This window comes from Perca fluviatilis, chromosome 16, assembly GCF_010015445.1.
Source record: "Perca fluviatilis chromosome 16, GENO_Pfluv_1.0, whole genome shotgun sequence".
In the NCBI taxonomy this organism is placed as follows: domain Eukaryota; kingdom Metazoa; phylum Chordata; class Actinopteri; order Perciformes; family Percidae; genus Perca; species Perca fluviatilis.
The window spans coordinates 8,832,399-9,084,577 of NC_053127.1; the positions used below are offsets into that span (position 1 = coordinate 8,832,399).

Consider the following 252,179-nt stretch of genomic DNA (forward strand, 5'->3'; position numbering starts at 1 on the left):
TACCACTCTAGTATCTGCCCAGTAAATATGAAGCTAAAGCTAGCAGCTGGTTAGCTTCGCTTAGCACAAAAACTGGAAAAATACAGCTAGCCTGGAACAAAACCCAGCACCTCTGAAGCTCACTAGTTTTGTAGTCCGTACAAAAACCAAAGTTTAAAAATGTGATGTGGCGGACTATTTCTTGGCCAGTCACTTTCTCGTTAGTCTCGCATTGCCAGACCTTCCTCCGCAGCGCTGTGGAGGAGGGTCTGGCTAGTCCACACAGCATTCCGGGATGGGAGAGAAACGTGCTCTGGTTCATTGGCATTTCTTAAAACCAATCACAATCGCCGGACGGAGCCCTGGTGCCGCTGTAAAATAGCCTCGGGAAGGAACTTGTTTTGGTGGAAATGTTCCAAAAACTTTTTTAGACGTGCAACAGAAAGCTCAGATTGGACAGATAGTCTAGCTAGCTGTCTGGATTTACCAGGATTTACTCTGTAGTCGGAATCCAGACCAACTGCAGCCAAACGCCAATCAGCGGTGAGGAAGTGAAATAAATTTAAGTAAATGATTCAACAAAGTAGGGATCTCAAAGAAAACAGCTCTGTGCTCTCGCTGCTTTGAGATCCAGATCTCCCCCTCCCCCCCCGCCATTAGTAAATTGAGTCCCATGACAGCCACTCCTTCACCTCTTGAAATATGAACATGAAGTGCCAAATTAAATATGCATATTTAATAAGAAGGGAACATGATTACATCCATTTAAATGGGAGCATGAGGAATGAGGAAATCCGAGAGAGAGAGAGAGAGAGAGAGAGAGAGAGAGAGAGAGAGAGAGATCTTCATGGCCTGCAGAGTGTGAAAGAAAAAAGAGAATTCATCTTTATTTTAACACGGCTCTTTGGGAGTAACCCTAGCAGGACCCCCCCCCCCACTCTGTAGAGCTGATCACACACATTCTGGCTTTCTGGGGGTTTGGACTGCGGGTTTCTATAGCAACCACAAAAAGCAGACAGTATCGAGTAGACTTGCTTGCCATTCGACTTCACATTTTTACCTTCTTCTTGAACCCTCAAACAGCATTTTGGAACAGCCTATGTGCTGCCAAGTCTTCTTCTGCCCCTTAAAGTATTTCTTTGTCAATTTTGAGTCATCCAACCAGAGCAGTGCTGATGAAAAGAGGACAACTTTTACAGTATATTTTTACAGAGATATTCTGCTTTTTTGCATGCATGACAACAAGGTTTATATTTTATTTTATGTTGTAATAAAATCATTTAAGTTATAGAAAATATGATTTAGGGTGACATGTGACAACCAATATCTTGTGTATGTGACACTCATTCATTTCAGTGCACATCAAATGTTTAATTAACAGACTGAAAAGCCATGCTAGCAGCTCTGTGAGGCTGTACTAATGGCGCATTCATGTGCTCCTCGGATGGTCCGAGTTTCCAAGATCAGACGTCATTCTTCCGACTTCGGTGTGTTCACACGCTCTCTAGTCTGCAATATATACACAACGTTCCACTTCCGGGGATTGCTTCGGTGTCGCAGGAAATTCGATGCATGTGTTTTCGGCCGGATGTCCGTCCCCTTCCTCTTCCTTTGTGTTGGCGTTCTAACCTCCGGTGGATTTGTGAGGACTATGGTTAACTGCTCCTCAGATCTCTGCAGGGTAAATCCAGACAGCTAGCTAGACTATCTGTCCAATCTGAGTTTTCTCTCGCACGACTTAAACAACTTTTACATATGTTCACCCAAAACAAGTTCCTTCCCGAGGCTGTTTTGAAGAAATGCCAATTATGCTTGGCTCACCAGATTCCAAACACTTGATCTCAGATTTTGATTTCAAGGTATTTTCTGAACAGGTGAACTATGCCACCCACTCTTTGAAGAAGGTTTGGGAAGAGGAACTGGGTCTCCAGATTGATGATATTGTTTGGGAGGAGAGTCTCAGTAGAATCCAATATAGTTCTATTAATGTCAGACATCACTTAATCCAGTTTAAAGGTCATGCATAGACTTCATTATTCAAAAACTAAACTACATAAAATATATCCTACTGTTTCCCCTTTGTGTGATCGATGTAAATCATCTGACGGTTCTTAACCCACCTCTTCTGGACATGTCCAAAATGGTATGTCTTCTGGTGTGGAGTATTCCAGTGGTTTTCTGAAATGTACAACTGTGTGTTCAAGCCTGAGCCAGAGGTGGCACTGTTTGGCTACTCCCTGTCTCTATTGACTCATAGTCCCTCTGTACAGCACACCATTATGTATGGAATGTTAATTGCAAAGAGACTTTAAGGCTTTGGAAGTCAGAAGCAGTGCCACTCTTCAAGACATGTCTTACGGTGGTTAACAGAACATACTTCTGTATTACATATGGAGAAAATCCGATATGGCATTTCGGACAATCTTTAAAAATTCTACAAGATTTGGCAGCCATTGTTACAACATCTTGCTCAATTTGACGGAGACCTTGAACAGTTGTGAGATTCACAATAGGCCACTCACCTCTTCTTTGATAAATTCTGTTTTAATTTAGAGTACCAGTGATGCAACAGTACATTTCATTTTCTTGAGTAATACGCCCAAGGTTATTTTTTATTTTATTTTGTTACTTTTTTTTCCCTCTTTTCTTTTCATATTGGCACATTATCTTACTCCTAATCATTGCCCTTTTGTATTATACTACTTGGAAAACACTTAATAAACATATTGAACAAAAAATAAAAGAAATGCCAATAAACCAGCACACCTTTTTCTCCCATCCCAGAATGCTATGTGGACTAGCCAGACAGTCTGGCGAGACCACGTGCTCTCAAGTCGGAAAGCCAGAATGTTGATTGTAACCATAACAACAAACATGGATGCTACGATGGTCACTCTTTATGGACAACCACTAACGTTAATAGCATATTAAAAAATAACATTTGAGCAAAAAGTTGATATTAAATACGTGAATTACTAAAAAGTTTCTTACCGATAATAAAACATCTAGTTTCTCACTTCCACTTAGTGGCATCCATTCATTTGGTTTTAGTTGTCTAGGATTTGAGATTTCTGCCTCCACTAGCATTTAGTTTGTGGTTTTGCATTAGTGCTTAGTTTGCTCTAAGCAGTGAGGAATTTAAATATTCAACAGCAACATATCTTTTCAGAAACAGTGTCTCTACTACTCTGCATAATCCACAGGCCTCACTATAAACTGATTTATTTTTTTATTTTTAACAAATCATAGTCCCTATGCTTGCAGCCAGGTCTGTGGATTATCTAGAGTAACAGACTCTGAGAAGTATGTGAGTCTCAAGCACATCCCAGAGTTTAGGGGCCCTGAAAGCAAACACCCGAGGCCCGCAGGTAGATTCTGGACCTGCAACCAGCAAAAACAGACTGTCCTGAGGCCACATTTAGGTTCATAAGGTAACATCTATCAGGAGTGTGGCAGTTGTGTCTGACTAATGCATGAAGAGAGAGAGAGCTGCAGTAAGCTAAAGGAGAGGATTCATACACGTCTAAGGTTTTCACATCACTGGAACAATCTGATTTCGGAGTTTTTAGCTGAAGGAAGTGTGACAGTTCTCTAGAACTTCTTCTTAAAGTTGAGATTTGAATCAAAGATCACATCCAATTTTCTTGCCACCAGGTTTGAAGGAACGATCTGTGATCCAAGCGTAAACGGAAAAGGCACATCACCCACAGAATTCAAAGTGCAGGACTGAAATCTGCTGTTGCTCCCAAATTGAATGGCACGTCTTTTAAAACACTGAGCAACAGCTAATCACATTTTGATTTAATATTAACAGGCCTATATTCTGATACCGCTTAAGGTGTGTCTTCGTTATTTGTATCATTAATGTTCCAGAACACAGGAGGACAATATATTCAACCATGATCAGCTGAGAAACATAACTGCATAGACCGGACAGAGCAGTGAAGGTCCATTAGCAACACTTTTAGTGTCAGTGAGTTGTATGGAGTTTGGACATTTTGGACATTTCGGTAAGGCGCTTGTTAACCGTCAACCGTTCATCCATCCACCCAGCTCTTCTGGGCGGTGTCTCCGGCTACAGATGTGGACGATGAGAACAGGTTTTGGTCTCTGTTTGGGCACGATGGTGTCAAACCTGACAACTTCACCTGGGAGGCTGCACGCAGTCATGACGGGGGCCGACACTCGTTAGTTACAGCACGTAACTCCCTATAAAACCACAAATTTGAACATGTCAATTGGTGAACATGTTAATTGAGTTGATCGACAGGCTGTTTCGCCTGCTCCTAGGCTTAACAAGTGCTGACTCCTGCTCTGCAGCTCTTTTTAAAGAAAGCAAAGAAGTTTATTTTCCCAAATGTTGAACAGTTCCTTTCAGAAAAAAAGATAAAAGCTTTATTGTACCTGAAGGACATTAAAGTGCATTGGACGTTACCCTAAAGGGGTATGAGAGGGTTTTGTGTGCCTTAAGGCTGTTTTATGCTTCTGCGTCAACTCCACGCCGTAGCTACGGCGTCATGACCCTTTCGGAGTTCTGCGTCGGGGTTGCTTTGCGTCGCGGTGCATTTCACCGCCACAACGCTAGGGGGTGTCGCCTGTGTCTGTGTCGCTCACCACCGAAACGGACTGTCATGCTAAAATATTAATCTTATTTGTTTGGCCTTTTCTTGCTTAGATTTTGTAAAAGGTATGGAGAAATAGACACAGTAATATCCATTGGCCTAGCTACTGTAACCAGAAAATAAGTCTGAGGTTATTTGCGAGGTGTCTGCCAGCCAGCTTGTGTTTGCGCTAAGCAAACTTTAGCACAAAGTACTGTTTGCTGGCGAAGTGCTAATTTCCAAACGTTACTGACATATAGACACGGATAACCCCTACATTGTAACCAAAATATGTCTGAATTTATTTGCAAAGCAAAGTGAACTAGCATGTTGCTACTCCCTATAGGCTGGTTGAAACACCGACTATCAACACACACGACGAGTTGACCAATCACAGTCCTTGCGGTCTGCGTCGCCCGACGCGGAGTTACACATTTTGAGGTGCACGTCGAGCCACGGCGGAGGTCTCGGAGGGGGGGGGGGTTCCCGGTGACGCAGAGGGGTCTGCGGGGGACGCCGAAGCATAAAACAGCCTTTAGGGTTTGCAAACAGCCATAACCCATTGAAGAACTTCACATAGAAATCATCAAAATTGGAGATAGAATGTTTTTAAATGTTAGATGCAGATCATTGTACACTTTTTACATCCTCTTCGACGAGACCACAAATCATCCCTGGAGCTGTCAAAATCATATTTCATTTTCCAAATTAAAGTGGACAAATTCATTTAACAAATCAATATTCCACAGCAAATACAAACAATTGAAAGCACACTATCCATATAAATATATCCACATTTACATACATAATCATTCACAACTGCGCCCCACAGAGTCCTTGACCCACATATAGGTAATATTCGGCCCTGAGGGGCCAAAGAATGAACAATGAAGTGGGTCAATAGGCCCACTCCCACACACACTGTGTGCTCTTGTAAACCAGATGGCCAATTTAGTCTGAGCCAAGAGAAAATTAATCACAACACATTTTGTCCTCCGTGTGATTGAATACAATCACCCTGCGCCGTGCTGAATAAACACCCGGCAGCCTCCTGCAGAGCACTGTTAGCGTGTCAGGTGCATCACTTTCACTGGACATGTACACACAGTACACACATAGTGGAGAACCACAGGAGGAAACACTTTCATTGTCAATGTAAAGCTACAGCTGTCATTTTGTGATGAAGTGTCACTTTTTATTTATTAAACATGGCTCTTTTATACAGTAACTTTACAACAGCGCAGCCTGAGATCCATTTCCAAAGGCGGCTTTTGTCTGAATTTGTTGCGACAAATTGGGATTTTACATGTTTAGCAGCGCAGGAGGAGCACCAGGCAGGTCTAGTGACACTGTCTGGCCCAGAAATACATCCAATATTAAATAATTAGTTGTCAAACTAAAAGAAATTTAAAAATGACTGTCTGACTGAACACAATTTGCCCCACCATGAGCCTCTAGAACAGCTTCAGTGCTCCTTGGCACAGATTCTCCAAGTCTTTCCAGTACTCTCGTTGCAGCTATTCATTTGAATGTTCAATTATGTATTCTGTGAATTTTATTTTCCTCTCGATGGTCTAAATGCGTCTTCAAAGCCGCCTCCACACTGCTAGGACCAGGAATATACTGTAATTGTGGTGGAGAGCCACTGAATCGCTTTATTAAAATGTAATCCAATTTAATAGCTATTGCCTAAAGACAGCAACATTTGACAAAACAACATCTAAAAGAAATTACAGTCAAAAAAATAAGTTAAACCCCCGACTTTGCAGAAACGATACAGAGGACATGAACCACGGGGTTACCGAGGTTACCAGCACATCACACATCTGTAACGAGGATGACTTGGTTGCTTTCCAATGCACTGAAGCCGTGAAGCTAAGACGTTGGTCATGTAGGCTATGTGCTGCAGAAACAAATTTGAGCAGGTATACGGACGGCTCTAAGGGAACAAGAAGCTGCAGGGAGTCGCACACGCAGGAGGGCTGAAATAATCACATTGTTCGCACACATAACCACCCCCACTGTGACAGGTTTAAAATATCACATCACTGCTTGTGTTGCCTTGTTGAAAAGCTTTTCTTCTCAAACGTCCGGTTTATTGCCATTGTTTCCATCTTTTTGGCACCAAACAGAGTAAAAAAAAAAAGGCTTCTAAAGCCTCCATTTTCCTCAGCTGTCACTTTCACTAAAGCCATTGTTGGGGAGCGCTGGTCACTGCTGTTTCCAGTTTCCCCCGGTTACCATTTCCCTTTTAAATCAGCATGCGCCCCCACACTGAGCTGAGGTGTAAACAGGCAAATATAACAAAGCTGCAGTGAGTGTAGACACATTTGTAACACAGATGATGCTTCATGTTCTTTTTTACCATTACAGAGGTTATACCTGTGTCCACTCAGCAGACGAGGAGGAAACGGGAATTGTTCCTGTCCAACACAATAAGGACAGAAAGAAAAGAGAGCGCACAAGAGCTGTGAAACTGAAACATAACTTGAGATGGCCTGTAGTAAAATAAACAAAAGACACCAGCAGACCTAGATTTTACCTACAGATGAATGCTGAAAGTTTGTGACTATGGACAACCCGTCCATAGAATTAGGTACTGATGACCTAATTCGGTATATTTTTTTAGGGAATGGGACAGAAAGGGATGAGGAGAACAACTGCACCGACTGCATCGACTTCAAGGCAACTGCCACAAAATAGCCTTTAATATCTTTATGACGTTATATAATTATTGTTTAGTATTTTCTGCCAAATCATAGAATTCCCAGTAGCAAATGTTTTCTGTCTTGGGGGTTGGGAACCATTGGGTCAAAGGGTTCAATTTACAATATGTAACATCATATTTCACACAGGTTCCACTCTTTAATGGGGTTCAGGGGTGAAGGTCAGTAAGTGTATCCCTTTATAGGGTACTGACATTACAAACACTTCCAATCAATGAATACCATGGTAATTACCAACATAAAGCGTGCACCAAATGGGTGAATGCAAATGTTATGCCAATCTAGACATAACATTATGAGATGTCTTCCATGCACAGTTGACATTTTGTCTTAAGGGTGGGATCACTGGAAAGCTCATAGAGTGTCCAAATTGGAAACAAGGGAGGGAACATAAATGTATCAGTAAATCTCGTGAAGCTAATATTTCTTGTACAAGTGGATTCTTCGTCCTGAGGACCGGTCAGGAGAGGCCAGCAGGTCATCAGTAACATCAGGACTTATCATTTGGCGGGGAGATATGATTACCACAGCAAATTTAACGGCAGTGATGTCAATGTGTGCTGAGTTGTCTTGCCCTAGACCAGGGGCGTAGCACAAAATTCTGGGCCCTGTAGAAAGGCATTATATATGGGCCCCTCCCCACATCCACAGCTATTCATTCAAGCATATTTTTGAATCTGACTGCACCTGCCCTGGACAAAGGTATTGGACAGACAGACCTGCTTGGCCAGCAGTCTGCCCAAGCTTATCGCCAGACAAGAACATCACTACTGGACAATTCTGCAAAACCCAACATTACATTCTGAGACAGAGAACTTTTCTTTACATCCAATGCCAACGTTTTTAAAATTCAACAGTGCATTGGAAACTACACTATTGTTGAGGTAATGGAAAGATGGTTATGGTAAATACACTACACAGGGTTTTCCTACCATCATAAGGCTTAAGCACAGCACTAAAAACGTTTTGGGCAGTACCTAAGCCAAATAAATGCAACTAAATGACTTTTGTCAGATCTAATGATTGTATTGGTCCCCAGTGGACTTCTTCAGCAAGTTTTGTCTTTAAGCTTTTTGAGTGTTATTTATTTATTTATTACCTGCTCCAGCTTTTCCAACGTTTTAGACACAAATATGGTAATAATAATAGTCCAAAATGATGTGAAATTGCATTTTGTTTAATTGAAAAAAGGTAACAGGACCCCTAAACACCCCGCCAAATATGTGCATCTAAGTCTTCCGAAAACCTAGGGAAAACACTGCTATTAAGGTTTGGCAACTAAAACACACAAGGTACATAACTCTGATCTCCTGTTTAAAAATCGGACAACCTTGACACCATTACTTTCCGCTTCGCCACATAAAGGATACACGACTTCCTGCATTGGCACTGAACGTTGGTTCTGGACGTAAATCATGAGGTGCAAGGATGTGATTCCCAGGGATACTGGATTTGTCTGTCACTATCTTTGAAAGTCAACTGTTTAAAAAAAATATTAAATTCAGCAAATCTAACACAAAACGTACAATTACACAATGCAGCTAAAGCATTGCTCACTCCCCACTAAATGCAACAAAACATGAAGCTGGCAGCTGCAAGACGCGTCACACTATAAAAACCACGCTGGACAATGTAACCATAGAGCCACTGCTGGGTCACTGCTGTCTGCGGTGCACAGGAGGGGTAACAAAATAGTGCTTTCACACAGAACCGATAGCACGACAGTATAACAATAAAACAGCACAAAACAAAGTGCAAGGTTTCACTAAATGTCAAGAATAAAAGCTTCTTTCTGCTAACCCAATGAGAGAATGTGTGAATGTGTGTTTGCTTGCAGCGGGACCACTAATAATAAGAATGTAGAGAATAACAATGGTCTGTGTTTAAGCACTTTGAGGCTTGCCCCTCTGGTTTTAAAATGTCGCAAGCATGTACACAGCGAATACTTAACACTTTTGGGAATACTACACACTTGACTTTTTAATGTGATTGGATGATTGAATGGGTTAAGGTTAATAGTGTTAGCCTCTGCACTTGGAGTTGTCAGTCAAGTTATAGGGGGCCAGGTTCAAGGGGCCAATCTTAACCCTCTGTGACATATCACCCAATTTATGAACACGAAACAGGATCTCACGTTAGTATGTAGGATGTTAAAAGGTCTGTCACCAGGTCTGTTGCAGATGTTGCTTCCATTTTGTAAATTCTAATTTTGAGTGCAGTTTATCTTTAGCCTGTGAGAACCCAGAAAAGAGAAGCGAAGCTCTTATTTCTTGTCTGTGGCTGCTGAAAGGGCTGCTCTCACAATGTGGCTAAGGAGGGGGAGTTTAAAGCTGTCTTATCAGAGCTGCCTGAAGGCTCCAGCTTTTTTTTTTAATTCTGAATTGAATTTCACCGGGATTATTGAACATGTGTAAACATTCAACAGCTACATCATTAAAGCTGCTCTGTTTATTGTTAGGGAGAAATGTTCAGAAAGATTTGAACTATAACTGTCTGAGTTATAGTTCAAATCAATATACAATACAAGTACTAGAGGATGATTTGGCCGTGGTTGAACCACGAAAAAAAACTCTGGGTTTACATGGTTTTCTAATGTACTTTATAAACTTGTATTAACTATAACAAGTGGTAAACCTGCATGAAGCTATATTTTTCTTAAGGAAATTGAATCAAATGGCGCCTGCAGAGCTGAACCCACTGAGAATTATCATCCAACGCTGTAGCTTATGCAATTTTTAGCCTCCTTTAGCTCATTGTTTTGTATCTCTCCTCTACCTAAAGACTGTAAATCCCGTCCCACTAGCACTATCTTGAGACTGACAACTTTTCTTTCTAATGCTGCCTTTAAAAAAAGGAATTGTTCATTTCTTACACTGCACTGTAACTTTTATTCTTGTATTTCACCTGTTTTCTATTTTAGCTGTTTTTATAGTCTCTTTAATTGATTATAACTGCTTTTTAATGTTTTATCTAAAGCACTTTGAATTGCCTTGCTGAAATGTGCTATAGAAATGAAGCTGCATTGCCTTGAGGTTAAACTTTATGACCCCGTTTCCACCTGGGTATTAACATGCCATCTGTATCTGTGTTATCTGGAAAATGACATATTTCACAGACCTTTGCATTTACACTCAGTATTAAAAAGCGTTGTTATCTCGCGTCTGCCTGCTTTGTGATTGGATCTCAATATGCAAATGTAGGTAGGTGGAGCTGGTGGAGAGCGAGACAGCTGAAGGCAATGAGCAAATTCTTTGCAGCTTCTCTAACTAGCATGTGGGTTTCCAGGGATAGTTGGGGTTTCAGAATATGTCTCAGGCACAATGGTACCAAACCTGGCAACCTTGTTGTGTTGACAAAACTTCAGGACACACAGTCTCTGCATCCGACTGATGTTCGCCGAGAAAGTTCCAGTACCATAAAAACTGAAAGCAGAGGGAAACAGCTAGCCTGGTTCTGTTCAAAAAATGAAAATAAAATGCCTTCCAACACCTCCAAAGCTGTCATATTTGCTGAAACTGACCCTATGTTTGAGTAGAACTACATGAAGCAGGTCATTAAAAAAGAAAATCCGTCTCCTCTGGTAGTGCAATTTGCAAAAATCCACCGCTCCCTGTTCAGATGCACCAATCAGGGCCAGGGGGGTGTCTAACTGCGTGTCAATCACTGCTCATGTACACGCATTCATTCTCCCTTGTGGGGGGAGGGGCTTAGGAGACTGTTTTGGGCTTTAGCGGAAAGGGGGGAGGGACTGAGAAGTTGTCGATGTTCAAATTTTAGGGCTAAATCCTGGATCTTCACAATCCTACCTTCAGCACCTTTAATACACTTCCAAACTATTTTCCGTTTACCAAGAAATATAATAACAGGAAAATGGGGAAAACTAGTTACGTTCTAGACGTTAACCAAATAGGCTGATACATACAAAATATATGTACCACTACAGAAATACATATCAGCAGTGACGCAATAAATCCTTTTCTGATTCTGATTCTTACAAGCTTATTTCCGAAAATGTTGAACTATTCCTTAAACCTGGAATGTGATTATTAATGCGGGACTGAATCATTTATATGATGAATGGAATATATGGAGGAAAGGAAGATTCCAACATGCACACACAGTATTAGTGCTGCACAATATATATTTTTTTATTGTCATCGCGATGTCAACTTACGCAAAAAAACACATGGCGAAAGACTGCGATATTGCACTCAAAGATTTCTCAAAGAGTTAGTTGAAAGAGTATCAGTAGAAAACTGCACTTTAAAATGTAGCTATCACTCTTTTTTTATTGGTGCCTTTTGTATTCAGTTCAATGTTCAATTTGTTCGAAAAAAAGAATGTTTGAATTATTTCCTGTCATTTTTTTTATTTCAAACAAGCTATTTGTTGTATTTTAGCAGTATAATGAAAGCAGCACAAAGGCCAGATTTTAAAGACTTTAATATCCGTTTATCTCAAGTAATATCGTTACTGCGATATTCAACAACGTTATCCCATATCAGGTATTTTCCTCATATCGTGCAGCCCTACACGGTAAACACACTAGTGGTTACAGTCTCTCCATTATGTGAGTAGAAAATAGACGGTGCAGTCTCAGGCGTCTTGTTAACGTAATCAGAAAAGACTGGATGTGAAGTGTGCTGTCTGCTGGTGATTAAGAGCTGCCCTGACCACATTTTGATTCACTACATTTGGGGGAACCATTGGCCACCTGGGTCCTGGACTAAACCCTGTATTGTGTCTGTACGGAGTCCTGCCCCCGCCCCCCTCCCTTCCTCCCTCCCTCTGTGCCCTCAACGAGACACTGATGTGTCTGAGCTGAGGTGTGCCAGAGTGATTCATTAGTTCATTAAGGCGTCTTGTGGCCATGGCAACAATCTTTCCGAGGGGGTCAATGGTGACATGACAGTCCCCTTCAGGGCAAACCTTGTCACAGGATCTGAGCAATGGCAGGAGGTACAATCAGTTACCCCCTCCCCCAAAACATCCTGAGGTCCCATAACCCATTTATGCCCTCCGCCTTACAAAACACACACACACACACACACACACACACACACACACACACACACACACACACACACACACACACACACACACAATGTGTGCACACACACACACACACTTCCACAACACACAATGCTCCTACTATAATTGAATCAGGAATTCTGGGTAGTATATCTAATGGTTCTTGTTCCAGTAAGCCTCCACAAACATGGTTTTCTTTTTTGTTTTTCTACAGGATCAATTCTGACTGTATGCTCGATTTATTCAGCAGTGTTTATAAGAGTTCACTGTTAGTTGAAGTGAAAAAGTGATGCCTAAATATAAACAAAATTGAACTATTTTTGTTGAATAATTGTAGTTTTTATAGTAGTCTATATCCTTTGCGTTCCACTTGCTCCGGTGCTAAAGGAAATTACACCGACAGGTGTTAGGGGCGATTTCTTTTATAAGGATTGCAGTACATTACAAAGTTAATAGTGTCTATAATATATTCTTGTTTCTCTTTGCTGTGCAGTTTCGGCTGCGGGATAAACACGTATATAATGCAGCACAAAACAAACAGTGAAAAAGCAAAGAAATACACGTCCCATTGGCTTTTCTGAAGGGAATAACTCATTGCATGTGGTCACTGTAAAATAAGTTGAATTGGGTTTTCCTTTTAATTTCATGTCTTTTTTCCAGCATTACAAATATAATGTAACAGTGATGAGCCCACCACATCACAGGATCTTTCCACTTGGCTATAATCACTACAGCAGTAAACATAAGAGTCATGGTAATATACTGTGTAATCGAAGGCTCAGCCAGGCAGATTTTATCTCTGTTCTCTTCTTCTGTGTCTGGCCAAACGTTTACACTCTTCCTGGGTGATGCATTGTGGTGCTACAAGATGAGCTTTGCCTGCACGATTTGGAAATGTGGCCTCAGCAAAACATTGGGGGCCTGATAAGAGGGGGTTTAATCAAAAAGTTTTAATTGCCCTGTTGATACTGCGGTGAGAGCGATGAGGATGCAGCAAGTACACTTTTTAACTCTCGGCACGGTAATCTGCATATTCTTTTTGGGGGGTTTTATGGCCTTTAATTGATAAGTTGAAGACAGGAGAGGGGAGAGAGAGGGGGACGACATGCAACAAAGGGCCACGGGTCGGATTCAAACCCCGGCTGCTGCCAAGGACCCAGCCTACATTGGGTGCACACACTCTACTGGGTGAGCTAGAGCTCGCCTCAAGTTTGTATATTACACTGGCCTAATCACTGCATCTTAAGATGCCCTCAAACTGCAGCAAGACATGAAGGATTTCCACTGATGGGTAAAATACTTTAGGATTTTTTGTTGTTGCTGTACTGCAGTTGGCCACTGCCGCAAAATGGGGCAGCATGCTTACTCACTGCATTGTCTCCAGCTCTCTTAATTCTCCCATGCTTGAAACTCATGGAGCTACAACTCCAATGTATGGTATGGCTCTGCTCTGGATGACGCAGTTCACTTTTTTGGTAACAGGTACTTTCCTCAGTTTTGTTTTCCACTGCGGATAGCTCCTCCTCAGTGTAGACGGGAATCTCACCTGAAAGGAAAACTGCCGTGACATCATCTTTCACACAACATTGGCTGAATCGTTTTCTATTCATGAGCAACCAAACAGAGGAACATCTGCACTTTGCCAATTGTATGGCGTAGTGTACGGCGTAGTGTACGTAGCTGTTATGAAACAATCTGATCACAATGGTTTTGTGGATCGAATCCTATCACCTACTGGCTTGACCTGAGTTGATTCTGAAAGCAGTGGCGAGCACTCAGAGAACAAAATGACACGAAGCAGGGTTCAGTTCACGATGTTCTAAAGCAGGGGTCTTCAACGTTTTTTAAGCCACGGACCCCTTACTGAAAGAGAGGGCAGGGACCCCCTACTACATATATTGTAAAAAAAAAAGAAGTTGCATAATAAACTGGGCCTACAATAAAGTGTAGCGCCTAAAGCCTTTATACCTTTTTGCATAGAATGCTAAGCAATTAAAATAGCCTACTAATTGTTGCCATGATTTTATAAATCATCCTGTGACATGCTGCTTTTTAGATGCTTTTCTATAGACCTTAGTGGTCCCCTAATACTGTATCTGAAGTCTCTTTTATATAGACCTTAGTGGTCCCCTAATACTGTATCTGAAGTCTCTTTTATATAGACCTTAGTGGTCCCCTAATACTGTATCTGAAGTCTCTTTTATATAGACCTTAGTGGTCCCCTAATACTGTATCTGAAGTCTCTTTCCCGAAATTCAGCCTTGGTGCAGAATTACAGCCACTAGAGCCAGTCCCACAATGAACTTTCCTTAGGATGTGCCATTTCTGTGTCTGTAGCTATTGAGGAGGAGAGAGGGGGGGCAAGGTAGAGGGGGGGGGTGTGGCGTTGACCAACTGCCATGCTATGCTTGTTTGCAAGCCATGATGTCTCTCTCTCTCATGGGTGGGCCAAATTCTCTGGGCGGGCAAAGCAGAGAAAGGGGAGGTAACCTTGCTCCTTATGACCTCATAAGGAGAAGATTCCAGATCGGCCCATCTGAGCTTTCATTTTCTCAAAGGCAGAGCAGGATACCCAGGGCTCGGTTTACACCTATCACCATTTCTAGCCACTGGGGGACCATAGGCAGGCTGGGGGAATGCATATTAATGTTAAAAAACCTCATGAAAAGCGCTATATAAATTCAATTTATTATTATTATTATTATAGAGTCCCTGTTCTAAAGGTTTAATGAGACACTGAAGGATATATACATTTTCTAACAATCGCTCCATCTACTTAGATGACGTTAGAGTAGATCGATAAGAGAGAGGCTCCATAGGAGACGATTGGTAGGTCCACGCAGATAAATCTTCAGGAAGAAAAACAGTGTTACGAGAGGCTTTGTTCGGAGTTTTAGAATATAATTAAACGTATTCACAACAGTAGCATACAGCATGGTTTTGTTGGTTGCAATTTTTTTAAATCTGGGTCGAGTGAATAAAAGAATTGCGGCCGACAGTAGCTTGCCTATTTAAAAATGGCAGGTTTGTACAGGATGTCCCGTGTTGCTACTGATAATTCTCTCTGACCAATCAGTGGTCTGCAGTGTTTTAACTCCACCTTGTAGTATCGGCTCAGCTCGCTTGGAACCTCGACCAATCTGGTACTAAAAACAGTACCAGGTACTATCCACAAACAACTTTTGTCGAGCCCTACCATGCAGTGGAAAAACGTCAAAAGTGGACAAATGCAGCCCCTTTTTTTTTGTGCAAATCTATTTTCAGTGTCAAGCAGTAAAAGTACTTAATACACACAAGAATCTGTCCAATGATGTAGCTTCTGGCAGAGCAATCCTCTTCCCATTTGGAGGCTTGTTAGTGTGATTGCTGTAATTTTCTTTAAGACACGGACATAAATCTTTTTTTCCTTGGTCAGCATAAACAAGTTATTAAAATCCTGTTTCTGAAATAGGGGAGCAATGCTCCTTGAACCCTCTGGCATTTTTCTTCTTTTTTTTGGGGGTGAATGGCGTCCTTTCTTACATTCCCACCCCTTCCTCTGACAGAGTCTGTTCAAACCATTGGTCCTTGACTTCGTCTGGCATCCCTGTGGTGAAACACTCTGCCCCCAATCTGTGTGAGCAGAGCAGCCGGTGTGTGTGGGCTTCAGGCTCCAGAGACATGGATCATGAAGATGATGATGAGCATGAGTACAGTGTCCTGTGACTACTTTAAAGGTTTATTTTTACCAGGATGGATGATCACCCCTATGTTGGCCTGTATAAGAGCACAGTTTTCATTTATTTTATACTTTGTACTTTGTACAGCTCAAAGCCACTATAATTACATCTCCGTATGGTACGGGTGGTGATAGCGCAGTGGATATGACACATGCCTTTAGTGTGGGAGATCTGAGTTCAATTCCCCCACTGCGATACATCAACCAATCCTGACATGCAAAGCTATTGTAAGTCGCTTGGGATAAAAAGTGTCAGCTAAATGACATGTAATGATACGCCCCATAAACATGAAATCCTACCCTGAGGAGTGTTTTGGGAAAGACTTGTGTTAGATGTAACTCTGTATACACAGCCGCAGTGGTCAAAAGTCACTGTCAGCATTATTTCAAGATTTGAAACAATGGTAATAATATTAAATGGGCACTTGATTGTAAACATAAAGGTCAAGTGGGGAGCAGCTAATACTGTAAATACACACTATGAAATTTTATCAGTGTAGGATCCTGTCACAATGGGTCGCTTATTTGATATTTCCTCGCTCCTCACTAGAAATGGAAGTCATTGTGGTCGGCCATCTCAAAGCTCTTATTCCTGCCCTGAGGAGCGAGGAGCGAAGACAGATCTCTGAGGAGCCATGAGCGAGGATATACGAGAACAGCCTTCCCGGAAGCCGTGCAGTTGAAAGCTGTTGCTAACTCCGCCCATCCAGCTAACGAATTCATGTTTCATCCCTCTAAAAACACATTTCCTCCTTTACTCTTAACTCGCATGATTTCCTCGCGTCTCTCCCATGCTTCCTCGGTGGGACAGACTAAAGGCGCTGACACACCAACCCGATTATGGGCCATCGGACAGTCTGGCGAGGTCGGTGACCCGAGTCTGTTTGGTGTGTTCCGTGCCGTCGTCAGTCGGAGGAGCCGTCAGCGTTCATTTGGGCCGATTTGACTTGTTGAATCGGCCATTGGGCAGTCGGACTCAATGACCAATTACCGGAAATGGCGAGCGGGATGAGCGGGACGAACCTCTCTCAAAATCTGACGAAAATCTTTTAAACTGACCTTTGTAGATCTGAAATGAAGACAGATTCAGCAACTGCATGGCCTATTTCTCGCTTTAAATGTTTTCAGAAACACGTTTTGATGAACTATTTTCTTAAAATACGAGATCGTATTCCGAACGAGCCGCCATTATGGCGTCTGGCTTTGAAATTCGGGAGAAGCCAGACCCACGTGACATGTTCGTCCAATCAGCTGCCGGTTTAAATTTTTTGGGCGACAATACAGATTAGCGGCGCCTGCTGTTATGGAGACGTATTACGTCTCGCGCACGCGCAGAGCGTACACTCAAGTCGGCGTCGCTTTGGTGTGTTCCGAGGCACTTTTTTTGACCAGCTCGGGGAGACCAATCAGTCCGACTGGCTTTTCTGCCGACGGTTGGTCGTCAGGTTGGTGTGTCAGAGCCTTAAGACGGAAGGAAGGGAGGCAAGTGGAGGAGTCGGTGATGCAATTTAAGAACCTGGGATGCAGCCAATAGGTACAGTATTTAGCCAAATGAGACATCCATGCTTTCGAGCCGTCATTTTTAAGCGACGCCAATTAAATATGATAATACGTGTGGCACTGCTGCCATGGTTTTGTGTGTGTCACACCTCTTTCATACGTTACAGGTGCTGAAAAGACTTCCACAAAGGATACACCTGTGCATTATTGCACATAGTCCTTCCGGCAAACCTCCTTTCTCCTCTGTCCTTGAGATGCATTATAGGGCCGGGACAGTCTGGCGAGGTCAGTGACTCGAGTCTGTTCGGTGTGTCCCGTGCCGTCGTCAGTCTGGGGGGCTGTCTGCCTTCATTTTGGCCGACCTGACATGTTCAGTCGGCGGCAGGGCAGTCGGGACTCACCTGGAAATGGCGAGCGGAATAAGCATGACTAGAGTCTCTCAAAACCTGATGAAAATCTTTTAAACTGACCTTTGTTGAGCTGAAATGAAGACAGATTCAGCAACTGCACCGCCTATTTCTCGCTTAAAATGTTTTCAGAAACATTTTTCAGTGAACTATTTTAGTACAATATGAGATCGTATTCTGAACGAGCCGCCATCACAGTCTGGCTTTGAATTTCCAAAGAAAAAACAAACCCATGTGACGCGTTCGTCCAATCAGCTGCCGGTTTTCATTTCTTGGGCAACAATACAGAGTAGCGCCGCCTGCTGCTATGGAGACGTATTACGTTTCTCAAGTCGGTGTCGCCTCAGTGTGTTCCGAGGCAGTTTTTTGGACCTCGGGGACCCAACTGATCATTTCGACTGGCTTCTCTGTCGACGGTCGGCCGTCTGGTTGGTGTGTCTCGGCTTTTAGGAATCGAGACATCCCTTAAGATGGTGAGCTAGCTTTCCGGGTCAGAAAGGATGGAGGAAAGAGGAGACGAGGAGGCACAAAATAGAGAAATAAGACGAGCCCCCTGTCTCCAGCCATTTCTCACTTCCCCCAGGCCCATGCATTGCCATTCTCAATCCATCCACCAGATGCCCTCAGACTTTTTCTACCTGTCCCAGTCACATGGCTTTCTCTTATTCCCCTGCTCACCTGTTTCCACTTTGCCAGATTGTTGCTTCCTGCCTTCCTTTTTAGCCATCTGTACCTGAACTTAGACCTCTACCTGCCTGCATGTAAGCTTATGAATCTTCACTTCTTCAACAAATCACTGCACTATTGACGTCTGCATGGATGTTTGGGTCTATTTCCTGTTGCCTCGCACTCGCCTGCCTGACAGAACCAGCGCTTCTGGAGCGTGATCACTACAAGGTACTAAAAGTCAGGATGTCTCTGCTGCATCAATTTAGATAATTTTACTATTTGAACTGTTTTCCACAAGTCCCCTAACTTTATAGAAATACCTCTTAAAGATTAGGTGTAGTCCTACTTCTTTTCCCTTGTCTCCCAGGTACAGAGGAATTATTAAAGGTCCAGTGTGTAACGTGTTTAGTTGTTCATTATCAAAATCTGTGTTGCCCGTTCACAAACTTGTCCTTTTGTATGAATATTTACCTCCACCATCAATCAAGTATTCCTTTTGGCTTGAAATTTTACATTTGCATGAACTCATGGATGTATTAAGAGAACTGGGGTAGACGCTCCATATCCATGCTCCATCTTGAAATACGTTAGCCGGTAAGGGACATACAGGACATACTGCTCCGCCTTTCGCGTTTTCGCTGTCACATGATAAACTCACAGGTGCTGCTAACGCTGCTAACGGGTATCGTAGCTTCCCGGCCCCGGCAAGTTTGAAGAAGGGATAATGGAGGACCACACGTATTCAAAATCCAAATATCAGGAACAGGAGTCTTCTTCTTCTTCGCCCAGAAAAAGAAAAAAGGATATTGAAAAGCGCAAGAGACCGGCTTTTTGAAGCGTGAAGGCTACCATAGCTGTAATACGTACTTTGAACTGCGTGGTGCGAGAGAGTTGATTGCGATATATGATCTCAACGCTAGATACACATTGGACCTTTTAAATACTTACATGATCTGTATTTGATCTGGATACTACACACATATGTGTAGTCTGTACTGCAGATACTTGTTATCTAGTGATAGGTAACAATATTTAAAATTAAAATCCTTAATATTCCAGTTATCAGGACACCTGTGGTTACTGGTGGTAACAACATGTGTGTTTTAATACTACATATCCCAGTGTCCTGGGAGCCGCAACGATTCATTGAGCAGCTACGTTGTCACTAAGACAACGAAGAGCAACTGTTTTACAGGGCAGCCAAACAAACGCACATTGTTTTAATAAAGTAAGAAGTAAAAAATTTTTTTTTTTTCCTTTGCTGTGGAGCTGTTGCCTGCAGCTCGTCATCTGACAGCTCACCCTGTCTGGTCCTTCTTTTTCTATTCCTCCCTGCAATATTTAAAACTGATCTGCTGTCAAAAATGCCTAAAAAAAAGAGCATGTCTTGCTTTTGAAGATGCATTGTTAATGAAGTATGGCTGTCAGTGGGTGTTTCCAGGATTGGTGCCTCCCGTCACTAACAATAAAAACTACTATGCAGTGAGGTATTAACTGAATACTTTGAATACAAATATGATCAAAAACGGGGGTTGATTTAATAAAAATCTTAAGGATTATAACTTTAAGTCAAGTCATCTACAGTCTAAAATGTGTTAACAGCTAGTTTGCTTTCATTAGTAATACAAAAGAACATTGCCATTATCGTTTTATCATTCAAATAATTTCATGAAATAAATACTAATAAAGCTTTGAGTCCTCTAACGGGTTAATCCGTGCATGTCAGAAAGTAATTAAAAGTAAATAAAAATATAGATTTGGGTCTACAACACCCAGAGCTGACTTGCTGCTGCATCAGTACAAAGTCAGGGAAACATAATGTAACATTTTAGATTTCATTTGTTTGTGAAAATGTTACCTCAGTAAGTTGACAGAAAACTGAGTTTGATTGAGTCTGACCATTTTAATCTAAATCTTTCTTTCTTTCTTTCTTTCTTTCTTTCTTTCTTTCTTTCCTTCCCACACAACAGCACCAGAGATGGCTGGAATTAAGAGAGAGAAGAAGAAGCAAGAAAAAGGTGAGGGGAAGGGATTTAACAAAGAGCCACCACTGACTTTTAAAGTACAGTAGAAGAAAGCTTTGGCAGAAGGGAATCATCTTTTTTCTGCCTCTTCTCTCCATTACAGGGGAAAAGAGGGATTTCAGATGGGGTTTGGGATTTCTGCCCACTTCAAAGCTTTTTTCACACAAGCGTGTGACTTTGTTTCCACTCTCTCTACATAAAACAGACTTTTATTTCCAAAGGCCAGTGATCTTTGTGTGAGCCAGGGAGACAAATATAGATTTTTACTGCGATATCACGTCACCCCCAATCACTATGACTCCAATACTGTTTCTGACTTTAGTGCTACATGTAGCATTTCAAAACCCTGTGTGAGGAGTTAAGACATTTTAAAAGGAGGGTATGGATCAGAAAAGGGTATTTTAAGAGGAGATTGACTTGATCTTCTGGTCCCAAAGTTCAGGAGCTTTCCAGTCAAAGTTGAGTTATGAGAGCCGCATGGTTTGTCAGGGCGCCTGCACAGAGGGTGGGGGGCTGATTTGGGGGGCGTAGCATCAATTTCCGGCATGTTATGCTGTCCTGGTGAAGCTCCCTTTTTCCAGTATGTGGCAGGTGAAGAGGGGAAGAGGCTGGCCGTACCATCTGTCATGGATGTAGCACATGCCTGTCCACTCCACACCCTCCCCAGGACAGCAGTAGAGTTAGCAGTGAAATGACTGCAGCGCAGGGAGAATCGGGCACTCTTAATTAAAGAGGGAATATGGGAAAACTGCAAAAAAGCAAAACAAATCTTTTGTAATGAGATTTAGGAACAGCAAAGTCTCAGTCAGAAGGTGTAGACAGGGAGAAGGTTAGAGAAAAGTGGCTAAGCTGTTTTCATGATGTGTCCTATCACTGTTACGCTGAAGATACACCGATTTATTTCTCTGCCAAACCCAATAACCTAAATCAACTGTCCTCCCTCCATGATTGCTTCAGCACCACCAAAGATAAGATGTCTCTAAATTTCCTCCACTTCAACCCTGAAAAAAACGAAATTCTTTTAATCTGACCTGTTAACTTTGCCGCTGCAGTTGATCAGTTTATTGGTCCATTTCACTCACATCTAGGGCTAATGATCTTGCTATCATCTTTGACCAGAATGTGACTTTTGACCATCGTGCCACTAAACTCGTCCAATCCTGTTTTCTTCAGCAAAAATCTGAATCTTGTCAATGAATTGCTCCCGAATATTGTAAGAACAAATTGCTCCCGATGCTGCGAAGTGTAAATGAAGTGTAAATGTGTGTGAATGTTTATCTGATGAGCAGGTGGCACCTTGTATGGCAGCCTCAGCCACAGTGGATGAATGTGTGTGAATGGTTCCTGTACTATGTTAAAGTGCTTTGAGTAGTTAAGACTAGAAAAGTGCTATATAAATACAGTTCATTTAAATTTATCCTTTATAGTTGGTTTAAAATCTGCCAGGCTATTGACTAGAATGACCATCCATCCCACATTACTGTTCTTGCATTCCTCCACTGGCATCCTGTAAAATTCAGATTAAACTACAATATCCTGTTGACTACACATGAGGCACTGCATGACCTTGCCCCCAGTACATTCTGATCTCCTCATTCTACTTCTCAACCAGTGCGCCCCGCAAATCTCACACTGTTATCCATCCCCCACTCTACTGCAAAACAAAGTGATCACCCCTTTGCTGTTTTAGACCCAACCCTGATCCCCAATCTGTCAGATTTGATGGATCTTTAGACCGTTTTATGCCACTTCTAAAAACCCATCTCTACAGGCAAGCCTTTTTATAGATCTCCATCCCTGTATTATGTTTCAGTTTGTTTTAGATTTGATCTGTTTTATGTTGTAATTCATTTCACAAATAGCACTTTGTACCTGTGTTTTAAAAAAGTAATTTTTAAATAAAACTTTACTAACTTAGATTACTGCTCTGCAACACCATCCACTCTGGAGAGCTTTGTTCATCAGATTCTTCAGTACCGGAGTTATTGGGGCCTTAACAAAGGAGTGAATGGTGGGCCAACCGTTTTTTTGGAGAAGCCTGGTTAGAATCACGTCTCATGTGTGATGGGTACATAGATTTCATGTGAGAGATGTTTTTCTTTAGAGTGGAGAGAGGATTTGGCTCAAATCCAAACCAAATATTCCCTGATATGAAGTTCAAGATACCCTATTACACATGTGTGCAGCTGCTGCTCTCCTCCTTTCAGTATGAAGCTCATATTAGGTTTATTTTGAGTTGAAAAAAGCTGACGGATCAACTCACAATGAAATCTACTTCACTTTTTCTCATTTTTGCTTTTTTGTGGAGAAATACTGGGTACTTTATCCTCTTCAGACCTAAAAAAAAAATCCTTCAAATAAGTAGAAATGTAAAATGTTAAACATTCTATCAAACATTTCAATCACAGCTGTCCATATAATTTAATGCCCAATAACAATCACTTTTATGATTCCATTAAATGAATTCCACATTGATTCAAGTTGTGGGTGCTTTACCTACATAGTAATGATAAACTGTAAAATGGTCAGTCACAATTTCACAACAGGAGTGCCCCACATACATTAATGTTTGGAAGCTCCTTCTGGTAAACCTATAGTAGGCTGTAAGTGTTCTATAAGCCACAAGATGTCCGTCTCCATGTCTAATACCTGTGCTGTGTCCATAGGCTCATGTGTGACGGGGTTGGACAGCTGGGTGACCGACTCCAGGAAGCTTTTCTGCTGCAGCTGTTGGCACAGGTGACTTTACAGTCAGTGATGGAAACAGCAGAAGCCTGCTCACTTTACTGGAGGAAGTCCAGCGTATGTAAACTTTACTCAACACTCACTCTGCACCAGGGGCGATTCTAGGATCAGACCTTTAGGGGGGGCTCAGCCCCTAATGAGAATTGGGGGGGGGGACGGCACCCACACAACAAAAAAAAAATGAATGTTAAAAAGAGCCAGTCTGTTGCATCAGCTCCGCCTACCCTCTCTGGCGGACCAACCACAGCTGGGTGATGCAAAGCGCGTCACTAACTGTACGCCACTTTCTGGTACGGTTTTCCATTTGTTTGTCTGTCAGCAGGGTTATGCAAAAACTGGCCCAATTTTCACAAAACTTGGTGGTAAGGTGTAGCATGGGCCAAGAAAAAACCCTTTTACATTTTGGAGGGGATCCAAGTCATGGGGCCGATAAACAAATACTTTTTTCCAGTTTATTAACATTGTGGCATTGTGCATTTGTGCTGCGTGTATGGGGTGTTGGATTAATCTAAAAAATTAAAAAAAGACTTCTCGATTGGAAAATATTCACACTGCAAAAACATTGTGAGATAGGACATGACTTCAAAGTCAGAGTTCAGCACTCCCTGAGTGCTCTTCTAGTTGCAAATTTAATTTAATATCGCAATAATGACCCGCTCGCTCTACATTATCCCCCTTTATTACATGGCTACTTACTAAATAAATCAATATTTTGACAAATTTAGATTTTTAAAAATGATTGTATTGATCACTTGCGTGCCCCGGCCCGTGTGAAAGATGCTATATCTTTACATGGCAAATAGTGGTTTGCTGCTATATTAATGTTGTGAATTACATAAATGGCACCTTTTTAAGTAAATGATCAGAATACTTCCTCCACCACTGCTAAGCTATGCTAACCGCCTGCTGGCCGTAGATATGACCTATCAATCTAATCCAGAAAGCATTATAAGCGTAAGATACATCTAGGCTATTTCCCAAAATGTAGTGCAGTACTTCAAAATTAAATTCAGGACCATGTGTCAATGGATTTATCACTATGGATCACAATGGAAATGCAAATAGTGTCCCGGTTGAACTGAATTCAGCCAACTCGTGATTTCGGCTAAAAGGTGTGCACGAGTGATAAGGTATAGGCTTGGTATCCTGACCTTGAGGACTTTCTACCCAAGGAAAAAAAAAAAAAATCTCTGTGTGAATTAGGAGTTTGCAGCAGAAGTAAACACTGATAAGCTGCTTCAACCAAACACACATAAAGCCTCCACAATAGGAGGACCCCGCCAGACTGAGACTTTAATTGAGCCCCCCCCCCCGCCCCCTCCTTCCCCTCCTTCTCCGCCTCTCCTCAGTCTCCGGGCTGTTGGCTTCAACTTCTCGGCTACACACCACTTCACATTATTTCGGAGTGGATACGACGAGCAGCTTTTCCAAGAACATGGCTCGCATGCACCGAACACTTCTACCGCTCTTTCTTCACATATGCCTCCTCAACTGGAGCGGTGAGTTAAAACTACAATTAGGCTAAATACGCCATTTTTTTTTATTTTTTAAAAGCAGACAAGTTGTTAGTGAAGGAGGACCGCCGTTGAGTTTGAATGAGAATACAACGTGTGGCTTTTCTTGGATGCTCCTACTGAAATGTTTCTGACATTTCCACAATATGTTTTGTTAACTTACCAGAGCACGGCTTTTCTTTCAGAATTCAGTGTTTCTTTTGGTTAATTATGCTAGCTTATTAGTTGGTCACCGCTTCGGCAGTGAATTAGAAGGCTAATTTGCATATAGTGAAAGAGGCGCATGTTGAATGTGTGTGGGTTTCCACTACTTTGACACTCCATTCCCGCATCTCAGCCCTTATTTCTGGTCAGTTTTCTGTTGAACGTCTCGGAGTCGTAAAATATTTAAAGGTGCAATTAATTACAGCGTAATTAACGGACCAATTAACCCACCAACTCAAGCTACGTACGTTTGAGCGTACGTTGGCATGCGACGACATTTTAAAAGCTTGTGTCATAGACTGTCATGCGACAGAGTCTGGGTAAGTTATTAAAGGTTTAACAAGACTGCTGTAAACCTCTAAAGAACCTCAGACCGCAGGACCGAACTAGTTCTCAGAGCAGGACATGCTTTTTGTCTCTTTTGATGTTATTCATCGGCTAAAACTAGACAATAGTAGCAATGTGTGATGGAAGAGGCTGGGCAGTGGGATACTGACAGTCTGTCAGTTTACTTTTAGATTGTGTCTATTGTTTTCCTTAAGGAGTTTTAAGCGCTCATATTATACTCATTTTCAGGTTCATAACTGTATGTAGAGGTTATATCAGAATAGGTTTACATGGTTTGATTAAAAAAAAATGTATTGTTGAGCTCTCTGTTTTAGATAGCGAGATATCTTACTTCTGTTCCATCTTTGCACATGCGCAGTACCTAGGTAAGGACTACTAGCCAGTCAGAAGCAGAGTATGAGGGCGTTGTGCGTATAGATTAATTTCTTAACTCATTTGAAGATTACCTCTTTTATTATTGGTTACAATAGTGCAAAATGTCCATATTTTCCAAGATTCCAAGGTCATGTCCTCTTTCACACATGCAGTCTGTGCCTGAAATCTGGAACATTTCATATATATATATATATATATATATATATATATATATATATATATATATATATATATATATATATATAATTCTCAGGGAAATCTGTACCGCCAATTTCCCACCTCAAGACCGAGTAACATTTCAAGGAAAACTGTGTTGTGAATGAAAGCAGTATCCTTGCAGCAGGGACAACCCTCTTAGGGATGTTAATGAACAGTTTAAACATTAACCTACAATAAGAATTTTGACCGTTTTTAATACTATCATAATAATAATATTATAAAAATCTTTTAATGTCAGTTTAGTTTATACTCTAAATTTAGATTGAATTGAATTCTTTAGCCTCAAATTTAAACTGTAATCCAATATTAACTTTAAACTTACTCTTGAGGAGGTTAAACATTTAAAATGACAACCTTTTTGGGATGGATTGAGCAAAATCAAGTTTCAGTTGTATGATGCTGCTGCTGCATTTCTCTCAAAATACCGGTTTGGCAAGAAGACGGTTGTTTTGTTAAGGACTAGCTTCAGGCCAACCTTACTTTTTATCTAGCAAGCAATGAAAAGTTTGGGTAAGGAATACAGATTATATATAATATAGATTCATGGAGGGATATTGGAGGGAATGATCATTTTTGTATGGATCTGTACCAAACAAAGATTGGTAGAGGATGAAGAAGAGGAGGATGAGGATGTCTCTGCAGCACCACAATACTTTATTTTAGAATGGTTTGACACATATTTTGCCTTTAACAAATATTGCGCCCCCCTGTGATTTGGATATTGCACTAGTTCATATTGCGATTTCGATAAAATTGCGATTAATTGTGCAGCTCTAGTCCCGACAGCACATTAAACTGTATTTAATTTTGGTTTATAGCAATGAACTTTGGTTTACTAAACCAAGATTAGTTTTTAATTGTGAAACACAGTTCTGCTTATTTTTTTAAAATGTGGATGCACAAGCGTTTCCAGGAAAATGGCTGCATGTGTCCACGTCAGTGCACGCAACATCGTGGCTGCATGACCGGAACAACTCCGCAGCTGTCCGGCTGTGGAATGCGGAAAGTATGTCCGTGCCTCCTGGACGGGTGAACTGGGACTCAGTTGCCTGCTTGTCGGTTAACGGTTAATGGGCGGTTAACAAGGGTCAGCTATCGGTCAGAAAAAAAAAAAAATCTAAATTAGCATCCCTAGTCCATCAGATGAGGAGCGAACGGCCCATTCACAAGACTCCGCTGATGATGTATCGAATAAGTGTTTATGATTCAAGTAGATCACGAAAAAACTTGTCTCTCAACCTTGTTGAATATTTAATACATTACAAGAACATTGGCACCGGACAAAAAACGCTCCCCGCTCGCCATTTTCCTGAAAATGATAACCAACGTCTCCCGCCCAGTGCACGTAAATTATATCCGGCCTTGCCCCCATCTTTCTTTTTTTATTTTTATTTTTTTTGAAAGGTTTTTGGCGGTTGCCATCCATAAGTGTTGCATTACCGCCATCTGCTGGACTGTATGTTGCACCATCTGCTCCAGCATGTGTGAAAAAAACGCAAGATTGAAGTGTTCCTGAATGTAGTGCTGTATGAATGGTGAAAATCACTTGCGGTGCCGGAAAGGTTATCTGGTAAATTACCAATCCACAATGTGTGAAAGAGACTCCAGAGTCCCAAAATCCCAAAATATTGAGTTTAGAATAATGTAACACAAAGAAAAGCAGCAAATCTTCACAGTTGGGGAGCTGGAACATTGCGTCGACATATTGTTTAGACTCTTAATGTAGTTTATTAAAATGTATTGGCAGGGAAGGGAACATAAGGTTAAGGGTTGAGGCTAGCCATGTAATACTAACAACTGATTGGAGCTGAAACAATTAGCCTAGTCAAATAACAGATTAGCCAATTGACAGTGAATTCATTGGATGTATAAAAATACATTTTTGAATTCTTTGAATCGATTGAGAATAATAAAAGATAAGAATTCTTGTGTGAATCCGTTTCTTCCCCACCGCTTCTCTTGAAGGCAGACATCATGTTCGCTGATGGATTACCTGCAGACCGAAGGTAAACCTTTCTTCGTCTTGCATCTCACAACAGGACAACACTCACTCTGTCCTAACCATAAACCTCTTTTTCTCTTAAATCCCTGTTTTTTTTACTCCATCAGCCTTGTCTTAATTGGGTTACCGCTATTTAATCCTCATCTCCCCTCTACCTCCTCTGGAGACGGAGTAAATCTGTCTGTTTTTGGATTAGGTTGTTGGTTAGTGATAGACCCCGTCCCTTCTAAAGAGCTATGTCAAAACTGACCTCCTCCCTAATGGGCCTTGGAGGGCACTTACTCGAATACAATTTGTGGCTAAAAGCATCTCTCCTGCATGGAAATAAAGCCATCCTGAGTAAGACAAGAAACCCTAACATGTTGCTTGGCTGATGCATTGTATACCAACCTCCTTATTGATCTCGCGGACCAGTGTTCATCAGTATGATGGACATGTTGTGTTACAGAAATGGGTAAGTGGTCCGGGCAGTGTGGTTGTGCAGTAAATCAGGGCAGTGGCAGGGCTTTTTACCATGACATTTACAGAACAGAAAGTAGACATGTGCCTGCTTAGTTCATGTCATTGTGACATTTTTATAACCAACCAAGGTTTTATCCTTCGGTGCATTTCAAGGAGGTGAGGGATTCTTAAAGTCAGTTTGGGAAAACGAGGCATATGCATCCCACCCTCAACGATTCAATAACTATCTAGATACATGATTCACAATCCGATACAAGAACAATGCAGATTTGTATTTGCATTTGTAATGGCACAAAAACACTACACTTCAAACCTGCAATTCTGCTGCAATTTAATATTGATGTGGTGTTTTTAACTTTTATTTCCTCATTTCTTATTTGAAGTTGACTTACCCAATCAGAAAAGTCTGTATACCGCCACACCAACAATAGGTGACATGGGTTTCGCTGAAATGCTGCTGGCTGCAAAATCATAATGTTGGAGACACATTGACTTTTAAAGTTTGGTGATATTGTGCAATGTCATTCCTTATTGTCAGTAAAACCCACGAAAATCCCCAAATCAGCATTCCACTAAGAAGTATCGTCCGTGTAAAGCCCAATATATCTTCTTCCTCTGTGCCATAGAGCTCCATTGTAGTCCAAAAAACATCAATGAGCCACACTATTGCACTGGGTGACATGTTCCTTCATTACCATAAACACACACATTGTACTTTATTTTAACTCAATCCCACAGACACCGTCCTGCTGACAAATACTCACTAGAGCAACAAATGTGGATTAATCCGAGGCTGAAAATAGTCCCCAACAAATACACTATTTCCTCCTGTTTGATTAATGTTTGCTAAAAAGCACAGTGCCCAGCTGTATTAGGAAATTACTGAACCTTTAAAAAAGAAAACTGAAGTACCTTTTTGTCCGATGAATTTAGCCAGCTACCTCAGGCAGTGACTGATTGTGAGATGATATAGGGGTAGGTTGACATTTTAATGGTGTTTGGTCTGACACCATTTAAAACAGCTTTGGCATCACTCATAAACTAAATCACAGAGTCTCTCATGTGGAGACATTTCAGCAGGGCTATTTGATGGATGACCACAAGCTTTTTTAGAGGTTGGCTCACCACTTTTGTTCAGTGAAGCCTCAGGCCCTTTCACACATGCAGTCTATGCATTGCGGTCCCTGTTAAGCGTGATTTATACTTCTGCGTAAAATGTACGCCGTGCCCACACACACACATGCCGGCTCGACACACACCAACGCACAAGTATAAACTTCAGGCCAGTTACATAGGCTACAGTGAAAGCTCTGCGTGGAGCCTCCGCAGAACCATAAATCACGCTTTATCCCGGTAATTTACCCGGAACTTTGTGTGAAAGAGGTTTAAGAGAGACAACTCACTCCTTCTTGATAGAGAACTTTCTGATTCTGACTGTCGTCTGACAGTCGTTTTAAGGTAATTTTTGTCCAGTGTGTGTAGTACTTCGCTGTGGAGTTTTTCTTGATAGAATCGATACACAATTTAAGTGCTGTGACGTTGGTATTTAGCAGCATGGAGGTTGTATGATTGACAGCAAATTATTTACCACAATTGTGATAATGGATTAATCATTTAAGTTATTCATCAAGCAAAACGGCCAAACTATGTATTGTTTCTAGGGTTGGGTTTTGTACCTGGAATTCGTTACCGGTACCCAACGGTACCATTTTCCGGTACTTTACACTTAGTAAAGTGCGGTCATACTGTAATATTTCCATGCACAGAGTATTTTAGACATACAAAAAAATCTCACATACTGTTTTAGCGTCCTAAATGGCATGTTGGAATGAATTTTGGACGCAGCAAGTGGCTGAGTGTTGGCTTATGCTAGTAAAAAGGCTAAGCTAACGTCAACTAAGACAGTGGAAAAAGCCCAGTTTTCTCCAACAACAACTTATGTACCTAGCTAATTAATAACCTGAAGATGTCGATGAAGTTGTCAATGCCTCACTTAAAGTTTCGTCGTCCGGAGGGTTCAACTTCTGAAGCGCTGGCTACAGGCGGGCTTGGATCGCAGGCTATAAAACACGGTACACTCTTCAGCTTTAACATATATTTTGTGTTCGACCAAATGTTTCCTCAGGTAAGACGCATTGCCCTGGCCAGCTTTGCATTTCACATTACAAATATTGCAGCGAGTGTTGTCTGTGTCAACTTCTGAAAATTGTGTAACCACACTTGCGACCGCTTTTTGGCTCGCCGGTGCCTGAATTGTGACTTCAGCTGCAGGGATGACATAGCCTCGCTCTTTCTCTTTATACTCCAAGTTACTTTCTCAACCAGGTACTGAAATTTGTCACAGTTTGATTTCACGTGAATTGGTACTCAGTAGTACCAACGTAATTTGGTCGGTACCCTTGAAAGTACAGAGTTCAATACCCAACTCTACTTGTTTCAGCCTCTTAAATGTGATGATTTCCTGCTTTTCTGATTTCATCATCATATGTCATCAGTTGCAGTGTTGGGAAAGTTCACTTTCTACATGAACTAGTTCAAAGTTCAGTTCACAAATGTCAAAATTTTGAACTAAGTTCACAGATCCAAAAATGAACTAGTTCATAGTTCTTTTTTTCCATATGTTGCTGCGAGCTATAATTTTTTTAAATGATTGCCACAGCCCATATAGAACCACAGACAGCAATTATTTTATCAGTTTTAACACTGAAACTATGCGTCATTTCATCTTCATATCCAATCAGTTCAACGTGCCGTTTCAGGTTTGCTGTGGATGTGACTGAAGTGCAGATTTTCTTTTTGAAAGCTGGCGGGCAAAGTTTGCACCGAAATGTAAGATTATTCCCATCCTCACCGACCTTGTCCTAAAACTCGTTTAAATGATCACACGAAGCCTCCTTGCTGCTTCGTCTCCTCCACGCTGCTTTTTGTTTTGATGACTCATGCGGCGGTGAGACACTGGTGGCTGGTGTTGCCAGATTGGGTGTTTTTTCCGCTACATATGAAGGCCTGTTTACGGTGCGTTTTAGCCGAGTTTTCGCCTGGAAGGCTCTATAGAAATCTGGCGCCCTATTGAACGAAGTTAAACTGAGAGAGCGTGCCGTTCACAGACACCAGAATGAAGGAGTTCACAGTAACGTTCATCAGGCAGTAATACGGTACGTTCAGTTCACGTTCGCCCCAAAATATGAACAAGTTCATGAACTATCGTTCAATGAACGCGTTCAGGCACAACACTGATCAGTTGAATATCTTTGCACGGTTGGTCAAATACAACATGCAGTTTGAAAATGTAAGCTTGGTCTCTGAAACAGTATTTTATTTTACATTTGAGTATTTGAGGGTTAGATTAATAAACCATGAATAAACATCATAAACGTCATATTTCAGTTTCACTATGACTACAGTGCTCTTAAACAAATGTTTTGGGAAGCAATTCAGTTCATTATTCATTGTGATTTATATCGACTTGAGAGAATTAAATTGAGAATGGAACATTTTATTTAATTAAATGACTCAAACTGCCAATCTGTTAATTGAAATATTCAAATTGTTTTTGACCAAGGTCAGACTGCATGAAGAAGAAACTACACTTTGATATGAAAATAAATATGTCAAGATATAACTGTGCTGTAAACGAAATTAACATTTGAAACGGTCAAGCTATAAATGTTTGGTCCGATTCTTAGTCTTGTTTACTCATTCTGAGATCAGATTATACAGTATATTATATTTATATGCATTCTATTTAAGAAAAGTTCTTGTTTGGCTGTGAGTGTTGAGACATCATTATATCATTAATTATTAGCCAGATAAGAAAAATGCATTTTTATAGCAAGTAGTGAAGTATCCAAAAATAAGTTGTAAGATATCCCAGTGAGTCAGTCTCCTCGTGTAAATAATGGCTTGTCTCCCTGACCTCTCCTGCGTAAGTCTCCGTGGCTGAACGCCTGAGAATGCCTTCACTCTGCTGCAGGGCTTGTTTGGATGTAGCAGGAAGTGTGCAGCTGTTGGCTGCAGTTGTTCGTGTGGGATTAGTGCACTTGTCTGAGTGATAGCCAGGCATGACAGCCATATAATCTAATGTATTGGCTCATTGTTTTCATTAAAGAGAGTGCTCTGTTTGATCTCTGTGGCATTATAATGGTGCCGTGCTGTAGCATTAAGCATATGTAAGCTAATTCAACGAACATGTATGTCAGCGGCACGGTGAATAATCAAACACCGCACATCCTATTGAAATTAACTCTTTTCATTACTTTTACTGATTATTCAAGCTTGAGCTTTTGTCTACATGGTAAGGAAGCACCAGACTTCATGTTAGAGACCAGGGTTTGCATCCTTTGTCCCACGTTTTCTTAGCTTTAGACTATTAAAAGAAAAAGGAAAGATGGTGTTTTTGTTAAATACTGAAAAAGTCGATGCTTCAAGTCTTGGGCTGCAAGTCAGTGTTTGCTTGTTGAACACTTAACCATCTTCCTCTAACCATAACCAAGGGCTTTGATTTGGCAAACACAACTCTGAAACATTCCTCATGCTTTAGTTGCCTAGTGGATATTGCACAAAAAATGCTTCTCTGTTCTGTTGATTAAAAATAATGTAAATCGAGCAACAGTGTATTGCCTACAAAACAAATGTACAAAAGCTAATAGTTGCATATTGTGATTTTTTTTTTTTTTTTTTTTTTTAAGGAGACAGGGTAGATTGAACACAGCAGACTTGATTTTGTTATAAAACAGCGACAGGATTCAAAGCTGACATTGGTTTCTGAGAAAGTGGAAGCTTATATTCTTAAATCTGCTCAACCTGTCTGCTGAGCTGCTGCAAAATGACTGAAACTGGCAAAAACTACCTATTTCATAAAATCATAGTTGTTTTGTGTTTGTTGTATCAGTCTTTGGTTTTAAAGCCTGTGATTGCTCTGACGATCCATGACCTAAGAGGATGGATACCCGACCACATCAGCGCGATAAGGCATTGAACATTTTAAACAGCTTATTATGTAGGTGCGCGCCTGTGTTAACGTGCGCTTGTTGCCCCGTGTGGAGCTGATGCGCTCATCTGTTGACATTTCCGAATGCCTTCCTACAGTTGCTTAATAAAAGCTTTCCACACAAACAAACGTACACGTGTCATTAGTATGAGGAAAACAAATGAGATTTTAACTGTGTCGGGCTCGGACATAAATATCTTAATGCCTCGGGTCGGGTTCTGTTACTTCTCTGTCTGAAAAATGCATCCCGATCCGCATTCTACAAGACATGTTGTAGAAAATCAAAGCTGTAGCTGTTTTAGCTGGCAGGAGCAGAGCTGACATCCTCCCTTAAGCCTAAATTGAAGGGTTTTCAAGGGCCTTGTCTTGCATGTGTAGTGTATCTTTGCACTGAGTGGATGGTTGATGTTTCAGAGGGATTTTATATCAAACAGCTGCCTCTGTAGTTGGATCCCTGGGTGGGGGGGGGGGGGGTGGGGGGGGTTTTTTAAAAAAAAAAAAAAAAAAAAAAAAAAGGGGGGAATAATGGGGGGGGGGGGGCGGGGGGGGGGGGGGGGGGAGAAAAAGGGGGGGGGGGGGGGTGGGGGGGGGGTTTTGTTTTTTTTTTTTTTTTTTTTATGAACACAACAACATTTCTTTTTTTTTTTTTTTTTTTTTTTTTTTTTTGTTTTGGGGGGGGGGTGGTTTTTTTTTGGTTTTTTTTTTGTGGTTGGGGTGTTTTTTTTTTTTTTTTTTTTTTTTTTTTTTTTTTTTTCTTTTTTTGGATTTGGTTGCACTGTTTGCACTGCATTGATTATTCGTATACAATATTGTAAAAGCAGATGATGAATGTAGAGGTATGTTTTTGCCCCGGTTGGTCTGTCTATACTTAAAGGAACACTTGTAAGCTTGTAGCTTGTAGCTTGCAGCTTGTAAAGTAGACAACCAGTCTGTCCTGGTGGCTTAAAGATGCAGTAGGTAAGCCTTATAAAACTAACTTTCTGTCATATTTGCTGAAACTGACCTTATGTTTCAGTAGAAAGTACATGAAGCAGGTAATAAAAAAATAAAATAAAAAAATTCCATCCCCTCTGGCACCACATACAGCCTGTAGTGCGATTGGCAAAAATCCACAGCTCCCTTCAGATGCACCAATCAGGGCCAGAGGGGGTGTCTAACTGCATGTCAATCATTGCTCATGCACACGCATTCATTCTCCCTTGTGGGGGAAGGGGCTTAGAGACCATTTTGGGCTATACCTGAAAGTGGGGAGGGACTGAGAAGTTGTTGATATTCAAATTCTTTGGCTAACTCCTGGATCTTCACAATCCTACCTACAGCACCTTTTAAATTGTCCCTTAAACTTCACAGTGATAGAGAAGTGTTTTCCTAGTTGAATGAGAATCTCTCCTACGGTTCACATGTATCAGTACCGGTGTATGGGATTTGCCTAGATGTTATGTTCCATAACCCAGTTTTACTTATTCAGTAAACACTTTTTTTACTCAGTAAAAAATGTAAACAAAGGTGGTTGGTTTAGCTCAGTTGGTAGAGCAGGCGCCCATATATAGAGGTTTACTCCTCGACGCAGCGGACGCGGGTTAGACTCCGACCTGCAGCCCTTTGCTGCATTTCATTCTCTCTCTCCCCTTTCATGTCTTCATCTGTCCTGTGAAAATAAAGGCCTAAAAATGCCCCAAAAAATAATAAATAATCTAAACAAAGAAGCAATCTGGTAAGTGATCATTTATAAGAGGAGTGTTTTATATTTAGTTTGGGCTATATCATATAACACTAGAAGACCTAAGGAATCCATTGGTACCAACTATTAAATAATGGGTTAAATAATGCTCTAAAGATAAAATGATATAGGCTACATTTTGGCAGGGGAAGAACTGGCATGGCCATTTAGAAAGGTTCCACCCCAACACCCCAATTTAATTTTATTAAAAACACCCACTATAAATTATATAAAAAAGCACTCCTTTTTGTTTTTTTCTTTTTTTTTTTCTCAAAAAAAAAAAAAAATTAAAAAAAAAAAACCACAAAAAAACACCAAAACAAAAAAAAAAAAAAAAAAAAAAAAAAACCCCCCAACCCCACAAAATTAGAAAATAGCAATAGCACCAAGTGAACATCTTTTATCACCCATTATTTAGGCTAAATATACCACAGTTAAATGCACGCATATGTGAAACCATGCATATATTTAGGGATCTGTTCGTGTATATGAAATAAGACAGTCCTGTTTTTGTTGTTTTAAAATAAGACATTCATTAGTAATATTTCAGTCTTGAGCAGATTTGGCCATTTGTCTCTAAAATCTGCACAGGCGAAAATGGCCATCTGTACATGACGTCCCTTCATATTTAGAAGGCCCATCTGTGGGACACATGGCACTTTCTTGGGCCAAAATCCAAGTCTTGGCATCAGTCCCATCAGTGCCAGAGGGAGAGACAAAAAACCTCCAGTATCGCCTTCATTGAGAAGCCTTTCCTTCCTCCTTTTCCCACTTCTCTCCCTCTTTGGTCTGCAAACAGAGCTTAACCAGCAGCTGCACACACCTGACGCCCAATCCATCGGACAGGGCACATTCTGCTGTGGGGGCAACAAGCTGGGGCTCACGTTACAGAGAAATTGTACACCACAATGGTCTTCACCACCTTCCCGCCTTTTCTGAGCCGTGTCCCCCCCCCCCCATCCTGTGTCTCCTCACACACCTCTCTCATGCCCCCTTTTTTTTTCTTTTTGAGTGCAGTGGACAGAGCCTGCCTGGGAATATTTACTTTGCTCTTGTTGTTGTCAACAGTTCTGATTGAAAGAGCAGGAGCACACAGGAAAGAGTAGTATGTAAACAAAGAGTGGATTAACTTAATACATGTGATGTGCTGCTGGAGCAATAGCGCTCACCATCCTTGGTCTGTTTAATTTTAAACCGCTATGATCTTTGTGAGCATTGATCCGAATCTTTGTATCTTGTCGGCTTTCTGTCGGTTGATCAAGCTTTGGCACATACAGCTGGCATACCATACCATACCACCCACAGGGAAAGACTTTTTTTTTAAAATTTTCTTAGAAACTGGAAGACTGTACTTCCAACGTGTCCAAACCAGCAAAGACAAGAGATCCTGATGCCAAACAAAACCAATTTGATTTCAGAACACTTCATTTTTGGATCTAAAGGTGATTTTTTTTTTTTTTTCTTCTACATGGCATTTATAAAAGCTGATCAGATCACCATACTGGATTTTGGAGGCTGAAAAACATGATGTGTTTTTGATGACAGTCTCCTTATTTGGTTGTTAAAGGAATAGCACGTTACCATGGAATTATGCTTATTCTCTTTCTTACTAAAAGTTAAATGAGAAGATCGATACCATCGTCATGTCTGTACGGAAAATATGAAGCCACCGCCAGCAGCCGCTTGGCTAAATTTAAAAACTGGAAACAGGGGAGACGGCTAGCCTGGCTCTATCCAAAGGTAACAGAATCAGCCTGCCAGACCCGCCAAAGCTCATTAATTACCTGTTAAATATCGTTTTGTTTAACGAAGCTTCATATTTTCCATACAGACACTAGAGTGGTATCAAGGAATAGCTTGACATTTCCCAAAATGTCTAACTATTTCTTTGTTTGTGGCCCACATATATCTAAATATCTTTATTTATTTTTTACAGCAATTTCTTGTTACTTATACTCATTTATCTATGATAAACTAAAATCGTCAAATGTTTCTCTCGAATTTTGACAAGCATGGTCCAAATGGAGCTGGATTAACCAGAAATTAAAATAATTTTCAAACTTTGGACTGGATGGATAACATTAGACTGGATGCTTTCTCCCCCTTTTTGCGAGCGCTGACGTATTGAGCGTTTTTTTAAATCTTTAACTCTGTATGTTAAATTATTTGAGAAGTAATAATCCTCTGTGCGAGAACACAGTGGGCTGTATATAGCTATATGGATACAACCAAGCTTCCATGCAAAGAATTGGATTTTTAGTTATCAAATTACTTTAGGAATCGTTTCAGCCCTAATTTATGTTAAAAGTTTCAACAAAACATCATTACCAGAATAACTCTGCCTGGAGGACAGCGTCTTCAGAGTAAAGTTACCCATTAATCAGGGAGGCTGTTGAGTTATAACTTGCTGTAGATGGGTCCATAATGAACTCTCTTTACTCCCTGGTGGGAGGAAAGCACTGATTCCCCTTTAAATCCTGAGGCGTTTAGGCGTTTGTGAAATGTGACCACAGCACTATGTCATTGGTTAGAGGTTTCATTAGTATCTTTTAAGTATGTTCTCTTGTAATGGATATGAGATATGTTTCTTCCTGTAACAATGCAGATGCCACCACTTGTCGTCTTCAGTATTTGCTCGGGGCTTCCCCTAAAACCACGTCATTGTCCCGAGGAATGCCAAGTCCTCTGCTTTCTTTAGCTTTTAAGGTTTCTGTCAAACTGCCAAGCCAATGTGTCAGACGGTCACAAGAGCCTGCAAAAATACATTGAGTGTGGCATCCAGCTCATCGCCAGGATTAGGTTACAAAGTGATATCATGAGTACACTTGACGAAGATAACAAAATAGTAAATACTGCAGGTAATGTCTGTCATTTTCCTGACATTTAAGGAGCAAAGAGCACAGAGGTTACGCCTGTTGGTGAAAGTTAATCAAATATGACAGCCACCAAAAATAACTTACTTATGTTTCAGAGTTCACATTGTTTATAACCAAACACACCTGAGACACAATCCTAGTGTTTGATGTCCGAGCCAAAGAAATGTGTGGGTAGGCTAATAATAGACTAATTCAGAAGCTTCAAACATGATTAGTTTGCTGTTTAATTTGTCTAACATGATCAACCAACATACATGAGGATATTAGGGATGTATTATATTATTGTAAATCATTAGCCACCATTAAAGGATAAAACACAATATTCTGTGCTTTTCTTATTTGCCACAAAACCAATGAAAAAAATTTTTTTTATTTATATATATATATATATATATATATATATATATATATATATATATATATATACATATACATACAATAACACCAACCTTATTCTTTTTTAACAATTTAAAGAATTGAGAATATTTTGTCTAGTCTATATTGTCTAGTTTCTGAGCTGACCTCTTGACAGCCAGATAAGCTACAGTACATTATCAACAAAAACGTACCTTCTCTGGTGGCCGATCAGAAACCTCATCTGGGGACCATGAATATCTGCACCAAATTTCATCGCAATCCATCCAATAAATTACCGAAATTGTCATCCTTAGAGCCGCACTGCTGGCATGGCTACTAAAAATAAACCTTATATTTTGTGGAATGCATTAACCATCACATCACATTGTTAGACAATATCTCATGATGTCTGGCACTGCGCCAGTCAGTTTCCTGTCACATCAGCTTGCATTCACATCTGTTGTCACATTATAATGAAGTCTGTTTAGATCCAGCCCGACTTTGACGGCATAAAAATATCTCCGTGTTCATGCGTGTACATGTGCATATGAATATTCATGACGACCTGGGGGCTAACCAGAGCAGCTTTCATGGTTTTTGCCTCCTGTGCTAATGGGCTGTGCCATGGCATGGATATGGCGTGCATCTGGCAGTGTTTTTTTCTGATTAGTCTGTTCATTACTATCAACTATGCAACCAGCTTTAGGTTTGAATCGACTGGCCTCAATCTGGCTGGTTATGGCTGCAACCTTTCACATTGTCAGGTTTTCTTAGTGATTTTCTAGCATGAACCTTTAGTTAAAACCCTCATCATTATGTGCTTTTTAAAATAAACTTTGAATGAAGGGAGTGGACTGGATGTCTGTGTATGATATCATGCTCAGAGAAGGATTACAGAGTCTTGTGTCTGTAAATGTTATCCCAACCCCTGAGGCTTAACCATCAGTGCAATGGTAGCGGGCCAGATTTTACTCGCATTTCATGCTTTGTGTGGGATTCTCCCCCTCAGCTGATTCATAGTGCAGGCCTAATTATTTTTGTCTTTTACTGTTGTTCAGATTGTGGTTGCGGGGCATTTGTTTTGCAGATTCCCTAGAGGGCTCATGTCTTTGTTTAAGTGTCCCTCAGGAGAACTAAGAGAGGCAGAAAATACGCTGGTGAAACCCAGCAGCAACTGTTGATCGGACTTTGGAATTTGTCTAGAATATCTCCAGTCTGTTTCTATGTATCATTGTAATACAAGTAGGACTTCAAATCTTGGTAACATTGATTTATCTGAAGATTACATTCTGTTGGTTGGACTATATTTCGGTTTGAAAATAAAAAAAATACCCATCACAATTTTCTCGATACCCAGCCCATGTTATTACTACTTGCTCAGTATTCAAACTTGTGACAGGTTGACTGGGGTGTGGGCAAAACATACATTTATTGAGATTTATCCTTTAAATAAGAATGAGAACCTTGTATTTTTTGAGTCTGTATGCATTTTGTCACACTCCAGCTAGCAGAAGGCATGGGGTCGACATGTTTTTTGAATTTTAGACAAATGCCTGGCTGTCTTTAGTGCGATGAGCTGAATTTGAATTGGTTAAAGATCAAACAAATGTGTCTTTATCTAACTGAGAGTCTTTTAATAGAGATTCCACAGTAGGCAGATGGAAGAACAGGAGATAGATGTTAACCGAGTTTTTAAGGTGATTTGTTGTGGGCTTTGTTGAGAAATGTCACAGAGCTTGACGTGGGACGTGATGACAGGCTTTGTTCGCAGATAAGAATCAGACACTTAAGGGTGATGTCCAAGTCGCAGGCAGAATTTATAAAAGAGACGCGGTTCAGAGTTGACTTTTGGGGCAATTTAGTGGCTGCCAGACACGGCCTGTCCTGTGTCTTTTGAAGACGTGTCTGATAAAAGCTGTAATGTGATCTACCTCTGCAGCTCAAATTAAAGGTCTGGAATCTGCCCTGTGGGGCTTCTTCTACAACTGAAATGCTAGAATAAAGACGTGTCAAGGCTCCAAACTAACACTATCCCATGCACTGAAACAACTGGATTAAATACAGTTGAGTATCAAAGTCATCAGTAATATAAATGGATAAATTAATGACATCATCATTGTTTGAGTGTATTTCTTTAACTCTAATGCATGTATGTTATTAGATTTTTTTTTTTATACTTGTATTCTATAATTCAGAATCAGAAACAGTTTTATTGCGAAGTAGATTTGCACTTACAAGGAATTTGTCTTTGTGATTTGGTGCAAAAAAACGTCAAGAGAATAATAAATAATATAAAATAGAAAGACTTACAATAGAAAAAATAAATACGTAAAAGTATCTGTTTTAAAGTAGATAGTAGATATTGACCGGAGGATGTGCGAAAGTATAAAATACAAAGTATATTTGCATGAAGTTAGATGGTAAAGATGTGCGTTAATGTATCTCATAATAACATCAGATGTGAAATCAAATTCTTTACTAATACAAAAAATGCAGTGTCAAACTTACCTGGAAGTTTTCCACTAATGTGAAAACCAGAACGTGATAAAGCTGCACCAAAACAGTGTTTGTAATGAATTAGTTCGTAGCTAGTCTTCCATTGCTAGACCTATCTCCTAAGGGTGTGAATCTTCACTGGTGTCACGAGTCGATTATCCTGTCAGCGGTTCGAATCGATACGATATGACGATGTGTCACAGTGCGTCACCTCCTCAATATTACGTAGTATAGATTGCTACACGTGGATTCCACGCAATGTACATCCATAGAGCCAGACTAATTTGTAGCTGGAAAACACTCAACATAATAAAAAACGCAGCAAATACACACTTTATAACTGCCAAAGTGAGGCTTCTGCATGTTGCCTGGTGTGACTTTAAACTCACCAACATTTGGAGGAAACCATAATAGCCTTTGTGTCCTGGAAAGTGCTTTCTGGCTGTCTCTAAAAGCACCTCTCAGCTGTGACAGCAAAACGGCAGCAAAACCTCCCAGCATCCCTCAAGGCGAAGACGAGAACATGAATCTTATCTTAGCCAAAGTCTCCCTTGTGACATCATCAGTGGGTGACAGAAGCAGACCCTGGTGTCAGACAGGAGTCATTCGAGGTGGTTTGGGCATCTGGCATGGAAACCACCCATGGAGACTGGAGGAGCTGGATGAGGTTGTTGGGGCGTCTGGGCTGCTTTGCATGCCCTGTTGTTAAAGTGACCCTCAATATATTGAAAGATGAAAAAAATTTCTGGTCTGAAAATGTTGCCTTTATTATGTTGTAGGTTTTAGTGGCAACACAAAGTACCTCTTAAAGTTGGATTGGCTATATTATGAATTGTCAGTCATTGCCAAATTCATTTTTTTTTTACCTTACTCTTCTTGGAAGTATGCACAAGCCGTCCCAAAGATCCTAGTAACTGCTACATAGAATGTATTTACACCTTTAAGACCTCTGCAGAGGGGGTTAAGTTGCAGCATATGTCATACTTCTCTAGTATGCAGTCATATTGATATAACAGACCCCATTCAGAGTCTCGTTTAATAAGTGATGGCTCCTGAAGTGCTGCCCCGTCATAACCTGCTTCCTTCATTGCATTTCTTAAGATCCGACTGTATACAGTATGTCAGCTAGCTATACATTAAGTCGAAAAAGCTAAGTAAATGATTTTTTTTTGTGTGTGTGTGTGGAAACCATGTCCAAAAATACCCAAATATGATTGAAGAGCAGCAAACTGGTGAAGTGATGTCTGATTCTGCAAAGCCCCCTGCAGGGCCGGAGGAGTCATGTCGCCATGGGCTTCCTCCACCTCCAGCCAGCTTGGCATCTGCTGCCCAGCAGAGACCAGGAACACTATTGACGGGCCTGAAAAAACACGCTTGTGCTTGTTAAAGGGTACATAACACATGGCAAATAAATAATAGTGGAGGAGTAAAAAATTGAGTATGTTATTACTTATTTTATTGATCTCCGGTTCTTTCATATCTCACCACCTGCTGGGATTGTCATTTAGATCAGTGATTCTTAACGACCAAGCAGCGCTTGTTACCCAGCAGTAAAGACATTATGTGACACCATCTTCTACCTCCCCATCCTCTTCTGCTCGAAGTCTGCACATGATGTACTGTATGGCATGAGTGAGTTTTTGACAGATTTGAAGTGCTACATTGAATAGGTTTCCATCACTAACTCAGAGCTGGAGAAGAGTGAGGGGCAAAGGGCGAAAGCGATTAGCCGTCGGCTAAAAGAACAAAATGGAAAAAAAAAATCCTTTTTTTGGGGGGGGGGGGGGGCATTTCTGCCTTTATTAGATAGGAAAGCTGATATATGAAAGGGGAGAGAGTGGGGGGGGAAGACATGCAGGAAACCAACACAGGTCAGACTCGAACCCTGGACCTTCTGTGTCGAGGAATAAACCCCTGCACACGTGCGCCCGCTCTACCAACCGAGCCAACCGGCCACAAAAGAACAAAATCTTGTTTCAAATTACAATTTGTCGCCTCCTACATTTAAATAGATGGATAGATAGATTTTTATCCCCTAGAGAAAACAAAAAATCTCCTTTTTACTGCAAAAGACAGAAAAAAGGTTATAAAACGTCTGAAAAACTTTCTGAAAAATGTCTGTGCAGCAGTTTCCGAGTGTCTTGTATCCTTTTAATGGATTTCCAAACAGAACAATTTTTAAATGCTGTGTTTAGCAATTGTTCATCAAAGTCTTATAACCTTTTTTGCTGTCTTTTGTTTGGACTCCGAAATCTGTTTGCCCTGATTTGCTTTATTTTTTTGGGCGCTCTGCTCTCCTAAACGCCATTTGATAGAAAACCTTTTCTGGGACCATAGAGACCCGAGGGAGGTGAGAACTATATACAACTTATATTGTTTTTGGGTGAACTAGTCCTTTTAATCCTACAGATTAGTTGCAAAGAACCAGGCTCACATTTCTCAGGACCTGTGGGTTTAGAGGTTAAGGCTGGCAATATTCTACATTTTTGTTGTCTTAAAATCTCATGAAGACTTCCTTAACTTGTCTGTAGCAATCAGCCCCAAGCCCAAATCATAGGAAAACTGGTCTTTTAATGACATTGTTTGATAAGAAAAATATTGAATATCACCAGACGTATCCTTTAATGTTTGTCTGTATCTTTTTCTTTTATAGGTGGTCTTAAATGGGTACTGCAGTGATTTAGTGCTGAGCGTCCATAGAGTTAGGGGACTTGCAAGAGACAGATTTAAAAAAGCATGGTCAAACTCGAAGCAGCAGAGGACAAAATATCCAGACTTTTAAACCCTGGATCCTACACTCCCCATAATGTCCCCTAGGACTGGCCCAAGCTGAGATAACCTCAATGACATTGTGCAGGTTTTCTCAGCTGCTCCAGAGCCACAGAAGACATTAAACAACCATTTCCACGGGCTGAGTAGTTCTCTCTACAGTGAGAAAACGAATCCTCGTGTGTAAAATCACTAGAGTGCCCCTTTTAATAAGAGGCAGTCATGCTGTCAGACGTGCTGACGTGTTCGTAGTGATAGATGAAGCCTCACCTCAGAAAACTCTGGGGTGAACCAAAAATGAGCTGATACTTTAGAACTTGAATAAACTTAACTTTAACCTACTTTATAACTTTTTAAACTTCACTGCATAAACTTTTTTCACCTTTATTCACCTCCATGTTCTTTTGTCCATGTAGGCAACTGACAGAGTGGACTCAATCTGCCATAAGCATTTGCTGTAATCGCCCTCAGCACCTAAATGTTAGCTGATGGGTCCCGTAGGTGTCCAGCTGAGCAAATTTGTTTCTCAGGTGCTTTACAGGCTGAAATCTTGTGGTGAAAACTGAGCTTACGAGATGTTTGTCTGGCTGTTGAGGGCAAAGCAGTCCATCTGATGATTAAAAAAACAACAACAAAGATATATATATATATATATATATATATATATATATATATATATATATATATATTTATATTTATATTTATATAATCCGACAAGCTCAAAAACATGTTTTATATCAACTCAGTATTTCTCAAAGCCATAAGTTTTATTTTGTTTACAGGAATAACTGACCAAACACAAAATAAATAACATAACATTAATTTAAGATTTATAAACACTAAACGCGTTTAGTTTATAAAACATTACAATGTAGTTTTATGCAGCTATGACAGATATATTATAAGATTTTAAGTTTTTACTGTACAGTATTTGTCAACAATTACAACTTTTCTTGTGGACATTTTATATTACAACTTTATTATTCACCATTAATTATTTGCTCATACACCAGTGTGCACTTAGGTGTAATAGTCCAATATTCTGCTCATTTTCAGGTTCATACTTGTATTTTGTGTTTCTACTAGAACATGGCTAAATGCTCAAAAAACATAATTTTTCTCATATGCCTGAATATAGTATTCACCCTCTGTCTGAAACACCTGTCTTTTTAAGACCCCCTCCCGAAAACCCCCAGTCTGCTGATTTTGTCAGTGTTTCCGGGTCTTCTGCATCTGCCCCCTTCGGAACCTCTGCACCGTCTTTGCAGCCGGGGAATTACTGTAAGGCACTGTAGCGGCTCTTTCTACCTAATATATAGTTGTGACATCACAACCGTACAGAAGTCCTGACGGCTTGTTTTAAAGGCACAGTTTCTGAATATGGGCTGTACGCATTTCTCTGTGGATTGAGCACTTTGATACTTTCACAGTATTTATATAGCACCTCGACATGCTTTTATTATAAAAAACAATACATGGAAATCTCACTTTTTATGATATGGGACCTTTTTAATAAACTTATATTTTCTTAAAACAACACTATAGTGTGTTCATATACTGCTTATAAAAGTTAAGTGTTACGATAACCATAAAGGTGAAAAACCTAGTAATGGCTCTGCTCTATCTTTGGCGTATTAATGTTGTTATCAGTGCATTGCCTGGTTTGGCTCCAGTTCAGCAGGACATCAGGCTCTGTTTGGCTCTAAATGAACTGGCAGTACTTCATTTACTGACACTGGCACGCTACTCAGTATTGTAGGGCAGTACATCCATCCCTATTCCTCATTATAGACATCAAAACCTTTTCATATTTGTCTTTAAAAATCACACAAACTGAAAGGACTTAACACACTGTGGGGACGTGAGGGACTGCTTGGGAAAGTGTCCTACTTGAATAATTTGAATTCAATTAGAAAAAAAGCTCAAACACAATGAGCATTTCATTACAGAGAAAACACTGCTTTGATTTGATTAAGCGGGTCTGACCAGAGCACGAGGAACAAACATCAGAAGCCTGTTTACAGACTTTAATATAATCACAGTTAATGACACTCCATGTGTACCGTCTTGCGACTCGCCACAAAGCTGTGGTCTTCTCTGCCGTGTGATGGTGGTTAGGAGTTGCCGGGTAATTCTCTAGGTCGTCTTAGCTCACAGATCAAGGCTGCTGGTCTGGATCTTTGAACTTGACATTTCAAAAGGGAGAGGATAAAGAGATGCTTAAATATCAAATCCTCCCCCACTCCCTGAGCCCTGATATTGGACGCTGTTAAAAGATCAACCGTCTAATCAAAGAGGAGTGTTCTGAGCAGAGGATTTTCAATGGTGTGCCTGTCTGTGGTGGTTAATTTATACATGTTTCAGCATAACTTGGGTTATTTAACTTTTGTCTCATCAGTGCTTGTGTGTATGGATTCTTGTTATATACCAAGCTGTTGTCTTTGCTACAAGTGTTGACTTACATTTTGCATTTTGTCGTGTTTGGTAGATGTTTAGTGAAGTGTAGTGTCGTTAAAATCACTCCACCAGGAACACCGTGGTCCCTCTAAAAGTAGTTTACAACTCCACGATGGATGATTTTTGTACTCAACGAGTTCATTCCTAAATTCTGAAGAAAGAAGAAGTCCGAGTCGAGAAACACGAGCAGGCAAAGGCCCCCTTCACGCTTTGCATTAAAATGTGTTAGCAACGTTAGCATTCATTTGGAGTTTTTCACTTTTAGCTCAGTTTGTGATCTCCACCAACTTCGGAGGGAAATATCTGGCTCTTTTGCTGATAAATGCTCCACTATGTACACCAGCTAGTTGCCTTTCACATTACATATAGTAGTCTGGTCCACTGTTGATGAAAATATTGATTAGTGCAGCTTTAAGACCCAAGTCATGTTGAACTATGAGACCTATAACACCTATTTACTTTTGACTGAATGCTGAAACAGATCTCAGAATCAAACTTTGAGCACAGAGTCGTGTGTGTGTGTGTGTGTGTGTGTGTGTGTGTGTGTGTGTGTGTGTGTGTGTGTGTGTGTGTGTGTGTGTGTGTGTGTGTGTGTGTGTGTGTGTGTGTGTGTGTGTGTGTGTGTGTGTTGTGTGTGTGTGTGTGTGTGTGTGTGTGTGTGTGTGTGTGTGTGTGTGTGTGTGTGTGTGTGTGTGTGTAGGTACATGTATAAAGTAGGTAGAATAATTCCTTTGACAGCCGGTCTGTGCAGGGGTCTTTAGTTGGAAACACAAATTGTGGGCAATATTCATATCAGTTGTGAGCGGAAAGGATAATTCTTTTGACCAGTTAACTGAAGAAATATAGGAATGTCTTACTTTTTGACAGCATTTGAACATGGCATGATTTGGGAGAGGATAAGAGGTAGTGCAAGTTTTTTTTTTTTTTATAGATTCACAGGTGTGTTTAAGAGGGAAATCAACAGGCATTTCACTGTGTGTGGTCCTGTGATAATACTCTACTTTTAACACACACGCACGCACGCACGCACGCACGCACGCGCACACACACACACACACACACACACACACACACACACACACACACACACACCTATTTGCCCTCCTTCCTCTCTGCTTCCACACTTCTTCCCACAAATCACTTGACAAATGGGCTGCCCACAGGTGTTGTTGGAGAGCTCCCCTCCCCAGCTGCTCCTGTCCTCCACAGCATGGGAAGGGGTGGGGTGGGGGTGGGGGTTACTTTACTATTGTTCACAGCTGCTTGTGTCAATGTGAATCCCACCTCCTCCATCCTCCCCAGCCCAGCAGGACACAGTGCCACCCGACGACTGGGAATCCAGTCATAACTGCAGCCCTGGCTCAAGGTCTTGGCATGTTGTGGCGGTGTGAATACAACAAGCGCTGGATATTGTCTGCTGAGCCCTGAGAACTGGAGTCTCCCAGTCTAGAGATCAAGATAAAGTAGGCGTTGAGCTGCTCCCTGCTCTCATATCAAACAATGCAGCTGGTTATGAGTTCTGAACACAGATATATCATTGTGTTTGACATTGTGTCTGACCGACTGCAGGCATCTGACTCCCGTTTAGAGTAAAAGGAGAAAGTCGTTATTGCTTCCTGTGAGCGAGCGCTGTGTTTTGACGTGAAATACAGGGCAAGTTTGTTGTGAAAATACACGTGTTGTAGATCTGTGAGTGTAAATAAGGCAGCTGAGAAGGTGAACTTGTTTTGAACCTTTGACTCTCCCAGACTGTTTACATGCACACAACAGCCCAGGTTATTGGGAGAAAACATGTCCATATGCACTGTACATACTGTCCTTACTTAATAAGAACAGTGATGTCAAAAGTAAAGCTGAAAGAATGAATCGATTAATTGCTTAGTTGATCGAGTCCAGCTGTCATAAATTTGAATTTGGCTCAACTTCTGCTGCAACACAATGCAAAATCACCCGCAAATGCCAATCAAATAGTGCTGTATTTCCAATGTTTACCTGATGATCATTAATTCGTTAAGTCTTGAAAATCATTGAGGTTTTACTCATCTGCATTGATGTCGAGATACAGAGAAAGATTATCTTCACACTGAGTTGATGTGGTCATGTAGACGGAGGATAAAATGATTGCTGCCATAATAACTTCTTAGAGTTGTAAAATCCTGTCAAGCCCACATATGCTTTGTTTGCTCCCTATCACCGCCCTCCTCCACAAGTTTCCCTCCCCCCACCCTGCAATAGCTGCCACTGTCCGGGCTTCACTCTCCTCAACCTGCATGGAGTTGCCTTTCATCCAGCCTTAGAACATCTGCAAAGAACACAACTGATTTACTGATTAAGTAGACAAAACATTGACATCCAAAAGTCTAATCTGATCCTAAAATCTTTTTTTTTTGTTTCTGGTGAATCTGCCACCAAGAGGCTGGGAGAGCTCAGTTTTACTGATTTGGCTGATAAAATTCCAGTAGCGTCCCACACAAACGTATCAGTGCTTTTCAGCTTTCTCTTCTTCTAACAGCTGCATGCCTGCCCACTCAAACACTGCTTCAAATATAAAAAAAAACAGTTGAGATGGCAAATACTGATAGGTCCTCGGAAGTGAAACAGGATCTTTTTAGCAAGGTTTTTGCATTGATCGTAGTGGTATCAAAGCATACTGTAGTGGCATTATACTGTTTTGCCACATTTTGCTAGTGTTATGTATATTTTTTTATTCTTTAGTTAACCAGAAAGGTCCCATTTTGAGATCTAATATAAAGGGTTAACCATACATGGTTTCAACGTATATGACTATTTCTTGGCCATCCCTGGACAGTAGATGACCATGTGTGAAACATTTGCTGAAAGCTTTATAAAAGAAAAGGCTCATATTAAAACTCATAATGCAAACAGTGTTCCCTTTAGTTTAGCATCACAGTCTGATCTTAAAGGGAAAAAAAGGTGTTTCACCACACGCAGCAGCAACAGCTTCAGTGCTCTTTGACACGGATTCTCTAAGTCTCTGAGCTCCACTGGAGGGAGGATTCTTCTACCTGAATATTTGTTACGTCCAGCTGGATCCGATCCAGGTTTCTGTCACACTGTCTCTCATCACTGCCAACACAGTGGGGATCATATGGTCAGTTGTGGAAACAGGAGTGTGTAGACAGCAGTTTGTGATGTGATTGGAGCTGTGCCCGTTTTCACACCCGGCCAGTCGCTGTGAAAAAGGGGTTTGTTGGGGGGGGGGGTTTTTGAATCATGTGGTGTGTGTGTGTGTGTGTGTGTGTGTGTGTGTGTGTGTGTGTGTGTGAGTGTGTGTGTGTTTGTGTGTGTGTGTATGTGTGTATGTGTGTTTGTGTGTGTGTGTTTGTATGTGTGTGTTTGTGTGTGTGTGTGTGTGTGGGGGTTAAGTAGGACTGGCCTGGGCACAGGCAGTAGCCTCTCCTCCTCATTAACACAGCAGTGCACCTGTGATCACTCTGATATTCTCTTTGAGAGCATTAAGGTTCTCAGCGGGGGGTTTAGGGGGCTGGGGTTCGCCATTTTGATCCCGGTGAATTAGGTGTGGCATGCTCGCCCGACAGCTCGCCTCATGTCTGATAGATGGGATAAAAGGAGAGGGAGTGCACAAATAGGCCTTTGTTGTAGGACGGGCACAGCTTGTATGCTAATAGTCTGAATCAAACGGACACAGACCCAAAAAACAAAGTAAAAGTGTGTGTGTGTGTGTGTGTTAGAGGCGTAGCTCGCAATCATCATACAAGTGGAGTGTGGATTTATGTAAAAACCCAGCCGACTCATCCAGCACAATGTGAGGCTCTATCAGAACATTTCCACTAAATGGATTCAGCCTGTTTGCATAAAGGATTAGGTGGTTGGGTATGAAGACCAGAGGAATGAATCATTGTCTTACTTTCTTTCTTGCTTTCTTCTGCAGTGTCAGTGTGTGGCGGCTCCTTGAATTTTTTTTTTAAACCAATTGCAAAAAAAAATCTTCTGAAAACTATTCACTGAGGTTAGATACAAAGACTTTGGCAATTACACTCCATCAATGTGAAGCAAATTCATTAAGCATAGGCCCACATGAATTGAGAAGATAGAGACAGGATCCCCCAGAATGTCTAAAGCCTACAGCTAGATGATGGAAACTCTGTTACATGTCCTGCAACATCCTGAATGTAATAGTGGGGATAACGTGGAGGTGGTGAACAGGCAGTCGTAGGTCTGAAAGATGTACTGACAGAAATGCAATGCTCCAAGGACTGAGTGGCTCATGGTGCGCCGGCAGAAAGATGATTAGTCCGATATGGTGACGCCAGAGTTGTGAATGTAAGAACTTTGACAATTTGGGATGGTGAAAGTGACGGAGAAAAGATGTTCCTTAACGAACTTTCGCCAAAGCATCATTACATTTAGTTCACACCCCGCCGTGCTGGAAATAAATCATTGCAGTCACAGGCCAGTGACATCATCACCATCAGTTTGTAGTAGTGAGTGACTAGTTTAACAATGCTGCAGTTCTGTCAGGAACACTTAATTTCTGTATATGTATTCTGTACATTGGATTCTTTCGCATTGATCCAAAATACAGTAAATTACAGCGGTTCGGCTTACAGCTCCCTTTATTTATTTATTTATAAGGCAAAAGCGCCAAAAAAAATAGTACTAAATATGCCTAATCTTTTAATAGTGACTTTTTTTTTTTTTTTAATTCAGTGTTAGCAGAGCTCATGGTGTCTGGCAATTGAAATGGAAGTGATTATCTCAGGCCAGCCCTTTCTGCTTGACGGATGAGGGAAAGCTGATTTTGTTGGCACCTAGTTTGTAGCTTTCAAGGATTTTCAGCAGCGTAATGATAACCACAGGGCCTGGGATAAGAAGACCTTTGTTGGAGTACAGCGGCAAGTCAGCGTGCTGTCGTCAGAGCTTTGATTGGAAAAAAGGTCTTCTATTTATAGTGTTAGAATAACAGCCGAGGCCTCATACCTGGCCCCTCTTACCTTAATGTCTCGTCTTTCACACACTTTAATATGATCACTGCTGTTTCAGATTCCGTATACCTTCAAATGTCATTTTGTCCACCTTCAGTAAAGTGGGGTCACTCGACATGTTGTTTAATGTTAGATTATTCTATGGAAATGGTTCCCTACATTTTGTTGTTATGATGCCTGCATGTCTTGATAGGGCAGGACGTGCTTGTGGTTAGCATTTAGTCCAAACATACCAAATCCATTTAGGAGTAGGAAGGAAATCCAATCATGTATCCTTGAATAGATATTTATGTTTTGAAATGGAAACCAAAAAGAATTATACTCAGTGTCTCCCCCATAACTGCAGCATTATGGTCCAAGGTATTTCTGGATTGTGGAACTGCAGTTGTTCCCAGTTTCAACATTAGTTTCGGTGACAGTTACCCTATCCAGGCACTATTCATGTACTAGATAATGATTGATCTAGATCGGGTCTATTTATGGTAAGCAGATGACTAGATAATAAACTTAAGTTGTATTTCCATGTTTGTAGCTGTGGGGTCGAGTTTCTAGCAGTCGGGTACGCACAACTGCTTAAGGAGTATTTAGGAAAATGTGTTACCTTAGGCTCAGTCTCCAAATTTGTTTTAGTTCTGCTGATAGCTAAAGGATGCCCCCCACCCCCCTTGATGTAGACACAGTGTTTAGCCTGTTGACCTTTTAATTAGCCATCCTGTGGCTGCGGAGCAAACCTGCATGCCAGAGCCCAGCAGCTCTGCAGGGGGTCTATTGATGGGTAGTGGATGCAGAGGAACAAGCCACACTCACTGCAGAACATCAGATACAAGCATGAATAAAACATTCATGTTGCTCCTTTAATGAAGTCTCACCCATCGGGTGTGATGATGATGATGAAAAATTAATGCAGCTGCTGAAGAAGTTGCTAACCAGCGGGGATGATTAGCAATTCTTTAAAAAGCCAGTGTTAGCGGACTGTTTGTTGGAGTTTGGAAACCCATAAAACCAGTAGAGAAACATTCCCAGCATGATGTATGTTTTTTTTTTTTGTAAGTCCTGTTTGCGGGCAGATTTAAGATCAGCAGATTTCTTAAATTAAAAAAACAGAGATTCCATTTTGTTGACACAATTAATGCAAAGTTGTTGATTTAAGATGACTTGCTATATAAATATGGAATTAAAAAACAGTCAAGGACAAAACGGGAGCAGAAGTGTGTGTATTTGATCGAATCTTTACAAATGTGCCTCAAAGGGTTTTACAGTCTGATCTGATTGAAGAGTATTTCTGTAAGTTGACCTCTACAGTTGGATCTATCTCATGCACACTTGGGCCCATGTGTCTGTCACCATTTCCATGGATGGAGCTATAGTAGCTACCCGGTTAGGTATGAGCACAACTCCAGACATATTTAAATCATTTGAACTGTGTGAAGTGTGTTTTTTCTCTGCAACTTAAACCACAGAAACTTTGCACTCGCATTTGCAAAAACAGGTGGTCTGTGCAGGCAGAAAAGTACAATACTCCAAATGAGACAGACATGAACACCTGGCGCATGTGGGATTGTTTGGAGTCAGGAAATTACAAAACAGGTGCAAGTGCAAAAAAAATGAACTACAGCCCTCTGAAAACTGATGTTTGCACAAAGCAAAGTGTTGTGAATGAAAGGCCAGTATCAGTCCCATACATGTCTAGTAGTCCTAACCTGAGTGAGTCCACCTCAACAGTGATCCTGGTGGGCTACGTGCGAGGTCCTGACCTGAAGCTGTGATTTGCTCTGCTGCATGAAAAGGGGGGGGGGGGCTCACTGATGCATAAAGAGGTGCCTTTGAGGAGATTTGCAGCACTTCCTTATCTCTATATGTGAAAGAATAAATCCTAGACCCTTCACTGTTACTGACTGTCACCCAGGGAACATGCTCATGGGAGATTTGTGCCAGATGCTGCCTCTGAAAGCACAGACAAGGAGCTCTCATCTCCACTGTAGGGGTGTGTGGGTGTGTGTGTGTGTGTGTGTGTGTGTGTGTGTGTGTGTGTGTGGGTGTGGGTGGGTGTGGGTGGGTGTGGGTATGTGGGTGCGTGTGTGCTCTTTGATGTCAGGCGGTACACAGCGTCCCCCAGGTGTTCGACACCACACAGGGGTTGCGTATTGAGAAATCCTTCTCCCTGTCATCCACACTTACATGCTAGCTTTTTACACCCTCCACTCTCTGAGGGACCCTCAGTGTCCACGCACAACTTTTATTCAGAGATGTCCTGAAAAACTCTGAAACGCTGATCTGCTCTTACATTTTCTCACGAGTAGCTTCAAAAAAAGCTGATTTTCTTTCCCAGAATGTGGAGCATCTGCTTTTTTCTAATTTTCTTTGAACCTATCGTCATATTTTAGTATTCAAAGACCAGAAACCATGTTTTTTTTTTGTGGCTACAGCATTATATCAAAAGAAAATATTCCAAATGATTTTCTACTCAATCTCTCCAAACATCACCCTGACATGTTTAGTGGACATGAGGGTTTATAGTTAATTTATTACCAGACTTTTTAATGTTCTTAAAAGAATTTGGTCTCATTTCATGGCTCACCAGGCATGTGTGGGATTAGGGTGAGTAAATGAGGCTGGTTTGTTCTGTCAGAGGTGATTTGGACTCTTATCAGTGTTGGAGCTGCAGATCTACTAGAGACTTAAGCTGACAGCCTTAATCAAATGGGAAAGCCGATAATGGTGACCACTGTAGTTAGAGTCTGAGGGTATTGTCTCTATGTTAGGCAGATAATGAGCGACTGTATGCAGACGTTGTCCTGGAAGTATCCCCCTCATTGTGTCTGTTATTGTCTGATTTGCATTGTGAGAGTCTCTTTATTTGACTTGAATGAAAGGACAGAAAACTAATTTGTTCTCTCTCTTTATTCTCTTAATTCTGTCTCTATCCCGTCTAACATGCTCCATCTTCTCTATAAACCTACATAATAACCTAGATTATTACCAAATAAATGTTAAGACGTTACAGTAATCACTCTAAACTAGTGCTGTCAGTTAAACGCGTTAACGGCGTTAACGCAAACCCATTTTTAAAGTTTTTTTCACATGCTGTTGCAACAACTAGTACCGTTAGAAAAACTACAACACCACACCGGATCTAGCTAGACCGGAAACAAAACTAGAGACAACAGGCACGCCGCACACACTTGTTTGGGCTTGCGAGCCGGCCAAAGAGTAGTAGGTTAATGTTACGTTTTGAGTGGATGGCGAGCCAGAGACATCGAAATGGATGCCAATAAGATTCTGAATAGAAAGTTTAAGTCTTGCCAAATGGTTCCATTGACAAGACCAAAGTGATGTGTGTGTTTTGTCGTTGTGAGCTGGCGTCCAGTCTGAAAGACCACTTGATGGCCGAGCACACAGCTGATGGCCGAGCACACAGCTGATGGCCGAGCACACAGCTGATGCAAATTCTCCGCTCCCTCGTCAAAGCCAGGCGACAAAAGCACAAAGCAAGCCGATCCACTTTTCCATGTTGATAAGAGCATTAAAATGAGGAAAAAAATAAAGGGACAAAAAGAAATCAAGGGACATTTAGAATAGATAAAAATATGCGATTAATTGCGAGTTAACTATGACATTAATGCGATTAATCACGATTAAATATTTTAATCGTTTGACAGCATTACTCTAAACAAATGAGAGCATTCCCAATAATTTGTGGCAGCAGGTGAAATATCTGTCACACAACCACCTGTTTTACTTTATCACATTTAAGTGCTCATATTATGCTTTTTGGCTTTTTCCCTTTCCTTTATTGTGTTGTGTATCTTTTTTGTGCATGTAATAGGTTTACAAAGTGAAAAAGCCCAAAGTCCACCCCAAAGGGACTTACCCTCTCCAACAGAAAACACTGTTCACAAACTGCTCTGTTGTAGCCCAGTCTTTACTTCCTTTTTGTTTTTTTAGATTATCTTTTGGGCTTTTCCACATTTAAATTATAGGACAGCTAGATGAGAAAGGGGACAGAGACTGGGGAAGACATGCAGGAAATCATAACAGGTTGGACTCGAACCCTGGACCTTCTGCATCGAGGCATGAACTCCTGCATATGTGCGCCCGCTCTACCAACTGAGCTACGCCAGACACTCTTTCTCCTTTTATTTGTAACAAAAAGTTAGCATCCATTACACGAGAAGTGGCTTAATTACAGTGAAAAGTTGAAGTATCACCAAAGTTATAACAGTTGATCCGGAGAGACGTGAAAGTGTGTACCCAACTTCTTTGAATTTTATTTTTGTAGTCTTCAAGACATTTAACTCAAAACTACACCTAATGAGATCATCAAAGTCATTATTGGCGTTTTTCCATTACATGGTACCTGCTCGACTCGCCTCGACTCTACTCAATTTTTGGGGTTTTCCATTGTGAAAAAAAGTCCCTGGTACCCAGTGGTGGAATGTAACGAAGTACAAATACTTTTGACTTTTACTTTGTTACATTTTGCAGCAATTATCTCTACTTTCCACTCCACTACATTTCTACAACGTTCCGTTACATTTTTGTACATTTTCTGATCAGTTTTTCCCCCTGCCAAAACGTCTTGCTGACCGTCAGCAGCGGCTCCTACAGCGCCACGCCAAGACCCGCCCTGTGCCCATGTGAAGCATCCGTTCACTTAGGGTTAATGTACAACCCGTATATTTATCTTGAAACATTCCCGGTCCTCCTCAGCTGTGAAGCCATGTACTTGTTGTCCAAGCCCGTGTGTTCTCACTAGATAAATGTGTGCAGCATTCACTGTCCCGTGGGAAATAATGCAAAGTCGAGCTTCATGCAGATCACCCAGATAACCAGAATTGTAAGTCAGAATGTAAACTGGGCCACAGATGGTAAGCACAATTAAATTAACCTAAAACTAACTTAATTAAAATGTCACAGCCCTAGGCATACTGTTTTTATCGTTGTTATTATTATTATTATTATTATTATTATTATTATTATTATTATTATTATTATTATTATTATTATTATTATTATTAGAATATAGACATTAAGAGAATAAATCGTTTTACTTTTAATACTTAAAGTACATTTAAAATCAGGTACTTTTTACTTTTACTTAAGTAGGGTTGCTATTGTGGTACTTTTACTAAAGTAAATATGTCTCTGGTTATTTGTACTTTTACGTAAGTACTGAGATTCAGTACTTCCTCCACCACTGCTGGTACCTGCCAACAGGTACTTTTTTTTTTTTTCGTATCTCCTCCGTCGAGTTTCCAAGTGAGCTGAGGCGATACCAAAAGCTGACGTGAAAACCTGCAGACTCCTGATTGGTCAGAGAGAATCGTCACTAATCACTGCGTCGTCATTGCTAGTGACAGACGGGGGTGTCCTGAACAAACTTTTTAAATAGTTTAGCCAGCGGTGGTTTTTTGCTGCCTTCAGCTTCTTTTGAAACAAAATTTGACTTATGGCTTTGGCAACAGCTACATGCCGAGAATCAAAAACCACACACCTTCGACGTTCTGTGTGTGTGTCGCGTTAGGTCACGGTAGTTTCCTGCGGCGTCGCTATGACGACCAGCCACGCTCGCCTCACGCATGAGGCGGTACTAAATCTGCAATGAAAAAGGAGGACGGAGCACCGCGGTCGAGCCGAGCTGTTACTAGCAGTGGGTGAGCGCCATTAGATACAGAACCACCCGTCTCACAACCACCAATGTCTGTACACAACACAGATATATTTCACAGGTTAAGAGAACTCATTGACCTGATGCTGACTTTCTGACCAAACAGTGACATCTCTTGAGCCATGGCATGGCTAAAAATACCAAGTACTGAAAGCTGACATTACTTTTTTATTCACTTCAGTAAATTCAATCAAGATTTTTGCCAGTTCCAGGTTTTTTTGGGCAAAGTTCTTTTACAGCTGCTTGTGTTCAGACATCAACATTTTTTATTTTTTAGATTATTTTTTTGGGGCTTTTCCATTTATTGTGTAGAGACAGTGGATAGACATGAAAGGGGGAGAGAGAGATGGGGGACGACACGCAGCAAAGGGCAGCAGGTCGAATTGGAACCCGCGCCACTGTAGAGCGCTCTTACTGGGTGAGCTAGAGGCCGTCCCAAGACATCAAAATTTAACATGAGAGAACTTTGGCTTCAAATGAACAAAGGTATTTTTCCAGAAAACGTATCTATATTCCTTGATGCAAGGTATAAAATGAGTTATAAGGAAAAAAGGGGAAGTTCTCTGCGCTTCTGCAGACCACAACAATCCGGTGAAACCAAGGCAGGACACAACAGCATAAATTAGCAAAAATTGCCGGTGCAACACCGATGTCCTCTTACTTGATGGTTTTATTTCTTAAGGTGCATAACAGTGACTAACGTTTCGATGTAAAGTTACATCTTCAAGGACTCTGATGAAGATGTAACTTTACATCGAAACGTTAGTCACTGTTATGCACCTTAAGAAATAGAACCATCAAGTAAGAGGACATCGGTGTTGCAGCGGCAATATTTTGCTAATAAAATGAGTTATGTTGGCGAACGATTTCTCAGCCCTGCTGTGACAACTGGCAGGATGGCAGCACTGAAATCTGAATAACAAAGGAGAAAAAACAATGGAGAGCATTCAAACATTGGCATTAACCATACCATGGAAGTGACTCCAGCATCATTTTAATTAATTGCAGTTATACTGTAATTTTAACAATGACATAATGAGTAAATAATAGATAATGTCGCTGCAGCATTTTGTGAAGAAATCAACCTCTAGTGGAGAGGTTAATCTGCCGTTTGTAATGGAACCGTTTGTTGTTGAACTGTGAAAGTCTCCCCCTGCTCCCTTCTGTTGCTCATCCCTCCGACAGGCCAGTCATTGGGGGTCTTGTTGTCCAGTCACAGGCCTGATCCTGTCAACACATCCAAATATTCTGGAGTAGTTTTTTTTTTTCTGAATGAATTAGCTCTATCATCCAGACACAGACAGCAGACAGCCACAAATGTATGCACACACACACACACACACACAACGCAGGCAGAAGTTTTTGTTGTCAGGATCCATAGATCATGGCTCATGTGTGCTTGTGCTTTAGTCCATGCAGCATAAAGTCACAACAGGAACAGATAAGACCGGTCCCAGGTTGGCTATTGAAGCCAAATCCCCAGCAACCCCCCAGTGCTAATCGGATTAGCTGAAAAGTTACCAGCACGGCCCCAAAGAGACGCAACATTTTTTACACTGACTTCTGTGACATATTTTGCTCTCCAGCCTCCATAAGCTGCTTCTTCTCTCAAAGCTGCCTCACATCATCTTTGTCACAGTAAACAAGTTCAATGTTTTTAGCCTTTGGTGTGTGTGGGGGTGTGTGTGTGTGTGTGTGTGTGTGTGTGTGTGTGTGTGTGTGTGTGTGTGTGTGTGTGTGTGTGTGTGTGTGTGTGTGTGTGTGTGTGGGGGGAAATCTGGTCCACCCAGGTGGGGGAACAATGGCGTGCCAGTTGTCTTAAAGGAATGGTTGGCTGAGCATAGGCCCGGGCAGAGGAGGGAGGGACAGAAAAAAAAAAAAAGAGTTGTGAAAATGATTGGTGCGGAGGTTGGGGTGAGACAGGGTGGTGATGGGGGGGAGTAGCTGGCTGAATGGGGGCAGCAGGGTGGCAACTGGACTCTTAAAGCTCTTTTCATGCTTGGTCTGTTTCAACCAACGCTGACAACACATACTAGGACACTGAGGTCTAGCCCTTGTTAATCGTTTTTCATTTATTTTTGAAAACAATTAACTTAAAAAAAAACCCGGGGATGTCTCTGGTTGTTTTGCCCCTCAGTATCTGGTTACACCAAATGTACAGTATGTTTTTCTTCATAATACAGCTGCACAGTGAACCTAAAATTTGGCCTGCATTATATCTGTAAACACAAGAAATCATATGAATAGCTCTGCTCTACCTTTCAACATGCAAACAGTTGCCCTTTAAGTACAATTTTGTTGTACTTTACGATTATAAGTTGAGATACTTTACTAGTTAGTATAATAATAGTATTTCCATTATCTGGTCGGTTTATACGTCTACTCCTCTGCATTTCGGAGGAAAATAAGTGTACTTTTTACTCCAGTTCATTTATCGGACAACTGGAATATACAGTAGTTATCAAAATCATAAGAAATGTGACAAGATAGGTTTCAGGACAACAAGATAGAATTTTGAGTGAATAACCCCACCATTTGTTTTACCTCCACTGCTTGCTTATCAATATGATCATCTCTCTTCAAACGTCTTAATCGGAAAATGCTTAATTCGGAAAAAGGCCTTATTTGGAATATCCAACCGGAATATGCTGTTTACATGACCTGTATCATGTATATTAATATTGTCATATTCAGAATAATAGTGAAATGTTGGTGTGCATGTGAACGTACTCCGTGTAAGGAGGGGAGGGAGAGTATCCTTTCCCATCTTGCACGGCAACTCCAAACCAGATTAAACTAAGAAAATAGACTTGTTCTTCTTTGTCACTGTTGTGAGCTGCCCTCTCTATAACAGCAGCCAAGTCCAAAATGGCTGAAAAAGCACTTGGCTCTCTGAGTCAACAGCCCAGTGTCAAACTGTCTGGCCTTCCCTTGCCTACATTCCCCCAATGATGCCTAGGGAACTGGTTTTCTGGCCAAGATGTGGTTTTGTGGCTACAGTCAGCCAGGCAGAAGGGAGATGAAAATTATGCCATGTGGACAAGAAGTCTTTTCTTCTTTGTTCTGCTAACATGGCAGACTGGCTCCAGGTTGGCTTTGGACGACAGTTCAGTCATCTGCCAAACACAATGCAGTTTAGAATTACATTAGGGTTGAGGGTCAAAATTAGATTTAAAGGAGTCACACGATCACAATGAAATGCCATTTCTTTTATTTTTTGTATGGCTTTAAATGGTTCATGGATAATATGGGACCAGTACACATTGCCTGCACAAAGCATGATGTTGATTTATGTGCATTTCTGTGTTTTTCAGCGTGGGCCAAGGTGGAGCTGACTATGCATGAGGGTGTTGAGGTGTACCTGGGTGACTCGGCTCAGATCCCCTGCCAGTACAGCTTCACTGACGCCGACAACAAGCCCAGCTTTTTCATGATCCAGTGGTTTGTGGTAAGTACTGTTGCCCCCCTCTGCGAAAACTTGACACTGCCTGTCTGGAACTATCCAACCGCGCATGTATGTTGTAGGGCTGCCTCCTAAAAGTCAATAATTTGAATCATGTTCTGGGAGCCCCGAGCTCAGTTTCTAGTTGGAGCATCAGACTTTTTTATTTCTTCAAAATAGATAAAATAGAACATAAAGCTGGCTACAAGGAATTCAAATCTATATACATTGTTATACGGGACAAACCGGCTTTACAATTGTAGGTGATGTTCTCTGTTCATTTCCAGACATGATTTGTAATAGTTCCTTGCTTATAAAGTGACACACATAGGGCTGCAACTAACGATTACTTTTTTATTGTCGATTATCTGTTGATTATTTTCTCGATTAGTTGTTTGGTCTATAAAATGTCAGGAAATTGTGAAAAATGTGGATCAGTGTTACCAAAGCTCAAGATGACGTCCTCAAATGTCTTGTTTTGTCCACAACTCAAAGATATTCAGTTTACTGTCACAGAGGAGAAGATAAACTAGAAATTATTCACATTTAAGAAGCTGGAATCAAAAAACTCAAATGTTCCATCAGTCGATCAAAATAGTTGGCGAATAATTTAATAGTTGTCAACTATTCAACTAATCTTTGCAGCTCTAGACACAATGCTCAATCTCATAAAAGTTTCGCATGAACATTCATGCTTATAAATGCAGTCAAGAAAAAACATTTTAATTGTATTGCAACCAAATACATGAGCAAAAAAAAATGTCTACTGGTTTAACCCTTACAGGTGCCGTAGGTAGGATTGTGAAGATCCAGGACTTAGCCAAACATTTTTAACATTGACAATTTCTCAGTCCCTCCCTGCTTTCCGCTAAAGCCCACAACGGTCTCCTAAGCCCCTCCCCCCACAAGGGAGAATGAATGCGTGTGCATGAGCACTGATTGACACACAGTTAGACACCCCCCCCTGGCCCTGATTGGTGCATCTGAACAGGGAGCGGTGGATTCTTTTTAAATGACCTGCTTCATGTAGTTCTACTGGAATATAGGGTCAGTTTCAGCAAATATGACAGAAAGTTAGTTTTATAAGGCTTACCGACTGCATCTTTAACTACTGTATATCCAAGATGTCAGAGTTGAGTGAAAGTTTGTCCTGACTGTGTCCCCCCCCCCCCTTGCAGAGAGCTTTCCGGCAGCCAGCCAGCCCACGCGTACGGATCTTCTACGGTGATGACAAGCAGCAGATGGTGGACAACAACACGGACTACAGCGGTCGCATCCAGGTGACTTCAGACCAGCAGGGAACTCAACTCACCATCCAAGATGTCCATCTCAACGATGAGAGGGAATTCTTCTGCCAGGTTAACGGGCTGGTTGCCGGGAGCGCTGAGGGCAAGACCCACCTCCGAGTGTTTGGTAAGGAAGACAAAACATTGTTTAATAGAAGAGTCAAAGTTGTAAAATTGTTTCATGATGTATTTAATTATAAGGGCTGTCAATCGATATATATTTCATCCATCATATAAATGTAATTGCGATTAATCGCATGATTGTCCATAGTTGACTTTCATTAAATCACACATTGCACATTTTAGGGCTGCAGCTATCGATTCTTCTTCTTTTTGATATTTAGAAATTATGTTTGGGTTTCGGGTCGGGCTCGGTCACATCAGCGCGATAAGGCATTGAACATTCAATTTAAAACAGCTTATTAAGTAGGTGCGCGATTGTGTTAACGTGCGCTTGTTGCCCCGTGTGCGCTGATGCGCTCATCTGTTGACATTTCCGAATGCCTTCCTACAGTTGCTTAATAAAAGCGGGCTTTCCACACAAACAAACACACATGTGTCATTAGTATGAGAAAAAAAAGAGATTTTAACTGTGTAGGGCTCGGACATAAATATCTTAATTCCTGTTAGGCAGAAAAATGCGGCCCGATCCGCACTCTAATTCAAAAGACACTTTTCTTCATCAATTTCTGTTCAAGGAGGTTTGTTTCTGCTAGCCATCCACTCTCTCCCTTTCGTCTCTGCCGCAGGCCCGCCCAGCCCCGGCCCCCCACCCCCACCGACTGTCTGCGCAGTGCTGCTGCGTAGGGCTGCGTTCAGACAGGGAAACAGCGATCCAGCGATTTGCCGTAGGGTTGTGCGTGAGGGAAGTGTCAATGAAACGGCCCATTTGTGTGACATCCTTGTGTAATTTAACCCCCCAGTGTAGTACAAGTAGACTTCATATTTCACAACTACTGTTTTCCGTCAGATCGTTTATAGATCTCGACGTCTCCGACTGCACTTGAAGGCAGTTTGATTTTACAGAGAAAAAATAAATATATATGAATATATTACAACTTTTCCCTGATGGTCTGTCGCTAAATTTGTAATAAATTAAAATAAATAAAGTCGCTAAGAGGGTCTAAAAAGTCGCTAAATCTAGCAAGAAAGCTGCCAAGTTGGCAACACTGTCCACAACATTACTGCTGCATCACTTCCTGATTTCCCAAGCTACATCGTTAATTGCGCGTCCAAAAAATAAGTGGCGTTCAAAGGAATTTGCGTTAACTCATTGTTATCGCAGCCCTGTTAATTACAAATGACTGAAGTGATTATTTTCCTGATTCAGCTCCTCCAGAGGCTCCAGTGATCGAGGGTGTCACTACTGGAATATCTGTGACCAATGAGGTGCCTACCAAGGTGGGTCCGCTTAACCCTAGACACTGAGATCAACCAATACAATAATCTTACAAAGTAAAGTATATATCCGATAGTTACTAAAATCTCTGTTTTGTCTACAGTATTTGTAGACTGACAATAACCAACCTCATGATACTAAAGATTTTTCAATGTGACTCTCCATTCAGGTTGCATCATGTGAGGCTCGCAACGGCTACCCTAAACCCAACATCACCTGGTACAGGAACAGCATGCCACTGATGTCTACACCAGGATGTGAGTACAAACAGTAGATGGGCCAATGTGTCCGTCTCAGAGGGTCTGCCACGCAACACACCGGTGTTTCCTTTGGTTTAAATCCAGGCCATTCATTTCAAATCTCAGCATATCGATGAAGCTCTGGAACAGGGAATATATTTTCTACGCATGCAGATTAACAAACCGTAAAATCTAAAAGTATTTCAGAAGCAACAGCAAGGAATATTCCTGTCCACAGTAAACTGGGATATTTTAAGACACGGTAGCGGCTTGGCTTTAGGGATGTCGATGTCAGTTGGTGCACCCCTTTGGACCAGGCAAAAACCTCTCAACAAATATTGTCAAGATGTGTATATGTTTGCCCTGAAATTTGGTACAGGCTTTTTTTTTTTCCCAAAAAAATATTTTTTTTTTTTTTTTTTTTTTTTTTTTTTTTTCCCCCTTTTTTTTTTTTTTTTTTTTTTCCTTTTTTTTTTTTTATTTTATTTTTTTATTTCTTTTTTTTTTATTTATTTTTTTCCCCTTTTTCCCCCATGATCGCATTTCTGATCATTGATCATTTTTAAATGAAAATTTTTCGTCAAATTATTGATTTCTTAAGTAAGTAGCTGTGTAATAAGTGTCACCCTGTCTAGGTTTAAATCGCAACTAGGACCCCTGCGCTTTACATTATCCCTATTTAAAATTTACATTTACAGTTATTCATTTAGCTGACACTTTTGTCCAAAGCAACGTACAAATGAGATACAATCCAAGCCACAGTAGATCAAGAATAGGAGCCTCAACACTTAAGTTCTACAGTTACCACAAGGCTGCATGGCATAGCAAGTGACATTTGAGTAACTGCTCTCAGAATTGGTATGTCTCCAAATCAAGTTCTGTAACCGGTTACAGCACTGAGGGACTGCACAGGAGAAGACACTTACATCTAATTGTGTATTTGGGTGCCCTAAAGTAATCTGCTATCAGTATTGGCTGTGGTCCATTGTTACATATTAATATTGTCTTGTCCATACTCCAGATGTAAACATGTTGATCCTGGTGACCCGGGAGTCCAGTGACTTCTTCTCCGTCCAGAGCACACTGCAGTACAAGGTGGTTAAGGAGGACAAGGATGCCCATTTCTCCTGTGAGGTCAGCTTCTTTGTCCCGGGAGCCATCAGGACAGTTGAGTCCAACAGGGTCAACATCACTGTTCACTGTGAGTTAACGCTGAGCCTTTTTATACTTCTGTCATGTCAATAAATTACTTTTGTATCACGTCAGTTGTTGCCAGTAATCGTCCCACAATGTAAAAGGTAAAGTCATTGCTGCAATATCTTCCATCTTTGGGACATCCGACTCAACTTGTTCAGTTTAGTGTAGGCTCTTACTAACGATTATTTTCATTGTCGATTAATTTGTTGATTACTTTCTTGATTAATTGATAAGTTGTTTGTTCTAATAAAATGTCAGAAAATAGTGAAAAGTGTAGATCAGTGTTTCCCAAAGCTCAAGATGACGTCCTTGAATGTCTTGTTTTGTCCACAACTCAAAGATATTGAGTTTACTGTCACAGAGGAGTGACAAAACTAGAAAATATTCACATTTAAGGAGCTGGAATCAAAAAACTCAAATGTTCGATCAACCGATCAAAATAGTTGGCGAATAATTTAATAGTTGACAACTAATCGACTAATCTTTGCAGCTCTAGTTTAGTGTTTCCTCTATCATGAGGCCAAGTGGACCACATACAGTTACAGCCACCGCTGAAGTGTTATATTACAAATTAATTTAGCTTTCTTTTGGTGAAAGGAATAGTTCACCCAAAAACAACAATATAAATTGTGTATGGCACTCACCTCCCTAGTCCCAGAAAGTTTTCTATCACCCAAAAAATGAAAGCATATCAAACAGACGTTTGCTATGAACAGACGCAATAGTTTAGCGAAAATAGCTGTGTTGGGTGGTTCCATGAGCCCACAAATGGCTACAAGACACTTATATGCTTTCATTTTTCGGGCACTAGCTTTCTCCGTAATGCATCAGGCTTACGACAGCTAAAGTATTCTCTCAAAGAGGCATTCCACCAGTTTTACACATGGTGTGCAGTTTAGTTGTCATGAGAAGTACTACTCAGCCTAAAAAAAAGGTGTAGAAAGTTTGTTTGTCTAGTTTGTGCTTTGATTTTTTTACCATTCTTTTCAATCTGTCTTGATATTAAATTGCTGGAATAACCCTTTTAAATATTGTAATTGTCAGTAATGCATTTTAACAGACACATTGCTTGTCTAAATAGTTTGAAATGGTTTATTATTGATATTGTGGCAGACAGAGCCAAACACAGTCTGTGCTGTCAGCGTTATGGAAATGGCCTTGTAAAGTGACTTTAGCAGCTCGCTGAATGAGCCTGCCTAATTGTGTGTGTGTGTGTGTGTGTGTGTGTGTGTGTGTGTGTGTGTGTGTGTGTGTGTGTGTGTGTGTGTGTGTGTGTGTGTGTGTGTGTGTGTGTGTGTGTGTGTGTGTGTGTGTGTGTGTGTGTGTGTGTGTGTGTGTGTGTGTGTGTGTGTGTGTCCAGACCCCACCACCATGGTGGAGCTGTGGAAGGAGTCGCCCCAGGGCTTGGTCAAAGAGGGAGATACTGTGGAGCTGCGTTGCCAGGGTGATGGCAACCCCCCACCGGTCTTCATTTTCAACCGAGAACAAGTAAGAATAGAAGGCATTTTCTCACCCTAAAAATCCCCAAGAGAGAATGGGTGAAACGCAAGAGACATGCAGGGAATGTTTTTGATATGTAGAGCTCACAGGGCCCCCATGTAGACATGAGTGTGCAAGGTCTGTGAGGGCTCTGTCAGCTCTGACCCTGCAGATCCTGGCTGGGGTCTGAGACCGGAGGCCACACTGACAGGGCTCATGGGTAGGACTCATTCCCATGTCAGAGACTCATCCATTGTATGTGTGGACAACACAAAAACTCAGCTGACTGCCATTTTTAACTTTTCCTAACTGGACAGTCACTGGCATTTGGTTAGCGGTTATTGTAACCATGGCTTAGAAGGTAAAAGCATCATTTTTGCTGTGAAAGACAATAAAAAAAAAATGTGTCTGTTCTTTTTTGCTACAATCTTATTTTAATACTTTTGGCCACCATGCTGTGTTACAATATTTTACTCACTCACAAACATATTGCTGAGATCTGGAGACACAATGACTCAGCTAGATCTATAGCACATAGTCTAAAGTGCATGGCAACTGCGTTGGTCTGAAATGAGCAATGACAGTTACGCTGCTTTGCGCTGGGTGTAAGATTGAGCCCTAAGTCTGGTAAGGCACATTGCACACCAATCAACATGAAAACCAAAGAAAATGTTAGTTATTACTTAAACTGTAAGTTGTTTATGTCCATAAGAGCTCTAAAACCTTCTCATCATAGTTATTCACAATCACAATTTTTCAATGCAATGAACAATATAACAGACATTTTGTGTTCTTTTATTTTAAATTTCAAGTAAGTGGTTTTGGATATTACAGTGAAACATTTAGGATTTAAAAATGTTACCATAGTCTGTAATCTGGTCAACCTTTGGCAATAAGCTTTAAGATGTTGTCAGCTTTTTATTAGCAAACATAAAAGTGATGAATTCATGTATGTTTGGAAAAACTCTAATTTTAAACTTTCAACCAAAGCAGGATTTTTAGATTGAAAGGGCTCCAAAGATTACATGACGCACCAGTTGTTGGGTTTAATTCATCACCTGTTTTCCACTCAAAACTCTTTCTTCCAAATAAAACTAATGAAAGTTAGTTTAGCCCATACAAATGAAATGCTAATTTCAATTTCTCTTGGAAATGCAGCATGTCTTCACCCTAAGAGCACATCTGATACAAGATACAAAGAACTTAGCTTAGTTTATGTCGTTACTTTCACATGAACACAACTTGGATTTAAATTACAAATGAGAGTATTTCTTGCAGGAGCTGGATGTGGACTTGGAGAGCAACCACGGCGATGTGTTGATGCTGTCGCCAGTGTCCCGGAAAGACAGCGGCATCTACCAGTGCCGCCCTCTGGACTCTGAGGTCAAAGGAGAAATGCAGCTCACTGTGCACTGTGAGGAACGATGATATATACAAACACACACATATAACAATATACATATATTATATAAAGTATTCCTTTTAATTTGTGTGTCTCTTGTTTTGTCTGTTTGTGTGTTTGTTGTGTTCAGACTTGGACCCAGCTGTGGTGGTACCTAAAGACTCTGAGGTCATGCTGAAAGGAGAAGATCTGACTGCAACCTGCAATGCTCTGTCCTCCCTGAAAACATCCACTGTCTGGTACAAGGTACGTACAGATTAGACTAGATTAGATTTCACATGGAACAGCAGCAGTGTCATCAGCTGCAGACCTTGCTAAATTAATTTTGAGACACTTCTGTGAAGCTGTACTAGACACAGTGGTTCTTTGAGCCAAATGCTGACGTTAGCATGCTCATATGCTCACAATGATAACACTAACACACTGATGTTTAGCTGTTGTAATGTTTACTATCTTGGTGTAGCATATTATATTTACTAATTAGCAGTAAACACAATGTACAGCTGAGGACGATGGGAATGGCATTAGTTTTGTACGCATTTGGACATTAACCAAAGACTTGGTCCCTTTCAAATTTTGAGTTCATTCACTGATTGTGTGTGTGTGTGTGTGTGTGTGTGTGTGTGTGTGTGTGTGTTGCGTGTGCGTGTGCGTGGGTGTGTGTGCAGGATGGGAAGCAGCTGGGTAAGGGGAACACATTGCATCTGAAGGATGCCACCTATGAAACAACAGGAGAGTACATATGTGAGGTGACCGTTCCCTCCCTGCCCGCCCTGCACACCAGCGGCTCCGTCCACATCATCGTCCAAGGTCAGTCATCCCCTACACCCCTCCACCAACTTCGCTTTACTTGTGGGGCCAAGGGAAGCTTCCAAAAAAATAATTTTCTGCAGTCTTCTTTATTAAACACAAAATTGACTTGGTGTCATTAGGTACGCTTCTGTCCACCTTTTTTGAGGAAAGGACACTTTGGGGAAAAGAAAAATATTAAATATTAAAAAACGTTTTTATTGCTTTGCTGAGGTGAAAAAGTCAGCATATAGGAACGTGAAGCAAAGACTGAAGGAAATAAATAGATCCAAGAACTCAAATGTCTTTCTATATAGATTCTATTGTGTTTCTGTAGTTTGTTCTTGCTGGTTTTTAGATATGGTTATGAATGGACTCTCTTGTGACTATTTCTGCCTGACAGCTCTGATTTGAAACACCTTCTGTTACTACGAGCATGTCAGTCAGGTAAAGATTGGATTAGTGCCAGAACGTCGATCTTTCCAGCTTGAAATAAAGAATTGCATCACTTTTGAGCTTTTTTCCCTTTATAAAAAAAAAACCCTATGAGGAAAGAGGAGGATTGTTCCCCTGTCAAGCCACTGGAGGGCTTTTAATGAGAAGCATCTGTGCAGGAAGTGTCAAGTTTAATTTGACAGTAACGTAACATTGAACAAAAAAGTGACTTGAATGTATAAGTGAATAAAAAACTGTATTTCTGCAAAAGCTCAGAGCAGCAGAGTGTGACTCTGATGTGGTACTGTACTCATAGATTAGCTCTATGGAAATGAATTATGAATTTATCAAGACAACAAATAAAATATGACTATATAAATAAATAACGTGTGTGTGTTTAGGTGGTCCCCAGCTGGTGGGAGTTGAGCAAGAGGTGCAGCTGGAGGAGGCAACAGGCAGGATGGTGAACCTGAGCTGTGAGGTTCAGGGCCATCCGCTGCCCAGCCTCTCCTGGAGCATCGTCGGCAGCCAGGTACCCTGTCTGACTCGCAGCACTGACTTATGTTCACATAAGATAGGTGGTTATTACTGTTGGTGCAATTCATCACGTTCATGTTGATGTACAGCTAGCGCTGTAACAATTTTAGATGTTGCTGGACAATTAATTGTCTCAGAAATAATTGCGATTAACAATATAATTGTCTCTTTCAGTCAAAAAGTAAAAATATTTATTTATTTTATTACTTTTTTAAACACATTATGAATTCCAAGCTACATCTTTTGGTTATATTACTGTTATGTGATCCAGATAATGTAATAACACAGGTACACAGCCTATGAAGTAAACCATGCCTCTAAAACATTTTTTCTCCCTTGTCAATTTTGTTGCTATGAACTAATTAGGGTCAAGTGTCAGCAACTAGCATAGCTTTAGCGCAACAGTCGGACCAATAATCACTTAAATAATTACAATTTGGCATATGTAAACAAAATCCACAGTTACCATCAACAGTCATACCCCTTAGTATCATAGCTAGTGTTAGCAATTAATTGCGGTTAAACAAAGAAACCATGATTTTGTCAAAAAATTTGACAATAATGTAATACACTGACAGTGAAAGCATGGATCTTTGGCTTGACTACTGTTAATGTAATACTTTTATTTCTCACGTGTTTTTGCTGTATTTGTGTGCATAGACAGTGAAACGATCTTTTAACAACTTTTATGTGTTTTATATTTTGAGTGACTATCACTAGAGATTTGTAAGTTATTATAGTCGCAGGTGTAATATCTCATGTATTTTGGGTTCCTGGCAGCTTTATACTTTGTTAAATTCAGAAAATGATAAACCGTGTTTCATGCTTCTTGCGTTGAGCGCCGTCTGGATGGCGATGCGACGCAAGCGTGGCCTCGGCAACCTTGTACGAAGGGTCTGCTGAGGGTCTGAGTGCAGAGCCTCGTTCCTACAAGATTTTGTAACAACGCAGACACCGCTTTGCAATGATTGGCTACAGAGTTCTTTGAGTCGCTTTGACTAATGCTCTGACCACTTTGACCGCAATCAGTACGAATGACCAGAAGACGGTTCGCGGCGAGGCTCGGGCGCGCTGAATGCAAGAAGCATGAAACCCATTAAAGTCAGACTTGTAGTTGAGATTGTGCTGAAAAAAAGGGATACTTACAAAAATAACCAAAATGAACCTGGACTCCTGACGGTTATTATTATAAATAATAACTTATTTATATAGCACCTTTCAAAACAAAGTTTCAAAGTTCTTTACAATAAAGAAACAAATAATAAAAGTAAATAAAATCCAAACACAAGATATAAAACCAGACAAAATAGTTACAATATCAATAAATAAATGCACAAACGTGTATGATGTGTATACTTCAATTTGAAAGATGTAAAACAGTAAAAGTGGAATATCAGCCAGGAAATGTTTATGTTGTTTATACCCTGTGTGGCGTTGCAGGTTGACTAGTGAGGTGTCTCCGCAGTAATGGCAGCTTGTTTACTTCCACCTACGACATCTGAGATTATAGCCTTTATAGTTCTGCTAGTTGTGAGGATCAGCAGTATTTTGGGAGTATGCTTTGTCTAGTTGTTGAATAGTTAATGCTCACTGGTGTGTGTGTGTGTGTGTGTGTGTGTGTGTGTGTGTGTGTGTGTGTGTGTGTGTGTGTGTGTGTGTGTGTGTGTGTGTGTGTGTGTGTGTGTGTGTGTGTGTGTGTGTGTGTGTGTGTGTGTGTGTGGGTGTGTGTGTGGGGGGGGTGTGGTGTGTGTGTGTGTGTGGGGGTGGGTGTGTGTCCACAGAACTGGCAGGAGGTGGTGAACAAGGCAAACGAGCACATTATCCACAGCGTGGTGTCGGTCAAAGTCACCTCGGACACCAGCGCTGTGTGCAACGCTTCCAACGACCTGGGCACTGAAGTCAAGGCTTTCAGCATCAAAGCCAGTGAGAGCTTCTTTCTCATGTACACTGGAACATCTGTATGAGTGCTGTGGATTTATAGGATGGAGAGGGAACCATATACAGGCTTTGAAAGAGCGAAGTGACATTTGCATTTAGACAGTGCTAATTTGGGAAAATTCCTCTTATGTTAATGTCTTATCATTCTTTGCTTGTACACGGTCAGACTTTATAAAATATGCAGCAGAAAGGTGCGTCCTTTGTGTTCATCAGGATCATTTATTAAGACTTCAGCTGTAAAATCCATAAGTGATGCAGCCTGTGAGGGAGAAGATGTCACTTTTCAGTTCACCACTCCCTCTCATCCACCAGCACTGTGGCGGATCGTTCATATCATGAAACATTTACATAAGACATTCTTTATTTTTTCTTCTTTTTTGGCCATTTTAGGCCTTTAATTGACAGGACAGCTGAAGACATGAAAGGGGAGAGAGAGGGGGGGGATGACATGCAGCAAAGAGCTGCAGGTCTGAGTCAAACCTGGGCCTGCAGCGTCGAGAAGTAAACCTCTGTATATGGGCGCCCGCTCTACCAACTGAGCTATCCGGGCGCCCGACACCTAAGACATTCTTAAAAGCAAATACAGTCAGCTCTGTTCTTTTGACAACTCCAGACAAATATGGGATTGTTTGTAATTACTGAAGCAGCTGCAATCAAATTAAGGGTGCGTGTGTGCGTGTGCGTGTGTGTGTTTGTGTTTCGGGGCCCACTGTAAATGTTGTTCTACTTGTTCACAGTTCCCAGAGTCACTTCAGCTGCTCCCTTCTCTCCTGGTAAGATTGTTTCTCTCCAGTCTCTTCTTGTTTAACACCCCTCTTTCCCTTTTGCTCATTTTGTTCTTTAGACTTTAAGTTCTGTCCGAGACAGTGAAAGGGTTGGAGGACTGCATACATTATTTATGATTTTCATACAGGGACTCGATGCCAGGACTGTCTTTAGTTTGCTGGCAGATCTTTGGGATTGCCTGTGGGCATATTAAATATTCTGTTTTATACAGAGAGAAAAATCACAACACTAGAAAATTCAACCAGGCCAACACTTACAATGATACTTAGACCAAACGCTCTCCAGCGGTAAAACATTATTTGTATATCCCAGAATTTTGTTTAACAAACAAAAATAAGTTGGTGTCTAACTTTAACGGACTTTTTCCAGACAGTCTTGTGTTTTATAGTGGCTTTTTACATACCAGGCGAAATTGCAGTGAAGTATGGAGAGGGGCATTATTATGGGGCAATTTTCTGTCTTTATCTGAGCAGTCACTTCATGCCATTAAAACCTTCACTAGCCTGTGGGGAATACAACGGGCAAATAAAGAACATTTCACCCACTACCATTAACAACACTGTCAAATATATCTCGAGTAGAGTGCTGTTTTGCTCCCAGGAAATAAATATTAGGTAGCTCCCCTAATTCTTTACCGAGTTTATTAAGGACCACTTTCACAGTCCCTCTTAGTAGAAGCTTCCTACACACACACTTAACAAGCAGTGGAAGATCTACTTTAAGAATGAATTGCATCACTGTTTTATGACACTGAACCATAAAATGAATGACGCCTTCTTAGTTTATCAGATTTTGTGAATTCATCATATTCAAAAGGCTGATGTGGATAATTATAGGCTTAAAGCTGACAATGATAATGTTAGGTCTGAGATAACATGCCTGTGGAAAGAAAGCAATGCGTTTTATGATTTGTATTGTGTTAGTAATGGTACACTGTTTTGCTACAAATTCTGGCGTCATCACTTTGTTGTTAAGAAACAGGCAGTAAACTGGCAAAAAAACTGAGTTAGCAAAATAAATATCTAGGAGGATGGAGGAAAACTGTACAAATATTACTTTGACTATATAAGATGATGCATTTAATACAAAAGATATTATATTGGAAGGTATGAACCACATAAAATACCATGTTAGTATGGGAATAGTTTATATTTTAGGGATGTTAGAAATTAGAATTAAAAAGCTGAATTGAAAATATGTTTAAGAAGCGTCAAAGTCACTGATACCTGATACATTGTGATCTCGGTAACTATTAATATTATCATATTAATATTAAATAGGGCTCAGAATTATAAATAGAGTGAACGTTTTGTAGGAGTTTGGATAAAAATGCTGAGCAAGCAGACTAAAGTTAAAGTTGTAGCTTCTTTTTTTTTAAAGACCATTCTGGATGGATAAAGTAATCTAAATAAAGTCAGTTAATAAGGAATGGGTCACAGATGCTGCACAAAATAAATTACATTTTTCTGCAGTCCTGCCACTTTAATGACAGAAATATTATCGACATAATTTCCCGCACAGCTAATTATTTCTTATGCATGAGGAAATGGATGTTGTTAAATAAGCCACTTAAGATACCAAATAGTTTAAATAATGCAAATTGAAGGTAGTAGTCGGGGGACTTGCCAGAGACTGATTTAAAAAAACAGAGGCTGACTTTTACTCTCTGATAAGCTCCAAAAACACTGGATCCTACACTTCCTATAAAGGAACCTATAGCTTCTTTTTGTTAGACCTTTCCTACCTGCTAAACGCCCCTAAACATCCCAAGTCTTTGAAACTTCACCCACCCAGCATTAAACACCGGCTTTTCTGTTTCCTTTTGACTTAGGTCATTTACCAAGATCACTCATACAACTGTTGCAACTGTTTTCTGAGTAGTTCTCCACAAGACTAGTGAACTGACCTTTATCTATATAATAAATAAGTGCCTCTTTGAAATATACAGAATGCAGTGTTTCCCCTCATAATTTGGCCCAGAAGCTGTATGCTCGTACAAAAGTGATTTTGGTTTGTGTGTGGAGGCTGATAAACAGAAACCTTGTTAATCTAAAATGAACTTCTTTTGTGGATGCCAATTTCGTTAAACACCACTGCTGTCAAAGCAGCAGATAAGTCCTATTGCGAGATGGACTGACACTAACTAACTGAGCGGTGTGTGTGTGTGTGTGTGTGTGCGTGTGTAGCTGAGGGCAGCGGGGTGATCATCGTGGTGATCATACTGTGTCTGCTGCTGCTCGCCATCCTCGGCAGCGTTCTCTACTTCCTGCATAAGAAGGGGAAGATCCCCTGTGGACGCTCTGGGAAACAGGAGATGTGAGTGCCTTCTCTTCTATTATCTGCCCATGATGTCTACAGAACAACACAACCCTTTCTTAAGGATACGTCTGGTGATTTGAATCTTTCATATTGTGGACAAATCCAATTCAAAGACCAAAACCAACAAAATGTGATCCTAACAAGTATTATATGTGTATATATGATATATCTTATTCAATAAGACATACACCATCTTGCTGCTGCAAATAGTCATTAGACCACCAACTGTGTATTAATCCGCTGCTGAAAATGGTCCCAGACACCTGAGTTATGTTGCCTAGGAATATGCCCAGGTTATCAAACCATAATGGAATGAGTCTCTGTCTGTCTGTCTGTCGATTTTCTCGACAACCATTCCTCCGATGGACTTCACACTTGGCCGGTGTATTGCTGAGGACCCAAGGATGTGCAGTGTAGAGTGTGAGCTCTTGAGATCTACTGGACATATTTATTAGTGCGTTATTTACACACTTGTACTAGTGTATTGAGTTCCTTAACGGTTACACCGCCGAACGGCATCCTGGGTACAGCTCGCTTCCTGTCGCTCACTACAGTACATTCAAGAACAGATTAAAAAAAGAGAGACTGGAGATGTTGCAATTTAGCAAACTCAAACATTTCAAGCCTCAGCGATGTCCCTTTCAAAATGAATGCTTTGTTCCCAGAAATAGCCTGGTCCCAAATAGCTAGCTGTTAGCAAATTATGTGTATTTTCTAGCATCTAACTGTGTCATGGCCGGTGCATTGCTGAGGACCCAAGGAAGCGCAGTATCGAGTGTGAACTTTTGTGGTATGTTTGTGTGATATGCTGGTGTCATTTAGCCAGTAGGAATCATGACTTTCTACTCTGGTTGACTCCTTCCAGTCCCGCTCTGAGGAAACCAGTCAGCGTTCTCCTTTGTGATATTTTTTTAACTTATATTTGCCCTAAACTAATAAAAGCATTGTAACTATACATTTTGGCTCGATCCAAGTGTGCCTGAAGTAAGCCCTATGGCTTCCCTTTTACTATAGTTGACCAGATTGACTTCAAGAGCACCTTGCTTTCACCTGGAGTTTACTACTTCACAACTGTTTTTGCGTTGTTGAGTGTGAAGTTGTTTGGATGAGCGGTTCTCGAAAAAGCTGAAAGTTTCAGCGGGAAGTATGAAAGTATATTCGTGACCTGCTTTTAAAGATTTGAGTGCCTCAGAAGTATTGAGAGTCGGACGAACACATTGTCGGTTTTGGTCTTTTTTGTTGACAAGTACAGCAATATACAGCCTTATCTTTTGAAGAAATTTGGACTATGACTCTTAATTGCATCCAAAACCTTAAAATAATACGGCGGTAACGAGAGTGGAAGTTTCAGTATATTACTGGAACTCTCAGGATGTCGATGCAGAAATGTTTAAAACCAACTGATTTAAGAAACGCTTAAACCTGGGTATAGTAACACAATGTTAACCAATGTTAAGAAAGAAGAATATGTGATGAAACCCAGTCCCTCTGCAGTTACCGGTGTTTCTGTCAAATTCCACATGAGCCAACCTTCCTTCCTGTCAGCAGCACCAAAGAGAAGGCCACCAAAGATGACATTGTCGTGGAGATGAAGACCAACACAAAGAATGAGGAAGCTGTCCTCCTAAAGGCTGTCAACGGAGACAAGAAGGGCCCTAGTGACCAGGTAACTATTGTGGCTGGATGAATGTGATGTCATTATCTCACAATGTAAAAAAGGACTCCAAAAACCAAAGTTGATTCTGCTTAAATTTTAAAGTGCTCATATTCTGCTTTTTGGCTTTTTCCCTTTTCTTTATTGTGTTATATATCTTTTTTGTGCATGTAATAGGTTTACAAAGTGAAAAAGTCCAAGGTCCCCCCCCAAAGGGACTTTCCATCTACAACAGAAAACACTGTTCACAACCTGCTCCAAACAGCTCTATTGTAGTCCAGCCTTTACTTCAGAGACAAACGTGGTCACTTTGTAACACATGTTATAATGCTCGCCTAGCTGCTAGCATGGCACTCCCTCATACTCTGCTTCTGACTGGCTAGTAGTCCTTACCTAGCTACTGCGCATGTGCGACTCCCAACAAAGATGATGCAACAGAAGTGAGATGCCTCAGTCTGTAGCTAAAACAGAGCTCAACACACAGGGTGCAAAGAGGAGCTGCAGCAATGTGCAGTTCAACAAATATATCGTGTTTTTTGAAAATTAAACCACATAAACCTATTCTGGTACAACCTCAAAATACAATTATGAACTGGAAAATGAGCATAATATGAGCACTTTAATAGTTGTGGAGCTCACATGTAAAGTTTGTCCTGAGGGAGACACTAGCGAAAAGCTCATGGAGAAGGAAAAGAAAATTCATCGCAGATGCAAGTCAGGAAACGCAGAGTTAGACATCCTGTTCACAGAAGCTGTTTTTAAATGTGGATATGTAATGTGCATGTGGAGTAATAGCAGTGCTTTTTGCATCAATTATTTAATGGTTGTTAATAAACCCGCACCAGCTGCCAAAATGCAGAAAACCAATTCTGATGATATGAGGATGTCGGGACGTGATACAGACAGATGCAAGTGTTTGGGATTTAAAGGGACACTCCCATGTTTTTCAGTATTATCTCCAGTGCTTTAATGCAGTGTGCTTGGCTTTTTAATGTGGTTAAATGGTTGTTATTATTAGTAGCTAGTTAGCAGATTTAAAGATTTTATCTTTCATAATTATTCTGATGTTTTTATTTTTATTTTGAGGTGTAGTGGCGATTGATTTTCTGGTCCTTTTGTAAATACTGACAGAGGCACTAAACTGTCTCACTCCTCAGTATATCTCAGATCTTTTATCCCGGTACAACCCTGCTCCCACTTTAAGGTCCTCTGGCACGGGCCTTTTATCTGTTCCAGACTCTCGACTGAAGACTATAAGGGGGACAGAGCTTTTGAAATAAGAGCCCCGAGGCTCTGGAACGCCCTGCCCAAGAAAATACGGCAGGCTGACTCAGTGGCTTTTTGTAAAGCTAAGCTTAAAACATACTTTTATCGCCCTGCCTTCCTTGATTTAATCTGATTCTAGTTTTTATCTGTTTCTAGGTTCTGCAATTTTAAATTTTCTTTCTGTCGTTCGTTTTAGTACTTTTATTCTTTCATTGCTATGTTTTTTTTAAATCTTTTTGTAATTCTGTTGTTCTATGTGTTCTTTGCTTGCTATGTTAAGCACTTTGTAATTTTGTTTTGATAAGTACTACATAAAGAAAGATATAATCTTTATTCTAGCACTTTTCAAATTGTTCACATAGTGCTTTATTTGAATAGTTCAACATTTCTTATACTTGTGTGATTGTTGCCATTTTTGGGTTGTATCTCCATGGTTGAATGCACTTCTTGAACAGAAGTCGCTTTGTATAAACGTGTCATCATAATGAATGCAATGTATTCGCTTTCTTGCTGAGAGTTAGATTAGGAGATCGCCACCACCTCATGTATGCACGCTAAATATAAAGTCGCAGCCAGCTAACTTAGCTTAGCATAAAGACTGGAAACAGAGGGGAACAGCTAGCCTGGCTCTGTCCAAAGGTCACAAAATCCACCAACCAGTCGCTCGACAGATAACGTGTTTACTAGCGAGCTTTAGAGGTGCTGGTAGGATATATTTAACCTAATTCCTAATTAACCTAATAATTTAATTTAACTTAATAAACAGGAATTTCCCTTTTTATTTGCAGATCACAGCTTGTGTGCCATATGTAGTAATTACTAGGGTGTGTGTGTGTGTGTGTGTGTGTGTGTGGAGGTGTGTGTGTGGAGGTGTAACACTGACGTCCTCCTCTGTCCCTCCAGTGAAGTCCCTGACGGTTCAGCAGCAGGGAGGACACATGAAGCCAGCAGTCCGTCAGCGTGACCTGAGACCTGCAGGGTAACCCCACCTCACAGTCCGGACATTCCCCCATCATGCTTTGTTCTCAGCAGTATTTAGTAGATTCACACAGGAACACACCACCACATACCTGCATTACACACACACACACACACACACACACACACACACACACACACACACACACACACACACACACACACACACACACACACACACACACACACACACAAACACATACAGGTATGTATGTACTCGTGTGTATTTTCCTTTTGAATGAATGTTTGCCACCCTGACATTCAGTTCCTCCGTTTGTTTTGTACCGTTTCCTTAAAACTGTTCAGCGTGTGTACGATGGTGTCTCGTGTTGCATCATCCAACTTTTTTTTTTCTTTTTTTTTTAATGAAAGTGTATATATTATATATATTTTGTTATTTAAGATATTTTGGCACTGCGATTTTCAACTGGCGTTAGCGTCTGGGTCATGTGCATGTTGATCCGTGTTCATGGTGTCCAGGCGAGTTTTTGGGACGGGAAATGATGTCAGAGACCAAACGCTTTACTGTTGGTTCACAGTCACAGAGAGAAGGCTTGTCAGTGTGTTTCCTTCACTTTGATTTGTTTTGATTGACACCAGTATTTGCAGAAGTCGATTTTGAAATGTAACCAAAAAATGAGGAATACTGAGGCGTTTCCCCGATGATGGGATGTCTTGTTCGGGTGGGAAAACGAGACGCTAAAGCTTGAGACGCAGAGTAATCCCAACATCTATAAAAGCTGTCAGTCAGACACACTGGCAGCCTTCTTTTGCAAACTGCTGTCAAGCCTTTGTACCGTTTGTAAATAAGTGGTAGTGTACAGATCTGCTAGTGGTGGCCTTGGACTGTTACTGAAGGCGAAAGGGCCAAAGGTTAGTTGGTTAGCTGATGTGCTGTGCCTGTTTTTGAGAATGCATCATACACTGAATTAGGTTTTTTCTTTGGTTTGCTCTGTGTGTTTTCTTTGTTTCAACTGAGAGCTCGTTGGGCCTGAAGAAAGGTTCCAGTGTTTGTGCATGTTTGACGTGTTTACTACAGACGACCCATACAGTACTGCTGACCGCTGTGCAAAGCAGGCTGCTTTTTTTTTACCTTCTAGGCAGCCATACGTTTCAGTTTGTTTCTGTACAGTTTGATACGGTGGCCGACAAGGGGCAAACGCACTGCAACTTAATAAAACGCATGCACGTTAACAAAACGTCTTCATTAATTTGACAACGCATGTGCAGCATTTAGCAAACGCGCTGCAAATACACACATCACAACCAAATACACAAACGCGCTGCAAATACACACATCACAACCAAATACACAAACGCGCTGCAAATACACACATCACAACCAAATACACAAACGCGCTGCAAATACACACATCACAACCAAATACACAAACGCGCTGCAAATACACACATCACAACCAAATACACAAACGCGCTGCAAATACACACATCACAACCAAATACACAAATGCGCTGCAAATACACACATCACAACCAAATACACAAACGCGCTGCAAATACAGAAGCGATGCAAAATTAAAAGAACACAATCCCTGAAAAAAAATGCAACAACAAAAAAACGCTGCATCCAGATTACACAACGGAAGTTCTCCAGGCCTCTAGGGGGGAGCGCTAAGTGGAACAGCTGGATTTTCGACCCCACGGGGAGAGAGCGCTCTGGCTTTTTATTACCACGAGTTTATGGACACGTCTCTGCTGATTGGGTATCACCTGTGACCTGAGCCAATAAACGAGAGACACGCCCACCAAACGAGAGAAAACATAGACTTAATATTTACAGTCTATGATCTCAAAGAAGTTGCACACCGTTCACAACGGTGCACACCGTTCAGAGATTGAACGTGCCCTGGCACACTCTCTCTCTCTCTCTCCCTCCCTCTCTCCCCGTGGGGTCAAAAATCCAGCTGTTCCACTTAGCGCTCCCCCTAGAGGCCTGGAGAACTTCCGTTGTGTAATCTGGATGCAGCAGGTTTTTTTGTTGCATTTGTTTTCGGGGATTGTGTTCTTTTCTTTTTGCATCGTTTGTGTATTTGCAGCGCGTTTGTGTATTTGGTTGTGTTGTGTGTATTTGCATGTGTTGTCAAATGAATGAAGATGTTTTCTTAACTTGCGTGTGTGTCATTGAGTTGCAGTGCGTTTGGCCCCTGTCGGCCACCGTAGTTTGAGAATCAACTGGCAGACACTTCCAACTTGTTTGACGCAGATACTCCCATCACAGGGAACATTTGGTTTCCCGTTCAAAATTACAATAGTTCCCCATCCATGGTAACGTCTGCTCGGCATTACTCCTAAAACCATCATGAATGTTTAAGAACAGAACAAGTAGACCGAGATGTTCTTCTCTGTGATGAACACTCAACTCCACCAAGTTTCAAGGTGTTTCTTGTTATTTTGGTTTTAAATACGTGAAGTGAATGTAAAATCGTGGCAGTGAAAGGGAGACACACATGTAATGTCTATCTGCAGCTCTTCCCAGTTTGTCATGTATTATCACGACATTCAAGTCACAGAGCTAAGGAAAAGAAATCTCTGACAATCTTTGAAAAACCTCATTGTTGTTTTGAAGGTGTTTCCAGAATCCTTAAAGTCTCTTCTAACCATCTCCATCGAGTCATATTCTAAGATGCAGCTGTGTTTCCTAAAACTGCAGGCGGATATCACTTTGCTCTTTTTATTGTGCATGAAAATACTGATTAATTAAAAAAAAACTGTAAATATTGTGATATTCCCGAATCCAAACAAGGCCGGCAGTATTCCTCATCCTTTATTTTGTCTTTATTCTTCTTTTCTATTATTCTTGAATCCCCATTAGTTTCCACAAAGAGGCCGCTACTCTTTCTGGTGTCCACACAAAAGCAACAATTTAAAATAACTCGACAACATAAGGTAGACAATAAGAACTTACAGTGAAAACAAACCACTAGACAGCACTAACTAAAAATTAAACATCGAAGTAAGATTATTTTGCATTTACCATCTATTCTATATTTTTATTTCTTGCGTCGTACACCGTGACCAAGGCACAGTGTCATTGTCGGGCACCATTGTGCAGCAGATGGATTTTATTACTTATTCAGACGTGTGAAAGAGTCTTTAAAAGTTCTGGAAATGCCTTCAGAACAGAGGTACGTGTTTTTAGAAGATTGTCAGGGATTTATTCTTCAGCAAAAAACGATATTTGAATGTAATGATAATAGATGAGCGGCACAAACTGGAGCTAATCTACACGATGCTTTTGTAAAAGCCAGTCGGTACATTTGTATAAGTCTGCTGAAACATGCATCAACACTGGTATGCTCCTTTACGGCCCCTGTTGTGAATATATGATGTACTGATTGCTCACTGTGTGTGTAGGTTATTGTGAAAAGAGACATTTTTGCCCAGATGACTTGCAACATTAACAAAGTAGTGATATGTTCTGTTCTGTTGTTTTTTTTTCCACTGAGTTGAGATGTTGAAGTTGTAGAAATATCCAGGTACGGGACGTTCTCAGGCAGGAGGTGTCCTCGTGTGCGGTGCGATGAGGTCTTTATATGACGGTTTAGAGAAGCTGCACAAAGCCATAACACCAACCGTCTGCCGTCTGCAGCCAAACATTTCTGATTTGATCCGTAAATCTTTAAATACGACATTTTGTGTTTTATCGTTCTGGAATTTTCACCAGTGGGAAAACAAGTTTGAAACTGAACATGTGTGTAAATTAAGTACTGTACATGTGATTCTTTGATGCCTGTGTTTTTTTTTTTTCTTCCTTTTTTTTTAAAATATTTTTTGCAAGAAAATAATGCCAAATAAAAATGTTTCATTATAAGAGAGACTGTATCTGTATCATTATTTTTGCAGCAGTGTGAGCACTTTTCCTCATTTCTTTTGCCCCGAGGGCTCGATATGAACCAGAAGAGCAGCGAGTTGAGTGTGCTCTTGTGTTAGCACTGCGCGGTCCCTCAGTGAGGAGACAGGAAGCAGCGCAGCCTCCAAACCGCTGTCAGCACGAGCTGGAAATGACTCCAACAGTAGCTCCGATTTCCAGCTGGAGTCTGAAGGGAGGACGGACAGAAAACAGCTCACATCTGCAACAAATTCAGACGCCTCCAGAGCTTCCCACTGCAAGACAAATCAGCCGAGTCTTTATTCACTTAGTGAAAAGCATGAACTACCAGGTGCCAACACGTTTATCTAGTTGAAAAAAAAATTAACTTTTCGGGCGCCTGGTTAGCTCACCTGGTAGACCGAGCGCCCATATAGAGGTTTACTCCTTGACGCAGCAGCCGCAGGTTCAACTCTGATCTGCGGCCCTTTGCTGCCTGTCATTCGACCCTCTCTATCCCCTTTCAAGTCTAAGCTGTCCTATACAAATAAAGGCCTAAAATGCACAAAAAAAAATCGATTAGTGGCCAACCTGCTTCACTTCTGTGTTTCCGACAGCCTCTATATGACCGTACGACGCTGCTGATTAGGGCCGGGCCATTTATCAAATCTGATTTTAAATTACGATTTTGGCTTCCAAGGATGATAAGTCCAGCGCGCTGGAACATGTTGAATATAGCGTACAGAAATGTTGGATATATGTTTAGGTGTTTTCAGTAGGTTATGGTATTTTCGTCTCATTTTTATCTATGTATTTCTTATTTTCTCTAGTTGAATTATATTCAAAGTTCAAGAAAATCTTCTGCTAGTTTAAGGAAAGTTTGGAAAAGTCAGTTGTTTTTACAATTCATCTAATTTCACAACTACAAATTTTATAATATATTAACAAAATCAACCGGATGAATAAACCTTTACATCAAGGTAAAAACAGGAATGTCTAAGACATGGATGTAAAAATATTTAACTTTTAATTTAGATTTGAGACTTTTGCAAATAATTATTGGTAACTCTTTACTTGAAGGTATCTACATAAGAGTGACATGACACTGTCATGAACACATGAACTCTAAACCTAAATCTAACCATGACAAAAACCTAATGACACGGTCTGACAGTAGCATTATGTCATAAATGTTTATGACTTGTTTATAATGTTCATGACAGTGTCATGTCACTCTTATGTAGATGCCTTCAAGTAATGTGTAACCCAATTCTTTTATTCTGACAAAAGTACTGAAAGAACAGTTAACTCCTCAAAAGTGGCTTTTGTGTGTAGTTACCTCTTTCCAAGAATTTGTCCAAACGTTTGTTGTAGTTCTACGGACAAACCACACAGATCAGATGTTAAAGAAAATACTGTTTAATTAAAAATCTTAATGGCTTAGGCATGAAAACATGGCAACACAACGAATGCTGAGGATATTAAAAAGGCAATAAATAAAATATTTACACAGGCAATAACAAAGCAATGAAGACAAGTTTTTAGTAGGCAAGTTGTTGAAAAGGCTAGTTATCATGACTACGCCACACGTCATTAACCAGTGGAGCTAACCCAACACACCAGCTGTGTGTGCGTGTGTGTGTGTGTGTGTTTGAGCACTTGTTTTACTATATTCGTGGGGTCCAAAAACCAGGGAATACAGTATACTTGTGGGGTCTGCGCAGCCTTGTGGGGCCCAAAATGCTGGACCTCACAAGGTTAAAAGGCTGTTTGAGGGTTAAGGGATAGAATTAGGTTATGGTGAGGGTGAGGGTAAGGGTTAAGGTTAGGCATTTACATTCGTGGGGTCCAAAAACTGGGAATACAGTATACTTCTGGGGTCCGGACAGCTTTGTGGGGCCAAAATGCTGGACCCCACAAGTTTAAAGGGCTGTTTGAGGGTTAAGACTTGGTTTTAGGATTAGGGTTATAATTAGGGTTATGGTTAGGGTGAGGGTAACGGTTAAGGTTAGGCATTTAGTTGTGATGGTTAAGGTTAGGGTAAGGGGCTAGGGAATGCATTATGTCAATGACGGGTCCCCACAAAGATAGTAAAACAAACGTGTGTGTGTGTGTGTGTGTGTGTGTGTGTGTGTGTGTGTGTGTGTGTGTGTGTGTGTGTGTGTGTGTGTGTGTGTGTGTGTGTGGCACAGCGGAGCCTCTGGCAGTGATTCAACATGAGTACGACTGTCAGCCTCTAATGTATCCTCACACAGCGGCCCTTTCGTGGTCACGGTGTTCACTGAGATGGAGTGAACACGACGCCGAGGGACTGACCACACATTCTCTGTAACTCAACGCGGGCCGAGGGGCAGCATGCTGCTTTAAGATGCGTTTGGTTTCGGGGGGGGGGGAATTAAAGCGGCGAGATTTCTGTGGAATTACAGCAATACAGAAACCTCCGACTCCCTGACCTCAGTCTTATCAGCAGGGACACAATCAAAGTACACATCGGCGTTGTTGCTCATTTTACTGCTTTTTCCTCATCGTTTTACTTCACTGTGCAATACCTTCCCTTGCTACTGTACTCACATTAAGCATACTTCTGTTTACAAGAGCGTGGAGACGGCCCTGAACGCACTCTACAGACACGACATATGTCAAACTTATTTACAGAAGGAAAATCTATCAAATTAAAATCTGCAGCCTGATAAATATACCAGTATCAACTAGGGTTGGGCGATACCACAACATTTGGTTTCGGGACTGTATCATGTAAGAGAGAAAAAATGTCATGGTTTATGAGGTAAATGCATTATTAAGCTACTGCTGAATATATTTTAATTATCGACCAATTTGCATTGATAGGTGATTGTGGATACTCAAAACAAGACTTTGCATCGGTAGTAATCGAAATGTATCTTTTCATTCAACGCTGAGTTTTCGATTTCGGTATTGACGGGGCTCTAATTATCCCTGTTAGATATCTCCGGTGACGCTGCCTGCATATCAAATGACCCAACACCAAACTCGTGATATGTTGTTATTGAAAGTGAATATCTGAGACTCCAATTAAAAACAGAAACTGTGTCGATTTAATATAAACAATTCATTGGGGAGGAACGGTTTCTGTTTTGGTTTGTGTGCTGGCATGTGCAGGTTGGGATTGACAGAAGGCACGTTGACATGTTCCTGCAGAAATAAAAAGTGATGACCTATTTTGAAAAGGGGGAGGAGGAAATTGCACTCATAGTTAAACGGAACGCGTCAGACATATTTTCCAGTTTTATATGTGAGCGTGGAAATGAGACGCTCGGTGCTGTCTGGTTTCTGGCAGTGACAGCTGCTCGTTGTCGGCCCACTGGAGAGACATCTAAAAACCTGAGTGAAATCCACAACTCTGGGACTATTTAAAGTTTACTCCGTTTCAATTTTAGGTGTTGATTTGGAGATTTTCTGTCGGATCAACTAATCTTCTTAATAATTTCCGCTTTAACATTTTATTTGCCCCATTTGTATTGTAGCAGGTACGGTAACAACGATCAAGAAAATCCGATCATTGTAAATGTTCTGTAATAATGGGTCATTAGTAGGGTTGGGTATCGTTTGGATTTTTTACGATTACAATGCCGAACCGGTACTTTTAAAACGATTCCGATTCCTAAACAGATTCTTGAAAAACTGAAAAATCAATTCCAAGATGCATCTGTTTTGGTGAGCCCCGAGGGAAAATATGGCATTTTAGAAGTAGCCTACATTAACGGTAGCTAGCTAATGGTAGACTACATAGAAAGTGTGATATTTTTTAAATCTGTTTCGGAGCGACAGAGGGAAAATATTTCAGTCAACACATTAAAAGGTGCCCTGCCACACGTATTTCATTACTTTGTGGTAATGTCTGAAGTTCTACCATGGACTCTGTAACATTTTTTTGTGGAAAAAATGCCTTGGTTACCTTGTTTCAAATCACTCTAGTGTGGTATAGAAAGCCTGCAGGAAGACTCAGCTCGATTTCTGCCAGTTCTCATTAATATTCAACGAGCTAAACTGTTTGAATCTGATTGGCTAACAGCTAGCCAATGAGAGCCTGGCTGTCAGAATCCTTTACCCAGCCCAACTGGGCGAGCTCATGAATAGTACTGAGATAAGGTAATATGATGTCAGACTGACCAGCTTTTGTAATTGGCCTGATTTCTCCGCTTATTTCTTTTCAGTGGCTAGAGCTGACAGAGGACCTAGCAGTTCATTTTCACATTCACAACATAACACAAACACATATGGACCTGACATATTTAAAAACGGTTTTGTATGGTAGGGCACCTTTAAGTGGAACTGAAACGAGGAACCGAAATTTGCGTTCTAATCTGGTCCGATTCCTACCGGTTGTGTAGGTTTCGGTACCCAACCCTAGTCATTGGCGGCTGTCCACAACACTGCCAACATCATATCATATATATCATGTGTCCTTTAGCATCTGCTGGTTCCTTACATTCAACCCTGGCGTGTTACGGAGTACCTGAGTCCACGGGACCACCGTCTGCTTTTTTGCTTTAGAGCTCAATGTAAATCCCTTCAATCTGAGGATTCCTCGGCTGTTTAGGGTACAAATGTGATGCTGAGCCAAATCACACTACCATGTGAGAGGAAATCTAAACAGCACATGTTAAAGTCCTTTTTTTGCTTATTAGTAAGAAACTAGAAGAGCATACAGAAGCGTTAGAGTGGATACCCCAGCGTTCGGTGTCAGACCACCTGGGGGGCGGTGGCAGGCAATCGTGGAATTAAAACGACAAAATCAACTTCTGAAAATCCAGCCATTGTTAGTACTACACACAGCACAACAAGTTATGAGAGTATTTCAACATTAAAACTTGTTATTTCGTTATAGAAACATAATTGAACCCCGGGGAGCTGGGAGGAAATGTGGACTCGTACGTTCAACTTGTCAAATACCATTGAAAAAAAAACAAAAAACAGAAAACCGAGCGAGCCACAGCGACGCCACGCGTACGACACGAAGCCCTGCGATACTGCACTGCGACTCAACGTTCACATTCATCAGCACGAGCAAAACACGCCACGGAGTTGGTCACTAATGTTTCCCGGACCGAACTCACTCGCGTCGCTACACATTTTCGTACGCCACAAATTTGCCAAGACGCCCGTAGAAAGCACCAAACTGAACAACTGGCGGCAGCGGGACACAGGAAACAACGACCCACGGCCGGGTCCCGCTACCGATCGCTGGAGCCTCAACACTTAGCTTAATGACAGAAGGGACTCAGGCTGAGGGGAAACGAGTGCGCCTCGGCGTAGTACAACAGGGTCAAAGCTTGGCTACAGAGAGCTCGCGTCGAAGGCTTCCGTCCTCCGCGTATGCTGCGTTCAGATCATATCGGACTCGTACTGCCTCGACCGAGCTGCTCCTTTAAACCGACCCGGCCGTCGGATACTTCCGTTGTAGGGAGGCCCGCGCAAAAAAACAAAACTCAATCTTCGAAGTGGCGATTACGAGTAAACAGGAGGATTTGGAGGCTTCAATGTCAAACACTTTGCATTGGTATAACAGTAGTCCGAGAGAATCCAAATAATATATTTCCACACTAAGACTCCACGGTAATACCTGTTGCAGTTAGTTCATCGTGTGTTACTAAATGACTTTGGATGGGAGCGTTTCAAACTAGAACGCTCGTCTGCATCTTGTGATATGACGTGAACGCAGCATTACTCCTCAGAGTAAAGCCTTTTTGGCAGGTCCTTGTGCCCCTGCAGGAAAGGTGCTTGTTATAAATGCTATCCATAATAATGGCACAGGTTGGAGACAGAGACGAGACAGAGAGGGGGGGGGGGTGTGCCTGGAGCGACTATGTGGCGATGTGTGTCGTGGAGGGGATGGAGACAAACTCTCGCAGGATGTTCTTGGCCGTCTCCAGATTGTTCTGGGCGATCATCAGGGCTTTCTGGATGTCCTGGATGGAGTAGCCCTGGGACATCAGGCATTCAATCTCCCCGTTTAGGGCTTGGCTTTCAGGGACTGCAGGCAGAGGAGGCGGAGGAGGTGGAGGGGAGGAGGAGGAGGAGGAGGGACCGGGGAGGTCCGGCAATGCTGCAGAAAATTCCCGGTTCGCAGGCCGAGGCCGCCGGTCCGAGTTGGCTCGCCGTGGGAGAGGTTTGGGGGGGCGTTCAGGGTCGACACCTGCTGCAAACATACCTGGAAACAGGCGGGTAAGGGGACAACAATCACAAAGAGCGGGAAAACGTCGTGCTGGATTCACGATTAGCGAGCTTTTTGATCTGTGTCGGTCAATACTGGCTTCCAGAGCAGTGAACACAGAGGTAACGCGCCCTAGTAGATTGTGGATCTATGGTTTATGGAAACGCTTAAAACACTATATTGAGTGACATTATGTAATAAGAATGAGTATGTTTACATGCACAATAATATTCCGCTATTATTCCGAATATGACAAAATTCAGAATTAGATACAGGTCATGTAAGCAGCATATTTTGTTGGGATTCCGGATTAGGCCTTATTCGGAATGTATTATTTTCCGATTAAGACATGTTTTTCGGGTATTAAGAGCTTTCTTTGGACCACGTATACAGCAAATTCTGAATATGCGTCTCAACTGGGGGGTTTACCGCAGTGTGTGACCCACAGCATCTTGCCTGCTGGCAGTCGGATCTGTTCGTCGTAAACAAACCAACCAGCCAACCGTTTGCTAGGCTGGGGTAGAGCTGCATGGCCAAAAGAAGAGCCCACAGTGCTTTTCGGAAAAGAGAAACACACCTACTTCTGAACATTATTAAAAGACTTGGATATCAAGGTTTCGGGATACGCTTAAATATCACAACCTTGACCTTTTCTAGAAGGTGGTTTAATTTTAACAGCTGCATGTACACAGGAATATTAGAGGAATATTCATTTTCATTAGCCAGGTAAACAGCTTAGTACGATTATTGTCTTTTTTTGGAATAAGGGCAAAGAAACGGAATATTATGTGCATGTAAACGTAATCAATGATGGCTGGCTACTAGCATTATCCAAAGATTAAGCGTTTGGGTTTTTGCCTATGCAGCCAGACACTTGCATTGGAGGCATTCTACCTTAAAGCAGCAAACATAATAACTTAATACATACTGGCGTTTACTTCACTGTCAATGCTGAGAGTGCTGAAGGCCACCGAGGGGCCGCTGATATCTGACAGGGTTCTTCTGGTGGGGGCGGGATGGACGACCGGTCTGGGACAGTCGTACTCATAAATATCCTCCTCCTTGGTCTCCTCCTTCATGTCCAGGGGAACCACAGCAGCTGAATGTTGAAGGTGGTCTGAAAAAACAACAACAACAAAAACAACACCTGTAGTGAATACACAATATGCAGTTCACATAATGAAAATAGAAACAAACACCTGTACAATGTATGGCATTGTTATATAACAGCCGTGAAATAAACAGTACCTAACGTACTAATGTTCACTTAATGTTCGGACTACATCTGTATTTATTTAGTCATTCAAAAGAGTTCCTCTGATTTCCCCAGGAGCCATTGGACCAAATTCATCATTATGTGTGACCAGGAGGACATGACTTACATTGTAACTATTGTCCGAAATATTAAAGAGTGCCTCTTCAAAAAACGTTAGTAAATTAATATTAGCAGCACCAGGGTACGCAAGAATAGGCTGAAGAGTAAAACGGTAAAATGTTCCCCTTTATTTCCCCTTAGGACAGAAATAAGAAGTGTGAACGTTACCCAGGTCAGAGGCCGGTGCCGTCTCAGAGGAGCCAGCCTGGGCCTGGATGATACACATGGACTCGTAGACTTGGGGGTCCTCGGAGTCGATGTCATCCGCCTCGCTGCTGGGAAACGGAGAAATCATTTGGAGTGCTATTAATGGTCATTCTTTATGTCCAGTCCTTACACATAATCTAGTCCTCTCTAGGGCTGTGACGGTATATTGTTTTTCGTACCGCGGCGACGAAGCAACGGATCACCGCGGTATGGCGGTTAACCGCGACCCCCTTACGAGAGTGCCGTAAGTTAGAGCGAGAATGGCAGTGCCCGTGTGGTCGCGCAAGGACAGCGAGCGGCACAGCGGTCTTAGCAGCCGAGCAGACGGAGAGCAGAGAGGGCGACTCGGCAGTCCGCTCTAATCTCTAATACAACCAATACAAGCCGCTCTGTTTAGGCTACAAAATGCGCATGTAGGCTGAATTTCAACCGTGCGGTTTGGCGGGATTAAGATATAAGCAGATCGAAACTCTGCTAGCTGCTAGGCTAATGTGGGATGGTAAACACTGCAGCATTAACATTAATATGTCCACGTCCACCTCAGCTCAATGGACTGTCCATCCTCGTGTGCAAAGCTGAAGTGACGAGCAACTTTTTTTTTTTTCTCTCCATAAACTCTTGACCATAGGATAGAAGCCAGTCGATGAGGATAACTACACCATGATTATTGCTTTCATTATATTTCATATCACACGATATCTGTTCTCCTGTAACTTCCGCTAGCAAAAAGTTAAACAAAATACGTCACAGCCCGAAACGTACCTGGAATTAAGATTAGGAGCAATATAACCAGAATAAAGCAAAGAGTCAATCAAACAACACATTTTTAATTGAAAACTGATTATCACAGGTCTGAACACATATGACCAATATATGCCAAAGGACATTATTAGGGATATTTCAGTGGATCTAAAACACATTCTGATGACAAGCCTTTTTAATCTACATCTTTCCAACTCAAAAACATCACTAATGGTACTAAGATATTAATGAATCCAATGGTACTGAATTTCAAGCTGCATCAATTTTGCATGCGCCCGCTGCTTCTCTCACCATTTTTAGGCTCACACCATAAAATACAGCTCTCTAGCTTTTCTATACATTCTTCCTGTAGTCCTGACTCATTTCATCAAAGCAACAAGTTGAGAAACATCGCTGCCTTCTTGTCACACTTTGCATTTGCGTCTTCTCCTTTAAATTATTTACTCAAGGAGGTGAAACACAAATAACAATGTATTGTGGCTTTAGGAATGGGACCTCCATGGACAACCAAAACTGAGGCTCCAGAGCCCCCTGGTGGACAAAACTAAATCACTGCTCCAGATACAGTACGTCATGGCAGCAATTAGGCCAGTATTACTGCATGTACAAAATCCAGTTATGAATTACCACATTTAATTACCTTAAAATGTGTAATATAGTCTAATTATCTCTAGTGAGTCATCAGTATCAGATTCCTTAGATTCAAAGATATTTATTCTTTAAGTCAACCCGATTTAGGACAATTCCAATCAACGTTTTTCTGAAAAGACTCCTGACTGTTTCCGAGAGTCTAGCTCCACATTTTACATTTCGTTGACACATCTCAATGGAGTATTTACTTTGTTTCTTCCCCTCTACAATTCACATACGTTTCCTCTAGCCAATATCTTTGGAGAGACACAATGTTGTGTTCATGCCTGCCAGAAAGAATGTGTGCGCCTGCTGGTAAATCCCAGGTCTTGTAGCCCTTTTTCGGAACCTTTCAGGACCTGGTGAGTTTTCGCTACTTTCCTTTCCACTGTATTTTACGTACAAGGACATTTTGGATACGCAGCATTAAGCGGCTACAGTGAGACCAACTACATCATTTTTTTTGTTTTTTTTTTTAAAAAAAAAAAAAAAAATTAAAAAAAAAAAATGTTTTTTAATAATAAAAAAAAAAAAAAAAAAAAAAAAAAAAAAAAAAAAAAAAAAAATTTTTTTAAAAAAAAAAAAAAAAATTTTTTTTTTTTTTTTTTTTTTGTTTTGGGGGGCCAAATAAATTATTTTTTTTTTTTTGTTTGGAAAAAAAAAAAAAAAAAAAAAAAAAAAAAAAAAAAATGTAAAAAAAAAAAGAAAAAAAAAAAAAAAAAAAAAAAAAAAAAAAAGAAAAGAAAAGTTTTAAGGAAAAAAAAAAATTTTTTTTTTTTTTTTTTTTTGTTTGGTGCACTGGAGAAGGCCTAAAAGTTACACTTACAGTCCCTATGGCAATTCTCAACATTTTGGCCCAAGGGCCGATTTCTACACTGAAACACTTGATAAATGTTTTTTTTTTCTTTACTTCAGGACAATGAATGGCCCCTGGGAGCCTGTTCATCACTCCTGTTTACCTGGTGTCATTGTGGTGGTTTGCCTGGGCCGGAGGCGGGGGCACCAAGGAGCCTGTTACGACCCAGGAGGCGCCGGAGGCTGGGAGAGACGTGGGACTCATGTACTCATTCTCCTCGCAGTCAGATGGCGGCTTCTCCCCGCTCGACGCCACTGATGCTTGCAGAGATCTGATCATATATAGACAACACAACGCATGATGGGATTATCTCGATTTTTTTTCCATTTGTAAATGAGTAAAGTTTAAACCTTTAAACACAGCTCGCACTGACCAAAGTGCTGTACGTAGCGCATTAGCCAAAGAATAATAAAATAAAATAAATACACTTACAGATCAGTGATTTAAGCTAAGACGACATCAAGAGACAAACTTAATTACAGAAATAACAGGGTAAGACAATTAAAACACAGGGAAGGCCAATGTAAATAGGTGAGTTGTGAGCCTGGTTTTGAATACTATAATTGAAGGGGCATTTCTGATGTCAGGTGGCAGTCGGTTCCACAGCTGAGGGCCAGCAACAGAAAAGGCTCTGTCACCTTTGTGGTTTATAAGCAGGTTTTCTCATTTTTAACAGATCTGAGGTTACAAAAACATGCACAAAATGTAGACGTAGAGGTTCAGTCTTGACCTTGGGAATATCTATACTGTGATTAAAAACCCACTCACTCCCAAAGCTTTCAGCTGTTTCCCCCAGCCTTCTTCAGACGAAAGCTATTTGGGAATAGCTAAGTTAGTGAGCCTTGAGTTCAGAGTTTTTATTATCACAGTATATGCATCCATTAGTGAACACAGAACTTCAAAATGAACCTAACCAACTGAAACATGCACTGGTATTTTTGATGTGGTTATACTGCATTCCATATTGATTCTGTAGTTGCTGAAGATCTGACTCCCTTCCTCACATATTTTTCCTATGCCATGCTGCTGGGTATGACTTAAAATGGAAACCATCATATTTGCTAGTCTGTCCAGAACAATGTAGTCACACGATGACTTAATATGACAAATTATAAATATACTTTTGCTCTATGGCAGCATAACTTGAATTCATCATTTTCCAGCCATTTGTTCTTCCTTCCTGATGAGACCAGAACTACCTATCTATTGCACCTCACAACAGCAGAGCTCCGTACCTTGCAGTCAGGCAGTAGATAGCATTAGTAGCTGCTTGGGGTTTGCTTCCCTCTGCACTTGTTCCATTGCTCTGGGGGCTGGAGGACAAGGCCGACAGGGCCTTGGTTGCCGGACGTGGGACCATGTAGTTGGAAGCCCAGGCGGGCTGGTCTGGGGTGGAGGGCAGGGGTCTCCTCTGGAATCTGGAGTCCTGGCCGACCAGGGAGGGGCGCTCCGGAGGGGGAGGAGGGGGCAGCTCTCTCAGGGCTGGAGGCGGAGGTAGTGGCTTGTCTCTGTGAGTGGCCGCAATCTGCCGTGGAGATAGGAGTGGGTGGTGTTATTAACACGTAGACAAACATCCTTTAACTTGTCGTGTTGACTGTGTTAGTACAGCTGGCAGTGGATGTACATTAGTACAAGTACAAGTACATTTAGCTGACGATTTTATCCAAAGTGACTTACAATTGTTATATATATGTCAGAGGTTGCATGCCTTTGGAGCAACTAGGGGTTAAGTGTCTTGCTCAGGGACACATTGGTTGATATATCGCAGTGGGAATTGAACCCAGATCTCCCACACCAAAGGCATGTGTCATATCCACCAGAGGTTTGGTAAGTAGGCTTGACCATCTAAAGGCTGATTTATGGTTCTGCAGAGGCTCCATGCAGAGCTTTCGCCGTAGCCTACGTAAGTGGCCTGAAGTTTATACTTGTGCGATGGTGTGTGCGTCGAGCCCTCTCCTTGATTTCATGTTGTTTATGGAGAAGGAGAACCAGGAAATGAGTCGGGGTCGGTGTAAGGTCGGTATCTCCAGGTACCTATGTACGTACCTACGGTGTTGATTTAACGCAGAAGCATAAATCAGCCTTAACTCTCTGTTAAAACGCTCTTCCTCTCTCTCACACACACACACACACACTTACCTTGGCTGTGGCTCCCTGAGCCTGAGCGCTGTGGGAGCTGGAGGGTCTCTGCTGAAGGAGGTCCAGTCGCGGGGGCACCGGAGGCAGCTGAGACATTGGAGATGGTGGGCGCTCTACCTGCGCACACACACACACACACACACACACACATAACACACACACACACACACACTTAGAGATGTTGCAGGGCACAAAGCAATGAAAGTTCAATTCCACAACTACAATCTAAACTAATACAATAAAGACAGTTCAACAGCAGCCAGTTGAGGTGGTTTGGGCCCCTCCCTAAGGAGGTGTTCCACGCACGTCCAGCTGGGAGGAGGCCTCGGGGAAGACCCAGGACTAGGTGGAGGGATTATTTGTTCCAAGCTCACTAATAAACTGTAATTTTTGTGAAAATCAACAACAATGGGACACAATCATGAAGTGGAAAATTTTGATATTTCAAACCTTTAAACAAATAAAAACTGAAATATTGGTGCAAATTATTCAGCCCCTTAAGTTAATACTTTGTAGCCACCTTTTGCTGCGTTACAGCTGTAAGTCGGCAGGGTATGTTCTATCGTTTTGCACATCGAGACTGACATTTTTGCCATTCCTCCTTGCAAAACACTCGAGCTCAGTGAGGTTGGATGGAGCGTTTGTGAACAGCAGTTTTCAGTTCTTTCCACAGATTCTCGATTGATTCAGGTCTGGACTTTGACTTGGCCATTCTAACACCTGGATATGTTTATTTGTGAACCATTCCATTGTAGATTTTTTTATGTTTTGGACATTGTCTTGTTGGAAGACAAATCTCCATCCAGTCTCAGGTCTTTTGCAGACTCCATCAGGTTTTCTTCCAGAATGGTCCTGTATTTGGCTCCATCCATCTTCCCATCAATTTTATCCATCTTCCCTGTCCCTGCTGAAGAAAAGCAGGCCCAAACCATGATGCTGCCACCACCATGTTTGACAGTGGGGATGGTGTGTTCAGGTGATGAGCTGTGTTGCTTTCGCCAAACATAACGTTTTGCATTGTTGCCAAAAGTTCGATTTTGGTTTCATCTGACCACAGCACCTTCTTCCACATGTTTGGTGTGTCTCCCAGGTGGCTTTTGGCAAACTTTAACGACACTTTTATGGATATCTTTAAGAAATGGCTTTCTTCTTGCCACTCTTCATAAAGGCCAGATTTGTGCAGTATATGACTGATTGTTGTCCTATGGACAGAGTCTCCCTCAGCTGTAGATCTCTGCAGTTCATCCAGAGTGATCATGGGCCTCTTGGCTGCATCTCTGATCAGTCTTCTCATTGTATGAGCTGAAAGTTTAGAGGGACGGCGGGTCTTGATTTGTAGTGGTCTGATACTCCTCCATTCAATATTATCGCCCAGTGCTCCTTGGGAGTTTAAAGCTTGGGAAATCTTTTGTATCCAAACCGGCTTTAAACTTCTCCCAACAGTATCTCGGACCTGCCTGGTGTGTTCTTGTTCTTCATGATGCTCTCTCGCTTTACGGACCTCTGAGACTATCACAGAGCAGGTGCATTTACACGGAGACTTGATTACACACAGCTGGATTCTATTTACATCATAGTCATTTAGGTCACATTGGACATTCAGAGATCCTCACTGAACTTCTGGAGAGTTTGCTGCACTGAGTAAAGGGGCTGAATAATTTTCCGCCCACTTTTCAGTTTTTATTGTTAAAAAGTTTGAAATAGCCAATGAATTTCGTTCCACTTCATAATTGGGACCCACTTGTTGTTGATTCTTCACAAAAAATTACAGTTTTATATCTTTATGTTTGAGGCCTGAAATGTGGCAAAAGGTCGAAACGTTCAAGGGGGCCGAATACTTTCGCAAGGCACTGTATCTCCACCCTGGCCTGGGAAGGCCTCGGGATCCCCCAGTCAGAGCTGGTTAATATGGCTCGGGAAAGGGAAGTTTGGGGTCCCCTGCTGGGGCTGCTGCCCCCGCGACCCGACCCCGGATAAGCGGACGAAGATGGACGGATGGATGGATGGATGGACAACAGCAGCCAATTTCATTCAGCAGGGACTAAGATGATCCCACATGGATTCCGGAGAATAAATCTGAGCGTCTGTCGAGTTGTTGTTTGTGTGTCCTGACATAGAAACCTTCTGTATGTGATCCTCTTACCTTAGTGCAGGCCAGCCTGCTCATGAGAAGGTGGTCCTCCAGGCGATCGTCGTCATCCTCTTCATTGGCGGCAGCTTCTGCTCTGTTGGATCCCTGGAAACCGGCAAAGGAAGCCCCGCTGGCCTTCGGGTGGAAGGGGTCCACCACGATGGGCTCCGTGCCTTTAATTTCACAGCGGCAAAAGGGGCAGCCTTGACCCTCCGACTCCTGATACATACACACAGAAAGCAACGTTTACATTTGAGGGAGCAGAGCGAGGCCTTTGTCAGATATGAGACACGTTACTTTTGCTTCAACACTAATTACAGCTGAGAGTGTCTCTCTAACAGAGTGAGAGCCCAAAGGGAGGAACAGGGAACTTTCAAACTAAGGCATGGATACCCGACCCGAGGCAGACGGACAGATATTTAGAAATTATGGTCTGGGTCAGGTCGGGCTCGGTCACGTCAGCGCGATAAGGCATTTGTTGTAAAATGGTGCTACGGCTCCTTTTAAGAGAACTCAGTGTGTGTGTGTGTGTTTGTGTGTGTGGTAAGTGGGCAGAAGAGAGATAGAGAAAGAGGAAGCAGACGTGTTATAGATGCAACCCGAGCAGAGTTAGTGGTTATTCGTGTTAAAACGTCAGCCCAGTCTCCGCTGGTTTTCTGATCACAGTCGGAAACGAAGCGATCAGGAAAGGTTAACCCATTGAACATTTTAACAGCTGATTAACGTGCGCTTGTTGCCCCGTGTGCGCTGATGCGCTCATCTGTTGACATTTCCGAATTCCTTCCTACAGTTGCTTAACAAAAGCGGGCTTTCCACACAAACAAACGTAGCCTACATGTGTCATTAGTATGAGGGAAAAAAAATGAGATTTTAACTGTGTCGGGCTCGGACACAAATTTCTTAATACCTGTCGGACGCGGGCCGGCCTCGGACTGAAAAATTCGGCCCGATCCGGACTCTATTTCAAACTACCAATAAGCATCAGCTATATAGGCTGAAGCAATTAAGTAAAAGTGTTGATAAAAAAACAAACAGTAGCAGTGTGGTGTTTTCATGTTATACCTAAATTGACATTTGTTTTAAAGGCAAATCCTTGATCCAAAAGTCAAAAAAATGGTGAAGAAGTGAAGGGCATATTGACCACAAACAACTGCGGAATGGGCTGAATCTCACCAACAGCAGCTTAACATTGAAAAGCGTTGATCTTAAGAAAAGAAAAGTAAAATTGTTTTAATTTTTGGATTAGTAAGTGAGTATACCATTTCTGTTATGACACTCGGAGCAACAGAGTGGTGAGTTTAACCTCTGGCGCACTATCTGTCACCAATGCTTTTACTTGTGTTTGCCGTGCATAGTCTGGTACAGCTAACACTGGTCAGGTGACCTGTTTCCTCCAGGGTCTCAGGTGTAAGGGGCGTGGCCCTGAGAACAAAGGGAAGATAATTGTTTGGGGTGGGGGGAAAAGGAAAATGCTTTTGGAGGTAGACAGAGGAGTTATGTAGCCTTCAGTCGAGAAGGGAAACACTATTTAGCTCCTTTTGAAATTTGTACCTCGTCTATGTGAAGCGAACAAGGAATTCAGTCTAATTTGAGGACAATAACTATTGAGCAGAGGACTGGAACTCAAGCCAAGGCCAGATAACCAATTCTACATCCGGTGAGTTTGATTCTTTGGGTTGTTGTTTTTTTTAGCCCATTTTTTGCAATGCACTACTGGCTGTTGCTGATTTTTTGTTAAACATATATTCCATTTGTTTGTTAGCGAGGGGTTCTTTCAGGAGGACTTCTTTTGAGTTGGATAAACCTTGTGGACATTGAAGTGGACATTACAGTTGTTCGCTTAATAAACTGTGTCGAGCATACATTTAATTTTCCATTTAGTACATTCCTTTGTTGTTGTCGGTGAATTTCCTCATTTGAACAGATCTTAATAAATAGATCACAGTAACTCTCAAATTCCAATTGTAACTAAGCTTAAAACTTAAGATGAGAAAATGATGCTGCATTCATCATGTGAGCAAACACATGGTAAATTATTCCATCAGTGCAGCAACACTGGTGTCATAATAATGCATTGATGCACTAATTATTTCGAACCCCCTTTTTTGCCATCAATGCTAAGCGATTGTCAATTAAACTCCACACTTGTTATATATGTTTCAAATTAAAAGCCTAAAAGGGTAGGGTGGGATTATGCCCTTTAAGCAGCTGGAAGGCTTCTATTGTGAAGGTTTCATTGACGCTAGCTTAACCGTGATCGCAAACATTTGCAATGAGGAAGCAATTGGAAACAATTACGGAAGTTTCTGTCTGCTTGTACTGATTGAGTTACTGCTGTGGAAATGCAGGTTATTCAAATTAACATGGAGGAAGTTTTGTTTAACAATAAACAGCGCTGTGGCCAGGTTGGTTCAGTGGGTAGAGCAGGCGCACATATACATAGAGGTTTATACCTCGACGGCAGAGGTCCAGGGTTTGAATCCGACCTGTGATGATTTCCTGCATGTCCCCCCCACCCCCCGCTTTCTCTCCTAGCTGTCCTATCCATTAAAGGCGGAAAAGCCCCCAAAAAAGCAAAAAATAAACAGCGTCAAAAGCCAATTTTAAAGAAGAGATAAGATGAGGAAAAAAAAGGGAAGCTTCCTGATAAAATATGAGTAAATAAAGGCAAAGGGTGGAGATCTTATGGTAACCGATGATTTTGAATGATATGAAGTATATATTCTATGAAGTTTAAATTAGTGATGCAGCGAAATGAAAATTCTTGGCCGAAACCGAAAACCGAAAAAAGAGGAAACCAAGACCGAAAACCGAAACCGAAACACCGAAAGAAATTAAGCCAATTATTAGTACCATTGCATTTATGGCTATGACTGTGTACTAACTTTACTAAAATCATGGCATTGCAATTGTATAAATGAATATTAAAGTTTAATTAAAAAAATATCTAGCAGAAATATGGCTACAATCTGATAGTCACATACAGTATACAGTAGCCTAAGAATAGAATAGCGTACCTATTATTATTATTATTATTATTATTATTATTATTTGAGGCACTTTCTTGCAGGATTTCACTGAACATATCAGACAACGAGGGTGCATGCCCCTCATCTGGTGCAGAGAGACGAGTCTTTGTTTCTGCGCTCTGATCTCCTGCGCTGGGCGCTGCTCCGTCTCCACGCGGGTTCTCCACATCCATCGCGGCCTGGATCATTTCTCGTGCGCGCTGCTTTATTTCCGCATCCAAGTAATGGTCTTTATAACGCGGATCAAGTACAGTCGCGATGAAGTGCAGAGGATCCGAATAGATCTCAGTGAAACGTGTGCTGACAGACTCTAAGAGTACTTTTCATTGTTTTCACTCCGTGGTCCGTCTCAACCTCGTTGCTTAGGAGACGCTTTGCAGGTGGAACGGATCGGGTACTGACACACGTGCAGGTCGCGGTTTCTGTTTGCGTCATCACAACATTTTCGGCCGTATTGTTTCGGTGATAAAAGTATTTCGGCCGAAAACCGAAAATGCCCTTTTGGGCCATTTTCGGCCGAAAATATTCGGTGGCCGAATATTCTGTGCATCCCTAGTTTAAATGCATGTTTACAGCAGTAAGAAAGAAAGATGGACTTTCCTTCTGACTGTCAGGATTTACAGAGCTGCCAGAAAACAAAGCAATAAAACATTAGTGTGCATGCAGCCTCACCTGCCAGGCAGTCAGACAGGAGGTGCACATCAGGTGTCTGCAGGGCTCGATCTTCACATCCTTGTCGTTCTCTGCACATATCTTACAGAGCTGGAAAGTGGAGCCCATCTCACAGTACAGCTCATACTGCTCCTGCAGGGAGGAAGAGGAGACACCGGTTGTTTATATTGAAGATCACAGTTGTTAACGTATGAGTCAAGTCATTCTCAACCTAGACGGTTTTATTTATTCGTTGTCATTTGTCTACAGTGTATATTGTAGCGTAACATGGGGGCACTGATTGGCCTTATGCATCGTTTGCAGTGTGACTACTGTAGTTGTGTAAAAACAGCATTTCTGAGGCACAAGCATAAGGTTGACTGGTTTGCAGATGAGAAACAAACGAGGCCAAACCTGAGTAACTTTGATGTGGTCCTGTGGAGAAGGTTCACACAGCCCTGTTAGGTCTGGGTTCTGTGTACGACCATCTGGGAACAGATAGCTAGAGAACCACCGCATATGTAAAAAGAAACACACACACACGCGCACACACACACACGCACACACACACACTTTAGTATCACAGTAGGAAGTTTCTTAACTTAGCCGTAAAGCAAAAACGATGACTGAAAATACGAGAGAATATGAATATGAGAGAAACTGCAGAGATGGTAATAATTCTCTGTTGTTTCGTCACTACAAAGACCCCTTTCACATTTTGTTTCTATTAATTTCAAATATTAATTAGAATCCCCCCCTCAGCTGAATGGTGCCACGTATTTAAACTGCAGTTCCTCTCATGTCCACTAGATGTTGGCTTTAAACATTAAAGTATCTTATTTCTGTGTCGCACTACTGCATATTTAGCAACTTATTTCTAAAGTGATGAGTGGTTGCAGCATACTGAAGATATGGATCAAAAGTCAAGAAGGGGACTGTGCTGCAGGAGGTGTTAGAGAAGTTTCTATGGACATTTTTATATTTTTATCGTCATTTCCAAGTGACTACACTACTGGTGCCCTCCACCAAGGAGCAAGCTACAAGCTTTTACTGCTGCCTTTCAGGGCAGGACAGTGGAGGAATTCTTTTAAACTTTTAAAGATGTATTTTCAGTGAAGCAACAATATGCATGCTGTAATATATGACTGCAAGAAAATAAGTTAAAACTCCTATGTGCTGACTTTTTCATTGAAAATAGTTTATTTTTATTTTTATTATTATTCTACCAGTGATAAATGTGACTCTACAGGATACACCACGGCTTTATCTTAAGAATCCCCTGTTCTGATCTTCGGTATAGTCTACTGTTTTATATCTATGTTTAAAACGCTTGTGTTGTCCTTCGGGTCACCGGGACCCACAAGGGCTCTAGAGTGAAGACTAAAAAGCTCTCAGAGAGAGTGTCTTAACGGCTTTGTTTGCAACCTGTAATTTCAGCAGTGACTTTTTTTGTCTATTTTGATCCTTGTCTCTTGCCAGTAACTCAAGTGAAAAAAACTGTTCTCATAGCAGTTTTAGAGGGGGAAAGTAAAAAACAGTTGCACTTATCCGGATGCTGTAACCCTTGTGTTGTCTTTCGGGCAACAAGGGGAACCTCTCGCCTTGATACCCTGTTTCGTTATTTGGGTTGCATCTACCAATGCAAATAAATGTTTTGCACCCTAAAATGTATACATTGGTGCATTGACACTGTGTTGTAGTGTGGACTCACAATCCCTCTCTGTATCCATCAATGAGGGCTTGGAAGAGTGGTTTGTTATGGGGGATGGTCTGCAGGATGTTCCCGTCGGCTGTCACGTAGCCGATTGCCCACTGGCCCAGCCGAGTGCAGCTCAGCCTGAAGATGTAGCTGAGAGAGAAGACAATAATCTCAACCAATAGCGCATACTGGCAGTTTTTTTTAATTGTAACCGTATGCTTAATGCGGTTGGGAATCCCATCCCTCTTAAACTCATCCAAAACTTTAAAAATCATGAGGCAGCGTGATTCATGTCATTCCAAGGGCTCGCGTGTGTCTCACCTGCCAGGTTTGTGGATGAACCTGTGCAGTCGAGCCTTGACCTCGTCGTAGGTTAGGAAGGCCATGTAACCAGGGTGTGTGACTGCCAGACTGTTCCAGTTCCTTAAAAGAGACGACCATGGCTACACAACACACAAATAAAAATCCTAATTAGAGCTCAACTGTTGTTGTTGAGGTCAACTTGTGTTCTGCTTTCTTACCCAAATTTTAGATTATCCAGACTAGGGATGCTAATTTAGAATTTTTTTTTTTTATCTGATAGCCAACCCTCATTAACCGATCATTAACTGTTAACAGACAAGCAGCCAACTGAGTCACCCACAAACGCGCCGAGGTTGGTCAGTTAGCTGTTAATTATTAACATCCCTAATCCAGACAGGGATTTGATGAAACATTTACAGTAACTACCAGCAAAGGCAGGACTTTTTTTTTTTTTTTTTAACTCCACACGGCATATTTTGCGATTCTCTAAACTCATAAATGATAATGTATTATTGATGACTGTTATTTCCTTTTAACTAAAACGTGATTCGGAATTCGGACTTCACTGAATTACGACCTGGATCTGTAGAGCTCCTTACCTGGAAGAGCCTGGTGAAGATGTCAAACTCAAAGACTGAGATGTAGTCGTTGCAGGTGAGGTCGATGGTGGATTTGAGAGCCATGGCCTCCAAGCCCGAGCTGATGGGGTGGAACTCGTGGAGAGCCTGACGAAATGTCCTCCATGGCACTATGGTCCTACAGTACATGGGAGGGGGGGGGGCAGAAAATTACAGGGTTTGTAGGAAGCTAACCATTCATCATAGTTTTTTAAATATTGTAAATCGTGCTCGCAATCTTAAAACCTAAAGCTCAGACCTCACTAAACAAAATCAGTGTGAATGAAAGGCTATACAATAAGGTCATATGTAACTCTCAAGCTCACAGCTGCAGAACAGAGTTTACAAGCACAAACCAAAAGATACTTAAAACATGTGATGCTAATGGGTTTTTTTTTTTTTGTTTTTTTAAACCTAAAGTAACCTATAGTAAAAACTCACTTGTCCCCAAATGACCTCCTCCAAAATTCGGCAGCGTCAGCTTTGGTGATCCTGAAGTTGTCTCCCTGAAATAAGCCATTGGGGAAGATGGCTTTTAGCTCTGCTAGCATGTGACTGAAGATCAGAGACAGCTTGGTAAGGTTCCGCCTGGGTGACAGAAGAGAGGAAGAAAGAAATACAAGTTAGGTATATTATTAGACTAAGTTTTAATATTTGTCCAAATTCATATCAAGAATGCAGGCATTTAACAAACATGTTTGAATGTGCTTATCCATTACTAAACCAGGCAAATCACACTTGAATGTACATTATATATCTTTATTCTTCTTCCTACTTCCCAGTTTCTCTCAACGCTTCTCAGTCGCACAGAACTTCCGCATACTTCAGCACACAAAGAAAGATGTCGTTTAAACTTTGAAATGTTCAGCGTTATTAGGGTATGCATGCTTCAAATGTTTGATACGCTGTAAAATATCTCTCTTCATCCACTTATTCTAATATGGAAGTCAAGAAGTGTAGCGTTTAAACCTAGCCCTTTCTAAAACCTGAATCAAACTTCTTTCCAGTTTTTAAAAAATCTTTGATTCATAAAAATACACCTATGTATTTAACAACTATTTTTCAGCTAAAGGGAGCCCACTTTGTTTTTTGTTTTTTTATAGTTTGAAAATAAATTCACAAGGATGGAGTAGCGTGAGCGATTGCACCAGTTGAGGGAGAACGGAGAGCAAGTACGTTAAGATGTCAACAAGTCAGTTAATGGGACTGTAGTAGTACTGATACATTTGCTAACCTTCACAATAGTTGTTGATGCAGAAAATCTGAGGAAATGCTTGATTCAAATCTGAGTGTGTCGGAGGAAGGATGAACTTTTGCTTAGTAATGACTTTCTGAGAAACAGAGGAAGTGATTGTGAAAGTGTAATCATGCCTTTATCATACATAGGAGTTGTTTTTACTTCAGTCTACTTCTGCTAAATGTCAATGGTTGCATTTCACAGTGATGAAAAGTGTAGAAATGGAGTGTGGAGAGAGTTCTCCCAATCTTGTGGAAATACAGTAACAGAGAGAGGACTAAACTTTGAATTGGTTTACTTAGACATTTTATTTTAGCTAGGAAAAAGCTTTTTCCTTTATAAAAACAGCCAGCTATGTACACAAGCATTAGCATTTAGCACCTACTCTAAATCGACCAATAATAAGAACAATTCTGTCCTGTAAAGCCACTTAATCGGTAATGAACTGAGATTCTACTGCTTTTAACACAGAGGTAGCTTCAGTCACCAGCAGTGCTGCCAACTAGGCAGTTTTATAGCATCATGAAGTTCAGGGCTCATTACATAGATACTTGGCTAACTCAAACAATTATAAGCCTGATCTTTGTAACATCTGTCAGTTACCCAAACACTTTTCCTGCTTCACAACTCTTTCTCCCTGCCTAACCCCCCCCCCCCAAGGATGAATGACGTTTCATCAGGATATAAACCAACCTGGGCTGGGAGTTCTCCTCGTACATCCTCTCCTTGGCCTCCTTAAAAAGGCTCATGGTCTGCTTAGTCTTGTTGGTCAAGTTCTCCATGACCACGCGGAAATACTCGTTCTCCCCAAGGATCTCCATTTTGCCCTCGTATCGGGACAAAACGGTGCGTAGGTGCTGGTAGGTATCTGGCAGCAGGTCCAGGATGTAGGGGGGACTGTTCTTCAAAGCCACCTTGGGGTTCTGACACAAACGCACCACCTGGATAGAAACAAAACAAGGCCCAAAGACTGGATTTAAAGGATAGCCTCACGATTTTTCAAGTCTGTCTTTACAAAAAAAACAGTTGGGTGCCCATGTGTACACTGAAAAAGCTTTTTGCTAGCTGCAATCATTCCTGATGTCCATACTGGCTATTATGACAGGGTGGACACCTGTATGTCAGTTTACACCTGGATTTAGAATGCAATGGGATCTCGATGAACTACAGGCTCAGACCCCTCTCTCTACACGATACAAGAGCTCTCTGGTTCACATTTCTAGCGCAGCCTCCTCCATATGTTTTATTTGTATTTTTTTACTTATTTTTTCTCTCTTTTTTTGTTTTTCTATCTTTATTTTTCTATTTTTGTTGTTGTTATAGTGGTCTTGTCTGGTGATTATATGGGCAGATATTATGTGTGCATGCACTGATGCTTGAGTTGCCCTATGTTTGTTTAGTTGTGTGAGGAATATTTTCATGCTTCTTATTAGTCACTGGTAACCTGTACTTATGTTTAAAATCAATAAAAAATTTCCAATCACAAAAAAAAAAGAATGCGATGGGATCTCATTTCCCCACTCTATATGCAAATAAATACGTACATCATTTCCGCTTGCAAAGAACAAATGCGTTGTTTGTAACCGGAGAGAGGCAGCAGAGAAATCAAAACGATACAGACGGTCTATTCCTTGGCGTGTAACAGGCAAACCAAATCGCCCAAGATGTTGGGACGCACTTGTTAATATATCCCCTATGGGCTTTTCACAATGTTCAGACGTCGTGGACCAAGTCAACAGAGACATACAGCAGCCTGATTTAGATAAGCCAAAGTTCTGAAAACATCACATCAACAACTTAACCAGTAGCTTTCCTATTTACCATGTTTAGTTCACTTGAATGAAGAGTGTTAAACTGACTTAACGCTCTTATTTGGCCGTTTTCTTTGCAAAGAATTTTGGAGGCATTTCCCTTTATTCTTGGGCAGTAAAAAGAGGAAGCATGGGTGTTGTTTACAGCAATGTACAGTAGGTGTTATAAATAAAATGGCTGACACACCAAAAAGCAAATGTATATAATAAAAGATCAATACTTCGTGTATCGATACAGTATTGCCATGGAAAATATTGCGATACTACGCTGTCACACTTTTTTCTATTTTTTTCACCCACCCCTTATACAACTCCACTGCAAGGCAATACACACAACAGTAATAATGTATTATTACCCAGTCCTAAGTGGAAGCATATGACTGGAGGTTTTAAAAACCTCAAACAGCAAAAGGGATCAGTCAGTGCCATGTGACATGAAGACACATCATACACTAGGTGTAAATGAGGCAGCCCAGCCACCTCTTTGCTCAGTACACTGGCACAACAGGCAGGCAAATAGTGCATGGTACTCTCTTATCGGCCTCTCTTCTTACTCCAGCCCCCCTGAATTAATCTCTTGTGAACTCTTGTCTCCTCACCCTTCATCTACTTTCTTCTCTTCTCTTCTGTCTAGCTCGGTTAAGATTGTAGAAAAGATAAACAGGAGTGACAGTTAGCAATGAATGTAAAAAACTAAGCCTTTTTCCATACAACGCATATCCTGGACATCCAGAGTTCTCGCAAGAGCACAATTTGAATTTGCTCAGCGGATTTGGGCTATAACACACACACACACACACACACACACCTTTTTAATCTAACACCAAACCTTAAGTGCCCTCAGACACCCACGGGCCCATGAGGTGTTTCCAGAAAGTCCATGGCAAAGACATCACTGTGACCTAATTCCCTATAAATTACCCCAATTGGATAATGCATTAAGGACACTGTTGTATTCCAATTTTGGGGGTTCCATTTTCTCATACAATGTAGACAGCTCCACAACTAAACGCTAAAATAAATGCCACAAGACCTTTTTTATATGGATCTCTGAGACTAAATATGTTATAACTAGTCTGGTTTGGGTGTAACTAGTTAATATAAAAGGCCAGGTGTAACGTTAAGAAGAAAATAGTGGTTTGCCCAATATTTGATAGTGTTAAACATAATTGAAACGTGTATATACACTGTACTGTCCCACATATCTCAGATATGTATATGAACAACCTGTTACATTACATAATTTATTTCAGCACCATTTGCACTGCCCTATTGTATTACTTTTTACAATCCTCAGAGCTGTTTGTTTACATGTGTGTACTATGTTCATGCATATGTACACGTTTTTTAATACACAATTATTTGTACATACTATTCAAATGTTTGTTTACACTGTTCAGCGTTGTTGTCCTTGCTTTTAACCGTATGTCTATTTCTGTGAGTGTAACGTTACGTTGAGAGCATCAAAAGCCCATTAAAAAGCCAAGTCAAACTGCTTGTGTTCACACTTACTTGGCCATAAAAACTGATTCTGATGATAATGATCATGAAAAAGAGGGAAGAGTGAATCATTATCTGATATAGAACTGACTCATTTTCTGTTTTATGGTTAGTGTTTTACCCTTAAAAAAACCACTGTCAATACCTTATCCATGAGTTTCCAGCATTTCTCCACCATTTTCTTATCGACCACTGCAGGTTGGTGAGGCTGGAGAGGCTGCTGGTGGGGCTGAAAGGCGTCCTTCATCAAGCCGATGAGACTGGCGCCCTTCCTCGGATTTCCGGCCATTAATTCGGTCGGCGACCGGGGGTTAGCCCCGGGGGTAGAGGATTGACAACCAGGCAATATTCTTGACACGTTTTTCCACAAAACAACCGTTGTTTTGCGCCGTGTCTGTACTCACCACTTGTGATAATTTGTCATGCAGAGGCTGTTCAAGAGCAGAACAAAAAGGCAGTGTGTACATACACTGTACGCGACGCAGCTAACGTTAGCTAACAAGCTACATTTGAAAAGCCTCTTCTCACTTTAATTCCGTCGCCAATACGAGCTTACTACATAGTCGTTATGTTGTTGTGCCTATTGTCAGAAAGCTAGCTATCTCTTCTTGGCGACGGCAACTTAAAGTCCCCTGAGAAATCAACCCGGCTTATAATAAACTCGGGGTGTTAATAAGCTCACATAGAGCGATCAACAAACAGGTTGTGCAGCAGTTTCAGCCAGTCAACGACAAGCCAGCAGCCAGAGTAAACAAGGATGTCCGGTCGCAGCCTTCAAAGTAAAGGTACGATCAATGAACCATAGACTGTAAATATTGAGCAATAGACGTGAAAAACTCCGATGGAAAATCAAGTTAAAGGTACTTTATGTTCGTTTTACTCCACTATTCAGGGGCCAACATATGTAAATTATTCATATAGCCTAATTTTCACCCCACCACATTTGTTTGACTTTAGTTACTAGCTAATCTAATATATTTATTTATAGTAGATTTCCTTTATTTGCCAAGTACATTTACACACACAAGGAATGTCTCCATTGCATTGCATTTAACCCATCCTAACTAATTAAAGTGGGCAGCCAGTTGTAATGCTAGTACCTACACCAAGGACAATTGCAGGAGTTACCTAGCATGCTTTATGCTTTACCAGCAGCTTTATGGTGAGAGGAAACCCACCCACACAGGGAGAACATGCACACTCCACACAGAAAGGCCCAGGCCAGGAATCAACTTATATTATACTTATATCTGCATATTCAGATTATTATTTTATTATAGGTTAATCCAACCAGCAGTAAAGTCATTAAAATTCACTCCACCTTTACAAGCTGCAACAAGAAGAGGTGAAAACACTAATGCATCAGTAATTATACTCCAGTAATATACAGTTTATGGATCTGAAATGGGCCACTCTGCATTATGAGTACTACTTTTGTCACTTTAAGTCAATTTGGATGCTACCATTTGAAGTCACTGTTCCATTATTAATGTGACTATTATCGCCACTGTTCATCATATCCCCAACTGGCACCGTCAGACACCGCCTACCAAGAGCCTGGGTCTGTCCCAGGTTTCTTCCCAAGAGGGAGTTTTTCCTGCCACTGTCGCTCTGCTTGCTCTTGAGGGAATTACTGTAATTGTTGGAATTGTTGGGGCTTTGTAAATTATAGTGTGGTCTAGACCTACTCTATCTGTAAAGTGTCTCGAGATAACTCGTGTTATGATTAGATACTATAAATAAAATTTAATTGAATAATACGGTACATTTGTACTCAGGTGGTGTATGTTGGGATTACATCTGTGACACCCCAGTTCCAGTCACTGCAGGACATGTAAGTACACTTTCTACATTAAAAACAAAAAAAAAACTGAGGCAAATGTGTATGGAAGAAAATGTTTCTTTTTATTATAAAGACAAGAGTTGAAAAAGATTGAGATTTGCAGAACATACTGTGTGGCTTCTAAAGACAGCTTGAGCCCATTTGTCCAGTTCCTCAATTTATATGGCTATAGCAACCATTAATAATCACATAAAAGCTGTTAAGACACTCAAGGACAATTGCTATACAGGACTGCTTCATGTGACCGATCTTTTCATTTACTTTTGTGGCTCAGAGTTTTTGTTCTGATTCCATTCCATGCATTATAGATTAGTTTATAGTGCTCATATTATGCTTTTCGGCTGTTTCCCCTTTCCTTTATTGTGTTATAAATCTTTTTTGTGCACGTAATAGGTTTTAAAGTGATAAAGCCCAAAGTCCCCCCCCAAAGGGAGTTACCATCTACAACAGAAAACACTGTTCACCAACTGCTCCAAACAGCTCTATTGTAGTCCAGCCTTTACTTCAGAGACAAACGTGGTCACTTTGTAACACATGTTATAATGCTCACCTAGCTGCTAGCATGGCACGCCCTCATACTCTGCTTCTGACTGGCTAGTAGTCCTTACCTAGGTACTGCGCATGTGCGATTCCCAACAAAGATGGAACAGAAGTGAGATGCCTCACTCTGTAGGTAAAACAGAGAGCTCAACACACAGGATGAAAAGAGGAGCTGCAGCAATGTGCAGTACAACAAAAAAGATGGGGTTTTTGAAAATTAAACAATGTAAACCTATTCTGATATAACCTCTAAATATAACTATGTACCTGAAAATGAGCATAATATGAGCACTTTAATATTTTTATGTGACTAACAATGCAGCAACAACAATAACAACAACTGCATTTGTGAAAGACAGTGGGTCTGAAACTCAGAGAAACATCATGTAAAGACTACATTCATATAATTTTATTTGATAGAAATGAGTTTAAAATTGAATCTATCAAGTCAGGAGTCTGGACCCCCACCTCTGGTAGTCCAGCCTTCCTCTGCATCATCAGATGAGCCTATATTGGCGTTCCTTGGAAGCTCAAAGAAATGTTCAACAGCTGAGTTCCCAGCTCTGCCTGCTGCCCTCCAGGTAGAAACTCTGCAGACAGCTCTCTGTAGGTGCTGCAAACTCTGCGCTCCTGAACATCGTCCCTATGAATGGCATGTTTCCATCTGTGCCGCGCCTCGCCGTATAACACTACTAAAGATCTGCGAGGAAGATGCACAGCTACGTGGACTTCCCCTGCTAGTCCCAACTCTGGCAGACCCTGTTCGAGGGACATGGTGAGTGTAGTGTCCGATAACATGTTGATGGTGACCAGGCGTTCCCCCCACAGCCAGGAGTCGTCTAGGTGTGGATCGATGGCGGAGCCTCGCTGAGGATGGTAATCCAGATTGCACTGCTCCACTGGTTGAAAGCCTCCGAGACTTGGCTCTTGCTGCATTCGGAGCACTAGTTTTTGGCTCAAAGCAGGCAGTCCACTGAAGCCACCTATACGCACTTTCCTTTTCTTGAAGTTAACTTTTGGACCAAAGTCCTGCAACAATGAGAAAAAAAAGTTTTGTTTATTTCATCAGAAAATAATAAGACATTTTGAAAGCGTTGTAGATCGTTTTATCGCCACTTACTATTTTAATATTTACCCCCGATGACTTACACCCGTGACTCTCCTGTTAGTTTTGATAGCCATGTCAGGGCGGGACAAGTTACACATTTATGATAAGTAATCTAAAAATGTATCAAATCTAAATTGTTACACTTCCATAGTCTTAGTTATGTGAAAGAACAACACCAGAGAAATGTATTAGGAAGATTTTAGTAGGGCTGCTTACTTCTTAGCCGATTAGTCGACTAATCGGTCGTTTTCGTCTTAGTCAATTTAGATTTCTTTAGTCGATTAGTCATGTTTGATGCTTTTTTTCATGCTGAATGACTTATTTCCAAGAAACGTACGAGCCATCTCTTGTAAACACAAGAATTAAAGTGGTGCTTTTGCACGACTCTTTGCGGAGAAACTCAAATTTACAGAACTGTCGATTAAATCAACTAATCGATTAGTTGATACAGTTGAATGAGTGATAGTCGACTAAGAATTTCTTCAATTGAGCACAGCCCTAGATTTTAGACATTTATTAAACATACTTTAAGATTCTAAGAGTGATAGCGGAACAAATATAGACTTTAAAATATTTGTTGAACTATGAAGCCTTTTGTATATCATTTTATATCACGATAATTTATGAATAAATCCCAAAAACCTTTCACGGACCCCTTTGGCAGAGTGCCACAGACTCCACTTTTGAGAATCGTGGGCTAGTCAACCAGAATATCTGCAATCAAATAACACTGACTGAATCGTATAACCCTAAAATATATTGACCCTAAATACTAAAGATATAAATTTAGATATGAATTTAGATATGTCTTAGACATTTTTTCACTGATTGATGATGAACACACATAAAATGTGCTCTAATAATTTGGATTCATATGCAAGACGCAACTTCTAGTGCTGAAAAATGAAGCCAAAGCGGAAATGACAAAAACTGCCGTTTCATCGAGTGGCGAGCAGACACTGTAGGCATCATTCAGCCCACCTCAGCTCCACATCTTTTTTTGCCCATATTTAAATTAGCCAACATCAGTCACTGCCAGGATGGCGACGGCCGGAGCCACTGGGAGCTGCCCACTATGAGCTTCATTTTGGCTCTTCAGAAACCTATGGGTAACGTCACAGAGACTACGTCCATATTCCATATAGTCTATGTTCATATGTTATAATCTTCACAGTTAGTCTAAAACGTTGACATTTAGATTTAGCCAATGTTCCTTTAGAGACTTGTGACTGATTTCACAGATGCTATGTTTTCCAACAGTATATGCTAAAGAAATTACAGTTTCTGGAGTAAGATAAAAAGATGTTGACAATGGCAAGCCCCTTTTTAACAAACAAAAAAAATGTTATACCACAGCATGGACTCTAGCTGAAAATACACTATTCTGAGTTAACTGGTATAAAGATCAGAGGAGGTAAATTATGGCAGACAATCTTGATCAACAAAACACTGGAATCAAAACAAATACAAGTAATACTGGTATGACTGCCCAAAGCCAGTATGGCAGGTTTGTAACACTGTCCAATAAACAAGCTGAAACTTTTGTCCTCCAGCTCTTGTTCACTTGTAATGTGTAGCATGACCCTGGAAAACCACATCCAAAGTACACAAACCGACATATTGTGTGTGTGTGTGTGTGTGTGTGTGTGTGTGTGTGTGTGTGTGTGTGTGTGTGTGTGTGTGTGTGTGTGTGTGTGTGTGTGTCATTCAGAAACTACATGTGTTCCACATAACCTGTTTCCTTCGACCAGACTGGGACTCATTCCACACATCTTGGTCCATCGTGCTTATCAGGTTTTTCTCCTCCTCTTCTGATACGAAGTTCTCCCGGAGGAAGACACCAGGAAAGGGGAAGGACGTAGCCTCGGCATCTTTGTGAATGGCAAGCCCCGTCTCAGGATCGTAGAGTAAATGATGCACAAGCTTCATAGACAAAAACAAAATTATAATGTTAGGTCTACATTAATAATTAAGACATTACATTAATCATATTGTCATTTCTGATGATGAAACGCAATTTGACTGTATTATGTAGGATTTGAAGAAGGCACGAGGGCCGAAACTTCATAAGAATAAATAGAGAAAGGTCATATGGAGCCAGTGTGTGCATCACTTCTTTTTTTTTTTTTTTCCCTTACAGTCCCTTCCAGTCCAGGAAGTGCATTATCAAAACAATCAAGCAGAGATAAGTGCAGTGGTGAAAGAAAGAAGTACTCAGATCCTTCACTTAAGCAAACATCCTATAGTATTATAATACCATAGTGCATACCTCTCAAGTCTCACGCATTGGGCGTTCACACGCCACACATTGCAGAGAAATTACCAGGACAACGCCCACCAAGTTGCGCCGCTATTTTTTAAACAGTGGAACAGGTAGAGGAATCAAGTGAGTTCCCCATAGAGTTCAGAAGGCCCTGCCACGCACCAGCTGAGTTAGTGAGTGCGGATTTCAAGTTGCAGCTTTCGTCGCTGTTTGTGACTTTGCCTAAGATTGAGTGACAAGTGTACTCGCCCTGTTTATTTGGTTGCCATGACTTCGCGAGTGAAGTAACTGTTCCAGTTAAAGGTGCTCTAAGTGATGTGACGTGTTTTTTAGGCTACAACATTGTTCATCACATACAGCAAACATCTCCTCACTATACGCTAGCTGCCTGTCCCCTGAACACACTGTAAAAAAAAAAAACGCGGTCTCTGTAGACAGCCCAGGCTCCACAAACGGCAACATAAAAAAACTGCGCCAATCTGCCCCACGAATCATAACAAACAGTGTTCCAGCCAATAACCGACAAGAAGGAGCTGGTTGAGCCATCACTTCAGCAGCGTTAGCACGTAGGATACTTCCACAATGCATATTCATGACTCAACCAGCTCCTTCTTGTCGGTTATTGGCTGGAATCATTGTTTGTTATGGTTCGTGGGGCAGGTTGGCGTTTGTGGAGCCTGGGCTGTCCTCAGAGACCGCGTTTTTTACAGTGTGTTCAGGGGACAGGCAGCTAGCGGATAGTGAGATGTTTGCTGTATGTGACAAAAAATGTTGTAGCCTAAAAAACGCGTCACATCACTTAGAGCACCTTTAAGGGGAGAGAGAGCGGATGACAGCTCGCTTGAGTTCAGTAGAGCACACGGCTCTGTAGAGTCGTGTGCTCTATGCCTTTATATACTACGTGTACATAGCGGAAACCTTGTTGTGCGTCTGCCCAAATTCTGATACTGTGGCGGCAGAAATCAACATAGAGCACGTGTGTCAAACTCACGGCCCGCGGGCCAAATCCGGCCCCTCGCTAATTCTGATCCGGCCCGCATATCAATCTTGGTTCAGAATATATTTTGGCCCACCTAGTTGTGCGCTAAACCAAAAACATGGGAAACTGTTTTTCAACTTGCAATTACACCACACTCAACGCATTATTTGGCAAATTTGCAGACTTTGAGACTCAGAAATTCCCCCAGAAGCAGAGAGTTTGCATATTCAGGCTGTGAAAGAGCTTGTTGTGAGTCAGCTGTGTGGTAGCATACTTAGAAAACATGGCTTTGGAACTTTTTTGCTGACTTTTTCAGAGCTTTATGTGGACCAAACTGTATGTGAGCAGACTATTTGAGGCATGCAATAATTGAGTCAAAGATATTTCACTTTTTCGATGAAATAAAAGCATGTTAATCAACTCTCCATGTCTGGCTCTTGGTGTGATTCTCTTTTTCCACTGTGGCCCTTAGTGACATTGAGTTTGACACCACTGACAGAGGAAACACTGGGTAGCTTTTGCGCCTATTATTATTATTATTATTATTATTACAGTAAAAAATAACTGTTACAAGTAAATGTTCTGCATTCAAAATCTTGCTTAAGTAAAAGAGGAGTCAATTACTTTACAGTATATACTGTGGGGCAGTTTAATCTATTATATTTGGTCATCATTTATTAGTTGTTTTAGTATTAATAATCTGAATGCCCGTGCCATTCATCCGGCCACATTCTGCTTATGTACAAGCTGAAGGGATAACATTTCACTGGAATTGAACCTCGTACGACTGCATGTGACGAATTAAAATGTATTGATCATAACCAAGCAAACTGAAGTTATGAAATAAAAGTAAAAAGAACAATATTTGCCTCTGACGTGTAGTGGAGTAGAAGCATAAAGTAGCATGAAATGGAAATACTCAAGTAAAATACAAGTACTTCAAATGTGTACTTAAGCACGGGGAGTAATTTAGCTAAGTGTAACGTTACTTAGCTCCTTTCCACCACTGGATACAGAAAAGCCATCTTGTTACAACGAGAACAACTGGTAGTTAATGAGATATATTATTAGGGCGTAATAACGACAAAATACTGTTCAATGTATCTTGTTATAACGATAAATGTGACCGTACAGGCTCGTTCAGTAATAACGTTTTGACAGATGGAATGTCCTGTGAGAGCATCCGTAGCTATTTTTGAGTGGCTCTAGCTATAGATATGGGCGCTAGCTAGCAGCGGCTGCGTCCGTTTCCTGCTGATAAAAATGCTTGTAAAATACAGTTTCCAGTCAGATATTTTTTTACCTTTGGTTCATTCGCCTCCAACTGTCCCTTTCCCCTTAACTTTTCACACTTGAGACACCGCCGGATACCTTTACAAGCACACGAAGTAACGCCATCACTGCTGTCAGGGCCCATTATCCTGCATCTTCTTTTTCTTCTGTTGATATGTAGGTGGCCAACCTGTTAAAATAGGTAAACATCGCCACCTAACGAAACGTGTGGTTCACCACACACTGTATCGCAATCAAAATAAGAAATGTGTATAATATTATTATTAAATAATTCTGAGTAAAAACGAAAGATCTATGCAGTTTTTTCGAAGTAGTAAATTGTCCAAGGAATGTGCGAAAGTTCACAGTATACATTATGATAGATTAAGATTGATGATAAATTAGATAGATTAAACTTCCCAGCAGTATATGAAGTAATTACAATTTGCCACATCTTAACCTACTGCAACATTAATGTGATTTATACAGTAATTAATTACAGTAACATCATATATATATATATATATATATATTATTCTGAAATAGGCCATTCTGCATAATGAGTGCTTTTACTTTTGGTATTTTGTTATGATTTATTTATGGAGTTTTCAGGTTTACAAAATAATACAACGTGTGTGTGTGTGTGTGTGTGTGTGTGTGTGTGTGTGTGTGTGTGTGTGTGTGTGTGTGTGTGTGTGTGTGCGTGCGTGCGTGTGTGCGTGTATATGTGTGTTATATATATACATATATATATATGATATATATATAATCTATATATATATATCATATATATAATATATGATATATATATATTATATATATATCATATATATAATATATGATATATATATCATATATATATATATATATATATATTATAAATACTCTAATTCACATATATTCACATATACTCCTACATGTTTTAGCAGGAAAGCAGGATTTTTACTTGTAACATAGTTTGGGCTGTGGGCTGTGGCCTTTAAATTCTACCTGTCAGGTTAAACTCAGGGTAAAAAATCCCTTCTTTATTAAAAATCCATTTAAACCACGCCCACCGGATATACGTAGTGTTTCCCCGGGAAAGCTCGGTTTCTAGTTAGTTGGTTCCTCCCTATGTTCCTCCATGGTTGACTTGTAGATGCTGAAGAAGTGTTGGTAAGTAACTTTTATCCACGGATATTAACACATTCATAAACCATTTTTGCTTATGAAAGATAAACGATTAGGATGTGAGTTAAAACTTAAGAATAAGGAGTTTATTGCCTGTAATTTTAACGTAGTAGCCTAAAGATGCAAATAAATGGCAGTCGCTGCTTCCAACGTGGCTAGCTAACCTCTCGAGTAAGTTGGCGTTAATATAATTTTCCTCAACAAATATATCATGGTGTAACGTTAAAATGAAAACTGCTAGCTAGCTATGTTTTAAAGGCAACGTATCTGAAGAGCTAGTGTTCGAGGTACAAAACCTGCAGTTGAGGCTGAAACTTGTGTTGTGTTTTGTTATTATTTTATTCTCAGGTAAATTATCTCTTCTCAAGTCTGTGGTTACGTTAACCTTCTGATAACAATACACTTAGACGTGTGTATTAATTGCAGCAAACCTTTTCATTCATGCATTTTACCAGTAATTCCCATCCAGGTAAATGTTTGTACCCCCACAGGGTATGTTGAGTTTGTGTAAATAGTGGAGCTGCTCAGCAAATTTGCGAAAGTATTAACCACGATTTGAATCCACACAATGTGGTTGGATGGATCATAAACCCACAAATAGGATTACAAATTGTTGTGAGGGCGACTTTAAGCACTTTTATTGTCACAATAACTTGAAAAATACCACAAACGGGCAGATTGCACATTACATGCCTGCGACTGAGTGAGTACTAAAGGCCTCTACATGTGTTCGTAGTATTGACCAAACCCACTGAAACAAAGAAATTAAGCCTAAACACAGACAATTCAACTACTGTATAATTAATCATTTTAAATAGCATCTAGTATAACACTGAAACAGCATAATGATAAACATATAATGAGAAAATAAAAACAAAAGCAAGTCACTAAACATTAATACAGAATAGAACAAGTTACGATACAACAATGAAAAAAAAAAAGTAAAATATATCTGTTTTCAAATGAAAGAGCTGTACAGTTTTGTGCAGCATATTGACTATGAAGAAGAATATCTGCAATGTACAGAGATAACACATAAAGACCTGTGTGGAGTTTTTTCTGTTAATGGGGTAACGCTCTTATATTTTTAAATCTACATAGCTTACATCCATTTTTGAAAGCTAACATTGTTCCTCTTCACTGCCTTTTGCTGGTGCATTGCTGCCCATCGCTGGAAATGGGCGAAACCAATGGCAGTAATGTGTATTGCCTAGTCCATGTGCTTGTTTTGCATGTTTCTCATGTGTGTACTGGTAGAGCATGAGATACAGACCAAAAAGGGACCTGCTCATCAAATCATTGATCCAGAGGGCCATTACTGGTCAAATACTTTACAGGGTACCTTTTTATTACTGCTACAATTACAAGAATCTTGCCAAATTCCAGTCATTGAAGTCACCTTGCTGAAGAGATGTAGAAGAGCACCCAGGGTGTGGTCCGTACAACCTGGTGTGTTAGGTGCAGCAGAGCACCCATAAATGATGCTGGGTGGGGTCAGATGTGTTACAGACTTGAATCTTACTACAGAGGGCACTGAAACTCTTTAATCCTCGCTCTACAATTATTTCTCTGGTATTTTTATTTTTAAATTGTGGTCTTTTCTACAGATAATCAATGGAGAAAATAACAGAGAAACTGCTACTGGAGAAAGCATCTCCAAAAACCAACAAACTGGAGCAAATCAAGACACTGAAGTAAGCATGGTTTTATTGTCCTAACGATAGGTGACGGCCCATGACGCGTAGTTGCATTATTTATATATTGGTGACCTGATTATATTTTGAGGACGTCGCTACACAGAAATTTGTATTCGTGCACCAGATATACTGGATTGGTATCGGTGTGCGCTGACCTTATTAAATGGATCAGAAACGTGACACATTAAATACTTAAAAAAAATAATCTTAGATTAAAAAAGATAAATATTAAAAAAATTGTTTCAACCATTTTTGTCGCTTTGATTCAAAATCCCAAGTTGCTGATTTTTGTAAGGTTTTCTCTGACCTTTTTTAAGGTTTGCACACATTTCTGTTGCAAATTTATAAAGTACAATATAGGAAGTAGTCTGAAACTAGAGTTGGAAAAAAGACGTGGTCTTTCCAAGGGGGTAAGCGATCATCCGGAAAGCAGGCTAACAAGCCATCACCTTCCGTTAGCATTCCATTGATTCACATTCATTTTGGTGTCACTTTGACAGCGAATAACTTTACATCTGAAGAATTTAAAGACTCTATTTGTCCATTGTTTATTTCTAAAGAAACACGACAATGTATAAAAGGCTCCATTACCTTGTACCTCACGTTATGGCTCCGTAGCAGACGTTATTGTAAAAAATAGGCTAACGATTGTGTCATAACCAAGCAATTTACTGTCGCACAGTAGAGAAATTCCCGTACAGTACAGGAGAAGCTTGCAGGAAATCGGGGGGGATGGAGGCATACAGTCAAGGCAGAAGCCCATAGAGTCCATGAAAAGCAAACAAAAATATTTCAGCAATGTTTTGATGGATTGGAAATACTTTGGTATCTGGCAAGTGAATTCATATGAAGTAACATTTATCCATGGAAAAAACAGATTTCTCTTGGCACAGCTACCAGAAGACTTACAAATTTCAGACAGGTTGCTCACGTCACATCTACGTCGTCAAGCTCAGTTTGAGGCTGCACAGTAACGCTCAGCCATCACCGGAAAAAGTGCTTCTAATTGACTTCATTGGTCTCCGTCGAAGTCTATGGCATCGCTGTGTCCATTTCTTTCACTGTGTATTGGTCTTTCAAGGGTTGTGTTTTTGTTTGCATATGTGCCCCCAGTGTCAACTCTAGTTTAAATTATGTAAAGGATGCTGAGCTGGAAAGAAGAGTTGTTGCAAAGATCAAACTACAACATTTAGTTTGATATCCTACTTTGTAGAAACACTGACTCTCTGCTATTCAGTCTATCTAGGCTGGGACTGAAGTCTCAGGACTTGCCAGTCAGGCTGCTGTCCCGACTCCAGTACCTGGAGCGGTGGGATCTTTCTGGGAACAGACTGCAGGAGTTGCCCAAGAACCTGGAGCTGCCTGCCCTTCGCTACCTGGACCTCAGCGACAACCAGCTGGAGGATGTTACCACTCTGGAGTCTCTAAGCAATCTGGAGGAGCTCAAGATGGAGGACAATCTTTATATCACTGTGAGGACATGGCTAATGGCTTTGTATTACTACTACTTAAGTAATGTGGTATTGCGTTTCCTTGTCCCTTGTTAATATTGATTTTCTTTCTCAGGTGAGCGATAACTACAAGCTGATGGCATTGTTGCCCAAACTGAGGATTCACAACGGTAAAGATGTCAGCACGACTGCCAACCACTTGCGCTATGTCTACACAGAGAACTTGAGGACCAGGGTATGAAACTGCTTATTTTGCCCTATTTTATGATCTCAAGACAAGTATAATACTCTATACTAAGTTATGTCATAGGCTAAGAATGATGTCACACTGCCAGTTTGGTTACATTTCTGTGTATTTTATTGCATGAGCTGTTGCTTTTGTCAGTGTATAAACTGTCTTTGGTCATTTTAGATAATTGCAGTTTGGGAGAAGAGCTTCTGTCTTCCGGATCCCATCACAGCAGAGAAAATGTCGGCCTTGGAGAAAGACTTTGTCAACACCGCCCGTCAACAAGTTAAATTTGGACCCAGTTCAGTCAGTGATTTCACCAAATGGAGGGTACGTTCAAGATGTTGGCGATCTTCTGGCCCTTTTTTGCATTTCCTTCTGTCATTTTTTTAAAAATTTTTTATCATCAACTATCTCTTTGTCTCCTTTGGTTCTTAGGTAGAGAATATCGCTAAGGAGTATCTGCACTCTCTGACAAAACCAAAGAAAGAACCAGAGAGCAAGGAGTCTACCGACACTAAAGAGAACTGTGTAAGATCTCGAAGGATGCCCTGCTTCAACACGCTGTCTATACTGAACTTGGCTGTCATTGTGATTCTGAAACTATCACTTTAATGGTAGTAGTGGGGGTGGGTAATACGGTTTAGGGGTAGTAAAGGAAATTCAGGATGTTGTGTGTAAATGTTTAGTTCTGGAAGTTGATTTAAAGCTCAGCTGTTTGCCTTTGCCAGGTTGTCTCGACGCCGACCAAGAGGAAACAAACGGCGTCAGTGGACACCAGCATCAGACTGACACCTCGCAAGAAGTTGTGCGCAGACCTCCCAGCCTCCCCAGTTGAAGCCAGCCCTCGCAAATCCAGTCTCCGCAAACTCGAGACGCTAACCCAGACCAGCGCTGTCAGGATGAGCCCCCGCAAGATAAGTCAGCCTCCCTCTACCCCCACCAGAGGACAGACGAAGCCAGAGACGCCCAGGAGAGGTGCAACGACAGTGCGACAAACCAAAGAGGACGGTGGAGCTCAGAAAAAACAGAAGAACAGAACCGACGCTGACATGTTGTCCACAATAAAGACACAGGTAATGTGAAATCAGCTGTTAAACCCTGTGTTGTTCCTGAAACCATGAAATATTGTGGGACCAAAGAAGCAAGTGCTCTGTTTTTGAAACTTAAATAATAGTTTGCGAAAAAGGCTGTGAGCAATCTGCAAAGGACTACCTCTGTAGGGTGTAAAAACTTTTTAAATCCCTACAGACACCCAACACAATTTATTTGGTCTACTGTTTAGTCTACCTGTCCACTCTGGCCCAGAGCAAGCCAAGATATCTCAACAACCATTGGCCAGATTCTCATGAAACTTGTTGTGCATGTTCATGGTCCCCCAAGGATAAAGCCTAATGTTTTTTATGAAAGATCAAACATTAACACTTACACTATACAAAAGTGTATTTTTAGTCACGCTAGAGGTCTGGCTCCAGACATGGCAATATCGGTCCACCATTTTGGTCCAGACTGTAATATCTCAACAACTATTGGATTAATTGTTGTATACAGATTCATGTCCCCCTCAGGACCAATTGTAATACATTTGGCAATCCCTAAACCTTTCCATCATCAGGTCAAAGGCTTTGGTTTATGACCAAATGCCTACAAAATAGCTGTGTTTTGTGTTTACCTCTAATTAGCAAATTTGAATGATGAAACTAACAAACTAACATGGTGAACATGCATATCTGTGCAGCAATATCGAATCCCCAGCTGTCAGAATGTCGTGCTATTAAAGTCCCTTCTTTCCCCACTTCTCTGCTATCTCCCCCTGTCCATCTTCCCCTCTGTCCATGTTTCCTTCCCTCCAGCAGCCAGTGTGTCTGAAGCCTCTCCACGTCCTCCAGTGCCACAGTAAACAGGACAGCTCGGAGGACTTCTCTACCCAGCTGTGGGCCTGTGCTTTCCAGCCAATGCCAGATTTCAATGGTACTGTTCACATTGCATCAAAACGATCATGGCAGCTTTTTAAAAAGGCGTTGATTATCAACATGGAAGTCTGTAAATGCAGAGTGATATTTTAAAAGCTTTCCTATGACTAGACCTGGGACAATACGCTTTTGTCCCAATTCAATTCTTTCACGGTACAATTTGCTTTGCTATTTTCATTTATTGCGATTCTATAAATATTGCGATTCGATAGTATTGTGATTTACTTTTCCTTCTTTAACAAGAACAAAAGTTAAGATAATTCACTTCTAGAAACCTATCATGAGCCGTTTCTAAAAACGAATTGATTTATAAATAGAATGCACATCACATGTCAGACAGTCTGACATTTATTTCATTTGTAAAGAAGTACATAACATGGATTTTCAGCATTTTCTGCTTTGGGTCCGTTTGACTGGAAACGGATATGATGTAGTCGCCGTTGGCGGTACCCTATGAACAGAAAATATTAGGTGAATCACTGGTTATAAATAAATAAAAAATACTGATTCTGGGGAAAGGGAATTGATTTAAAAAAACATATCGAGGAACATACTATCTTTGTTTTTGTTTTTTCACCAGCCCTACCTATAACCCTTTTCTTTACAATAATAATAAACTCCGTCTCCTTCCTGTGTTAACAGGCACTGGTGGAGGAAGCCGTTTGGTTGCTACCTGTGGTGGAGACTCTCTCTGCGTGATTGACTGTGAAACTGGGCTGGTGATGAAGAAGTACAAAGTTCCTGGCGAGGTTCGCTCCATTTATTCTCTAATAACAGTTTTAAATGATAAGACATCTGCATTCACAGAAATAATTTTAGTTGAAGTTAATTGTATTTTTCATCCCGTCATATCCTTCTAATGCTTGTGGTCGAAATCTGAATGCTGTCACTATGGAAAACCCTTCTATTCCCCAGTGAGGACCAAAAAAAAAAAAGAAATCTATTTATGAGATGCAAAAAAAAAAAAATGACCGGGACATGTGCTGCTTTAGCTGTTCTCTGCAGCTAGCCGGAACTTTGCACAGTTCATATGTTCATTTAAGATTTAATATTGCAATTGTCCGTAGTGATTTTGTGGCGGGCGTGATAAAACTGTGATAGATGAACATGTCGGGAAAATGGCGTGTATGGAGGATAAAATGAAGTATTTGTATCATAATCTAAGCTTGATGTTTGTATCTGTTGTGCAACAGGAGTTCTTCTCCCTGGCCTGGTCCACGGTGTTGATGTCCAGGGGAGGCGGGGCCTCGGCTCAACACTGCAGCATTCTGGCAGCTGGAGGGAAGAAAGGACTGGTCAAACTGATCCACCCCAGAAACAACATGGCCTACGGGGAGTTCCGAGCCAGCCGCAAGGCGCTGTCTGTCCTGCGCTTCAACCACCGCCAGGGGAACTTCCTCTTCAGTGAGTCGAGGTTACTTCTTATAGAAAAAGAACTAGCACTAGGAGTTCTGTTTGGTTGTCAGTCGCCCATTTCATAGGTCCAAAAGCTGATCGATTTAAAGGGTAATTCTACCTGATTCCAACTTGGGTCATTTTTTTTTTTTTATAGTTTTGGCCCTCGCTTCTATCAGTAATAATTAATAATGACGAAGATGAGTGTCAGACGATTGGCAGGTTGTAAATGAGCCACTGTTTAGCTTTAACTCATTTATAAGAAAAGAAAAAAACTAAGGTGACAAAGAACTTTGAGCTTTTGCACTTTATGCAATGACAGATTGTTATCAACATTTGGGTGTCCTCACTTTGAGTTTTACCATCAAATAAAGGTCAACTTATTTGAAGGTAAAACTGGTAAATTACAAATATTAAGGGGGACAAATTTCCAAACTTCATATTTTGAAGGGGAGGTGAACCCCCATTCCTCATGACACAATATATTCCCAACTAAGTCGGCATTGAGGGTCATCATACGTTTTTCCTTTTTCTTTTTGTACCAGTTTGGCAACCACTGCTGTACGATAACCATGTCATCACCTGTTGAGGATTTAAGACTGACCTGTTGCATAGTGGTTTTTAGGTTATTTTTTAAAATCTGATTTACTTCAGTGTGTGGTCCTGGTCTCACCAGTTCACCTCTTCTCTTGCAGCGGGATCATATGATAACAAGATTGTGATGTGGGACATCGGTGGAGTGGACAGCCAGTACAACTACAAAGTTGTGTGAGTATTTCTGCTTGGGAAAGTCACTTTTAAATCTAGAATGTATAATAATACCTTTCCTAAGCCAAAACAACATTTCTAACCGATGTAGAGGGGTTCTTTTGAATTATATAATTAAATTTATAACTTTGTGTTTGGTGGTGTTTTTAGCTTTATTGCTTTCAGTTTTCACTGACAAAAGGCCAATAAAAAAAATATATATTTTATTTTCCATCCTTTCTTGGAGTTTGAACAAACCTCAGCTGTACATTTGCATTTGTAATGGCCATGTTATGGGTCCCGCAGGGTAGTGTAGAGATTCAGACTGATGTTGAGAATATTTCTGTTTGTCCTTCCAGTCAGCTGCTGGTGTTGCAGATCAGCGCCACTCCCCTACACATCTGCCTCCCCCCCACTTCCCCCAGCTCACACCTACTGACTGCCTGTGAGGACGGCCTGCACTGCTACAACACACAACTCTGCACCAACAACACAAAGAGGTAAAGGAATTGTGTTGGTGTGTGTGTGTGTGTGTGTGTGTGTGTGTGTGTGTTCCTGTATCCACAGTGTGTGTCATCTTGTCTTGAACTTTTGTTTGATCCTGACCTTTTTGAAGGGATTTGTTCAGACATGTCCTGCAGACAAACAGACTTTAAAGTCCCTCTCAGACATGCAACACGTTAAGTAAATATGATGCAATAAGTACCTGAATCACTTTTAGGCAAATGTCACAACGGCAATCTTACGACCTACTACTCAGACTGTGTTACATTTCTGTAACATTTCAATCACGTTCTGAAATGCTGCCACATTCATGTGTCAGCTGCATGGTTAAAATTACCAATGTAATTCCATTTTTACACGCTCAGACATTACAAAATATGCAGCAGTTTAAATCAGAAGACAATGTATATAAAATCATATATGTGGACCAGCCAGTAACATATAGTGTTATTTTTTTATTTTATTTTTTTAGTAGGTCTGAGGAGATGGAGATAACTTTCCCCATATATAAGAAGGAAGACAAATGCCATGACTACCACACCATTGATGGCCTGAGTTTTCTTACAGATGACATAGTGGGTAAGTGACGCTCTTACAGTTAACCACCGTACACTGTAGTCTTATTTACAACACCTCAGTCAGAGGCAGATATTGGGGACTAGGAAGTGGCTAATTTAACAATAAATCGGTCTGAATTTGCAAATCAATAAGCCTTAAATTGTGTTTTATAGACCTAACACTAAATATGTAAATTGGTCAGTTGTTGCAAAATGCTGCTGCTCGGTTTTTAACAAATACATCTAGACGCACAGTACAGGCCAAAAGTTTGGACACACCTTCTCATTCAATGTCTTTCTTTATTTTCATGACTATTTACATTGTAGATTCTCACTGAAGGCATCAAAACATGAATGAACACATATGGAATTATGTACTTCACAAAAAAGTGTGAAATAACTGAAAACATGTCTTATATTTTAGATTCTTCAAAGTAGCCACCCTTTGCTTTTTTGATAGCGCTGCAAACCCTTGGTGTTCTCTCAATGAGCTTCATGAGGTAGTCACCTGAAATGGTTTTCACTTCACAGGTGTGCTTTGTCAGGGTTAATTAGTGGAATTATTTCCCTTAATAATAAAAAAGCAAAGGGTGGCTACTTTGAAGAATCTAAAATATAAGACATGTTTCCAGTTATTTCACTTTTTTCTTAAGTACATAATTCCATATGTGTTCATTCATAGTTTTGATGCCTTCAGTGAGAATCTACAATGTAAATAGTCATGAAAATAAAAAGGAAACTCATTGAATGAGAAGGTGTGTACAAACTTTTGGCCTGTACTGTACACACATCACTTCTGTTCTCTTCACCCTACATTGGCTCCCTGTGCGTTTTTAGAATAGATTTTATTGTTTGTTTTTAAGGCACCGGAGTACCTATCCGAGATTTTAACCCTGCGTGAGCATAGCCGGTCTTTGCGGTCTTCTAACCAACTGGTTTTAGAAGTCCCAAGGTCAAGGTACAAACGATGGGGTGATCAGGCTTTTGCGGTTGCTGCCCCGAGACTCTGGAACAAGTTACCCCCTGATATTCGCACTACCACAGATGTTGCTCTTTTCAGGTCTAAACTCAAAACCTACCTGTTTAGAATGGCTTTTAATACACAGTAGTGGTGTGACAATTTCCTCTTCCTGTCTCTATGTAACCTTTTATGATTTTACTGTTTTCTACGTTTCATTTTTTCTTATTGCAAGATGTGTTGTCTATTCTTAGTTCCTGATGTGAAGCACTTTGGATACCTGCTGGTTGTTGTAAAGCGCTATACAAATAAATTTTGATTGATTGAGTTATGCAAATGTCCTCAATAAACCAATGTCCTCAAGTTTTTACTTTAGTCGCCCACTTGGTGGCACTATCATTTTGTTTCTTGTTGGTCCCTGTCTAGTTTGGCCATGACTCCCAATGGACCACATCCGTACATTAGTGTATCTAACCATGGATTAGGTATCTATAAACCAGCTATAAAACATCTCTATGCTGTTGCTTGTAGTGATATGTTTGCATGTTTAGTTTTTAAAACTTTAATCAGTCAGAATTGGGATGATTTTATCTGCTGTGTTTTCTTAATTTGAATGTCAATTTAAATTCTAAGAGCTGCACAAACCCTGCCCCCAACGTTTCCCTTTTTCTGTGCATGTCTCTAATTTTGTTTCATTTTTCTCTTCTTTTGCAACTGTGTCATTATGTTCGTCTAGCCTCCAAGAACTACATGCATGGTTCCATATACTTGTGGAGCTGGAGCAGGACCAAGGCTCAGCGGCCTGACAAGAAGGACAGGACAGTTTGTGCTGTGGTTCTGGCTGAGCTGCAGTGGGCCAACACTGAGATTCCCTACCTGGCTCTTAACACATGCCCTGGTAGGTCCCAAGCCATCTAACCAGTAGCGCTGTATTTGTCAATTTGTTCTCAATTTTAAATAAACTTGCATTAAACCTGAGATTATGAACATACTTATTTATTTTTTTTTTTACCATAGCACAAAAGCCCAGTAGTATGTAAGCTTTCTTATAATGAATACATCAAGTAGAATACAATAGAACATTGTTGTACACCAAGATGAGAGAAACCTTTCAGATTTGTTCACTGTTCTCCCCCAGTATAAGGCCTGGCTCACATCAGGCAGTCCATTTATTTTGAATGGGGGGTGCGTTTAGGCTAGATCTTAGATCAGGCCCAAAAAATCAAGCCCGACCCTACCCGTGCAGGTTGTGTCCGAGCCCGGCCCGACACGACACATTAACTGTAATTATGAGCCCGAGCCCAATTTTTAAAGGAATACGCCACCGTTTGTTGAAACAGGGTTATTCACCGTCTCCTCTATATTTATATAGGTGGGCAAACACATTTTTGTCTCACTGCAAGCATCGTCTTAGTCCGCCGCCGCTAGCTTAGCTTAGCGTAATGAATGGAATCCTTTGTTGCCGTTACCATGTCGTGAGTAAAAGTGACCCAACAACAACAAAAACAAAACCTAATTACTTCTTGTGGCCTGCTTATTCACAACGAGTAAAAATAGCAATGCAGATTAAGACTAGACAATTTCCCAGGTAGATATTGACTTGGGACTATATTGGGTGGAAGTAGGCTACAGCCGAAGCACTGCTACTCGGGCACAGAGATATCGGCAGCCCGCGGGGCTCTGCGGCCGCTGCCCATCCAGTAACCCAGAAACAGTGACTTTGCACCGGCCGCAGAGCCCCGCAGGCTGCCTGCCGCGGAGCCCCGCGGAGCTCAGTCAGGGCTGTGGCATTTGGTTGTCCACTAACCCAGAAACGGTGACTTTGCCCCGTCTGCAGAGCCCCGCGGGCTGCCAATATCTCTGTGCCCGAGTAACTGACTTTCTCAACTACAATTCCGAGTTGTTTGAACTACAGAAATCTGTTTAGAATTATCTTAATAAATACCGGTAATGCAACAAAGATGAAGCAAGTAAACTGCGCTGTTTGTTTATTCAGAATGGAATGGATCCGAATGAAGAAACGTAAAAAAAAAAAACCTCGACCCTCGCTCCCTCAGCCGAATAGTGTGGGTAACAGCTCAAGGCAGCAACATAATCAAAGCCCTGGAACCATATAGGAGACGTTCTTGTCTCGATCACCTAATTAATACTGTCCTTCGCCACGGCACGGTCTGCATGCTGACGCACTGGCCGACAACAGTGCTGCAGATGGGGGAGATACGATATCAGCACAGTTTACCTCACTCTCAAGTCAGTGCAGGACAGGACATACACCCAGGGCTACGGGAGAAGCTCGAGAGGCATAGCTTGTTCCGCACCGAATAAGGCTAATAAAGTAATGATTAAAAAAACACAAATGCTTGATCAAGGGCCCGGCCCAATCATAGCGGCATAAAAAATCGGCCCGGCCCGTGGGTCGGGTGAGGTCCGGCTCTGGCTCGGGCAGAGAATCTAAAATCTAGTTTAGGCTGCAGCGGTTGGGGCAGCAGCAGGGGGGTGCCGAACGTCACGCTGTGGTGGCCAATTATGTAACCGGCGATCAGACTTGTCGGTGTATTTTTAGGCGGTGTGAGAGTCCCGTACAGTAAACAGGAAACATCACTGGCACAAGTGAGTTTTAAAAAACTACGAGGGTAAAAAAAAAAAAAAACACAAGCACTTAACTGCCCAGGAGTTTGTGTAACAGCTGAGGGACTGAGCACAAAGCACAGTCCCTCCGTCCCTTTTCTCTCTTTCTTTGTGAAACCGAGATGCCTTCAAGTGCGGTTGTAAATGTAGAAGTCATAAAAACAATCTGACGGAAAACGATAACTGAACTATCAAGTCTGCTTGTGCTACATTGGGGGATTAGGGAACCCAACAGCACTCCCACCACCGCACAGTCCTGCGGTTGGACCGCTGGATCTGCTCTGAACGTCCTAACACTGCCTTTTAAATGTCCGTAGAGAGACACGAGTGCTCCTCCAGCAACATTTCCTGTTTGTTTTCACTTTCAAACCAATGTCTCAGTTTGAGGCCTGACCGGTGTGCTGCATTTCCTGGGCTTTGTGTTTGAAAAGAAACTTGTGTGTTCATTCCTGTCTCTTTAGGCCGAGCCTACATAGTGTGTGGTGATGACAAAGGCAGGCTATGGACATACCACGTCAACGACCTGCAGAAAAACGGTTTCCAGACTGGGAAACCCATACTGCCCACTGAGGTAATCATCTCTTCGAATGATCCCGTTAGCTCTGCATCATAGAATATTGTAGACGAGCACTAACACGAACAGTGTTTTCTGTTGGAGATGGTAACTCCCTTTGGGGGCGGACTTTGGGCTTTTTCACTTTGTAAACTTATAACACCAACAAAACTGTGTGTGTGTGTGTGTGTGTGTGTGTGTGTGTGTGTGTGTGTGTGTGTGTGTGTGTGTGTGTGTGTGTGTGTGTGTGTGTGTGTGTGTGTGTGTGTGTGTGTGTGTGTGTGACCCACCGAACCCCCCCCCACACACTTTTCAAGATGTGATAAGTTGATTTCATTCTTTCTCCCTAAATATTAAATCAAGGAAATGAAGTCTAAATAATCTACGTAATGATCATATAAGCACACTTGAAATTTGTATTTGTTGAAAGCATTTGACACTTTAATTTTTCTGTTAGCATTTCATCCTTTTCATTCAAAAGACATCATACTGAGCAAAGATCAGTTTTTAAATGGAGAGCCGTCTGAAACTCTTCCTCATACATGTCTTTTTCTTTGCTCACCGCTAAGCCGCTAACAACATGGTCTTTGTTTTGGCAGGTGTTGGAGTGGCCGACCCCGGTAAGAAAGGGAATCGGCCAGGTGGAGGGCCCCACCATCAACAGTGTAGCAATGGACCCTGAGCTCCACTACCTGGTGGCCCTTAGTGACAAAAATATGGTGATCGTGTGGAAGAGAGAAAAGTCCTCCTGAGAAACACGGGCTGTGGGAATGCAACTCATCAATGGAAGTCATGTATTTTAATACAAATCGTAGGGGGTTTTGGTATTTGTAAGGTAAGGGTTGCTTCTCATAACACCAACAAGCCACTCTGTCTCAGCCAATAGAGTGAATTTTGCATTGATGCCACCGTGAGATCTGTCAGAGCAAGTAACAGCCAGACTGAAGGAATACAATTACAGTATTGTTCTTTAAAAAAGAAAATGTAAGGCATACAGTTCTAACATTTTAATTGGCAGGATTGAATACTGATGTACATAAAAGTTGCTGCTGTTGGGAATAGTAGCCAAGGGAAAAGAGTTGTCGATTGTCTCTATGTGACACACAATTCCTAGTTTTTGTATGTAATTATGTATCTTTAAAAGATACGGCATTTACAAATGTCCAGTCCAACCATGAAAACTGGTGTCAAATTCACGAATGATTAGCCAATGAGCATCCATATTAACTTGCATAAATAAATGCTAATGTTTCCAGTTAGATGTAAACCAGTCAAGATTGTGTACTGCTTTTGCGCTGCCAACAAGGGGCAGAAAAATAATGTTTTTTTTTTTTTTATCACTTAGACAGGCAGTGGCCTTATGAATAGGAATCACATTTTTAAATTTGACTGTTAATTTACTTCTTTTTTTCAAATGTAAATATTTTATATGAATAATTGTATGATGAACCTTTTCTGTTATTTTAAGGTCAGTCTTTAGACCTTGCTGTTTAAAGTAACTATGTAACATTGTAATGTAATGCAAACAGTACTGCTGCTGTGAGGAGTAAACAAACTGCTGGGAAAATAAATGCAGCAAAGTGTGTTTCTGCCTGCTGTAATCCTGCAGTTCTTCTACTCTACCTGGGTTTCTGTGTGCAGCCCACCATGTTTTTACATGTCAAGTTTACAAATATCTTGATTTAATAAATCAAACTTACTGCATTTATTTCATTCTTGTGTGCAGTTGTGAGATGGAAAGGACAGACTACACAAAACTGGTATTAATATCCTACATTATTTAAAATGTCACCTGTATTATTAATAAACCAGACTAGTTTTTTAATTTTAATACATTACAAGGGCCCTGGCATAATCAAACTGGGGACATGTAAATGCTAACCACTAGGTTACCAGGAAGCCTCGGTTCTTTTGAGTTTTAAGATTTAAATGAGATTTCCTTTACACCTTGTAATTAATCCCTCTGTAAGCTGCTCACAACTCCTTGTATATAACATTAAATAAGCTTAAATGTATTTGAGCAACCAAAAAAAAAAATGTGGTTGAATCACATTTATTTGGATGGTTAATACATTTTCTGCTAGTTTCCTCATTGTTCTCATGGAAAATATTATTATTATTATTATTGTGCTTTTTTTAATCATTTAGATAGGTGGACAGACAGCTTGACAATGTCAAGTTATTTCATATCATGAACTAGTATCAGAACAGACTATGTTTTATTAACTCCATGTCGTTGTGTCCAAGTGTGCCTCACCTCTGTGTGTAAGACAATCATCTGGTGGCGATACCCCTGCGGCTCTTTTAAATTATTTAAAGGCCCGGAACAATCAGCATTTTTTTTTTTCTTTTTTTAATTCTAAAAATAACTGCAAACGTTTAAAAAGATGACTCCGGGGTATGGGTATAGATGTTTGAAGATATCAACTTCACAGGCAAAAAAGGTTGTACAACTATAGAGTAATGTGGACCTTGGAGACTGGGATGAGAAACTAACCAATAAAGCCACAAGGTCCTGCTTAAAATCTAGTTTGGGACTAGATATTATTGCAAGCTATTCATGACTGATTAATAATGAAAGGAAAACAATGATTAGTATAACTGTAGGCTATAACTCACAGATCAACTCCTGATCCAAATCTGATCCCTGCTCAGTGTAAAATGTAAAAAAGCAGATTTCCTTTTCCTCATGATGTCATCCTTGTCTTCTGTTTAATGCATTGGGTACCACGTTCTTTTCTTTCTGAGATGAGTGTTTTAGAAAGAAATGTCCAATCTGAGTTTTCTCCGGCACGACAAAAACAACTTTTGAACGTTCCACCTAAACAAGTTCCTTCCTTCGCAGCAGCTCAGTGCGGAGCTTAGTGTCGCCCATGACGATTGTGATTGGTTTAAAGAAACGCCAATAACCCAGAGCACATTTCTCTCCAATCCCAGAATGCTGCGTGGACTAGTCAGACTCTCCTCCACAGTGCTGTGCAGGAAGGTCTGGTAAGGCGAGACTACTCAGTGCCTGTTTTTTTTCGCCCAGCAGTTTTCCTTGGATTTGGGTGGCACCTAAATCATGGTTGCAGCTGTCACTGTGGTCCTGCTCTGCACCCTGCTATGCCCTGCTACGCTCTGCAGGGCGTAGTAGGGCACTGCAGGGTGTAGCAGGGCACTGCAGGGCACAGCAGGACGTAGCAGGGCATAGCAGGGCACTGCAGGGCACGGAGCAAGACCACGGCAACAGCTACACCCTGTAACGCCCTGCAGTGCCCTGCTACGCCATGAACTACTACAACTAATATTTCTAGTCAATGTTCCATTATCTTTATTGTGACTAGTACGCCACTGTTCATCACACTCCCAACCGGCACCGTCAGACACCGCCTACCAAGAGCCTGGGTCTGTCGGAGGTTTCTTCCTGAGAGGCAGTTTTTCCTCGCCACTGTCGCACTGAACGCTTGCTCTCGGGGGATTTACTAGAATTGTTGGGTCCTTGTATGTTATAGAGTGTGGTCTAGACCTACTCTATCTGTAAAGTGTCTTGCGATAACTCTTGTTATAATTTGATACTATAAATAAAATGTATCTGAATTGAATTAACAGGAAATGTTCTGCCCTTGGGGCTCCGTATCAGGTTAATCCAGCCATGTAGTGTACCAGTAAGGACCAGTTACACTCTACTACATTTTGGAAGCCACTATTGTACTTTTTACTCCACTACATTTATTTGACAGCTTTAGTGACTTTGCATATTTAGCTAATACAACTAATACAAAATATAAATAAACTAATATGATGGTGTGTTATTATAGGTTAAGCTACACAACAATATATAAGATATTTCAAATTAGTTATAAATTGCAGTACTTAACTTATTTGTTATCTTTTGTATATTTGCATTCTTTGTAAACTGCATTCTTTGAATTTTGTATTGCAACTGCTGCACAGCAATTTTCCCCAGGATAGTCTTATCTTATTTGTGTTTGGGGTTTGGAGAGTAATAGAGGGATCCGATCAGGCTGAGATACTTGTTTACCGACGGCTATATATCTATGACCGACGGCAGCTGGACACTGTGTTGTTGGTGTGGTTCTTCGCTCCGCCTCTAACTGACTGATTGGTTCATCTCTCATGTCGTCGCCCCAGATCTCTCCCCACTGGCCAATGCGCACAAAGCCCTTCCTGTACCCTCTCTCTACTGTACTCAGATACGTAACGTGCCTTTGTGCACCATTACGACGCGACCCTAATGGCCTCGTTGCAACTCTAGAATTTAGTGCTAGTACGGGAACAGGACAGCCGTGTTCACACACACTGCTCGTTTCCACATGCGTCCGGGACTGACAAGTATTGCGGCGGAGATGCTGAGCGGTGCTACCTGCAGGGCCAGGCCGAGGCTGGGCAGCCTCCTGCTGGACCCCCTCACCAAAACAGTGCCGCTGATGTCAAGCACGGGAAGCCGCAGATTTCGGTCCACGTCCTCGATGCAGGGGTTCTCAGAGATGTCAAGAGAGCGGTCGAAGACTGTCACGTCGTTTTACAACCAGTCCGCAATCGACGTTTCCGCAGAAAAGGTAATAAAGTGACTTTTTTTCCCGATGCACCTTCCCGAACGGGGCAACGAGGGAGTAAGCTAGATGTAGCTTGATAGTAATGCTAGCTGTTAGCAAGGTTTGTGTTGCGTTCATTGACACTGAAAAGACAATTAAATACGTATTTTTCCTACATGGATGACCGATCCGATTCAAAGCTAACGTTAGCTGGCTAGTTAGCTACGTAAGTAGGCCTTCTCGGGAAAAACCTCGACTTCTCTCTACAACTTGGAGAAACTGTCACCAATAAAACACCTGTGATTAATGTATGCAGTTATTTATTTATTTTAAATAATTTAGATATAACGTAATGCTATATTAAATCAAAACCCTAGTAACTACTTTATATTTGTTTGCCAGATATTGCAATGTTAAGGGTAAACGAAAATACATATTTTTGAAAATTCAAAATGTCCTAGCCCGTTACGTTAGTCCTAACCGCTATTGACCGATTTTCTCCAGAGGACGTGAATGCAGCTCCATGAGAAAATGATGTTTAGCTACTGACATTCTTTAATCTCGAACAAAGTGACGCCATCATGTTAAGACATATTGCCAGCTCACATTATTTGTTGTCACTGATGTTGACCGAGAAAAGCTGCCATTACAAAGCGGTCATTCGGTGTTACCTTAAAGCAATGGAGGTCAAGTTAAACTCAGTCAGTTCAGTGTACAAACAACTTATAATTGTATTTACGGAAACGTCAAACATGGATAGCTCTTTACTCACAAATGCATCTACAAAGTCCACAGCAACCTCCTTCTTCTTATTTGTTAAACATATTTTCTTTCGTTTTTTTCAAACCATTAGAGTTCTTATGCCTGGCAAGAAATGGATGGCTCAATAGTTTGTCATATGATTTCCAGCTGTCTGGTCAGCTTTTTTTCCACAAAGTGTGGAGCAAAACACACACACACTGCAAGTATTTCTTCACAGTTTGCAGCTGCATGTTACTTTCAAATCATACAATGCCCTACTCTAATGTTGTAAGCTGAAATTGAAAAATGTAGTTGTATAAAATAAAATGCAAATGTAAGTGCATGTAGCCACTGATCTCAAAGACCACACACGTGGCTGATTGCAGTCAGCTGCAGTTTTTGTCTTATGACTCTTTTCTCTTGAGCCACAATCAGGTTAGATTTCCCATGTGTACATTGTGTACTTTCCAGATCTGAAGCAGAAGCACTTGAGACAACCTTTTCACATGGTCATAGCCGCGTTAGTCTCGCATTGCCAGACCTTCCTTCACAGCACTGCAGAGGAGAGTCTGCCTAGCCCACACAGCATTGCGGGATGGGAGAAAAAAGTGATTTGATTTATTGGCATTTCTTTAAACCAGTCACAATCATCTTGGGTGGTGCTAAGCACCTGCCGGAGCCGGGGTGCTAGAGCTGTCCCAAACGATTATTTTTTAAACGATTAATCTAGCGATTATTTTTTCGATTTGTCGACTAATCTAACAATACATTTTTTGATTAATCTAACTATTAATTTTTCAATTAGCGATTATTTTCCCATTGCTCAATTATTAACAATTTACACAAAACAAATTTCAATAAGGTTCAAATCTATTTATTCAAATTGTTTACCACTACACAGTTCGAGTTAAAATGATTTTGTAGTGTGACCTGAAGCCAGATGTAGGCTATCAATCCAACCACAAAATAAAGTCACTTTCAGGAGGAATACAAAAATGAAAACTTAAAGTACACAGAGCAAGTGCAAAAAGAGTAGCCTGTATTTGCTTTTGTTTTAACAGTAGGTAAAATAATGAATAAGCTCTTGTTTAACATCCAAGCTCTTCTCCCTTTTAATTTAACTTTAATTATTTGTATCTAAAGGCTGGTTAAGTGCTGTAGGGAGGAGAAGTTGGACAGTTTTTTTGTCTCGTTCCAGTGATTGGCATATCTGGGTGATTGCGTCGGATATGTGTTAACATGTTAGATGTAGTTCCACTCACATACCCAACAACTGCTGAACAACGCCGACACACAGTCCTCGTCTTATCCCCCACTCTCTCGCCTGTAGCCTACTACTGGAACTGACCCCAAGATCGACGTTTTCGAGGCGGGGTCGGCACCAGGCGGGAGGGCAAGGCTCCAGGCTGCAGCCATACAGTCTCGAAGTTTTGCCAAACTTGCGATCTTAACGAGGCCGGCGGGGAACTCTTATGGGTCGCAACCACTCGCCATGCTCGTCCTTTCGCGCTGCTATCTCTGACTCACTCACTGGACCGTCGACCTGACAAAAAACTGCACATAAGCGGAGGAGCTCGGCTAGCTTCAGATAAAATTATTTGTGTCGGTGCATTTACGTAGTCGACTACGTCGACGAATCGTCCCAGCCCTACACGGTGCCGCTGCTAAATAGCCTCGGGAAAGATCTTGTTTTGGTGGAACATGTGAACGTTCAAAGGATGTTTTAGTCGTGCAACAGAAAACTCAGATTGGACAGATAGCCTAGCTAGCTGTCTGGATTTACCCTGCAGAGATCTGAGGAGCAGTTAACCACAGTCCTCTGAAATCCACCGGAGTTTAAAATTCCAACACAAAGGAAGCGGAAAGTAACGGACATCTGGCCGAAAAGAGGGACATCCGGTGGAATTTCGGTGGGACCAGAGCAATCCCGGAAGTGGAACGTCGTGGATATAGACTATAGCAGGGTAAACACAGCTACAGCTTTTACAATTAATAGCTGTTTGACTTAGGTGTTCCAGACTTCCAGTCAGGCCCTTATTTACACCTGGTATTAACTAGGGCTGGGCATCGGCAATGATTTCCCGATTCAATTCCAATTCAAAAGGTCCTGATTCAGTAACATTTCCGATTCAATATCAATTAGGTTAAGGACATTTCAGTACAATACCAATTTTTACCTCCAGATGTGGTCTGGCTAATCCAATCATAATTGCCTTCTGCTGGTTTTTTACACCTTTCATTAACATCCATGTTTTCTTATCCAAACAGATTGCATGTTAATGCACGGTGTAAACAGGGTTTTAGCAAGCATTGACAATATCAATGCTGAGCTTACCTAAATAAAACCTTGATGTTATTGGTTATCAAGGCTGTCTTTACAAGCAGGTTTAATATGTGTCAACAGCTACATATTCTTAACACTTAGTACAGTTTATTTTCAAGACTTTTTACACTATAGCGTGCCTATCATGTTGATGTGACCATGTGCTACCTTGGGATCATGTGGCACATCATTGTCCTGTAGGTGTAAAGCTGTCCATTGAATTGGTAATCCTGTACTTATCCGCTTACTGTTTTGGAGACACATAACAGGTTTCTCCCCCATAATACATGATGAGCATTAGTGACTTTCTGTGGCTGAGCCTGGTCGACTCCCTGCACACAAAAATATATATTTTATACATATAAATGCATTTAAATTTGCATATTAACTCAATACCTTCTATGGTATTGACCGAAACAACCCAGTACCGAGTAGTGTCAAACCATACCTGCTTTCGATCCTTTTTGTACCCTGATCTAGAAAAAAAATCTATTTTGTTTGCTCGCAGCCAATCGCCGCAAGCGATCTTCGGTTAAATGCGATGTGTGATTGGCCCACTATCATGACACCTGCTGCTTCCATTCACATGATGGGTATAGAATGAAGTAGGGGAAAAAGCATCAAATGAAGTACTCTCTGGGTATCAGTATCCCTTTAGGGCTACTGGTATTGGTACAGGTATTGTAATGTTTTTTTATTTAAATGATACCCAGCCCTACTCTTAACACATGTGATAGTCCCTCCAATAGCAAAATAGACACGTTTTTCATGACGTGGTACGTGACCTGCAACTGTAAATGTGTATGTGATCGTACGTGTTAATATCTCCCCAGGCCTCAGTGCGACTGACCTTAGCAACCCTGCTGTATTCTGGGAAGTCTCCCGATGGACACCACGTCTTGGTAAATATTTCAGCCACATTGAGAGAACTGCCAAGTGTACCTTTTTTAATGAGAAGCTCTTTGATCTCTGTGACTTTTTACTCACTTGCCTTTCTCTTGTCTCTGTCATCTGTGTGTGCATGTGATTTCAGAGCAGTGCCAAGTACCTACACAAAGAGCTGCCTGTACGAATCTCCCATCGCATCAAGGGCTTCCGCAGTTTGCCCTTCATCATTGGCTGCAACCCCACCATTCTGCAAGTGGTAAGAACACAATTTTCAAGACACACTGCTCCTGGCTACAGTGTTGGAGCTGTACATGAAGCGAGGGAGTGTCGGCCGTGCAGCAGATTCTATAATAAGAAAGCGACAACTGGGCCACGTCACAGGAGCGTCATGGCTGAACTTTGAATGAAAGGAAGGAAATTCTTAAGGTGTAGATAGGTAATAGTCGGTCCCCAGCTTCGAACGACACAGGAGCTAATTTTACTTTTATGAGTAACCTGAATTATACAAACCCCTATTTAGTGGCTCACTGATGAAATATTGCAATATTTATATATTTGCAGTTTTACAAACTGGGTGTCTGGCGTAACATTTTGCCAGGAAGAAATGCTGTATACAGTTTTATTTTTTTCGTTGTGTGTGTGTATATACACACACACAAATTGAACTTTGCACACAATTCTGAAAACGTGAAGCTCATGCATACATAGACATGAGCTCATGTATCAACAACATCAAAAAAATCAGTAAAACAATCAAGTTAAATGTTGCTAATTTTCGTTCCATCAGAAATCACATGTCCACAGAGGCTGCCAAAATGTTCTTACATTCTATGATTTTCACCCATCTGACTTATTGTTTGACAAGCTGGTCCCAGGCCAACAATAGCACACTGAAACCACTTGAATCACTTTACAAACAAGCCATAAAAACTTTAGATCAAAAAACTAAGCATTTCGATCACTGCTTAATTTTGAAGAAATACCAGCTTTTAAGCTGGGAAGACCTAATGAAATATGTAAACATACGTTTGGTATATAAAGTCATTCATAACCTAGCTCCACCGCCACTTGTTGTCTATATCAACAGAAGATCAGATACTGTTCAAGTCACAAGAGGATCCTCAAGAGGAGATTGTGTTATTCCGATGCAGAAAAGTTCTTTTAGTCAGTTAGCCTGGTCCATCAGAGGGTCAAGAGAGTGGAACTCAATCCCAAACTACATCAGACAGTTAAACACATATACGTCTTTTGCTGAGCAGCTAAAACACTGGATGGTCAATACGTATACATGTCAGCACTAACACTATTTATGATATATTATTCTGTTAGTTTGAGTCAACATACATGAATTTTACTCATTGTTTCTTCCTAGTTTAATACTGCTTTTATTGATCTTAATGGTTATATCTGTTCTAATTATATATATATATTTATTTATTTATTTATTTATTTATTTTAGTTTATACCCTGTTGATTTCCCTTGTTGTATATCTTTCTGCTTTAGTGTTGTGTCTTGTCTTGCTTTGCTTGTGTTTGTTTTTTTTGTATTTTGTTTTTTAACATCGAAGGCAGGGGACGACAGATGAAAAATAGCCTTTTGGCTAATTCTGCCTTTTTTAACCCATGTTTTATTAATTTGCACTGTCCCCTTTCATAAATAAACTAAACTCAAACATGACTCCAGATCATAGAAATAGAATGAGATTAATTTTATTCCTATACTCCAGGCTGCTAAATTCCCCACACAGTTCCATTGTTTTCACTCCAATATAACCAGGGCTGACATCTTAGGCTGGTTGCACCAACAAGGATTCATTTAATCTAAGATTAGTTTGAATCAGAGTTTAGCAAAACTTCAGAGTAAATCCAGGTTAAAAATTAAGCATACCTGTATTGCACAATTCAAAACGAATTATGTTTAAGTGAATACAAGGTAATTGATGTAAACCAAAATTAAATAGTTTATTGTGCTGCTGGGACCTAGTAAGTAGGCTACAAAAGAGGGTAAACCATACATTTTCAGCTGGTCTCTATTCCTCAAGAAAGCATTACATTGTTTGATAGCTAGCTAAAAAGTCCGTTAATTAGCCTGTAGCTATTCCTCAACAAAACATTACATTGTTTGCTAGCTAGCTAAAAAGCCAGTTTTATGTTATGTGCCTTGTACTGTTTTTGTCTGTAAAATGTACAAATATTTCAATAAATACATGGTTTAAAAAAACAAAAAGTCAGTTAATTAGCCTGTAGCTATTCCTCAACAAAACATTACATTGTTTGCTAGCTAGTTAAAAAGTAAGTTAATTAGCCTGTAGCGAAGTAGAAATTTCTGGGGGGGTCGTCTCCTATTGTATGAACCAGTGATACGTACTACACTTGTTCTGTTGAATGCTCTTCTGCCCATGACAATTTCCAAACACTTTCTACTTCTAACACTTTTCATAGGGACTGGTTTCTTCAGGAGACGGTCATTCCAATGACAACTGTCCACAGTGACGTTTTTTGAATATCCAGAGCAACCAGGGCACAGTTCGTGGAAAGACGCATTGTAGTTGAGTTTTTCAAATGCCACTTGGGACAAACAAAATTCCTTTTTAAACCCCCATGTATGAATGTGGTGGCCAAGCCACACACAGAATTCTCCAATAAAATCTCCAAAACTATCTGCATGGCTGGGGGTGCCTGGATAGTTCACCTGGTAGAGCAGGCGCCCATATAAAGAGGTTTACTCCTCGATGCTGTGGCCCAGAGTTCGACTCCAACCTGCAGCCCTTTACTGCATGCCATTCCCCCCCCCCTCTCTCCCCATTTCATGTATTCAGCTGTCCTCTATAAATAAAGGCCCAAAATTATCTTAAAAGAAACTATTTGCATGCAGATTCACAAACAATGAAATGATGTAAGAGTCTGGATGTATCAACTTGATCATTCATCAGTTATCTGTAACTACTTATCCTATTCACGGTCGCGGAAACGCGTACCATGTTTCTTTTATTTTCAGTGGGAGTTTGTGGTTTGTCTCCAGGGTGGGAACATTGTTTTTCCCAGCAGTACGATTGACCAACTCTTCATGTCTTGCTGATGAACTTTCACCTAGATTCCTTCCTTTCTGGAGCTCGTCTGTGCAGATTACATAAAGCGCCGCTCCTTTTATAACACCACCAGTTGTAATGTAGGTCGGGGGCTTTACTTGCTCTATCAGCTTTTCTATCAAAAAGAAAACAATACTTGAAGCTGATTTTTGAGTTTCAACAGATACACATCAGGACATCCAGGTTATGAATTAAAGTTTAATTTAGTTTTAATGTTTCCTGGGGAGGAGTTGGTCAACTTTGTTTGGACGCATCCTGAAATGTTCTGTAATATTAGCCACGTGTGACTTGTCAGTGGTGCGGGGCCCAGTCAGGGGGCCGGTGCTGGTGATGTGATGCTTAATGGTTGGATGGACAATCACAGAAAATCTGTCTAACTACAGCCTCTCCTGTGCTTTCTTGCAGCATGAACTGTACATCAGAGCCTACCACATGCTCAGTGACTTTCCCTCGGTGAGTGACACACACACACACACACACACACACACACACACACACACACACACACACACACACACAGACAAACAGGAAACCCACACACAGGGTAATGACTTCATTTCTCAGGGAGTGGTTTTACTCATGATCATAAACGGGAAGTGTGAACATTTGTTGTCAAGACTTTTGATCTGCCTGCATGTAGCAGTCCCAGGATTGGTTGATCTGTTCAACACTTAGCCAATCCGTGTGCTGCCCTGACTCCTATTTCCATAAAGTGTTATTTTTTCCATTATTTAGGTAAGGTATTTGATTTGCAGGTATGAATAAATGACAAAAAGATGCAAACCCTCATGTTTCACAAACACCTTTTTTGTTTTTTACTTTTTACAAAATGCGACTATTCACAGCTGCACTCAGAACATCGTTGTGCCTTTTTTAAGTTCTCTGGGCACTAAATTGATATCTAAAAAAATGATATAAAAATGTCTATATTAGATATTTTTCTATATGGTTGCTATCGCAAATGTTGGAAAAACTAGTGGCCGAACTGCGTTATGGAAATATTTACGTCATTTGGATGACGTTTTACGCTCTGATCCTTGCACGTTGTGTTCATTTTGCACTAAAGTTCTTAATAAAATGAGAAAATACTTTTCATTCATTTAATTCAGTTGTTTTACCATTTCATATAGACTTTATGAATTTATTAAATTACCAGAAAACATTCTATATCAGTGTTTACCCTATAATTGTACAGGCCAGGCCAACGGGAACTCCCAGCAAGGTTTTTTTTTTTTTTTTATGCCAAAAATAACGGCAGATATCCATTGCGTTTCCCCTCTAATCATTCTGCAGCAACGCACTGCCGTGAATCCATGAACGAGGCAAGTGTCTGGTTAGTTCACGTTTGTAACAGCACGACAGTCGAGTGTGTTATCTAAACTGCAGTTAAAGTGAAGATAACATTGTCGTTGAAAAGTAACTGATAAATATAATATGAGACTTTTAGAGTGTTCACTTGAGAGCATGAATTTGGTGTGGTGGTAGCACCCCTCCGGACCCATCCGCCAGGCTGAAGCAGTCAACCTAGGGGAACGGCTGTATATCGCCCAGCCCAATGTCAGGATGGATTGAGTTTCTGTAAACATGTACAGTGTGGAATGTAAGCCAGGCTTCTTCAGTTATTTCTTGGTTGACAGTGACAGTAAACCGCCTAAGCCTCGGCTCTGTATTTAACTCTTTTCCCATTGTTGAGCTCTTGGAAGATATGATAAGTTTGTTCATTTGGCTCTGTGTTAGTAGATGTAAAACTGCAGACAGCGCCAGACCTGCTGAACACGTTTTCTGTTCTGCACTGTAGACATGCTGGTACCCATTTGTTCCTACATTTAGATTATTTAGCAGGAGTTGACTATAATAGTTCTGAACTGTTATGTGGGTTAAAAAATAGATATTTGATTATCGGAGAACATAAGATCTTTTATGTGTAAGAACCGACTACCCATGCTTTTTGGACTCTGGGTGCTATAGCCTATAAAGGCTGACTAAACCACATTAAAAAGGGGGTGGAGTTATCTGTACTGTAATAGGTAAATTATAGTGTATTAAGAATGTACATAATGCATATTTCCACAGCACTAATACAAAAAGAAATAATGTTTTCATTTGCTCATTAATTCAAGTAGCTTCTACTTTGCAGGGTTTTTTTGTTTATCATTTTGAAGCTACTGTCAGTGGAATTCAACACTTTCTGCAGGTTTTTCACATTAAAAAGAGTTTCATTGATGGTTTGAGTAAAAACTTAAATATTTCTGTTTTCTGGGGGGAATAAAGGGAGAAAGTAGACCTGCACGGCCTGCACGATTCGGGGAAAAATATGAATCACGATTTTTTAGCTTAGAATTGATATCACGATTCTCTGCCACGATTTTTTTCTCACAAAGTGTTATGTTTATTGCACACGTGAACCAGGACAAAACAATACAAATTGGCAGTACCAAACAAAGATTTTCTTTGGCACCTATAGCACATTGTGCATCAATGTGCAAGCCTGTTAACATAGAGGCTTCAATGAATAAAGAAGATAAAAGTACATACTGGCCATTTAATAAGTACAGTAGGCTACCAAATAAATACTACATACACTAAATATGGCCTTGATACAGGCTCTATCCTTGAACATGTCTTTACATAATTAAAACATGTCAATGTCAAAGGAGAAACTTTTTTTTTTTTAAGTCATTTAAAAATTAAATCGCGATCGAGATTACAATTTTATAACGATTTATCGTGCAGGCCTACGCTCTATATGCTGAATTTGACAACAGGTAAACATGGAGGAAGTGTTGCATTAACATCATATTTAAACGGGAACAAAAAAAAGCATCTTAATAAAACATATAAAATATACTTAAAAGTATATAAAAGGCCTGTCTTAGTAGAGCTTTATAATGATGTCACGTTTTAAAGAGTAGATTTGAAGTGTCCCTTTCTGTTTACAGATCAAGGATCAGGACGAGGAGGCACAGTTCTGTAAACTGGTGCAGCAGCTGCTGGACGACCACAAAGATGTGGTCACCATGCTGGCCCAGGGCTTCAGAGAGTGTCGCCGACACATCCAGGTAACAACTGCACCTCCAAAACTGCTGGATGGACCCCATGTTGGAAAGGATTCCCCACAAATGACTTTGTAATGATAGCCTGTGTAGAGTATTTAATTGAGGACATTTCTATAGTTCATCAGCGTAATTTAAGTGTCCTCCAGCTGTTGGAAAGATTCTGTTAAGCTTCTAAATTTATGTCTTAAAGGGGTGATAGAATGGTTATATAGGGTATTTCACACTGTTCCTTAAGGTCTCCTAATGGGTTATGTAACATTGGTTGGGCTGGAAATGGCCCAGGTGCTATTCTATGGGTCTGTGAATACCCTGTGAATATGGCCCTATTTGGAACGACAGCTTTTCTTCCAAATATGGTATGCTCATGAATATTTAGATGAGCTGCGTGCTTATTGTTTGAGCGAAGCACATACACATACATTGGAGACGAGACAGCAGGTCTCATATCTAAGACACTGCAAAGTTATACATTATTTGTCTGCTATTTCATTACTAAATTCACTTCAGAGACTTTTTTTACGCGAGAAATCAACTATATAAAGCTCAAATGTGGGCCGTTTTACAAAAATTGATGGCTAATTGCAAATTTGGTAAGACGTGTCGGACTTCAGGAGCTCTGACGAGACAGACACAGCGCTGCACACACAGACACAGACAGACACAGAGCTGCACGCACACACGCACGCACACACGCACGCACACGCGCGCACACAGACACACTGTCTGAGACAAAATGTTTCGACACTTCCATTATAACTAGTGTTGTTGTAACGTTACCCTTGGGACATAAAAAACCTTCACCAAAGAATCACAACTCTGCCTGTAGCTAGTCAGCGCAGGAAAAATTTAGCGTAGAGTGAATCCCTGCAGGCACGTCCTCTGCAGCGCTGCGTTAGATCACGCTCCATTGTCCGATATACTCGTTCTAAACACTTTGTTCTGGGCCAGTATTCCGTTTTACAGCCTGGAACAATGTATTTATGACCATGGTTCATTTTCAATATCCTTGGAAAAACTTCCAAACTTTCTTCTTTTCTAAAGTACACGGCGCAGCTCGTGTGTGAGATCCTGACAGAGCTCCAGCTCATATAATGGGTCAGTGAAGGGAGAGAGGCCGACCGGGAAGGCATCAAACCCGGCCGGCAGTCTCACGGCAGATTGTGGAGCTCCTGAAGTCCGACAATCATACAAAATTTGCAATTAGCCATCAATTTTAGTAAAACGGCCCATATTTGAGCTCTACATACTTGATTTCTCGCATAAAAAAGTCTCAGAAGTGAATTAAGTAATGAAATGGCAGACGAACAATGTATACAATTTCTGAGATCTGCGCGACCTATTCAGAAGACTAACTGACCTCAGATCAGTCAGTGGCCTATGTAAATTTTGGGGCATTACAAAGATAGAAGGTAGAGCCAAATAAGGACGAGTTGAGGAGTTGACGTCAACTTTTAGCTTGGTTGAGATTTGACCGTTTTCAGCAGCAGTTTCAAATTGTTTTTGCATAGGAAAGTGTTGTCAATGGGACTTAAAGGTTCTATGTATGCCCTGTTTTACCCACCGAACTGTCATAATTCAACTATGACAAGGTAAACTCTGTTTTGCATTCTATCATCCTTTTTAAGAAGCGTTAAAGGTTTCTTGAATCTGTCATTTTTTGCTAATGAAATCTACTAATCTGCTCTTAAAATCAACAAGGTTAGTTAATAGTTTAGATTTTAGTTTTAGAGCAAATCGGTCTTAATTTGATGGGTTTCATTAGCTGTTTTTTCCTACTATTGCAGGATGAGGCAATCATCCGCAGCTTCCTGGATACAACACTGTGCTCTCGTCTGGGAATCCGAATGTTGGCCACGCACCACCTCGCCCTCCACGAGGACAATGTACGTCTGAGTGTTTCTGGGATTCAAACTTAGTTTAAACATTTGTCCTGTGTTGTTTCCCTGGAGTAGGATATGTGGTTAGCCTAGAGTTAGGCTCGTTGGTTGTCCAAGTATTCTACAACGTCACATTTCCCAGTAACGTCTGACTTTCCCATTTAGTATGTAGCTCTCAGCCCAAAGCCCAGTAGTTCCTACTGAAGACATGGATCTTTAAAAAGCTCAGTCATTTCCTAAAACAGCTGGGGTCTCATTTATAAAACTGTGCGTAGGATCCTTACTATAAGTGTACGTGCGCCCAAAAGCCCAAATTGGCGTACGCCGAAAAAAAGTCAGATTTATAAAACCGTGTGTACGCACACCTGTAAGCAATGTTCCCTTTATAAATCACAGATTGACTACAAGCGTACGTACGTGGATCAGCCTCTTATCCCGCCCTGTACACACCCACTTTTAACCATAAATAGTCAATGCAAAGCACCTCGTGAATGCTGATCAGTATGTTAATGACCTTGGCAGTTGTTTAACTTTCGTTACACCGAATCATGCCGAATCGTGACGACTGGCGGAGAAAAAGCAAAAAACCTCTCAGACGCTTGGGATTTGCTGCCAATTGATTTATAATTTCGGCCTGTTGTCGCACAGTGTAGGGAAACCGGATCTATAGACTACCCTTTTATTAATAAAATCTTCCAAAACGGCAGGCATTATGGCACTCGGGGACAGCTTCGATATACCAGATGTATATAATAAGATTTAACAGAACTATATATTATATTCAAACAAGCCTTAGTGATAAAGTTGAAGATTATATATAATATTTATTTAAAAAAACACTTAGCTGTCTGACATTTCCCTCTGGAAACAGCCGGTTTCCACCATAGTGGCGAGGACCGGGATATGGCACGGTTCCGGTGCGTTGTCCTCTCTACTGGACCCAATTCAGTACATAGATCCAAGAGCGCAGCTATATTACTATTACTATTACAGCTATATTAGGGAATTTAAATCGGCATATTAGCCAGTCATCGTCATGGTCCCTGAAGTCTCTTTTTCTCCTGATTCTTCCATTAGCGTAGTCCTCCTGCAGGGCCAGCAGTGCCATCATGCAGCATTGCGCACGGGGTCACTGCAGTATTTATATGTTTACAACAATTTGTGATTGTTAACACCTTGACAACACAGCATCAACTAGTGGTATCCCCCACCCCGAGATACAATTTGAAGACGAAATGTAATAGGCAAACATACTTTTCTTCATGCAGGTTTTGTCATGAACAGTATTAAAGTTTGGACCGATAACGAGGACATTAAGGGTAACGATTGCGTGAGAGCAACAGCTGTATTTCCAGACTTTGACATTTGATGATATATGCACAGTTTTAAAGACATATATTTAGTTATTTACACTGTGCTCTGCAGTTATCTAATGGTAGGGTATTAATGTATTCCATGCAGTCGGGCCATCCCCTCCTCCTGCGCTCCGTAGCGGACAATGTCACGGCGAGACAGCGCCGATTTAAATATTAAGAACACATTTTTATTTAAGATTTGAGTTGGAGGGGTTTATGGAACAGTTATCACTCAGTACAAGCGCAAATAACACTGCTGGATTTCATCTTCATGGTAATGTGGATGATATGGAGTGAAAGAATGTGCGTGAGGCATCAATACTAGAAAATATTACGAGTAATCTTATTCCCATTTACTCTCTGCAGTCTGACTTCAGTTCATCACCTCACCATCTGCGTCGCCAATTCCTATTTTGTCTCCAAAATGTGCGTACGCATGGTTCAGAATTTGCGGGAGGACTGCACATTCAAATCATAGCAATACATAAATCACAACCTTTGCGTGGGAAGTGGCGTATGCCCATTTTCAGCCCCGTTTTGTGCGTACGCCACGTTTATAAATGAGACCCCAGGTCATTGTAGTTTTTAGCAAACATTACTTAAACAAGAGGATACAGTGCATTTGTTGGGGAATACTTTTAGCTGTTGGGAAGCAACAGTTGAAATGGTATTTTAATGTGTCGCATCAAGTGAATTAATTAATTAAGGAGCTGGATCTACATTAGGAGAAAAAATCCCACACAACTACAGCGGTGGATTTTGAGTGCTCTATAAATAAAGATTATTGTTGTTATTATTATTATTAGTAGTAGTAGTAGTAGTAGTAATTATTATTATTACAGATTGAGAAAAACTACAGTCATATATATATATATATATATATATATATATATATATATATATATATATATATATAACACACACACACACACACACACACACACACACACACACACACACACACACACACACAGTTTATTTGATTTGAGTGAAAAGTTAAATATTTCTGTTCTTGTTTCAGCCTGATTTTGTTGGGATGATATGCAGACGTCTCTCCCCGAAAAAGATCGTTGAGAAGTGGGTGGACTTTGCCAGGTAGGTGTTTATTTATCCCCTTTAGATGACTTTCCCCTTCTAAATGAGCACTTTGTTGACTGAGGGAAGTCAAAGTTCAGCTGATAAACTCAAAAACAAACGCGTTTCAGCGCCTGGAGCTGTGAATGTTGTTTACCCTCTGTAATCTTATCAAAATGACCTTTTTTAGAGTCTGTGATTTTTACAGACTTTACAGAAAGTTCACACACTTTGTGGACTAATAATCAGCTTGGAAATGATCGATGTATAATAATTTAACACAAAAGCATAAATTGTCCTTTTAGTATGAATTGTAATAGCTTTGCTGACCCCTTCACTTTTTATCTAGCACCATCCGGTCAAAATCTGTGCTATATTTTGGTTTATGACCTTGGTTTATACCTGCAAAACTAATGACATTCCCATCAGCCTCAGCTTTACTTTGCATTTAGTGCTAATTATCAAATGCTAGCCTGCTAACACACTAACCTGGGATGGTGACCATGGTCAACATTAACGGTTCCTTCGGTCCACCAGGCGCCTGTGTGAGCACCAGTACGGTAACTCGCCCAGAGTGAGGATCAACGGGCACGTAGCAGCTCGCTTCCCCTTCATCCCTCTGCCTCTGGATTACATCCTGCCCGAGCTCCTCAAGAATGCCATGAGGTAACCTCACCACTCATACATACTGCACATGTCGGTGTTGATCCACCTCCTGTTGTTGAAAGACCTTGAGATCTAGAGATGGAGATCACAGTGTAGCATTTTCTTTTTCTCAAGTTTGGATGGAATGATCAGTTCTCGGTACAACCTACAATTACATTACATTCATTTAGCTGACACTATCTAGGTTTGGGGGGAAAAAAACTACGTAGCCTATTGTTTTTTGCGACTGTTTTGCCAATGATTGACCTAAATATTTTCTGTTTATACGGTAACCCGACTACATCATATTTGTTTCCAGTAAAACAGAGTGAAAGCAGAAAATGCAGAAATGTACTTCTTTACGAATGAAATAAATGTCAGACTGACTGACATGCAGTGTTGGGAGTAACAGCGTTTAAGTATAACGGCGTTACTAACGGCGTTATTTTTTCAGTAATCTAATTAATTACTTTTCCCATCGTTGCAACGCCATTATCGTTACTGAGAATGCGAAGTGGGCGTTACTACAATTTGATTGAATGAAGCGCGAGGTGTCAGGCTTTGGCTACACATCAGCTGCCTGGAGAGAACGGGGGGGGGGGATGATGACACCGTTGCAAATGCGATGATCATTGGCTGGGTGGGCGGATGCCCTGCTCACCCTGTCTCACTGCACGCTCTGACTACCACTAAACACAAGACTGCGACAATGGCGAGCCAGGGAAATTCAAAGGTAGCGTCCTCGAACTGGAAGTACCGGCACTACTTCTCGCTCATTGAAATTAAAGGCAAGAATGTTTATGTAACATACACGCTATGTACAGGAAAAAGACTTTATCCACGTCTGCCTCAAGCAACTCGAATCTTATGAAGCACCTTTATTCAGTTTTTATGCTCCACATATCTGGAACAAAATCCCAGAAAACTGCAGGTCCGCTTCAACTCTCAGTTCTTTTAAATCAAGGCTGAAGACCTTTCTTTTTGATCTTGCCTTTCTTTAAATAACCTATTTTATCTGCATTTAAAAGTTTAACTGTTTTAATGTTTTACCTAACAGTACCTAATATTGCCTAACAGGGCTTAATAGTGCCTAGAACAGTGCCTAACAGTGCATAGCAGTTTTTTTCTTTTTAAATTCTTATACTGCACTGTAAATTTTATTCTTGACTTTGAATGTTTTTAAATTGTTTTTAATTATTTTCTGAATGCTCTTTCATGTTTTACGTAAAGCACTTTGAATTGCCCTGTTGCTGAAATGTGCTACATAAATAAAGCTGCCTTGCCTTGCCTATCAACACTAATATGCTAACATGCTAATACGACACTTGTTGCTGCTGCTAGCCCAACCCCAAGCCCAAATGCAGCTAGCATGATCTCTAGCGAATGCGACCGAGCCACTCTGTTTAAAGAGTTGGATAGTGTTCTGTTTACTGTGCAGTAGGCCTAATATACAGTTAGAGATTTGCACTACTTAATGGCCAGATTTTCCTTTTTTGTTTCTTTTTACCCAAGTTTACATTTGTGTGTCTTAATTTTATTTTCAATATTTATTTTTTATGTTTTTATTTCTATGCATATCATATGGCAGGCTGCAATCTATTGAGTTCAAATAAATACCAAATGTTCTAAAATACGGTGTGTATATAGTGTTTTTATCCTTCAATCAGTCAATATAAACATCTTTTGACGTTAAAGATGTTATGGAACGTGATGGCGTTATAGAACATATAACGTATAACATATAACAACAAATAACGTCACAGTTACTTTGCTGAGTAACTAATTACTTTTACAATGTGGTAACTGAGTTACTAACTCAATTACTTTTTGGGAAAAGTAATTTGTAACTGTAAGTAATTACTTTTTTAAAGTAAGATGACCAACACTGCTGACATGTCAACAACAAGTAGTTTTTAAGAAATGTCTCATGATATGTTGTCTCTAGAAGTGTATTATTCATCTTTTTTTTTGTTAAGGAAGGCAAAGAAAATCTCAATACTCAATACTATCGAATCACAATACTTGTAGAATGGCAATACAAATCTAATCTGCACCCGTCAAAGAATCGTATCGGGACAAAAGCATATGGTCCCAGCCTTGCTTCCATCCAAAGCGACTTACAATAAGTGCATTGATGCGAGTACATACAATTCATCAAATAAGCAAAACTGCTTCAAGTGCTACATTTTAAAATCTAGAAATAGACAGGGCCAGGATGCCATCTGAGTAACAGCGTTTTCAGTGTGCGACAGAACATGTGTAGGGTTTCTGCTGTGCTGAAGTCACTTGGGACTCAGCAGCTCGTTCCACCATTGTGTAGTCAGGGCAGAATGTGGCGTAATTCATCTCCCTTTGTATCCTTTTTCGAATGAATTATTAGTATATTATTATCTACCGTTCACAGAAAGTGTAATAACCTGTGCTTCATATATTTTAACAATCACTCTTATCAGTAAAAACAGCCTTTTCGGAATCAACAAATATCTTAATAATAGGTTTTGGCATCAGGTGTTCCTCCTCATGGTTTTATGGGGTTTCATGCTGTCCCTGGCTAACATGTCTGCAAGCTAGACTTGACCCTTGAGTCTTTTATGAAATGAGAGCACACTTTGCACACTGACCATTTACTCCCAATGACATCTGTTTATTTGTCTCCTCAGGGCCACCATGGAAAGCCATCTGGACACCCCATACAATGTGCCTGATGTGGTCGTCACCATTGCCAATAACGACATTGATTTTGTCATCAGGTGAGCGGCTATGTCTGTACAATTGCTACTGGTTTAAATGAAAAATACTTATTTATAAAGCAATATTCAAGTTCCATAGGGGTGTTTGTCTGGAGAGGCCCTTCAGGTGTTGCTATCAAAGGATAAGATCCAGCACTTAACTATAAATCTAATCCTACGGCGTGGCTGCCATTTAACTCCTTGCCTTAAGTATGAAAATACTTAAGTCTTAGCTGGTGTTTTAAGAAAGCTGGAGGGTTTTAATTTAAGCCAAAGAAAAGGACACTAGTCAACTGTTGTGTCGCTCAAAGCGTCCAAAGATAACTTTTTTTTTTTTTCTTCTTTATCTTTAAGGATTTCGGACCGTGGTGGCGGCATTCCTCACAATATTATAGACAAGGTGATGGACTACCACTTTAGCACGGCTGAGGAGAGTGCACAGGATCCCCGCATGAGCAACTTGTTCAACAACATTACCAACAGTGGAAACCAGTCCAACCCTATGCATGGGTGAGAATTTAAAAGTGCAGTCACTTGGAGAGATATTTTGTCAATTTTAAATCCAGCTCTGTGTCATGCCAGTGTGGGCAGTGTGTTTAGATAAATGGTGTGTTCCCACACAAAGATGACACAGAGCTAGATTGAAATCGGCCAAGTATCCCTTTGACCTGGCTTGGTATAATCATTGACATTTTTTAAGATTTTGCCTAAGTCTACACTAACAAAAAAGGTACCAGGCGTTCTGGCATTGACAGTTGATTTCTAAAAGTCTGTGTCTTTGTCTTCTGCAGGTTTGGTTTCGGCTTGCCCACGTCCAGGGCCTACGCTGAGTACCTAGGCGGTTCTCTGTCCGTACAGTCTATGCAGGGCATCGGCACTGATGTCTACCTTCGTCTGCGCCACATTGACGGCAAAGGAGAGAGCTTCCGAGTGTAAAGCTTCGGTCATCCTCGTAGATCCCAACCTAGGGAATTGGGCCATGCAGCAGTGCAGAGCGTTCCCTACCAGCTACGGCTGGAATGGACTACAGGACTTTGGTCCACAAAGTGATAGCCTACACACAGTATGTTGTCCGAAAGCTCCCAAATTCACCAACCCACTACTTGTTTTTTGTTTTGTTTTTGCCTTTCTGATTATAAGCTATGTTAGCTCTCAAGTCGATGATTATAGTTGTTTTTTTTCCTCTGCGTTTTGTACCCTGTGGCATGTCGTCTTGAAGTTTTAACAGGAGTATGAATTTTTGAATGTTTAGGTTATCGGGACAAACGATGTGCATGATAGTGGACATTGACGTTAATGTGGAAGGAAGGAAAGAAATCTTCAGTTTTAAAGAAGTTCACTTTGAAGTTTCATAGCCTCAAAATAAGATCAGACAGTTTGATGATTCAATGTTTCAAATACAACGTCTGAGACACTCCAGCAATCCTGTCAAAATCTCCTCAAAGTGCCCAAAGCTGCTCACATGTTTCACGATGATCCATGTAGTCTGAATAACGGGATCCTTCCGCTACGTTATCAGCTGTTTGTATCTAAATCTAAGGTCTACAAGGGAGAACCGCAGTACACAAGTATAACTTAAGTGCTAAAGCATGTGCTGTAAAACCTCAATTCTTGACAAACTGTAGTGATATTCTAAAAAACCATCTCTTGAATTCAGCTCAGAAAAAAAATAAACTTCCCAAACACCAAAAGCTCATTTAACATCTTTGTTCAGCAGTATTTTTGTGGAGCTTTCAGGCAGAGAAGCCAACCGAGTTGTTCAGTTGCCTTACTGTGTGACGCTAGTCCTTCAACCGCATGCCGACTTTTCTTGTCTTGATTTTGTTGCCTTTATCGGTTCACACAGACGTACCATGTCAGTCAGCTTCATTAGTTTGATGTCAGATGTTGTTGGTCTTTGCACAATGAATAGAAATCTTTTTTTTTTTTTTTTTTGAAAGTGTGTCCGTTGTATTGCAAGTTTGCTGTCTTTTCTAAAAAAGTTTTGTATAAGAATACATTTTAAGATGGGTCAACGACTATGGACGTTCAGATCGGCTAAGCTTGCTAGACTTATTTTTTTTTTTTAGGTTCATTTTCTCCAGAGCACAACTTATTATGTCTTGAGACGACAAATGTACATATGTGTTTTTTATTTTTATTTACATTTTTTGTATTTTGAGTTGTTTTGGAGCTAATTTAGAAATTCCCCCAGTTCCCCAACGACTTGTCACTGCTAAAGGTCTCCGTATGCTTCAAAAATAACAATGTCGTCCGACCACTTTGAAAGAAAAGTGTGTTGATACCTGTTACGTATGGCCACAAACCTGCCATGATCCCCTTATGGCTGCATCCCCTATCACTTTTGTGATCCTACAAGCATATTGAGTCACTAGTGCAACAACAAGAATGCAATCCCTCACAGACTCCCCACGCACCAACACGACCATATTTTTTTCTTTTTTTCTTTTTGCTTTTTAAGCCCGTCATTTTAATAAGAATTACTAAATTAAAAGGTTATCTCTTGTTATCAAACTTTTTTTTTTTCTTCTTCTGTCACCTGAACTATCATCATCTATCCAAAATATGTCCAAGTTTGTTTCAGTCATTCCTCTCAGCCTGAAAACTTACAAATGAGTACCACAAAAAACATCAGTTAAAATGAAGTGTGATTATGGATAAAACTGACAAAATAATCAAGTTGTGATCTCAAAAAAATGAACCTAACGTGTCTAACAAACCCTGGCCTTTCTGAGTCTCCAGTTAGTTATGTAATACAGTACAGAGAAGAACCAAGAAGCCAAGTCCTGAAGTTTAGAAATCTGCCCAAATGATTAACCAACTCAAGCACTCCTCACATGTTGTTGAACATTCCCCAGTGGGCACCAGTTGTGAAGCAACACATCAACCTGAATTTACACTTTGTATCTGTTGGGAGCATTCGTTATTATATTAGCTTATGCTGTTTTTGCTTTTGTTCTTTTTCATCAGAAAGGAAATTGTGAATCTTGAGCTGTAATTAACAAGATGATAAATCTATGAACTTTGGAAACCATAAGAAGTTAGGATTCAAAGCAGTTTATTTCTTTATACAGATTAAGATTTTGGACTGATTTGAGCTTTAGAATCATATACACTGTGTAAACGACCTAATGGAGAAAATGGCACTGTTTTTTTGTCTTTGAAAATCTATCAAAAGTATAAGATTCGGAACTTCTTAATCTTACGAATTCAGCAACTGGCTCACTTGAATTTGCCCTCACAAACAGAATGCAAAATTAGTTTACATATACTTGTTCCCCGAAGCTTGTGAGACCTTATGAAAACATAAGTGAACCAGTTATTTCAGTCGTAAGATATATTAAATCTGCACAAATTTAATTTGTGAAAGGCTCGTATTTATTTTGACGTATGCAATAAAAATAGCCCCGTATAATTCACAGTTCCAGAGTGACTGAGAATGGCCTGTATTATCTGTACCGGTACTTGTGTTCTTGCTGAGGCCGTGTATATGCATTAATGTGTTTATTGTGGCTTTGAAGGTTATGAAGATGTAGTAAATATGTACTGTATGCATGTAAAACAAAGGGGGAGTTAACACCACATAGCTGCCAGACGCTGTTAAATAATGTTTGGGTTGTGTCCATTTTGAGATACATTAAAAGGTAACCAGCATCATTCTGAGAATTTCTTCTATTCCAAAAATGTTACTGGTAAAATGTTGAAGGTGGCTTAAAAATTGTAGCTCTGGCAGCCAGGCTGTAGAATGAAATGTGAACTGTCTGCCCTCTGCTGGCTCATGAAGAGAAATGCATTATTTTAGTTTTTGAAGGGGAACAAGATGTACAACGTATACGGTCATTTCTATTTTCCATGTGTCTGATTTTGTAATTTTTGCAGATCAAAATGAGAATAAACAAACAACAAAAAAATCATTTCAACATCCTCTCCAGTACAAAGCCAGATATTGGAGTCATGTTACTGACTATGTGCTGCCATGGAGTGTTTTGTCTCCTAGACTGAATTTAGTTTTCTTTTGTGTTCAGGACTCTTTAGACATTAAATTTTACTTGGTTGGAAATTAACTTTTCATTTGGTCTTTTTATTTATTTATTTATTTTTTACTCATTTGTGATCAATCTGTTGAATTTTCAATTTGAAAAAAATATGAAAGCAGTTTCATGAAGAAGTCATAGTATACCGGTATTATGTCGAAAAAAAGTCATGGTATAGTATATTGAAAAATAAAACGTTCATAGCAAGTGTTCATGGCATGATTATGTTGAAAAAAATCAAAAAGCATAGTATGTTAAAAAAAAGGCATAGTATAGTAAAAGTCATGGAAAGGTCATAGTATGGTAAGTCTATAAAAGTGATAAAAAAAAGCCATAGTATAGTATTTCGAAAAAAAATAGTAACAGTATACTATATTAAAACAAATCATGGTATAGTATGTCGAAAAAAGTAATAAAAAAGACAGTGTACATTATGTTGAAAAAATCATGAGAAACCCATAGTATAGTATTAAAAAATATCATAGCATAAATATGTTGAAAAAATCATGAAGTCATAGTATGTGTGTCAAAAAATCATGAAAACCCATAGTATAGTATTACAAAAAAGTCATAGTATAGTATGTTGAAAAAAAACAATCGTAAAGTATTTCGAAAAAAGTCATAGTATAACGTAGATAAAAATGATAAAAAAAGTCATAGTATAGTATGTCGAAAAAGGTCATAAAAAATCATTGTATTAAATGTTTAAAAAAAATCATAAAAAGTCATAGTATAATATGTCGAAAAAAAAGCCATAGTATAGTATGTCGCAAAAAGGTATAATAAGTCATACTATAGTATATTGAAAAAAGTCAATATACTATGTCAAAAAAATCATTCTGAGAATTTCTTCTATTCCAAAAATGTTACTGGTAAAATGTTGAAGGTCTCTTAAAAATTGTAGCTCTGGCAGCCAGGCTGTAGAATGAAATGTGAACTGTCTGCCCTCTGCTGGCTCATGAAGAGAAATGCATTATTTTAGTTTTTGTTCAGGACTCTTTAGACATTAAATTTTACTTGGTTGGAAATTAACTCTTCCTTTGGTCTTTTTATTTATTTATTTATTTATTTATTTTTTACTCATTTGTGATCAATCTGTTGAATTTTCAGTTTGAAAAAAATATGAAAGCAGTTTCATGAAAAGGTCATAATATAGTTTGTCATAAAAATAAAAGTTATAGTATGCATGTCAAAAAAATCATAAAGAGTCATAGTATAGTATGTCGAAAAAAAGTCATGGTATAGTATATTGAAAAATAAAAAATAAAAAGTTTGTGTGTTCATGGCATGATTATGTTGAAAAAAAGGCATAGTATAGTAAAAGTCATGGAAAAGTCATAGTATGGTAAGTCTATAAAAGTGATAAAAAAGCCATAGAATAGTATTTTGAAAAATTTAGTAACAGTATACTATATTAAAACAAATCATAGTATAGTATGTTGAAAAAAGTCATAAAAAAGACATTGTACATATGTCAAAAAAATCATGAAAAACCCATAGTATAGTATTAAAAAAAATCATAGCATAAGTATGTTGAAAAAATCATTAAAAAAAGTAATGGAAAAGTCATAGTATAGTACGTCGATAAAAATGCTAAAAAAAAAAGCCATAGTATAGTATGTCGAAAAGGTCATAAAAAATAAATAGTATAGTATGTTGATAGAAGTCATAAAAAAGTCATAGTACATTATGTCGAAATAAATCTGAAAATATTATGAAAAACCCATAGTATAGTATTAAAAAAAAGACATAATATAGTATGTTGATAAAAGTCATAAAAAAGTCATAGCATAGTATGTTAAAAAAGTCATAGTATAGTGTGTTGAAAAAATAATAGTTTAGTATGTCAAAATGTTGAAAAAATAAAAGTGGTACAGTATGTCGAAATAAAATAAAAAATTCATAATGTAGTTTGTCAAAAATAAATCATAGTATAGTATGTCGCAAAAAGTTATAAAAAGCCATACTATAGTATAATGAAAAAAAGTCATAGTATAGTATGTCAAAAAAAGCCATGTATGATATATTGAAAAAAGTTTTGAAAAAGTCGTAGTATAGTATGTCGGGATAAAAGTAGTAGTATAGTTAGGATATTTTTTAAGTTGTAAAAAAGTCATAGTATAGTACGTCGAAAAAAAATATTACAAAGTCATAGTATAGTACGTCGAAAAAGTCATAATAAAGCAATAATATGTGGAAAAATTTATAAAACAGTCAGAGTATGTCGAAAGGTATTCTACTATCACATTTTTATGACTATTTTTGTATTTTTCTGCATACTACGTGTGCGTGACTGTGACTTTATTGACATACTATAACACACTATGACTATAATATGACATTCTTTTCAACATACTATAATATGGCATATTCATGGGTTTTTTCAACATACTATACTATGACCTTTTTATGACTTTTGCGACATATTATACTATGACTTTTCCATGGCTTTTTTCTACATACTATACTGTGATTTTCTCATGATTTTTTCGACATACTATACTATGTCTTTTTTATGACTTTTTTCTACATACTATACTATGACTTCATGTTGCATTCTATACCATGACTTTATTGTTTCCTTTTTTTCGACATACTATGTTATGACTTTTGTATGATTTTGTTGACATACTATACTATGACTTTTTTATGACTTTTTTCGATATACTATACAATGACTTTATGATTTTTTTTTACATACTATAATATGACTTTCTTATGACTTTTTCGACACGCTATGCTGTGATTTGTTAATGACTTTTTTCGACATACTATAACACACTATGACTATAATATGACTTTTTTTCAACATACTATAATATGGCATTTTTATGAGTTTCTTCGACATGCTATGACTTTTTTTCAACATACTATACTATGACTTTCTTATTACTTTTTTCGATATACTATACTATGACTTTATTTTACATACTATACCATGACTTTTTATGACCTTTTTATGACATACTATGCTATGACTTTTTTTCGTCCTTTTTTCGACATACTATACTATGACTTTTTTATGATCTTTTCGACATACTATACTATGACCTTTTTATGATTTTTTTGACAAACTATACTATGTCTTTTTTATGATTTTTTTTGACAAACTATACTATGACTTTATTTTACATACTATACTATGACTTTTTATGATCTTTTTCCGACATACTATACTATGGCTTTTTTTTATGACTTATTTATGATTTTTTCGACATACTAATCAATGTTTTTTTTTATGGCTTTTTCTACATGCTATACTGTGATTTTCTCATGATTTTTTCGACATACAATACTATGACTTTTTTTTCGTTATACTATCCTATGACCTTTTTATGATTTTTTTGACATACTATACTATGTCTTTTTTATGGCTTTTTTTGACATACTATACTGTGATTTTTCTTATGATTTTTTTGACATACTATACTATGACCTTTTAATGATTTTTTCGACATACTATAACATATTATGACTATAATATTACTTTTTTTTTCAACATACCATAATATGACATTTTTATGACTTTCTTTCGACATACTATACAACCACTTTTTTTACTTTTTTCTACATACTACACAATGACTTTATTTTACATACTATACTATGACTTTTTATGATCTTTTTCCGACATACTATACTATGGCTTTTTTATGATTTTTTACGACTTATTTATGATTTTCTTCGACATACTATACTATGGCTTTTTTATGATTTTTTACGACTTATTTATGATTTTCTTCGACATACTATACTATGTTTTTTTATGGCTTTTTTTGACATACTATACTGTGATTTTTCTTATGATTTTTTTGACATACTATACTATGACCTTTTAATGATTTTTTCGACATACTATAACACATTATGACTATAATATTACTTTTTTTTCAACATACTATACTATGACTTTTTATGATCTTTTTCCGACATACTATACTATGGCTTTTTTATGATTTTTCTACATGCTATACTATGATTTTCTCATGATTATTTTGACATACTATACTATGACTTTTTTTTTCGTTATACTATCCTATGACCTTTTTATGATTTTTGACATACTATGCTGTTATTTTGTAATGACTTTTTTTCAACATACTATACTATGACTTTATTTTACATGACTATGACTATATCACCATGACTTTTTATGACCTTTTTCTGACATACTATGCTATGACTTTTTTTCTTCCTTTTATCGACATACTATACTATGACTTTTTTATGGCTTTTTTTGACATACTATACTATGACTTTTTATGATTTTTTATGACTTTTTTGACATAGTATGCTACCACTTTTTTATGATTGTTTTAAACATACTATACTATACTATATACTATACATACTATACTATATAGTATATATACTCATTTTATGGCTTTTTTTTACACACTATACTGTGATTTTTCTCATGATTTTTTCGACATACTATACTATGACTTTTTTATGACTTTTTTCCACATACTATACTATGACTTCATGTTACATTCTATACCATGACTTTATTGTTTCCTTTTTTTCGACATACTATGTTATGACTTTTGTATGATTTTGTTGACATACTATACTATGACTTTTATGATTTTTTCGACATACTTTACTATGACTTGTTATGATTTTTTTCTACATACTATAATATGACTTTCTTATGACTTTTTCGACACGCTATGCTGTGATTTTTTAATGACTTTTTTCAACATACTATAATATGACTTTCTTATTACTTCTTTCGACATACTATGACTTTATTTTACATACTATACCATGACTTTTTATGACCTTTTTATGACATACTATGCTATGACTTTTTTTCGTCCTTTTTTCGACATACTATACTATGACTTTCTCATGATTTTTTTCACATACTATACTATGTCTTTTTATTTTTACTTTTTCGACATACTATACTATGACTTTTTTGACATAGTATGCTACCACTTTTTTATGATTGTTTTAAACATACTATACTTTGTCTTTTTATGTCTTTTTTTGACACACTATACTGTGATTTTTCTCATGATTTTTTCGACATACTATACTATGACTTTTTATCGACATACTATACTATGACTTTTTATGATTTTTTCAACATACTATACTATGTCTTTTTTTTTTTACTTTTTTGACATACTATAGTATGGTTTTTTTAATGGCTTTTTCTACATGCTATACTGTGATTTTCTCATGATTTTTTCAACATACAATACTATGACTTTTTTTTCGTTATACTATCCTATGACCTTTTTATGATTTTTTTGACATACTATACTATGTCTTTTATATGGCTTTTTTCGACATACTATAATATGACTTTGTTATGATTTATTTTTTATACTATAATTTTTATACTTAAATACTATAATATAACTTTATTTACATTCTATACCATGACTTTATTGTTTCCTTTTTTTCGACATACTATGTTATGACTTTTGTATGATTTTGTCGACATACTATACTATGACCTTTATGATTTTTTCGACATACTTTACTATGACCTTTTTAGGATTTTTTAACATACTACTATAACTTTTTTTCGACATACTATACTATGACTTTATGTTACATTCTATACCATGACTTTATTGTTTCTTTTTTCCGAAATACTATGTTATGACTTTATGACTTTTTTTTGACCCACTATACTATGACCTTTTTATGACTTTTGTTTGACCCACTATACTTTTTATGATTTTTTTTCAATATACAATCCTATGACATTTTTATGATTTTGTTGACATACTTACTATGACTTTTTTATGACTTTTTTCGACATACTATGCTATGACTTTTATATGGCTTTTTTTTTACATACTATAATATGACTTTCTTATGACTTTTTCAACACACTATGCTGTGATTTTTTAATGACTTTGACTATAATATGACTTTTTTTCAACATATTATACTATGACTTTCTTATTACTTTTTTTGATATACTATACTATGACTTTATTTTACATACTATGCTATGACTTTTTTTCGTCCTTTTTTCGACATACTATACTATGACTTTTTTTAACTTTTTCGACATACTATACTGTCTTTTTTATGGCTTTTTTTGACATACTATACTATGACCTCTTAACGATTTTTTCGACATACTATACTATGACTTTTTTGACATCGTATGCTACCACTTTTTTTATGATTGTTTTAAACATACTATACTATGTATTTTTTATGGCTTTTTTCGACATACTATAACACACTATGACTATATTACTTTTTTCAACATACTATAATATGGCATTTTATGACTTTTTTGACATAGTATGCTACCACTTTTTTATGATTGTTTTAAACATACTATACTATGACCTTTTTTATGACCTTTTCGACATACTATGTATTTTTTATGGCTTTTTTCGACATACACACTATGACTATATTACTTTTTTTTTCAACATACATAATATGGCATTTTTATGACTTTTTTTCGACATACTATACCACCACTTTGTATTACTTTTTTCTATATACTACCGTACACAATGACTTTATTTTACATACTATAATATGACTTTTTATGACCTTTTTCCGACATACTATACTATGACTTTTTTATGATTATTTATGACTTTTTTGACATAGTATGCTACCACTTTTTTATGATTGTTTTCAACATACTATACTGTCTTTTTCGACATACTATACTGTGATTTTCTCATAATTATTTCAACATACTATACTATGACTTTTTATGATTTCTTCGACATACTATACTATGACATTTTTGTGACTTTTTTTGACATACTATAGTATGACACTTTTATGACTTTTCTAGATAATATACTATAACTTGTTTGACAAACTATACTACAACTTTCTTGGTCATAATTCTTCTTCCTTTTCTTGAATTGTATTTCCTTCCATGAGCACCGATTGTTAAAAGGATAACAGAAGCACTCCCGCCACTTCTTTCTTTTATTGTACAGTATGTCGAAAAAAAGTCATAGTATAATATGTTGAAAAATGTTATAAAAAGTCATAGTATAGTATGTTGAAACAAGTCCTAAAAAAAGTCATAATATAGTATTTCGAAAAAAAGTAAAAAGAAGTCAGTATAGTATGTCATAAAAAGTCATAGTATATAATGTCTTTAAAAAAACACCCTGCTGAGGTTTACAGTGGAGCATTTTTTCAGCTGGGCAGCTGGGAGTTCAATACAATTTCATTTATATTATCAAATCATAACAAGAGTTATCTCAGGACACTTTACAGATAGGTCTAGACCACACTCTATAAAGAGTTCAATCATTAATCTCTGTAGCTCATGTAGATGGCTGCTGGTCACTTCAATGCAGTTACTTAATCACATGAAGTCATTATTCTTGGCAAAGGGGATATGTCTGGCTTCCCAACACTTAAAGCAAACCTATTTATCCTGCGTTTGAATCACTGTGACTGGTTATAGACACACACAGGAGACAATGAGAACTTTAATATTGTTTTTTTTATTTTAGAAGTCTGTGACAGGTTGTGGATTTTATCTTCCAACACAGGTCTCCATGACCTCTGCAGTATTCATTTAAGAAGCACAAATGCACAAACACGAGACAAAGCAAGATGTTCTCTGATAAGAACCCAGACACTCGCTCACTGTACAACTAAACTACAAGTGCACTTCTGTCTCTTCTGAGAATCAAGAAACAAACAACTGAACAACACTTTGGTCAGTCTTTTTTTTTTTTTTTTTTTTTTGGAATGTGATAACAGGTTGGTACATTTTCTTTTTTAAACACAGTAACATACTCGGTCCTCATCCAAGGAAGTGCCAACTGGGGAGTCTTAACCCACACTTACTGAAAGGTCTCCAGTATTTACTTCATAAACTGAAGGTCACAACATGTACTCTGTGACTGTTCTCATTTCCATCCGCATCCAACTGAACATTTAAGGGTGGAGTCTGCGATTCTAATCCAATACATTTTTTATAAAGTTCAGCGAGTATCTCCTCATGGTCTGTATGTGCAATGTCCGGTGTTCATTCACAGCCCTGGCTCTGTAAATGGGGAATAAAAAGAGAGCCACACAACACTATTCCAGCGTGCTTGTGCACAGGACAGGGGAAAGGCCATGGATAGGGCTGGGCAATATATCAATATTATATCGATATCGTGATATGAGACTGGATATCGTCTTAGATTTTGGATATCGTAATATGACACAAGTGTTATCTGTCCCTGGTTTTAATGGCTGGATTACAGTAAAGTGATGTCATTTCTTGAACTTACCAGACTGTTCTAGCTGTTCTATAATTTCCCTTTACCCACTTAGTTATTATATACACATTGATGATGATTATTTATCAAAAATCTCATTGTGTAAATATTTTTTTGTAAGCACCAATTGTCAACCCTAAAATATCGCCGCAATATCGACATTGATGTATTTGGTCAACAATATCGTGATATTAGACTTTTTCCATATCGCCCAGCTCTAGCCATGGATATATAAAGAGAAAGGCAGTGGGAGCGAGAAGACCGTAAAAAAGGAGCAGTGACGGGAGGGATGTTTCTTAAGGAAACTTATAAGGTTCCTTGGTATTTATGTGGGTGTTGAGCTCAAGAATCTATCTCCAGAATTGCAGACTCCACCTTTAAACTGCATTGGTTTAAGCTCTGTCTCGACTACATTTCCAGCAAAACATATCTGCTTGGGTTATGACCTTTATCAAAACAGCATCAACATCAGTTCATAAAAGGCAATCATTCTGTAAGGCAGAACTATATTTGGACAGTAACACATACGTATATAAGGACTTTGAGCAGCATCGGTTTGCAGAATCGATTGGCTTGACACCTTTTACACAGGCGCCATGGTCTTTGTAAAAGACAATAAAAGCTATTTGAAGGAGGATAATGACAACATTTGGGCTTGTCTGAGATTTTGGATTTAAAAACACAGTGACGCCAACCTCCCAAGAATTTCAAAAGAATGCAAAAAATGTTAAGACTTTACAGAAGCCCTCAATCAGTCAGACATACACACAGTTTCTTGCACTGTGGTGCATGACTCGACACTTTACAGTTAAAACAACAAGCTCAGTTTTATGAATAATGTAATCCTGACTGAGCTGAAGGTTTAGTGTAAACAGTGAGACCTGCACTCACTGTGGGGGTTCGACGGCATTTGATCAAATCTGAATCAAGCATCGAATCAGCTTAGTAAATCCACATCTTTTCAAATCTCTTATTGAGTCCGTTTAGCATTCAACATTTGCAAGGAACTAGATTTATAAATAACTAAATCTCAAACTTAATCAAAATGTAAGCGATTATGATTTTGGCTCCCAATGATCACAAAAACAGAATAATCGAGAAAAACAATTATTTAGCTCATTATGCACGTTACATTTGCAAGTAAACTCTTATTTTCTCTTGTGTTCTGAATGAAATAATAAAGTTTACAAAGAATAAGTATTAAGGCAATTTTCACAGTTGTGTTTTTTTTACTGTTGATTTATTTAACTTTTTCCAGTTTTTAAGTTCAATAATTGCAACATCTTTCCAGAAGTCAACGAGTAATCGTGTTAAATTATCGTGATTTCAATATTGACCGAAATAATCGCAATTATATTCTACCAGATCTGTAATCAGCTTTGATCCTGGATCCTGAATCCTGTTGTTAGAGTGGTTCTTCTTTCTCTAACAAACACATCTTTGTCTGAGCACAGAAACCAGCTTACAGTGAGCACAATAATCAAACAAGTCACGTTACATATTGTGGCATTATGGCAAGATACTTATGGCATTCACCATTTCCTCTGGCGAGAGTGATGGCAGCTCTTTGCTAGCAAGGCGTGAGGGGAGATACAAGATTCAATAAGAGATTTGTTAGCCTCACGGTGAATCCAGGTATTTTGCCGAGGTGGAACCAGATCCAAAATGTAACCCACTTTCGTCACCACACCCTACCATGAAAACACAGACATGGCTCAAAATAATAAAAAAAAACAAAACAATGGCACACAGAACATAATAGCCCTTTTTCTGTAAACCTTTTACATTATCCTTGACCGACGCCTATAACAGATCTAAAAAACAGACACAAGGTCCTACAACGCATCTTAAGAATAAATTAGCACTCTGACATGTACTGGCTGTCTGTGCTGCAAAGTGAGGAGCTTCAAAGCTCACTGCCTACCAGTCCAAGCAAGGCATTAACAATGACCAGGACAAATGTCACAGAAGAGATACACAATGACACACAGAGGGAAGTCCTGAAGGCTGCGGCCATGTTATCACACAGTCTGGAGGCCTCTCTCGTGGCCGTCGAGCTGCACCTTTATCTTGTGCAGTTCCTCGATCTCCTGGTGGTGACGCTCCGTCTTGTGGCCCACCAGAGAGCGGTAGAAGTGAACGGCGAACACCACAAAAATCACCCCCACTGGGACCATGATGATGGTGGATGCCAGCGCAGCCTGCCAGCCGCTGTTCCGCGACACGGGTGGGGGTGTCGTGGGCGTGGCGCCGGCAGCGGCCGTTGTGGTGCAGCAGGCGGTTACCTTTCGGGCCCCGCCGGAGTCTACGGGCAGGAACTTGATCCAGCAGAGGAGCACCACCTCGGCTAGAAACAGCAGGATGCCCAGGGCCGTGGAGAAGCCCCAGGCCAGCTCGATGAAGTAGTGCATGCGCTCGTGGGGCGACTCGCTGACCGAGTTGAGGTTGTGGATGTTGCTGACGGCCTCCACGTTGGGCAGGATGCAGGTGCTGATCAGCAGAGCGAAGAGGTGCACCGCCACCAGCACGGTGGTGCACACGCTGAAGGCAACGAGGAGCACAGGAGGGTAACTGTACTGCATCTCCAGCTGCACCTCCACCATGGCCACCTACGACATGTTAACAGGGAAACGGATAAGCAGGTTACTATACATCCGTGTTTACGCCACAACAGGATAAGGCTCACCCTAAGATACAGAGCATGGAGACAAACTAACTCTCGTGAGGTCCTGAAGGCCATCTCAATCCTGTTCATATCAACGTTTCACATATTCAACATCTTGAGACCTTGACATGAGAGAGCGGAAATAAATTAACCAATTATTTGTCAACTATTAAATTAAATCGCCAGCTATTCTGATAATTGGTTAATCGGTTCGAGTAGAAATTCTCTAAATTCCAGCTTCTTAACGTTTTAATGTTTCTGAAACTGTGTAACTTTTCATCTGATGATCATAAATGATTGTAACGGCAAACGAGACTGAGGGCCCTATCCTGCACCCGGCGCAGCACAAAGCCCGACGCAAGTGTCTTTGCTAGTTTAAGACCGGCGCAGTCGTCAGTTCCCCGTCCAGCGCCCACGTCGCTTAAATAGCAAATGCACTTGCGCCCATCTGTGCGCCCGTGGGCGCGCTGGTCTTACAGCGAGGTGTGTTCAGGTGCATTCTTGGCGTATTGCTATCTTGAGGCAGCGGGAAGTGATCGCGCCATTGACCAACAACAACCTGGTCTGAAGTCAATGGCGAAGCATTTCATTGGTATTTTAACAGCAAATTAGTAAAATGCGCCTAGGCTCGTGCACAGGGCGTGCACACTATGCTTGTTACACACACACACACGCAAAAGATTACAAATAAAACTATTACGGTGCCAATCCGCCATCATAATAGCAATGCGCCAAGATACAAACGCGCCTGGCATTTAAAGGGAATGGGAGATGACACTCTGATTGGTTTATTGCATGTTACGCCCAAAACACACCTTTGAATTAATGAAGACACTAAGTACAACCATTTTGAACCATGCGCCCGGTGCCCAGACCCTTTTTTTCCACCGTCAAACTAGCAAAAGTGGATTTGGACACGCCCTAAACACACCTGCGCTGGGCCCTAACAGTGAAAAGAACGCTATTTGTACATCATTTATATTAATGCCTCTGCCTGGGTCAGATTTTCCCTGCAAAGTCACAAAATAATCTAGGGCAGGCAGACCGGCTTTACAGTCACACATTCTGACGGGTCACAGAGAGCAGCATTACAGTAACAACCGGAAAAGCCTGTTTACGTGTATCCAGCCAGGTAAAGGCTAGCAGGACATTTCTTTATATAGATAGGCCTAATGTATTTTAATTTCATTTTAGAAGTTATCTGCTGTAGTTATGGCTGAAACTGGGGCAGGGCCATCACAGAAAAAGGGAAATTAAATGAAAAGAACAACTAAAAGCTATAAAGGGAAAGTGGTGAAAACACTACTGCTTTTGACCAAAGCGGCCGCTAGAATCAACACAAACTGAAAGTTACAAATAGCCACTTTAAATGTGAATAGTTTCTAGTTTCTTCACTCCTCTATGACAGTAACCTTAATATCTTTGAGTTGTGGACAATACAAGACATTTAAGGACGTTGTCTTGGGCTTTGGGAAACAATGATTGACATTGTTCACCATTTTATAGAACAAACAACTAATCGATGAATCAACAAAATAACCGACAGATGAAGCGACAATGAAAATAATCGTTAGTTGCAGCCCTACTGTGGAGTACATTGCACAAGCCTCCAGTAAATAAGGTGGAGGATTTAATTTGGGCGCCCAGGTTTCTGCAAGTAGAAGTGCTGTTCATTTTCTGCAGGTTGTTACGTGATTGATAGTTGGATGGACATCGTAGTATTAAGAGCCAGCTACCACCCTTAAACTGACAAAGAAAACACAGACAGGCTGCAGAAGCTCACATTTGAGAACCTGGAACCAGGAAATGTTATACTTTTTGCTTCATCATTAATAATGCACAGCAGTATAAACCCTGGCTTGCAATATCCTAAAGTGGACATGCATGGGGTTTAATCTTAAAATAGTGTTAATGTTTAGTTTTCTGTGACGGTTACATTTCATGCTGTAATACAGTTGCAATCACACACACACACACACACACACACACACACACACACACACACACACACACACACACACACACACACACACACACACACACACACACACACACACACACACACACACACACACACACACACACACACACACACACACACACAATAAACTCTCTTTGAAGATGCTTTTAGGGATACTCAGACCTTTGAGAAGTGATGGTTACTACTTGCCATGAATTAATGTAATGGTGATTTATTAGTAACTTAAATCCAAAAGACAAACTATAAGCTTTAAGGTAGCTCTTCAGCAGCCAACACTGAAATCTTGAAAGAACAAACAAAAAGTTTAATAATAATAATAATAATAATAATAATAATAATAATAAGTTTCTTTGATGTAGCACCTTTTACAGACAAAGTCACAAAGTGCTTCAAATGATAAACATTTGTAAAAATACAGCAAGATCCAACAGAAAATAAGCAAGGAAAACATAATTGAAAGACCAATGAAAATCATTTAAAAGATTAAAACCTAGTTACAGTTACCTAGTTAAAACAAAAGTTACAAACGTGAGTCAAAAGCAAATTTAAACAAGTCTTCAGCTTCTTTTTAAAAGCTTCAACAGAGACTGCAGAACGTACGACAGTAGGAAGGGCGTTCTACAGGTTTGGAGCCACCGCTTCAAAACGAACGGCGAGTTCCTGCCCACAGCTGTATTTCAATGTGACGGGGTTAACAGTCCCTCCAGAAAAACGCGATTATGCGATCGCATAACTCAATGCATAATCAGCCGAAGTCCGCATATTTATGTGGGGGACGCATTTTTTTTCAAATACGCCGCACTTTCGCCGCATAAATTGCCGATTTCCGCGCAAAATATGCGGGGCTAGCATGATTTCATAATCCCCATATTTTCGTTGCAAAAAAGTCACACACAGAAAGTTGAAAAATGTTGCGTTTACTTCACACGAGAGCAGCCATTTTCCCCTGTTGCCATGGGAACGTTATGAAGTGAGGTAATTACGCAACATGAACATCGTCGAAAAGCAGGGTGTTGGGGGAAATCACTTTTTTTTTTTTCCTCTTTCTTTTTCATCAAACCGCAGTTTTTACAAGTTCCCGCAATTTCATTGCATTAAATTGCATAAATAGCCGCATATTCCATCGCATTTTTTAAGAAAACGTGCCGCATAATCAAGGATTTTTGCCCGCAACAATCACAAAACTGAAACTGTGTAACTTTTTATCTGATGATCATAAATGATTGTAACAGCAAACGAGACTGAGGGCCCTATCCTGCACCCGGCGCAGCACAAAGCCCGACGCAAGTGTCTTTGCTAGTTTAAGACCGACGCAGTTGTCAGTTCCCCGTCCAGCGCCCACGTCGCTTAAATAGCAAATGCACCTGCGCCCATCTGTGCGCCCATGGGTGTGCTGGTCTTACAGCGAGGTGTGTTCAGGTGCATTCTTGGCGTATTGCTATGTTGAGGCAGCGGGAAGTGATCGTGCCATTGACCAACAACAACCTGGTCTGAAGTCAATGGCGAAGCATTTCATTGGTATTTTAACAGCAAATTAGTAAAATGCGCCTAGGCTATTCGCATTTTTCTGGAAGGACTGGGTTAAGCAGATTTATGGTATTGAAACCGTTGTGTATTTTCGGCTACTGTCAGATCCGTAGATGAGATACACCTGATGGACTGTGGGTAAACTTTAGCTTCCGTGGTTGGTGTTAGCCATGCTGCTGTAAAGAAATGCTGTTGGGTTATTAAATGGTTAATATTCCATCGTAGTCCGGTCCGTTATACCGAGTACCATGAAAGAGTGAGAATATAACAGAAATGAATTAAAACCATCAGCTGCCCGGAAAGCTAAAAACTAAAAACTTTTCATGGGATGAAACATGAAAAACATGCAGTCATGTCCTTTAAGAGGCTGTGATTCACTGAAGCTGGTGAAAAAAAAAGAAAAAGAAAAAAAAGACAAAAAAAAGAAGGTGGATCCAACTGACCATTGCGAAGCCAGAGAGCAGTGCCGAGGTCCTGCTGGAGGCCTTCAGCTTGGCCCGGCTCAGGTAGAGTTTCCTCCAGGACAGGGCCTGCACCGAGTGGTGGTTGGAGCTGACCAGCTCCAGGTAACTGCGTCTCACCCAGTCCCTGTAGTCCATCCCCCCGCCGTCTGAAGCCCGCTCTGAGGCCCCTGGGGCCGGGGAACCCATCGGCACGTTCAGCTCACTGCTCATAGCACCTGGTGGGCATAAAGGGGAGAGATGGACACGCCAACCGTAGACTGTTAATATTAATGGACAGAGCATGTGTGACGTCCCCCGTTGGTTTGTGGAGATCTGCTACGAGTCGTCGAGTTTTTAGACGAGAGGGGGGAGTGAGGGAGGAGCCACAGGCTGTTGGGCGGTATCTGACTGGGACGTTAGCTGAGAGTTGGCAACGCTGCTTACACTCTACGTTACACACTTCCACTGGCAATCTGGATGCAACTGCTGCTGAAAGCTAGCCTACATAATTCGAGGTAAGATTTAGCTTCGCTAGGTTTTAACTATATCTTTGTTCCATAGTTATATTACATATAAGACCGCGGACTGTCAATCACATCATAGCCACGCCCTAAAACACCCCCTGCTTTATCGTCGATTTTAAAATCTACGAGACCATAATTCAAAAAATGAACATCATTCTGTGTTGCAGAAGACTTTTGAGACCATAAACTCATTATGAAAATGTTTACTGAGGTAATAAATCAAGTGAGGAGTGGGTCCCTTTCTCATAGACTTCTACAGAAACAGACCTCCTTTGCAACCGCATGTCTCGCCCCCCCTGCTGGAATTCAGATAGAATGCAGGTTTAAGGCACTAACCGCATTTGCAGCACTTTGCCGAACCGGATGCTTTGTCCATTAATATTAACAGTCTATGATGCCAACACAAGGAACTGCAATTTAAAAAAAAAAACAACAACCTTCAATTATCTTTTTCCCAAAAGTTATCATTTTAACTTTCTACATTACGTATATCAGAGTGCGATAAGTGTTAAACTTCCCCTGACCTCATCACTGGAGCTCCCTGTTTTTGTTCATTTTCAACAATAACTCCCCTCTGTCAAGGCAAGGAAAATCACAAATATTCCCATGACCCACAGTGAACTGTTTGGAATATAATGTCCATCTGTCAAAAAATGCTCCAGGCCAGCAGGCTGGTGGCAAAGAGCCAGAGGAGTTGTTAGGAGTAGTAACTCCCAGTGCATGCGTGTGTGACTAGCAGGAGATGGAGGTAGAACGGGAAAGAACTATAATGCGAATAATAAAAACATTAATCCAAATAAAGGGAGTGGAGCCACGCCCTAAAGCAACTCTGCTTTATCATCTGTTTTAAAATGAATGGGACCATAATTTACTAAATGAACATCATGCTGTATTGAAGAAGACTTGAGCGAACTAGCAATTGAGACCATAAACTTGTAAGGACAACTTCTTAGGACATAAATCAAGTGAGAATTAGGAAAAGGTTTCCATAGACTTCTATAGAAACAGATTTCTTTTTGGAGCCAGTAGAGTGTCCCCTGCTGGAAATGAGACAGAATGCAGGTTTAAGGCACTTCCACATAGGCTTCACTTTTCAGGCCTGGATGTTGCTGCTTGGCTTTGGTCTCCAGGGGCCTGTTTCACAAAACCAGGATAAGGGATTAAGCCGGGATTTCCCAGTTATCCTGGCTCAATTTAGCCTTGACTCGGTTTCACAAAAGCGAGGGGCACATAAAATCCCCCCCCACTAGCGTGGCTAACAGCCAGGATTTATTTAATCCTGGAACCTTTTCTGTTCACCCAGCACTGGTTTTACCCTATTGTTATTATCAGCCTGGATTAAAATACAGCATATTGCTGTTCATTTAAGAAAAGTTATTAGTTAAAATTGTGACCATTATTTTTTATAATTATTCATGTGACAGTCATTGTTACTGTTATATTGCTGTATGAAGACTGATGTTCATATTGTTGTTAGAAGTTTGATGAATATATTATGGCAGTTTTTGAGATGATTAGAAAAGGCTGATAACATTTCAAATGTGTTTCAAATGAAGTCTGTTACTAAGGGCAATATATACAATGCTGTACATTTCTATAGTTGACCAATGCACCTTGAATTATTTTAGTTGAGAATTTTTTTTTTATTATTCTTTAACAATAAGGATCGTGTTTATTCCTCTTTCATGTGCATTGTATTTGGAATTCTTACCACACAATTTGTGTTGTCCAGTAAACTGGGACTATAATTTGGGAGGATTGAACAATTTTAAGAACATATTCTTATTGTACAATCCTCTCAAATGATAGTCTTAGTTCACTGGACCAGTAACTATCTAGTGATGTAGGCTACTGTACATTCATATAACAGGTAGAGGACAACTCAATGGTTTTTGAACTTTTTTGCTGGGGGGAAATAACTGATGAATATACTCTGTATCATTCATGTTTACAGTGTGCATGGAATTTATCACTTAATTATCTTCATAGTTTCTAGATTTTAGTCCAATTTCTTCAGTGTCTTTATTTTCTATGTCCATACAGTATATGAGGGAGCAAGGCATATAATATGTAGAGAAAGAAACTCGTCCTCTATAAAAAATAAAAAAAACGCGAGAAAAAGCGTGGCAGATAATAGCGGACCGACTGAATGCTAGTCTAAAAATATCCATTTATGAACTACTGCTCTTAACTGAAACCATTCAATGAGTCACTGTCATTTGCAAAAACGAACAGTTGTATGCTACACTTTGCATTAAAAGCGAGCAGTGGAAGTTAATATGACTTAGGAAATTTATATTTTAGCCCATGAGAGAGAGAGAGAGAGAGAGAGAGAGAGAGAGAGAGAGAGAGAGAGAGAGAGAGAGAGAGAGAGAGAGAGGGGAACAGAGTGAAAGAGATATTTATTCATCATATTTTAGCGTTGTAGAAAATTGATCTTGATGGTACATTTCAAGGCAAAGAGTACAACTGTTAATTTGTGAAAATGATTAGTAGCCTAATCCTTGAATGGTATGATTATGACGGTTTCAATTCAGAGCAGTGGCTAGTTATGTTTAGGCTGCATTCAGTCGGTCCGTGATCGTCTGCTGCGCTTTTTCTCGCTGTTTCATTACAGCGGCCGTGTTTCTTTTCTTTTTATACAAATCATGTGTTTCACGTCATCATACTTCCACAAGAAGCTGCTGCTCACTCTGTATAAAGTATGTACAATACGTATTCTCCATTTTGGCATCAGTAAATCTGTGATCGACCTCGCGGTCTTTTGAGGAAAGCCGTGGACGCGCATCTATCTGAATTACTTCAGCCTGGCTCGACCTAGTCGCTCCTCCTCAGCCTGGCTCGGCCTTCGTGAAACGCACCAAGCCAGGATGCACAGATTAGACCAGGTCAAGCCTCGCTTTATCAGTTATCCTGGATTTAGATATTCTGCTTTTGTGAAACAGGCCCCAGGAGTTGTACCATCTATTCACCGACAGATAAACATACAGACTAACTGACTTTTTAGCTAGCTAGCAAACAATTTGATGGAATCGTAATACACTTGGATTTACTAAACAGACATTAGTTTTTAATTGTGCAACACAGCTCTGCTTCATTTTAAATCTGGATTTACTCACTGTCAAAACATACAATGGTATTATAATATTATTTACAATAGTGTGTTTAAACTTTGTGGGAGCAGTTTGAGGAAGGTAATTGCCCGCCCACTTGCACAATCCAAGGTCCATAAATTAATGTTTTATTCCTAGTTTTGTTTGACCTGGACAGAGCCCTGAACTAACCAACACTTTTGGGGACAAACTGGAACTGGACTGAGAGCCAGGACTTATTGCCCAACATCAGAGGGCAACCTCACTTATGCTTTTGTGGCAGAAAGGGAGAAAATCCCTGCAGCCAGGTTCCAAAAGTAAAGAAGTAGAAAAGAAGACTAGAGAGGCTGCTATACCAGCATATTAATGCCCATAGTTTTGGAAAGATGTGTTCAAGGGACTTTAAGTTTGGCCACTACTGGGCATGTGAAACTCTGACAGTTCAGCTCAGCTGCCCCACTCCCTGTTAATCTCTTAATTCTCAACCACACATACTTTGCAAACACAAACCACTGTTTTTTCGAGTTTGTAAACTTGTACATTACATATAAGGTGACATGGCAGCAACCCATACAATATATTGGTCTTGTAACTGTAGGGTATTTGGTAGCGTAGCTTTCAAAATAAACTGTAAGTACAAAGTTGGATTGTGGTCACAACTTCAAAAACAGCTGTGAATCTAAATGCAAAGTGGTAAAAGTAACTTAGAGTAAAGCACTGTTCTACAGGCGATCTCCTGATTTCGTAGTGGTTAACACTTCAGCAGATGAGTGCATCTTTACGCCTCTATGTATATTTAGATCACTGGTGAGTTAGCAGGATCCGTTTACCGAGTTCTGCTAACAGAACAGCTAGTTTGCAATTATTAAAGAAGGAGCTGTACTCAAAGTACTGAAATAAAACACAACAGCGGGCGGTGATTGTGTCCACACGGCTCTCAGAGATCATTCTCTAATATGTGAAATACCTACGTTTTCTCACGGCCACGTGCACTGACATGCACGCGCGGCCCGGACCGGCTATCAACACAAATAACAGAGACACGCACATTTAGACAACAACCCACACAGAGGGAGTGTGCGTGACTTCATTCTCTTCTCCGGATGCCATTAATCAATATCGTAACGTTACATAAATATGTGTTTGTCGAGTAGAGCCCTTTTAATCAACGTTCCTGTCATGCCGGAAGTGCTAACAATATTGTAAAAGATTCTAGTGCACGAATGAGACATGAAATCCTCTCCACTTATCATGTTTATAAGCAGTAGCTAAGTTAAGGTGTAACGTTAACTCTAGCTAGTCAACGTAAGACAGGGACTCCTGTTACGTTAGCTAACTTAGCTTACAAATAAACAAGGTTTCTAATCTAAATTCGCTCATCTGTTGTGCAATTGCGACTACTTTTTTTCATCTTACCTGTCTGCCGAGGTGCCTGTTTAGTTATTCAAACTCCTAAACTCCACGGAGCTCTTCTCTGCACACTGCACAGGACAAGAAATGGGAAACCGTCTTGTCCACTCGGAGTGTTTTGGTTGAACAACTTCCGCTCTTCGGATGCGGTTATCAACTCTTCGTTCAGCTTCCAGCAGTCGACACACTGTCGGTAACGTTACTCATCGCCGCCATATTAAGCGTACAAGGGTGCTAGCTTTCCTCACTGTCAGGCAAATTTACCGGGCACCGGACTTCTATGTTTTCGGGCCGTTCACAGAAGAGAACCGATGCAGGAAAAACTGAAGTCGTTAAAGGAAGGCTTCCGGTTGGGCGTGTTGCTTTCAAAATAAAAGCACAAAGGATTCATCTTTGGGTTGTAGGGAGAGCGTGGATTAGCGCACCAGTAGCCTACGTCAGTCGGTGTAGTTTCTGGTCAGTTTTGGTAAAGTTAAAAATAAATGAATAAGCAGCCGGTAGAATTGGTACTTGCAAAATGGTCTAAGCAGCGTTCAGTTTTTATGCTCCACATATCTGGAACAAACTCCCAGAAAACTGCAGGTCCGCCGCAACTCTCAGTTCTTTTAAATCAGGGCTGAAGACCTTTCTTTTTGATGTTGCCTTTCTTTAAATAATTGTTCATGTCTTATACTGAAGTTGCATTGTTGAAACTGTATGAAAACTATGTAAGCATATAAAGAGAAATTACCGGTGGGACCGGCCCGTTCTGGGAACGGCAAGGATTGCGGGTGGATTATAGAGCAACGGTTTATACATTGTCCCATACAAGCTCCATAAAATCTTGTATTTTATCTGCTTTAATATTAATTTTTTAACTGTTTTTAACTGCTCTTTAATGTTTAATTTCTTATACTGCACTGTAACTTTTATTCTTGTATTTTATTTGTTTTTATGTAAAGCACTTTGAATTGCCCTGTTGCTGAAATGTGCTATACAAGTATGACGTTAACTATGGGGGTGTTTCTTTTAATGTCAACTAATCTCATTAAAAGTCCAACAACACATTAGTTTGTCTCTTAATACTTTATCTCCCCTTGAATTGATTAGTTCCTACAAAAGGTGTACATCTTTTAAAAACGGCTAACAAATATATAGTTCTTTTTTATTTCTCATAACAGCTGGACAGTTTTTTAGCAAACTATTACTTCTACTACACAAGTGAAGACAGTCAATGATAGAGGAGTACACAGAGTATCTAAAACATTTATTGAGTATCATCACAGAGTACAAGTGAAAAAGCAGCCAGAACTGGCTGTTAGAGTAGCTCCAAATCCTGATCTAGGGGATTCATTCATGATACTGCATTGCATCTCAGACATCATTAATATGTTTATGCATAATAGAACTGTGTCTATCTATCTTTCTTTCTAGCTTCACATACATGTAAAATTTCCGGTTTTGGAAAAATACAAAGTAATATAAAACATATATTTAACAAAGCATTTTTTACTGTGCAGTACAAATCTAGTGTTTTACTTTTACGCCCTGTATAAAGGCCTTTTGTGCGTTCACACTGCTTAGCAACAAAACAACAAATCCTACCAATCCAGTCAGTCACTTCCTGCAGAGTTTGAGTGACAGTCCAATTGTTGCCAGTTTTAAAGTTAACACGTTTGCCAGGCAATATTCAGAGTGCCAATCATAGTTTATATATTCCCTGTTATCCTACTGATGACGTTTGTTCCGCAGGTTGGTTTAATGAACAATTGTTTGGCTGACAAGAAGCTGGTTACAGCTATACAACCTTTACAGTCTTTTTTAGGAGAAAAAAATCAGAGCCACTAGTTCCAGAACTGGCCTTGACAGTTAAAGGTCCCATGGCATGAAAATTTCACTTTATGAGATTTTTTTAACATTAATATGCGTTCCCCCAGCCTGCCTATGGTCCCCCAGTGGCTAGAAATGGTGATAGGTGTAAACCGAGCCCTGGGTATCCTGCTCTGCCTTTGAGAAAATGAAAGCTCAGATGGGCCGATCTGGAATCTCCTCCTTATGAGGGATGGGCAGGCAAAGCAGAGAAAGGGGAGGTAACCTTGCTCCTTATGACCATGATAGAGAGAGACATCATGGCTTTCAAACAAGCAAAGTGGCAGTTGGTCAAGGCTAGCTACAGACACAGAAATGACACATCCTAAGGAAAGCTCATTGTGGGACTGGCTCTAGTGGCTGTAATTCTGCACCAAGGCTGAATTTGAGGAAAGAGACTTCAGATACAGTATTAGGGGACCACTAAGGTCTATATAAAAGAGACTTCAGATACAGTATTAGGGGACCACTAAGGCCTATATAAAAGCATCCGAAGAACACTATGTCATGGGACTTTTAAGTAATGTGCTCTTTGGAGATGGTACCAAGAGGATGTACTCAAAGTCGAAGAGATTTGGAGGCAGAAGGTTTAAAACATGTTTTTAGATGTTAACTGATATCTGGTAAACCAAAAACTATTGTTTTGCGGGTCATGGGAAAACATCTTCTTGTTTACAGTGGGCTGCTACCGTTTGGGCCTCTTTTGCATAACCTGCTGCTGTTTAGGGGCCATTATGATTTTTAAACACTGTTAGTATTTTTTCAGCAAACTGGGGGTTGCTGATGCTGGTGGGCAGGCAGAACAGAAGGCATATAATGGAAGCTTTTCCAGAAGCTTTTGGGTGATGTGGTAATGCTGTTGTAATGAGCATGTATTCATGTGCTGACAACCCTGCCCCATCCCCTATCTATCTACCCCTAAATACGGCTTACAGCTTTCTATGTTAAACCATCAAAATGATATGCATGTGCAGTACTAAACCAGCCGATAAATGAAATACATAATTTGGCTTGTTGAAAACTACACGCTCTACACGTCTCAACCCCACAGTCTGTCAGCACAGAAGGAGCTATCGGCCAAGTTGCTTGCAGGTCAGACGCATGCTTCAAGGAGGTTGTTGGGGGTTCCATTCAGGGCTTTACTTAACGATGACTATCGAGGTGCTGTGGATGGACTCCATGACAGCAGCCAGGCGACTGCACAGGTCGTGTGCCTGGTTGACATGGACTTTGGGTGGGTCTTTAAGAACTACTGTCTCAGCTGATCCGTCCAGAACCCGAGGCAGAAACTCCCCCAGCTTCACCTGCAATGAGTCTGAAAACAAAGGAAGAGCCGTAGAAATGGGGGTTTATTTTAGCGGCATTTTAGTTCAATGTTTGTTAGTGTTAGTATCGGTGTATGTCCCAATTTTACTGCTCTACGAGCGCACGGTGGAGGATGCATGCATATGCCTACGAGACATTGCTGATGCGATACACAGTCCTGCAGACAGTTTCACACTATTCCACTGATTGACAGTTGGCGTTGCAGCAAGAAATGTAGCACTGCCCCAGCAAGAGGCAAGAAAGAAGAAGACTGTTGATAAGCATACATGGATGTTTAAAAAAGGCTTAAGTTAGTTTAAGTAGCATGTGTAGAATGTTAAGCAATTATTTAGCATTTTATTTAGTATCTTAATTATTGTGATTAAATTAATTTAGATTAATTTTGAAAATTGGTGCCATCAGGGTTGGAACATTTTGACAACAATTAGAGGATTTTCATAAGATATGCAGATGTCTTAATTTAACTTAGAGCTGGGAGAAATGGAGAAATATCACGATATGTTTGACCAAATACATCAATTTTGTACATACATAAAATACATCAATATTGAGACGTAGGGTTGACTATTGGTAATAATGTGGATATAATGACTAAGTGGGTAAAGGCAAATAATAGAACAGCCTGGTAAGTTCAGAAAAGTACATCACTTAACTGTAATGTAGCCTTTAAAACCAGGAAAAGATAAACTTATGCCATATTGCTATATTGCAATATTACGATATCCAAAATGTAAGACAATATCCAGCCTCGAACTGTATATCGATTTCAATATAATATCGATATATTGCCCAGCCCTAATTCAACTTCTTTTACCATCCATGTCCTGGCCCAGGCAGCAGCACCAGTGGCTGCGGATGCTCTCCATGGCGTCCCGGTCTTCGTGGGATAAAGCCGAGTCCCGGCTCATCAGGTGAAGGCAGGGGATGACGGCCTCGTCCATGATGGCGATGCCCTCCTCCACATTGGTCTCCTCGCCGCTGCAAAACAGCTGCGATGCACTTTCATTCAATCCCTGTGTGGTGGATGTTGGGAGGAGGAGGAGGAGGAGGATGAGGAGGATGGAGAAGAGAGTAAAAGTTATTGTTACAAGGTTTCCTCTGTACTTCCTATGTGGGTTTGATCACTTTGCAACACTGTGCTCATGAAGCATTTCAGGAAAATTACACATATACTGTATATTTAGAAGCAGATTGCATAATCAGATCAGTTGCCCCATAATGCGTAGATATTGTGGTTATTGATAAAAACCTGATATTCTCCATTTCCTTATTTGTTTTAAGAATAACATAAGGGCTTAAAAGCTGAGTGTCACTGCCCTCTCTGGTTGAGAGTTTCAAGCCTGGTGAGGGTGGTTGGATGTGGTCAGAAGTGTGCACCAATTACTATAGCCAACAGTGATGTCACAAGGTCCTCTACACCTGGACATCACTGTAGCAAGGTGATCAGTTAAACCACTGGCGGCCATCAAAAAAAGTTTTTCAGTTAAATTACCATTTAAGATACAGAGTTTGCAATAATACTACACAACTGATATTATACTGCATGATTACATACCACATGTTATGTGGTATGAAAAAGAGCTCACCACAAGGTCCATTTAGTAGCGGTTCTAGAACTTTCAATCATGTAAAATGAGCTTCGTCAGCCGATGGAGTTTCCTTAGTTTTCGTGGAATTGTAGATGTTCAAATGTTCTTTTTCTCCTAAACACTTTAAGGACGTTCATGTTGATCCGAAGGTTTTAAGGCATAGTTCAGATTTATTAAGGTGGGGTTGTATGAGGTACTTCTCCATAGTGAGTGTATAACCTACAGTAGATGGCACTTGGCATGCCCCCAGGTGGGAGAAGCAGGCTGCCCTACTTCAAAAGATCCAAACTATCCCTTTAAGTTCATGTGATCTGATCGAAGGCTCCAGAACATCCACTAAATGGGATTTGTGGTGAGGTTGTTTACTCAACTTCTAGTTCCAGGGTCAATATTGAACTTTGAATTTTAACTTCATAGTCATTATTTCAAATTCAACTGACTGCATTGTATGACCTACTGAGACTGTAAGTAGGCCACTACTGAGACTGTAAGTAGGCCACTAGGACACAGCCTAATTACAGCAATGTTGGTCTGTTGTTCCAGAGGAACATATGTCAGAAACTACTGGCCAAATGTCATGAAATGTCACATGGACACTGATAGTTCCCAGAGGATGACTTCTATGATTCTGATGCCTCCTGAAATTTCTTAAAGCGTGGACCAAAATGTCTACTTGCATACAAGAAATATCAAATTACATGGGCAGACTGCCATGGAAAGTCACATTTTCATATTGTAACTTTTTTTCAAACAACCTTTTTATTTTTATTTTTAAAGGTTCCATGACATGGTGCTCTTTGGATGCTTTTATATAGGTCTTAGTGGTCCCCTAATACTGTATCTGAAGTCTCTTTTATATAGACCTTAGTGGTCCCCTAATACTGTATCTGAAGTCTCTTTTATATAGACCTTAGTGGTCCCCAAATACTGTATCTGAAGTCTCTTTTATATAGACCTTAGTGGTCCCCTAATACTGTATCTGAAGTCTCTTTTATATAGGCCTTAGTGGTCCCCTAATACTGTATCTGAAGTATCTTTTATATAGACCTTAGTGGTCCCCTAATAGTGTATCTGAAGTCTCTTTTATATAGGCCTTAGTGGTCCCCTAATACTGTATCTGAAGTCTCTTTTATATAGACCTTAGTGGTCCCCTAATACTGTATCTGAAGTCTCTTTTATATAGACCTTAGTGGTTCCCTAATACTGTATCTGAAGTCTCTTTTATATAGGCCTTAGTGGTCCCCTAATACTGTATCTGAAGTCTCTTTTATATAGACCTTAGTGGTCCCCTAATACTGTATCTGAAGTCTCTTTTATATAGGCCTTAGTGGTCCCCTAATACTGTATCTGAAGTCTCTTTTATATAGACCTTAGTGGTCCCCTAATAGTGTATCTGAAGTCTCTTTTATATAGGCCTTAGTGGTCCCCTAATACTGTATCTGAAATCTCTTTCCCGAAATTCAGCCTTGGTGCAGAATTACAGCCACTAGAGCCAGTCCCACAATGAGCTTTCCTTAGGATGTGCCATTTCTGTGTCTGTAGCTATTGAGGAGGAGAGAGGGGGCAAGGTAGAGGGTGGGGGTGTGGCCTTGACCAACTGCCACTTTGCTTGTTTGAAAGCCATGATGTCTCTCTCTCATGGGTGGGCCAAATTCTCTGGGTGGGCAAAGCAGAGAAAGGGGAGGTAACCTTGCTCCTTATGACCTCATAAGGAGAAGATTCCAGATCGGCCCATCTGAGCTTTCATTTTCTCAAAGGCAGAGCAGGATACCCAGGGCTCGGTTTACACCTATCACCATTTCTAGCCACTGGGGGACCATAGGCAGGCTGGGGGAACTCATATTAATGTTAAAAACCCTCATAGAGTGACATTTAATAGATTAACTTTAAAGGTCCAATATGTAATATTTGTACTGTAATAAATCCAAAAATGACACCAATGCCTCATCAGATATTAAGGAAACATGTTAAACTGAAATACTATCTTTTCTGACAACAATGCTAATGTCAGTATTTTTTCTTTTTGAAATTTACATTCCGTGACGGAATTTATGTTTATGTTTTGGTCTGTGGTTGTTATCAACGGCCCAGTTTGACAGCCAGGCCGGGTTGCCAGATATACCTGTAAAAACGTAAACCCAGCACGCTACAGCTGTAACGGTAGTACAGCCATGAAAGCAGCTAACAAACGAACAGGATCAACGGAGATAGATTCTACCCGACCTAAAAAAAAAACCCAGCATGTTTCTAACAGTTGCGTGACCAGAGACTTAACAACCCCCTGGTAAATATTGGAGATGTATTTGAAAGATGGAGACAGCTTAGATCCCAAAAGGACGCTGAGTTGGTTTATTTCCTCCTGAACAGGTAAGCATAGCTTCAGGCTAATTTATCACAGCCACTAGGGACGGGCATTTTATGTCATTTCAACATTTGTGTACTCACATTGAATTATATAGCTAGAGTACCCGAGTTGGTTACTCGCAAAAACAATTGAGACACAGCCAGTAAAGTGATCCCGACTGGTCCTGGCTAACGCCGCCATGCTAACCCTGTTAACTGTTAACTGCTAACGTTACCGGGAGGACCAGGCAAGCGGGCCATGGCTGTTTACAACGTGTAGTTCAGCAGCTGGAGCCGACAACGGTGAGTTATTTTAAGCCACGAGAGGGGGGCTGTAAATCGGGAAGAGAGGACTGTGAGTTTGCAGTGTGTTTAGCGATTGTTGCCATAATTCTAAGCCAATGAAGTGTGTTCCGTCGGCAAGGCACTGTTATTTTTAGCGTTTCGTATTGTAATTCTAAGACGGTGAGGTTGTTGTGTTTTTAGCGGTTCATACTGTAATTTTAAGCCAAAAAAGTGTGTCTGTCAGTTGGTTACAGAGCGCGTGATCACGGTTTTTTATGACTGTCAATATAGCCGGCATATAACGTTAGCTACTCCGCTGTGCTGTGGAGTAATGTCTGGCAATGTGAGACTAGCATCTAACGTTAGCTACTCTGCTGTGCTGTGGAGTAATGTCTGGCTATGTGAGACTAGCATCTAACGTTAGCTACTCTGCTGTGCTGTGGAGTAATGTCTGGCTATGTGAGACTAGCATCTAACGTTAGCTACTCCGCTGTGCTGTGGAGTAATGTCTGGCTATGTGAGACTAGCATCTAACGTTAGCTACTCTGCTGTGCTGTGGAGTAATGTCTGGCTATGTGAGACTAGCATCTAACGTTAGCTACTCTGCTGTGCTGTGGAGTAATGTCTGGCTATGTGAGAAAAGCGTCTAGCAACATTGTTGTGAATGCTACGGTCTCCGCCTGGCAACCCCCGTGAACTTCGAGTCTGGGCAGGAGGGGGCGGGGGAAACGACTCTCCAGTATTTTGAATTGGTAGTGCAGTAACTATTTTAACCGCTAGCTGCCAGTATTACATACAATATTACATATTGCACCTTTAATGATGTACTGTAGTCACACACGCACTGACTGCAAGAGCGGCTTTACTCACAGTGAGGCATTTCCTCCTGTAAACAGCGATAAGAGACTTGTCCATGCCACGTTTCTCTCCGTTCTTCAGCAGGGTGAGGTTAGTCTCGTACGCATGAGCCAGGAATATCAGTGCCTCCCGCATCCTGCCGCGCACACACACACACACACACACACACACACACACACACACACACACACACACACACACACACACACACACACACACACACACACACACACACACGGCAGACAACAGCCACCATGTAATTCTCTACAAAAAACTGCCATAACACTTTTGGCCTTTATTGGTATGTAAACCAATCATCCTTATTTTTTAACACAGATGTTTAATCCAGTCAGAATGATATGCACGTGGAAGTATGTTGCAATGAAGTCAAAGTATTTACAAATGCACTACAAAATGTAACTGCTGCTTTTCTTTTTAAACAATGTCACTAATAAAAGATGCATTTTCTTCGTTACTGGACCAGCTGAACTTCATTAACCCTAAAATAGATTTTCCTGCGATCCTGTTTACTTGTTACATATTGTGTATATATGTTTTTACTTATATTGTTATATTCTGGTGCTTGATTTTCTTAGCCCTCTTGTATTTAGAGATTGTGTGACGCGCAGTGTAAAAATGTGTAAGAACATTAGTAGCTATGCTATGTCTTCTTCTCTATGTTGTATGTGCAGTGATGATTATTGTAACAGTGATTCGACACATGCTGGCGAGGCGGTGTAGTGGTGACACCTACTTCCCATGCTGGTAGTGCTCCAGTCCAGTCAGCAGGTAGACAAACACGGTTCTGAACAGCCTGTAGTCGTCATGCCACTGCTGTGAAAAAGCACACAGGACAACCAACGGGAACGTCATTTGCTGTTTGGATCCCACTTATCATTGTAATAAGGTCTGATGTTAACTTTATATTCTTGTAATAAGAAACAGTTTAAAACAGTGTCCCCATCACTCCAACTGTCATTTCATGCTAGGGTCTACACAGTTCTCAGTCCAATGTGACCAAATGCCATCCGGTTTACATGCACCCTGCTGGCATTCCAACCATGCAGACCCAAATACACTCGCCACAATCAAAAACTCTTCCACATAGCAGAGACAACTAATAAAGCTGTGTGTTAATGCTACTATTAAATGTAGTATTTATTTATTTTATTATTATTTCTATCTATCTATCTATCTATCTATCTATCTATCTATCTATCTATCTATCTATCTATCTATCTATCTATCTATCTATCTATCTATCTATCTATCTATCTATCTATCTATCTATCTATATCTATCTATCTATCTATCTATCTATCTATCTATCTATCTATCGTTACAAGCTTTACCATTTTGTCCCACTGTTAATAGAAATTGTTGCTGGACCCCAGATCAGCTTCTGGTGCTTTCTAGTGGGTTTTGTGTAACAGCCATAAAGTTTTATTAGTAGTAATACTAAGTGATGCCTATCCCACCAAATTTATCTCAGTTCACTGCCATACAACAAGGTGGCTTGTCTATCTGTCTCAACATTACATATATAAACTACATATTGATGATTGGTATATTGTTCCTGAACTTAAAGCAAACAAATAAGGCAGCAGAGATAGATTAATTCCCAGTGAAATTATTACAAAGATGGGACCAGTTAACCTCCAACACATGAGCACTGCGTCCCTGAAAATAAGTCAGAAAAGGCAGCCCACCAAGTACTCATCCATATCCATGTCCTCTGGCTTGATGAGGCGCAGCTTGGTTCGGGCTTCCCTCATGATACTGATGGCTCTGCGTGCACAGAAAGGACATAAGTAATGCTTTTAATTTTCAACAGGATTGATACAGGAACATTCACACCGTGCTGCAGGTCTCTGCTCTGGACACTAGATGGCGTAACAGGCATGCTGTATGTAGTGCCCTTTATATAGCTATATAATGGGCACTAGCTGTATGGTCTACTGCAGGGATCTTAAACAGGGGGTCTGGGACCCCTAGGGGGTCCTCAGAGTCAATGCAGGGGGGGGGGCCTCCAAATATTGTTAATATTGTTATGTTGTATGTTGGGTTTTTTTAAATGTAAAAAGTCTTAACATGAATCCAACATATTATTAGCAAATATAAATCCCCACTGATGATAGGCATACTGGTCTCTAGTCAAGGTAATCACTAAGGCCATGCCACATGTATGTTTAACATTAAAACATGATTTATAAAACCATGGCAACAATTATTAAGCTATTTGAATAGCTTAGTATTCTATGCAAAAAAGGTGTATGTGTAAAGGCTTCAGGCTGCCCTACATGTTATTCTAGGCCAGATTTAAACTTAATTTTATAAAATATATGTAATAGGGGGTCCTTGCTCCATCTCTCTTTCAGTTAAGGGGTCTTGGCTTAAAAAACATTGAAGACCCCTGGTCTACTGTATTCTACGAGCTGCTGCTGCTCTGAGAAAAGCCTTCTTTCCATCCAACTTAGTTACTCACTTTTGCTATGTGTACACATTGTACATAAACAACCGACCCAACAGAACCCTTTCAAATCTCTCTTTTCTGACCCCTAATTCCTCACAACTTGTTTTATTATAATGTATTATAATGTCCATATAATGTTCAACAGAGGTTTATCCTTGATCTTGGGGTTTGTGATCCATTTTCTTTTATAATGTCAGTTTCATCCTAGATTGTGACAATAGCTTATTTGTATTCATGTTTTTATCTTTTAAAAACCGATGTAAAAGACTAATGTCTGAGATTCATCAAAGAGCCATTTGTCTGTTATCTGTGTGTACCTCTCATCGAAGCTCAGGTTGCGGTCGGTAAACTGCTCCAGCAGCGTCCTCTCAATAATGCGATTGGGTGCCTTGTTCTGGAAGAAGTAGACCAGAGCGTGCTGCAGACGAGCGTCCTCCTGGGGTGTGGTCTCCTCCTTGGAGAGCTCATACAAGCGGGAATACTCCTCGTGGAAGGCCTGAGGGAACAACGGGAAACTTATCTGTTTAAATCATATCTAAATAAGCCAATGCTGGTAGTTGGCAACATGTAAAAGTGCCAGATATCATGTTTTTCTTTTTAATGCAACCTCATAGTGACTGAACTCAGAATGACTCACACAACAGTACTGTATATTACAGAGGTTAAGTGATAATGCTTGCTTTCTTCTTCTTGCATTCATAATGGGTTACTAAAGTTGAAAATCTCATCAACAATACATAGAAAAAAGTAATGTATAGTTAAAGTAAATTATTTGACTTTTGCCTTCAAGTATCAACCCAAGTATCTCCTCATGTGAGGAGAGCAAATGGATTTTTTTTTAACTTAGACACTGGAACACAATTTGTAATATTTTCTAGTATTGAAGTATTTTCTTTGTTCTCATTAAAATGTGGGGATTATTGGATTTTATGAGTCAAAAGACAAGGTTAAAATGCTCGTCTTGTTATTGACTTTGACCTTATATTTGGAATAGTTTACAAAATAATCTGTTCTTTATCATTAATAGAAGAAAATGTTTGGGATGCTTCTGATCCTCTAATAATTAACACTGCCAATAGTTACAGTATACAGTATATGTTGCATGCTGATGAATGAATTAACTTGTAGCCAACAGGTCCATCATTACATTTGGGTGTTTTTGTGTTTATGTTTTAGTTCTAATAAATATGTGGGGAAGAGATGAATAGAATACAAAAGAAAATACTTTATCATCTACGTTTTTGTGTGCAAATAAAGCAGAAATGTGTCTTTTTGTTTGCATGTGCAAAATCTGTGATGAAAAAGGGTACATTAAAACACATCATATCACATACAGACAGGGCACATTAAAATCCATTTACATAGTGAGAGAAAATGTTGCTCCTATATTTGAAAGAAGCAGTTTAATGTAGCAATGTAAATATTTCATGTTGGCTGGCAAAACGATTCCAGAAAACGTACTGATTATTTCATTGTTTTATGAACTGTGGAGGCGTGAGAACCATACCTTGATGAGGCCAGCCTCAGGGCCTTCCTTATCGAAGGTTTGTCTGGCCTTGGCTATGGCTAGAATGACACCCTGCATAGCTGGAGTCAGCATCATCTAGGAAATAAGAAGAAACAAGAGATTATAACATCACCTGGGCAGCAAACCGCTGAGAATTAGGGCTGAGGGCTGCATCCCATTCCCACATACTGAGATGTTGCAAATGTATGATTTCTGCTCAAATCAGACTGGTGGTGGTTGTGTCAAATGTGGGAAACATCCTTAAAGTAAAGTAAGTAAACTGCAAAACAGCTTAAATGTGTCCCAAAAAGCAGTGTATGAGCACTAGGAAGAACTAAATCCCACACATAAGCTTTCATTATAAATGCTGTGATTCAGTGGTCAAGCTCAGAAAAACTGGAGGACAAAGTTGGCTACATTTTGAACTGATTAACTATTTATCAATCTGATGGTGTCATAAAAATCAGATCTGTTAATATATCTTGCAGCTATGTATTTTACTCCTTTAATGCAATACATTTATCCTCAAATTTCCCCCATTTTAATTTATATTTGGAGGCAGTAACTTAGGTTTAACTAACTTTGCTATGGGGTATAAGCTACTGAGTTCACATCACATTGTGAGACGTGCTTACCTCTTCATTGTATCCATCAGCATCAGCTCTCACCATGATCCGGCCCACGTTGGGGATCTCCACCTCCGAGACCTCGTTCTCAGTCTGTCGCGGTCTGGCCGGGACCTCCTGCTGCTGCTGCTCATCCTCCAGCTTTGCTTCATGTTCAGGAGCTTCTCTGGAAGCCTCTGACTCGCCTTCAGCTTGAGGGCCGAGGCCTGCCACCTGTGTGTCGTCCTTCTCCACATAGGGGTCAGATGGTGCCGGGTTACTAAGCTCTGCTGCAGGGCCAGGAGTCTGACAGAAAGATTTAACAAAAGGCACATAACTATACCTTCTATCCATCCACTATCTATAGCCACTTATTCTGTTTAGGGCTTTGCATAGTCTGCCTCCATATATAAATGCACCTACACTTATCAAGATAAGAATGTAAGGCAATGAATAAAGAGTTGTGATTAGCTTGCTAAGTTAACCATTTCTTGTATTTTGCTCGTTCACTCTAGCTAGACTATAGTTTTCCACAGCAAACCAAAATATCCCCTTTCCTTTACCTCAAGAAAACGTAGCTAAAGGTAAGCAAGTCATTAAAAACAACTTAGAATTTCACTCTGTATCACTACGTGTAATCAATCTTCCTTTCACCGTTAACGTGTGTGTATGTGTGGGGGGGAGGGTGCATAGCGAGTTCAGACCAAAGAATAGCGACGAGACGAGATGAATCCTCCAGTTACTTGCATAGCGCCGGTCTGCGACGCTCTGAAAGCTGCCAGTTCACACCAATGCAACGAGACGGCTTTTCGCCTATTTTTTTGTAGCTATATATATCATTTGTTGCGTCTAAATATCAATGAGGATAAATCAAATTGTTATTGTTGTTCTTATTAATATTTAGGGGGGCTTAGGAACATTTTGGGGTAGCTTCAGCCCCAGAATACCTCATGGGGAAGACAGAAACTTGGCACTATAGCAAATGAGTTGATAGCAGTGATTTCTCCTAACTTTTAGTTTATCTGTGCATTCTCTTCACCCCGCCTGACATAAAGCCTGGATCTCCATGGCTATGCTAAGTGGAGAAACAAGATCCTTGACCCAGATGAACTCACTTTATTTTTGTGGTCTAGAATTTCTGACCCATATTCTAACGAGGGGGGAGCGGGTGGTCGGGGTATCGCAGACGTGCCCACCTGACTCTGAAGCTCCTTTTCAGCTGAGGCGGAGCTCTGGCTGGGCCCCGGGGTGTCAGTGACTGCCTCACTGCTGGTGTCGTCTGGCTGGCAGCTGGGGCTCTGTGGTGGTGGTGTTAACTTTCTTGGTTCTTCTGGGGTCAAAAAAAAAAAATAGAGAGGAAAGAGGCTTTGAGTGTACACACATGAAATATGATGAAAAGTACTGTTCAGTAGTTACTTGCAGGATATACTGTATAAAGGCTACTTCATCATTTAGTATAGGGCCTCAATAAAAATGAAAAGTAATAATAAAGTTACAGTTTTTTTAACAATTCCATAACAGAGGTCTGGGGAAATGCAATCAAAAGTGTTGCCTAGACATTAGTCTCGCATTGCCAGACCTTCCTCCACAGCGCTGTGGAGGAGGGTCTGGCTAGTCCACACAGCATCCCGGGATGGGAGAGAAACATGCTCTGGTTTATTGGCATTTCTTTAAACCAATCACAATCGTCTTGGGCGGTGCTAAGCGCAGAGTGGAGACCACACTGCCGCTGCAAAATAGCCTCGGGAAGGAACTTGTTTTGTTGGAACGTGTACGTTCAAAAGTAGTTTTAGTCGTGCGAGAGATAACTCCGATTGGACAGATAGTCTAGCTAGCTGTCTGGATTTACCCTGCAGAGATCTGAGGAGAAATTACAGTTTAAAATTACAACACAAAGAAAGCGGAAGGTAGCGGACATCTGAAAAGAGTGACATCCGGCGAAATTTAAGGCAGAACGAGAGCAATCCTGGAAGTGGAACGTCGTGGATATAGACTATCTAGAATATACACAGATAGGAGGCCCCTTTTTAGTGGCGGCGCAACAACCAGCGCAAGATCATTTAATATTTTCTTTCAAATTCACTATGCTCGTCTGTCTGGTATTTTGGTGCTCAGTGTGTGCTGCACAGGTGGGAGGTTGATTCAAATGAAGCAGCGCAGCGAGTTGTTGGTATTTTGGAGGAAATTGTGTCTTAGACGTCTCAGAAACCCGTCTGTTTCTGGCTTTCTTACCATTTCATATGGTTACAGTAGGAATGCTAGGAAAGCAGTCTGCATTTATCTTTTATAAATCTTATTTACTGTAAATCAATTTAAGTAATTCTTACAGTGTATGTTGCCCACAGCTGCTTCATACTGTATGAAAAGTTTATCCTTCAGTTAATTGAAATCCTTGCAGCCATCTGAAGGCAGCAGGACAGATATGTTGATAAATCTGCTGCCTCTAATTTGAAAAGTGCTGCCCCAGATCGTTTTTTATACTTGATGATGATCGTGCCGTTATCAGAAAATAATACACAATGGCTTGTTAAGGCTTATGAAAACATTTCCCCATTCCCTTTTCTCTAGTCACCACTCCAGACCTTCAGGCTTCTCTCTGGGATCGTGCTCAGGATCCTTCTCTGCCTCTGGGCCTGGTTGTGACTCTGAAGAAGCTCCCTGCTCCAGTTCCTCAGTGGATGGTCCTGACTGGGGCGCTGGCTCAACTGGTGTTGGGTGTATATTGTCTGGAATGGGGTTTGGGGGCTCAGCAGAGGATGTAGACTCTCCCTGTGGGGCTGCGGTCTGGCAGAACTGCTCCTCCCATTCACTGAGCTCCTGCTGGAACCAGCGGTTGTCTTCGTGGACGTAGCGTCTGAGGATGGATGGCAGCGAGTCCATGCCATTCAGCACCTGGCCTGTCTCATCATCTGTGGCTTCTGAGTGGATGTAGGGCAGTGTCAGTTAATATACTTTCACAATAAAACCCACTTACTGACTCTAACATTAGTTAATTGTAATTATACAAACTGGCATTTTTCAGTATGCTACTGTACTAACTGTACTGTACTAAATATTTACTTAAAATTTAATACAGAGGTCTCTGCTTTTACTGTTCTAGTTTCTAACATTATGAAATAGCCTCGCTCTCAATATCAGGTTAGAGTAAAAAAACAGTAACTGTAAATATTCATTTATATAGAGTGGGTTTTCAATAATTTATAACGTCTTTATTTTTATGTGTTGTTTTAACTCCCTTACACGCTTAATCCTGTTTCTTGCTCACAAAGAAGAACATTATTTATTAATGCTTTTTGATGGATTTTTAAAAAAACTTAGACACTAGTCCGTGATGATGGACAAAAACGCATTGATAGCCACTGATATGGAGATATCTATGCAGTATAATCCGATATCCCCTCTAGTATTATTCAAGGTTAATCTAATCTGATCAAATCAAACTGAATAACTGAAACACACACAGAGCTGTACCTGAAATGAGCTGGGGTAGCCTGTCATCGATGTACATCAGGCAGTAGGCACTGGCGTTGGTCATGCCCCCGAATGAGTCTCGCTCCAGCTCCTCCCATGATGACTCAGTGATGCTTATGTCATTGTACTTCATCCAGCGCTGGTTGGCATGGTCGTAGATGTAGGCCCAGTAATGGCCTGCTGACGCCTGGCCTTCATGAACGAGGACTGCATGGAGTCTGTAGGGTGCCTTAATAAGAGTAGAATGGGAGACAGCATTGAATCCCCGCTGTATAAAAACACTTACAACATTTGTATCAAATATCTGAATACTAAGGTGTGACTCATTGCAGTATAACATTCAGGTATAGCGTTTTTTTCTAGTCTTAAGGATTACTCAAAGCACTTTACACAGCACATTCAAACAGTGGTGGCCGAGGCTGCCATACAAGGTGATCATCAGATAAACATTCATGCAAACATTCACACATCAGGAGCAATTTCGGGGTTTAGGGTCTCGCCCAAGGACACTTTGACATGGGACTGCAGGGGTCAGGGATCAAACCACTGACCATCCGATTGGTAGACAACCACTCTACCACCTGAGCCACAGCCAATCATCTGGTCTGTTCTTATTTGTATTCTGTCGACTTGTTTACATTACATTTGTTTTCTGTTTCTCCACGGAGATCAATAATGTTTCATCCAGTCTGAACCCAATGCACTTTCTGCAGCGGTAGATGTAAACATTTGATTGAATTGCTGTTAACTTGTCAGAGTCAATTAGGAGTGTACTGTAAGTCTTACCTGGCAGAGACTGTTGTCTGAGTACATGCCCTCCAGCATCTGAGTGAGCCTGTCAATGCTGGCCTTTAGCTCTGACAGACAGACACACACACATGCACACACACACACGCACACACACGCACATGCACACGCACGCACACACACACACCGAAAAACAGAGAGAAAACAGAAATGAACACAATGCACCTACAGCAAAGGGAAAATCAATATCTGTTATGTTTTTTATTCTTTTACCTATTATTTACAGGTCTCGCTAAAAAAATCAATTAGACAGCTGCAGCTGATTGAGAGCGCTGCTGCTCGAGTCCTCATTAAAACCATCCAGACCTCTCAAGTGATCTGGGTCAGCTCTGCTTTCTGTCCCCAGAGTCAGAACTAAACATAGTGTAGCAGCGTTCAGTTTTCATGCTCTACATATCTGGAACAAACTCCCAGAAAACTGCAATTCTTAGTCCTTTTAAATCAAGGCTTAAGACTTTTCTTTTTGATGCTGCTTTTTGATAATAATAATGTGAATAATAATTTTTCATTTCTTACACGGCACTGTAATTTTTTTTCTTGTACTTCATATCTGTCCTATTCTATTTGAGCTGTTTTTATATTCCCCTTAATGAATGTCTAATTGTTTTTAATTGATCTTTAATGTTTTATGTAAAGCACTTTGGATTGCCTTGTGGATGAAATTTGCTACATAAATAAAAGCTGCTTTGCTTTGCTCAGGGTTCAATTCAGAGGAATATGACTCAACAATTCACATTTATTATTATTGAGCTCTTTCTTCGTGCAGGTGTGTAGCTCTGTGCCACAGAAGTGCTATTTTCCAAAGGGGCACTCAGATTTTGTTCTCACTTGTACCACTTATCTACTGTATATTTAATATACCAGGTATTTTGGTGCAGCAAGTCAGGAGCTCACTGCAATTTCAGTGTCAAGATTGACCACTTTGTGTACCACCTGTCTAATCAATAATTTTTTTTCATTAAAAAATGACCATCAAATAACTGTGTAATGCATAACGTGTCACTCATAGTGACAAACCCACAGAGAGTTATTATCACTCTATTCCACAGCCCCCCTCAGCTCTCAGCAGCATTTGAGTGCATTTCACCTCATTGTTTTTGGTTTTACGGGGCACAACTTCACTATTTTAGATCGCACTCACTGCTCTTCTCAACCCATTGGTCAGAGCCCATAATGCTAAGACAGCTAAAGCACAACACTTGTGTTAAAAGCAATATAAGTTTGTACACTGTATTATAAGCTTACCATTTATGTCGTTCTCTACTTCGGTCCTCCAACGCTGTAGGCAGGTCTTAACAAAGTGAAGCTCTTCTTCAGTGATGCTGTGTGGGGCTGGGTGGGGTGGGCAGTCAACGGGGTGTCTGCACTGGGTGAAGGGCTTGTATATGGGGGTCCGCTGGCAACTGGAAACAAGGCCCTCCGATGAATCTGGGTCTTCAGGTTCACTGAGGGGAGTTAGGAAAAGCATCAAAGACACGTTGGAAGTCTGTCAAATATGTTCAGTACTGCAAGAACAGTATGGTGTAATGTAAGTTTTGTAAAGAAGGAACCTGTGTCATCACTGAGTATTCTTTTTTTTATCTCTGATAAGACTAGGGGTGTGAATCTTCACTAGTCTCACGATTCAATTTTGATTATCCTGTCAACGATTCGAATTGATTCGATATCACGATGCATCACAATGCCTCACTTCCTCAATATTATTATATATTGCAACACATGGTTTTCATCAACAAATTCAAACAAATAGATGAACTTCCCTTCCACGTCCGCTTCACGATGCATCGATACAATGATCAACTTCAACACCGCTAAATATTACTCTCTTCAACCACAACGATTAACATGCCATTCACTGTTTTTGACTGTTTATGGTGTGCTAGTATAGCCTGGCTCCGCCCTCCTACGTACTTCCGCTCAATTTAAATTTTCCTTCAGTACTACGCATGGGTTTGGGGTATATTCTTGGGTTTTCTCCAGCCAAATATTTGGCGGTCCAATCAGCGAACAGAGGGAGTGGCTGAGAACTATGACGTTGAGGTCGTGCGCTAGTTTGAGTTGTAGTTCCGTAATGGCGGCGGAGAAAGATGCGAGCGAAGCCATTCGGTCCGTTGTGGCAACGCTGCCGAATATCCAGAAGTTAAAGCCCGAGCAAGAACAATCTTTGCTGAGTTTTTTTGGTGGCGGTGATGTTGTAGCCCTCCTCCCCACGGGGGTTTGGGAAAAGTTTGATTTTCCAGCTAGTTAACTAGCTAGTTAGTGGTGAAGGAGTTGGCTAAGGCGAACGCTAGCGATGCTAAACTGACAACACGACCAAACGTTAGCGATTGGTTATGGCAGAGTCTGGTAGGACCAGGCTAGTGCTAGTAAAAGTCTGAAGACAATATCTTATTGTTCTTTTGTCTTTGATGACTGGCCACTGCCTGGTACAGTTCTCTGGTCCTCGGTGTAGTCTACCTGTTGTCTTTGGAGACTTGTTCACTGAGGGGGTGGTTGGCAGGAGTCGGAGAAGCTGGTCTCAGATCTTCAGCTGGGGAAACACTTGTAGGCTTGGTGGTAGCAAACTCCAGCACAAACTGCAGCATATCAGCCAGAGGGTACTTGGTAGGTCCCGAGCCGTAGTTTTTGTAGCTGTGAATAAGGACAGGACACAATAAGCACACAATTTGTTCCCATAAAGTGGAGAAGTGTCTCAGCTTTAAGACACAACTTACCACTCAAGTTTCTGTTGGAGGGCTGAAAGTTGCTCCTTGAGTTTTTTCACTTCTCCTCTCCTCTCATGGGTATGTTCTATGTTTTTGTGAAGATATCTGTACACAGAAAACCAGTACATGTGGGTAACATTTGTGAAAACATTTAAATAAACATAAAACAGCGTCGATTTTTTCTTCCTTTCTACATTTGTAGGGCTGGGACGATCGGCTCTTGTCCCGATTCGATACATGGGTGCTGATTCGATTTGTATTGCGATTTTCATTTATTGCAATTCTAGAAGTATTGCTATTCGATAGCTTTGAGTATAGCGATTTTCTTTTCCAAAAAACAAAAGTTGAATAATACACTTGTAGAGACAATATATCATGAGACAGTTCTAAAAAAAACAATTGTTTTCCAAGATGTCAGACATTTATTAAATTTATAAAGAACTACATAACACGTATTTTCTGCTTTCGCTCGGTTTTGCCGGAAACGTATACAATGTAGTCGCCGTCAGCGGTACTGTATGAACAGAAAATATTTAGTTGAATCATTGGTAAAAAAATAAAGAAAAAATATTGATTCTAGGGAAAGGAATCAATTTTAAAAAACCGTTGCAAAAAAAAAAAAAAAAAAAAGACGATACATACGATTTTCGATTTCTTTTGCCCCCCACCCCTAAACATTTGGAGTACCCTGAGTGCTCTGGATGCAAACGTTTGTGAGAAACTCCTGCAGACATGTGTCCTTTAAAGTTATCCCCAGGCCTACTGTAGAAGCTTCTCTTTCCCTGTTGGAAATGGAGAAACTAAATGAACTTGCACATCTATGATTGTTGCTCACCTGTCCATGTAAATGATTTGTGAGAACTCCAGTTTCTTGTGTATCTTTTCAGGACGACCGAGCTGAGTGTTGAATTCAAACCTGGACAGTTCAAATGTCAAGACTGGTGGTAACTTTTTGAACCATCTCTGCAACCAAGAGAAAAAGTCTTAGCAAAGCATACATACATACATACATAGAAGTGTTATTGCTAGTCCGTTGATGAAATTCTTTACCTCACGGCCAGATGTGACGCTGTGATCTGAATGTAGTGACTCAATCTCCTTCTCAACCATGGCACCTTCTAGGCATTCGTCCAGGTTGTTGAAGCCGTTGACTTGCAGGGGGTACTGGCCAAACTGCTCGATATTACACAAAGTCTTACCTAAGCAGAGTCACACAGATGTGAGTGATTGAGAGCAGAATTCATATTGATTGTCAGCGTGAAAAAAACTCATACAAAACTCATACCCTCGTGTCTTCTTTCTGTCACAAAGGTACCATAGAAAAGCTGAACCATGGGGTTTTGTTGTTTGTCTTCCACGTTACTGAAAAGTAAAACACGACATTAAATTTATGCAATTTAGCAAACAAAGAAAGAAGAAGAATAGTCCGTGGATATGGATGACATCGACATATAACTAACTCTTTGGCAGCCAGCTGAAATGCATCCTCTAGCCAGTCAAGCAGTTTGTGGGAGAACTCACTGACATCCTGAAATGAAGACATTAGAAACAATAAGATTAGATAAGCTGTGTAGTTACAATAGTAAAGGATAGAGTCAGGGTCAAAGAATCAATATAGTCACCTATAGTCAGTCTTGACCTTAATAATAATAATAAGAACAGACTTTGTTCCAGATTCATGGTCCAATAAAAAGACAGCACAACACATAAAACACTTAATACATAAAAAATCCCAAAGGCATAAGACAATTTCATCATATCAAGTATATTGACAAGACCGTAGATTGACAAATTCATTTTTCCGAAGGTTTCAACCTCATCTGACATCTGGCCGAGAAAATAGCCCTCCTCACACCCCATCAGTGTGCACTCTGGAAAGGCAGTCTAGACGTACGGTCTCCCATTACAAGATGCAGTCTGTTCGTGGGTTTACTAATGATGCATGTTTGGGTGCAGGCGCCATCTCTCGCTCTGTATTTATCCTCCCAAAACACAAATAAAAGCCTCACTAACGCGTTAGAAAATAAGCGAGACGGAAAAGAGAGCGCAAAAGAGAGACAGGGGTGAGCTTAGAAGCAAAAGGGAAACAGAAATGCATGTGCATGCTGAAATGTTCACAGTGACAGTGGCGGGTTTGATCTGAGGGGATTCGCTCCACAGAACAGCGAGCGTCGACCCCCTCAAAGCCGGCGATCATTGAATGAATTGGTTGTTCACAGGACACATCTCATTTTCAAGGGGTGTTTCTTGTTTCATGTTTTTTTTCTGTGTCTGTGTATGTTTTATTTTTTGACATACAAAGAAGCAGAAAAAAACACACAACAAATAGTTAAATCAAGTCATTGTCATGAATTTATAATGATCAAAGTGAACATTAGAAGCAAGAGCAACTTGATTTCATGATTTCATGTTGCTAGATATGTATTCTGGCAAACAAGCCAGCCTTATTGACAAACGGGAGGCCTCTAAACTTTAAGCGGACCTCTAAATTAAGATTTTTGTCTCGAGACCGAAATGTGATGTACCTGTTGGGCCTCGCTGGTCCTGAAGGCGTCTCGCAGTAACTCCACTGCAGCAGAAGGATCCACAAACCTGCGAGTGGAGCCCACCATGAGAGCAAACAGACAGCGCAGCTCCTGCATGAAAGCTATGTTCCTCTTGTCCTGTTAACACAAGCTCAGAGTCAAACTTCATCACATAGTAGCTATGTTTATATCAACAGAAAATCCCCACAGCTCTTTCACCTCTCTCCCTTATGTGAAGATATTTGGGCTGCACGATATGAGGTAAATATTGTATGCGATAACGATATTACTTGCGATAAATAAACAGATATTAAAGTGTACTCAGTTCTGCATTTCTGCTGCTTTCAGTATTCTGCTAAAATACAAAAAAATGCTCGTTGAATTTAAAACAGATGAAAAGAAACCATTGCTGACATTCTTTTGTTGAACAAATTGCACATTGAGTTGAACATAAAAGGCCACCAACCCTAATCCGAACCCTTAATGTTTTATTATATTATATGATATTTTCTTTCAACACACAAAAAATCTCTGAGTGATTTTCGGACATGTCGCAGCATTTCGCAATGTGTTTATTGCGCCAGTTGATATCAAGGTGCCGATAAAAAAACTGTATATTGTGTAGCCCTAGTATGAATTAGAAAAAATGTATCTGCACGAATGAAATTATGCCAACAAATGTCTCTCTTGTGGAAATGGCAGTGGCAATAGTTTACTCACAGAGTGGCTCTTACACTTCTCCAGTATTCTCTCAGACAGATGGTAGTTAAGAACCAGCCTCCTGAAAACGGGCAGGTGGAACAGTGACTGTGACAAGACACAAAAAACAAACAAGGAGCATTAATGCAGCGCTCCGGTCCAGGTCAAATGTGGGAGATCACCAGGCGGCAGATCATGATTACAGCGGTCATGCATAGGCCTGCCACAATTACTACATAATTGTCTAATTCCAATATTTTTACATAATCACAGTTTCTAACATTAGCTAATGTCCTATGGCAGGAGTCTTCAACGTTTTTTAAACCAAGGACCCCTTAACTGAGAGAGAGATGGAGCAGGGACCCCCTATTACATATATTGTATAAAATGAAGTTGCATATTAAACTGGGCCTCCAATAACGTGTGGGCAGCCTAAAGCTTTTATACATACCTTTTTATTGCATAGAATACTAAGCTATTAAAATAATAATTTTTGGCATGATTTTATAAATCATCTTTTAATGTTACACATACATGTGGCACAGTGAATCCTCAGGATGAACTGGATCTGTGGATGGCTTAGACCTTAGTGACTACCTTGTAGGCCAGTGAGCCTATCATCAGTGGGGATTTATATTTGCTAATAATATGTTGGATTCATGTTAAGACATTTAAAATTTTTTACAAACTTTCAATTTCAGTAATTTAGGGCAACATCTGTTGCCTTGGGCTTCCTTTTTGTTGACATTCTAAACTCCGGTGGATTTCTGACGACTATGGTTAACTGCTCCTCAGATCTAGCTAGACTATCTGTCCTTCCAGAGGCTATTTTGCAGAGGCGCCGTTGCTCCGTACAGCGCTTAGACCCGCCCAAGACGATTGTGATTGGTTTAAAGAAATGCCAATAAACCAGAGCACGTTTTTCTCCCATCCCTGGATGCTGTGTGGACTCGCCAGACCCTCCTCCGCAGCACTGTGGAGGAAGGTCTGGCAATGTGAGACTACTCTTTAGATGAAGTGTAGTTTTAGACCCTTCTGCATTGACTTCACCAATCAGCTGGGGTGGTTGCAACTCGATCAAAATGATCTCAGTGAGTTGCTGAATTATCTAAATTAAGTATAATTCAAAATAGGCTCCAAGCCCTAATAAAATAAAATACAAATATTTCCTTTACTTTCAGGGATATAACAAAAGGAGATACTAGTGTCTCATTAACTTTTGGAAAAAAAAATCTTAGTAATTTAGTATTCTTATTTCATGTGACACATAATACTCAAGCACACTTTGTTATAAGCTGCTTGTGTTTCCCATGATAAACTAAATGCATTAGTATCAGTCAAGTTACGCTTATGTGTCATGTGTGGTGGTGGTGAGTGGAGCTTATATATATATATATATATATATATATATATATATATATATATATATATATATATATATATATATATATATATATATATATATATATATATTTCCATTTGAGAAGGAAATTCTATTACAGCTTATCTCCGTTTTACTGTAAATTATACCACAAAAGGATAATAGAGGGAATATGAGCTGACAACTGAATTGTGTGGTCACTCAGCCTCAATCTGATAGCATAATTACTTTTTAAGGGGAGTCTGCTTTATCAAGAGTTGGGCTCTGTCGAATCTACAACAATCAGTTCAATGGTAACAAAAAGTGATCTACACAAGAATGAAAAAATGAAAAAAAAAAACCAAAGGGTATCATTTGAACGCCATTTGTATGCAAACAACACTGCATCCCCCCACCCACCCCCATTTCTATTCCCAGATAATAACCCCTGTCCTTTGGGGGTTTGACTTCAAAATCGGTGTGGAGGCATATCGGAGTTCAACAGAGACAAACAATTAGCGTCTCCTCCTCTCCTGTCCATTTCAGGCTCACACTAGGAAGTCTACTGCTCGATCCATCATCACATCACTCGCTATTTAATTATCCACACAGCCTGCACATCTCAATGAGGGCTCCAGTTTCAGCCGGGCCACCTGATAGCTTAGGCCTGACTAAATTCAGTCTGGAATGGACCTGTAATAGAGTTAGCAGCTCAGAGAAAAACAGTATGTACTCATTTAGCAGGAATATGCCCACACCTTTTTCTTTTCTTTCCCTGATGTTTCTAATAACCTTATTAAGATGGTATAGAGTCAGTGAAAATGTGAGATGGAAGGGAGATCTCTCTGTTGTCACAGTGTTACTGCTGTTAGTTTAAAAACATGTCTGGTACTGAACTCATGGGGGATATCATTTTGAAGCAGGTCAAAGAAAATACATGAGTTTACTTTAAATTAACCACACGTGTACTTATTTTAAAGTTGAAACGATCGGAATTATGTTACAGAGAATAGTGAAAGCCAAAAAAACAGTCTTTGCTGACTGAACACAAGGTACGACACCTCTGACAGACTAAAGTTAGAAATCTTGGAAGGGAAACTCAAGTCTATAAATGTTTCTTAAGCCAAGTGTGAGGGCTATTTAAAGTTTTAGCAGCAAAGGATGTGGGACACTGTTAGAACAGGTGGACATTTAGACAGAGCTTAGTGCACTTCAAACTCTATGCTAGGTGTGCACTGTGCAGCGGTTTTATGAATACTTTTATTCAAGTGTCATTCATTCAAGATTGCCCATCCCACATTAAAGAACGCTACTACTATTATGCACACAGTAGTCTATATACACGACGTTCCACTTCCGGGATTGCTCCGGTGTCGCCGGATGTCCCTCTTTTCAGCCAGATGTCCGTTACCTTCCTCTTTCTTTGTGTTGTAATTCTAAACTCCGGTGGATTTATATGGACTATGGTTAAGTGCTCCTCCTTCTCTGCAGGGTAAATCCAGACAGCTAGCTAGACTATCTGTCCAATCTGAGTTTTCTGTTGCACGACTAAAACAACCTTTGAGCGTACACGTTCCACCAAAACAAGTTCCCTTCTGAGGCTATTTTTCAGAGGCTCCGTGGCCAAGGCGATTGTGATTGGTTTAAAGAAATGCCAATAAACCAGAGCACGTTTTTCTCCCATCCCGGAATGCTGTGTGGACTAGCCAGACCTTCCTCCGCTACGCTGTGGAGGAAGGTCTGGCAATGCGAGACTATGCACAGAGGTAAGAAGAAGAAAAAAAAAAGGAAAGCAAGCAAACATATGGTCCTGTATCCATATGTGTCAAAACGTAGTCACACACTGATCCTCACCTGGATGACAGCACTGAACCAGCAGGTGTTGCCAACGTTGCGAATGCCCACGGGCCAGTCGTCCTGCCGGATCCAGTCTGCAGGGCTGCACATCTCACTCTGGGCTTCACATCTCTTCCTCTTCATTCTCGCTGCATTCTCTTCTGCGCTGGCCTCCAGAGCCCTGCAGGACATTCAATTACCCATTTCAAAGCATTGAACTGACAACTCAATTAAACACATGTTGACTTAGTAAGACTCCCTGTCCTGTGTAAAGGTTGATTAATAAGACCTTTATAAGTTTACCTTTATAAGTCTCTCAGGAAAACACAAACTGTATTGCAGGACAGAAGCAAATGCCTGGTATGCTTACTTCATACTGAAAATGTTAACATGTTGATCTTTAGAAGGTAATGATTATAATGAACGCTATCCTAGTTTAGAGTGTTTTCATGCATAGCATTTTCTTTTTAGCACAAAGTATTGGATGAATTAAAATGTTGTTGACACATTTCACTCTTAGCCAAAAATTACCATCTCATGGCGACACTAGGAGAAAAACCAGGGGTTCACCAAAGTCATCAGCTGGGAACCATGAAAGACTGTATCAAATTTTGTGCAATTCCACATGGTAAATGTTGAGATATCTTCCGTGAATGAATAAAAACTTTGAGCTGCAGGTGTGACTTGATGAATAGTCATAGATCATTACTCTCCCATTGCCAGACCTTCCTCCACAGCGGCGCGGAGGAGGGTCTGGCTAGTCCACACAGCATTCCGGGATGGGAGAAAAACGTGCTCTGGTTTATTGGCATTTCTTTAAAGGTCCCATGGCATGAAAATTTCACTTTATGAGGTTTTTTAACATTAATATGAGTTCCCCCAGCCTGCCTATGGTCCCCAATTGGCTTGAAATGGTGATAGGTGTAAACCGAGCCCTGGGTATCCTGCTCTGCCTTTGAGAAAATGAAAGCTCAGATGAGCTGTTCTGGAATCTTGCTTGTTATGAGGCCATAACAAGCAAGGTTACCTCCCCTTTCTCTGCTTTGCCCGCCCAGAGAATTTGACCAACCCATGAGAGAGAGACATCATGGCTTTCAAACGAGAAAAGTGGCAGTTGGTCAAGGCCACACCCCCACTCTCCACCTTGCCCCCCCCCTCTCTCCTCCTCAACAGTTACAGACACAGAAATGGCATGTTCTGAGGAAAGCTCATTGTGGGACTGGCTCTAGTGGTTGTAATTCTGCACCAAGGCTGAATTTCGGGAAAGAGACTTCAGACACAGTATTAGGGGACCACTATGGTCTATATAAAAGCATCCAAAGAGCACCATGTCATCGGACCTTTAAACCAATCACAATCGTCATGGGCGGTGCTAATCGCCGGACGGAGGCACGGTGCCGCTGCAAAATAGCCTCAGGAAGGAACTTGTTTTGGTGGAACGTGTGTACGTTCAAAAGTAGTTTTAGTCGTGCAACAGAAAACTCAGATTGGACAGATAGTCTAGCTAGCTGTCTGGATTTACCCTGCAGAGATCTGAGGAGCACTTAACCATAGTCCTCCACCAGAGTTTAGAATCACAACACAAAGAAAGAGGAAGGTAACAGACATCTGGCCGAAAAGAGTGACATCCGGCAGAATTTCCGCCGGCAACGGAGCAATCCCGGAAGTGGAACGTCGTGTATATAGAGTAGTGGATCATCAATGACGTCGTTGCCAAAAGTGTTGGACCAACCATTCAACTATCTTAACATTGACAACCCTAAAGCCACGTTGCTAGGGTGGTTAAAAAGTAAATGTACTTAAGCTTTTAGCTGAATTTCCTTTGTGATATCCTCTGATCGACTGCAAGGCTCCAGGTTTATTCATACACATTATAAATATTTATTTTAGTTGGTTAGTTTTAGTTTAATTTACCACTGGATTGTTGGTTTGTGTGTTTTCATTCAGCTGTAGGCAGATACTTTTGCTGAGCCAGGGAAAAAGAAAACTCACAAGTGTCCACATCCACTGTTTCCAATTTCATACTATTCTCCATGACAGTCAGCAGTAAATAAAAAACAAATCACAGCTGCCAGTAACAAAGAAGGATTTTATAAAAAGCAGGTTCTCTTGTACCTATTAAATTCTCTCTCCTCTTCCTGGGCATTGTGGGATTCCTGCAGGCTGAGTTCTATGGCGGTCTGCAGTTCATCTTTAGGAAGTCCTGAAGAAACAGACAACAAAGAGTCAACCAACAACCCACAACTCTAGTTAAAACGGAACAGAAAAGGTCCGGAGCGCTCAAAAGTTCAAGCAAATAATGAAGGTGCTTCTTGGAAGGGAACTAGAGCTGCAAAGATTAATCGATTAGTTGTCAACTCTTAAATTAATCGCCAACTATTTTGATAATCGATTAGTCGGTTTGAGTATTTTTTTTAATGATACATTTTTTTTAATTATTTTTATATTTTTGAACACACAACATACAGAACAAACAATACAATCGAAAAGGAACCAAAACACTCACCCACCCCCCACCCTCTGTGGTCTCGAGGAAAACAAAACAAACCAAAATACAAGAATACAAAACTCCCACCTTGCCTAGTCCCTCTCCTCTACTTCTTGTGATGCTGAGGTCATTAGGACTGATACTTGTGCTGCTGCGTTTTTCCATAGGTCTATAGTCGATGATTTGGCTTTGTTAATCCTTGCTGTAGAGAGCTCAAGCATAACTATGTCCAGAAAATACGCCAACCACTGTTTTAAACAAAGCGCTGAGCTATCATTTTCTTGGTTGCGGTAAATCCGGCTAGCCAAATTTCTCCCAAGTAGGTGTAATTTAGAGTCATCATTAAGTAACAAGACAATCGGGTCAGTAGGAATTCGACATCCTATCACATCAGACATTATTGATGTTCTTTTATTCCAAAACTCATGCACCTGTTCACACTGGTTTGAGTAATTTTTTAAGACAAAAGTAAAAATTCTTTGATTCCAGCTTCTTAAATGTGAATATTTTCTAGTTTCTTCTCTCCTCTGTGACAGTAAACTGAATATCTTTGAGTTGTGGACAAAACAAGACATTTGAGGACGTCATCTTGGGCTTTTGGGAAACACTGATCCACATTTTTAACCATTTTCTGACATTTTATAGACCAAACAACTAACTGAATAATCGGGAAAATAATCAACAGATTAATCGACTATGAAAATAATCGTTAGTTGCAGCCCTAAAGGGAACACAAAAGGTCCAAGGGACTCTGCTGGCAAAATGTTAAAAAGCCTCTATTTAGATGGTGATTATTTCATGTTGACATTGTTAGTACATGCTAAAATAGAGCTGAGTAACAACCCACGCAGAAACGGCCTTCTTCAGGGTGTAGTTGAACAGTTTCAATTTCAATTTTAACATACAGTACAGGCCAAAAGTTTGGACACACCTTCTCATTCAATGTGTTTCTTTATTTTCATGACTATTTACATTGTAGATTCTCACTGAAGGCATCAAAACTATGAATGAACACATATGGAATTATGTACTTAACAAAAAAGTGTGAAATAACTGAAAACATGTCTTATATTTTAGATTCTTCAAAGTAGCCACCCTTTGCTTTTTTTGATAACTCTGCAAACCCTTGGTGTTCTCTCAATGAGCTTCATGAGGTAGTCACCTGAAATGGTTTTCACTTCACAGGTGTGCTTTGTCAGGGTTAATTAGTGGAATTTTTTTCCCTTATTAATAAAAAAGCAAAGGGTGGCTACTTTGAAGAATCTAAAATATAAGACATGTTTTCAGTTATTTCACACTTTTTTGTTAAGTACATAATTCCATATGTGTTCATTCATAGTTTTGATGCCTTCAGTGAGAATCTACAATGTAAATAGTCATGAAAATAAAAAGGAAACGCATTGAATGAGAAGGTGTGTCCAAACTTTTGGCCTGTACTGTATGAGGCATAACTAATAAAATAATTATTCTTTTCTGCTGTTGACTAACTCTGCTCTTTCTTGTCTACATTCTGGAGAACATCTTTAAAAGGAAAGCTTGACCCTCAGATATCAGAATCAACAGAGAATGTTTCCATACAAACACCTATGTTTGAAAGCCAAAGGACTAACCTAAAGTTAAAACCTCAGTTCTCGTCCAACAGCATCTGAAACCGCTTCAGATTCCTAAGCTAGGAGGGCTGCATCAAACAACTTTCTGAAATACAAAAATCTCATAGAGTTCAGCCAGGTGTGCGCGGGTGTGAAAGTACAAAGTACTGGAACTATTCATTCTTCACGCAGCTGTCTGGCCAACTTTTGACACTAATTGTGTGAAGTACAACACGCCAAATACGAGGACATTAGAGCTGGGCCATATGGAGAAAATCAAATAGCACAATCATTTTGACCAAATGCATTGATATTGCGGCGATATTGTAGGGTTGACTATTGGTGCTTTCAAAAAATATTCACACAATGAGATTTTTTGATAAATAATCATCAGTAATGTGGATATAATGACTAAGTGATTAAAGGCAAATAATAGAACAGATAGAACAGTCTGGTAAGTTCAGAAAATGACATCACTTTACTGTAATGCAGCCTTTAAAACCAGGAAAAGACAACACAACACATTGCGATATTACGATATCCAAAATCTAAGACGATATCTAGCCTCATATATCGATGTAATACCAATATATTGCCCAGCCCTAGAGGACATAGTGTCTCAAAGTATTCACTGTTACCCACATTTGTACTGTTAATCTTGTTGAGATTTTAAAGACAGGTAAGAAATAATCTTTCCCATACCCAACCCGGAACGTCTGAGTGAAAACCAGGAATCCTAACCGCTAGACCATATGGGACAGAGGAAGGAAGGAAGGAAATAAGGAAGGAATGAAGAATGAAGGAAAGAAGATGAAGCTATTACGTTTTTTTACCCGATCTCTGAGTGTGGCCATTGAGAACAGGTATAAACACAGATGTGCTAATAGAAGTGGTCGAATGACATGTCGTACAACCTAGTTAGTTTGAACCACACTGAGGGCCCTATCTTGCAACCGGCGCAGCACAAAGCCCAACGCAAGTGTCTTTGCTAGTTTAAGACCGACGAAGTTGTCAATTTCCTGTCCAGCGCCCACGTTGTTTAAATAGCAAATACACCTGCGCAAATCTGTGCGCCCATGGGTGTGCTGGTCTTACAGGGAGGTGTGTTCAGGTGCATTCTTGGCGTATTGCTATCTAGAGGCAGCGGGAAGTGATCGCGCCATTGACCAACAAAAACCTGGTCTAAAGTCAATAGCGCAGCATTTCATTGTTATTTTAACAACAAATTAGTAAAATGCACCTAGGCTCGTACACAACGCACGCAAACTATGCTTGTTACACACACACACACACACACACACACACACACACACACACACACACACACACACACACACACACACACACACACACACACACACACACACACACACACACACACACACACAATTTGTTATTGTGGTATTGTATTGTAGCCGACATCCTGGACGCAGCCCTGAAATCTTTAGCTTACTTTACATTAGAAGAGTAGAAGAGCAGTATGTCCCTTTTCCTATTTTAATTTCCCTTGTTTCTTAAAGTAATCAAGCATAATATTTGGTAAATATGGGTGTTTGAAGTGTACATCCCTTGTTTCTAGTGGACTAATTTGTTTACAATAGAGAGAGAGCGCATTTAAGTCCCGCCCCCACCGGAGGGGAAAAGAACCCTCTGCTCTCCATTAATTTGTATTGAGTAAATGTTCCTCCTCGTCAATTTTGTCTGCAAGCAAACAACAGAAAAATTCCTAAAGGGTGCTGTGTAGTGATATGTAAAGAACCCATAACTTAAGTTTTTATAAGCTGCCGACACCAAAAAATGAGCTGTTATGAAGACAAAAGTGGATACAGACGTGAGGAAGCAGCAGCAAGAATGGGAAGACTGTGGGATCCTGACACTAAGCTTTCAGAGTATGACGCAATGCGCTCTGTCTCTTTAATAATACTTTCATTACTAACATACAAGCCTTGCATTGCCAGGCCTTGCTCCATAGCGTGTGTCAGTGCTGGAGTACGGTCTGGCTACATCGCTTATCTATTCTGGGATAGAGAAAAAACGCTCCGGCTTGTTTGTATTTCTTTAAACCTATTATCATGTTTTAAATATAACAATTATTTGACACTAAAGTGAATGTAGTCAGAATTTTGTGCATGCTTGTTTCGTTGCCAGTGTACCTTTCTGGCCCTCCCAGGCCTCTGCAGAGGTCCCTGACTCCTGTGGCTCTCCAGGATCCTGAACCTCTGCAGACTGGGTTGTCAGCAGTCCAACAGCATGTCCGACGTCACCCTGACTGGCCTTAAAGACAGGGAACAAGGACAAGATAAGGGCAGATATTCTGGATATTATTAGTGTCTGCATTAGATTTAGCAATACAATACACCACAAGTATGAAACAAACACATATGAAATACAAACAAAACTAAATATAGCAAACGCTGAGTATTTAGAAATAATTAGAGCTGCGAAAATCATCACTCGATTAGTTGTCAACTATTAAATTAATCGCCAACTATTTTGATAATCGATTCATCTATTTGAGTCATTATTTGTTAAAAAAAAGTAAAAAAAATCTCTGATTTCAGTTTCTAAAATGTAAATATTTTCATTTTTTTTTTACTCCTCTATAACAGTAAACTGAAAAGTTTTGATTGGTGGACAAAACAAGACATTTGAGGACGTCGTCCTGGGCTTTGGAAAGCGCCGATCGTCATTTTGTAGTCCAAACAACTAACAGATTAATCGTCAATGAAAATAACCGTTAGTTGCAGCCCAAGAAATAATACAAATATGTGCTCGCAAAAAGTTGATTAATTAAGGTAACAGAGAAAAAACATCCTTGTTTGTGTTTGAAGCCAGCAGTAGACATTTCTAGTTTGTTTTCTGAGAGCTGGTGCCCCTCCCAAACCTGCGAGCTCCTGCTGTTTCTCTGTCTGGCCCTGGTACAACAGGTTGGACGATGCCTGCACCACAGTCTGCCAGACTGTTTATTGTACTGTTAGTCAATTATCACTTTTATGAGGTTCCTGTTAACTCAAGCTCCTAGGGATTTTTTCGTTTGCAGTTGTGCTTCAAAACATAAGCGGTGTGCTGGACTGGAAACAAGGCACCCTGGGGGCGCTTTTAATGTAATCAAAGAGTGTTCCTTAAACATTAATTACACAAGAACAGCAAGGGCTGTGTTTTTTAACCAACTAGCAGAATGTTTCTGGATTCCCATGACACTTTGTATAGACTAGAGCTGCAAAGATTAATCGATTAGTTGTCAACTATTAAATTAATCGGCAACTATTTATCAATCGATTAATCGGCTTGGGTAATTTTTTATGAAAAGACAAAGTCAAAATTCTGTGATTCCAGCTTGTTAAAAGTGAATATTTTCTAGTTTCTTCACTCCTCTTTGACAGTAAACTGAATATCTTTGAGTTGTGGACAAGACAAGGCATTTGAGGACGTCGTCTTGGGAGTTGGAAAACACTGATCCACGTTTCCCCTTTTTCTGATATTTTATAGACCAAACAAGTAATCGATTAATCAAGAAAATAACTGTTAGTTGCAGCACTAGTATAGACATTCATGTTCTCCATGTGATGGATTGTAAGAACGCATTTAAGCTCATAACATGACACACACCGTAAGTCACAAAAGACCGTTTTCTCTTACAACATCCTCTGTTTACATGTAATACACCACAGCTGCGAAGGCTCAAAAAGCAACTTAAAATGGGTAATTTGATTGTCTTAACATTGAGCTTTACAGCTTCACAGAGCATTGCTGCAGATGCTGTTGGTTTAAAAAAAACAACAACATCCTTAGACATTTTGATGTAAACAAACTTTACTGCATATGTTTGCGCTGATCAAATCTGATAACTCTAATACATGATTTCCAAAATGTCCTGTAAACATGTTTCACTTCATCATCAAGGTAGGGAGTAGAGGATAGGCCTTGTTACTGTCCAACTGCAACTAAACTAAATTGGGGTTGGACAGTAATCAATATGCTATAAAAAATCTTAGTAACAATAAGTAATCTTATAGCATACTTATAGCAAACGAAACCAAAATGCCTTTTGGTCATTATGAAACTGTGTAATGACACAGTTGTCTATCTTGAAATGGTTGTAGTGTTTACTATTTGGAAAAACACAATGCTGTAATTATGTTCCACTTGCTTTATAAAGGTTAGTCACTGGCTTGCATTGTGGCAAAAATAACCTCCTAGTACTCTCTAGGGAGACATCATCCTTTGTCTTATCACACAATGTCAGGGATCCTAAAAGCTGATGATGAATTCTTAGGTCTTACATTCAAGGCTCTGCAGAGAATCTGTGGGTCCTGGATGCCAGTGATCTCCATCAGCTGGTTCATCAGGATTTTGCTCTGCTGAGGGAAAGGATTGGACAAAGGGAAAACAATAGATAAGCTTATGATCCTTCATGCAGCGCGCCAGCCAAGGTGTTCTTGGCGGCAATCGCATAGTTTGGGTTAGTGATGGACTGGTATTTGACTCCCATTTGGGCTGACCAAATGGGCCAAACTGGGCCATAAGTGGGAACAGTAATATATATACAGTAATATATATATATATATATATATATATATATATATATTTATATATAACTAGCCAGTGTTACCAGTATATATATATATATAGTGTTACCAGTGTTTAACCCTTGTGTTAACCAGCACATAGACTGCACCACGTACTGTTGTTGGGAAGAAATTGAGGCCCATTTGGCCCTCCTAACTATGAATTGTCACCTTCTTTTTTTAACAAGTGTATCCTTGGTGGGGGTGACACGTTGAATAAACGTAAGAAATGTATTGAAGCAACCAATTGTGTGCCACTCCACCAAACATCCCATTATCCACATTTGAAAAAAAAGTGTAAACACAAACTCTCAACAACTGTTTTTGACCTCATAGACATGGACATGAAGTAATAAAAAGAAACAACATAAGTCTTCTGAGTCAGAGGCACTATATAAAGCCCCAACAGCAGGTGGACATGTCAGGGTGTCTCTCTCTCTCTCTCTGTCTCTCACACACACACACACACACACACAGGAAGCCAAGAGCAGACTGACCAGACTTATATGGAGTCTAGGGGCTATCTGAGACCCTCTTGGTTAGTCTCTATTTTAGGCTACTGACATGGATAGCATAGGCTTCTGTTTATCATTGCACTCACCATGCCACCATACCATACCTCTCTCTCTCTCTCTCTCTCTCTCTCTCTCTCTCACACACACACACACACACACACACACACACACACACACACACACACACACACACACACACACACACACCTCCTATGTCCAGAGGCACAAAACAGTATAACAACACCACAGAAGTTCTACTGTATGTGAACATTTTACCTTTAGTATAACATCATTAGAAGTTTGTCTCAATGTACTGTAGCAACTACAAAAGGCCTATTGATAAAAGCAATAGCCGGCGACAGAGCCAAATAGCCTACTGAAAAGTGTAAACGCTAAACTCTACAATAACATGGTCAAAAAGAAATGAAATCTTTTATAGCATGTATTTGTAGGCTATTTAATTTAATATGGCACTGATAGGTCCTGTGCCCTATGAGACTAGCAAATGCCAGAGATTTAGCGAGCAAACAGGCAAAAGCTTAGATTTGATTTTAGCTTCTTATAAGAAGCTAAAAACAAATGTAAACTTTTATAAATAGGCTGTGAATGTGATCATTAAAATACGATTGTGGGACAAGTAGCCTAATTCATATGATATCCAAAGTTGTAATGTTATTGACATACGAACTGTTTGGTGTATTTTCTGGGTGCCGAATTCAGACGTCAAAATTAAAAATGATCATAATATTTAAAGGTTTTCTTTTCTACCCAGTGTTTAGCTAAAACGATGATAACAAATAGGCATTTTTAGTAGACTACACGTTTGGGCTTCGCACAACAGAGGGGTTAGTGTTAACGTTAGTTCCTCGGCCATTCCGATGCAAACGTGCAAATGTCACTTGTTATGTTAATAGCGGTTCCATCATCCTTTGCGCTCACCGAGTTCGTTGAGTTTTCTCCGTTTTCAGTCTGTTCACCTCTCATTGCAGATTTAAAAAAAAAAGAAAGACGTCAATTTCTTCCTGTTTTAACCAAACGCTTCTGCCCTGACCCCGAGTCAAACCAACTCCATCTGTCAAACGCAGAGAGCGACCAGGCAGCTGCGCGCGCTCACCTGTCAGAACACGCGAGTGCACGAGAAGGAGCCCTAAAGTTAACGCGCGCGCGCTCTCGCAACGTGACGGGACAGTTTTTAACGTAATACAATACTTCCGGTGTCTGTGACAGATTTTAAACCGTATGAGTGGTGGAATGTTACTAAATACATTTACTCGAGTACTGTAGCCTACCAGACTGTCAAACCGCTTCATACATCAGGCTGTCAGGATGCTGAACTCTCTCCCCTCTCTCTCTGCCTCCAAAAAGTCTGGACTGTAATTTACCCTTCTCACACACACAGCACGAGCCATGAGAACTTTCTTTATACAAACTCACATGTCTACGCTCAGCGCTAGCCACTAACAGAATTACAGAACACTACAAAAACTGCTGCTAATTAGCTACTCATCTTTATATTTGCAATACATTTGTTCTATTTTTTATCATTGCAGTATTTTTATTATTGATCTGTACATTGTTATATCCTTGTTGGCAGAGCCGGCCCGACCCATAAGCGAACTAGGCGGCTGCTTAGGACCCCGTGGCTACCAGAGGGCCCCCAAGAGCGCTTGAAATGTCCCACAATAGAGCTGGTCTATTTAAAGATAGTGTTGCTGCTAATAAGTCTCACATAAGTCTTTAAATACTTATTTGCACATTATGAGTGCTTAAACTAATATTTACAATGCACAAGTTGGTTTAGTGTCAAGTGCAGTGGCAACATGTTACAATGTGGAGAGTCCCCAAACCAAATCCTGCTTAGGGCCCCCAAAAGTCTAGGGCCGGCCCTACTTGTTGGTGCCTCAAAGCATCTGAAAATACATTTTCTAATGTAGGCTAGCCTACGTAGTTTGTAATGTAGCCTATACTGTTCCCATTCACTTTATGATTCCGAGTGAAATATTAAAACCCAAGATGCGTTGGTGTTTTCTTATGGCTGCATCATCACATCTGATGGAAATATTGTACGTGTCCCGTGCATCATCCCATTCCCCTCATCTTTTGCATCTTTAGGGTCATTTGAAAAGGATCAAGCGTCACATGACATGCTGTATTTGGTGTTCTCGGCTGGGTTAAAAACACCTTTACAATAACAGGTAAGTAAGTACACTAATACACTGGCACTAAACAAACCTTCAGGGAGTCGTGTATCACCTTACCCGGGCAGTGGAAAATCAATATCAGTGCGACCAAAATGTCTGCACTTCCCTGCTCATTGTTCTTCCCCTACACAGAGTACCGCTTCTCTTGAAACTGTGGATATTTTTGTGTTAACAGAGCAGATGGTTTGATACGACAATTGGATAATACCATCTTAAAGGTTGATTTTTTTTTTCAGCTTGATGTTTCTCATTTTGTTGACGCTGTTGTTCTCAGGTAAGATGCTCTTTTTGGCTAAAGAAATGACAAGACAATTGCATTTTCTAGTATGACGTATTTATTTGTAAATTCAAAATATTCTGAAGGGTTTTGTTCCAAAGATTTCTCCTTTGTGAAAATGTCCATCAACATTAAGCCAGCTATAAAGTTTTCAGATGTCGTGTGACAGCTTTATGACTGCTACATTTTACTTACATTAGATCAGCGACCAGTCTCTCACAGATTCAGTTTCAGTAGTGTGATCGTGGTATTTTTTCAAATTTTTCGTGTGACACATGCACTAATGACCGCATTGGTAAAGAAAAGTTATTGGATCCTCTTAATCACTGGTAATCCTAAGGCACCACAACCACCAGAAATACATTCATATTATTGTATGAATAGCTTTAGAACTGTAAAGCTATAAAAAGACACACATGTAATGTGGTTTTGCCTTAAACTCTCCTGAATGATAAGAGTATAAACTTAATTTCCTTGAGGTCTGTCAATGTAAAAATGTGATAAACTTATCAATACAAACTGCATTTACCATCAGTATGCACTGTATTGCATTATTATAGTATAGTAGAACCGTACACATAGGGGCATGAACCACTAATGCATCATTCTGCTTTATGATAAATCATGCACAAGTTTAAGGAGCTTATGGGATCACATTTCACTGGAATTGTACATCGATTTCACGTGACAAATAAAAGTGATTGATTGATCCCTCAAACTTTTAGTAAGTCTAAACTAACTTGGTAAAACTGAGCCGAGGGGCCCCTCCTGCCCCCCTCCTGGATCGTTTCTGTTTTGTGCTTAGATGGTACACGCAGTATCACTAAACCTATTAGCATTTCATCAAATTACCACAAACAAATTCCCTTCGGGGCCCCAGCGGATCGGGGGCCCCCATGGCCACGCGTTGCCCAGCTGGTGATTTATCTTTTCTTTTCAGCTCATCTGGCTGAATGTGTGCCAGAGAAGCCAAAGAGATCAACTCTGAACCAGCTGACCCGGACCCTCCTCAGGAAATATGACTGCGGCGTTCGACCTGTTCACAACTGGACCAGTCCTACCACGGTCTACATAGACCTCATACTGCAGTCTGTGCTTGACGTGGTATGCAAACAATGCTATGATCAGAATCAGAATGACAAAAGGTTGTATTGCCACAAGAAGTACACTTATGTGGAATTTGCCTAGGTGCATACATAAACAATGGGTCAGTGGGGGTCTGGAGCCTGGTTGGTGAGGCTTACTGCTGAGGGGAAGAGCACACTGCTGCTAAAATTCTGTTAGAAAGATCTGATATCATCAAAGTCCACACAGTCTTAATAGAAAACACGTATTATTAAAAAGTATAATTAAGACTTTCTCCTTTTCGCAGGATGGAAAGACTCAGAGTATAACTACAAGTATTTGGTACAGACAGGTAGGTTGGCCTCTCATTTCACTCAGCATTGAACAACTTATGCAATACAGTGTTTTTTATTTTATTTTAGAGTTTCTTCAGAATATGCTGCAAGCCTTGGGAATTTAACAGCAACTGTCACATCCCAGTGTGTGTGAATTATTCTAATACACTTAATTTTTTAGTAACAAAGGAAGTTACGTTTTGGTTTAAATGTTTTTGTAAATATTTGCTTCCCATTTCCATACGTACATTTTACAATTTTAGCACAAACCTCCTCCTCTGTTTTCAGATCTGGACAGATGAGTTCCTGGTTTGGGACCCAGAGGAGTTTGATGGCATCAATGAGATCTCACTGTCATCTGATGCCATCTGGATACCTGACGTTATCGTTACCGAATTGTAAGAAATCCTACAAAAAAATGTTAGTCTCAGTCTAAAGCAGGGCAACCTTTTTAATATGAAGTGCCAATTTACAATGTTGTTGTTAATCAGTGTGCCATATCAGCATTACATTTGCCATTTCTTTGATTTAACCAGGTTAGTCTTATTGAGATATAAAATCTCTTTTTCAAGAGAGACCTGGCCAAGATAGCAGAACAAGTTAGTTACATATAAAAACAAGTTACAATCACAAAACAGTCACAAAAGAGGCAAAGACAACTCAAGTGCATTTCAATTAAATAAAAGTGCCATTAGTTAAAACATTTGCATGTGTGGATGAACTCATGTTCTATGGATTTAACATAACCTTTAAAATCATTTAAGGAAATTAGACACTGTAGTTTAAGTGTTTTCTGTAGGTCATTCCAGGTAGAAGGTGCAGCAAACATGAAAGCCTTTTTAAACAATTCGGTCCGGGCTAAATCATCCACCGAGCCCGCTCAGGAAGTGTTAATTTTTTTCCTCTGCATTGCGTGATGAAGCCAATCAGAGGCAGAGTAGGGTCTATGCAGAATGCAGATAGGTCTTAACGTTCCTCCTAATTATGTCCTCTGCTCTGCTTCTGTCCTACCTTTTTGTGATTGGTGTTGCAACTGCCCCAAGGCAGAGGTGTCAAAAGTATTCCCATTCATTACTCAGGCAGAAGTATAGATACTAAGGTTTAAAAAGACTTCTGTAGAAGTTTAAGTGTCAACTCATGGTTTTTACTCAAGTAAAAGTACTGGTTTCAAAACTACTTAAAGTTTAAAAGTCAAAGTAATGTAAGGGGAAAAAAATATCAATATGCTTTTTCAAATTAGACGGCGAGTTTTGGAAACAATTAGCTCATGGTACTTGGTTGCGCAGAGCATGCAGCGCATTCGAAGGGAGTTGTTTTTGCATCCAACCATTTCGAAAAATTCTTCCTGGTTACGGCCGGGGATGTGGAAGGGTTGGCTGGTCTTCCTGGCTACCAACCTGCTCGCTGGTGCTCGGTTGGGACATTTCGCTCGAGTTCTCTTGAGTCTCTGCCACGGACACCTTCGTTCTAGGCTACATACGTCTGCTACTTCCTTGCTGGAGTGTGATGTGATTTGTGTAATGTGCAGGTGCGATGGATCACGTACAAACCAATAGGGTGTCGGAATGGTATATGTTTATACTTCTTATCCAACCACAATCACATTCACTCTCTCCGGATGGCGCGATTTATCTGGATAGTTTTTTGTTTTTTTTGGTGTTTTTTTGAACGATGACAAGCCAGAATAAAAACAAGCTGAACTGAAATAGGCTACGAGGCTATTTTTAAAATGTAAGGAGTACAGATAATTGCTTGAAAATGTAAGGAGTAGAAGTAAAAAGTCTGCTGTAAAATAATTACTCCAGTAAAGTATAGATACCCAAAATTTCTACTTAAGTAAGGTAACAAAGTATTTGTACTTCGTTACTTGACACCTCTGCCCCAAGGTGGTACTTGAAGTCATATTAAATCCAATCAAAAGTAAATTTGAATTCCACAGAGACCACTTGTGATAAACTTGATCATTCATAGCACTTGGACTGGTCAATATCCACCACGTTCCACTTCCAGGATTGCTCCGTTGCTGCCGGAAATTCCGCCAGATGTCCCTCTTATCAGCCGGATGTCCATTACCTCTCGCTTTCTTTGTGTTGGAATTTTAAACTCGATTTCTGAGGACTCTGGTTAAGTGCTCCTCAGATCTCTGCAGCGTCAATCCAGACAGCTAGCTAGACTATCTGTCCAATCTTGAGTTTTCTGCTGCACGACTAAAACAACTTTTGAACATACACATTCCACCAAAACAAGATCCTTCCCGAGGCTATTTTGCAGAAGCACCGTGGCTCAACTTGGCGATTAGCGCCGCCCATGGCGATTGTGATTGGTTTTATAGAAATGCCAATAAACCAAAGCGCGTTTTTCTCCCATCCTGAAATGCATGCTGTATGGACTAGCCAGACCCTCTTCCGCAGCGTTGTGGTGGAAGGTCTGGCAATGCGAGACTACACTTGGACCACCAAATGGCCACCACAGCCTGGCCGGTCTCACATTCTGCCCCGTTAGCCACGTCTTCCCTTTCCTCCCCTGTCTTTCATGTGTGTTCCCAGTGTGGATGAGGGGAAGTCCCTACCCATCCCCTATGTGTACGTCAACTCCTCTGGCTCAGTGAAGAACTACCGGCCCAAACAGGTGGTACTGGCCTGCAGCCTGGAGATGTACGCCTTTCCATTTGACAAGCAGAACTGCAGCCTTACCTTCCGCAGCTGGCTTCACTCAGGTGTGTTTTCTGCTTTTGATGGGGTCTGTGTAAACTTAACAGCTTTTCCCAGAGCTTTCAACAGCCTTCATTAGTGAATTTAGTTTGCTCAGTTTTTAAATCAAGGGACCACCAGGAACTTCCCAGTAAGACCCCCTCGTGTGTCTGGGTGTTGGGACATCTAGCCAGAATTTTCAATAAAAAAATCATCACTTCTCAGAAACCATTTCAACACCTTAAGAGCTCTGCTAGTTCACCCTAAAAATTGTCAAATGTCTTGTTTTGTCCACAACTCAAATATATTCAGTTTACTGTCACAGAGGAGTGAAGAAACTAGAAAATAGTCACATATTAGACTTTTTACTTACTGCATAACTGAGCAAACTTTCACTGATAAACGGTAAGATGCGGTTGAAAGCTCAGGAAAAAAAGTAGTAAATGAACCTTGAGTTGAGATCATTTTGTGACACATTCTTCATCAGTTGCTTACCAGCTGAGGTGGTTGGACTCTGATGGACACATGCAGAAGAATGAAATAGAAAGACAGGATATACAATTTCAAATGTACCTTGTTTGCACATCTTTAAATGAAATCCATAAAAGGAAAAGGAAATATTTAAAGCTTTCCTTTTTGTCCTTCATTATCTCTCCCTCTTGCAGTGAAGGAAATAGACCTGGCGCTGTGGAGGAGTGCAGAGGCCATCGCTAATGATAAGAGGGAGTTCATGAATGACGGAGAATGGGAACTGTTGTCCATTCCTTCCAGCTACTGGCAGATCCACCAAGACAACACTGACTATGCCCACATCCAGTTCAATGTCTGTGCTTCATTGTCTCAATCATGTACATTTGTCACATTAACAGAGGGAATTATTTAAATTAGTTAAAGTGAAGAAAAGAGTACAAAGGTACAATTGTGACAAAAACCATACTGTCGGTTATTTGAATATAATCCTGATGTCTAATGGTGTAGTGTTGTGGAACAGCTCTGTAACAAGTAAGCAAGTAGCTGCACTATGATGGCGGTGATTGCTTATCGATGGCGAGCTCTAAACTGTAGTCCCTCTGTGGGTTAGCCCCCCCCTCCACACTGCGCGGTGGAATTGTAAAGTGTAAAGCAATTGGCCGCGACCTTCATGGATCGAGCTAGTGAGCTAATGCCAAACGATGAGAGCGAGACCCTTTCTGGCAAGTAAAAAGACAGATAGAGAGGGAGGCTGATAGACAGGGGAGGGTGAGCGACCATAATGAGACTGTCTCAGTGGCTGCCTGATCAATGGACCTCTTGTTAGTGGTGAAGAAAATGGCCCCATAGCCCATCGCAGGTGGAGCAGCGAGGGCTGCTATTTATTCAGCTCAAAGAGCGAAAAGGCTTTCTGATAACGGAGCATTTCATGGCTCACTGGCATATTGTTGTGCTGTGGCAGTTTTGTAGCTAAAAGGTATTCATGCCATATGAAAAGGGTTTCTCATGGAAAATGCTTTTGTCCATTTCCAGTTCTGAGAAAAGTGTTAATTTGAACTAAATTTGATAAAGATCTGTAAAAGTAATAGCTATTTCAAACCCTGGACAAATAAAAGCAAAACCTATCTGCATGGCTAGACACCACTAGAGGGAACACGTGTTTGAATAAATGATATTATTTCAGAGTGTGTCCATCAGGTCTTAGCTCTCTGTCCTCATCTATCATTCAGGTGTTGATCCGCCGGCGCCCCCTGCTGTATGTGGTGGGTCTCCTCATCCCCAGCATCTTCCTCATGCTGGTGGATGTGATCAGCTTCTACCTGCCTCTGAACAGCGGTACACGCATTGCCTTTAAGGTCAGCATACTGCTGGGCTACACCGTCTTCAGAGTCAACCTGATGGATGACCTGCCCGCCACCGCAGTCAGAACGCCACTCATAGGTGGGATGTTTCATGATGTTTGTTTGTTGTTTAGATCATTTCAGATTTAAAAAAAATTTTTTTTTTAGAACCATTCTATCAATTTTTCTTTGTTTATAGACCCAATTCTTTTGTCCTCCTTCAGTTTGGTTGTCATACGTTTTTTTTTTTCCGTCACCTTGATTTTATCTGTTTGGTATACTTTAAATTAAAATAAATGGACAATAAAAATTTTTTTTTAAAACATTTTGTTGTTATTGCATATTGAACACATTCCAAAATGTCTGAAAAGCCTTAACTCCTCTATAATAATAATAATAATAATAATAATACTACATTTTATTTATATAGCGCTTTACATGGTACTCAAAGACACTTTACAGTAAAACCAGCATATATAGCACATTAAAAACAGATAAGCAATAAAACCAACACATAAAACAAGCATTTTAAATAACAATAAAACCAGTAACTATCAGGTGAGAAATGTAAGACTATTGTATGTGGAAAGCTAATCTGAAGAGCTGTGTTCTGATTAGTGTTTTAAATGTGGTCAGTACAGTCATGGATGTGTAATGGTAGGGAGTTCCAGAGGGAGGGGGCTGCAATGGTGAAAGCTCGGTCACCTCAGGTACGGTGCTTGGTCCGGAGTGGTGGGGAGAGGAGGTTTGCGTCAGAGGAGCGAAGAGTAGAGTTCTTTAGAATTACATCAGTACAGAGCATTCTCATGTTTACCAGTCCGGCCTGGATTATTATGTCTAATAGAATAAAAGGGATAAAAGAGAAAAAAAGAACTGGGTCATATTCAGTTTCAGTCCAAGACCATTTAAATAAAAAACTATGTGATGACACTTGTAATGTCTTACTCTTTGTTTTGACCATAATGTAGCCATCATTGGGAGCTTTTCGGTTTTCTCTCCCATCTCCATCCAGGTGTGTTCTTCGCGGTGTGCATGGCCATGCTGATGCTCAGCCTGATCAAGTCTATTCTGGTGGTGAAGCTGCTCCACCACAGTGAGAAGGAGGTCAGGCAAATGTCAGTGTCTGCCTGCCTGCTGGACAAGTACGGCTCAGCTTGTCACGGCTTCACAGAGAGCGCTTTAACCTCCATTAAGACCCTCGATCACATCAACCTGTCCGGAGGTAAGCTACAAGCTCAAAGATTGAGATTTTTCAAAAGTCCTTCTGACAGGCGTGTTTTTGCTTAATGCTTCACCAAATCAAAAGGTCTGTTTGTAAAAAACAGGGGTTTATGGGAGTCAAGGGCAAAGTACACTTGGATAAAAGGAAGCCAAGGCACCTTGTCGGTGAGAAAGCTTAAACTCTAGAAATCAAAAACATTTTGGATGCTACAGATGTTCTGGTATTGTTGCCACACAAATGCATTTTGACTAATGCATGGAAACAGGCTGTCCTCATGAACCATTCGTACATATAATGTAGCTATGAAAAGTAATACACTGTCATTTGAATGTTTTTATTACTGTATGCACCACTACGACTGCCGCTTTATAAGTGCGCAAAGATCCGCATAGGGAAAAGGTCGGGGTAGATTGTTGGGTCTTAAAACTCAGGGCTTTCAAGTTGGGGAGCGGAGTTTGTGTCCCAGAAGACGTTAAGGGCGAAACACAAGACTCTCACCCAGGAAACGGGTGTTCCTGTGCCAGGAGTACAACTTAAGGGGACCGGTGTTTTAACCCAAACCACAATCTTTTTTTTCTAATCTTAACTAGTCATTTTGTCGGCTAAAATTTGGCCGGCCGGCCATTAGCATAGTTTTGTAGGATACCATACGAATTGTTGTGCATATGTTTTCGTACGATATCATACAAACCTGTTCCATGAGAATGTGTTGCAGATGGAAAACAGGAGTGCGTTGACTTGCGTTTTACTGACTAGTAATATTTGTTAACTCTTGTTTATTAATTATCAGTTCCATACGTTCACCCTGGGAGCTGCTTATAAATGCAACCAGTCTTGAACGGTTTTTGTTACTTGACAACTCTGAAAACTGTTTGGTCACCACAGTTCTGTGCTTCATATTATGAAATCATCTCAGGGCTAAGATGATCTTATATATATATACACACACATTTCAGCTTAATCTTATATATATACACACACACACATTTCAGCTTGAGGGAAGTTTTTTTTAAACAAAAGCATTTATAAGACTCTTAAGACAAGGAGTCGGAGGAGCAGCTGGTTGTGGAAGTATTTATTCAAAGTATATCTCTGTAAAATCCCATCTGAAAGCTTTCTATTAATTATGATAAAAGAGGAGGAAGAGCGGTTCTACGGCCAGCTGAGATCAACAACAACAGATCAACAGTCTGTATCAAAGTGTTTGGGAACTGAGCCTTTTTGAAAGTATAGCAATACTGATGTCAAGAATATTAATAAAATTGTCCCATCCATAATAATTGGTTTCAATTGTCCACATTTATTTATAGAAACTGAATGAATCTATACTAATTGTTCACATCTTTGATCTTCTCATAGATTATGAGCTTGAGCCCTCACTGGAGGAAGATCTGCTGTCCCTGAATGAGATCCAGGATGCTCCATCTGGGCTGGAGTGGCTTCTCCAGGAGCTGGTTTCCCTCCGCTTGGCTTTATCCCAGGAGGACAATGAGTCTTCGGCTCAGGCTGAATGGCTTGCCCTCTGCTCAAAGCTCGACTGTTTCCTGTTTCGCCTTTACCTCTTGGTTCTGGCCTCGTATGCCGGTACGCTGCTGATGCTCTGGGCCAGTTGGAGCTTTGCCTGACCGCCCGCTCAGAGACTTAGTGATGTTCTTATGTGATGTTTACCATATCTACAGTGATTCTGGATTCAGTACTTTATTCTCTTGGAGAAGCCTAAATATGTTACAATGCAAAAGGAAGGATGCATAAGTATTATTGTAGACAGAACAATATGTATTTAAAATATACTTCAAAAAGTGGTCCTGTTTAATTTCCCTCCCACAATAGTTAATAGAATAGGATACACTTTATGTTTTGTGCCGATGTTAACCAATGCTTTTAAAATATATCATTACAGTTAACCTCTTAGGTTATATAAATTAAGTTAAGGCAGAGCACTTAAGTCGCACGCTTGCTTGTTAGTATCATTTGGTCATGTTCATAAAAGTGGCCTTTATAAACTGGGTCTATTACTCTTCTGATTCACCACTTCAATGCCAACACTGATAGCTGTGCAACTTCCTTCTCATGTCATTAATATTTCTGTATCTGACGCAGTACACTAAGTGTTTGGGGATTAGCTCTCTTAGCAGAATCCCCATCGCTGCTCGTATTCATTGAGAGCTCTCAAACAGCAGAGCCTTTTCCACCAAATCTAACTGTGTAACCATTTGCAATAAATGGTAAATTCTTTGATGTAGGTGTCTTGGAGGTAAAACCTGGAGTGCGCCTTAAGTGTCGGTAATAATCCCTCATTGCACAGAAAGACTGTACACACGCTATGATAAGTATGGTAGGTCAAAGATGAAGCAGGAAACTGGAAACTATGATACATGTTTACAATGGACAATTTGGGTAATCATTTTACTGTTTGCCTTGGTTTTCTCTTCCAAATAAGTTTGGCTTATGTGTTAAGTTTACAACCTATCAGGTCATGTTTCTTGCCCCGTCTAACTTCTTTCTTTGCAATGTCACTATGTTCCCAGATCCCAGCTATTGATGATAGCCAATACAAATGATTGCCCAAACTACAAAAATAAAAATTCAAGTTGTCTGAAACTACAACTATCCTTTTTATTGCTATTTGTCTGATTTAAAGGCTTATTCTGTACAGAACACGTTGTGTGGCTGATACTTTCATTTAGAAATCAGAGACTAAATCCGTTCAGCTTACAGATCATCTAGTCTGTTTATTAACATCAGCAACAGATCACATGTAGAGCATTTTGACAGCTACTCTGTCCTAATAAAAACAACTGGAGACTGTGTACAAGCTGATATATGGGTCTGATAACATTTTATTGAATCAGAATCGGACCTAACAGGATGTGAGTGTTTCTGTGACTTCCTGTTCAGCCCAAAGGCTGCTGGAAACGGCTGGAAACTCTCCGACTTGCTGCATGCTCTCGTCCACTTTATAGGCGAGGCGCAGTTCATCTCAAACGAGCCTAAATATTATGTTTGCCTATCCTCCAGATATTGCACTGCCACTGTATAGCAACATTATAGTTAGAGAGAGACATTATTGTATCGCCTGTTATCATGACTTCCCGACAGTGTAGATTTACTCAAGGATAATGTATAATAAAGCAGCTCTCTGGAGAAAATCCTCAGTGCCAGTGTGATGTTATGATATTGTATTCATACTTTAATCTCCATCCCACAGCCACAAAATAGATCAATAAAACCCATTCAAAGCTCAGCTGCTGTGTCTCTATTCCCTGTTGGTTTCCTAATAGTCATGACTAGAATATCAAGAGTGCATCATAGCAAACTTGCTGGTGGAAAGATCTGTATAAATGAAATTTTCACAGTATGTGTAAACCTCTTCTTCCAGGGGATCTGGTTACATGATGTTATGCAACCAAGCTGAAGATAAATGTTTAATCAATGCTTTGTTCCTGTCTGTATGAGGTAATGGCTGTACATCAAGTTCAAGGCTTTATGTTTTCACTTTGTTGTGGATATGAATGTCATCCTAACATCCAAAATTATTTTGTAATAAAAGAAAAGCCTTTAAGCTGATATTTTTGTGAATATAAATATATTACATGACAGAAGTGAAAATGAAAGCCTTACAGTCAAACCAACCAGGAACCTGTCAATTCTTATTGCTGAATTACATCCAGTCATGAAAGATCAGTCTACGTATACATTTTAAAAGACAGCAATGAGCCCTCAGAGGCTGCATTGTTCATGTTCATGCAATGTTCATTATTTTTGCATTGTGATAAACAGTTTAATTAGCTCAAAAAGCAGGCCACCAAATACATCTGTATGAATATTTAAACCAAATTTGTGTTTAATGGTCAGGAATCGAGTTTTATAGCCGTTTGCAATGTGATCGACTTCGCGTAAAAACACAGGCCACTTTCCTAAAGCCAAATGGCGTGTTATCTGTACGCATTTTGACCTATCGGCGTGTATGTCTACGCTCTATACAGCAGACTGCTGCAGCATTATCGCGAGGCTACGTGTTATCGCGAGGCTACGTGTTATCGCGAAGGCTACGGTTAGGTTTAGGAACGTCACACGTGAGTTGGGTTTAGGAAAAGAAGCGGTTGGGTTTAAGAAAACAAACTTGGAAAGGAAAAAAAAATCACAAGCGGGACACAAAGTCACACGCAGGACGCGATCCCCGCTCTGCTGGGTGAAAATCCTGGGTTTAGATTTTCGCCCTTTCATACTACTCGCTACGCCGTCAATTCACATGCAATCGCAAGGTAATGTAAGTCAATGGAGACCAAACGGCGTTGATAAACACGCTAAAAAGCGAGTATGCGTCTTGATAACACGCCAATAATGGCATACGAATAATGGCATACGAATTGGCGTGTCATACATATGCCACTTTATGAGATCAGTCTGCCGTTTGGGACAGTGAATTGATCCAAAGAAAGCATGGGAAGGTGAAAAACAACCCTCTAGATAAACAAAACAAATTCCCTTATACTGGTATCCTCTGATTGATGCATTTCAGCCAATCAAATGTTATATCCTCCTCTCTTATGTTAATGGATGACTTTAACAAAGTTCATGAAATAAGATTTGCTGACTGCTGCCATTACTTTAAAAGAAAATTGTAACTTTACATTTTCATTCGACATGAATGTAAATTCAAGGCCAATTTACATTAAATTTCCGGTTAACCATAGCATGGTTATTCTTGGGAGTTATACTGAGAATTAAACTACAAAAGTATGTGGGCACACGTGTCCATATACTTGTGTGCTTTTGGTCTAGAGAAATTGTTGATATTGTTGTTGTCGTCCTGTGAAAACCATGTGTCTCCAAAATGCCAACAATTTTATGAGCTAAGGTTTGGGGCATTAATGCATTTTTCAGATAATCCAATTAGGGGTTTTACCTTCACCAAGAAGGTTATGTTTTTGGTTCAGTTTGTCGGTTTTCTGGTTTGGTTGTCTGTCAACAGGATTATGGAAAAAACTATTGCCCGATTTTCATGTAATGTTGGTGGAAGGGTGTAGCATGGGCCAAGGAAGGAACACATTACATTTTAGTTCCGATCCGAATCCCCCGGGCGGATACACAAATTATTTTTCACTTTTGTTAACAAAGAAAGAGCATGCATTCATGTGGTGTCGGAAAATTGGCGCATGAGCTGGAAAAGTTCATCCTGCATTAACATTGTGAGATAGGGCACGCCACGGTGGAGGTCCCTGCTCTCAGAGTGCCCTTCAAGTTTAAAATTATTTATCTTAGGAAGTTTGAGCATTTTCTCATACCATTAATGAAAACTTCATCTTTCAGTCCATCTGAAAAAAATGATAAACAAATTTGGAGAAGCATAGTTTTTACTGGATAAGCATGTGTTTTGTCACTGGCCTGCACAGAGCCCTGACCTCAACCATCCAACACCATGTTGTTTTAAATGTGCTAGTCAATATTTTTAGTCACATTTTCCTATACATCATGCACACACAAATGAAAATTCATTTGAATAAATTATTTTATTTTTAATATTGGCAGCCTCGAAAGCCTTCAACATTTGGGACAGCAATATTAAGAGAGGAAAATAAGCATGCCACTATGGCCACTGTGGGTTTTATGTGATAAAGGACAAATAATTAGATGCTGAAACTTTGCTGTCAGTGAGTTAACACTCTTGCCTGACAGTCTCTTAATTGTGCTAAATCACTAACACATTGGCCTGGTGTTGGCGTACTACATAATTAAATGATTACTCAGACATGACAAACGATCCGGTCACTAGCTTTTATTTCTGCAGTCTCTCAGCTCCATTTATCTCAGAGAGCTGCTGCTGCTTTATTGAACAAGGAGTGGCGTCAGAGCAGATGGATACACCCTTATGAGCTGAGTGACACTAACAAGGTTTTGATAGTGGATGAGAGTGAAGTGATGGATATAGCGGATGGATATGGAGGATATGGGTGTCAGGCATCCCGAGGCCTTTCATCAGAGCAGCCGGCAGTCTACCACAGCAGGAGAAGAAAACACAGGTGAACTGGCACCATGAGGCTCTCATCAGCCAGGACAGCACTCATCTTCCTTCTTATTCAAGGAGCATCAAGAGCCTGCACAGGTACAGTACAGCAGCTTCTGTTTTACACTCCATTATATCCTTTCAAACATTTACCTGTTGATCTTAGTAGTAGTATTACCTACAAGGTTATTTATCAGATCATTTAGGATTGCATCGAAGCTAAAGTGCCAAAATAAATAGCATTTTATACACAATTACAATAAATTCCATTTAAAACACATCAACAAAATGTCTAATACACAATGTATGTTTTACTGTATTTTGTCATTGTGATAACTTATTAGTTTTACAAATGTTATTTGGTTAAAATGGTGAATTAGACAAAGGTTACCGAGCCATTAGGGATGAATGGCACTGTTTTTTTTCAAAATACAGTACATAGCTTTAAAATATAGAGGTTGCATTTCTTGTTTCGTTTTATTTGTATAAATAAATACTGCCAATAAAACTGATACTTACAAAACCGCATACAATCAGGATAAGAGTTATCTTGAGTTAAAGTAAGTAGCATGAAATATATCACATTTCACTGCATGAAAATGTCATTCAATATACTGTGGCACCACAACAGGTGACGTCGCTTACATTTTCATTTCATCCAGCTAGGAACTGTTACTAAGTATATATACAATTTTTGAATTAATTATGATTTCATTTTGCGATTGTTTTTATGCTTTTCACTTTCTTTAAAAGGTCCAGTTTTAACTTGAATAGAATTCAGTATATATTTAGTTTTTTTCTGCTGCCATTTAAACTGTGAAACACCTTTTATTTGCAAATAAACACTATTTACATTTAAAAAGCATCAGCGAGATCTTATTATAACTAAGAAGCTATTTCTTCCAACGAAGATAAGGTTCACTCATTTGTGATAAATTGTGTTTACACAAAGGTCTACTGATAAATAAAAAAAGCTTTTTATTTACTTATTCAAAAATGTTCATCTCCTGCTGACAATATAAGAGATTTGAAGATTGAAACTGTATGTTTGACTTCTTTATGTCAGTGCACATAAAACGATTCATATTGTATACATTTTCAGTGAAGAAACTGGGCAGCAGCACAGGAAGATTTGCCAACGCCACGTTAGTGCGGCTATCTGAGTTTTTGAGTGCGGGATATAAGAAGGGAGTGAGACCAGTGAAAGACTGGAGGACGTCCACTATAGTGGCCATAGACCTCATGGTTTACTCCATCCTCAATGTGGTGAGTTACACACAACCAGAATGTCACACTAGCCTGCAAACAGTGAAGCGCAATGCAGCCTTATTTATATTATTTACTGTGTCATGAATCCTTTTATTATTGTTTTATACGCCATCTGGATAATAATCTGTGTTACACATACAAATGTGTGCAAACCTCATTGAGGCTTTGCAGGGTTTAATTGATTTGTAACACATATCAATACAGAAAAATGAATGGATTAACCTACGGGCCATGCGGCAACAAATTAGCTGCTGATTTTGTGCAGACTGTACTGGCCCCAGGTTTGCTGTGTGGTAATTTGATTTAACACATTAATTTAGAAATACGCATAAACACAAACCTTGAGACAGGGACTCTCTTAAGGCAGGGCTTCAAGATTATACACCATCCAACTTAACATCTTTCCAAAAGTCAATGAGTAAACGTGTTAAATAATCGTGATTATGATTTTTTTTCCATAATTGAGCCACACACACACATACACACACACACACCTCAAATATGCTGCACCTTTTCGATTAAATATGCTCAGGGTGGACCAGTAGCTCCCTCTTCTACAACTTACAAGAGCCGATGGGTTTAATTTATGAAAGCATGTATGTTTTAGAATAGATTTGAATTATTAATTTGAAGCTTTATTTAAAATAACTCCATAAACATTTAAATTTGTAAATGTTATAACTATAATATATTATGAACAAAGTATATATGTATTTTATAAATACTAAACAATGAATAAAATATACAATGAATTATATTACAATATACTGAATGTAACAAATATTTTATCTGAAAGATAAAATATGATTAAAACTGAAAACAGATGCCTTATTGTGTTCCACTACAGGATGAGAAGAACCAGGTTTTGACAACATATGTGTGGTACAGACAGGTAAAACAACAAAAAATCCTCACAAGTACTGTAGGTTGCTTACTGTAGCTACTTTGGTTTACTGCATGATTACACTATCAAATGTTAGATCAATTAAAACGTTTTTTATGAATAGAATAGCAAATGTAGGGTCATTTGTGATTTTGAACATTTAGTACTTTGACAATGACATTTAATAATTGTGCTAGATGTGTGTATTGCATACCTCTTCAAATCCAGTATGCATGGTGGGATTTGCGTGAGATTTCCCCCTTTTTGGTCTACATATCCCTGCCTCTGCTGAATTTTTTTTAAATTATTTATTTATATTATTTTTTTTATCCAGTGGAGACAAAATGTATCCCCCCCTCTCAAAGCGATCAATATATATATATATATATATATATATATATATATATATATAAAAATTCTGCTTTTTATTTAGTTAGAGCATGATTTCAATAAATTCAAACTTCAGTTTAGGCACCAAAATAACTAGTTAAGTTTAGGAAAAAGATTGTGGTTTGGATTAAATATTACCGAGGAACGATCGAGCGTTTCCTGGGTGAAAGTATTTTCTTTTCGCCGCGAGGTGATCTCTGCTCTCCAATTTGAAAGCGCTGTGTTTTATGTTGACACCACGTTGTGCCATTTCATTTTGAGATTATTTTTCATTGAACATTGAAGTTCATAAATAAATTTGGGCATGGCCGGCTGAGTGGCACTCTATCCATGGTATTGAAATGGGGATGTAATTATTGCAGGTTTTGTTTTGTTGATCACAAATCAAACCCTGGCTATATGACTTGACAGCATTATACATATAGCGTTACTAAGACACTAATGCTATAATATTTACTAATTTAGCTTATTCCATTCTTCAATATTTTAGTCATGGACGGATGAGTTCCTGGTGTGGAACCCAGAAGACTTTGATGAAGTCAAACAAGTTTCTTTACCTACCAATAACGTGTGGGTGCCCGACATCCTCATCAATGAGTTGTAAGAACGGCTCCTGTTGATTATTTCCACTACTGCTGTTATTCTACCAGGGTCTGTCTTTACTCCTAAACTAATTATTGCATTTTTTGTCTCTAACCTGCAGTGTAGATGTGGGGAAGTCTCCAGACATACCTTATGTCTACGTGACACATGATGGACTGGTGCGAAACTACAAACCTATCCAGGTGGTCACAGCCTGCACTCTCAACATCTACAACTTCCCATTTGATGTCCAGAAATGCAGCCTTACCTTCCAGAGCTGGCTACATACCAGTAAGACATATCCCACTGACTTCACACACATTTAGTCAGACTGATCTCATGAAATGGCGTATGTATCACACACCAATTCGTATTAGGGCTGGGCGATATATCGATATAAACAAATATATCGATATATTTTTAAATGAGATATGGAATTAGACCATATCGCATATATCGATATAGTTCAAATGTGATCCTTGCTCCCATAGATATGTCGCCGTGAGGTTCTAAACATACGTCAAAACCCGCGCCATCTTGGAACAGGGGCGAGCGATCCAATCAACGCTAAAAGATGCCGGACTTTTGTACTGCTTAATTATGTTCGATAGAGGAAATGAAAAGAACAAACAGCATGGATAACATTTAACAGGTGACAATGTGTTTTATGATTATATATGCCGCCGACCAGCAATCTGAGCTCCGGCGGCGGCCGGAGGGGAGAGCCCCGTGGCCGGCCGCAGCGTCTCTTCCCCGGGCAAAAACACAGCTTCGCCTGCGCTGCGCGGCGGTCCCCGCTGATCCAGATCCGGACCAGCCAAAGACAGAGTGGTGATTGGTAGGATCTTACACGTAGTCCAGGACGAACTGTATGTCGATATCGGGCGGAAAGTTCCACTAAGTTTGCGGCGGCAGGCGGTGACGGAAAGAAGCTACAGCGGGGCAGCGACCGTCTGCGGCTGCAGGATCTGGAGCTCAGTGCCCGTTAAAATTACATGTAACGCATAAATACATACAGAAATAAATAGTGGAGGAATGAGCCTGGACATTTCAGTCTGTTTAAACTTCACCTTGAAGCAGAAACTCTTAGTTCAGAAGGGTGAAGTTTCCGTTTGGACTCAGATCTGTGAACCGATCATAATAAATTTCTTTGTTTTGTAGTCGATAGTTCATCTTAAGTTTATTTAAGTGGAAGCAGTATCAAGTGGAAGAATGGGACTATAACCTAGGCTTACAGGCATGAGGCATTACATTTTGAACAAAGTAGATTATATTAATATCTAAAGCTTAATTGACCTTTGGAACGAATCACAAATAGCCTATGGAGCTTTGATTTCAAAAAAGGTACTCCTGTTATACAGTATTTAGGTTTACATTTTATTGTTATTTGAACAGCTGAGCATTTAATCATGAACCAGGTGAAGAAACCGGTTTATTATTTATTTGATTTTGCAACTGTTTCTATGAAACTACTTGTGACATGTCATATTTGATTTGGGCTTTGACTGAACATTTGCTCTCACTTCGCGGAAAAAAATATCGGGATATATATCGTATATCGATATTCAGCCAAAATATATCGGGATATGACTTTTGGTCCATATCGCCCAGCCCTAATTCGTATGCGTCTTTACAACACGCCATTCGCTTTTTAGCGTGTTTATCGGCGCCGTTCGGCCACTATTGACCTACATTATGTGCGAATTTCCGCCGTAGCGAGTAGTATGAAAGGATGTAAGTCCACGGATGGGTAAAACACAGGACTTTCACCCAGGAGAGGGGATCGCGCCCTGCATGTGACGTTTTTCAAAAGTTCTTTTGTTTTTTTTAAGCCTTCCCCAATGTTCTTTCCTAAACCCAACCGTTTGTTTTCCTACGCGTGTGACTTTGGTCACCGTTGTGTTTTTGTCGGGGGGGGGTTTTGTGTGTAACTAAAGCTTTTCTTATCCTAAACCCAACCTTTTTTTTGTTTGTTACACGTGTGGGACGTTGTTCTCGTGATAGTACGGCACGTTCTTGCGATAACACGTGGCGTGGATGTTTACACCTGCTGTATACAGCGTAGACATACACGTGGATAGCTCAAAATGCGTACCGATAACACGCCATTTGGCTTTAGGAAAGTGGCGTGTATGTTTACGCAAAGTCATGATGCCGTGTTGTTTACAGTACAATGTGTGACTAATTGGTTTTAAAGGGTTCTTCAGACATTTAAGCCTCAAGAAAATCAATCATCAGGATCTGCATTTGCAGTGCCCATAAAAAACTACATTTTTCCATGTGTGTAGTATAAAACAGGTTAAGGTTTCTAAAAATATGGTCTCCAACTACATAAAAAATTATCGCAAGATACTTTCCGTAGCTGCATTAAGAAAGACAGTTTTGCTTTGTTTTAACTCCAAAATGAACACAGAATGGAACCCACTTCCTTTAGAAACAATTAATTAATTAGTTTAAAACCTGCATTTTATAACAGTTTATTACAAATTGAGTCCCATTTTCATATTTTTGTCCATCATTTCTATCAGTACTAATAACAATGTATTCACCAAGTTAATTGCGGAGATCTGTGAGCTCAGCGACACCCCTAATGAGAAGAACGATGGGGAAATAAACACAAGCAGTCAGATGACCTGACAGGTTATACACAAAACCCCCAGGTTAGCTAAACTTATTTAGAAGAGAAAACTAAGGAGAACTCTAAAAATTGTTCCCCAAACTCTCCACTGTAAACATTAGGACTGTACCAACTGAGAATGTTGTCAGTCAAATCGGATTTGACTGTTCAATGCAAATATTCAACTTTTTTTTCCGTTCATATAGACTATCAAGCAACGCTTCATTGAACTGCCAGATTTTTTAACAGAATAATCTGCCATTATGCTACTTTCAATGTAATTCTGGCAAAGTGGAGAAAAATATTCACCGGCATCAGAAAACAACATCCGGCTCTCTCTTCCACTCTTCTCATTAAGACTTGAGTGGAACAACCGCTCTGTTCTGCTCATCCATGAACTCCCCCCTGCTGTGACATGTGTGCTTAGAAAGCAGAGTGGAGGGTGAAAGGTAACTTGTTGCCACGGCCGTTTCATGCTGCTCCCGACATTGTGTTCGATCTGCAGTTGATGACATCAACATCACCCTGATGCGAAGCCCTGAGGAGCTCAGGGAGGACAAGAGTGTCTTCATGAACCAAGGAGAGTGGGAGCTGCTTCATATACTGTCCAACTACAAGATCTTCAGTGTGGACAATGATGACTATTATGCTGAGATGAAGTTCCATGTAAGTATTTGGAATATTGATTGTACGATTTGTGTGTATGTTATTTGTAGCATAGATGTGGGGTGGTGTATCTAGTACACAAACTCACCAAAATAAACAGAGCTGAATTAGTCTCAATTAGGGCTGGGCGATATGGAGAAAATCTGATATCACGATATTCTTGACCAAATACCTCGATATCGATATTGCGGCGATATTCTAGGGTTGACAATTGGGGCTTTAACAAAATATCTTCACACTTTCACACAGATTCATACATAAATAATCATCAGTAATGTGGACATAATGTCTAAGTGGGAAAAAGGCAAATAATAGAACAGCTAGAACAGTCTGGTAAGTTCAGAAAGGTACATCACTTTACAGTAATGCTATCTTTAAAACCAGGAAAAGACAACACTTATGTCATAACACGATATTACGATATCCAAAATCTAAGATGATATCTAGTCTCGTATCACGATATCGATATAATATCGATATATATTGCCCAGCCCTAGTCTCAATGGCAATTTCCCTAATTGCTCTTCTAAGATTTACACACCTTAGCCTACTGAAAAGTTATTGTGTACTGGCTAATACAAGCCCCCCCCCCCCACACTCCCCTCACACATAGAATACATAGCTAGAGGTAAATCTCGCAGGCCTGTATGTAGCTGGAGTGCAGTGTGGCTTAACGTTACAGTAGAGTAATATTCACTGAAATTACTAAAGGCAAATAAAGTTCCACTTACAGTTGGGTTTTAGTCCTGGAGACGGCTTGTGTCGAAGGTCTCAGGCACCGAGAGGCATTTCCGGTCACAAACGGCGCTATCTGACTTGAAGCATCTTGTCCAACAGGTGCCTTCATCACAATTAATTAACGTTAGCCGAGCTGTTAGCATCATACATTGCTCAATTACTCCCACTAGCTAAGTGGCTAACTGCTAAGCGATTTCAGTTAAGCTACTGAAGAATTCACACGCACGCACGCGCGCGCTAACGTTTAGGTTAATCATCTGAAATGAAGTACTGAAAAGTTCGTGCTGGTGTCCTAACTTAGCTACTTCTATTATTTTTCCTCCATTTCGTTTCACTTTTTTCTTTGCTAGTTGCCGCTGACAGCGCTCTGTGTAGCGTGTATCTGCCGACTCCGCCCTCTCTTTTTTGTTTCTTCACCTTGTGCCAATCACAGGTATCACTAACAGACTAGGCCTAACTCACCACTGATTGACCAATAAAAACTGTTTTGATTTTACCTCAGATATTCACCTCTGATAACATATTATTTAGAACTGAATTACTCACCATTTAAGCTCCTTATTGAGTTATTTACATAACTTTATTTAAAACTGAATTAGGTTATGCTACTTTCAGTTTTTAATGAATCGTATGCTGTTTTCACACAACTTTATTCAAAACTAAATTATTTCAATTTCCACTTTTGACTTTTTTAGGGCAATCTTTAAGTTATTAAGGGACATTCTAAATATTTTTAAAAACCAGGTCCCTGGTTCAAATCAGTCTCTCTACTGTCAACTCTGTAAGAAAAGATTCCCCCAAATAATACTAAATAAAAAGGAACTGTGGGCCCAAATAATTGTGTATTCTTTGGAAAATATTCTTATTTGCTTTCTTTGTAAGCGTGAGATGAGAAGATTGATAATATTAATAATAATATTGCTATATTGATACAGGGATGGAGTTAGGACATACTGTAGTTTGGCATAACAAACCAAAAGCATGTACACACCAACTGCTCACTATAGATGAAAATACTGCTCAGAACTCAGAGGGATAAACTTATTTTGTTACTTTTACTGTTCTGTTTGTATGGATGAGGTACAACGTGTTAATTATTAACAGTCTTAGAACAAAGCCATGTTGGTTTTTCCCCCCTGTTTCCAGTGTTTTTGCTTAGCTAAGCTAACCACATTCTGCCTTTTTTTCACAGTACACATATTGACTTGACTTTAAACCTACATTTCCCAGGTGGTGATCCGACGGCGGCCGTTGTTCTACACTGTGAACCTGCTGCTGCCCAGTATCTTCTTGATGGTGATGGACATTGTGGGTTTCTATCTGCCACCAGACAGTGGAGAGAGGGTTTCCTTCAAGATCACGTTGCTGCTGGGCTACTCTGTCTTCCTCATCATTGTATCTGACACTCTGCCTGCCACCGCCATAGGAACCCCGCTGATAGGTGACTGGGACCTATTGCTGCTTATCAGCAGTTTGCATTCAGAACAGGATTTCTGCAAGGAGTGTCAGCCCATGATTTTAAAATAGTTTGCTTCTCAATTCATGTGTAAATAAGAAAGGAAATAGCTTTGTAAATTGAGATGTCAGGAGAGCACAAAACTAAATTGAGCAACACTTACTCTGCAAGTCAAGCATGCAGGGACAGATCGATGTGGGCAAAGCAACTTCTGAGAGTGCAATTAGACTAAATTCAAGTACTAATTTCAGGATTTTGAAGACTATCCCAGCAAACATTGGGTTGAAGGCAGGGAAACATCATCAACAAGTTACTATTACATCATGGGTCTGTAACGGTATACCACTTCATGCTGACCTGCTTGTTGGATGCGAGGTGAACACACATGCAAACTAAAATATGAAATCTCCAAAAAGAGTCTGAACTCAAACCTGCAATCTAATGTCTATATGAGACACGGTCCAAACCATGTGATTTAGATGTGAAAAGTATGTTGCACTACCCTACTGCTAACTGCTTTTAAAGAATATCTGTAAGAGGATCATCATAAAAACACCTTGTCTCATCTCACCTGTTCTGTAGGTGTGTACTTTGTGGTTTGCATGGCCCTGCTGGTGATCAGCCTGACAGAAACCGTGCTGATCGTGCGTCTGGTCCACAAGCAGGACCTGCAGCCCCCTGTGCCCCACTGGGTGAAGTACTTGGTGCTGGAAAGAGCTCCAGTCCTCTTCTGCATCCACAAGAAGCACCGCCTCTGCTCCACACTGTCCTCCCAGGGCGCCGACCTGGAGCACTACAAAGACAACAGCTATGGGACCGGTAAGGTACAGGTCAACGCATGTACAGTAGCCTACAACAGTCTATACAGCAGCAGTATGTTGTTATTAAACCTCATGTTATTATTATGAAATAATATTACACCACTGTTTTTACAAGATGCTAACCATACAGCCAACCCTGTGATAGTATTTGTCACTGTGAAATGAAAACAGACTTGGAAATTGAATTTTGAAAAAAATAAATAAATAAAACGTAAATCCATAAAATAATTAGTTGTATTCATTCATTAGTATTTTTTTGTCCAACTGGTTGATTTATGTGTTTTTTGTATTCATGAATTTTTTATTTATTTAAAAATGCTTCACTTTTTACAGACTATGGGACTGGTAAGGTACAGGTCAACGCATGTACAGTAGCCTAAAACAGTTAAAGGTGTTTTCCGGTTTTTCAAACCAAAATCTACAACAGCTAATTTCACTTTTGAAAGCTCATCTTTTTGCTTCAATCTTCAGATCTGCATCAATGAAATACAAATGTCCAACTAAAATGAAGTCTATCCCTTGTCCTATCCTTCAGCCCAGTGCACCCTGCACCACACCTGTGAGATAGGCCGAAGGCTCAGCCACCATGACAGAGAAGGCGGGCTGCTCGGACTAGGCCTGCCCCCCTCCAGGGACCACGCCTCGCCTGTCATGGACAACATCCTGCAGGAAGTGACAGCGATACGCCACTTCCTGGAGAAGAGGGACAGGTGCCGGGAAGTTGCCAAGGAGTGGCTGCAGGTCGGCTACGTGCTGGACGTGCTGCTCTTCAGAGTTTACTTGGTGGCTGTGGTCGCCTACAGCATCACACTGGGCACGCTGTGGTCAGTGTGGCAGGTCGCCTGAGTCTCACCGCTGTACTGCTGTGGACACAAACTCAGTGGGTGGAGCGTTGAATTCAGAAGGCCAGAGTTATTGGCTTTATGCCCTGTGTTGCTCAGAGGATACAGGGAGGCACTCGCATAGTAATGGAACAAGGAAAGGCTTGTAGCTGGGGCCTATGTACAAAGGTTAATTAACCAACTAGGTTTGCCACTATATCCCTACACATTTTATTATTATAATTACCATCATTTTAGGTGTGTTTAGAGAGTGTTGAAGTCCCATGATGCGATTGCAATCTAAGAAGTTTTCAGGGCCAGCCCAAGGCTTTTTGAGATGCGCAGGCAGGAATGCCCCTAGACACTTATAAATGCAATTTTTAGTCGTCACTATGAAGGCTTAAAAGGATAGCAGTAGTGGTAACACAACAGACATAGATACTTTAGTTAAGGGAACCACTTCAATGATGTCAGCCCATCTCCCCCAGATGAATTTACAATAAAATCAACCAACATCAACCAATACATTAACCTGGTAAAACGTAACTATCTGTATAATGTATTTTTGTTTATATAAAGTGAAAATATACATTTATTTACTTAAACTGTATGAAAAAAAGGAAAACTGGGCCACACAAGCATCACTTGTTTCAGGCATTTTGTTGGCCGAGGAGCCCTGAAAAACAATTACAGTAGTTTTGGTCTGGTTGTGTTTAGAAGAATAAAAGGTTTTGGGATCAAATTAGCCAATTTAAAACAAATATTGACGATGGCCACAATAATTACTGTCTTTTAAAGGCTACATTGGTTAAAACCTGAGAAGAAAAACCAGACAATTTGTTGTGATAAAGGTCAAAACTTGAGAGATCAGCATTAACGATACAGTTTAAGAATAAAATTTGGACTTAGAGACAAGTTGGTGAGCAGCAGGGTATTTGTACATTATCAAGTTTTTGTTGCAGTGTAAAACATCTGTATAAATATATAAAATATGGATAAATAAATAAGGAATTTACATAAGTAAGGCAATAAATGCATATTACGACCTGTTTTGTGCTACATGTATATTAAGAAAAACATTTGACTGCATGTCCCCTTTCCTTGAATGTCAAATGTATTACATGAAGATAGATAGAAATACATATTCACACAGATTGTTGAGGCATATTATTAGTTTATTTTTATTTATTGTAATTGTAAATCAAAAGTCTGTGAGTAAAATGATGTCAACTTGTAGCGCTTCAAATCAATATCATGTTTAACATTAATGTGCCATCTCATGTAATAAAAATAGTCTAAAAACTATATTGTTGAATAGGATTTGGATAACGTTTCTGTAAATACAGATGTGTGCTGTGGTTTTATTCAGTTGTGTTGCTGTGTCAAGAGACGTAACTATACACATTGAAGGAGAAGGAACGGAATTGTATTTCAATAAATGTGATAATATTTCATCCTTTGCAGTTAACAAGAGTGTTCAGCGACTAAACAAAGTGTTTGCCATCTTCGTCTTACTTTTATGAAAGGCCACGTGGGCCATATTTATAGAACCAAAAAACACACTGAGGTAATAAACATTAAAATAAATTGAAATATGTTATTAAAACTCGACTAGCTTGCAGCTAACCCTGTGAGAGCATTTGTCACTATGAAATGAAAACAGGCTTGGAAATTGAATTTTGAAATAAAAATCCATCCATCCATCTTCGTCAGCTTATCCGGTATCGGGTCGCGGGGGCAGCAGCCCCAGCAGGGGACCCCAAACTTCCCTTTCCCGAGCCACATTAACCAGCTCTGACTGGGGGATCCCGAGGCGTTCCCAGGCCAGGGTGGAGATATAATCCCTCCACCTAGTCCTGGGTCTTCCCCGAGGCCTCCTCCCAGCTGGACGTGCCTTGAACACCTCCCTAGTGAGGCGCCCAGGGGGCATCCTTACCAGATGCCCGAACCACCTCAACTGGCTCCTTTCGACGCAAAGGAGCAGCGGCTCTACTCCGAGCTCCTCACAGATGACTGAGCTTCTCACCCTATCTCTAAGGGAGACGCCAGCCACACTCCTGAGGAAATCCATTTTGACCGCTTGTACCCTGAATTTTGAAATAAAAATGATAAAAATAAATATAAGTAAAAAGTTACCCTAACTCCATGAAGTCATAAGTAGTATTAATTCATTTGTATATTTAACTGGTTGATTTATGCATTTTTTGTGTTTACAAATCTAATTGTGTATTTAATAAAGTTTCCCTTTTGATTTAATTAGTTTGGTCCCACATGGACTCCGTGTGTTTAAAATGGCCACAGGTGAATAAAATCAATTGAGTGTCAGATATTATCTACAAAAGATCTGCCATCACTCAACTGGATCTGTAACTGTAACACATGGCCGTTTGCATTGCCTTGTTTACAAAATGAATGCAAAGTGTGTATTTTCTATGAACAAATCATTTTTTAATGATCCCTGTCCAAAGTCCAGTAAAAAATACCTATCTGTATTTAGTGCTTTTGTTATTTTAATTTTTTTTCAGTTTTCAGATGAACTGAAGGAATAAATGCTCCATGCCTTGAACAGATTCACCTACATCTTAGGCTAAAAGAATTCACCAAAAATATCCATCCACCGATTAAATGATCTAAAAAGAACTTACGTCATGAATCATTAAATCAATTTGGAGACAGTAAATGACTATGATATATGTATCTAATAAGAATATAACGATTATTAGGTCTACTGATTCATCTTATTTTAGGCGACTTCCTGTAATATGATTGTCTGTGATCCATGTGATCTGTGTTAAATTGATCACTTTGTAAATTTCACTGCTGCTGTTTTATCGTTTATTCTGTGACTTGAGATGTTTACATATCCATTTAGACACAAATAGGACAATAATGCACTGCTACTCATAATTTGCTACGAACCTGTTAATAAGGTGTGATTACCACACTGCTCATTCATTATGAGGGAACTCCTGCAGTTCACCACAGCAGCCAGAGGATGGCACCATGCACAACAGCATCACTTTCCCTCTCAGGTTTTCTCATTCTACCACTGGAACAGTGTCACTGAATGTTAACAACACTTATCAATCAGTCTGTTTTTTAATCAGTGTAACTATAAAGAAAGAAAGATAAAAACACAATGTGAAAGAGATAAATGACAACATAACAATTGTATGAATGAATGTATGAAGAGGGTTTAAAGATCTCAAATGTGAGATGTCTTCCTTTAGAGTCCAAGGCCCCCTTATAGGATTACATTTTAAACTGGATTTAGGTCCCTTGAATGGAAAAAACATTTGCACAGATTTTTGGTGAATGTTAAGGGAATTAATGCATTGCACAAATACATACATGGTGACATAACCTGACGCATTTTCTTTGTCTTTTAGCAAAGTTTTCGGTTGTTCCAGAAGGACCTGTCATGTCACCAGAGATCCTGTAGTTTAGAGTCAAATCAGGTTTATATTTGCACTGTCCAAACCAGCCCAGCAATGCTCTGTGTGGAGAGTGAGTCAATTTAGAATAATAAAAGAACAGTTATTGCAAGCTATTGCACCTATTGCAAGAATGGCCTTAGGAGGGTCTTTTTTGCAGTGAAAACTATTTTGCAGTAATACAAACAGCATAAAACAAATAGAATGACGGAACATATGAAAAAACCTGAACATACAAACTATACTCTGTATACACTGTTGTGATACAGTTACAGTGTATACATTATTTGTGTATTTTTTATTTATTTAATTTCTACCAAAACGTAAAATCGCTTCTTCTGACAACAACATTTCATCAGACTGTGTAAATTCAGTCAAACATCAGCTACTAAATATGCTGCAAGTATCTTACAGCAACAACATGCAGCCTGGATTACATTTCTTTAATTTATTACACAGAATGTTCATATTGATCACATCTGCAAAATGTTCACGACCTGCAGTATGTAACTGGTTAGTCTATATCCTTCGAGTTCCACTTCTGGGATTGATCCAGTGCCGCAGGAAATTCTGCCGGAAAAGTTCCCACAGCCCTATGTTTCCACATTTGTAAGATTTTTCTTAAAATTAGGCCCTATGTTAGGGTTAGGGTTAAGGTTACATTCCATTTGTAGTCCATTACTACTGGATAATAGGTTGGGTGTAATTGGCTACCAAATTGGGAGAAAGGGGGATAAAATCTGATACAAATGAAAAAGGAAATGTGGGAACATAGGGCTGTGGGAACATAGGGCCTAATTTTGAAAGAAATCTTAGAAATGTGGGAACATAGGGCTGTGGGAACATAGGGCCTAATTTTGAAAGAAATCTTAGAAATGTGGGAACATAGGGCTGTGGGAACATAGGGCCTAATTTTGAAAAAAATCTTACAAATGTGGGAACATAGGGCCTAATTTTCAGCGAAAGCTCCCCTTTTGAGACGGGGTCTGGCAAAGCGAGACTACTCCTTCAATGTCTAGTTGTATTAGTGTTGGGTGATATGACATCTTTTTTTGTGCCTTATGCAGTCAGATTGTATTCATAAACAGTGACTCAGGACTTGGTCCACATTGCCCACTCCTGGGTGATAGCGTGAGAAATTATTAACTTTATAATACAACATTTCACAATATTCTTCACATGAAACAGTGTGAGTGAATATACACAGCGTCACCTTCCTAAAATAATTGCCCAAGACATTTTTTCAGGTTTTTCAGAAAACACAAAAAATAAAACTGCCTAAGTCACATGCTTGACATAGGCAATTATACTAAAGATGTAGAATCACATGACCTGTTCAACTGAGGATTTAGGCAATTTTACCAGAGATGGCCAGCACCATGAGGAGATGATTTAGGCAACAAAATCATTTTTGTTAAAAGTCATTTTTTCAGGTTTTTTGGAAAACACAAAAAATAAAACTGCCTAAGTCACATGCTTGACATAGGCAATTATACGAAAAGGTGTAGAATCACATGACCTGTTCAACTGAGGATTTAGGCAATTTTACCAGAGGTGGCCAGCACCACGAGGAGATGATTTAGGCAACAAAATCATTTTTGTTAAAAAATGACTTAGGCAATTATTTTAGGAAGGTGACGAAGGGTGTTTTTCTCCTGGGTTTATTTAGTTGATATTCATTTTGCTATGTTTTTCACTTAGTGATTGAATATCAAGTGGATACCGGCATTACACATCTTTGGCTTTATAATTGTTCAACCGAGCTACAACTGATTCATTGCTGTCTCTATATGAACCAAACGACTCAATAAAAATATGCTGGAGACAGCATGACACAGGATGTGAACGTGTGCATCTGATGTCGAAGGCAAACACATTTTTATGCTCTGCCACCACCCTGACCAGAAGTCTGGTTTCATAATGTCTGATTTTTAATAGAGTTTCATTCAAGCCTTCCTTTTTAAGCACTAAAAACAAGGAGCTTCAGGATAATCAACCTAAACAATCCAGCCTTTAGAAATGTGGGTCAAAGATCAGTGCTGAAACCTCATGCTGCTACACAAAGGCCCTTCACTGTTCGCATTACGATCCTGACAAACCATTCACCAACCCCTGCCCCTTCCTTCCTAATACCCCAAAATTAGATCAAAGTCACACTACAGCAACAGGTCCAACAAAACCCTTCACAATGAGAGCTTTTTTCCCTCTCATTTCCTGTTTTTCTTTTCTGCCAAAATCTAAAAAAGTACAAAATAAAACCCCACAGATCTGCCATGCATTTTGGGTGAAACACTCGGGTGAGTGCATAAGTGGAGAGGGAAAGTGGAGAGCCACCTCATTAGTTTCCAATACACTGAAGTCAAGATCTGATCCTGTGTGCCAGAGAGAGGAAATGAGCAAATATAGCGGCATTATTGGGACACTTTTGATGTGATTTTTATTTGTGGGACACACAGACAGACTTTTCTTGTCGAGCTTTATTGGGGACAACATGACAGCAGCCAGATGACAATGAAAATGTGTTACTTCAAAGTCATTCACATCACATTCAAACACATTGAAAGAGCATACTGGGGATTTGGCATGTTTCAGCACCTTAGCTACTAATCAAATATATGTATGTAACATTACTTCCAAAGCACGTACAGTATATTGTTTGTCATGTGCGAATGGAGAATTGCAATGGAGTGAGAACACCTCATTATCAGTGCACTTAATTGCTGCTTGTGGCAATTAAAAGATGGTTAAAGTGAGGGATTGTTTTTGTGTTTTTCCCATTCTGCCACAATGGTGTGTATGCACATTCAAACATTATCACCATTATAAAGTTTGTCCTATGGTTTGTGCTACAGAACAGACCACTAAAATAACCAAATTAAGAGGTTAAATAAAATAAGATTTGAAAGAAGTGTATTGCCACCCACATTGACTTTGTTTACATGCACAAAATATTTCAATTCTTGCCCTCATGTTCAAAAGAAAATATTCCTACTAAGCTTTTTACCTGGCTAATGAAAATTAATATTCCACTAATATTCACGTTTACATGCAGTTTATAAAATAGGATTTTTTTCTAAGTTTCCCACCGGTGGCCGCCTATTTTGACCGTATGAACACAACCTCCGTCTTTCATTCCACCAACCACCTTTTTTAAAAGGTCGGTGTTGTAATGTTCACGCATATCCAAAAACCTGTTGATATCCATGTCTTTCATAATGTTTAGAAGTTGTTTTTCTCCTTTTTTTTTGGCCATGCATCTCTACCGCAGCCATACAAACGGTTGGCTAGTTGGTTTGCGTACGCCACATGGAAGAAGTTAGCCTTCGGGGCTTTCAGCTAGAAAGGGTCTATTTTAACCCAAACCATGATCTTTTCCTGACCTAACAAGATTTGTGTCAGAAAGGGCTTCCTAGCAGAAAGCCCTGAAGGCTAACTTCTCCCATCTGCTGTACGCCACACAAATCTGGGTGTAAACAGGCAAGACATCGTGTGTCGCAAACTGTGGTAAACACCCCAATTCAGACGCATACATGTATTCTGAATGTGCTGTTAACATGTCCGAAGGATGCTCCAAAAATCCAAATAATATCGGCATATTCCACGTCTTAATCGGAAAATGCTTCAATCGGATTGAGGCCTAATTTGAAATATATCCAAATGGAAAATGCTGTTTCCATGACCTGTATCAAATTCAGAATATTGCAATATTTGGAATAATAGTGGAATATTAGTGTGCATGTAAACGTACTGTAGTCATTGAAAATCACAAAATGTTAACACTAAATGTATCTCATTGATAACTGATTATGTATTTCATATGTTTTCCTTTCATAACTTTTTCTCCCTGCTTCCAGTCCTTATATGCAGAGATAAGTCTTCCCCCAAATGTTGACCTATTGGTTTAACTTTGCTTTTGGTGCTGTATTTACATGTACTTACACACTGAAACAAGACAAGACGTAATTCAATACCTGTATGTCAAAATATTTGCTGGTTAGACGTGAGATTGAGCAAAGATACAAAATGATATGTTTGATCAACTGCTAAAGCAACAAAAACACAACAAGGGCGGCGAGCGCGAGTCTCAACCCGCCACAAAAAGACTCATGTGAACATGGTTCAGGTCAATCCATCGCCATGCAAAAGCTCAACATTTTGTGTCTCGGCTCGCTTCCTCTGTAATGACACTGATGCATGTGTGACAATGGAGGTGCACACATATGCAGGCCCTGCATATCTAATGATAGCATTTGTGACCTCTATGGCACACACAAGAGGCAGAACAGACAAAAGGCAGCCAGGCTTGAAGTGCTGCAGTAGTTACCATTAGCACATCACAGCCAGGTGGTGAGTGCGACGCCAGACAGCTGAACGCGCTTCGACAGCGAACGTTTGTGGAAACAAACATACAAACAGGCTGTCGACGGTGAGCGGTGGCATTCAGTCAGGTGCTGTGGTTTGAAATAGTTACAGAAGGATAATTCAAATGAACGCCTGCAACCTAGTGCTTGTGCTTTAATGTATCAATTTATGTCTTTAGGATGTTTTGCTGTTTTGTATGCATAAAGCCACCCACACGCAGAATCTAACTAAACTAGATTAGTACGCATAAGGTTTTCTCCCAGAGTTTAATAGCAGGAAGACTGATCAGCAAGTCAGCAGGCTGTCACTTTATGGAGGTGCTGTATGTACAATGAAATAATAATTATTGTCATTATAATACTGAACATTTTCATTGTGTAATTCTGTAAGGAGAAATGATTCAACACATTGTGAATACTGACATATTTTATGTCAGTAGAGAGTGACTTGTCAGTTCATTCAAATTCCAAAAAAACAAATTCCCACTTCCCTTCTCTGCTGTCTGTCACAATGGATGGGAATGGAATTGAGTTTGTGCTGCTCACAGCATTGAAAAATGACATGAAAGAAAGAATTGTGACGTGTCTTTTCAGAAACAGTGTCCCTATTACAGACCTCACTGTGAACCATTTTCATTGGAACTACTTTCTACAAAAAAAATGTTGTTGTTGTTTTTAACTAACCCTTGTATTAATCTTTGGAGCTAAACTGAGGTGTTTTTTTGCTCTGCACTTCCTGGACCTCACCTGTCAGTAAAACAATTAAGCGTGTTCCATTTGGCCTGGCTGACATGTTGTATAGCAGCAGACAGTAAACCGCCTGCAGGTATTTGTGTTGAGTACCTATCTGAAGGGTAGAAGCTGTAGGAACACTCCTCGTTGAGCATCAGATAAAAAAGATAATCTGATCAAATTGGGCTGGGTTACCGAATTTAAGACTTTTTAGACTTGCCTCTAAAGTATCGAGTAATGAAAAATGTCTCATCATTCAATACCCAATTTCAATACCTAAGGAGTAAATCTCATCAGTCAGTAGCCATGTTTCCATCTAATTGTCACTTCATTCAAAGTCGACAGAAACAAAATACAACTATGAAAAGCCGTTTTGGGTCGTCTTTCCACTTTTCCAACCATCACAACTCTAGTTTTGGTTGAAATATGAACACATAGTTTACCGATTTACATGTGAAAATATGTTGGCTCTTTACATGCTTTTTTAAATGGAGTCTGGTGGGTTTAGCGCTAGCGACTTCAGAGCTGTTTCTGGTTAAACAGAAAGGTCTCAAAGAGGTTTTAAAGCTCGACCTCCTTAGAAATCCTTTCCATAATGTTGCCAGACACTTAGAATATTAATCTGAGTCTGTCAGTGGCAAAACGAGCACTTTTGTGAAGGTAAATACAACTTACAACTTACATTGTAACTTGTTTTGCCACTGCCGACTGCAGCGATCTCGCTTAATACTGGACCAATGTCAAACATTGGTGTTCCCATCAGTCACTTAGACACAAAAACATAGGAAAACAGGGGCCAGGCAGAAAAAAAAACAGTGTTTACCCTTTAAGAAAACTTAAAATGTCGTAAAAAAGAAGAAAAAACCCCCCTGAAAATGCTAATTAGAAGTGTTTCCATCAACTGTTGACGTTACGCGTGGTTGTAGATTGCAAACCGGCTGGCTAAATCAAAGAGTTTAGAAGCTAAGTTCTTAGGCTAAATGGAGAGAGGTAGGCCTATTCCGGAATGTGTTGCAATTGGGCATGTTGTAATTGTCCTGGCATTTCAATTAGTATTGGCCATGTTGCATGTTGTCCGAAGACGAAGAAATGCCATTATTGTAATGCACGCAGCAAGGGCTATGCAACGACGACGTTGATCCATCTCCCATTTGGCGCATTAACTATTTTTCGAAAAAGTCAAAAACCACCTCAAGTGAGCGTGAAAACTTTTTTGCGAATTTGAAGAAGTTCTTTTTTTCGAATTTTGCCGTTTCCATCAACATTTTCTAATTTGATACTTCAAAATGCGTTTATAAATACGTTGATGGAAACACGGCTACAGAGCCAATAAGCATGCAGCATGCTTCTACCAAGATCTAAAAATGCTGGTGATTGGCTGAACATTACACGTTGTAGAGACACACAGGAAAAACTCGGTTATGTACAGCGATGGGGCACACAACAAAAAAATAAATAAAACGATTTGTGATAATGTTGTAATGTTGTAATTTCATTTTGTTTTATAAAATTGGTAGCGGAAAAAGTATTGTTTAGGAACCGGTATCGAAGTCACGGTATTGGTATCGGTACCAACATTTTTTTAACGATACCCAGCCCTACTGACAAAGTATGGCAACATACATTTGAAACTGCAAGCACTAAAAAAGACAATACAGTAAATTCTCAGTTTGATTCAAGATCTGCTTTTTACCTCTTTATTATTGGGCCTTGTACTGTACATGCTACAAGCAATGTGTCTGCCATATTTAGTTGTGCAAACCATGCTTGTTCAGCCCTAAGTGGCACTGCTGTAAAACCAGCAACACATAGGCTACCTCAAATCAAATTATTAAAGCTTACCCTGAATGGTGCTCGGAGGAACGTTACGGGGCCATTACAATCAAAAGGAATCTTGCTCCTGGGAGCACGAATGTGCTCAGTGAACTTAAGCTGAACAGAAGCGAGTCAGCATTTTCTGACACAAATATGATTTTCCGTGCTGCTTGTGTTTCAATGTAAGTTAAAAGGTGCTGTATGTATATTATGAAGGTGCAAAGGAATGTAACTTTATTAATCCTGCAAGGGAGAAATTACAATGTTGTCTTGAATGTCTGGTTTTCTATAACTAATGCACAAAAAAACATTAAAACGTGGACGTATGAGGGATTAGAAAATACACCATGTTTATATAGAAACTTAAGTAATATTCTTCAATATCAGATAAAAGGACCCTGAACAAACTGCTCAACATTTTGGACAATGACTGTCATCCACTCCACAGCACTATCACAAAGCAGAAGAGCATAATCAGCTCAAGACTACGCACACTTCAGGCGCCTGGGTAGCTCACCTGGTGGAGCGGGCGCCCATATGTGGAGGTTTACTCCTCGACGCAGTGGCCGCGGCTTCGACTCCGACCTGTGGCCTTTCGCTGCATGTCATTCCCCCTTTCATGTCTTCATCTGTCCTATATAAATAAAGGCCTAAAATGCCCAAAAATTATCTTTAGACTACGCACACTGCCATGCACAACTGACAGACTGAGAAAGTAATTTGTCCACAAGGCCACACAACTCTACAATGCTTCCCAAAAAGGAAGAGGAGCAATAGACTTCTCTGCATAGTCTGTCTGCCTCTCCTCCCTCTCCACCACTTCCACTACCTCCTATAACAACAGTTACTGTATGTACTGACTGTCCACTGGCCCACTGTTTACTGCTTACACTGCTTTATTGGCTATATTAGCCCATATGCACATCCCCTCCCTCCCTCCCTCCCTCCTTCCTTCCCCCAGCCTGGACTGAGGTCTGACTTAATACTTCAACAATGGCTGTAACCCTATTACTTCAAACCTCTAATATTGACTGTTGATTTGTGTATATCCTACTGTCTACTTTATTCCCATATAATGCCCATATTTAATGCTGTCTTTTTTTAAACTTTATCCTTGCACCGCTATATAGTTTTTATATTACTATGTCTATATTCCTTGCACTATTGGACTTATTTGCACTACCGCCATGACACGCACTCTCGTAGAGCACCTTACCTGCCCTGTCACTGCAAGCGTCTCATGCTTATACATCCCTTAGTACATTCATGTGGATTTTTTATTCAGTATTTTCTCTTTTATTGTCCATATTATTCATGTGGATTGGCTTGTTTTTTGTTATTTGATCATCCTGTTTATGATGAACCTGTAAGCTACTGGGACCTTCTATCTATCGTTCTATCTATCCATCTATCTATCCATCTAATAAAATCATTTGATGCCACTGAAGCAGTTGGTGTTTATTTTAGATTCTCTGGACTGAAATATTTAAGACATTGTAATTCATCACACAATTACCACAATTAAGTATACTTCTCAAGTACTAAAAAAGTACAAGAGCTGATAAAACACAGCCACAGAATAATGGTTGTAGAAGTGTTAGATCCTACTGTCACCTTCTGTTCTTTAAAATATTCAGGGAACAAATAGCGAGCCAGAAAGAGGGCTAAGACAGACAAGGTGAAGTCCATTTCTTTTATTTTTTTCTTCTAACCGCAGATTGAAAGTATACAACTGAACATCATGATTGGATTTTTATTATGAGACTCATAAATAAAAATACAAAAAAAAAAATCCACTACAAAAAACAATCTACCGTTAGTAGGATGTAAAAAAAAAAAAAAAAAAGAAATATTCTTTATATTTTCACTATCAAAGGCACGACATTGACTTTAGTGACAACATGGAGAAGAGAACCTGCAGCATTAAATCTTTTATTTTTCCTTTTTATTTTTTTAATCACACTCCATCAGAGAACACTGAAATGTTACAAAGAGAGGTGTCTGATTCTACATGGAAAGAAACAAAAAAAAAAAAAAAAATAAGAACAACCTCTATATCAACAGACGGTGGCTATAGATTGGTGGCACAGCTCAACAGGAAACGTACCGCCACGGAAAGAAAATAGCACGCTGTCGCTGGAAAAGACAAAGGACCTTTGCAAAGCTCTAATGCAAATTTCAAAAAAAAAAAATGATACAACCGACAACAATAAAAGAACAAAATAAAGAAAATAAAAAAATAATAATTGGGCACCTTCTAAGATTAGGCTAAGATTAGGTGCTGAGGTAGACAAAAACTATAACAATTCAAATCATAATAAAAACACTATTTTCTTAATACAGAGCAACTTGACTGGCACTTGTGCTGTCACAACAATGGAGGAGAGAAAGTAGCACAGACAAGCCAGGGGAAAGACAGAGAGAGAAAAGCTTTGTTACATAAAAAGCTTTGTTATGCTTGGTCCGACAGGGCAATTGGTCCTCAGTGCTAATATAAAAAAATACAATGTCTTGGTGCTTTGTTACTCAAAACAGTTTTTAAGTCTAGACCTCGATGGCACATGCATTGCAACGACTGCATGAAATGGCTACTTTGTTCTAGAAACACCACACCAAAACACAGAGTGCCAGATCCAGGGATGCCATGATTCCTCTCGGGGGGACGAATTTTAAACATCCCCTTCTAAATGCATTTTGTAGAAAATAAAAAAAATAAAAATAAAAAGTACTCTAAAAAAACTGAAGCAAAGCAGAAGGGGGGATTTTCCCTAGTGCCAACCTACCCAAATGGAGGTTTTTCCTTTCTTTTATTTTTTTTTATCCTTTCAAGAACAATATAAAGTTCTCGTCAGCAAACCTGTTGCTGACAAAAAAAAAAAAAAAAGAGAGAGAGGAAAACAAATATATAGAGTAGACAATCTGAGTGGAGAACCAGACTTCCTGGACACGCAATTTCCTGGAACAAGATTTTGTCCCCGACAGTCTTTGCAAGTCTCGGCAGCCTGTCCTGTCTGGATTCCAGGACATTTTCCCTATGATTTTGTTTTGCGTTGCTAAATAAATGCTTTTGGGTGCCAATCTCAGCGTATGGCCTAAGAAAATAAGTGAATGCAGAATCCCAGTTGCTATCTCAATAGCATTAAGGGGTTTATTCAGTCCAGTCCCTGCTCTATTCAAGATAACAAAAAAAAATAAAATAGAAATCAGGTCATTTTCGAGCGTCATGACATCCCTAGGGTGCTGGAGACACATTTTTATTTTCTTCTGAAAATACGGAAAACTAAGCAGATATAGATGGATATTTTTGTTGAACAAGTTCCATTTTTAGGCACAAAGATAGTACAGAAACATCCGAGGAACACTGAGGGAAGAACTATATCGATGCCAATGTATATATATATATATTTTTTTCCAACATAGAGAAAAAAAGTGGCATAGGGTATCATTTTATTTTGTATCTGATCCGATTAGTGCATTTTTCCACTAATACACACACATACGCACGCACACACATAGTTACGCACTCTTTCACCCGCACGAAAAAGTAGAAAACATTCAGAGGACGATGACGGGAATAACGTGACTGATCAGGTCTTGCATTGTGGTGGTTCAGACTGAGCCGTGACTGGGTATATTATAGTGGGTGGATATTATAGGAGGGTGAAAAAGACCCTCAGCTCACAGTGTTTGAGAATAAAATGGCAAGACACCACGGGACATGCCATCCCTTCTTCTCTCTTTTTTTTTTCTTTTCAAATACAAAAACAAAAACCAGAGACATGTTGACAGTTAAGTTTGATTGAAAAATTGTGAATGACAAGTTCTAACTGGCAGCGCCACCCTGCCGTCCCGTATTTTATCAACCATATTTTTTTTTTTTTTTTTTTTTTTTAACTTTGTCACATACACTCGTAAAAGTTGTGGCGGATAGATTTAGTCCTTCACCTACAATGCAATTGACATCCAGAAAGCAACACTTATTATTACAATATGTTCACACACACGTTTTTTTGTCCAACAATATCAAAGAGGAGCAAGGCAAAAATGATTCACACCCAGAGAGAAAAAAAAACAGGTAAAAAAAAAGAAAAAAAGAAATAAGAAATACAAAAATTTGTGCCCTGCTGTAACCCTCCACAAATGGAAAAAAGGACCGACACTGAATACAAAAATATCACCATTTTTATATATCAAATTGCCTCTGTTGGCTCTTGTTCAGGAATACGCTCATTTCTCCAGGGAGCTTGTCAGCTGAGAGAATCTCTATTTTTAACCTTCTTGTTTTTCTTTTTTTTTTTGATTACCACTTGCAGTACCAAATTGTCCAACGCACTCTGCATCACTGCAAATATGACCTGTCCTGGGCGGTTCAGCTTTTTTTCTTCTTTTTTTTCTTCACATTACAAAACTACACTTCTATTCACATATTTTCAAGTTTTAATTCGTATTTTTTAAACCCTCTTAAAAAGCAATAGTACTTCCTCTTATCTGCCGCATCCCTACTCATCACTTAAGGCTTCAAAATTGCTTTTTTTTTTTTTTTTCTCTCTCTCTTTCTCTCTGCTCTTCTGTGGTTGGAGGTGCAGGGGGAGACTATAAGAGAAGAATAAACGTCCATTTGAATGACTTTCCAAATCCTGTCAACCTCGACTTTTGTTATCTCTTACGCTTTTATGTACATTTTGCTAAAACACAGACAATCATAATTCAACTTTTGAAAACAATAACAAAAAAGAAGAAGCATGAGATGAAGTAGCAATGATGAAATAATGCAAAACATAAACACACACACAAAAAAAATGTGCTTTTGCAAAAAAAAAACAACAACTAATGAAAACAACTTAGAGGTAGCTTTTATAACAAATGACCAAACCTTCCGGCTCTTTAACAAGCGGGGTTAATAATACCAAGTTTGGTAACACGTAATGCACGAAGAAATACACGACATTAGAAAAACAAAACGAAAAAAATCTCTTCACCGTGGCACTTAATTTTTCTGCGTATACACTGCTTCATCACGTCGTGCAATGCATCTTTTTTATCGACACAGACTTGTGAACACACAAAAAAAAGTGTACAAATGAAACGAAAAAGGGAAAATTAAAATACACAAGCAACATGAGGTCACAAAACGAGGTAATTCAAGTACGAAGTGTTGAGATCAAACTCAAGTTCAATAGTAACAACAACAACAACAACAGCAACAACAACAGCAACAACAGCAACAGGAGACGAGAGAGAGAGACGAAGCGCAGGGACCAAAAACACAGAGAAAGAGACGATTTATTCTGTCGTCTTACTGGTTGCCCCCCCCAAAAAAAAGCTGCTGGGCAGTGTCTCGTCCTATCAGTGATTTCCCCCCTTTTTCCATCGGCCATTTGGATATGTGATCGCCCCCCATAATGCTGTGACATGCAGTGATTCCGTTCAACCATAATACCTGCGGCTGCGTCAGTCACACGGGTCTAATGCTGCGTTTCAGAGACGTCAGAAAGTCGGACATGCCCTCCTCCTTCGCAACTAAATAAGCCTTTCAGTTTGGGCTGTACGCAGGAATTTCT

General features: G+C 40.1%; 9 protein-coding genes and 1 long non-coding RNA gene across 17 annotated transcripts; 6 read left to right on the plus strand and 4 right to left on the minus strand.

Moving 5' to 3' along the window:
• Positions 1–24,714: 24,714 nt before the first annotated feature.
• Positions 24,715–79,250, plus strand: mcama (melanoma cell adhesion molecule a). Of its 3 annotated transcripts, none has more exons than XM_039778306.1 (16): positions 24,715–24,899; positions 60,139–60,272; positions 61,445–61,679; positions 62,883–62,953; positions 63,121–63,208; positions 64,212–64,391; positions 65,748–65,875; positions 67,145–67,280; positions 67,399–67,514; positions 67,937–68,078; positions 68,894–69,024; positions 70,811–70,952; positions 71,705–71,740; positions 73,940–74,069; positions 75,618–75,738; positions 77,896–79,250. In XM_039778306.1, the coding sequence occupies exons 1-16, from the start codon at positions 24,836–24,838 to the stop codon at positions 77,896–77,898; spliced, it is 1,857 nt and encodes a 618-aa protein (XP_039634240.1). In that variant the 5' UTR covers positions 24,715–24,835; the 3' UTR covers positions 77,899–79,250. The 3 variants fall into 3 exon arrangements, with proteins under 3 accessions (XP_039634240.1, XP_039634241.1, XP_039634242.1); XM_039778307.1 differs by having other exon boundaries at positions 24,716–24,899; positions 75,621–75,738; positions 77,896–79,249; XM_039778308.1 differs by lacking the exon at positions 24,715–24,899 and adding an exon at positions 28,031–28,066.
• A 6,833-nt stretch (positions 79,251–86,083) lies between these two features.
• Positions 86,084–107,391, minus strand: LOC120544511 (E3 ubiquitin-protein ligase CBL-like). 2 transcript variants are annotated; one of them, XM_039778310.1, is made up of 15 exons: positions 107,085–107,391; positions 104,322–104,569; positions 102,833–102,979; positions 102,374–102,530; positions 101,793–101,914; positions 101,484–101,621; positions 100,187–100,274; positions 99,794–99,925; positions 96,105–96,311; positions 93,962–94,078; positions 93,058–93,347; positions 91,926–92,093; positions 89,536–89,639; positions 88,921–89,109; positions 86,084–87,989 (listed from the first exon to the last, which is right to left on the minus strand). In XM_039778310.1, the coding sequence occupies exons 1-15, from the start codon at positions 107,226–107,228 to the stop codon at positions 87,643–87,645; spliced, it is 2,598 nt and encodes an 865-aa protein (XP_039634244.1). In that variant the 5' UTR covers positions 107,229–107,391; the 3' UTR covers positions 86,084–87,642. The 2 variants fall into 2 exon arrangements, with proteins under 2 accessions (XP_039634244.1, XP_039634243.1); XM_039778309.1 differs by having other exon boundaries at positions 89,536–89,642.
• Positions 107,392–107,414: 23 nt separating this feature from the next.
• LOC120544514 lies at positions 107,415–112,204 on the plus strand. Its single transcript, XR_005636510.1, has 3 exons — positions 107,415–107,724; positions 108,718–108,773; positions 112,142–112,204. It is a non-coding gene; the product is annotated as an uncharacterized LOC120544514 (long non-coding RNA).
• On the minus strand, positions 109,710–115,129 carry alkbh4 (alkB homolog 4, lysine demthylase). Its single transcript, XM_039778311.1, has 3 exons — positions 114,976–115,129; positions 112,165–112,353; positions 109,710–110,351 (listed from the first exon to the last, which is right to left on the minus strand). Exons 1-3 carry the CDS (start codon positions 115,087–115,089, stop codon positions 109,830–109,832), a joined length of 825 nt encoding a protein of 274 aa, XP_039634245.1. The 5' UTR covers positions 115,090–115,129; the 3' UTR covers positions 109,710–109,829.
• An 887-nt stretch (positions 115,130–116,016) lies between these two features.
• Positions 116,017–130,519, plus strand: lrwd1 (leucine-rich repeats and WD repeat domain containing 1). 3 transcript variants are annotated; one of them, XM_039778312.1, is made up of 16 exons: positions 116,017–116,099; positions 117,722–117,808; positions 119,049–119,283; positions 119,378–119,497; positions 119,675–119,821; positions 119,930–120,022; positions 120,223–120,567; positions 121,345–121,462; positions 122,107–122,213; positions 122,658–122,868; positions 123,555–123,627; positions 123,966–124,106; positions 124,583–124,689; positions 126,362–126,523; positions 128,715–128,824; positions 129,406–130,519. In XM_039778312.1, the coding sequence occupies exons 2-16, from the start codon at positions 117,729–117,731 to the stop codon at positions 129,556–129,558; spliced, it is 2,202 nt and encodes a 733-aa protein (XP_039634246.1). In that variant the 5' UTR covers positions 116,017–116,099; positions 117,722–117,728; the 3' UTR covers positions 129,559–130,519. The 3 variants fall into 3 exon arrangements, with proteins under 3 accessions (XP_039634246.1, XP_039634249.1, XP_039634248.1); XM_039778315.1 differs by having other exon boundaries at positions 124,586–124,689; XM_039778314.1 differs by having other exon boundaries at positions 121,348–121,462.
• A 2,442-nt stretch (positions 130,520–132,961) lies between these two features.
• bckdk (branched chain ketoacid dehydrogenase kinase) lies at positions 132,962–155,185 on the plus strand. Its single transcript, XM_039778316.1, has 11 exons — positions 132,962–133,368; positions 137,242–137,310; positions 137,442–137,552; positions 140,791–140,838; positions 143,325–143,444; positions 145,226–145,324; positions 147,695–147,768; positions 148,285–148,413; positions 151,053–151,142; positions 151,476–151,631; positions 151,913–155,185. Exons 1-11 carry the CDS (start codon positions 133,123–133,125, stop codon positions 152,055–152,057), a joined length of 1,287 nt encoding a protein of 428 aa, XP_039634250.1. The 5' UTR covers positions 132,962–133,122; the 3' UTR covers positions 152,058–155,185.
• Positions 155,186–164,477: 9,292 nt separating this feature from the next.
• Positions 164,478–175,385, minus strand: orai2 (ORAI calcium release-activated calcium modulator 2). The gene is made up of 3 exons (XM_039778219.1): positions 175,035–175,385; positions 170,003–170,238; positions 164,478–165,995 (listed from the first exon to the last, which is right to left on the minus strand). Exons 2-3 carry the CDS (start codon positions 170,231–170,233, stop codon positions 165,408–165,410), a joined length of 819 nt encoding a protein of 272 aa, XP_039634153.1. The 5' UTR covers positions 170,234–170,238; positions 175,035–175,385; the 3' UTR covers positions 164,478–165,407.
• A 1,901-nt stretch (positions 175,386–177,286) lies between these two features.
• On the minus strand, positions 177,287–211,533 carry usp28 (ubiquitin specific peptidase 28). 3 transcript variants are annotated; one of them, XM_039778270.1, is made up of 26 exons: positions 211,365–211,533; positions 209,626–209,700; positions 207,496–207,616; positions 203,381–203,468; positions 201,284–201,446; positions 198,091–198,177; positions 197,371–197,508; positions 196,306–196,373; positions 196,131–196,207; positions 195,896–196,044; positions 195,681–195,808; positions 194,855–194,950; positions 194,598–194,771; positions 193,386–193,585; positions 192,120–192,190; positions 191,334–191,562; positions 190,445–190,780; positions 189,059–189,192; positions 187,893–188,168; positions 187,258–187,353; positions 186,068–186,246; positions 184,987–185,065; positions 184,032–184,111; positions 183,290–183,413; positions 179,017–179,215; positions 177,287–178,191 (listed from the first exon to the last, which is right to left on the minus strand). In XM_039778270.1, the coding sequence occupies exons 1-26, from the start codon at positions 211,407–211,409 to the stop codon at positions 178,016–178,018; spliced, it is 3,588 nt and encodes a 1,195-aa protein (XP_039634204.1). In that variant the 5' UTR covers positions 211,410–211,533; the 3' UTR covers positions 177,287–178,015. The 3 variants fall into 3 exon arrangements, with proteins under 3 accessions (XP_039634204.1, XP_039634203.1, XP_039634206.1); XM_039778269.1 differs by having other exon boundaries at positions 209,626–209,703; XM_039778272.1 differs by having other exon boundaries at positions 190,445–190,777; positions 209,626–209,703; positions 211,365–211,532.
• Positions 211,534–212,866: 1,333 nt separating this feature from the next.
• Positions 212,867–221,737, plus strand: htr3b (5-hydroxytryptamine (serotonin) receptor 3B). The gene is made up of 9 exons (XM_039826403.1): positions 212,867–212,900; positions 213,844–214,007; positions 214,276–214,320; positions 214,592–214,701; positions 216,850–217,019; positions 217,659–217,816; positions 218,694–218,904; positions 219,817–220,026; positions 221,386–221,737. Exons 1-9 carry the CDS (start codon positions 212,867–212,869, stop codon positions 221,649–221,651), a joined length of 1,368 nt encoding a protein of 455 aa, XP_039682337.1. The 3' UTR covers positions 221,652–221,737.
• A 4,224-nt stretch (positions 221,738–225,961) lies between these two features.
• htr3a (5-hydroxytryptamine (serotonin) receptor 3A) lies at positions 225,962–237,707 on the plus strand. Its single transcript, XM_039777957.1, has 9 exons — positions 225,962–226,049; positions 227,100–227,299; positions 228,150–228,194; positions 229,066–229,175; positions 229,279–229,448; positions 232,280–232,440; positions 234,409–234,619; positions 235,217–235,453; positions 235,991–237,707. Exons 1-9 carry the CDS (start codon positions 225,962–225,964, stop codon positions 236,299–236,301), a joined length of 1,533 nt encoding a protein of 510 aa, XP_039633891.1. The 3' UTR covers positions 236,302–237,707.
• The last annotated feature ends 14,472 nt before the right edge of the window (positions 237,708–252,179 follow it).

Bases quoted from the DNA above. Each gene is read 5' to 3' on its own strand.
- mcama (XM_039778306.1), top strand. From the start codon at position 24,836: ATGGCTCGCATGCACCGAACACTTCTACCGCTCTTTCTTCACATATGC. The intron at 61,680-62,882 runs GTAAGGAAGACA...TTCCTGATTCAG, and splicing joins GACCCACCTCCGAGTGTTTG to CTCCTCCAGAGGCTCCAGTG. The intron at 71,741-73,939 runs GTAAGATTGTTT...GTGCGTGTGTAG, and splicing joins AGCTGCTCCCTTCTCTCCTG to CTGAGGGCAGCGGGGTGATC.
- LOC120544511 (XM_039778309.1), bottom strand. From the start codon at position 107,228: ATGGCCGGAAATCCGAGGAAGGGCGCCAGTCTCATCGGCTTGATGAAG. The intron at 96,312-99,793 runs GTGAGGCTGCAT...TGTATGTATCAG, and splicing joins CCTGTCTGACTGCCTGGCAG to GAGTCGGAGGGTCAAGGCTG. The intron at 89,110-89,535 runs GTAACGTTCACA...TTGTTTTTTCAG, and splicing joins GGCACCGGCCTCTGACCTGG to ACCACCTTCAACATTCAGCT.
- alkbh4 (XM_039778311.1), bottom strand. From the start codon at position 115,089: ATGGGCCCTGACAGCAGTGATGGCGTTACTTCGTGTGCTTGTAAAGGT. The intron at 112,354-114,975 runs GTAAAAAAATAT...TTGTCTATGAAG, and splicing joins TGGAGGCGAATGAACCAAAG to CTTGTGCATCATTTACTCTA. The intron at 110,352-112,164 runs GTTATGTGGAAC...TCATTGTTGCAG, and splicing joins AGTCTGGTCGAAGGAAACAG to GACTTTGGTCCAAAAGTTAA.
- lrwd1 (XM_039778312.1), top strand. From the start codon at position 117,729: ATGGAGAAAATAACAGAGAAACTGCTACTGGAGAAAGCATCTCCAAAA. The intron at 117,809-119,048 runs GTAAGCATGGTT...TCTGCTATTCAG, and splicing joins GAGCAAATCAAGACACTGAA to TCTATCTAGGCTGGGACTGA. The intron at 124,690-126,361 runs GTAAGTGACGCT...ATGTTCGTCTAG, and splicing joins TCTTACAGATGACATAGTGG to CCTCCAAGAACTACATGCAT.
- bckdk (XM_039778316.1), top strand. From the start codon at position 133,123: ATGCGTCCGGGACTGACAAGTATTGCGGCGGAGATGCTGAGCGGTGCT. The intron at 137,311-137,441 runs GTAAATATTTCA...ATGTGATTTCAG, and splicing joins CCGATGGACACCACGTCTTG to AGCAGTGCCAAGTACCTACA. The intron at 145,325-147,694 runs GTACGTCTGAGT...TTCTTGTTTCAG, and splicing joins TCGCCCTCCACGAGGACAAT to CCTGATTTTGTTGGGATGAT.
- orai2 (XM_039778219.1), bottom strand. From the start codon at position 170,233: ATGAGCAGTGAGCTGAACGTGCCGATGGGTTCCCCGGCCCCAGGGGCC. The intron at 165,996-170,002 runs GTCAGTTGGATC...AACATGTCGTAG, and splicing joins TGCTCTCTGGCTTCGCAATG to GTGGCCATGGTGGAGGTGCA.
- usp28 (XM_039778269.1), bottom strand. From the start codon at position 211,409: ATGAGAGGTGAACAGACTGAAAACGGAGAAAACTCAACGAACTCG. The intron at 195,809-195,895 runs GTAAAGAATTTC...TCTTGGTTGCAG, and splicing joins GCGTCACATCTGGCCGTGAG to AGATGGTTCAAAAAGTTACC. The intron at 186,247-187,257 runs GTATGGTTCTCA...TTGTTCCCTCAG, and splicing joins CTGAGGCTGGCCTCATCAAG to GCCTTCCACGAGGAGTATTC.
- htr3b (XM_039826403.1), top strand. From the start codon at position 212,867: ATGTTTCTCATTTTGTTGACGCTGTTGTTCTCAG. The intron at 214,008-214,275 runs GTATGCAAACAA...TCCTTTTCGCAG, and splicing joins TGCAGTCTGTGCTTGACGTG to GATGGAAAGACTCAGAGTAT. The intron at 220,027-221,385 runs GTAAGCTACAAG...ATCTTCTCATAG, and splicing joins TCACATCAACCTGTCCGGAG to ATTATGAGCTTGAGCCCTCA.
- htr3a (XM_039777957.1), top strand. From the start codon at position 225,962: ATGGATATGGAGGATATGGGTGTCAGGCATCCCGAGGCCTTTCATCAG. The intron at 226,050-227,099 runs GTGAACTGGCAC...TCTTTATGTCAG, and splicing joins AGCAGGAGAAGAAAACACAG to TGCACATAAAACGATTCATA. The intron at 227,300-228,149 runs GTGAGTTACACA...GTTCCACTACAG, and splicing joins TTTACTCCATCCTCAATGTG to GATGAGAAGAACCAGGTTTT.